Below are 213,141 nucleotides of genomic sequence, written 5' to 3' on the forward strand. Positions count from 1 at the left end.
AAGGTAGGGAGGAGGGACTTGGGGGAGGGGTGTTGGAAATGCGATAGGTGGAAAGAGGTCAAGGTGAGGGTGATAGGTCAGAGTGGGGTGGGGGCGGAGAGGTCCTGAAGAAGGGCCTGTGCCCGAAACGTCGAATCTCCTGTTCCCTGGATGCTGCCTGACCTGCTGTGCTGTTCCAGCAATAAAGTTTCAACTTGTCTTAAAATCAACATATGTCATGACAGAACCAGGGTCCATTAGGGGGTGAAAGATAGAATCAGGCTCTAAATCAATTTGATGTTGACTGCTAGAGGCTACAGAGTCCCTAAGTGGCAAATGCGATGCTGTTTTTTGATCATGTTCTGAGGCTCACAACAACAGGCCCAGACAGAAATGTTGGCCAGGGAGCACTGTGTTCCTGGAGTGGCCAGCAAGTGGAAGCTGTGTTATTCTTACTGACAGAACATAGGTGCTCTGCATTGTGGTCACCCAGTCTGCATTGAATCCCTCATTTCCCCCCACCTGCCCCACTGTAGAGGAGACCTCCCTGTTCACAGTGAATAGAGTAGATTGACTGACTGCCAAATTACTGCTTTAGATATGTCAGGAGTCTTGGGTATTGAGGAGAGGAGGTAAGTGGGCATGTTTTAAATTTTGTGATTGTGATTGTAGGAATGAAGGAAGAATGCACCACAGTGTTCTGGAGGGAATGGTCCCTGCAGAAAGTTGATAAGGGAGGGGACAGCAATATGTCTGTTCATGGCATCCTGCTGGAAGTAATGGAAATTGTGGCTTATGATCCTTTGGATGTAGTGAGTAGAAATTGAGGATTGAGTACCCTATCCCTATTGCGGGAGATTAGAGAAAGGGTGAGTTTAGAAGTGTGGAAGATTGGCTGGACATGCTCTGTCAACCATAGTAGCAAGGACTCCTCAGTTGAGGAGAAAGGTGGACATTCCTGAGGACTGCATGGATGGTGACATTATCGGAACAGATGTGACAGTAATGAAGAAAGAGGGAGAATGGGATGGAGTCCTTACAGGAAGCGGAGTGCGAGATGTCTAGTGTGGGTAACTGTGCGGGAGTCAGTGGATTTGTAATAGGCTGGCCACAAATGTCCATCGCCAGAAATGGTAACAGATGTCAAGGGAGGACTCAGAAATGGACAGGGTGAAAATGAGAGTCGACTGGAAATTGGAAGGGAAATTGATAAACTTTTCCAAGTCCGAAAGAGAGAGTGAAATAGCGTCAATGACGTCATTGATGTACTCTAGATAGAGCTGAGTGCTGGCGCCAATATGTCTGGAACAAGGAATGATGAAAAGTCACTGGATCTGAATCATTAATTCTGCTTTCTTCCCCTTCCCCCTCAGGTGCTGTTAGCCCTGCTGAGTTGGCCAGCAATTTCTATTTTGGTTTCATATCTCCAGGATCCACAGTGTATCTCTAAAGGGAATCTCTAATCTGTATCTCTATATCCATCTATTTCTATATGACGTAAAATAAAACAGAGATACAACCTAAATATTCTATATAGAGATGGATGGATATAGAGATTCCCTATAGAGATACACTGAGAATGTAAACCAGTTTCCCCGAAACCAGTCTGTGACGTCACCTCATTGTGAACGCATGCGGCTGGTTATGATAATATATGCATCATGGTACAGGCTGCAGACCAATCAAATGGACCGCCGGCAGCCACCGCTGGTTCTCATTGGGGTAGCCAGTCCTCACAAGGTCCCGGAAGATAAGAGGATGCTCCAATGAAACAGGAGCATGACGAACAGCTCCGGACTGTCCGCCAATCAGAGCGCAGGATCTATCGGGCCATGGGCGTTCGCCATTTTAGCGGCTGGAGGTCGACAGCGAGAGGAGAGTCAGAGCGGGTGCTGAGGGTTGCTGTTTTTGGACCGCTTGTAAAATCGGTTGGGGTTCCCTCCCTCTTCGTCACTCTGTTATAATCCGGGTGAGTTTTGAAAAGCAGTTGATGTATTTTTGCTGTTGTAAAGGTATGTCACTGTAGCCAGGCCCTGTGTTAGGTGCGGCTGGAGGTTGGTGTTTCAGCCGGTGACTGTGATGTAACGGCAGCCTCTTTGTTTTCCCCGGAGCCTGGAGGGCGATTTCATCATCGGCTGGAGTTAGAGAGAGGGAGAAATCTCCGTACTGTACTGTACACAGTACACCGAAAGCCTGGGTTTCACCCTGTCCTGGAGGAGGCCCACCGCCCATAGCAACAGCCTGGATGGGTCCTTCTCCCTCCCCTCACAACATCCGCTGTACCAACACGCGACGCGGTTTCCTTCTGTCGGAGGATCATCGCTCTCCTTAACTGTCATCCGAGACTAGAATCCATCTCGTAGAATACCTACGGTACGGAAGCAGGCCCACCCTTCGATCCTGTGACGAGCATCCCACCTCCCCCACCCATTCAATCATGGCTGATGGGCATTTCAACTCCACTTACCCGCATTCTCCCCGTAGCCCTTAATTCCTTGTGACATCAAGAATTGATCAATTTCTGCCTTGAAGACATTTAGAGTCCCAGCCTCCACTGACTCTGTGGCAATGAATTCTACAGGCCCACCACTCTCTGGCTGAAGAAATGTCTCCGCATTTCTGTTCTGAATTTACCCCCTCTAATTCTAAGACTGTGTCCACGGGTCCTAGTCTCCTCGCCTAACGGAAACAATTTCCTAGCGTCCACCCTCTCCAAGCCATGTATTATCTTGTAAGTTTCTATTAGAAATCCCCTTAATCTTCTAAACTCCAATGAATACAATCCCAGGATCCTCAGCCATTCCTTACCCTATCCCCATAACCCTGTGTTTACCCTGGCTTGGCTGCACACCTTTGGACTGTGTGGGAAGAAACCCACGCAGACACAGAAGGAACGTGGAAACTCGACACAGAGTCGCCCTGGGTTGGCATCGAACCTGGGACCAGTGCCGCACTTTTACAGAATCTCTACAGTGCGGAAGCAGGCCATTTGGCCATCAAGTCCACATTGACCCTCAAGAGCATTCCACCCAGACCTGCAGCCCTGCACTTTCCATGGCCAATCTGCCAAGCCCGTATATATCTGGTTGCTATGGGCAATTTAGCAATTTAACCTGCACATCTTTGAACTGTTTCTGCACTCAGCACAAACCCATGTAGACAAGGAGAGAATGTGCAAATTCCACACAGGTTGTCATCCGAGGCTGGGATTGAACCTGGGTCCCTAGTGCTGTGAGGCTAGCCACTGTGCCACTCTAGTTAATTTGTGTGTTAATTTTGGATGCAAATTTAGAATGAGAGTATTCTCCCTGGCCCCACCCCATATCCTTTTTGATGCATTTAAAGTCTGCTTTGAAAGCCCTAATTATCGTTGACAATTGTATCTTTTTGGACTGCCATTATCATTTTGGAATATGCATTAGTCCCTATTGCACAAAACCCAAGTCAGTGTTATTTGCAGCACTGATGTTGATCAGGTCATCAATATGCCATTAAAAAGGTATATATTTTATATTTTAACACTGAATCTGGTACCAAAGCTGGATATTGTGTTTGAATATTTCAATGTTTTGTTTTCTGAAATTTGAAAAAATTTTTAGTTGCCTCTGTTCAGTAAAACTGTTAACAGTTGAATGATGCCAATACTTTTGGATTTTCAATGTTTTGATTAAATACCATTTTTTAACTTTTGTGGATAAAGGATCTGTCTTATTTTACTAGATTGTTTTGGTTTTCTAACATGCACACCCTCTGTGCTTCACACAAAATGTAGGTTATTGTGATCCCCTTAGCCCTTTTTCAAGTCATGTATGTTTTTACTTTCAAGCATCATAACTGAGATCACCATATATGATTAGTTTGATCTATTACATCTTTATGGATCAATATAATCTCCATTGAAAATATTAGTCCCACAAGTAATTGAATAATTTGTATTACTTCATATCTCCCCAGACTTCATATTGCTACTGACCTGAGATTGCCAAAAGTTTCTGTGGAAATAAAGCTGTTTTTCCCTCCCCTGCCTCTTACACGAGAGCTATATATTCAGTATAATTGTTATATATTGGCACTATTGATTGTGCAGGGTGTCTAATTGAATGGAAAAAAGACTTGTTCTGCTTCTGTTTTACTAATCTTGCTTTCTTTAGCTGTCATTTGCCATGTGTGTCTGAATGGCCCAACAATACAGTTCCATAGAACTTGGATTCTACTCCTTCTTTCTCTACAAATATTTATTGGTGAGATATCTAGGGGGCCTTAAGCATTCCTGGAAAAGAGCTTTTTAAAAACTCCTCTTGCACTAGCCGGCAGGATAATAAGTGACCATTCTCCTGCCAGCAAAATCTGGCAATACTGCCAGTGAGGAAAGTGAAAGATGGTATTTTAAAAAAGCATAGTCTATTCTGTTTACAATTCACTTGTACGCTGGGATCATTTTAAGGCAAATGTTTGATATTTGACTTAAATTTAGACCTCTGGTAGTCTTTCAAATTAAGCCCCTTGTTTCTAATGAGAGTGAAAAGTTTCAATTTATGTGAAGTCTGTCAAAACTTATTTGTGCCTTTGCTCCCACTTATTATACGATAAAATAATGGTGGCTCTTCAAAAGAATAAATCAGATTTTGCATTACTATGGTGTAACTGTAACTGGTTCTGCTGCTTGGGTGATAAGATGTGCTGCCAAATATGTATATCGTTCATTGTAACATGGTTAAACCTTGTGCTAAAATAAATTTTATAAACTTGTTACATTTGTAGTGAATACATTGCTCCTTTTGACAAATGTTAATTTACTTTGGATTTTTATCCGTAGAAAGACACTTTGGCCTATGGAATTTGCTGTATTTCTCCACTGTTTTTTTCAGCCATCTAATTTCTGTTTAAAAGAATAGTTGGATTCTAGCAGTCATAGCGTAGAATTTCACTTTATGATTACATATTCCATTTAAAGAAAACCCAACTTTAATCCTTTAACCATCTGAAGGTTATGTCTTTGCTACTGTCTGAGCAATGCAAGCGGTTTGTCACTTAAAACATCTCTGAAAAATATTATAAGCTGTGCTGCACCCTTTCCATATTTTTAATATTTTGCATACTATGATTCAAAAGTGAAGAAAATAGCAAGTTTTGAGAAGATTTGTAGCAGATGTTGAGGTTCTGGATGTAGGTTTGCTTGCTAAGCTGGAAGGTTCACTTTCAGGCGTTTTGTCACCATACTAGGTAACGTCTTCAGTGAGCCTCCAGACGGCGAGCTCAGCGAGCAAACCTACATCGAGTGAAGAAAATGGCTCTGGAACAATGAAAGAGAAACTAGGGATTGAAAACTATTCATCCTGTGCTTTTGTTTATGTTCTTCAACAGTAAGATTGTTTAACAACAAAGGAGTTGCATTTCCTTTGCATGTTCAATATAGATTTTGTGATTGTTAAAATCTTGATTGAACTTGCCTAAACATTTTTAGAATGGAAACCAGCATGCCCATTCTAAGCGATAAGACCTAAACAATCTAGGTCTTTCAGTATATAATTTCAGTTACATCACACTGTAAGCTTTTGCTATAAGTTGTGTCCTGTGATCTTATACTCCGCAACCACCTGCTGAAGGAGCAGCGCTCTGAAAACTAGTACTTTAGAAATAAACCTGTTGGTCTAAACCTGGTGTTGAATATATTACTGGCTTAATTTGTTAACTTGAGCAGCCAACTTGTACTTACCCATTTTGACATCTCATTTCTCAACATAATTGATCTCTAGTAAATAGTGTGGGGAAATCAAATTCTATCCCTTTTGGTTTTTTTTTTAAATGAACAGACATCAGCTAACTGCAAATTTAATCCTTTTGTGTTTAACTTTCACATATTTAATTTATTACACCTTTTTGCCTCAATGAGTGGCAGGGCCATTGGAGAATTGTCACAGCTTACTTTATTTCGTATCCAGAATTCAAAACCATTTGTTTGTAAAATAAATTTAGTATTTATACTGTTGTTTTAATGCCAAATAATCAAACATAGGTGAGCAGAATTTCAGCTTTTAATCTTCTCTGCAAGCGATGCATGTGAGCATGTTTCCTTATGCTGCAATTTCCACTCGGGCTGATTGGTCTCATTTAATTTTAATATAAACTGTATATGCAACTGCTAGGGTTAGATCTGTTTCCGGAGCTGAAGTGTGACAGGAAACCTTGCGCAGCATTTGGTGCCATTTCTTCATGGCCTGCAACACATTATCGATGAGGATGAGCATTTTGCCAAGACCTTTCCCATGCCTCCACTTGGCTTTTAAATAGCCACCAAACCTTAAACAGATCATGGTTTGTAGCAAACTGCCCATCCTTCAGGACAACAATACTGTACAACCCTGTCACAGCAGCTGTGCAAGATGTGTCAGAGTATCGACGCAAGTAACACCATCACACGTGGGGACACCTCCCACCATGTACACAGTATTCGTGTGACTCTGCCAACGTGGTCTATTTCATATGCTGCAGGCAAGGATGCCAGAGGCACGGTACACTGGCAAGGCAGAGCAGACACTACGACAACAGATGAATGGGCGCCGCACAAAAATCACCAGGCAGGAGTGTTCCCTCCCAGTTAGGGAACACTTCAGTTCGGGACATTTGGCCTCGGTTCTTCGGGTGACCATCCTCCAAGGCAGTCTTCAGGACAAGCAATAATGCAGAGTGGCTGAGCAGAAGCTGACAGCAAAGTTTAGTACTCATGGGAATGACCTCAACCAGGACCTTGAGATGATGGCACACTACAGGTGACCCCACTAAATGAGAGAACCATGGAGTGTTTACTGTATCACATCTCCATGGCACTGGACCCCTTTGGCTATAAATTCTGAATGCATGATCTTAACCTCCCCGACCACTGATGGAGTGGTGCTCCAAAAGCTAGTGCTTCTAAGTAAATCTGTTGGACTGTAACCTGGCATTGTGTGATTGTGTTTTTTTTTAAACTTTGTCCCCTCCGATCACATTTGCTATTGTAAATTATAATTTTGTACAACATTCATGGTTTTTGAGTAGGCTTGATATTGGACCATTTAAATTAAGAACATAATTTCCTCAAACTAAAGATCAAGCCTAGCGTGATGTTTTTAATGAACACTGCCTGTGTTTGAACATGAGCAAAAGTCCTGAACTTTGGTTGTGCTATTGGTTCTTGGAAAAATGCTAATGCTTGAGGGTTTTATCCACCATTTACTTGAAAATGTAACTTGTGGTCTGGTGAGTCTTGCATTGTCACTCTGACCTGCTTTGCCAGGAAAGAGCTAGTTCTGAACACATTGCTTTCAGAATATGAAATATCTAGTTCAGAACTGAATGTTTTCCTTTTTGACATAAGCCACAGCTGTAATACACATTCCATTATTAAGTCAGTATTTTTCCAGATTATCTTCACATCGAACTTTGCTTTTAAAGCTTATCTAACACAGTGGATTCTTGAATAATCTGATTTTTGTTTGATCTCTGCATTAAAAAAAGGTTTTCATTGTACAAGTAGTTTTAATTCCAGCTGAAAAATTGTCTATGTCTTGCACATTATTAATAAAAAGAAATGAACTCCTAAGATTCTGTTAGTGAGGATGGCATAGTGCTGGAAAAGTGTAGCAGGTCAGGTAGCATTCGAGGAGCAGGAGAATCAACGTTTCAGGCATGAGCCCTTCATCGGTGTTTATGCCCGGAACATCGATTCGCCTGCTCCCCTGATGCTACCTGACATGCTGCGCTTTTCCATTACCATACATCCGAATCCTGAGTTTTGCTGTTCAATAGTTCAACAAATTTTAAACATTTTTCTCAGAAACAGACCGTTCATCTCAATTAAACTATCCTAGTTTATGCTCCAACACACAGGTCCTCTCACATTTTACTACTTTGGTTCCTTTCTCCTTCATGCACTTAGCCTCCTGTTAACCAATGCTTCCCAGTTTTATTTTTCACTCTGACCTGATACAGAATCGCAGGGCTAACTGGGGGGGAGGGAGTGGGAGGCAAAGCATTATTTTCCAAAGCATCTCCTGCCACGGGAAATTGATAAACTGAAATTATTAAGATCCATCTGGAATAATAAGTCATCTATTCCATTAATAGTCACATGTGCTGCAGCTGATATCGCTGTTTCGTTCACAGCCCATTGCTACCTTGCGGTGACCTTGGTTCACCATGTCGATTTGATGTTTTTCTCATTAAATTGCCCTTTTTGGGTGCTTGGTTTGCTGCCCAACTCCAATGCTTAACATATTGCTCTGCTGCCCTGCTTGACTCCATTTAAAAAATACAGAAATGAGCTGAGTAGAGTAGACACTACCACTTCTGCAGTTGTTAAAAAGCTTGAATTGTTGACTTGGGTGATACTGATTTTCCCCCCCCCCCCCTCCCTCAAGCAGACCAATCAGTAGTAATGTTGCATAATTATGGGCGGCACGGTGGCACAGTGGTTAGCACTGCTGCCTCACAGCGCCAGAGACCCGGGTTCATTTCCCGCCTCAGGTGACTGACTGTGTGGAGTTTGCACGTTCTCCCCGTGTCTGCGTGGGTTTCCTCCGGGTGCTCCGGTTTCCTCCCACCATCCAAAAGATGTGCAGGGTCAGGTGAATTGGCCATACTAAATTGCCCGTAGTGTTAGGTAAGGGGTAAATGTAGGGGTTTGGGTGGGTTTCGCTTCGGCGGGTTGGTGTGGACTTGTTGGGCCGAAAGGCCTGTTTCCATACTGTAATCTAATCTAATCTAATAATTGGTGAGGGCATATATGGCGGCAGCAAATTCTGGACATCGAACATAGAAAATTACAACACAGAACAGGCCCTTAGGCCCACGATGTTGTGCCGAGATTTAATCCTAATGTCGAATATAGTAACTTAACCTATGCACCCCTCAACTTACTGCTATCCATATGCATGTCCAGCAGTAGCTTCAATGTCCGCAATGGCTCTGCTTCCACCAACACAGCTGGCAATGTAGTCCATACATTCACAACTCTGTGCATAAAGAACCTACCTCTGATGTCTCCTTTATACCTTCCTCCTAATATCTTCAAACTATGACTTCTTGTACCAGTCAATCTTGCCCTGGGGAAAAGTCTCTGGCTATTGATACTATCTATTCCTCTCATTATTTTGTACACCTTGATCAGGTCTCCTCTCTTCCTCCTTTTCTCCAGAGAGAAAAGTCTGAGCTTATTCAACTTCTCTTCATAAGGCAAGCCCTCCAGTCCAGGCAGCATCCTGGTAAACCTTCTTTGCACCCTCTCCAAAGCCTCTGTATCTTTCCAGAACTGGACACAATATTCCAAGTGTGGTCTCACCAGGGACTTGTAGAGCTGCAGCAAAACCTCGCAGCTCTTAAACTCAATCCCCCTGTTAATGAAAGCCAAAACACCATATGCTTTCTTAACAACCCTATCCACTTGGGTGGCAACTTTGAGGGATCTATGTACTTTCGCACCCAGATCCCTCTGTTCCTTCACACTGCCAAGAATCTTGTCTTTAATCCTATGTTCAGCATTCTGCATCGACCTTCCAAAATTCATCACTTCGCATTTATCCAGGTTGAACTCCATATGCCATTTCTCAACCCACCTCTGCATCCTGTCTATGTCGTGCTGCAGCCTGCAGTAGCCCTCTATACTATCGATGACACCTCCAATCTTTAGTGTCATCTGCAAATTTACGAACCCACCCCGCAACATCCTCATCCATTTATAAAAACTACGAAGAGCAGAGGCCCAAGAACAGAGCCCTATGGGACCCTACTCAACACTGACCTCCAGGCAGAATACTTTCCATCTACAACCACTCTCTGCCTTCTGTCAGCCAGCCAATTCTGAATCCAGATAGCCAAACCTCTCTCTATCCCATACTTCCTGACTCTATGAATGAGCCTACCATGAGGAACCCTATCAAATGCCTTGCTGAAGTCAATATACACCATCCGCTGCTCGACCGTCATCGACCTGTCTTGACACCTCCTCAATGACCTGCCCCTCCCAAAGCCGTGCTGACTGCCTTTAATCACACTATGCTTTGCCAAATAGTCATAAATCCTATCCCTCAGAATTCTTTCCAAAACTTTGACCACAGACGTAAGACTGACTGGTCTGAAATTGCCAGGGATTTTCTATTACCCTTGAAAAAAGGAACAACATTCGCCTCCTTCCAATCCTCCGGTACGACTCCTGTGGAGAGTGAGGAGGCAAATATTTTGGCCAGCAGCTTAGCAACCTCCTTTCTCCCTTTTCCAGAGCAGACTAGGATAAATCTGGTCTGACCCTGGAGACTTATCAATCTTGATGTTTTCCAACGTTTCTAGCACATCAACGTCATCAATCTTGATCTGGTCAAGACTGTATCCCAACTCTACATTTTCACTTACAACAAGGTCCCTTTCCTTGGTGAAAACCAAAGCAAAAAACTCATTTAGGGCTTCCCCTATCTGTTCAGACTCCACGCATGTTCCCTAAGATATCCCTGATTGGCCCTACCTTCTCCCTGATCAATCTCTTATTCCTGATGTATGAGTAAAATGAAGACTTTCTTAACAAACTGCCTTAATAGAATGGAGTGATGATATGTGTGGCAAGAGAGCTACTATGTATATGTAGCCAGGGACATCAGCTGATAGTGAGAAGTCATGTCGTTGTGGCCATATTGGGTGACGCGCACTTGTAGTGTTGATGAGATACAGATTGGAACTTTTCTGATTTCAGATAGAGTTGTCTAAGTCCGAAGGCTTGCTTATAAAGTCTTTTTTTTATTATTAACGAGGTTATTTGGTGTGCAATCGGTTAACCGAAGTCGACACCCACTCGATGCGTGTCACTTTTGGGAGGGTAGGGGGTAGAGGTAGTGTGTCCTAGCACTGGCAGGCCTCAATTCTGTTTCAGGGCCTGTTTTACTCTGAGTCTGCTCTTCCAGTAAGATGTAAAAAAAATTCACCATCAAACTGTCACTTATTCTGAAATTCGAAAAATTCTGTATTCTGAAAACCAGCTGTTCCTGAGCATTTCGAATAAACTATTGTGTACCTCTATCAGTAAGGTGGCAAGCTGGGCCCCAGCTGATGTAGGACAAGGGCTGGGGACTGACCCCTATTGTACATTCAAAGAAGTTATGTCTTGGTTTTTATCATCTCTTTCCATTGATTCTGTACCTGGTGGTATTCTCAATTAATGTGGCCTTTCTGAAATAAGAATCAGGTCTGTCAAATTGGCACACTATTTAAATGGGAGAATTTAAAAGGGAGCCGAGCTAGCAACTTCAGCTAACACTTGGTCAGTGTGTCATGATATCTCATGATTTCTTATTCGGGAAGTACTAAGTGGAATGTTTAGATTAGATTTAGATTAGATTACATTACATTACAGTGTGGAAACAGGCCCTTCGGCCCAACAAGTCCACACCGACCCCCCGAAGCGTAGCCCACCCATACCCCTACATTTACCCCTTACCTAACACTACGGGCAATTTAGCATGGCCAATTCACCTGACCTGCACATCTTTGGACTATGGGAGGAAACCGGAGCAGCCGGAGGAAACACGCAGACACGGGGAGAACGTGCAAACTCCACAGTCAGTCGCCTGAGACGGGAATTGAACCTGGGTCTCTGGCGCTGTGATGCAGCAGTGCTAACCACCGTGCCGCCCACTAATAATTGAGTTAAGGAATTTCTCTTGAATTCTTTACTAGCTTTGTTAGTAGTTACCTTGCATTTAAGGTTCCTCCTTTGGTGCCTTTAACATCTCTATATGTTGGGCTTGTTTTTCAGAAACCACAAAGTACAGTGTGTCAGTCTTTCCCATCAGTCATGTTTTCATTCGGGACTTGTCCTGCATGAAATAGTGAACTGTGTTTACGTCTTACTGGATCAGTTAATGGACAATTAAGTGTGCAGTTGATTTGTAAGGGTAAATGACATTCAATGTAAAAGTGGCAGCTTGAAGTCTTACTTTACAGCCGCCTTGACTTAATAGAGTCATGGAGATGTACAGCATGGAAACAAACCCTTTGGTCCAACCTGTCCATGCCAACCAGATATCCCAACCCAAGCTAGTCTCGCCTGCCAGCGCCCGGCCCATATCCCTCCAAACCCTTCCTATTCATATACCCATCCAAACGACTTTTAAATGTTGCAGTTGTACTAGCCTCCACCACATCCTCTGGCACTTACCATCCTCTGCCTGAAAAAGTTGCCCCTTAGGTCTTTTTTATATCTTTCCCCTCTCACCCTAAACCTATGCCCTCTAGCTCTGGACTCTGTCACTCCAGGGAAAAGGCTTTGTCTATTTATCCTATCCATGCCCCATAATTTTGTAACCCTTTGAGGTCACCCGTCAGCCTCTGATGCTCCAGAGAAAATAGCCTATTCAACCTCTCCCTCTAGTTCGATGCTCCAACCCTAGCAACATCCTTGAAAGGATTCAGAAAAGATTTACAAGTTTCACGACATCTTTCTGATAGGAAGGAGACCAGGATTGCACGCAGTATTCCAACAGTGGCCTAACCAATGTCCTATACAGCCACAACATGACCTCCCAACTCCTGTACTCAGTACCCTGACCAATAAAGGAAAGTATACGAAACATCGCCTTAACTATCCTATCTACCTGCGACTCCACTTTCAAGGAGCTTTGAACCTGCACTCCAAAGTTTGTACCCATTACCTGTCTTCACCTATCCCCACTTCACCTTCCTGCCCCTGCCACCCCTTTATCTGCAACTCCCTTTACATCCATCCCCAGTCCTGAAGAGGAGTTACACCTGACACATCGATGTCTCCACCTCCTGATGCTTCCTGGCTTGCTGAGTTCATCCAGACTCCTGCTTATGTATCAAAGTAAGGAGAAGCTAATTAAAATGAGTTGAAGACTAATCTTTTCAAAATCCCTTAGATTTTGATTTTATATCCAATTGATAAACTGCCCCTGAATCCCATGTATTAGAACTTTACTAACCAGTCTATCATGTGGAGCCTTGTTAAAGTTTATGTAGGCAATGTCACCTGCTCTGCCCTCATCTAATTTATTGGTCAGATCCTCAAAAACTCTGAAGTTTGTGACACACACAATTTCCTATGCGCAAAGCCATGCTGACTGTCCCCAGTCAGTCTTTGCCTCTCCAAATGCATGTAAATCCTGCTTCGTAATCTCATCAATAACTTAAGCACCACTGACATCAGACTTACTGGTCTATAGAGCAGCAGCCTGGGAACTAATTTATTTATTTAGCAGCCTTTCTCAAAGGTGCAATGTTAGCCACTCCCCAGTCTTCTGGCACCTCATCCGTAACTATAGAGGATACAAATATCTCTGCCTGGGGCTCTGCAAATTCTTCCTTAACTTCTCGCAATGTCTTCAGATACAAAGATTTATATGGGTTGGAAGATTTGAGCTAATAGAGAGGCTGAATAGGCTGTCTGTTTTCCCTGGAGCGTCAGAGGCTGAAGAGTGACCTTCGAGGTTTATAAAATCGTGAGGGGCATGGATAAAGTGAATAAACAAGGTCTTTTCCCTGGGGTGGGGGAGTCCAGAACTAGAGGGCATAGGTTTAGGCTGAGAGGGGAAAGATATGGGAGACCCAAGGGGCAATTTGTCACACAGGCGATGGTGTGTGTATGGAATGAGCGGTTAGAGGAAGTGGTGGAGGCTGGTACAATTGCAGCATTTATAAGGTATATAGATGGGTATATGAATAGGAAGGGTTTGGAGGGGTATGGGCTAAGTGCTGACAGGTGGGACTAGATTGGGTTGGGATATCTGCTCAGTATAGACGAGTTGGACCAAAGGGTCTGTTTCCGTGCTGTATATCTCTGACTGGATGACTTGGGTACTTGTGGAGAAAATAAGTATTTCATGTTTAGTTTTTAAATTATAGAATACTGTAAGATGATGTTAAGATGGGGTGAGGGGATAATTTCTTCATGTCATGAATCAGTGGCCCTCTTGCAATAAAGAATTCCAATGAGGCTGGGTTTTTAAGTATATTGGAGGTTGTGAAATATGTTTTTTTTTTCAATCGATAAGATAATCTAAAGGTATGGAGAAAAAGGCAGCAAAGTGGTGTTGAAGCGTATCTGATAGGCCATAAGCTCGTTGAGGGGCTGAATGGCCTATTTCTCTCATGAATGATAGAATATCAGTTGAGCAAACTGGACTACATTTAGTCTATTATAAAAGATAATAGTACCCTTGGAAAGCATCAATAGGATTAGACAAAGTATCAACAAGTTTATGAAAAGGAAAGTGTGCAAAATTAATCCACTGGAGTTTTTTTTTTTGGTTGGGATGTAGTAAGCAGAAAGGAGAACCAGATGTGTATTTGAATTTCAAAAAGACTTTTTTGGTATAGTCCCACATAGGTTAGTGGGTAGAAATATAGTCAGTTTTGCCAAAACATGGTAGTTCCATTCTTGTGCAATCCTGTGTTATAAGAAAATCGTGTAATGATAGACCATTTATACTAATGGGACCAAATCACAGTATAACCAATAAATGCTTTAAGAGTTCGCACTTTAGAAACAGTATCCCCGATTCATCAATAGCGTCATAGTAAAATTGTGTTAACAAAACACATGCGAGAGCAGAATGACTTGTAAAACACGTCGGCTTGGGGTTAATAAAGCAGCATGCAGTTACTATAGAGGAAGGGCAGCCTAGGTTCATTAGGCTGAGACCAGGGATGGCAGAACTGTGTTGTATGAGTCGAGCTTGTGAATACAGATCGAATCAAAGTACTGTTTAGAAGATTAAGAGGGAATCTGACTAATACGTATAAAATACTGAAAGGGCAGGCAGGCTGAATGCAGGGAGGGTGTCCTCCCTAGTTTGGGAGTCCAGGACTGGGATCATGGCCTGAAGATAAAGGGACTGTGTTAAGGAAAGACTTCTTTACTGGTACAGGCTGATCCACCACATATGTTCAAGAAAAACATGACATTTGTAGATATTAAAGGCACCAAGCGATATGGAGAGAAAGTGAGACTACAACTTTGAGAATAATCATGGTTGACCCCAGTGAGCGGGCCAGGCTCGATGGGCTGAATAGCTTACTTCTGTTCCTAGTTTCTGTTTTGGTGTTTCATAATTCCTTTCTGGTTCCTTTCAGATATCATGGATACCAGTAAATATACTTTTTAAAAAAATGTGTTTTACCAGTTTTCTTCTTCTTCCCAAACAGGTAAAATTAAAAATGCTGTCCAGGCTGTTCCGCATGCATGGGCTTTTTGTTGCCTCCCACCCTTGGGAAGTGATTGTTGGAACAGTTACAATCACGATCTGCATGATGTCCATGAATATGTTTACTGGCAATAATCAGATTTGTGGATGGAATTTTGAATGTCCAAAGATTGAGGAGGTAAGAATCCTGCCATAACTATTTATCCTCTTACTGGGCTCCTTGAAATGTAGTTAACGTTTATAGCTAGATTGACTTCACATTTAACGTTTCAGTTTCACAAAGGGCATCTGCTAATATAATTCAAAACCAGTAGAATTGAGCAAAAAGCTTTGAACACAAATTGAAAAAAGTCTTCAAGATTATGTAAATGGACTCTTTTACACTTCTGTAAAACTTACAGGGTTTAAAGATAATATGTATTTTATATATTTATACTTCAAATTACTGTGAATGTTAAGTTAAAATACTTGATGCTGCTGCTTTCTAAACGAACCATACTCTGGAAAAATGTGAATGTAAATAATTTCAAATGCTTTTGCTGGGCCTATAACATCCTTTTGCAATCTGTATGATCTATATTTTACTTGTATTTTTATGTTAGGGAAGCTGGTTTCAATTATTCCTCGTAAAAAAAAAATTCTTTTTTCTGTGTCCAGTTACAAATAACATTGATCAAGTGTAAGTATCTTTTCACCTAGATTTAGTTTCTTCCTTGCACCTAAATAGGATGAGACAATATTTGTTGAGTATCCATTTCTTCCTTTGTGGAGATCCAAGTATCCATCTAAATGTAGATACAAAGAAAAGAATTGGAACTAGAAATAGGCTAATCAGCCCTTCATAGCCTACTTTGCCATTCCATTAAGATCACAGGTGACCTGTTTGCTCTGAAATCCATGGTCTGATCTTTCCCTGATAACCTTTTATTCCCTTGCCAAACAATCTATCTATGTCTGCTTCAAATTTTCAATGGCCCTGGCTCCAATATCTTTATAAACTTCTGAAGTCTCTCAACCCTCAATGATTCCCCTCCTCTCTGACCTAAGAGGGTGACTCCTAATGACTAAAAACTAGGGTGATCTCTAGTTCTGGACTACTCCAAACATCCTTGCTGCATTCACCTTATCACGACCATATCAGGATCTTTATAAAATTCAATCAAATCACTACTTGTTCCTTTAAACACAAGAGAAAACAATCACAGCTGCTTATTCCTCTTTCATATGATCATTTTGTTAGTTCAATGTATCAATCTCGTAAAGTTCCTCTGAGCTGTGCCTCCAGCGTCTTTCCAGCTGTCCTTCAATAAGGAGACTAAAATGGCGCAAAATGTTCAAGATATGGTCTCGCCAATGCCCTGTACAACAAAGGTATAATGTCCTTCAGTGTACAGTTGCCCTCAAGATAGCATTCCTTTCACATTCATCACTTGCTGTATCTGACCACCTTTTGAGACTCTTGCATTTAGAACATAGATGCCTCGGTACCTTGGAGTTAAACAGTAGTTCACCATTGAAATAATCCTTTTTTTTTTTCAAGACGCAAACAAGACAAGGCTGTAGGGTGCAGAACAGAATATAAGAAGTGGAGAACAGACAATGCAGTCACTTTCTGAAGTTATGGAATTCAGTGTTTAGACCTCAGCTGGAAAGTGGCGAAGCAGAAACTGCAGTGTTGTTCTTCAAGCTTGTGTTATGCTTCTTGGAACATTGCAGCAAGGCCCGGGTAAAAATATTGGCATTAGAACAAGGGGTTTATTGAACTGTCTCACAACCAGATGTGAGAATCATTTCTTCCAGTAGAGTGGAGATGATCATCAAAGTGGTCAGTCTATGTGTTTACTTGTCAATTAAAGCAGTCTGCTTTGTAAGCAGCGAATGCAGTAGACTAGATTGGGGGGGAAATATAAAATTTTCCTTCACTTGGAAGGTGTTTGGAGCCTTAATCAGTGAGGAGGTGAGTGGCCAAGTGTTATATCGACTGCAATTTTGTGGGAAGATGTCATGGGGGAGTGAGGAAGTGTTAGGAATGATTAAAGGAGTGGACCAGGGTGTATTGGAGAGAATGGTCTCTGTGGAATGCTGACAGTGCAGGGAGGGGAAATCGTGTTTGGCAACACCTGCTGTAGGTGGTGGAATTGACAGAGGAGCTGGTGCAAGGGAGAAGGGTTCACATTTTTTTTTAATCATTTGGGATCTCTTCTGGGGTAGAAGTGACCTGTGTAAGAAGGATGGATTGCACCTGATTTGGGAGGGGACTAATGTACTGGCAGGGAGATTTATTAGAGCTGCTTGGGAGGATTTAAACTAGTAAGTTGTGGGGGGGTTGGGATATATCTTTGAGATATTTGTATCATCAATAGTCACAGGTGAGGTGCTGGAAGACTGGAGATTGACTAACCTGGTGTCACTATTTAAGAAAGGTGGTAAGGAAAAGCCAGGGGACTATAGACTGGTTAGCCTGACATTGGTGGTGGGCAAGTTTTTGGAGGGAATCCTGAAGGACATGTATGTGGAAAGGCAAGGGCTGTTTAGGGATAGTCAACATGGCTTTGTGTGGGAAATAATGTCTCACCTGACTTGATTGAATTTTTTTGAAGAAGAAGAAACAAAGCGGATTGAGGGCAGAGCGGTGGATGTGATCTGTATGGACTTTAGGCTTCAACAAGATTTCTCATGGTAGACTGGTCAACAAGTGTGGATCTCATGGAATACAGGGAGAACTTGCCATTTGGATACAGAACTGGCTCAAAGGTAGAAAGCAGAGGGTGGTAGTGGAGGATTGCCTTTCAGACTGGAGGCCTGTGACTAGTGGTGTGTCACAAGGGTCAGTGTTGGGTCCATTGCTTTTTGCCATTTACATAAATGATTTGGATGTGAACGTAGGAGGTATAGTTTAATAAGTTTTCAGATGACACCAAAATTGGAGGTGTAGTGGACAGCAAAGAAGGTTACCTGAGAGTACAACGACATCTTGATCAGCTGAGCCACTGGGCCGGGAAGTGGCAGATGGAGTTTAATTTAGATAAATGTGAGATGATACATTTTGGCATGGCAAATCTGGGCAGGACTTAATGGTAAGGTCCCAAAGAGATCTTGGAGTGCAGGTTCCTTGAAAGTAGAGTCGCAAGTAGGTAGGATAGTGAAGATGTTTGTATGCTTTCCTTTATTGGTCAGAGCATTGAGTTTAGGAGTTGGATGTCATATTGTGGCTGTACAGGAGATTGGTTAGGCCAATCTTGTGTGCATTTCTGGTCTCCCTCTTACTGGAAGGATGTTGTGAAACTTGAAAGGGTTCAGAAAAGATTTACAAGGATGTTGCCTGGATTGGTGGGTCGGCGCTATAGGGAGCATTAAAGACTGAAGGGTGACTTCAGCCTTTCTTAAAAAAAAAACATGAGGGGCATGGATAGGGTAAAGAGACAAAGTCTTTTCCCCAGTGTTGAAGTCCAGACTGAAAGGGCATAGATTTAAGGTGAGAGGGGATAGATTGAAAAGGGATCTACTGGGCAGCATTTTCATGCAGAGGGTTGTGCGTGTGTGGAATGAGCTGCCAGAGGAAGTGGTGGAGGCCAGTACAATTACAACATTTTAAAAGCCATCAGGATGGGACCATGAATAGGAAGGGGTCAGAAGGATATGGGTCAATTGCTGGCAAATGGGATTAGATTAATTTAGGATATCTGGTCGGCATGGATGAGTTGGACCGAAGGGTCAGTTTACATGCTGTACATCTCTGATTTTTTTGTTTTAAATGTAGAGACTTAGTGGGATGAAAATTTTTAAGGACAAGAGGAACCCCAATTTGTTCTGGAAGAGTTGAGGGCAAAAGTATGGGAGACGGTCTTCAGCCTGAGTGCAACCTGACAACTACAGTGGGGTGAGAGGTTTCTGTCATTTCGGAAGCCGTCTGATACAAGGTGGCATCATGAGCAGAGATGAGCCGGAGACTCGGTGACTGGCATCTTTACAGAAAGCAAGGTGTGAAGTGGTGGGCTTGTCATGGGATATTGGTGGACAGCCTGTCCTCAAAGGGAAACAGTGAAATTAATAAATGGAAGCCAAGAGTCTGAGATGGACCACTTAAAAAAAAAAGTGAGAGAGGGGTTGAAATTGGAAACAAAGAGCCTTCCCTGCTGTTCATTGAGATTATGGATGCATTGATCATCCCTAACTTACTTTCCTGTCTTTTTCTCCTAACCCTTAATGATTTAAAAATCTGCCTGTCTCAGCCTCAAGTATTCTTTATGCCCCAGTCTTGACAACCCTCTGTGGCTAAGAATTCTGCAGATTCATAACTCTCAGAAAAAATTCCTTATCTGTGTTAAATGTGTGACCTATTATTCTGGGTTTATGCCCTCTGATCATAGAGCCCCTCCTACAGAGGGAAACTGCATTTCTATATTTACCTTGTCAAGTCCTCTAAGAATATTCTATGTTTCAACAAGGTTGCCTCTTATGCTTTTGCAAAAAGTACATGCCCAATCTAACCAAATCTCATGGGACAGTCCCTCCATACCTGGTATCGGTCTAGTGAACCCTCTAGGCTGTCTCCAAAACAGTATATTTTTCCTCCCATTAGGGGCACAGAATTGTTTGCTGTAGTCTAGCTGTGGAGAAAGTGAGGTCTGCAGACGCTGGAGATCAAAGTTGAAACTTTATTGCTGGAACAGCACAGCAGGTCAGGCAGCATCTAGGGAACAGAAGATTCGACGTTTCGGGCACATGCCCTTCTTCAGGAAGTAGTCTAGCTGTGGTCTCACTAGTGCCTTGTGTGGTTTTTATCAAAACTCCTACTTTTTAACTGTATTCCCAGTCAAAATAAAAGCCAATGATCTATTTGCCTTCACTGTTACTTGATAAACATTGCTAAAGTTTGGTCATTCGTGGACAAATACATCCAAATCTCTCCATAGCTTTCTGCAGTCTTTCTCCATTTAAATAATATTCAGCTCCTCTATTCCTCCTGCCAAATGCATAATGTAATGTATCCCCACATCATATTCCATCTGCCAAGTTTTTGCCCACTTGTTTAACATGTCTATATCCCTTTGCAGACTCTGTAATGCTCACCATTTGCCTTCCCATTTATTGTTATATCAGCCACAAAATTGACTATATTACACTACTTTTCATCATTGAAGTCATGAATATATATTTTAACTAATTGTGGCTCCAGCACTGATCCCTGAGACACTCTATTGCCATTCTAAAAATAGCCCCTTTATCCCATGTCTTCTATCTGTTAGCAAATCCTCTCTTCTGCTAATATGACTCTGATACAATTGGCTCTTATTTAAAACAAGCTAATATCAAATGTCTTTTCAAAATTCAAATATATTACACCCACTGTTTCCCCTTTTACCTATCTGACTAGTTGTTACTCAAAATTAAAGTAAATATTTCGGGCACTTTTTTTCCTTGAAGCAATGCTGACTCTGCTTAATCATTATGTATTTATAAATGATCTGCTATTACATTTTTTTAAAAACCGACTCAAATATATTCCCAACATGTTAATCCCGATGTCTTATAGTTACCAATTTTTTTGTCTCCAATCCTTTTTAAATAAAAATGTTACATGGGCACTTTTCGAATCCTCTGGATACTCTTCCAGAATAGAAGGATTTCTGGAATATTGCCAGCAGCATTCCCTCTGAGCAGCTGTGCGGACATCCAAGTCTGGTGCATAGCACAAATTTTGAGAATCGGAAATGATTGCCATGACCAGGTGCTAATTACTTGGCAATGTTTTGATGTCGAGCCCGTGACTTTCCATCTAGAAGGACCAGGGTAGCAGCTATGTGGAAGCACCACATCCTCCAATGAACTCCCCTTACTAACTTGGAAATATACATCTCTGTTCCTTCAATGTTTCTGGGTCAAAATCCTGGAACTTCCTCCTTTTAACGATATTATGGATATACCTACATTACATAAATTGTAATGGTTCAAGAAGACAACTTCCTGCCATCTTCTTGGGGTAGTTAGGGATGGGCAATAAAATGCTGGTCCATCAGTGACGTTCCCTTCCCATGATTGACCTTGTATAGAGTCATAGAGATGTACAGCATGGAAACAGACCCTTTGGTCCAACCCGTCCATGCTGACCAGATATCCCAACTCAATCTAGTCCCACCTGCCAGCACCTGGTCCATATCCCTCCAAACCCTTCCTATTCATATACACATCCAAATGCCTTTTAAATGCTGTAATTGTACCAGCCTCCACCACATCCTCTATGTAAAAGAAAATATCCTCCTTGGTAAATGTGTCCTTTCTTGAGAATGGGGATCAGCTTCTGTACAAGTGAAGAACAATTTCTCTTGCTCATGTACTCCAAATCCACTTTCTGATTGTTTCCTGACTTTCTTTACTAACTTGCATGGTAGCTTTCAGTGCCTTCTAATAAAGAACTCCTAAGCATAGCTTGTTCTGTAACTAACTGTGATTTTGTTTAAGATGTTGACTACATTTCACTCTTGTAATTTTGTTTTCATAGGAGATATTAAGCAGTGATATCATAATACTGACCATCACGCGATGCTTAGCAATCTTGTACATATACTTCCAATTCCAGAACCTCCGACAACTTGGTTCCAAGTATATGCTAGGTCAGTGACTGAGTGCCTGTCCTTGAATGCAACTGACACTTGCATTTGCTTATATATGCCTATTTATACAATGTGTTTATGCAATTAAATGTTCCCTTAAATTTGTTCTTTTAGGGATTGCTGGCCTCTTCACCATTTTCTCCAGCTTTGTTTTTAGTACTGTTGTAATTCATTTTCTGGATAAAGAACTAACTGGCCTCAAGTGAGTATGATAATCCACAATTCAACAGTTTGGGGCATGTTTAGATATGCTAGTATATTCACGTTATGACTCTGTAGCTGTACCTTTTTAGGGCTACCATTTGCATTCTAATAAAATTACACTTAGTAGAAGACCAAATTGTGCTCAATAATGAGTAGAATGTCCAATGTTTGACCTTTTTCTTTTAAAAGTGACTAGTAACTACACTTGCAGGTAAGGAGACAGTATGAAATGAATTGGTACTTGTTTGCTGTCATTTACAACATTTGTCAGTTCTAAAGTGTTTCATAGTTAATTGAGTATTATGTAGAAAATGTGGCATTCAACTTGTAAAATTAAGGCCTTATAAAGGAAATGAAGTAGTAAATAACCAGTTTTATTCATTCACCTGTTGATTGAGAGATTATTGATGGCTTGTATACTAGGAGAATTACATGGGTGATCGAATAATGCCTTTGGAAGAAGGCAAGTATGCCTTCATTTTAACACTCTGTTCAAACAATAGCATTTCAAGTGCAATATACCCTCCACATGGCTGGCTGGCTGGCTGGCTGTGTGCAGAAGAGCAAGAGTAGACCATTCAGTCCCTCTACTCTGTTCTGCCATTTAAAGAGATTTTAGCTGATTTGTGCCATGACTCAATATATTTTGCCCTTTGGCCGAATGTCTTTTTTGCTTTTTCTTAAAAGAAGGCAATCTGAAATTTAGAATTAACAACCGATCTAGCAGCCACTGTCATTTGTGGAATACAGCTTTTACCCATTGGTAACATTCTGTCCTGTAATTGAAGATTTCAAATTAGCTAAGATTTTATTTTTGAATGGATTTCACAGGAACATTTTATCCAAGATTAACTCTAAATTAATATTTCTTCGCAGTGAAGCCTTGCCTTTCTTCTTGCTGCTTATTGATCTATCGAAAGCCAGTGCCCTAGCCAAATTTGCACTGAGCTCCAACTGCCAGGTACTGTTACAATTGTGTGACTGAAAGTCTTTTTAACTGATATTGAACAAAAACTGGATTCAAACAGTGTTTTTAAATCAAAATTAGGGGCTGGTTACAAAGAAACATAAAGAAGGAAATATTTAATTTGTGTAGCATAGCTTTTAATGGTCACAGTGGGACTTGCATCAATTCTCTGGAAATGAATAACATTATGGGCTGCTGCTTGTGGGGCAAACTCACCATTCCTGATTAACTGTGGCATGTTTTGTTCGTATTAATGGTTGGTACATTATGTAACATGTTACATGGGTTTTTTTTAAATTACTTGTTCATGGGACATTTGAATTACCTGCTGGGCGAGCATTTCCTGCCCATCCTTGATCACAGAATTCTTTACAGTGCAGAAGGACGCCTTTCGACACAGCGTCTGCGCTGGCTGTCTGAGCTCTGAAATCTAATCCCATTCTCCTGCCTTTCCACTGTAGCTTTGCATGTTGTTTCTTTTAAATTGATTGCCATTGAAGGTGGTGTTGAGATGTCACCATAACTGCTGCTGGACTTGGGATGTAGGTGCACCCAGAAAGCTGTTGGGGGAGAGTTGCAGATTTTTGAATGAGAGACTGAACGAACAATCAATATAGTTCTAAGACAGGCAGGTATGTGGCTTGGAGGTTAACTGCATCTGCCCTTGGCCTTCAGGTGGTGAAGGTCACAGGTTTGTAAGGTGCTTTGGGAGGTGGTTGCTGCAGTGCATTTTGAAGGTGGTACGCATTGTCACTACATTGATGAATTTCTCCTCCAGTGTCTTTAACTTGGTATTTGATTCCAGGCCAATGTGTGTAGACTTGAAATAATTTTTTAAACTATAATCGAGATAGTGGATTGCGGAGCAATTCATAATAATCAAAGTTGGTGTGGTCTTACAAATTGGATATCTTGTTTGAGAAACTTAGCAATTTTCTGACAATGCAGTGATAGAATAAATGACGCAAAGCATAGGAAATAGGACCAAAAATAAGCCATTCAGTCTTTCGAGCCTGCTCTGTCATTCACTATGATCATGGCTGAGCATCTCTCTCCATTGAACCGAAGGGTCTCTTTCCGTGCTGTATGATTCTACAGCCTTTTGCTGTTTCCTCCCCACAAGAACTATATCTGACCCCTTTAAAACATCTTTTCAGCATTTTGGCCTCAACTGCTTTTGTGACGAGCATTCCACAGGTTTACCACTGTCTGGGCAATGTTCCCTTTTAAACTGTGCACACAGCCGTTCTGATATTGTTTGGCATCAGCATGCCAATGTGGGTGAAGAAACTTCTCCTCCTGTCAATCATAAGTGGGCTACCTTTAGTCTGTAGGAAACATCCTATTACATTTAATCTGTCTAGTCCTATTCAAATCTTTATAGATTTGAGATTCCTACCAGCATGCGAGCACATCCTCCCCACCTTCATGCTTCTAAATTCCAATGAATGCAGTCCTAACTCAACTGGTTTATCTTCGTATATGAGTCCTGCTATTCCAGGAATCAGTCTGATAAACATTTGTTGCACTCCTTCCATAGCCAGAACGTAGAATTCCAATAGGAAGACCAAAATGCACACTATTCCAGGTGTGGATATTCCCTGTGCAACTACAGCAAGATATCCCTACTTGACTCTTAACTGCACCAAGGCTGATGTTCATGGACACACCTATTGAATGGTCCACTCCTGTTCCTATGTTCTACATTTGTGTACTATTTGCCACCTTCACTGCCTGCTGTTGTCTTTTGGAAACCCAAATAGAATGCATTCAGTAATTGCCACACAAAAGGCTGATGTACAAGTTGTGGGCTTATGGAGTTAATTTAATATATTTGGTATGGTTAGAGAATTTGTTAACTGATGGAAGGCAAAGAGTTGATGTAAATAGGTCATTTTTCAAATTGGCAAGCTGTGAATAATGGAATGCCTCAACAATCAGTATTGGAACCTCACCTTATTTAATTGAAAACTAGCTTCTGAGGTTTGACAGGATAAATACAATGTGAATGTTTTTCTTTGTCTGGGAATTTAGAGAATTGGGACATTGTCAGGATCAGGGGCTGATCATTTAGAATAGCGATGAGGAGAAAATACTACACTTAAAGGGTTGAGTTTGTCGCAAGGTGTGGGTGCTCCACCGTGGAATCTATTTGAGACTGGAGTTTGGTGCCTTAAACAGGGAATTAAGGGAAATGAGGTACAAGTGGGAAAGTGGAGCTGAAGCCTAAGGTCCTATTGAATGATGCGCAGGTTTGATATCTATGTTGGCTGACATTCCTATTCTTGTATTATAAGTCCTTCTTTGACCTAAATTTGATTTCAAATTAGAAATGTTTTTCATTGATCTTGAGAAAGACACGAATTGTACCAGTGGGTATGAGAACTAATTATGGCTTTTTTTGTAAATTTGGATGTAAATGTAAAGAATTGTTTGTATTTTTAAAAATGTGCATTGAATCTATTCACGCTTTATTTGTTTTTGAGTTCAGAAGTTTTTGCAAACAAGTGGGCAATCATTAATTTTCCTGTGAGCTAATTCTAAGTATCTATTTAACAGGATGAAGTAAGGGAAAATATTGCACGTGGAATGGCCATTCTGGGTCCCACTTTCACTCTTGATGCTCTTGTGGAATGCCTTGTGATAGGTGTTGGTACTATGTCTGGTAAGCCACATGAAATCTACATCCTTGTGTGCACCTACTGTTAGTTTTATCGGAAGTAGCTGGAAATTTAAAGTTTAGAAAGGGTTTTGTAGGGACGTTCAGTTGTTTCATTTTTGTGGGTGTATGAGGATTTGAAACTGTGCTTCCATCGAGTGAATAATTGCTCTCGGCGTGACTTTTAGTGGAGGTGCAGAAAACACTTGAAAAAATTCTCATGGCTGTGGCTTTAGCTACAATGACAATCCCAGCCACAAGTGCACTCTTCGCTATGTAGAAGGTGAGAATATTTAATTGATCAGTAGCAGGAAAGGTTCATTAACATTTATAATTTTTAATATTTTAGGGGTGAGACAACTAGAAATCATGTGCTGCTTTGGATGCATGTCTGTTTTGGCAAACTACTTTGTCTTTATGACATTTTTCCCAGCTTGTGTCTCCCTTGTATTGGAGGTAAGCATGAAGTTCAAAGTCTTTTCAATACTGCATTTGACAAAATGTTAATGGCAATTAATGTGTAATTGATAAGAGCTGCACAGTTTTTTTTTTGTAAGTTCAGAGAAAGCTGGCAATCCTGTTTGGTATACAAGTGAATCATGAAGTAGCACACCATACATGAGATGTGGTCTGTGCTCTAAGTTAGAGGGAGGAGGTTATTGGTGTTTGAAAGAAAGCTGGCCAGAGTTTCAAAAAACACTTTTTCTATAAGTAACTTGAAGTGAGCATGGGTGAGTTTTGAGAAGATTTGTAGCCCAAGTTGAGGTTTTGGATTTAGGCTTGCTTGTTGAGCTGGAAAGTTCATTTCCAGAAATTTCCTCACCTCACTCAGTAACATCTTCAGTGGGCCTCAGGCGAAGCTCTGCTGAAAATTCATGCTTTCTATTTATATGTTTGGGTTTCTTTGGGTTAGTGATGTTATTTCCTGTGGTGAAGTCACTTCCTGTTCCTTTTCTCAGTATGGACCTCTAGAAAGTCAAACTGGAGATTTAATGGAAAGGCAGGACATGGATGAATTGAACAAGTATTTTGCAATAGTCTTCCTGTAGGGAGTACAAGTAACATCCCTGTAGCAGTGACAAATCAGGAAAAGAAAAGGAGGGAAGAACTTAAAATCATAATCACCAGAGAACTGGTACGGAGTTAGAGCTGTTGCCTGTGTTCTGATTTATTTCAACCTAGTGGCTTGGAAGAGAGTTATTCAATGGGATGGAGACAGGAAATTGCAGCGTAGTTAGCTTAATATCTGTCATAGGGAATTATTAAAGTTATAGCAGAACACTTAAGTTTTTAGATTTAAGATTTGTAGCTCAGGTTGAGGTTCTGGATGTAAGTTTGCTAGCTGAGCTGGAAGGTTCGTGTTCAGACGTTTCATCATCATACTAGGTAACATCTTCAGTGAGCCTCTGGACGAAGAAGCATTGCTGCTGATTCCTACTTTCTATTTATATAGTTAGGTTTCTTTGGGTTGGTGACGTCATTTCCGGTGGTGGCATCATTTCCTGTTCTTTTTCTTGTAGTGGTAAATCAGGTCCAAGTCAATGTGTTTGTTGATAGAGTTCCGGTTGGAATGCCATGCTTCTGAGTTCTGGTGTGTCTCTCTGTTTGGATTGTCCGGGGATGGATGTGTTGTCTCAGTCAAAATGGTGTCCTTCCTCATCTGTATGTAAAGATACTAGTGAGATTGTGTCATGTCTTTTTGTGGCTAGTTTGATGTTCATGTATCCTGGTGGCTAGTTTTCTGCCTGTTTGTCCAATGTAGTGTTTGTTACAGTCCTTAGATGGTTTTTTTGTAAATGGCATTTAGTTTTGTTTTGCCTGTATAGGGTCTTTCAAGTTTGTTAGCTGCTGTTTTAGTGTGTTGGTGGTTTTTTGGCTACCATGATGCCAAGGAGTCTAAGTAGTCTGGCAATCATTTCGGAGATGTCTTTGGGATAAGTTTTTAGGATAATTTGGGAGTTTCGACATGGTTTGGTGAAAGCGAAATCGTGCTCGATCAATCTATCAGAGTCTTTTGAGAAGAGAACATCCCGGAGCATGTTATTTGGATTTCCAGAAGGTATTTGATAGGGTACCATGTCAAATGTTATTGTGGAAAATAAGTGTTCATGATAATGAGATTGTCATCCAAGTAAGCTATCAGGAAGTACACAGTAGATCTAAATGTCTTTTATTTAAGTATGGCAAGGTGTAATGAGAGATGTTGCACAGGGATTGGTGCTGGGGCTGCAACTATTCATACATTATGTAAATGACTTGAAGGGATAAAAGGTTTGGTTACCTAATTTGCTGACAGTCCAAAGATAGGTAGAAAAGTAAACTGTGAAGGAAGTATAAGGCATTACAAAAAGACCTTTGTTAAATGAGTGGTCAAAGATATGGCAAATGGTGTATAATGTGGGAATATATGAAGCTGCATTTTGACAGGAGCATTAAAAAAAGCACATCATCTTAATGGAGGGAGATTGCAGAGGGATATATCGAGACATTCTTGTGCACAGATTGCAAAAGATTAGTATAAACATGCAACAGGTAATCAGAAAGGCTTGTAGAATATTGTTACTTATTGCAAGGGGAATTGAATACAAAAGTGGGAAGGTAATGCTTTAGTTAGACTAAATCTCACATCTGGAGTACTCTGCACAGTATTGCATACCTTATTTAAGGAAGGATGTGAATGTGTTGGAAGAAGTTCAGAGAATGTTTATGAAACTAATAACTAGAAAAGGTGAGTTTTATGGTGAAGAAATGCTGGACATGCTAGTCTTGTAACTGCTTCAGTTTAGAATAGCAAGAGACATCTTCGTTGAATAAATAAAATCCTTAGGGGGTTTGACAAGATTGATGTGGAATGGATATATTTTCCTTGAGAGAGTCTAGAACATTGTTTAAAATCCAGGGGTTGTCCATTTAAAACAGATTAAGCATATTGCTTTTGGGGCTTGTCTTTCTGAAAGCAGAGTCCTTTGTTTTAAGATAGCAATAGGTTGATTCTTAAGCATGGCATGAAAACTTATTGAGACTAGGCAGGAATGTGGATTTGACATTGTGACTGATGCAATCGTAATCGTACAAATGTGGAGCGTCAAGTCTGCCTACCATCCAATATGTTCAGTTTTCAGCAAACTATGCATTTTATTTTCAAGATCATCGACTATCACATTTCTTCATAGCTTTCCCGAGAAAGCCGTGAGGGTCGTCCAATTTGGCAGCTGGGTCATTTTGCTCGTGTCTTAGAGGAAGAGGAAGATAACAAACCCAATCCTGTAACACAGAGAGTGAAAGTCATCATGGTAAGCATTGAAATGCATCTGCTGTATAAAGTGTGGAATTAATAACTTTGAGCAGTGCACAACTGAATTTTTATGTCTTGCAATAATTGTTTCTATAAATATTACACAATAATACTAAAATATTGTGGGGAAAATTACTCCATCAATAATCTAGTTTTCTGGCTGTTTAAATGTTATGCTGTCAATTTAGTCTGAATTTGTAGTGAGTTCAATAAATTGTCAATTAATGATATAACGTACGGATTTTTTTTGTTTTATTGGGATCATAGTCTCTAGGACTAGTCCTAGTTCATGCTCATAGTCGCTGGATAGCAGAACCATCTTCACAGGATAACCCCTTAGAAGTGCCTAAGTCTGGAACAAACATTGATGGAAGTATGCCGAAACGAATTGATCCTGGTGTACCACTCTGGCAGTTCTATCTTTCCAGGTAGCTGAACATTTATGCCAATAGTTGTCACTTCAAACAGTGACAGTAAAAGAATATTTTAAGTGGCTACTCACGGGTGCAAATGTGGAAGTTACTTTTAATATTGGTATTTTAAGGTAATTTTAACTTCAATCAAATACTCAAACATTTACAGTACAGGAGGAAGCTATTCTGCCCGTTATGTCTACTTTGGTAATCTAATATGTAAAAAATGTTTTTTCCTTAACTCTCTTCTTGGTGTTACTCCTCTTGGGCTGAATCCAAAAATGTGGTGCTGGAAAAGCACAGCAGGTCAGGCAGCATCTGAGGAGCAGGAGAATTGACATAGGCCCTTCATCAGGAGTGTAAGGGGGTAGGGGACTGAGAGATAAATAGGAGGGTGATGCTGGGGCTGGGGTGAAGATATCTGGGAAGATGATAGGTAGATGCAAGTTGGAGGGGTGATAGATGGGAAGGAAGATGGACAGGTCGGATAATTCAGGAATTCTTGGATTGAGTCTGTGCCTCCGGTTGATTTATATTTTTCTGCAAATGGAAAAATTCCCTTGCATTCACCCCATTTATGGCGCTCTCAATGCAATGAATCATTCGGGACCCCCAAACCTTTACTCCAAGGTAAACAATCCCAGCCTATCCACTCGTTCCTCATGTCAGACCCTTCAACTCCAGGCAGCATCCTCTGCAATCTCTCCAGTACTATCATATTTTTCCTATAATGAGGCCAGAACTGTATGCAGTATTCTAGCTGTGGCTTAACCAACATTTTATACAGCTCCAGTATTGCCTCCCTGCTCCTCCTTATTCTCTGCCACAGCTAATAAATACAGGTATCCCATAAACCTCCTTAACCACCTTTTATCTACTTACACTGCTATCTTTTGAGATCTGTTCATGTACATGCCAAGGTCTTTCTGATCTTCAGTACTTGCCAGGTACTACTATTCGAAGTGTTGCCTTGTCGGCCCTAACCAAGTATGTTTGGAGTTGAATTCCACTGCCTACTGTTTTGCCCACCTGACTAATGCATGGATATCCTTCTACAGTTCATGGTTTTCTTCCTTCCTCTTTACTACTCTACCGGTTTTCTATAATTATACACTAAATTTAAATCCAAATCATTCAAATAGACCTCAATCAGCAAAGCTCTTAGCTCAGCCCTGTGGAACTTTGATTAGGAACAGAGTTCCAGTCTCTCAAAAATCCTTTTCACAAAATTCCCTGTTTCTAGCCCCTCAGCCAGTTTTGGATCTAACCTGGCAATTTGCCCTGGGTTCTGTGATCTTACTTTCTTGACCAGACTGCCATAAAGGACTTTATTGAAAGTGTTGCTAAAGTTCATGTAGACTCCATAAAATGTTTGTGTTGGCCATCTATTAGTCCTTTTTCAAGCTAGAGATTGTCCTGGTGACCTTTCTTGTTCTTGAACTGTACTGATGCAGTATTTTAACTGTATTGGACAATTCAAGTGTTTTGAGTTTGTAGCCCAATACAACTCCATAAATGAATTCTACAGGTTAATGCATCATGTCCTTTCTTTTGTTTCACCTGATACAGGATGGTCAGCATGGATATTGAACAAGTAATTACTCTTGGTCTAGCACTCTTTCTTGCTATCAAGTACATCTTCTTTGAGAAGGCAGAAACTCAGTCGTCTTTCTCATTGGTGGTACAGAAGAAGGATATTGATAACTGCATGAGTAATACTGGAATTACCAGATTCCAATCATGTTTAACAGATGAACCAATTAATAAAAATACAGGTATGAGTTTGTATATGCTTGTTACAGTTGCTATGTACTAAAATAGAATTTATCATAATTGAGGGGCTGGAATGTGCACAAACTAAACTAAAGGGGGACAGATTTCATTTCATTTTTTTTAAAATACTTGAATGAATTAGTTCTTAATCTGTTTTGTATTGTCATGTTTTTGACTGAATTCAAATTCTTACGCTGGTAAGATTCTTTGGCTTCTAAGTCTCGCCTTTTAAAATTGCATGATAGTATAGATAATACATTTTTGAGCTTGTCTGAGGCTTACATTTTCATTGGGTTTATACAGTCCTTCTGATTACAGCTATTGGGTTCATATTGTACAAGCTGATGATTTTGTTTTGAAATGAGACAGTTCACTTTTATTTCCCTTGCTCTATTTCATAAACTAATCACAGGTAATTTTTTCTGCAGACCAAGTCATAAAGCCTATTGTGTATTCGATCCCAAAACCGGTCAATCATTCATCAAAAGCAAATTTTGTGTTCGGAGACTTCACGCCTCCTAGCTCTTCATCTTCAGGAACACCTGAAGAACTGGATATTGAGTTTCCATTAGGACCACGATCAATTGAAGAATGCTTGTTCATACTCCGAAGCCCAGAGGTAAAAATTCTCTCATTTAATTAGTCACGGTTTCAACAATTTTTAGTATATTTGTCTTTTGAAGAAATGTGAATGTTTTCTGTCTGATTTGAATCATGTTCAATGACTATTTAGTCAAATGCTGATATCGTTTGTGCCTATATCGAACTCCATTACAGTGGACTCATTGACTTTCTATTCATTCAAGGTGTGTTGTTCTTTGCCCATTGCTAAGTTGCCCCTTAGAAAGTGGTGTGAGCTGCCTCCTTGAACTGTTGTTGTCGTGTGTGTGTGTTTATATGGAGCAGTGCCATTATGGGGGGAGTTCACATATTTTTGACCTCGTGGCACAGCATGAACAGCAATAATTTCCATGTCGGGATGGTGAGTGGCTTGCAGGGAAACTTGCAGGTGGTAATATTCACATCTACCATTGTCCTTCAAGGGTCATGGGTTTGGAAGGTACCATTTGAGTGAGTTTCTGCAATGCATGCTGGAACTGGACAGCAGTGTTCGAAGAAGTAAATGTTTATGGATATGGTGCCAGTCAATTGGGCTACTTTTGTCCAAATGGTGTGAAGCTTCTTGAATATTATTGGAGCTGCGCTCAGCCAGACATGGGGAAGATTCTGTCACACTCCTGGTGCCTTAATGGTGGGCAGGCTTTGGGGAGCCAGCAAGTGAGTTACTTTCCGCAAGATTCTTGGCTTCTGATCTGCTCTTGTATTTAAGTGGCTAGTCCAGTTCAGCTTCTGGTTAATGGTACCTTTCAAAATGTTAGGTGGGGATTCAGTGGTAATGCCTTTGAACATCAAGGTGTGATGGTTGCATTCTTTGTTTTAAATTGTCATTTCCTGGCACTTATATGGTGTGAATGCCACTTGTTAGACCAAACCTGGAAATTGGCTTCATTTGGACATGGACTGCTTCAGTATCTAAAGAGTGGCAAATATGCTGAATATTAAACAATCATTTGCAAACATCCCCACTTCTGATGATCATATGGGAGAAAGATTATTGAAATAGGTGACACTGGTTGCATCTAGGATTCTCCCCTGAGGGACTCCTGTGGAAATGTCTTGGAGCAGAGATAACTGATCTCCAAGAACAACAACTATCTTCCTTGTATGACATGTAGGACACCAAGCAGTGGTATTCTCCAGATTCCTAGTGACTCCACATTTCCAAAGACTCCTTTGTTACACTGTCAAATACAGCTTTCATTTTGAAGAATAAATTTAACAAAATGAAGTGAGCTGGATTCTCTCTTGACGTCTTTATAACCCCATTGCTGTAAAGCTTTAATGTGGTTAGGAGCTGATTTGCTCTGGTTGAACCGAAGCTGAGCTTCAGTAAGCAAGTGTAGCTTGACAATACTGTTGATGACTCCTTCCATTGCTTATCAATTGAGAATAGACTGGGACAGTAATTGGCTAAGTTGGATTTGTCCTGCTTTTTGTGTACACTGTGCCGAACATGTTTACAACTCTTAGGACTATACACAAGGGTGCTGCCAAATTTGCTGTATCAATCCTGGTGGTGTGACAGGACCTACCTATGAATGGTGTTTTGTGGGGCATTATGTGTAACTGTATTTTGAGTTTATGATTGTCAGGCTGTTGCTTGACCAGTCTGAGTCAATTCTCCAATTTTGGTATTAGCCTGTCGGCCCTGCTAAGTCCGTTGTTTCTGGCCTATCCAGTTGTTTTAATGATTTGTTACACTAGAGCTTGAGCACCACCCACCATTGCTGTGGGTTTCGAGTGACATGTAGGCCAAACCAGGTAAGATGACCGTTTTCCTTCCCAAAAGGATATTAGTGAATCAGATGGGCTTTGTTACATCAATGATTTGATGGTCATATATAGACTTCTTTAATTGTAGATTTAAATTGAGTTCAAATTCCACCATCTGCAGTGGTGTACTTGAGCCCAGGTCCTCAGAATATTAAATGGCCCTCTCGATTTACTAATCCAGTGACTACCACTGCAGCATTCAGCTCACCTTATTGTAGATAACATATACTGAGAAATAGGCACCAATTTCTATACTATGCCTTGTTTATTGCATTTAACATAGGAACTTCTAAGTATATTTTTTTGCCAATGCTACTAATTGTGGAAGGTTCACAGTTAAATTTAGTTGAATTTGGATGTTTAATTTCCCAATGTTTGATGCATGTCAACAGCTGAATGAGGAATTTTAATCACTCCTATTGCTAATTAAAAGGGCTCTAAATTGAATTAAACAAATTTTTTTTAAAGATGCACTATGATTTTGCCAACTTTGAGTTTAAAGGTTAGATATTTTCTAATCAACACTTCCAAATGTGTTCCAAATACCTCTGGAGCAGGTGCTTATAGTAAATTGGTAGCTATTTATTTCAATTTCAATAAAACCAGCTAAAGAATAAATGTTAATGTAGAGCTCATGTGATTAAATCTCTGGTAAGGTAGTCAATCATAGAGTTCAACAGCACAGAGAAAAAGGTTCTTCAGTCCATTGAGTCTGCACCAGTCGAAAACAAGCATCTAACTATTCTGACACCATGTTCCAGCACTTGGCCCATAGCCTTTCATCAGCATCACCAGTACACATAAGAATGCTTGTAAAATGTGTAAGGTTATGTGAATGCTAATGATCTAAATTAATTTCAAGTTTTTTTTATAATTACGTCCAGAGAGGAGCAAAATACCTTACTGATGCTGAGGTAATCCGTCTGGTGAATGCCAAACACATTCCAGCTTACAAACTGGAGACTATGATGGAAACTCCAGAACGTGGTGTGTTCATACGAAGACGAATCCTGGCTGAAAAACTGCCAGAAACAACTACACTACAAATGCTTCCTTACAAGGACTACGATTACTCACTGGTAAGTCAGTTCTTAATACAGGATTTGGAAGTGTGATATTGAAACGCATTGAGATATGGAGGTGCTTTTAAGAGTGAGCGGTTAGAGATCTGTGGAAAACTTATTCGTCTTTTTTTTTTCTCTGAATGAGGTAAACTGTTTTAAAGGAAAACTAAATATAAATTTTAGAACATCTTCAATTGTATTTTTAAACTTTGACCAGTTTTAGTGATGCATATTTTAGTTTTCCAAGAGTGAAATAAATAATTCTTGTCAAGATTTTCACTTGATGTGAAGGCAGGATATTGAGTTTGTGTGTGCAATTTTTAGTTCCCTTTCTTCTCAGTCAGTAGTGACTCAATCCTGCAACTGAGGGGTCTGTTGTAAGATTTTCTAATCAACCTGTTCAGAGATGTTATTATGTACCTCCTGAAGCAGGTGGGACTTGAACCCCAGTCTCCTGGCTTAAGTCTCCTGTGGACATTACCACTGCAGCACAAGAATCAGAGGTCTGATGGAGGAATATGACAACCCTACACATCTGTGAAACTCCAAACACCTCTGTATTGACCCTTTTTTTCCCTTCAGTGATTGTGGAATAGGAGATCAAATTTTATATCAAGCTCCTTCCAGTTGTACTTCATATGTGTCTATTAACCTTTTAAACCATGTACTACCAATGGAGTTGACTTCCCTATTTCAGGTATCTGCACTTGATCTTGCATGCTTTGTGCATGAAGTTTTTAATAAACTGGAGTGAAGTTTCTTCATGGCCTTCACTTGACATCCAAGTGGATACTGTCATCAAATGTTATTGACATGCATCCTGAAGTAGGAACCACTTGGTTAGTTTATTTTTACCAAGGGCTGTGAGGCCATTTATATCACCAATTGATTTCTGGAAAATTGAATGAAACTGGGAATATCTAGATATGAATAGATATTTAAGCAGCTGAGCTTTGACAGGAGACATTTAAATCCAGGATTTGTAGTTTTGATTATGAAAATTGAATTCCACTTCTTTTTAATATATGTGAATTTTACTTTGTCTAACCTGATCTGTTAGGTCATGGGCACTTGCTGCGAGAATATCATTGGCTATATGCCCATCCCAGTGGGAGTTGCTGGTCCACTTTTCCTGAATGGAAAGGAGTTCCAAGTGCCCATGGCAACTACTGAAGGCTGTCTTGTGGCAAGCACTAACCGTGGTTGCAGGGCAATATGTGTAAGTAGACGTAAACTTTTCCATTGTTACATCAAACAGATTCAGGAATGGTTCTTCCCCTCTGGTATCTGACTTTTGAATGGACCTCTTGTTAATGTTAATCTCTTTCTCTTTATGCCTCAGTAGCTATAAGGTTGTATCTTGCACTGTTCTAAACTGTAGGCACTTCTATAGTACTATATGTCTCTAAAGCACATAAGATAATACTTTTCACTCTATTTTGGTATGTGACATTTAATACATCAAATTAAATAAACAAAATCAAATGCTTTAGAATTGAGTACCAAATATTTTAATTTTTTAACTTTCATGTTAGTGCAATTAAATATTTTAAACTTTTCAATCTAAGCTGGGTGGTGGAGCGCGGAGTCGCGTTTTGGCAGATGGAATGACTAGAGGGCCAGTTGTAATGCTGCCAACTGCATGTGAAGCAGCAGAAGTGAAAACATGGCTCGAGACCCCCGAAGGCTTTCAAATTATGAAAGAAATGTTTGACAGCACGAGCAGGTGAGGTTTTGTGTATTCTACCATATTAGGTTGAGACTCTTGAATTTAAGATTTTTGTTATTCAGTGGTGTTAGGCTGCCATGAAGTAATGATTTGGGTCTGTTTCTTTTCCCTTTCCTCTTCCCAATTTCACCCTGCTTTCTGCCTCAAAGATCTTTGTTTCAATTACCTTGGAGCCTTCCAGCAGAATATACGGACTGAGAAATGTACACGTGGTTTTAAAATTTTAAGTATTGCTGCATTGTGTTCAAAATAAAGTTAGCTTTTGTATTTATACGAGACATTGTGAATTTCTGCAGTAGTTTCAACATAACCGTTGTATAACTTAAGAACATGGTTCTATTATGCGCCTGGAGGAAGTTATTTAAAGTGACATTAAATCACTGTATACCAATTGCGTGACTAGAGTTTTGAGTTTGGTCTAGCTCTAAATCTAGTTTAAAGCAACTTCTGGCTTCTTGGAAGGAAAAGATATCAGCTTCTCACTATTTGAATTTGAAACGGACTACAACCCATTTCCACCAAGAAACTTTCAAAAGTGTCTAGAAGACAGGATGATTTTAAACATTTGGGAAACATCAATATATTTCTATTAGTGAAGAAGTCTCTGAATTTTAGATCAAATGTTTGGAATGTATGAAGTGCACATTGTACTCTGTCAACAAACCACAATTGTGATGAGAACAACATAAGAACTAGGACCAGGCGTAGGCAATTTACTCATTCAACCTGCTCCACCATTTACTATAGCCATGGCTACTTTCATCTCTACTTCACCGTCTGCTTTCCTTAACCTTTTTAGTAATGAGTTAATTGTTTAAAAAAATCTGTCTCCCAAGTTTATTCAATGCCCTGGCATCCATTACACGCTAGGGTACTGAATGTTATAGATTATACACCTGTTTGACTGAAAAGATTTCTGCTCTTCTCCATTTTAAGTTAAAGGGCAGAAAATTTAAAACTATATCCTGTCACTCTAGATTGCTCCACTTGGTGAATTATCCGCTGTCTACTTTGTCAATCGCATTTAGCATCTCTTATACCTTAACTGGATCTCTTGTCATCTTTCTAAACTCTAGCAAATATAGGCCTAACCTGCTCAATCTCTTGACAGGTGAGCCTTTCACATCTGGAATTAATCCAATGAACCTTATTTGAACTGTATCCTTCCTGAAGTAAGGGGGTAAAAACTGTATGCGGTCCTCCAGTTGCAATTTCACAATGCTTTGTATAATTGCAACACTACTTCCATTGTTATACTTCGTTCCTTCAGCAATAAATATCAAAATCACCGTTTGCTCCTTCTTAGAGTCATAGAGATGTACAACATTGAAACAGGCCCTTCGGTCCAACCTGTCCACGCCGACCAGATATCCCAACCCAATCTAGTCCCACCTGCCAGCACCTGGCCCATATCCCTCCAAACCCTTCCTATTCATATACCCATCCAAATGCCTCTTAAATGTTTCAATTGAACCAGCCTCCACCACACCCTCTGGCACCTCATTCCATACACGTACCACCCTCTACGAGAAAAAGTTGCCGCTTAGGTCTCTTTTATATCTTTCCCCTCTCACCCTAAACCTATGCCCTCGAGTTTTGGACTCCCCGATCCCAAGGAAAAGACTTTTGTCTATTTATCCTATCCATGCCCCTCATAATTTTTGTAAACCTCTATAAGGTCACCCCTTAGTCACCGCTCTAGGGAAAAACAGCCCCAGCCTCTCCCTATAGCTCAAATCCTCCAACCCTGGCAAAATCCTTGTAAATCTTTTGTGAACACCTTCAAGTTTCACAACATCTTTCCGATAGGAAGGAGACCAGAATTGCACGCAATATTCCAACAGTGGCCTAAGCAATGTCCTGTACAGCCGCAACATGACCTCCCAACTCCTGTACTCAATACTCTGACCAATAAAAGAAAGCATACCAAACGCTGCCTTCACTATCCTATCTACGTGCGACTCCACTTTCGAGGAGCTATGAACCTGCACTCCAAGGTTTCTTTGTTCAGCAACACTCCCTAGGACCTTACCATTAAGTATATAAGTCCTGCTAAGATTTGCTTTCCCACAATGCAGCACCTCGCATTTATCTGAATTAAACTCCATCTGCCACTTCTCAGCCCATTGGCCCAACTGGTCCAGATCCCATTGTAATCTGAGGTAACCCTCCTCGCTGTCCACTACACCTCCAATTTTGGTGTCATCTGCAAACTTACTAACTGTACCTCTTATGCTCGCATCCAAATCATTTATGTAAATGACAAAAAGTAGAGGACCCAGCACTGATCCTTGTGGCACTCTACTGGTCACTGGCCTCCAGTCTGAAAAACAACCCTCCACCACCACCTTCAGCCTTTTGAGCCAGTTCTGTAGATTAGATTACTTAGTGTGGAAACAGGCCCTTCGGCCCAACAAGTCCACACTGACCCTCCGAAGAGCAACCCACCCAGACCCAGTCCCTTACATTTACCCCTTCACCTAACACTATATGGGCAATTTCGCATGGCCAATTCACCTAACCTGCATATTTTTGGACTGTGGGAGGAAACCAGAGCACCTGAAAGAAACCTACGCAGACACGGGGAGCATGTGTGCAAACTCCACACAGACAGACAGAGTTGCCTGAGGCAGGAATTGAACCCGGGTCTCTGGCGCTGTGAGGCAGTAGTGCTAACCACTGTGCCACTCTTATCCAAATGGCTAGTTCTCCCTTTATTCCAGGAGATCTAACCTTGCTAATCCGTCTCCCATGGGGAACCTTGTCAAACGCCTTACTGAAGTCCATATAGATCACATCTACTGCTCTGCCCATATCAATCTTCTTTGTTACTTCAAAAAACTCAATCAACTTTGTGAGACATGATTTCCCATGCACAAAGCCATGTTGACTACCCCTAATCAGTCCTTGCCTTTCCAAATACATGTACATCCTGTCCCTCAGGATTCCCTCCAACAACTTGCCCACCACCGAGGTCAGGCTCACCGGTCTATAGTTCCCTGGCTTGTCTTAACTGCCCTTCTTAAACAGTGGCACCACGTTAGCCAACCTCCAGTCTTCCAGCACCTCACCTGTGACTATTGATGATACAATATCTCAGCAAGAGGCCCAGCAATCACTTCTCTAGCTTCCCACAGAGTTCTCAGGTACACCTGATCTCAGGATCAGGTCCTGGGGATTTATCCACCTTTTAAACGTTTCAAGATATCCAACATTTCCTCCTCTGTAATCTGGACATTTTTGCAAGATATCACCATCTATTTCCCTACAGTCTATATCTTTCATATTCTTTTCCACAGTAGATACTGATGCAAAATACTCATGGATGGAAAATGGGAAGCCTTTAGAAATGAGAGAACCAGAATCCAGAGAAAGTATATTCCTGTCAGGGTGAAAGGGAAGGCTGGTAGGCATAAGGAATGCTGGATGACCAAAGAAATTGAGGGTTTAGTTAAGAGAAAGAAGGATAGATCGAGTGAATCCTTAGAGTAAAAAGAAAGTAGGAGTATACTTAAGAGGGAAATCAGGAGGGCAAAACGGGGACATGCTTAGCTTTGGCAAATAGAATTAAGGAGAATCCAAAGGGCTTTTACAAATACATTAAGGACAAAAGGGTAACTAGGGAGAGAATAGGGCCCCTCAAAGATCAGCAAGGCAGCCTTTGTGTGGAGCCACAGAAAATAGGGGAGATACTAAATGAATATTTTGCATCAGCATTTACTGTGGAAAAGGATATGGAAGATATAGACTGTAGGGAAATGGATGGTGACATATTGAAAAATGTCCAGATTACAGAGGAGGAAGTGCTGGATGTCTTGAAACTGTTAAAAGTGAATAAATCCCCAGGACCTGATCAGGTGTACACGAGAACTCTGTGGGAAGCTAGAGAAGTGATTGCTGGGCCTCTTGCTGAGAGACTTGGTTCAGCGATAGTCACAGGGTGAGGTGCTGGAAGACTGGAGGTTCGCAAACGTGGTGCCACTGTTTAAGAAGGGTGGTAAGGACAAGCCAGGGAACTTTCGACCGGTGAGCCTGACCTCAGTGGTGGGTAAGTTGTTGGAGGGAATCCTGAGGGACTGGATGTATGTGTATTTGGAAAGGCAAGGACTAATTCGGGATAGTCAACATGGCTTTGTGCATGGGAAATCATGTCTCACAAACTTGATTGAGTTTTTTGATGAAGTAATAAAGAAGATTGAGGGCAGAGCAGTAGATGTGATCTATATGGACTTCAGTAAGGCATTCAACAAGGTTCCCCACGGGAGACTGATTAGCAAGGTGAGATCTCATGGAATAAAGGGAGAACTAGCCATTTGGATGCAGAACTGGCTCAAAAGGGAGACAGAGGGTGGTGGTGGTGGTGGAGGGTTGTTTTTCAGACTGGAGGTCTGTGACCAGTGGAGTGCCAGATCGGTGCTGGGCCCGCTACTTGTCATTTACATAAGTGATTTGGATGCGAAATTGGAGGTGTAGTGGACAGCAAAGAGGGTAACCTCAGATTACAACAGGATCTTGACCAGATGGGCCAATGGGCTGAGAAGTGGCAGATGGAGTTTAATTCAGATAAATGCGAGGTGATGCATGTGGGGATAGCTAATCTTAGCAGGACTTATACACTTAATGGTAAGGTCCTAGGGAGTGTTGCTGAACAAAGAGGCCTTGGAGTGCAGATTCATAACCCCTTGGAAGTGGAGTCACAGGTAGACAGGATAGTGAAGAAGGCGTTTGGTATGTTTTCCTTTATTGGTCAGAGTATGGAGTACAGGAGTTGGGAGGTCATGTTGCGGCTGTACAGGACATTGGTTAGACCACTGTTGGAATATTGTGTGCAGTTCTGGTCTCCTTCCTATCGGAAAGTTGTTGTGAAACTTGAAAGGGTTCAGAAAAGATGTATAAGGATTTTGCCAGGGTTAGAAGATCTGAGCTACAGGGAGAGGCTGAACAGGCTGGGGCTGTTTTCCCTGGAGCGTCGGAGGCTGAGGGGTGACCTTATAGAGGTTTACAAAATTATGAGGGGCATGGATAGGATAAATAGGCAAAGTATTTTCCCTGGGGTCGGGGAGTCCAGAACCAGAGGGCATAGGTTTAAGGTGAGAGGGGAAAGATATAAAAGAGACCTAAGGGGCAACGTTTTCACACAGAGTGTGGTACGAGTGGAATGAGCTGCCAAAGGATGTGGTGAAGGCTGGTACAATTGCAACATTTAATAGGAAGGGTTTGGAGGAATATGGGTCGGGATGGATGGGTTGGACCGAAGGGTCTTTTTCCATGCTGTACATCTCTATGACTCTACTAGCTTCCTGTGACATCCAGATCCCACTGCACCAAGGCATTTTGAACTGTCTCTCTAAGTTTTTTTTTATTATTCTTTTTACCAAAAATGGATAACCTTGCACTAATGTCCTTTAAACCATCAGCCGAATTTTGATGTGTTTAATCCATATCCATTTATAAACTTCATATTTCTTCACTGTAACTGCCCACCTACTTTATTGTATGCACGTTTTTTTTAATCTGAGGATGCATACTCCAGAAAACCGAACAATGCATTTGCTGCTTCAGAAGTTTAAATGAGGCCCAGGAAGGATCAAAGAGAAATAGCATTAATCTGTTTCTGTGGTGGTCATCTGTTTTCCTCTGTAGTCGATTCTGTCCAGTCCTTCTTTGTGTCTTTGTTAATTCTATACCACATCTTTCAGCATGCAAGCATCAATTAGGTTTAATTTGCAAAGTTACCACAAACACTCCTCAGCTCAGCTGAGACCTGGAAGATTGTCACCTCTCCTGCACCTACTCCAACCAGCAGAAATGTAGCCCTATAATCATTTGGAATTAAGAAACAAGACAATATTAACTGACTGCAGCTTCTGACCTCTACAAATCAACTGTGGTTTACATAACAAAGTCGTTTTCCATTGAATCTTGCAATGTTTAATCTGCAGATATGCCCGGCTTCAAAAGCTGCAGATTGGGCTTGCTGGACGCAATCTTTATATCCGTTTTCAGTCAAAGACTGGGGATGCCATGGGCATGAACATGATCTCAAAGGCAAGTATAACTTTTTAAGATACTGGACATAGTCAATAGGTTACGGAGCACTTGTGTGAAGAAACTGTGTATTAATATGTCGGAACAGGGCAGTGGGATGGCTAGAGAACAATGGACAGGTTTATTATATGGGGAAGTGATGCTATTAGCACTAGACCTTTAAGCTAGAGACCCAGATTTGAATCCCACCCTGACAGATGCTGCAATTTGAAATCAATAAAAAATCTGGAATAGATTGTCTAAAGAATCTGAATGTGAAACGATTGTTGTTTGGTGAAAGATATAGGTTCATCGACAGCTTCCTTTTGTAAAGGACACTATATAGTGTCCTTAAATAAGAAGGCCAAAATTGCACACTGTATTTGTGGTATGGTCTTTCAAAGCCTTGTATAAGTGGAGTGTAATATACTTTATATTTATGTTGATTTCCTCTCAACGATCATAGCTTTAGCTTTATTCATTAACACTGTGCTTTCAAACTAATTTTTTGATTTGTGCATCAGAACACCTCAATTCCTCTGCATCTTAGAATTCCGCAGTTGTTTTTGTTTTCATCCTTTCTCCCAAAGTGAACAACTTCATGTTTTTCCACAACCTACTCCATCTGGCAGATTGTTTACCTCTGTTCATCTGCAAACTGTCTTGACATGTCTCTACTTCCCTATTTGTGGTAACATCTTCAAATTAAGCTTTTCGACCTTTTTGGTCCCTTCAGCCACGTCATTATCATAAATTGTAAGATGCTCATGCCCTAGCACAGACACCTCCAGGACTCACTCACTTAATATATTCTGCCAATTAAACATCTATATGTACACACTGCCTTTTTGCCAGACAGCCAATCTTCTATCCATGATGACGTAAGATGGCAGCAGAGGAAGACACTCTAGCTGGAACTCCTCTGTTCCACCTGTGCTTTTTCTTTGTCATTTCTTCCCCTCTCCTCCCTCCTTTCAGCGTCACAGGGTACCAGCGGCTGTAGTATGGTAGCAGTCAGACCACACAGAGGTCCCTAGTGAGAGACTGTGATCTTTTGTTTTTAACTAGCTTTTTCTGACCTATGGTTATGCTATGTATAGCTGAAATGTAACTTTTCTTTATTACTCTATTCCGTAACTAAGGTGTGTACCTAGGTACCTTTTTTGTACCAAGATGGTGCTGTAAGTGGTGACTTCAGCTTGTTACTGTACTCATTTGAGGACATGTGACAATAAAGCTAACTTAGTTCAGTAACCTTACAGACTCCCCTTTAGCCAGTGCAAATTATTCCTCCTTTGAAGAATTTCTTTAAAAGAGCACCAAAAAAAATGAAGACTGGGGGAAAAAAAAAGAGACAAGGCATTGACTTCCAGGTTGCTGTTCTAATTCTGTAGTTTCTGAATATTATTTGCTTTCAGTCTTAAAGAATTCCATTACCTTTGCCAGACTGAAGCTTACTACATTTAAAACAAAGTGTGTTGATACAACAGTCATATACCGGGAAACAATATTGTGGATAGTAGGAAAAGCAAAACGCTGTATAAATTGTATAAGCACTTGTTCTATGTGGATTGGATGGATTAAGAGAACTTTTTGCGTATAATTCAGAATTTGATATTAGGTTTCCTTTTTTGCCTTGTTTTATAGGGTACAGAAAAGGCTCTCTCCAGGTTGCAGGAAGAGTTCCCATCTTTGCGTGTACTAGCAGTCAGTGGCAACTACTGCACAGATAAGAAACCTGCTGCAATTAACTGGATTGAGGGAAGGGGGAAGTCTATTGTTTGTGAAGCAGTCATTCCAGCCAAAGTTGTGTGTGAGGTATCAGTGTGTTCAAATGTTTGCACAGTGCATGGTTCACATTTTCAATGAGATATATATTAATTGATTTTTTTTTTAAACAAATCATTTGATTATAACAAGTAATTCAGTTCTCTCTGCATTTTGTTTTCTTCAGGTATTAAAAACTTCTACACATTCTCTTGTAGAAGTAAATATCAGCAAAAACCTGGTGGGTTCAGCAATGGCTGGAAGTCTGGGTGGTTACAATGCACATGCTGCAAATATTGTTACAGCTATTTATATTGCCTGTGGACAGGTAGGTGTAGGAATTTTTTTGATTTATTTTACTGCATTCTCAATAGTACAGGCTTGCAATAATGAAAACTGCATTTCTTCAGTGAGAGCAGAGCTTACTCAAAATATACTGGGAAAGGAGCTAGAGCTGAAAAATTGAGATCCTCCTTTAATTGTCTCAACTCAAACATGGTATTATATAGACTAATTAAAAATTTAGACTAATGTTGGTGAAATCATGATTTCTAAAGCCATAGCTACTTAATTGTCCTTTCAACTATTTGGATTTTATTGATAAATATAGGAGTTAGGATGTAGTGTTGCAACTGTAAGAGACATTAGCGAGGCCACTTTTGGAGTACTCCATTCATTTCTGGTCACCCTGCTATAGAAAGGATGTTATTAAACTAGAAAAGAAGCAGTAAAATTTACTAGGCTATTGCCAGAATTGAAAGGTTTGAGTTATAAGGAGGGGCTGGACTTTTGTCCCTAGAGCGTCAGTGCTGAAGGGGTGACTTTTTATAGAGGTTTATAAAAATAATGAAGAGCATAAATAAGGTGAATAGCAAAGGTCTTCACCACTTTGGTGGTGGAGTCCAAAACTAAAGGGCATAGGTTTCAGATGAGAGGGGAAGATTTAAAAGAACCAAAGGGGCAACCTTTTCACCATGGTGTGTGTATATGGGATGAGCTGCCGGAAAGTGATAGAGGTGGGTATAATTACAACACCTAAGACATTTGGACAGGTACCCAAGCACAGGCAAATGAGACTAATTAAATTTGGGGATAGTGGTTTGGCATGGATGAGTGGACTGAGGTTGTTTCCAGTGCTGTTTGATTCTAACTATATAATTTTGTAATCAAAGTGTGGTGCTGGAAAAATCACAGGTGAGGAGCAGGAGAATCTCTTTTTTTGGGCATAAAGAATTCCTACTGAAGGGCTTTTGCCCGAAGCATTGACTCTTCTGCTCTTCAATGCTGCTTGAACTGTTGTGCTTTTTCCAGCGCCACCCTTTTTGACTCTCGACTCTCCAGTATGTGCAGTCTCACTTTCTCGTATAGTTTTGTAATGACTGTTCTACCTGAGTAGTGTCATTTTAACTGTCTAATCTTACTGATTTTAACTAAACTTATTGTTGGTTTCCCATTTTTTAAAACTATGAAAGCGTACTATTATCAAAAACAGAAACAAGTGAGGCAGCAATGCAACCTCAGGAGATGGAGAGATCCACCTTTCCTTGAATTCTTTAAGACCATATAGTCCTTGTGCTGTTGGTGCATTGAATGCTGCCTGACACTTGCTAATCATGTTTTCCGTAACCACTGGATATATACCAACCATAAGCTCCAATTTTAATAACCCAATAAATTTACACATTTTGTTTAACTTCTATGGCATATTCCAATATAATCATTCCTGTAGCTTGTTTGTTTCAGAAGTGGTATCAATGACTCTACTCACCTTTTGATCTTAACTTCATGCTTTGGCTGACTGTATAAACAAGTACACCATTGCCACTATAAATATGACCTCAATCCATTTCAATGTTGCCCAGTAGTGCATATTTAAGGTTATGAAAGAACACAACCTGACATTAGTTTCTTGTATCACAAAATTTTACTAACCACAAGCATTTAATTCTGTACTCAGTATTTTGTAATTTGTAGTTTACATACTGTATAAAAAGAGGTTGATACTAGATGTTTCTAATTTAGGACCCAGCTCAGAATGTTAGTAGCTCGAATTGTATCACATTAATGGAATCAACAGGCCCCAATAATGAAGACTTGTATATTAGCTGCACCATGCCATCAATTGAGGTTGGAACTGTTGGAGGAGGAACCAACTTGCCACCACAGCAAACTTGCCTGCAGGTGAGGATTCATGTAAATAACTTTTACTTTTTTTCATTAATTTTTTGTTTCAATCTACATCAAGAAGTACATGAAGAACAAATTAGTTTCGGCCAAATACTTGGCTTCTTCATATCCTGAGAGAGTACATTATAACGACTTGTGCATTTATATGAAAATCAACAGCCAATTGCTTAGTGAGGAGTGATGCAAAACATTAGTGACCTGAAGTGCACAAAACCAGGCAATCCATGAAATTTTCAAAATTCAAATCTTCAGCACAGCTTTAATTTCACATTTCTATTAGACAGTGATGGAGTTGAAATTAAGATAATTCAAATCTTTAATGTCTAGTGAAGTGAACAATCGGGCATATTCTGGACCAAAAGTAACTTCAATGTACTTGAACATTGGAACAGTAACATAACTGAACAAGAAATCATTGCAAGTTATGGTATAGTAAGGAAGATTTACTTTAGAAGGAACTAAACATAAGAACAGAAGTAGATCACTGTTGTAGATTACATCTGATCTACACCCATCTCCCCTGTCTCTTGTCAACTTCTTCTGTCTTTAATTTGCTCAATGATTTAGCTTCCACAGCCTTCTGTGGCAATGAATGCTAAAGGTTCGCCACCTGTGGCATTTTTTTAATGTTTTAAATGGCTTACCCTTCTATGCTGCAACAGAATGGATAGTTGAGACTTGTGGGTCTCAAATTTTTGATTTTTGACAGTTACAGTTCCCTGCTGATTAGTCCAAGATCCTTTTATTTTTTTTTTAGCCAGTCCTGAGAGTTTATCCCCAGTTTTTGATCAGTCAGGAGAAACATTTACATCGATCCTGTAAGAGATCACCTCTTCTGCTTTGAAATGTTGAGGAAACTGGGTCCGAAAGAGAGGCTGCTGCTAAGCTGAGGGGGCAATAAATGCTGGGTGAGTTACTAATGAGAAGGGTGAATGGTTTGAAGTGGGTTAGCTGTGCTGGGAGCAACCCATACAAAACATGACCTGGGGTGGTAGGGTGGATACTGGACATGGGGGAAGGATGTTCATGTTCTCATTGTTACTCAGTGCCTTGAATCTTGAAGCACTATAGCAGGCCTGAGTTAAATGTTGGCATAGGAACAGTATGCTGAAGTGGCAGGCAACTGGAAATGTAATTTTTTACAGCCACAAATATTATGTAAATCAGGATATTCCAGGCAGTGTTTCATCTCCCCCAATGTAGAAAACTAGATTAGTAAAGTGCAGGTATCATGCAGCTTCACTAGAAAGGTGTGTCTGGGGCCTTGAATAGTGAAGAGAGGTGGTAAATGAACAAGTGTTACACCTTCTGCGATTTGTGTGGGAAGAAGTGGACAGGGTCTGCCAGAAGGAGTAATCCCTGCAAAAGGTAAACAAAAGGGACATCTTTCTTCCATCCACTACCAAATTCCCCATTCTCCATATCTGCTTACACTATACTGTTCCTTAAATGCTTCTACATTTTCTTCTTAGATGCTTGGTGTTCAGGGTGCAAGTCAGGAGTGTCCTGGTGAAAATGCACGGCAGCTGGCCGAGATAGTTTGTGGTACAGTAATGGCAGGTGAGCTGTCTCTCATGGCAGCCCTGGCAGCTGGACATTTGGTGAAGAGCCACATGATTCACAACAGGTAAATCATTTTCACATTACACTGTGTGAACTTGATTAAACTTAAAGTAATTTTATCGACATGTTTTGAACACTGTCATTAATACTTGAGTACCATGTCATTCACCAGTTATGGCTATGATGACAGTGGCTCAGTGGTTAGCACTGCTGCCTCGCAGCACCAGGGACCCAGGTTCAATATGTTTATAAACTATAAGTTTATACTTTAAACAATGAGCATTGAATTACAGCAATGTATTAAGCTGTACATCAGCTATTTTTAAATGTTTTCTTCCTCCTTTTGGCTTCTGCAATGTAGCCAAGGAAGCAGTTACATATTTTTGGATCTAGCTCCATGGTAACTGTTGAGTCTCTCAACTTAGCCAGTGCGTACTTTGTGTGGGTGGGTGGCAGAGGAGTGGTAGTCCAGACAATCCAGCTAGACTCACTGGATTGAAACCAGGAATGAGTCTGAAAACATCTAACTTGTTCTCCACTGAGATGCTGACGACTCTCTCCTTCGTCTAGTGAGACTTGATCAGTCAGCTCAGCATATTCTAAGGATAAGACAGTATGTAGCATTTGTCTCACTATAGGTTAGTTGCCACAGCTTCAGGAAAGTACTTTATACCAGCTGTAACCCCTGCTAGCTATGTAGATAATAATTAAACATACAAATAAGGCCCCATGTTGATCAGTGCCACCTTGATTCACCTCACCAGGGACTAACAATTTAGCACTGTTAATCCACCTAACCCCCACACCTTTTGGACTGTGGGGGAAACTGGAGCACCTGGCAGAGAACATACAAACTCCACAGTCTCTCAAGGTTGGGATTGAACTCGGGTCCCTAATATTGTGAGGCAGCTATGCTAACTACTGTTGTCCTTGTACTGAGTAGTTTTCTTGGGCCCTGTAAGTAACCATGAGGCTGTCAATCTATGCAAGCGTGACAGATTCTTTACTTGTTTTGCTTTTACAAGATGCAGTTTCATGATTACCATTACTAAGACTTTTGAATCCTGAACTGCTGATCCAGTAACATTTCCACCATACACATTCCCTTGATAACTTGACAGGATTGATGCTAGAAGGTTACTTCCCCTTTGTAGAGGTCTTCTATTAGATGAAGAGAAATTTTGAAGGCTGTTGGTCAATATAAAGCTGAATAGTCTACTTATTTGTATGTTCAAAAGTACATACCTTTTGCATTTATGGGAAGACAAATTTGATTAATCAAGAAGCCAGTACCAATTAATGGTGAAAAGAGAATATTTATTAACTAGATGTAGATTTAAACTGCCACTCTACAATAGGTTAAACTAATCTGCAAATGTTGTTCTGCTTAAATCTGCAGGTCAAAGGTTAATCTCCAGTTGCTCCCCAGCAGCTGTACAAAGAAAGCAGCTTGAGTATGAAAGGGATTCACTATAAAGACTGGCACTTGTATACTGGAAAGTTGCTTTGGATTTTTGTTTAGAACTAAGGGACAACTTAGTGTGTTCATGACTTTTTGAAATTGCTGGTTTGTACGATTGACCAGTATATCTGAAATGGAGTTCACATGGTCCCAAAGCAAAGATACCTGTATCCAGTAGTGTGCCCAGAAATCAGTGGTACAAAAGAGTAGTCTGCAGAACCTACAATGAGAAGAAACTGTAAAATGACCTTGTGAATGTTTGCTAGTTCTGCTTAATCATATTGTCTTAAACTTTGTCATAAGTTATTTGTTTTTTTTGATGTTAACGTAGTTTCAAAGCTTGCAATAACCCGAGTCTTGAGTGAAAGGTTTACTGGAAACAATTACTGCACTCTTGTTTGATTAAAAACAAATCCCTGGCTGCGGTCACTGGAGTACGATTAATATTGGCACAGACTTTTTTTTAAAAAATTGTTCACTTTGTGCAAAAGAACAGCTGTTGTACAGTCTTCAAGAGAAATTCAAAAGTAGGGAAGATTAAATCTCTGGAGAAGTCAAAATGCCATACTGAGTTTTAACACACACTTTGAATTCAAACAGTTAACTTTAGCCAAAAATACTTCATCTACTTCACTGACTGAATCAGATAAAACTAATCAATTTTCAAAATTTGGTAAAGTTCATGATATGAATAAGCCTTTTGGTGTGAATATTAGTCTGCTGATAATTGACCTGGAATTCCCTGACTGACACTCTGTCTCAAACAGAAACCACCTTAACCATCTTTGTGCTGTTTAAGTCCTCTAATAGCATGAATTGACCAGTTTTGACCAAGCTGTATTTTTGCCAGATGTTTAGCCACAACTGAACCTATAATTGTCTATCTTTTCTGTACTGTACATCATGACAAACTTAAGATTTGAAAGGTTTTATTTATGGTTGTGAATTTCATGACCCTTACCTATATATTGTATTAGAATAAGTGTGAAGTTGGTACTTAATTGATTCCTGGCCAGTTGTTACAAAAAGTTTGTTCATTCATCCAAAGTTGACTGATTTTACTCTTTATTACATTGCGATTAGAGTTAAAGGTTTGCACACAATTAAGGCTGTCTTCTTTCCGGCAGGTACATTTTTTAAAGTTCTAAATTTTAGATACAACCATATCACTTATCTACCCCAGAAGTAGATAAAGATAGATATTCCAGTTTGTATGCTTCGGAGGGAGTGAACATTGCCCTGATTTGTCCCTTTTTTTAGAGAATCTATTTCTACTCTTTACTAGTAGATGTAGATTGTTAATTCTAATCCTTCACCTGCAGTTTTAGGGTCTTCTGCACTATTGTTGCTTATGAAGGATATGTCATTGCACAGGTGACCATAATGTCAAACAAATATTAATGATTTTACAAAGCAAAGACTAAAAATTCAACTGACATGGAAAATGCACCAACAGTGCTGTTAAGCCAGGGAAATAAGTTTTCAATCAAGAAATATTTTTCATTGATTTTTGGAATAGTATAGTATAAATTCAAACAATGTAGCTTGAACAGCATACAAGTGGAAACATTTGTCAAGTTTGATGTTATTCTTTCTGCCTCAGCAAATGTGAAACACCAATTTTTTTCATACTTTCCTGAGCTATTTTTTTGAATGGTATGTTGGGCCGTTTGTGTGGCAGTGTCCTTATCCCTGTATCAGGAGGGCTGGGTTCAAGTTGCACCAGGTGTGTAACATCTGAAGAGGTTGATTCAAAAAATGTAAATGGTTGTTTAGAGAGGCCCAAGACTTTATATGCTTGAAACTATATCAAAACAAAGACTGTACTGTGATGTATTGAAGTGACAAAAGTAATGGTTTTTGCTAATGAAAAGCAGATTGGAAGCAACTACCAGTATACCAATTCTAGTAAAAACGTTTACAATGTGAAAAATTCATTAAATACATTTTTGTAAAAGACTTTGATTTGAAACTTCATATTTCAGTTGATAATGTAGATCGATTTTGTATAGAGTATTAATCTCTGTTTTCATACTATTGCTGAAGAGAGATTTCCTGATTAGTGCAGGATAATGAAAGAATGCCAAATTCCAGATGATAACAATTGTTAAATAAGTGATTGGTCATAGTATTGCCATGGAGAAAGGAAAACATACTAGAATAGTTCCAAAGGGGAGATACATTGATGTGGAAACATGAAGCATTTCTCTTTCCACAGATACCTGCTGAGTTTCTCCAGCACACTATGCTCTGCATTTACTTTAATGAACATTGAAAGATTTGATCAGGCATGAGCACTCTAATTTATACAATAGGTGTAAGATAATAACTACTTCATAATGGAGATGCTTTAGTTACTCTTCATGATTTTAATTTTCTCCATCAATTGGAATAGTGAGACCAAGAAAGGTTAAGCAGTTACCTATCAGAGGATGGGAAGCTCCAAGTCATTTGCATTTGAATACCAAATCTGGCCCCCTCACACGATGTTTTAGTAGAAGGTTCCACTTGAAAATACATCAAACCTATTTCACTACTTCTGATTCTGTAGGAAGGAAAATGATTCCAAAAATGAAAGTTTTGCAAATGCGCAAGAATTCAAGGTCACTAGCAAGAAATGTTCATAAATCATGGAAAACGTTTTACAGACACCAAAAATAGACATTTGTTATACAATCTTATAGTGGAGCTAGACAACTGGAGTCCTTTGAACAAGTAAAATAACATTTGATTCTGATTTTATGATATTGACCCTAGAGAGAAAGTAAAAAGGTTGAGGCAATATAAATGTAACTCGCAGATAAAGTGGAAATAGTGAATAGTTTTGCAACCATCTCAATGAGAATGAAAGTATATCAAGTAAAACTGAGTACTTTGCTATTTTCACAATAACAACTGAGGAAAAGGGAAAAACTAGCCACTTAACTAGGTCTGGAACAAATAGGCTATGTTTAAGCTGCAATTTGAGAGATGAAAGAATATTAAGCAAATATAATATTAGCACTGGGTAATCTTTTGGAAGCCATATATAGCAAGTCAGGCACACAAACTCAAATAAGTAATGCTTGCCAGAGTGGAAGCAAGTCATCCTTAACAATGAGGAACTGCCAAAGAAGTTTGCTAAAAGCAGTAAAGGATATTACACCATATTTTACTTGGATACAGGCCAAATAACAAAAGAACAAGTTTTTGCAATGCATTCAATTCTCTAATAATGCTCTAAACAAAAATTATTTGCCACAGTCATTTATTTTTGTACTGAAAATGAACTGCAGATGCTGGAAATCAAAGCCCCAGAAATTAGTGGAAAAACAGCAGGTTTGTCAGCATCTAAGAGAAAAAGCAAAATTAATGTTTTGGGGCTAATTCCAAAACGGAGTTATTGGGCCAAATACTAACTCTGCTTTCTCTTCACAGATGCTGTCAGGCCTGCTGAGTATCTCCAATTTTTTTTAAAAACATTTTTATGCCTCTTTATGGTCTCCATCTTTCTTAGTAGCGACAGCATTCCCTACTGAGGTGGCAGTTAAACTCAATGAATTTCTCATGGAAGTTAGGAACAGGCAACAAATACTGGCTTTGCCGGTGATGCCCACATAATCATGAAAGTTTTTAAAAAATCACCTTTGAGAGTTACCATTTGAAGGCCATAGAGAAAGTTCTTGAAATAAAAACATGAAATTCAGCTGATACTTTTACCACAATGGACATGTTAAAAGCTTTTTAATTCTAAAAGACCATCCTCTGCCCTTCAATGTATAATTATTTGATTAAAAACCAAATGTCATTCAAAATTATTTTTGAAAAATAATATTTTCAAAGATGTTTTATAAAGTATTTTTAAAGAATGTTGCTGGATAGTGGCAGATTGTGACCAAAATGTGCAAACTTGAAGAGGAGAAAAGTACTTTCTAAATGGGTACCATACACCAATTGTACTCAAAAGTAGAAGCTTAGTCCTAGCCACAAAATAGCTGGGTTTGCATCCAAAGCTGAACAACAAAGTCTTTTACCTATGGTATATGCACAAAAATTGTTAGGATTTCATTATATGATCTCAATCATCCATTATCAACATGTTTATTAAAAGCAAACAAGTGTTTAGAAAAACAACAGTACTTAACTCATTAAAAATGTAAACTTGAACACTAAAAAAAGACATTGCTGGAAAAACTCCAGGATCACTGGACTCAAAACATTAACTGCTTTCACTACTCAGATGCTGTCAGACCTGCTAATTCTCTCCAGCAATTTGTGTGTTTCAGACATTCAGCTTCTACAGTTTAAGCTTAAATATTGTTGCACCATAGTTCTCTTCAATAATTCCAAATGAGTTCTGAGACAAATAAAGCAATCATTAATTCAAGAAAGTTTAAAGATCCAAATTTAAGTCCAACTTTTTTTTTTCCATTGATGTCCTTACAACCATTGAAGAATTTAAAAAAGTATTCTTCACAATTGAATCTACAGCACTGACTGAGCTGGCCTGCACAGCTCATTTTCTACTCCCATACAACGTTCATGTTTCATCTTCAAGTGACAGAGTTCCCCAAATTAGCAAGACACCAATGAAACAGAGTAACTCATGACTGAGCTTGAATTTGTGTCTTAAGTTTCAAGCAATGACCATCTCCAGCAAAAAAAAACCATATCAACGTTCAACAGCATTAACATTACTGAATCCCCACTATTAATACCTTTGGGGTTATCACTGAACAGAAATGGAATGGCACTAACTGTTCTGGCTATGATTCCTCCAGTGAGTAATTTAACCCAAAACTTTGTAAGGCCTCACCATCTGCAAGCACAAATCTGCACTGGTGCCCTTTCACTCCCCATTGATGGACAGAGGCAGAAGAGTGTGATAGTCAGTAAGATGGCAACTCACCTATGTACCTTCCAAACCCACAATCTTGACCACTTAGAAGGGGTGCAGATTAATGGAAATATCACCACCTGCAAGTTTCACACCATCCTTCACTGTTAGGGGAGAGACTTGCAGGATTTTGATCATCCAACAGCACTGTGCAAGTCCCTATACTGCAATGGTTCAGACAGCAGCTCACCACCACATTCACCAGGATAATTCAGGATAAGCAAATTCCAGCCAAACTAGCGATGCTCTCACCCCATGGATGAACAAAGGAAAATGCTGACACCTGCCCTTAAAGAATCCACATTGCAAGGATAGAAAACATGATTAGAGTTTAAAGGATTGATAAGGCAGAAAATAAGTGCCTTATCTAGACCATTGTAAAAATAGAAAATGGAGATACTCAGGAGATCAGGTATCTTTGAGAAGAGAATAACAAAGTTAATATTTCAGGTTGCTGATCTTACATCAGAAATTATCATGGCCAAAGTCTCCAAATCACTGGCCTAATTACAATTTCATTCAAAATATTAAGCGCTCAAACTAAGAGATCCTTGGTTTATTAAAAATTGCAATAAAGCATCAAAACATTCACCTTTGTCGGACTCACTGAATACTTCTCACCTGTATTTTCTTGATCAACTTCAATAGAACTATTTTGCTGCCACCAGCACGTAGAATGGTCTCTATCTGTGCTGTGTATTTGTAAAATTATGTCAGAGATACAACACTAATTTGTATCCACTACTGCTGATGCAGAAAGCCCTTGCCTTGGCAGGTGAAAGATGGACTGAAGATTTGATTCCCTTATTAAGGATTCAGATTTAAAAGAAAATTCCTAACAAACACTGAGCACATGCGGCAAAGGTTCTAATTGGAGAAGATTTCACAGATAAAATACCCAAAGAAACTACAAATTCCAAAATCTGAATCCTATTCATAAATGCATTGAAGATTATTATATCGTGGTATCCAGAGTGTTTTATCCACTCATTTACTAAAAGTAGAGCTTTTCCAAAAAAGGAACGATTGATTGGAAAATTAAAGCGCAGAATCAGGGTGGTGGAATATCACCTATGTTTATTGAAATAAATCAGAGATACTTCAGCCTATCAGCTTAGGTTTCATCATCTCTCACCATTTTTTCAGTTACATAGGGTGTTTAACCCACTGAAGTCACAGCAGAAAGACTGCACTGCTTATTTTACTGAACGCAGATAAATAAAATACTTTTAAATCACAGCAATAAGTAAATTTAAGTCTTGACCGAAAATACCACCACCCCAAACAGGTTATGATTTTTTAAAAATCACAATAGATGAATAATCTTTATATTTCAGTAGTGATAGGTAGAAGACAAATTGAATGATGTGCATGTGACATACAAAATATATCTCGCAGTTCAAACATATTTAACCATCAATTTTGAGTGCATTTTACTCATTTTCTTCCAGAATCTCCCCAACCTGAAGGTTGTTTTCAAATCAGTCATGAATTACACAGAAGCTGCTTCATAAGAACATCCCTGAAAAGAGCTCCTCATTCTTCAAACAACATTTCCTGCAGAATTTTCCCCAGAGATAATGGAACCGGTTATGAATTGCAAGGAAAAAAACTAAACTGACTACTCTGCAGTCAGCTCTTGGCAGAGTTAAAAGTTCAGATTTGAACCTTAAACCGAACATTTGAAGTTATAATCTAGGCTGACACTTCATTACAGTGAGGAGACCTGCACTATAGAGGTGTCACCTTTTAAATTAGACATGAAAGCAGACATGCCGTGCATGAACCCTAGGGTGGATATGACATAACATCCTTCAAAGATCAGAGATCATCTTTTTCCTGTGTCCTGACCAGTCCTCACTCCACACATCACTCAAATATAATGTAGTTGTTTATCTCATTGCTGTCTGTGGGACTTCATGCAATTGTTTTTTTTCTACAGTAGTGATTACAATTTGAAGTACATCATGCGGAGAAACAAAATGCAATGCTAAAGTCATGAAAGGTACAATTACATATGTCAAGCTCTTATTCCCAATCAACTATCATGTCATCTTCATGAGGGAATACTGAAGTGGAAACTGATCAATACACTTACGTTGTATTGAAACTGCAAGAATTTACTATTTATACATAATTAACATTTCCAAAAAAGACAGACAAAATATCCAAGATATTCTATAATGTTTTAATACTTTTCACTTTTTAAATACTGGATTTTAATTTGTGATAACATGGAGGAACTAAACTTTATAAACTTATCTTTTGCACATTGCTGATTGGAAAAACTGTTTTACAGTCCAATATCACAGACACATATTAACCAGTGTTTTGCTGTACACAAAGCTAAATCAGGATATAAAGCTTTCATAAAACAAATCTCTGACCACATTCTACACACACAATAGATTTTGAAATAAAAGTCCATTTTTTAACCTGTAAATGACGTGTTTTTACATTCCAGAAACGTTTCAATACTTTACAATCCCCTTTTAGTGTAATCACTTTATACCAGAATAATTTCAAAATTACATCACATTTAGTGCAATTGTGACTAGCAATATCAAGTTCTATACACGTAAACTTCCCAATTTATTAAAGGTTAGCTCAATTTAGCTTAACAGGTTTTTAACCTGGATCATTGCTAAAGTTCTCATTGATAAATTAGTCAGGTATATAACAGCTTTTCATTTGGAATAATCAATTAAATTTACAGTCACCCCCCACCCCCCCCCCCCCACCAAGTTCCCGATAATATGTTGGTTACTCAGTGTTGAATGCAAGGGTTTTTGAACAACCTGAAATTAACAGTTGCTGAAAGTAAGCAGCATAATAAACCAGTTAGTTCTGTAAACTACTGAACCTCATGTTAATGTAGAATCCAATACATTACTCATTTATGCAATTGTGACAACAATCTCCATATTTCCATTCCCATTTGTAACTTTTTGCACAAATGAAAAGCATTACTACACAGGGCGGACAAAAATAATTTCCACTACAAACAAAACATCAAGTTAAATTATCCCAAAAAGCTTAAAACCTGGTTAGATGGAAACTTTTCATATCTATGCTAATAGTAGAATTTGAGTTTACCTAACTTATCTTACTAATGTTTGTAGTAAGGTGCTCTTATGCGTGGTATCCCTCAAAACACAAATATTCCCCTTTTTTGTTGAAACAATGAATGCCAGAAAATTGTCACATGATGGAGGTGAACTTCTGAGATTTGCCATGAGTGCTCTGCTTCAGAACTCCCAAAATATGACACTGCAATGTTAGGCCTCACTTGCTGTACTCCACAACCAACACTATTCCTTTATGATAAGCATCACCCACTGGGATGTATCGTTAACACGATTTCTCAATGCTAGAGGTATCCAAACCGATACAAAGAGTCCACACATATCCAATTTACTGTCTTAATTCTGGTTTTCGTGTTTATTTTAATACCTGCAACTGGAATATCAATTTTATATAAAATTGTTCAAGGAAATAGGGAAATTCTTGCAAGAAATAATCCCTTTTTAAAGAATCACTTGGAAGACAAAAGTTTAAAGTTGGAGGGCACAGAGTCGAAAAAACTGATCGAGTTAGCAACTTGGATGTGTTTTTTGGGTGAGGGGCTAGTAGAGCATATCTATTTAAAAACAAATCTGCACATAGTTGGAATTGTAATAGCTACTTTAGGAAGTGCACTGTGAATTTAATTTCATATCCTCATCAAGCAACCAACTAGCATTGACTTCTCCCATTCCCTCAATGTCAAAGCAAACAAATCATCCAGTTTTCTGCATTTTAATGGTACAGTAGGTCCACATAACCAGTTAATCTGGTTGAAAAGAACAAAACCATTGCATTCAAGAAAATCTTACTTCCTGTTGATTTATTATTACTTATTACAAATTAATTTTAAATACAGATATGAAGTGCATTTGGTGAAGTATGGAGCTGATCAGAAAAAGTTTCATTATAAAAGTTTGGATTTATAAGGTATAGCCTAGAAGTTCAAGGATAATTTAAGTATAAAGTGTTCTCGATTAATCTTCACCACACAGTATTCTTACATACCAGCTTTCTTAAGAATCAATTTACTGAGTGCATAACAATCCTCAAATTTAGGCACTTTCACATTTGAATCTGTTGTTATATATACACAATATTGTTAGCGATAATCTTGTGCTGCAAAAATAAAGTCTGCTGGTCAAATTATTGATATTCATATGCTTATATTAGTTATAATAACCAATTATTAATATTAAATGGTTTATGTGACTCAAAATGCTAGACTTATTAAAATAAAAATCAATTCTTAGCTGCAAAATGAGTGGGGAACATTGTAAAGTCGTGCACAACTTTACAATGTTGTGAACAACTTCACAATGAAAGATTTCTGGAATCCAGCAGTCATAAAAACTAAGTCTAATTTTAGCTGCATCCAGTAACAGACACAGCATAAAAGTATTATATGAAATCAACAGGAAGAAAGAAAAGGTCTGCACAGAATTTCATGGGAATTGAGGTTCTACAAAGTAACATATCAACAGCATGTAAATGTATTCCTGAAACACAACTGGCTAGTTCTGATTAAATATCAGGAACAACCACCTATTTCAATTCAAAACAGATTTTGCACAATTGCATTAATGAACGGAAGGTGTGCACCTTTTGAAAGTAGTGGGCGAACAATTTATGCAATGGGCTTTACCTAAGCTTAGCTGGCGTACCTTATTCACAATAATGCACACCCCTTCTATCAATATTGCTTAAAACAGTCATTCACCTTTCAACAGTATGTCTACACTGGTCATAACTAAAACTCCAATCTGTTACAACATGAAAAATCCTTATTTGACATGTTTCAAGTAATCCTCCTTCCAGCCCATACCATCATAAAAGATTTCAGAACTTTCAATTACAACAAAAAATACATATGTAACAAATATACAAACTAAAAATGCAGTAGAAATATAGTTTGTAAACAAAACAGAAATAAAGCTTTTCAAAATCTCCATCAGAACTAGACGTTCTTCATGGGAGATCGTAAGAAAGAGAAAGGGCAAATGCCAGAGGTCAAAAGGGCTTAGACATCCCTGAATTAGTTTTATAAGAAATCAGTTTCGATGTTAGAAGCTAGGACTGGCTTTAGACCAGAAAAAGAATGTAATGAGTTCAGTGATTATAGAATGCTAATTAGAAAGACTTGACTAAGACTTAAAGAAAGTACACCTTACTGTAGACCCCAAAGATGGCAAACATTTGAGCAACTTAAGATCACAAATTCGGTTTTGTTTGTTGCAAAAATGTTGAAATTTTGGCCATGATTATGTAGGCCTACAACAACAAACATGCTTTAAAAAACAATTAACGCCCTCAACTTATTGTTTTTGATCCAGAATGAGATTGTTTTTGTAAAAAAATGCTTGGTTAAATTGTAAACAGCAGATGAACTTCACATACAGATGAACTACACACAGATGCTAAAATGGAACAGATCAGCCACAGATGTCAAATGACAGCCTACATCAATTAGATGCAGACTGAGGACTGCGACTGGCTTATGAGAGGGAAGAATGCTGGAAATTCAATGCATCAGCATGAAGTCACTGTGATCCTCAAGCGTAGGAGGGCACCTTTTTGTCTGCATGTTGGTCGCTGGGGAAAGCATGGTAGAAACAACAGCAAATCCATGCTGAAAACTAAAAGACACAAGATGAATTACTTCAATATTACAATGACGACTGTTTGAACATGCTATTTGTATACTTCCTTAAACACAAGAACAGTTTCATGACAAAATGGAACATTAATGTAGGGTATTTTTATTCTCAACCTCCTAAATCCATTAAAAACTATTTCATTATAGAATCTTCCTCACATTATTCATCTGTAAAATACCATGGGCCATTTCAGGCAGTAGAGTAGTGGTGATATTACTAGACCAGTCAACCAGAAACCAAGGTTAATGATAAATTTTAAATTCAATTTAAAAATTCAAAAACAAGTCTCAGTTACAGTGAATACAAAGCCATTATTAAAAAAAAAATCCACCTGGTTCATAAATGTCTTTTAGGGAACAATAAATGTCTGGAATTGAGAGTCAATGGCACCACAAAACCATTGCTGTTTCCCTTTAGGGAAGGCAACAGTCATCATTACTTGCTCTGGCCTACATGCGAATCCAATCCCACAGCAATGTAGTTGAATCTTAACTTCCTTTGGTCAATTATGGATGAGATATAACACTGGCCTAGTCAGTGACACCCACATCCCATGAGGAATTTTTTTTAAATTGCCATATTTACCTTGTCTGGTTCCAGGCCTACAGCAATATGTTTGACTTCTAATTGCCCTCAGAAACACCCAAACTTAGTTCAATGGTAGTTAGGAATGGGAAACAAATGCTGATTTTTCAAGCAACCCATTCCATTAACAACATTTCATAGAATGATTCATTTGTATCAGTGATTTTGTAGTGAAATTATACTCTGCTCTTCTTCCTTGAAGTATCTATCCCCACAAAGTGCAGTTATCATTCAGGGAGCAAGGAACATGCTTTTAAAAGCTGGATTAATTCTAATAAGGCAGTTTATATACTCAGAGAATCTTCAGAGTCAAACAACTAAAGCAACCCAACATCTATGAACTACAATCTTCAAATTTCATGATTCTCACGTTCCCATTGGCATTCTCATTTTATTGGCATTTCAACAGAAATAATAATGTTACACTATACCTCTAGATATTAGAAGAGAATATCTTTGCCTGCAGTTTTCTCCTGTACATAGGATGTGAAACGTTTGAGGAATTTGGGATATTCACGTTTTGCAACTGCTCGAAGTACTGATGCTGGCGCCCATCCTCCAGGATTTACTAAGAACAAAAGAAACAATTTAGTCACCAGTTATTGGACAAATTAGACAGTTTAAAAAAGACAGAACAAAAATGATGCACCTCCAATACTTTAAACAATGCCAAAAGTTTATTTAACAAATTAAAGATGCTAGATGGAAACATTTACAGAATGCCCATTTAAAAAAGCATCCACTATATCAAATCATAATGCAAGGCCAAATCTTATATTTCAAAACATACTATTGTAAAGATCACATCTCCCTATTTAATTATTCTTGGACTATGGAGGAAAAGAGGAAGATACTCCTTCAAACCAAGGAGACTGTGCAAAGTGATGGCTGGAGTTCTAAAAATCATATTTACTGAAGCACACAGTTATAAACAATGCTATATTTTCCCTGGGAACACAGAGACCAAAAGCAGATGTCACGGAGCTAAGGGATGCCTGCTTGACAACACTGTTTAGACTGGCTCTTAAGCAGGCGACCATAGCTTGTGTGAGGCTAGTGCTGCAGAGAACCATGCAGCCCAGAAAGAGAAAGCATTAAAAAAACCACTGTCACCCTCTGTCCTGCATGGGGGCCAGAGTTTCCAGTAACAACCAGCTGTCTCCCACATATTTAACTCTGCAAATCCCTTGGAATAAAAGGACAAAGACAGTGACAGGATAGAGGATTGGCTAACCAACAGAAAGCGGAGTGTCAAGATAATTGGGTTTTTTTCTAGTGGGCAAGTTGTAACTAATGGGTTTCAATCCTCTACTCCAATTATTTATTTGCAGTGATAATAGATACTATAGTCAAATTTACAGATGACACTGAAATAGGTAGGAAAGTAAGCTACAAGAAAGAAAAAAAGAAATTTACAAATGAATAAGAGATAGTTGAGTGACTGGGTGATCAAGTTTAAACATGGATACATGTTCTCTATTTTGGTCAGAGAAATAGAACGCCAATTTATTATCTAAAATGGAGAGAAACTTCACTGCAGAGGAATTTAAGTGTCCTCATGTATGAATTACAGAAACTAAAATGTCGGTATAGCAAATAATAAAGGAAGGCCAATGGAATTTTGGCATTTATTGCTAAAGAGATACAATGTGAAAGTAGGAAAGCATACAAGGCTTTAGTGAGATCACGTCCTGAGTAATGCAGAGTTTTGATCTCCTTGCTTGAGGAAGGATGTATTGCTTTGGAGGATGTTCAAAGAAGATTCACTAGATTGATTCTAGAGGGGAGGGGTTTGTCTTATGAAAAGAGATCAAACATTTTAGGTCTGTATTCTTGAGTTTAGAAGAATATGGAGAGATCTAATTGAGGTGCACAGATGATTAAGGGAATTTATGAAAAATAGACATGTTGTTTCCTCACGTGGGTCAAATCTAGAAGAGGTCATTGTTTTAGGATAAGGGGTTACAGATTTAAATCCGAGATGAGGAGAAATTTTTGCTCAGTCACGAATCTGTGGAATGTCAGGGTATTCGGTAAATTTAATGAGAGAAGACAGATTTTTAATTAGTAATGCATTGAAGGGTCATGAAAAGTAGGCAGAAAAGTGGAGTTGAGGCCAAAATGAGATCAGCCATGATATCATTGAAAGGCAGAGCAGGTTTGAGGGACTGAATTGTCTACTCCTAGTTCTTCTGTTACGAAGAAATTATCATCAGCAAATGAGATCATTAGTGTGCAAACAAAAGGCTCAGAAATTGAAAGAAACCAGACTGATGTTATTGAACTGTGTTTCCCTCATTAATTTTTTTCTTCTTTTTCCACCCTTCATAGCCATATCTTGTCTATGTTTGTGTCTGTACTGAGAGGGGTTAATTTAAGGGGTAGAGTTTAAGAATAGAGTTATAAGTCAGCAATTCATATTTTCTTTTTGCAAATAAAGACAATTTAAAATAAAGTTATTTTCTTGTTAAGAACAGAGATCTGATGACTGGATTCTTATAGTACTTGTCAAATGGAGTAGATAACATCGTAACTTTGTTTAAAAATGGATCAAAGGATGGACTGAATAAATAGAGGCCTGTCAGTCTGGCCTCAGTAGTGGGCAAATTCTAGAACACAGTTCTAGAACACAGGATACACTCTCTCTTAGAAAGGCACACAATCAAGGACAGCCAGTATGGATTTCTTTGGGAAATATCTTGTCTAAGTTGACTCCATTTTTAGAGATGGTGACAAGTAGGATTGATGAAGATATTGTCATTAATGCGATCAACATGGATTTAACAAGGCTTTTGAGGTGGTCACACATGGAAGACGTATTTTAAAAAATTTAATGGGATCCAGTGGTATGTAGCAAACTGGATAGAAAATTATCTTAGAGGCAAGAAAGAAATAGCAATGAGTGCTTTTGTGACTAGATGGCTATTTCCAGTGGGGTTTGGCAGGGCATAATACAAAGTCCTTTGCATTTTCTTCATTCATGGAATTTGGACACCATTGGCTATACCATTACCCATACTCAGTGGCCTGGAGACCATGGTAAAAATCTGCCTTCTTAGGTGTAGGGAAACCTTCAGTGCCGTAGCATAGAGAAGCTGTTTCCTCTGGTGGAAATCCAGACCAAGGGGAAGAATAAGGATAAAGATAGCTATTGAGAAGTTAAATCAGGAAGCATTTACTTGATACACAGGAGATAATGGAAATCTGCTACTCTTTAGATGTCCAGGAAATTTGGAGGTCTTTGGTTGGGATATGGGTATTAAGTGACATGGGATTTAGGCAGGTAAATAAGTTCAGATACCCGAACAATCATGATTTAACAGAATGGCAGAATAGGCTCATCAGCTGAAATACCAACCATTCTTTATGTGTCACTTCAACTTTGTCACACCCCTCCTGGATTTAAGGGGGTGGTCACCTGCTAGATGACATTGAAAAGGAGCCATCCAGCTTCCTACACCACAAACTGCAGCAAGGAGCACTTCCTTGCAGTTGTTCATTTGATTGCAATTCAGTAAAACAAGGTGAACTCGGCCCGGACAATCATAAAGCCCAATCTCATATCTATAGAATCCATCTACCAGGCGCACTGTCAAGGAAACGCCGTCAGCATTCTCAAAGATCCAGCGCACCCTGGCAATCTTTTTCCACAACCTCTACCATCGGGGAGAAGATACAGAAGCTTGAACACACGCACCAGCCGGTTTCAAAACAGTTTCTAACCTACTGTTGTTAGAATACTGAATGGACTCTCAAACTCTTAACATTCGCCCGTACCTGCATTTTTGTTACTGCTGCTGTTTACCTATTATTTACTTATCTATGCTACTTAACTCTGATCTGCCTGTATTGCTTACAAGACAAAGCTTTTCACTGTGCCTCAGTACATATGACAATAAATTCAATTCAATTCAAACTCACCATTAGCTACATACGTGATCTTGCATAGGATGTTATCTCTGCTGATTGCCTGGTTCCCTTCTGGAGGGCTTACTAGTGTCTGGCAGATCATGGCAATGTTTATTTTGGCACGCACACATCTGTTATTCTGCTGTGAAATAGGTGGAGTTAACACAATTTTGAACAATACACAAATTGAATCCTCTGCAATTACTTAAGAAATGTTACATTTTAGCATGAAAAAATTGCAATACTTTCCATTTTAACCCTAAAATAGAATAGTCTAATTTCAAAGTCCTCGATGTGCATAGTTCCCCTTTGAGCTGTAGCTAACTATACATAAAAGAATGAAGAAACCAATGAGGAAAGGAAAAAACAAAATATGAATACAAGTATGGGGATCAATAATCAGGAATTTCTGATGAAGGACTTACACCCGAAACATCAGCTCTGCTGCTCCTCAGATTCTGCCTGATCTGCTGTGCATTTCCAGTGTCACACTTCTCAACTCAATAACCAGGGAGCACAGTTTTAAGGTCCAGAGCAGGAGATTTAGAGGGCATGTGAGGAAAAACGTTTTCACTGAAGATGGTGGGTACCTGGGGCTCAGTGTCTGAAACAGCAGTAAAGGCAGCACGCCTCAAGACATTTAAGAACTACTTAGATAAACACTTGAAACACCGTAGCATAGGTGGCTACGCAGCAAGTGCTGAAAAACAGGAACAGAGATTTGATGACTGGAATGGACCGAAGGGCCTCTTTCCATCCTGTAAAACCTGATCTATGAGAAAGGAGGTACTGTACTGGCATAAACTAAAGATTGGCTAATAGGAAGAAAATAGCTTGGGAAAAAAACTTCTGTTTTTAATTTTGGTCTTCTCTGTACCTCAGGAAGACTATTATTGCAGTAGTGGAAGCGCAACAAAGTCACCTGTCTTGTTTCTGGGAATGGCAGGACTGTTCAAGAGGACTGTTGGAGCAAATTGGCTTGGATTCTCCAGGGTTTTGAAGAATAAGGAGGGACCGCTTTAAAACTTTCAAAAAGTTTAAAGGAACAGGTAAGTATTAGGTTTCCCTTGGTTGAGGAATTGGGATATTTAAAAATAAGGGAAGTTGCATTTAATTCAGAAGGCTGCAAATCTTTGGAATTCAGAAGCTCAGTTTTTGAGTATGGTTGAAGTAGGGATTGATAGCTTTGACTACCCATGATCTAAGAGTTCTGAGAACAGTTTGGTAAAAGACACTGAAGAGTTTGATCAGTCATAATTGTATGAAATGGCAGAGCTGGTTCAAAGGACAGAAGGCCTCATCCTGTTCCTTAAATTCTTAAAGTTCCCTTTGAAAATCTTAATGAAAATAGACACTTACAGGTGCACTGTCATGTTCCACAGAAAAATTGCAGACAAGCCACGTATCTGGATCATTTTCATTTGTAGCTGGAACTTTTCGAATTGCAGATAAGTAAAGTACATCTCTTTGTGAAGCTGGCCAAACTCTCTGGAAGAAAAGTGAGATAAAATGGCTGAGCTGCAGCAAACAATCAAATTAGTAAACACCTTCCATCACATTAGATCTCCGACACAATGCAACAACCATATACTGTGAAATAATTACGCATTTGCAAATCACTTGTACAAAAAATAATGCAATTGCCTAATTTGTCATTTTCCACTGAAAACTTCTGAATCAATGTATCTAACTTGTGGAGATTGTTACTTTTGCCAATGATACCACCTTGCACTCTAATTCCAAGGTCTCAACATTTAAACAAAGTATTATAGATGCTAGCGATCTGAAATAAAAACAAAAAGCTCTGCTATTAACACCAACAGGAGAGCTGCAAATCTTTGCTTAAATAATTCTATGATTTTGGGTGATCTCAACACCAAACAGTTCTTAAATAGTTAGCTCCATAAGTACAGAAGAAATACACAAATCTATCAGTATCACTCCTATTCTTGCTTTTGGACTATTCCGATTAATCTATTCTTCAAAAGATGGAATTGAGAGACAGCAGTACCAGGAGGTTGGTAGATCCCTAAAATGTTAAGCTCATCTTTTCTGACCAAAATGTGGGCAAAAGAAATAAGGAAGATGAGTTGTGCAACTTCCCAAAGATGCTCACCTTCTCAGAAATAATATAAAACTTATGACTTTAAAAGCCTGCGCCTTGGAGGCTACAAACATTAAGAAAATAATTCAACTAAGAAACAAATTATTTCCATCAATTCACAGATAAATCTAAACATTATTTAAAATTCATTCTTCATAGCATTATTTCCAGAAGTCAATTGTCTGATGTAGTGAAGGTTAGATTGGAGATTGGTGGCATTATGGTTCATTGGAGTAGAATAAGATTTACTTTGTATTTGGTCATGACTGATGTCAACACAAACAGAATGTGAGAACTGGAGGTGCTGGAAAAGCACAGCCAGTCAGGTAGCTTCTGAGAAGCAGGAGAGTTGATGTTTTGAACACAAGCTTTTCATCAGGAATGTCATGAGCTGGTGTTCGAAACGTCAACTCTCCTGCTTCTCAGAAGCTACCTGACTGGCTGTGCTTTTCCAGCACCACACTTTTTGACTTTGATGTCAACACAAGGTGGAGGAGGGAGAAAAAAAAACTTAACTCCCTGTACTGACCATCACATGGAAGGACAGTTAATAAGGCCATTTAAAATAGAAAACAGATTTAGCACACTCGCGCAGTAAAAGAACTACACCAAGTCACCAGCTATAATGTTTTAATATCAAAAAAGGACATACCTTGTGTGTCTGATAGATGATGATTGCATTATCTGATAGAATTTCTAGTACATGGAAATTCTCAATGGTTGCTGTGGAGTGTAAATGGATACATTCTTTGTCAAATCACTCATATAAATGAATGAGCACTTAGAAATAAGTCATTGACATTTGATTTGGTGGCGGGAAGAATGTCGATCAAAGAAATCCTGAAAAGAATGTCTAGTGTGCTTTAAAGGCAAAACGCGCTCATAACAATCAACTGAATTCCTTAAATAGAACAGATTACATCATTTACTATTTCATCTAAAGCCAGCATCTCAGGGCAATGAGCACTCCCTCAATATTGTACTCAGGTTCAAATTTGAGTAAAAATAACCTTCTGAAATTTGATAAAGGTGTAAGATTGGGGATCACTTACACACAAGGAAAAGCGAGATGTCAGAAACCAATGAGTATCATCCATATTAGTAATATTTTGAGTGTTCATTGTGGTCTACTGCATAGGGAGGGCTGGATTGCAGTTTACCTTAAGTCTGCTGTGTTGTATGGCCATGAATCATCACTTTACCAAGATCACCTCAAGCAAAATTTCTTTAATCTGTTAAATATGGACATCACCGACTAAGCCAACATTCTTTGGCCATCTTTAACTTCCCTCGCGGTGATATTTTAGACAACTTAGCAACATGCTAGTTTATTTTAGAGACCAGTTCAGAATTAATGACAATGCTGTTGGTTTGGAATCACATATAAGTCAGATGTTAGCGAACCAGATAGGGTTTGCACAGTAATCAGCAATTGTTATATGCATGTCATAATATTCCAGATATTTATTGAATTCAAATTTCACCTTCTGCCATATTTTCAGAGTTAGCCTGGGAATTTTGGCTTACTGGTCCAGTGACATGATCACTAAGCAACTGCTTCCTTAAGACTACCAAACTGCATTAAGCACATCTGGACCTTGAACGCTATAGTCAGTGTCTAAAGAGAAAGTGCTTGCATAGCTAGGCCAAAGTCATTATCTTGGAACATTCAACAATGAATTACAAGTATTTGCTGTAATTAAAAGGAAGAGGCCGGATTTAGCTTATGAGCCACATGCCATGTTATGCTATTGTACTCAAAAGGTTTGCTTTTACTATCAGACACCACAGACTGCTACTTATCAATGAACTCAAATTGTTTAAAATAACTTCAATAAACTATCAAATTGAAATTATTCTAAAATATTCTTACTTTCCCAATCATTGCGAACATCGACATTCCAGAAGTAATGGCATACTTCGTGACCTGTAACTCCTTTGACAGAATGTGTCGCTTTGAGAGGATCTAAGACAATCCCATTTTCTTCCACTTCTCTCCTGTAGACCTGTACAAAATGGAGGAGGAAGGGTGATTGGATGAATCTGAACTTTAAAACATTAACAAATACGTATTGTATTCAACTCAAGCTTGTAACTGTGTGGATTGCGACTTGAAAAGCCAGCACCCCACACTCAACGAGAAAATAAGAATATAGTACTGAATTTTAAAACTTTCAAAAAGTACAAACATTCCTCACCTTCATTTCTCCCTCTTCCACCACCAACTGCCAATTAGCATCACCACCTACATCTTGGAGAGAATATTGCATGTGATTTTGCACCATTTCTTCAACCTGTAAAGACAAAGAGCACTGGTGTTAACAACCTGCACTGTAGCGGACTGTGCATATCGGCTACAGTCTTGTTTGTGGCATAATCAACAAGAAATCAGCTACTGCTGGAAATTGACTACTTTGACCAGAATGTCTCAACAGTATCTACTGCCCATGGACAATTTCAGAGAAAAGAACAAGTGATTTGTCTCAAGACAACTGGCTCTTTTTGGGGCATCACTTCCAATTTCTCACCTTTCTCTATACAGTATTACCAAACTGCAGAATATCAAATTGATTCAGCAGTCTTTCCTGCTAATCTATTGACACATACTGATCATTAGCTAAAAAAGTAAATAAATCTGAATTCCAAATTTACTCCATTTTCTCCCCTATCAGTTTTTGAAATTTGAAAAAAATAATTTGGATCAGCAATTTCTTCCTTAAGTTTGAAACTATCCATCAGATTACCTTCACGTCTGCTTCTCTGCAACAAAAATGTTTTCTTCAAATGGAAAAAACTGTGCGCCTTGCTCTCATTACTTTTACTGCACAGTATTCTTGATTGAGTCATGGCAGCAGCTAAGACAAAACTTTGCTTTATACATGGTTTGCATTTCAGCTAAAGCAACTTAGCATATGCTTTGTTTTCAAAATGGCCTGATTGACAAGGAAGTTTGGCTTGCAATAAACTATCAATAATCTATCATGTTACAGCTAGACAAGACATTGGTAAGACCACATTTGGAGTGCTGCATATAATTCTGGCTGCCCTGCTATAGGATAGGCATTATAAAACCGGAAAGGTTGCAGAAAGGATTTACAAGGATATCAAGACTGGAAGGTTTGAGTTATAAGGACAGGCTGATAGCTGCGACATTTTTCACTGGACCTAAGGGTAGAAGCTTAAGGGTAACTTTATAGTGGTTTATAAAATCATGCGGGGCATAGATAAGGTAAATAGTCAAGGTCTTTTTCCCGGGTAGGGGAGTTGGTAGAAAGAAAGGGAGGCAGCAGGGCTGGAAAGGGAGCGTGGGATGGTTATTTGAAATTCGAGATCTCAGAGTCATAGACAGAGATGAACAACCTGTCCATGCCAGCCAGTTATCCCAACCCAATCCAGTCCCACCTATCAGCACCCAGCCAATATCCCTCCAAACCCTTCCTATCATATACACATCAAAATGCCTTTTAAATGTTGCAATTGTACCAGCCTCCACCACTTCCTGTGGCAGGTCATTCCAAACACGTACCACCCTCTGCCTGAAAGAGTTGCCCCTTAGGTCTCTTTTATATCTTTCCCCTCTCACCCTAAACCTATGCCCTCTCGTTCTGGACTCCCTGACCCCAGGGAAAAGACTTCACCTATTTATCTTATCCATGCCCCTCAATTTTGTAAACCTTTAAGGTCACCCCTCAGCCTCTGACGATCCAGGGAAAAACAGCCCCAGCCTGTTCAACTTCTCCCTCTAGCTCAAATCCTCCAACCCTGGCAACATCCTTGTAAATCTTTTCTGAACGCTTTCAAGTTTCACACCATCTTTCCGATAGGAAGGAGACCAGAACTGCATGCAATATTCCAACAGTGGCCTAACCAATGTCCTGTACAGCCGCAACATGACCTCCCAACTCCTGTACTCAATACTCTGACTGATAAAGGAAAGCGTACCAAACGCCTTCTTCACTATCCTATCTACCTGCGACTCCACTTTCAAGGAGCTATGAACCTACACTCCAAGGTCTCTTTGTTCAGCAACACTCCCTAGGACCTGACCATTAAGTGTATAAGTCCTGCTAGGATTGGCTTTCCCAAATGTTAACGAGAGTGAGGACTAATTCAGCAGAGGTGGAGGAGGGTATCGGAGATGGTGGTTGGAGGACACAGATGGGGTAATAGATGGGTCTCTGTTGGAGCTGAAAAAACTGAGGGCCTACAGGCCGTAACTGTGCGGTATGGACATGTATAAAGACTGCATATCCACTGTGAAGCAGCAGCATTGGAGGGCCTGGGAATTGGAAGTTGTTGAAGAGGTGGAGCGCACGTGCGTGTTCCAGCTGTAGGTGGGAAGCGCCTGGACCACTGATCTCTCCAGCTGAAACAAGAGGCACAGAAGTGTGAATGACACTCCAAGATCCAAGCTTCATTCGCTGTCCAAATGTAATAAAAGACTTTTCTTTGATCTTTTCCTACCCTAGTCCCACCAGTGCCAACAATACCTTAACATATACAATCATTACGTAGCTAGGTTTTCAACACTTTCACCACCCATAAACAAGTCACTCAGCGATTATATCCAAGCCTTCATCCATATTGAGGCTAACATCGACAATGTTTCTCCTCTTCAATTTCCAAAGGACTCCCAGAATAAACATATTTACCTCTCCCATTTTGCAGATTTTTTCTCGGCTCTTTGTTGCAACCTGCTCTTCACTGCATAGCCACATGTTGCACACACCCTCTTAAATTTTCTCAACCATCCTCAACTATGCTCCTTCATTTAAGTATATTCTCTTCAACTGTGACTCCGGTTACTTATTAACTCCCATCTGTCCTGTAAGTCAGGTATCCACTCACTTTTAACCATCTTGCAAAGAAAGTAAAGATGTTTCTATGTTAAGAACATTGTGTACAGTAATGTAACAGATTAGCTTTACTAGAAAGCACTATGCTGCTCTCTGGTGAAATGAAGCGGGTTCTACATTTACAATCAACAAACAAAAATAAATTTAATCACCTGGTTCATAAGCCACATTATGAAAGATGTGGTAACTGCAATTTTGAAATGTATAAACATGTGTAACCATTCAACTTTCAAAAGCCTATATTGCTTTATGTCTTATGAATATAATGTCATGCTTAACCATGGGCATCAACTTGTACACGTGCAATGATATCACAAAGTATAGGGACCTCTTCAACTCTACTAAAATCAAACAAGGAATACCAGTGTCAAAACACTCACCATTCCAGTTACCGGATGAAGGAAGAACTATAATGATATAATTTAAAATAATGCAGCTAGTTTGCAGGAAACATGGAAATCCTGAGTGATGAGTGGGCAATTGTGCAACCATAACAAACCTTTCATTGGTAAATAGATAATCCCATTAGATTAAGTTTCAATTACTTGGAGATTGCAGAAGCCCAATATCAAATTATATAACCGACAATTAATCTCCAGCATCCAATGATGAAAAAGTGATGCGGCCTTAAACAATTCTGTCAAGATAAAATTGCTTAATATCTTTATGATTGAAAGGCATTAATCTGTTTTGAAGAGTAAACTCAAAGCATGCAACCCAAGAAAATCTCAAAACTTTGGAACAATTTGGCAACTCCATCATCAGGGAAAAAGGTCCATGAATCTCAGTGGTACTGACAGTAGGCAGTCAATGATCTTCAAAAGTGATGAATCTATTAAATAACAAGTTCCACTCGTCTGCAAAAATGTCACTGACAAAGCGTTCATCACTCTTGGCGAACCCTTAGAATTATTGTTCTTTTACTGTTTACTCAAGTATAACGTTTTTGCTGAGATTGGTTCTTGGACCATCTATTCTACTTTACAAATATGATGGGGAACATGGAACAAATTAATGCCAAGACGTCAGATCTGCCACAATCAGAGCAAAGTTGCAAACGTTGACACTTTGTGAAAGTGCATACTTTTAGATGCTAATATTTGTCTGATTGGGAAGACCACATTAAAAAGGTGGCTCCCTAAATCTTAAAGATTCCTACAATACCTATTTACTGAATATAACAATTAATCTCAATGTACAGTGGAATTAAATGGCATGAGTTTGAATCAATGATATTAAGGTGTGAAACTAAGCTCATTAAACTAGTAATTTGTAGACAAATAAACTATTACAATCATTGCAAAAAGTCAATTACATCTTTAAGGGAAGGAAATCTGAACCCCTGCTTAGTCTGCCTCACAGATGAACCTTTAAGCAATAAATGCTGCTTTTTCCACATATTCTCAAACTAAAGGTTTAAAATACCATTTTCAGGCAGAATAAAGAACATAATGGAGATTGTTTTAAGGTTCTAATAGTTTTACTTGAATTCTGAATTTCTATTCAATTGGTCTTCAAACATGACTTCCTTAAAAGGCTTATAGATCTGTGGGAACAAGAGCACGACACAACTATACACAGAATACTAACTGTTGATTATTCCAATGTCCTTTTCTGTACGTGTTATACATTATCTAGAGAATTACCCAGAGGATTTTAAAGCATGGTCCATACAAAATGTACAACTTTTGCTCGTGAATAACTTTTACTAGGTAGCATTGGGTAAATCTAGCACAAACCACGCCATCTCCCCTCAATAATCCATGTTATTACTACAAATACAGGGTCTGTATGATTGAAGGAAACATTTGCTGTATGTGGAATGCTTCTGAAGACATGGCAATAGTTGAAGTAAATATGGAGGGAAGTTCAGGGGCTCTAAGTTTTCTCCTCTCAACACCCTCACTGGAGTTCATAGTTAAGCCAACTAGCCAACCACCTCTACTACTCAGTCCCCTCTGCCAGTAGAGATTGTAAAACGGTTCCCTTTCTATATGTATTGCCCATTGCACATCTGCATTACAGCGCAAAAAAAACTCATTAAAATTTACAAAAGATATCTTCTCTGGCATTGACATCTCTCCCCATTATAGAATGGTTACACCACACAGGAAACAATTTGGTAGGTTGTGAGTTTGTGCTGACCTTTAAAGAAACAATTCACCCAGTACCATTCCACCAATGTTTCCCCTCAGTTCTGCATTACCTTCTCTTTCAGATAAGAATCCAATTTTCTCTTGAATGTGATTGAACCTACTTAAGCAGGGCACTCTTAGTACATGTAATGTTTTTCCTTAATGTTGCCATCACCTCTTCTGCCAATTCTATTAAATCTTAAACATTGTTAAAGGAGACAAAGTCAAAACTTGTTTTCAAGTTTAAAACTATAACAAACTTTGTCTTGAAATCTCTGCCCCTGTAAAGTAAGCCTAAGATGCCTGTCGCAGTTGCACATGGCTGAATAGGACGAAATAGTTATGCCGGGTTTTCTTTTTAACTGATACAGACAATCAATGGAAATTTTAGCTTACACAGTATTTCAGATAGCTCAAATCATGGCATCCACAGCCAGACAACAAAATGTTTCTAAGTCTTAGTAAGATGGGACAAGAATGCAAACCGTAAGACTTTGATAAGGCAGCTCCAATGAAAGCCATTAGATTGGAGATTGCAGATTTTTATGAAATAGAAAAAGGGAACAAGTGACTATCTGGGATGAGGCATTTTAAATAATTATAATTGCATATAAGAGTAGACACATTCTTACAAGAATAAGTTAAAATTTTAGACATTGGGGAATTAAAGTTTTGTAGGTAATTAGCCTTGGATGCAGAGACTAGTTTCAGTAAACACCCTTGAAGAAACTTATATTTCCATGAGCAAGATCAGAACAACAAAAAGATTTAAACAAAATATTTTCGTATGAGTACCAAGAGACAAATAATGTAGCAAGGGGGACAAACTATTTTGAAACAGGGTCACTCTGACTCGAGAGAGTGAGCAACTGTCACTTCACAAGTCAAATCAGGGGGTAAGCTGTTCCCAAAATTGCTAGCTTTGTCACTGAATCATAGTACTAGGTTTAACTATGTATAACTTTATAAGTAACTTTACTTTGGAGCTGCTATTACTTTTGCCAAGTCTATTCAGTCTTAAACATTGCTAAAAGGAGACAGTCAAAACTTTTTGTTTACAAGTTTATACAATTATAATAAAATATTATAACAATTGATAGAAATTAACATCCTTTAATGTTCTGTACTAATGTCAGCAAAAGTTGTGAATTGCATAACCAAATTTGAAGAGTCATTAGCAAGAAGTATAAGATGTAGCTGGCAAACAAGTCGGAAGGAACAGGACATAAATCAAAGTTGGAACGCAGTCAACAATCCCTAGAACCCAAAGGCAGGTGATGGAATTCTGGCAAATATCATGAGATAATGGGAGGACCTAAAGTGGACCATGAAGTTGTCTATCAATGATAGTGTATTCACAGGGGCGTCTGTCAAGCACTGATGTCAACGTTTCATGTAACCATTGTAGCGCGGTAGGTGTAAATATCCTGCACTTTACTGGGAAAGGTAGAGTGTGTCACTGGGAGGAGAAAGTGAGGTCTGCAGACGCTGGAGATCAAAGCTGAAACTTTATTGCTGGAACAGCACAGCAGGTCAGGCAGCATCTAGGGAACAGAAGATTCGACGTTTCGGGCACATGCCCTTCTTCAAAGTGTGTCACTGACCTTTGATCTGAGCTATAATTGAGGGGGCAAGTGGGCCCCACGTGAAAGCCAGACTTGGAGCAATCTTCAGTGTCTCTCATACATATGGTCAGTTTTCCTCAAAATTCACTCACACTTCAAGTATTATACCATCTGAAAATTCTAAAATTGCACCGTGCAGAGAAGGATCTAGGTCGTGAAAAGTATATGCTCTAAGACCAATTCCGAGGGCCTCTATACCTTTGATTCAATGAGCTGACCTTTCTCACGAGTCTGTTGCAATCATATTATGAGCTATGAAGACTTCAAATTCACAATGCTAAACTCACAAGTAACACCTTCCTAGGAAATAGCAACTGAAGGAAAAAAATAATAATATATTTAAGAAAGGAAAAGGAAAGCCTGAAATGGGTGGCAAAACCAACCATGGGCATAAGTATTAAAGAAAAGATGTGTGTCCATGGTTGGTTTGCCGTTCAGAAAAGACATTTTACATGCACGGCCCAGTGTATAAATGGAAGGCTGGGCAAGTTCATTACCTGGACATATGGTTTGTGATGTGGGTGATGCTAACAGTATGGGTTTAACTCCCACTCTGGCTGAGGTTACAATGAAGGCTTGGTGACCCTCAGGTTAAAGCATCAACTGTCTCTCTAATGAGAGAGTAACCCTGTGTTCTGTTAAGATTTATCTAAAGTTTGACTCATGACACTTCACCTGTCGCTCAGCTGAAATCATTATACTTTAAGCATGAGTGCTTACACAGTACAATACTTCACTAAAATGAAATGGTACATGTGACCATGGTACATATTTTGATCATGTTAACATTTCAAAAGATGAAAAGATCTTCATGCAGTGGTCAGTGGCTTGGACATCTTTAATTGCTCATCAACACATACCAATACTATCCCCCAGTAACCTGTGGTAGAATCTGAGCAAACCAGTGTCGGTGGAAGAACTGCAGCAACCAAATGGATGAAAATCAACAAAGTTTAATTCCTAATGGTATTCCAACCAAGGTCCAAAAGACCATAAGACATCGGAGTAGAAATTAGGCCATTCGGCCCACTGAGTCTGTTCCACCATTCAATCATGACTGATAAGTTTCTCAACTCTATTCTCCTGCCTTCCTCCTGTAACACTTGATCCACTTGCTAATTAAGAACCGATCTTAAACATACTCAATTACCTGGTCTCCACAGCCTTCTGTGGCAACGAACTCCACAGATTCACTAATCTCTGGCTGAAGTTTCTCATGATCTCCATTCTAAAGGGTCTTCCCTTTACTTGAAGGTTGTGCCCTTGGGTCCTAGTCTCTCCTACCAATGGAAACATCTTCCCAACATCCACTCTGTCCAGATCTTAAAAGCTGGAGGGCTTTTGCTCACATTAAGACACCATAACTCATCCTAGGGATTTGCAAACCCCTCTGTCTCTTCAATAGAGTCACCAAAACAAAATGTATTACCTAAAATACTTTTCAGCCAAATATTCCACCTCTGATATGTGGTGAAGGATAGATTCTGGATAATGTCAAGCACTTTCCTTTTCATGGCAGCCACCTCTCCTAAAAAGGTCGGTGTCAACTAGGGCTCCAAATTCAGATCATCTGCGCCAGCTCAGCCTTCTACAAATTGCAGCAGTGAATGTTTGACAACCATGTTCTCCACAAGTCAACAAAAGTCATGGTGTACATAGCAATAGTGATCACAATACCTGCCCTGCAGTGAGACCTGGACTGTGCATCAGAGACATCAGAAATTCCATCAACATTTCAGCCACTTCCTCTGGACTCAAAGGTGAAACTGCTAAACAAAATTAGTGTGTTTCTTGCTCCACAAACAAATGTTCAGTAAAACTCCTACAAAATAAATTACATTGGACAAGACAGTGTCTGGCTGGCCAAAAGTATACCCCCTGCCAGGTCCTGTTTTCTCAACTCTGGAATAGCCAGTATTACAGGGGAGGACAAAGGAAACACTACTCAAGCTCTATGTGAAATGTGGTAGCATTGACATTAATGACTGGAGAAGCTTACCTAAATGCAGTCAACCTGTCCATAAAGCTGCACCATATTTTGAGTCCAAATGTCTGGGTAATGAGAGACAGCGAAGAAAAGGAAGCAAATCCTGCATTTTAGATCCAACAACCTCATGAGATATTCTCTTCTCTTACCCAATTGATCCATTCAGTCACAAAACCAAACCTGACCAAATCTCCTGGCCCTGAATAGACATCATTGTTGAATTGTGGGACAGATGAAGACAACAAAATGTAAGGTAACTGAATACCTTACTTCAGCCTTATAAATGTTACTTTAAATTGTCAATTTTCAACTTCTTTGGATCAAACACCAAACAAAAGAAAAAGGGAAACACAGCAATGCTCATCAGCTAATCAACTCTCAGCTATCCTGCGATGTTACCATTTGACTTCTTTTTACTTCTTCAAACCCTGCCACATCCAGGTCATAGCAAAGGAGAGACTTGGTATCAGCAAAGTCCTCACCAACTCTGTTGCTTTTCAAAAATAAAAGCTCAATACTCAGACAATGCATCAGGACAGATGCAATAGTAGGTGGGGAGTGGAAGTATACAGATCCTTAGGAATTGGGCAATAGGTTTAGACAGTAGATTTGGATCGGCTCAGGCTTGGAGGGCCAAAGGGCCTCTTCCTGGACTGTAAATTTTCTTTGTTTCTTTGATCTTTGTTCCATTGTTTCTGGCTCTTGTTTAGCTCTAATTTCACCAATCTAAATCAAAGCCACAAAAACTCAAACAATGACTTCCCACCACTACTTGAACAACTCAGGACTGACCCAAGGATTAGCCCTCTTAAATTTATGCTGTCACTTAGCAATACCTTGTAAGCAGAAGGACATTGGAACATTGAACAATGAAGCAGGAGTAGGCCATTTGGCCCTTTCAATCTGCTCTGCTATTCATTACAATTATAGCTGATCTCCCAACTCAGTACCCTCTTCCTGCTTTCACCCCATACACTTTGATCGCTTTAGCCCTAAGAACTATATCCAACTCCTCTTTGAAAACATTCAATGACTTGGCCTCAATTGTTTTCTGTGGCAGAGAATTCCACAGGCTGACCACTCCCCTAGCAAAGAAATTGCTTCTCATCTCAGTCCTAAAGGACCTTGTATCCTTCGAATGTAACCCCTGGATCTGGACTCCCTAGTGATTGGGAACATCCTTCCTGTGTTTATCCTGTCTAGTCCTGTAAGACTTTGAGAGGTTTGAGAGACTCACCCCTCATTCTTCTGAACTCCAATGAATGTAATCCTAATCAAATCCACTCTCTCTTCATACTTCAGTCCTACTATCCCAGGAATTAGTCTGGTAAATCTTGGTTGCACTCCTTCCATAGACCAAAACTGAACACAATACTCCAGGGGTGTAGCCTCACCAAGATCCTTCACAATTGCAGCAAGATACCTTTGCTCCTATACTTAAAATTCTCTTGTTGCTCAACATACTGATGGTTGAGCTAACTCCATGCAATTGCCTGGATGGCCGGCTTGCAATACAGAATTACACCAACAGCACAGGTTCAATTCCTGCACTGGCTGAAGATGCCATGAAGATTCCACCTTCTCAACCTCACCCCTTGATCCAAGCATGGTGACAGTCAGTTTAAACTCTCCACCAATCATCACTCCCTAATGAGAGGGCAGCCCTGTGGTGAGACTAGGGAAACACTACCCTTATGAAGGCAGAACCAAATTATGTATGGATTTGTTCCCCATTACAACTCCCCCCATTTGGAGCAGGTTATTCGCAGGAAAGAGATTTTATCCTCTTTCGCCAAAAGAAACCCAGATACTGAAAGGAGGCATTTTTGGAAGACTTAATGGTGGTGGTGTTTAAAGAGTATCCACACACCACCCTAGAATAAATTTGATATCACAGCAAGAATTTACCATTTGCATTCATTACCCATGATCAATTGTCACTGACAGTCTACTAATTCTATAACCTCTGCTGGCAATCGCATCAAGTGTCTAGATTTATATGAAGCTACAGCAGTAGTGCATGCAACAAAATGAACATTGAAACACTTGTTGCAATTGAATAAAAGTCTAAATATCTTGTTCAAGATTCAAAGCAATCAGTATAAAATCATTGCAAATACAAAAATTGATTTTGCAAGCTTTTCTCATGATAGTCCCACATCACAGCATCTTTTCTACTACAGATGAACCCATTCAATTAGTTTACAAATCCAAAGATTTTCCAACATCAGTTCTAAACTTCTTTTTCTATTTAAACTCACATTCATTACACCTCTGTCACCACTTAGCTTTATGTAGTAACTTGAACGGCTTCATTACACAATGGCAAAAATCTGCCCCTAATGGATATATAGTACACTAGAAAATTTTGAATGAAGCATCCCAATGCTCGAACCGACCAAGGGTCTTGTTACACCAGTGGCAGAATTCACTATGGTGTTTTAGAAAGCTTAAATCTATTTCTAAGGACATGAAATCCAAAGAGGAAGTGAAATAGTGAATAAATCAAACTTGACACAGCATTTGGATCAATCCTTGTATTACTGCATATCATAAATTCAAACCTTTTCTACATTAAAAAATCTATTTTATGAAATAGAATAGTCACCTATCTTGTTTGGAGTCGGCAATCTCCTACTTCCTGCATGTTATTTCATGTTTTGTTGACGTGGAAAACATTCTTTGTATATAAATACTCAACAGCTTTGTATAAAAATACTGAAGATGGCCAGTACTGCCAAATGTGACACTTCCATAAAAGCTTAAGATTAGTAATACCATGCTATTAAAAGGTCTTTTAACCACCAGTGGAAACATAGCCAACAACAGTTATGCATTCAAAATGGACCTGGTGTTTGTGATTTTTGAGACGATTTGTAGCTCAGGTTGAGATTCAGGTTATAAGTTTGCTCACTGAGCAGGAAGGTTTGTTTCCAGATGTTTCGTCACCATGCTAGGCAGCATCACCAGTGAGCCCCCAGTGAAGTGCTGGTGTTCCATCCCTTTTTCTGTTTGTGTGTCTTGGTCTATTAAGGTGGGTGATGTCATTTCTGGTTCTAACAGTTTGGTAAATAGGGTCCAAATCTGCGTTTATTGATGGAGCTCCGGTTTGAATGCCAGGCCTCTAGGAATTATTTTGCGTGTCTCTGTTTAGCCTGTCCTAGGATGGACGTGTTGCCCCAGTCAAAGTGGTGTCCTTCTTTGTCTGTAAGGATACTAGTAATAGTGGGTCATGTCTTTTGGTGTCAACACCTTCGACACACAGGTAAGGTAAGCTCTAGAAGGACTCAATAGACAGAAATATTGTAATCCTACCTGCAGACAAAGGGTGCATGACTGTCATCCTTAACATAACACAGGACACTGAAAAGACAAAGTCACTGCTCGCAGATACTGACACTTAGGTGGCGATAGACCCGACTCCACAGCTAGATTCTCAGCTTCATTGAAGCAGCTTCATAAATTAGGCCAGATTAACAAGACTGATCTCCAAACAATGAAACCTGATGGAGCCAACACACTCACTTCTAACGATTACCCAAGGTAGACAAACCAATGGTTTTGAAAATTTGAATTTTGGTAAATTTTAGTTGGAGGGTTTTATCCGACTAGTATTACAGAAGGGGAAGGTAAAAGATAGGTTAGAGGAAGGTACTGTAAATAACTTAGAATAATTATTCTGTTATACTTGAATAAAATTGTTAATTTTTACTTTAAATAGTTCTTGGACTCTCAAATGTTCACAGATTACTGAACAGGATAAATCTTGTGTTGCTGGTTTGATATAACCAGGAGGGTTTACCCAGTGACATAACACGGGCAAAGGAACTCCATCGAAAACTGAAATACCTCGAAGACTCATGCCACTCCACCCAAGGTCCAAACTTGTGTGTGTATTGATGGAGTTCCGGTATGAATGCCAGGCCTCCAGGAACGCCTGAGTGCGTCTCTGTTTAGCCTGTCTGAGGATGGATGTGTTGTCCCAGTCGAAATGGGACACCCGAACACCAAAGACACCAAGATAGAAGAGGACAACATAATAGTCTCCTTTGACGTTAAATAGCCCTATTCACATCAATTAACATCAACCTGGCCAAAAAAAACACTTACCCCACTACTAGACGAACCAAGGACACAAACACCAGACAGCACCAACTTCATCAGCAAGGACAACATCCTGAAGCTAGTAGAAATGTGCCTCGCTACCCACTTCACCTTAAATGACACTACCTAGTAACAAATCAACGGAACACCCATGGAATCATCAATATTAGGCTTCTCAGCAGAAGCAGTAATGCAAAGACTTGAATGAACAGCCCTCTACATGGTCCAACCCAAACTCTGAGTCTGCTACATGGATGACACCTTTGTCATCACAAAACGGAACAAATTAGAGGAAACCTACATTACCATCATCAACATCCTTACTGGCATAAATTTCACAAAACCAGAACAGACTTCCCTTCCTAGATGTCACAGTGGAACAAACAGTTAATGGAGAATGGCAGACCAACATCTACAGGAAAACAACACACAAAGACCAGATACTTAACTGCAGAAGCAATCATCCCAACACCCACAAACAGAGCTGCATCAGGACATTAGTTAAACAGGCTACAACATATTGCAGCACTCAGGAACTATGAGCAGCAGAAGAAAAATACCTATACAACATATTCAAGAAGAACGGGTACCCGATAATCACAGCCCAATCCTTAAATAACAGACCCAAACAAGTAGACACAACATAGTCAGAAACCCTAGCCACACTATCATACAAAGACATCTCTGAGATGACTGCCAGACTACCCCAGTCCCTTGGCATCATGGTAGCTGACCAAACCTACCAACACACAAACAGCTACTGATGAACCTAAAAGGACCCTATACCAACAACCAGCAAAACAAATGTCATATACAAAATACCCTGCAACAAACACTAAATTGGACAGGCAAGCAGGAAACTAGCCACCAGGATACACGAACACCAACTAGCCACCAAAAGACATGACCACCATCACTAGTATCCTTACATACAGATGAAGGAGGACACCACTTCGACTGGGACAACATATCCATCCTAGAGACAAGCATGGAAATTCCAAGAGGCCTGGCATTCAAACCACAACTCCATCAATAAACACATTGATTTGGACCCCATTTACCAAACTCTTAGCAAAAAAACTGGAAACGATATGACCAACCTTAATAGATCAAGACACAAACAGAAAGCATGACAGAACACCAGAGCTTCACTGGAGGCTCACTGATGTTGCTAAGCAAGGTGATAAAACATCTGAAAACAAACCTGCCAGCTCAGTGAATAAACTTATAACCAGTACCTGGTGCCTGGGACTGGAAAAGCAATGTTCTTCTAGGACTGATACATTAAGTTTTGGGAACAGATTAGCCACAGAAGAGTTGGGCATTTTCTCCGATAATGCAGTGCATCACACAACTGTCACAGTGCAGAAGGGGCCAGTTTGCACCGCAATTGAATGATTCATTCACCTAGTGCCATTCCCCAAATTTTCCCTATAAGCCTGCACTTTATCCTTCTCGGGCAATAGAAAAGAAATAGAGTAGCTTGCTAAGCCAGTTTAGAATCAAGCACATGCTGTGGATCTGCTATCACATGAAGGCCAGGCTAAAAGATCACTGATTCTTTTCTCTAAAGGCCATCATTGAACCAGATGGTTACAACAATCCAATACATTCCTCATGGCCACTATTCAAAACGTACACTTATGCATGCAGGGTGCGTACACGCATGCATAGAGTCATAGAGATATACAGCATGGAAACAGACCCTTCGGTCCAACCATATATTCTAGAACCTGGGTACTGTCTCAGATTGAGGGACAAACCAAGGCTGCCCACATCAAATGCAAAGGACACAAAATTTTTCAAGCAATGTTGAATATTGCAAGGATATCCAACAAAACATACAGTAACTCTCAGCAACAAAACAGCACATCTTGTCACTGTCCTAAATGTAAAAATGAATTAAGAAACATGTAAATTTAAGAATGATTTGAAGGATGTTGAATCAGGAAGATATCAAATAATTTTCCCCATTAACATGAAGGAGACATCCTATAAAGGTTTGGCAACAGTACACTCAAAGTCCTGCAGCTCAGAAAAACATTCAGATACTAGCTGGTTAATTCTTTGCATAGGATTTTCAGGCAGAAGAATATGCATAGTGTTGTTTTTATACAAGCAGCTTTTGGTCAAGCTTAAAAATAACTATTGATACCTGTTAAAATTTTAAGAGCACTTGATGTATGGTTATGTAAAATGAAGAGGGTAAACAGGCACAATTATTGACAACTCTCCCAGGTAACTACTCATTGGATTGTGCTCTGTTCAGTTTTAGAACAGCTGACAGTGGTGAGGGTAGAAAGTAATTACCTGCCTTAAGAATTTTCTCCCTGGTACAAACCGGGGCTGATTTCAAAACAGACTAGAAGTTTTGCAGCAGGCAAATATCCTTCACTAGGTAGAACCGATAAACAGTTTACAAAAAGAAGATCAAATGCCATTGACACAAATATGTATGTTCCCCACCTTCTGCCAATGCACTTTTGCCTTTGTAAGTGTGCAAGTACTTTTGAGAAACAGCAAACTAACTTATAATTTGTTAAAATTGAACACAAAAGTATAATTCAAAAAAACAAACAAACCTATTCTTTCATGTCTTAAATTGCCAGCAGTTTTGAAAAGGATTTTGAAAAATGCGTTGTTTATATTAATAGTATTCAACTGTTTCACCCACTTTCCTCACAATGTACTTAATGATGGGCTTTTTGCCTAGCTTTTACCAGGACTATGAGAACTGGGGCAGTAAGAACTCCATAATCTGAAGGACAATGTCAAGAGTACACAAAAGCTTATGTCTGCTGGGACTTACCTTAAATTCACATGGTAGACACTGACAAGATTACAAATTCCTTAAATTCCTTAAATTAACATGGTACTTTTGTTATCTACCCAAGTATGTAACAATCACAGAAACTGGTGAAACTAGGTCTGGACAGAAAGCAGAGCTGACATTTCAAGTCAGGCAATTCTCTAAACTACTTCTTTCTTCCAACAGATGCTGCCAGACCTGCTGAGTTTCACAAGCAATTTCTGTTTGCGCTTCTGATCTCCGGCATCTGCAGCTTTTAAATTTATGTATGATCATTGTTGTATTTGTCAATAAAATAGGACCTTAAAGATGCTTCCAGGAAGATGTCACCTATCGCCATCAACCTCTTCAAAAGAAGAAAGTTTAGGGCATTGCCCTAATGGGATACTTAGTGCTTTAATAGCTGTCCAGATTGAGAAACTTTAAGATTGAGGATATGTGGTTGGTAGTATACTGCAATCAGAATTCAACTTGGTCACATTCCACAGTCAAAAATAATTAATGTTTGGGATTGGGAGAGAAGTGACCAAAGAACAAAAGATGACAAACTTAACTGCAACAGGGCATGGTTCTCCCAACAGGAGAAACAAAACCTGTAGGTGGTCCTGCTTCAAAAATGATGATTCTAAAACAGTGAAAAATAACTAAGGCACAATTTTCTAAGAAAAGACAACGTGTTAAGTGAATTTCTTTTCGTCTCATGAGGATGAAGCAAATTTCCAACTATACAAAGAAGGTAAACAGCTAAAAATGATTGAAATTTAGTTGCAATAGTTACATTTCTAAAACTAGAAGCTTTCAGCAAGTCACATGTATAAGTGAGTTTAAAGGCTTTCAGAACATTGCATTAGTAATGGTAGGTTTACGGTATGGCATGCCGTTATGTTACTATACCAGTGATGCTTGGATTAACGTATTCCATAGAAATGCTAACAGCACACAATTGTATTTCACAGCCAAGCTGTAATTTGGCTCTTTTCTTCCTTAATATCAAAGCAACGTTGAAAACGAGGGCATAAAGTTTGATTTGAAGAAATGTTATGTAATTCTTTACTCAAATTTTAATAAATTGATGTTCATGACAAGAGCAATTTTTAAATATTACTGCAAGAGTGTCATGCAGCTGGTACACTGTCATAGGTCAGGGAATAAGTTATAGTCAGCAAACATCACCAACACTATGAAGATGTAGACGCAAACCCAGGTGAAGTAGTCAAGAGAAGTGAGCTGCAGAGAAGGACCACTCTGAGTTTGTACAGTACCTGGGTGCTGAATCTGTGATCATCTGAGGCACTGACTAGATCAATGGAAGACATGGAGGAAGAGCGACTAAAGGGCTACCACAGAGACAGACAAAGAAAAACCCAGTTCAGAACAACAGCACAACAAGGCATTCAAACATTAACCTCACCACAAAAAAATGCATTAAAGAGCCAATAAGCTTTAAAGAAATGACAACAGCCGCAATGATATCATGCAACTATGTACCATACTCATGGAATCCTGAAGTCGACAATTCTACGATAATAGCCACAATCAAGTGCAAATATTTGATGCCTTATCTTTTAAGTACATAAAACAACTAGTGCCTTGTTTTAAAAATGATTGTGATGCATATAAAAGGTAGTATATGAGCCAACAAGCACATATTATAGTACTTCTGCACAACATTTTTGTCTCAACTACTTCTGATATTGGAAAAAAGTATTAGCTTTAGTGATCTGGTGAAATCCACAAAATCCTTATGCAAAGCTTTCTCTTAAATATTACTTTTCAAAAATTGAAGGCATTTAGATATATTCTTAATAATCCTCCAGATAAAAAGACTGAAAAATGGCAAAAGTAACTATCGTTTTCATACAAGTAAAATAGTTTGTCAACTGCAAAAACAAATTTCATTTAAAATGTTGCAATGGCCTTAAACTGGTTTCATATGTTGTAGAGCTAAAAATGTACATCAATTCTTTACCAGCTTGCAAATGCAAAATCAAATGGATTTCACTATTAATAAAACTGGTTCATCAAAACAAATTACGAAAAAGAAACTAAGGAAAAGAGATCTCACTGCCACAATAGAAAACAATCACGACAACTTCTGAATGGCATTTAGAATGAGATAGTTGAGAAGAAGAAAGTTTCCAATAACTTTCAAAGTCCCTCATTTTTATGCATTGAGCAAACAGAATCAACAATTAGAATGGATGACCAAATTTACACATCATGTACCATGACCATGGATTTTTGGATCACATCACCCAAGGGATGACTAGTTCAGGCTTTTCAGCACATCCTGTTTATTTCATTGACACTGAATTTCAAAATTCCCTCTTTTCCCCCTCCCATGCTGATACTTCGCACCAGGCAGAGAGTCTGGTTACATTTATGAAAGTATCAACTAACCAACACTACCACAAGCAGTGCTTCAGTGACATCACAGGAGGAGTCGGCAACTAACTGGAGTCAAATCCTCACATTGCATTCTCCATAGGAACTGCTGATTTCAGCCTTCTCCAATAAAAAGTTTAAAACAATTATATACTTTTTCAAAATTTTTATTTATAGATTAGAATCTCAGCGGCAAATGAGGATTTTGCTAGCAAAATACACAGAGTAATGCCAATACTAAAACAATTTCCTACATACCAATGAAATGATCAGGTCACCATACCTGTTTGGCAAATCTGTGTACACCAACTGCCGTGAAGGAATCACCAAATGGTAGAGCAGCTGACCAATGAATTCTTGACTTCTCCGTGTGAGACTAAAAATTGAAATTATTACAGAACTCAGTTACAAACCAAAAGTACCACTGATTCTTCGATCTGACTGATGTTGCTATGAGCAAAAGCGCATGCCAAAAAGGCTTTAGTGATTGCAGAAGGTTGATTAGAATATATAAAACATGAAATAATTTTAGAACTACAATGGAAAAATACCTGTTCTTCAATTTTGTCTTGTCTGTCAAGAGCAGCTTCAACAGCATCAAAGAATTCTTCCTCATTTATCAAACTGTTCGGACCTTCCTAATAAAGCAAAGCATTCCAATAAAAAAGTGAGCTGAAGGGACTTGCATTCATATACTCTCTTCACATCTCAAATACCTTAAAAACACTGGATTTACAATGAATTACTTTGAAACACAGCAGGTCATATAGTGCAATCCCAATACTAATATAGAATAAACAGCAACTACAAAGACTCTACAAACAGCAACAGAATAACAGTTAAATAAAACAAAAAGCAGAAATTCCTGGAGAAACTCAGCAGGCCAAGCAGCACCTGTAGAAATAAAGTAAAGATAATGCTTCAAAGTCCAATGACATTTCAGATGTTCAGGGGAATGAGGAAGGGTTTCTGGACTCACTGTTAACGCTGTCTCCACAGATGCTGCCAGATCCATTGGTTTCTCTAGCAAATTCTACTTTTGTTTACTAACAGTTAATCTGCTTTTGTGCTACTGGTTGAGGTTAAACAGAACACTTCAAATTTCATCATGGGATCTTTAATAGCCACTAAAATAGACAAGCACTTTAATTTTAATACTTGAAAGAATTTTTAAAACAGAAAAATGTATCAAGAAATGCAGCATTGCACCAGCTTTGGTCTGTCAGCCAGGATTTGCAGATTGTAGCACACAGCTCACACTTCAGCAAGGAACTCATCAGAACGTTTTGAGCGGATGAGTGCAGAAATTAGTTGAGCTGGGCCCATCAGGAGATGTGCTGTTTAATAACTTTTAGATCAGCAAACCCAATATTAGTTTTGTTTTAAAATAAAAAAATTAAATGAGACAGGATAGATATATCTCCAGAACCTTATGTTTATTAGTCCAGGCGTTGGAATGGTTTACCACAATTAACCAAGTTCCTTGCTCCCATTGTCATTTGGTGATCCCTAAAAGGAAGTCTTTTACATGAAAACTGGATGGTAACAGGATCAAGTCCTAGTTACATGACTTCACCAATTGCTCAATTGTGAAGAAAGGTAATGTAAGGAAAGATATTGAAATGCAACAATAAAATCATAACCAGCTTCAATCAGCATGTTTATAAATTGTGGGAGATTCAAACGTAAAAATCAAAGTAGGCTCAAAACTTCGCTAAAATAAACAAACTTTCAAAGATACTGTCTAATGTCCATGTCGTCAAAATGTTCACAACTAGGAAGGCGTTCAATCAATAAAACCCAACATTCCCAGCGTTCAAGACAGTTACTCTGTGGGAAAAATCCTAAGTACTGTTGACTGGTATGTGGAAACAAGTTTGGTAAGCCACAAGATTTCCTATCACTATTTTCTTTTTGGGTTATCTTTCTATTCAATCCAGACAGCCAGAATTTGACAGCAAGCTCAAAAAAAGCCAAGCAATTTGGCTGGAGGGAAACGGATTGACAATTTGAATTCTTACCTCATAATCAGGTCCACCAAAGTGGCATTTTTTCTTAAGCTCTGACAATGCATTCTTGTAAGCATCTTCCACTCTTCGCCTCTTTTCAATTTCCTGGAAGTTCAAAGATTAAAAGTACATATATTTTTCAGTTGACTGTGCATCAGACGTTGTACAAGATTTACAAAAAAACTATTTGCAGCTCAGTGGCCATTTAGTTTATACATTAATTATATAACAAATAAAGTTCACACACAAAATATAATACGTCAAACCTTGTCCCAATGACAGACAGCTGTGTCTCGTAAGTCTCATTCCAAACTACAGGGCTTCCACTTTTCACTCAGTCCAGATAGGTAAATTGCTGTTCATATTTTAAATTGTCTTTACAGAACAAAGTTACACTTTCTTCTTTTACAGAAGAAATATACACCAGTTCCTTAAGGTATTAGGGCAGACGATTAAGAAAGGACATGGTATACTTGCCTTTATTAGTTGAGGCATACAGTTTGAACAGTTAGCTTATGCAGGAAAGGTTGGTTAGGCCATAGCTAGGAATATTGTGCGCAGTTCTGGAATCAACATTATAGGAGACATGTGATAGCACTAAAGAAGGTACAAAGGAGATTTACCAGTTGGTGCCTGGGTTGAAGAATTTCACTTCGGTAGAGAGTTTGGACAGTCTGAGGTTGTTTTTCTTTGAGCAGAGGAGATGGAGAGGTGACATGATTGTGATGCACAAAATTATGGAGGGATATAGATGGGAAGAAACTTCTCTTCGGAGAGGGATTAATGACTAGGGGGCATAGATTTAAGTTAAGTTAATGGGCAGAATGTATAGAGGGGTGAGAGAAAAAACTTTTTCACCTCGAGAGTGGAGGCAATCTGGAACTCACTGCCCGTAATGGCGGTAGAGACAGAAACGTTCAACATTGAAGCAGTTAGATGTGGACTTGCAATGCCAAGGCATACAAGACTATGGGCCAAATGCTGAAAAATATGTTAGAATATTTGAATGGCTGTTTTTTGACTGATCTAGATGCAATGTGGGACCCTTTTCTGTGTTACAGATCTTTGATTCTATAAAGACCAAAGACAATGCTTCAAAGGAGCTTCATTTGAAGTGGGGCAGCATTGGCATTAATGACTGGGAACCCCATCCTAATCATTCAATTTGATGACAATCAAGCTGAGTCTGATGCTTTATGAAGTTTAGCAGCTGAAAAAAAAGGAAAGGAAGGAAATCAAGTACTGCACTCCAATCCCACTATTTTGTGGAACATTCTGTCCCATTTTCCCAAGATCTGAGTGTCAAGGATTTGACCTCTTCAGTCACAAGAACACCCAAGGCAGGAATTCACAAACCTGAGTAGATTTTATCCTTTAATTCAGGTACAGCCAGCAACAACGACGACAAAAGGAACTGAGTTTTTTAAACATCATTTTTGTGTACAAAAGCTAGCATCAAGAAACATTAAAGGCCTGGACATGCCTCTTGAAGATAGCAATATCACAGCATCATTGCTGGGACAAATATTCCAGGAAATAGGTTACTTTGTAGTCAGTATGAGAGGAAATGTAACTTTTTTTGTGAAAGATAACAATATCTGAGAAGCTTAAAGTTCTCCTTTCTACATCATACAATCATTCATTGACATGATTTTTTTCCCCAATTTAACTCGTGCACAAACATAATCCTGAGATCACTACGTACTACCTCAAACGAACTCATTTCTCTGCAAACCTACAACCTACTCTACTATGTCAACTGGTTTTTCTCCCTTTAGAGATTTTCCACCTGTTTGCTTGTTTCTCATGCTTTCATATGTCTCTACAAAGAAAAAATACATTGTTACACACACAATGATAAGTATTTGTGGAAATTCATAATTTTAAAACCAAAATATTGTCAACGGATTCTTTCAATGTTACCTTATCAATTCTCTTCTGCCAGCTGTCTTCTCGCTTTACCATCAGTTCAATGCAGTGAGAAAGTGTAGCCAGAATTCCTGCTGTAGTAGCCTTGAAGGTGATTGCTTCACCTTTAAAATCTATTCCATTAATCCCTTTGGGTGTCACACATGGAAATACTGTACAGTGGATATCAAAATACATACAAGATTCTGAGAATGTAAAACTCAATTGGTTGAAAGAAAGCCGGGACAGTAACATGTAAATCAGTTAATAATCTTTATAAACAAAAATACAACACCAAAATAATAGATGATGTAAAAGTTCAAGTATTTCGTAACATAAGACCCATTTTCAAATGATAGGTTCATTTCACATTTTTCAACAGTGAAAGGAAGGATCATTGAAGCCATTCATTCAAGGTCACAAGAAGCCCAGTTCGAGAAACACAATAATTGTTTTGCTTCAGCAGCTTTGTTTCAATTGAAAAAATATTTTATTACTCTGACATTCACGGTTGGTGCGTTGCCTCCCAGGTGCCAGGGTTCGTGAGGTCTCTGATCGTGTTTCTGGGATCCTTAAGGGGGAGGGGGAGCAGCCCCAAGTCGTGGTCCACATAGGCACCAACGACATAGGTAGGAAGAGAGATGGGGATATAAGGCAGAAATTCAGGGAGCCAGGATGGAAGCTTAGAGCTAGGACAAACAGAGTTGTTGTCTCTGGTTTGTTGCCAGTGCCATGTGCTAGTTAGGCGAGGAATAGGGAGAGAGGGGAGTTGAACACGTGGCTACAGGGAGGATGCAGGAGGGAGGGTTTTGGATTCTTGGATAATTGGGGCTCTTTCTGGGGTAGTGGGACATCTACAAGCAGGATGGTCTTCATCTGAACTAGAGGGGTACCAATATCTTGGGGGGGAAATTCGCGAAGGCTATTGGGGTGGGTTTAAACTAATCCAGCAGGGGGATGGGAACCTAAATTGTAGTTCAGGTATAGAAAAGGTTGAGAGTAGGGAAGTCCAAAATCAAGTTTCAGGGATGCAAGATGACGCAAGCATGAGGTTGGTTTGAAGTGTGTCTACTTCAACGCCAGGAGCATCCGGAATAAGATGGTTGAACTTGCAGCATGGGTTGGTACCTGGGATTTCGATGCCGTGGCCATTTCGGAGACATGGATAGAGCAGGGACAGGAATGGTTGTTGCAGGTTCCAGGATTTAGATGTTTCAGTAAGAACAGAGAGATGGTCAAAGAGGGAGAGTTATGGCTTTGTTGGTCAAGGACAGTAGTACAGTTGCAGAAAGGATGTTTGGGGACTCGTCAACTGAGGTAGTATGGGCTGAGGTTAGAAACAGGAAAGTAGAAGTCACCCTGTTGGGAGTTTTCTATAGGCCTCTGAATAGTTCTAGAGATGTAGCGGAAAGGTTAGCAGAGATGATTCTCGATAGGAGTGAGAGAGACAGCGTAGTTGTCATGGGGGACTTCAACTTTCCAAATATTGACTGGGAACACTATAGTAGGAGTACTATAGTATAGATAGGTCAGTTTTTGTCCAGTGTGTGCAGGAGGGCTTCCTGACACAGTATGTAGTCAGGCCAGCAAGGGGTGAAGCTACATTAGATTTGGTACTGGGTAATGAGCCCGGCCAGGTGTTAAGACTGGAAGTAGGTGAGCACTTTGGTGGTCGCGATCACAATTCCATTATGTTTACTTTAGTGATAGAAAGGGATAGGTGTATACCACTGGGCAAGAGTTACAGCTGTGGGAAAGGCAATTACGATGCGATTAGGCAAGATTTAGGAAGCATAGGATGGGGAAGGAAACTGCAGGGGATGGGCACATTAGAAATGTGGAGCTTATTCAAGGAAAAGCTCCTGAGTGTCCTAGATAAGTATGTACTTGTCAGGCAGGGAGGATGCTGTAGAGCGCGGGAGCTGTGGTTTACGAAGGAAGTTGTTGGCAGATAGGATTCAGGGTAAACCCGAAGGCTTTCTATAGGTATTTAAGGAATAAAGGAACGACAGGAGTAAGATTAGGGCCAATCAAGGATAGTACGGGGAAGTTGCGTTTAGGGTCAGGGGAGATAAATAAATATTTTTCGACAGTATTCACTCTAGAAAATGACAATGTTGTCGAGGAGAATACTGAGATACAGGCTACTAGACTCGGTGGGATTGAGGTTCACAAGGAAGAGGTATTAGAAATCCTGCAGAGTGTGAAAATAGATAAGTCCCCTGGGCCAGATGGGATTTATCCTAGGATCCTCTGGGAAGCCAGAGAGGAGATTGCTGAGCCTTTGGCATTGATCTTTAAATCATCATTGTCTACAGGAATAGTGCCAGAAGACTGGAGGATAGCAAATGTGGTTCCCCTGTTCAAGAAGGGGAGTAGAGACAACCCTGGTAATTACAGACCAGTGAGCCTTCCTTCAGTTATTGGTAAAGTATTGGAAAAGGTTATAAGAGATAGGATATATAATCTAGAAAATAATAATTTGATTAGGGATAGTCAGCGCGGTTTTGTGAAGGGTAGGTTGTGCCTCACAAACCTATTGAGTTCATTGAGAAGGTGACCAAACAGATAGATGAGTGTAAACCGGTTGATGAGGTGTATATGGATTTCAGCTAGCTTTCGATAAGGTTCCCCACAGTAGGCTATTGTACAAAATGCGGAGGAATGGGATTGTGGGAGATATAGCAGTTTGGATTAGTAATTGGCTTGCTGAAAGAAGACAGAGGGTGGTGGTTGATGGGAAATGTTCATCCTGGAGTCCAGTTATTAGTGGTGTACCGCAAGGGCCGGTGTTGGGTCCACTGCTGTTCGTCATTTTTATAAACTACCGGGATGAGGGCGTAGAAGGGTGGGTTAGTAAACTTGCAGATGACACTAAGGTCGATGGAGTTGTGGATAGTGACGAAGGATGTTGTAGGTTACAGACAGACATAGATAAGCTGCAGAGCTGGGCTGACAGGTGGCAAATGGAGTTTAATGCGGACAAGTTTAACGTGATCCACTTTGGTCAGAGAAACCGGAATGCAAAGTACTGGGCTAATGGTAAAATTCTTAGTAGATGAGCAGAGAGATCTCTATGTCCAGGTACACAGATACTTGAAAGTTCCACACAGATTGACAGAGTTGTTAAGAAGGCACATAGTGTTTTAGCTTTTATTAATGGATCAAGTTCCGGAACCACGAGGCTACAGCTGTACAAAACCCTGGTGCGGCTGCATTCTAAGAAGGATGTGGAAGCTTTGGAAAGGTGCAGAGGAGATTTACTAGAAGGTTGCCTGGTATGGAGGGAAGGTCTTACGAGGAACGGCTGAGGGACTTGAGGCTGTTTTCGTTAGAGAGAAGGTTGAGAGGCGACTTAATAGAGACACATAAGATAATCAGATTTGGAGATGCCGGTGTTGGACTGGGGTGTACAAAGTTAGAAATCACACAACACCAAGTTATAGTCAATCAGGTTTAATTGGAAGCACACTAGCTTTCGGAGCAACGCTCCTTCACCTGGTGTTGTGTGATTTTTAAGATAATCAGAGGGTTTGATAGGGTGGACAGGGAGAGGCTTTTTCCAAGTATAGTGACGGCAAGCACGAGGGGGCATAGCTTTAAATTGAGGCGTGATAGATATAGGACAGACGTCAGAGGTAGTTTCTTTACTCAGAGTAGTAAGGGTATGGATTGCTTTGCCTGCAACGGTAGTAGATTCACCAACTTTAAGTACATTTAAGTTGTCATTGGACAAGCATATGGATGTACATGGAATAATGTAGGTTAGATGGGCTTCAGATTGGTATGACGGGTCGGCGCAACATCGAGGGCTGAAGGGATGTACTGCGCTGTAATGTTCTATGTTCATCTTCATAACTTGAGGTAAAATTGTTAGGACATGACTAAGAGCCCATTTAATCCCTATAATCTTCCATGCATAGTCATAGCAGTTTAGTGAGAAGAGCATATAGTGGAGACGATGATTTTCACCAAATCATGTAGAGATCGAAAGTAGTCTTGCTAACCATATTTGCCATTTAACCATAAAAAGATATCATAAGAAGGGTACGCCCCTGTGTATGTCAGAAAAGGGTCATTAACTCACTCAAAAATTCTGGGGAAGATGAACTTTGCCCTTGCAACTTCAAATTTGAGCGATCACCACAGAGTATTTTCTTTATTTCACTGAGGCACGGTGGCTCAGTGGTTAGCACTGCTGCCTCACAGGGTAAGTTGCTCTTCGGAGGGTCCGTGTGGACTGATTGGGTCGAAGGGCCCGTTTCCAAGCTGTAGGAAATCTAATCTAATCTAATCTAATCTAATTACTTTAAGAATGCCTTCAATCAAGAAACCACATGAAAACATTATATTGGAGGGAAAAAAAACAGAATGGCAATGAACCATTGGGCGAATTGTGCAAAGCATTTGAAAGTTTAGTCAAGAAGATGAGTTTGATAAAGTTTTGGAAGAAGTACAAAGAAAGTATATTAATAGGCAAAATTGTTTCACATCAATGAGTCTTCCCAAAAGCATAATTAGTGGGAGATTTTACAATGTAATCTCAGGTGAGAAGTACAATACAAAATACACTATTCAGTAAACCCTTCACTTCTCTTCTAAAAATCATTATATTTTGCAACATACTGTAATACGGTGAATGTCGAAACAACCATAATTGACCAATGTTTTTAATATCATAGTTATATTCAAATAAATAAAAATAGTGTATGTCGTGAATTATTTTTATAGATCACCACAATTTAGCATCAGCAGCCAAGGGAATATTTCAGTAAAGTAATTATCTACTAAAATGGTATGAAATCTGCTCATAAGATTGAAAGGATCTGGTTTACACATCCAAAAGTCCAGTCAGTGATACAGCACAGAAATGAATTTTTTTTGGAAAAACATACTAATTTAAAAGCAGTAGAAACGTTTTTCATACACAAATATTAAATGTACTACACTAAAAAGTTAGAGCAGTAAAGCAATTAAGCTGCAAATTTTAAAAAAGTACTTGCATTTCTCTTTGCTGCCATTATTATTATGTATAAAATCGCCATCCGACCGCGTGGTTGGAAAAGCATCTTCATCATCTTCCACTACTAAAACAGGAGATTTGAACATTTGATATATTATTCCAGACTTCTGCCAAATAAACCAATTTTTACTCAGCTTCTATATCAGCGTCAGCCTCATCTTCCTACCAGTCCAAGCACGTACACTGCATTCACACATTCCAATAACAGCAGTCTTTAAGTGTTGAGTTTTATGAATGATGCTAAGCTGATGAAAAGCTACAATAGTTACACTTGAATTTCTCTGTATCCATGACTGGTACCAACACTGTTACAGTTACAGAGCAGCACTACCAGGAACGTTGATAAAACAGTTTACCAATGCTCCCAAGGTCTTAACGTATAACTTCAGATATTAACTCTTTACTACAAAATTGGAAAACATACCCAAGAAAGTTTGAACTTTGCTGCGAAAAGTTTAATTCTTGTTATTTAGATTTGTTATGTTTCAAAAGCTTCATAAGAGATAAATATTGCAGTTTAATACCCTAACGACCTGATATATCCACTGAAGTACTGTTTTCTCTGAAAGACAGTAAACACTAGCCTCAAATAGTTACATGAGTAAAATTAAGACTTTTCAAACAAGATTAAAACAGGTATGCAACTCCAAACTTCCAGTAAACCAAACTTTTGTTTTGCAGGGTTTAATTCTGAAAACATTAAAAACCCAAATTACTCTAATTTCTAGAATTGCATGAAAACTCAAAAACATCCAGGTGTTGAGTGAAACGAAGAAATATAGTTGACGTGCTGCTCTGGTCATTTTTCATTTCTTTCTTAAATTCATTAATAAGAATTGCATTTCTTTTTCCCCCCCAAAAGGTATTCTGAAATCATACTGCACCAACAGTTCAAAAATCCCATGCATAAGAAAATATGAATGCACCTTTATCTCTCTGGAGCTCATCTTTAGAGACAGCATCCGCACAAGCGTCAAAGTACTTCTGTAGTGTATCAACTTGTCTGCATAGGATATCACGAAAGGTTTCCATTTCAGCGAGTTTTTCACGTAAGCTATGGCCTTTCTGAAATCAGAAAACAAGTTATTTATGACTCCTGTAGAAATGTGAAGTTTATCATATGTCCTGAGCTTCTACAAATAAATGGTAAAAGAACTACAACAGATAACATAATTAAATTTACTGCAGTCAATTGGAGATGCTGACAGACATAGCAAATAGCTATTGCAATACCAGTAATGACTAGCTGGTACATTGTGCATCTTTAGCAAGCATTTGGGCTCCACCTCAGATTTTTGTCCATATACAAATAAGAATACTAAGGCCTTTGGAAACTGTAGCACAGTGATTATGTAACTGGATTTATAACCAGAGGCCTGGACCATGAATCTGTGCACAAATTTAAATCCCAAAACAACAGGTGGGAAATTTAAGTTAAATTAATCTGAGCATAGATTCAGAAGAAAGGAAAGTAGGAGTAAATGGAACGCACAAAATTAGCAAAAGACTTTTGGAAGGCAGAACAAAGGTTGGAAAATAGGCAAAAGGAGCTTAGTTTTATGGTACATACATAAATGCAAGAGTATAGTAGACGAGGCAAATGGGATAACAGAACAGATTGGCACATGGAAATTATGATTTTTTTTTAAAATAAGTTACTCCAAAAACAACTTCAAGGAGAACAGGAAAAGCACCTTAATTTTCCTGGTTACAATGTTTTCAGATGAGATAGCTTGGGTATAAAAAATTGATTTTGAAAATATACACTGCATGTAAAGAGATATCAGGAAGATCATCAGATGAGGTCGGTTAGATTGAACTAAGGGACAACAAAGTGGCAACAACACAGGTGGGAGCAAACTAATAAACATTTAATTTGAGGGACGTGGAAGAGCAAATTTGCAGCAAATGTGAGACAAAGCATACTACTGGAGAATTCCAAATATTCTAATCAGAACCGGTTATAATCAGTGTAACAAAGTACACAGGACACAACTCCTAAATTACACTCAGGAAAACCAGAGGAGTGATTTTGCAGTCATCACAATCATTAGATTTATCATAGTAATGGTGAAGGAGAAAATAAGAGAAAAGGTATCAAAATGAGCAAAAGCAATTTCGGTATTTGAAGTGAAATTCACGCCAAAGCAATAGGAGGCATTTAAGTTTATGTAAACTTGTTCCCACAGAAAACTTATGGAACACAAATCCAGAGCTCCCTGGAAGATAAGCCATATAGATGCTAAATATGGTAAAAAGGGAAGCTTAAGTCAAGTGTGAAGATTAGATTCCCTACAGTATGGCAGCAGACCATTTGGCCGAACAAGTCCACACCGACACTCTGAAGAGTAACCCATTGTTTATCCCTTACTAATGCACCTAACACTGTGGGCAATTTAGCATGGCCAATTCGCCTGATCTGCACATATTTGGATCGTGGGAGGAAATCCACGCAGACACGGGAAGAATGTGCAAACTCCACACAGATAGATGCCGGGAGTGGAATCAAATCCAGGTCCCTGCCACTGTGAGGTAGCAGTGCTAACCACTGAGCCACTGGTTAACACTGTGCCCTTCAGCTTAACACTGAAAACCTGGAGTACAGAAACTGAATAGAGAAATTAAAAGGAGAATTAAGAAAGCAAAGGCAGGACACAAACAAGCCAAATAAAATCAAGAAAAATTCAATTTTTTTTAAATCAGAGAGCAAGCAAGCATGACACATAGGCAGAGTAGGCTGTTTGGCCCAGTGAGTCTGCAGCATCATTCAAGATCATGTCTGACCTGATAATCTTTAACTGTTTTCCTTCCTTTTCCAGTGACCCTTTTTCTCCTTACTGATTAAAAGTTTAATGTGAAAGTCTTCAGGAAAAAATTCCATATAATCACAACCATATATTCCGGATAGGGGAACAACCTCTCAGCATCTATCTTGTCAAGTCCTCGAAGAATCTTGTGTTTCAATGAAGTTATTTCTCATTCTTCTAATTTAAATGAGCTCTACAACCTAAGCTCCTATGAAAATCCCTCCATACCCAAAAAAAAATCAACCTGGTGAACACTCTCTGGATTGCCTCTAATATCTTCCCACAGACAAGGTGACAAAAACTCATTCCAGCTGTACTCTAATTAGTGCCTTGTATAGTTTTAGCAAGATTGCTATATTTTCATATTGTAATCCCTTTGAAGTAACTGTCAATATTCCATTTACTGATGCTATGACTTGGACTTTTATTTTAGCTTATGATTTATTTGAGGTTTCTCAATTCACTCTTCTGTAGCTTCCTGCAGTCTGTCTCCATTTAACAAATATTCAGCTCTATTCTTCCTGCCAAACTGACAAATTAGATATCATCTGCAAAGTTCTTGCTCACTCTTGTCATCCTTACTACTTGCCTTCCATCTACTTTTATGTCATCTGCAAACTTGGCAACAGTACATTCACTTTCCACATCCATGTCTTTAATAAATTTTGCAAATAATTGTGACCCTGGCACTGTTCCCTGCGGCACACCATGAATAACAATCATTCTGAAAATGACTCCGTATCTCAACATTCTATTTCTTAGCTCATTCTCTATTCATACTACAAAACCATGGGTTCTTAATAAGTAGCCATTTGTGCGATACCTTACTGAACATCCTTTGAAAATCCATAAATATAACATGCACTGTTCCCCATTTCATTAATCCTTGCTGGTTACATCCTCAGAGAATGCTAATAAATTTGTCAGGCATGATTTTTGTCTTCATGCGCTTTTTGACTCTGCTTGATTAGATTATTTATTTTTAAATGCTCTATTAGTCGCTTTACAATAGTGCAACTTTCTTCTAGTGACAGATGTTAAGTGATCTATATGCACTTATTTTTGTTTCCCTCCATTTTAGAATAAGGGTGGCACTGGAAGTTTTCCAATCCACTGAGTTTTCCCAAACTTTAAAAATTACAATCATTGATTAGTACAGCTTGAAACAGAACTTTCAGTCCAACTAGCCCACGTCTCCCATGCTCCCAAACCAAACTCGTCCCACTTGCCTGCGATGGTCCGTATCTCTGAACCTTTCCGACTCATGTACTTTTCCAAATGTCTTTTAAATGTTGTAACAATACCTGCATCGACCACTTCCTCTGGCAGTTCATTCCACATAAGAACCACTGTGTAAAAAAAAAAGGTTGCCCCTCATGTCCTTTTCAAAGCTTTCTTCTCTCATTAAAAATATGTCCTCATCCACCCTAGGGAAAAGACCTTTGTGATTCACCTAATCTATGCCACTCATGATTTTATAAACCTCTACGGTCACATCTCAACCTCTTGTGCTCCAGTGAACTAAGTCCCAGCCTATCTTTATAACTCAAACCTTCCATACTGGCAGCATCCTGATAAATCTTTTCTGAACCCTCTCCAACTTAATAATATCTTTGCAGAAGAGGGTGACCAGAACCGTACATAGTGCTCCAGAAGAGGTCCCACGGATGTCCTGTTCCACATCAACATGACATCCCAACTCCTATATTCAGAGGTGTGAGCAATGAAGGAAAGTGTGCTAAATGCTTTCTGAACCACCCTGTCGAGATGTGACAAATTTCAAAGAATTATGTACCTGAACCCAGAGGTCTCTGTTTTCCAACATTATTCTATCATTAATTGTACAAGTTCTGTCCTTGTTTATTTCACCTAAATGCAATTCCTCATATTTATGCCAATTAAATTCTGTCTGCCACTCTTCAGACCATTGATCCAATCAATCAAGATCACTGAAACTCACTTGTTCCCTTCCAACCTTTTATACTTTTATATCTTTAAAGCTGATATTTCTTACTCTTCCCGATCCAATTGACCAGGCTCCAGAACATTCCGAAAAACCAATTGAGATCACATCCCTCTTATTACAACCTATCCATGGTTACCCGCATGTGTGCCTATATTCAATGGTTTAGTTTTAAACTTGAGACACGGCAGGCCTTAACGGCCATCACTTGCACGTGCGCTGCTCTTCGATTACTACCAGTTCATGAACTACTTCTGCAGCTACCACCTTAAATAACATGGGGCACAACCCATGATTAGGTTGAGTGAAATTGTTGACCTTTAAGAAGCCAATTAAGGATCCAAAAAAATAATATTTGTGGAGACAGCACACACTATACTAAATTTTTGGGATATTACTCGTGTCTTCCACCGTGAAGACTGATGTGAAGTAACTATTCAGTTCCTCAGTCATTTCCTTGTTCACCACTACCATCTTGCCAAGGTCATTTTCCAGCAGCCCAATGTCCACTTTTGCCCTTTATACATCTAAAGAAACTCTTAAAGTCTTCATTTATATTACTGGCTAGCTAAGCCTAATTTAATCTTCTCCCTCATTTTTGTTTTGTCACCCTCTGTTGGCCTGCATAAGTTTCCCAATCCTCAGGTTTCCCACTGCCCTTCGCCATATTATATGCTTTCACTTTTGTTTTTATGCTATCCCTGACTTTCCTAGTCAGCCACGGTCATCTCATCCTCCCTGTACCATGTTTCTTTTTCCTTGGGATGAATCGGTGTCTCCTGAATTACTTGCAGAAACTCCTGCTATTATTGTTCCACTGTCTTTCCTGCTAGTCTCCTCTGTAGTTGCCTTTATTCAGCTGTATATAGTTACCTCTGATTCTATACTCTCCCTTTCAAACTGCAAAGTAAATTCAATCATTATGACCACTGCTTCCTAAGGGTTCCTTCACCTAAGCTCCCGTATCAAGTCAGCCTCATTGCACAACACTAAATCAGTATTGCCTGTTCCCTAATGGGCTCCACCACAAGATGAAGAGCTAATGCTCAAAACTTCACTTGCCTGCTCCTCGGATGCTGCCTGACCAGCTGTGCTTTTCCAACGCCACACTTTTTGACTCTGATCGCCAGCATCTGCAGTCCTCACTTTCTCCATGACAAGCTGTGCCAAAAAGCCATCTTGCAGACATTCCACAAATGCTTTTTCTTGCAATCCACAACTTGCACCATTGTACCTAACTGAAACAGAACCACTCATTTCGGGGCTTTGCTGACATATTAGGTGTAGCACTAAGATACCTTGGCACCAGATGTTCCTGTCAAAATGCACTCCACTTAAGTACTATCTAATATGTTCCTGATTTTGGTTATTTCAAGTGGTCTTCTCTAGATAATTAAGTTGGACTGTTGGAGAGGCTCTAAAGTTTGGGAGAAAGTTGGAAGAACACGCTTAATAGAAGCCACCAGGTTTAATATTTAGATCAGGCATCCTCAAGGATAAAATATTCATGGCTGCTTAAGAGGGATTGTACATCTGATGGAAGAAAAATGTCACCAGTAAACACCTAACTGGGGATACCTTGGCTCACAGGTATCGCTGTAGAATTCAGTACGAGAAAGGTGCAACTTGGCTGTAAACAAAATGGATTCTTACAACCCTCCTGTGGAATTGACCCAGACATCCAATAAAATTCCAAAGTATAATCTTTGTCTCAGGACTTTTGTTTGAACCCTGGCATCAAATCCAAGGGAAAGGTCAAATTGATCAAACAATATCAAGGGATCGTGCATACCAGTTGCTTAGTAAAAAATGTCTGACCCAAGCAGAAGCTGTCAGAGCACGGTGGCACAGTGGTTAGCACTGCTGCCTTACAGCGCCAGAGACCCGGGTTCAATTCCCGGCTCAGGCGACTGACTGTGTGGAGTTTGCACATTCTCCCCGTGGGTTTCCTCCGGGTGCTCCGGTTTCCTCCCACAGTCCAAAGATGTGCACGTCAGGTGAATTGGCCATGCTAAATTGCTCGTGTTAGGTAAAGGGGTAAATGTACAGGAATGGGTGGGTTTACTCTTCGGCGGGTCAGTGTGGACTTGTTGGGCCGAAGGGCCTGTTTCCACACTAAGTAATCTAATCTAATCTAATCTAATCTAATCAGTCCTGGCCACATCACAGTCTTTTCAGGTAACCCAAGTGCAAACAATAAAATGTGGCTTGCTAGTATCTACAGTTCATATAGTCACAGATGTACAGCATGGAAACAGACCCTTCGGTCCAACTCGTCCATTCCAATCAGATATCTTAAATTAATCTAGTCCCATTTTCAGCATTTGGCCCATATCCATCTAAACCCTTCCTATTCATAACTCCATCCAGATGCCTTTTAAAATGTTGTTATTGCACCAGCTTGGTACAATTGTACTTGCTCTGGCAGCTCATTCCATACACATCTCATCTCTGATTTAAAAGGGACCTAAGGGGCAAATTTTTCAATCTTTCCCCTCTCACCCTAAACCTATGCCCTCTAATTCTGCACTCCCCCACTTAAAAATACCTTATCTTTTTACCCTATCTACGGTCATGATTTTAGAAATCTCTAAAAGGTCCCTCCTCAACCTCTGACATTTCCAGGAAAAACAGCGCCAGCCTACAAAGCCTCTCCCACTTGCTCAAACCCTCCAACCATAGCAGTCTTTTTTAAAAAAAAAATCAATTCCACGTGTATACTGCAGACTTATCTGGTTGACACTTCAGATTACCAAATTGAGTTTCAAAAACCTATTGCTCTTGATGGGGAAGATGATTGGAAAATTGGCTAGTTATTGGTGAAGGCCAGTCTTGGAGAATAAATCCAGATTTAATCTCTCAGATTTACGTTACTACTCAACAAAATCTTATTTAATGGGTTGACAGGTTCTCTCCCCACTTTTTGCCTTGCCTTATGAAGGTAATTTTTCCCTGCCTTCCTCTAAAGCAAAAAGAACCAGAATTGGACTTTCCCACAAATTAATTACAATTGTTACACATGAAAAGACTCATGCCACACAAATGGAAAAAGAACCACCTGGTCCCTTGAATCTTGAGTACCTTAACACTCCATTATATCATTTTGGAATTTCTGCTTGACCATCATTCCAAACCATCATCACTGAAGTTTTTTCATAATACATTACTAAACTTACATCCCTCTCCTTTCAATGATTGCCCTAGTCTTACTAAAAAACAAGTTTGTACTACAGAAAGCTAAAAATACATAATCCTTAGGTTTAAAGGGAAGTTTACTAATGAGAGCAACAGGTGTACAAGAAATACCCATTGCAATTTAAGCTTGTATACAGCTGTATTCTTTTGGTGTAATAGTTTCTAGAACCAACAAAAGGATGCTCAACAGTAATGGCTTTGAGGCAGCTTGCATGTCCTTTATGAATGTAAATGGTCTGAGCTGGCCATGGACTGAGTTGCTCTCTGATTTTTGATATTTTTTAAAAACAGCATTAAAAGTAACATTCAATGTTTTTGATTTGAAGTTCAATATCCCAATACAAAACTTCCATTTAAGTTGACTTTGAATTCTGATTTAGCGATGGCAATGAAGCCATGTGGTCCATTATGTCAGTGCCATTTAAAGAGTTTCCCAGCCTAAACCCACCTGGCAATCTTAGTGATTTTGGTGTATGAAAAGGACGAGCGCTTTCTACTCACCTCATGCCACTCACCTGCAATTTCCTGTAGCTCAGCAAACTTTATTCTCTTAATAACTCTTTAGTAGCCTTTAATAACCAACATCCTTCCAAGTAGCGAACTGCAAATCCTAATCCCTCACTGTGTTTAAATACAATTGTTCGTACTCATGCCACGATTACTTGTTCTGTCAATCATCTTAAGTGGGTGTTCTCTGGTTCTCTATCCAGGATATTTTTATCTCTGCTTTTGCACATTCCTTGAAGGTTGTTGGGAACATGCAGTTAGTTGATCAAGTGACGACTGTTCAAAGGGAGGCTGCTTGTCTGCAAAGTAACAAGTGCCTTAATTCTTCCCTCTTACAAGTAGACTTGGCTGGCAATGCTGGTTGTTGGGAACAAAGGTGTGAACCCCGAGGAATGAAGAATCACTTTACACTGGTTACAGAAAAATTGAATGTTTACTTAATGGACAGTGTAAAGTATACCCCTCATGCATCTTCAGTTATATGAAAAGGATGCATGTTCTCTTGTAAGGCAATAAAACATGAGACTAGAAGTAGGCCATTCAGCCCATGATTCTGCTCTGCCATTTGATCCCATAATCGTCAATGCTACTTTCCTGCCTTATCGACACAATCTTGATTCCCTTACTGATGTCAAATCTGTTTGTTTCAGCTGTGAATATATTTACTGGCTCAGCCTTGACAGCCCTCTGCATAAAAGCATTCCAAAGAATAACTACCTTTGAGAGAAAAATTTTCCTTCTCATCAGATTTTGTTCTATGATCCCAGAGTTTCCTATGAGGAGAAATAATCTTTCTACATCTACCCCATCAAGCCCTCCAAGAATCTTCTGCATTTCAAAATTGATATCTAAAATTTAAGTTGCCAACTAGGATATGATGTAGGTTCAATTGTACTTTTAGTATTTTTTTGCATAAAAGTATTAAAACATGAAATCATCTCCTGCCATACTTTTGGCTAATTGGCAGTCCAAATTTACTTTGCATAATTATTGATCATTATGGATTTTATCGCAATGTCAACCGGGACTGCACACAGTTCTCAAGCTGTGCTTAACGAGTGCTGTATAGATTTCTAGCAAACCTACATCTTTTATCATTTATTCTGTCATGGGATGCAGGCAGTACTGGCAAGGCCAGCCTTTTGTTGCTCATCCCTAATTATCCTTGAATTGAGTGGCTTGTTACGCCATTTCTAAAGACTTAAGAATCAACCACTTGTGTGAACCTGGCATTAAATGCTGGCTTGACCAGTTAAGAACAGTAGATTTCCTTCCCTAAGGGACATGAATGAACTAGATAGATTTTTATCACTATTGATGCAGTTTCATGGCACCATTACTAATTTTCAATTCCAGATTTAACTGAGTTTAAATTCCACCAACTGCTATGATGAGGTCTAAATCCATGTACACAGATCGTTAGCCTGGCTCCTGATTGCTAATCCAGTTGCATTAACAATGTGTCATCTTCTCCCCTATTGGGCTAATAAAAGGAAATATACTATTTGCTGCCATTTTTTAAGTATCAATGATAATAAAATCCCAATGTTCTTAGTAATTTAGTTTCATCCCATTTGTTCTGCATTTACTCATCTCACTTCCCAAAATGCATTACTTACTGCCTCTCTGATTCGGTTGTGTTTTCTTTTTCTTTGCTTAACTGATTAGACTATGAAACTCTTCCTGCAGGATCAAACTTTCTTCTTTACTGTTAAGTTGATGGGTATTTTTGCAAGGCTGACATCAATGGAGGCTCTCCTGGCTCAGTACCCGCTGCCTTACTTCATGGCACTAACATTAATAGCTCAAACTCAAATGCAAGGAGGCATGATAATGTTTGCAGATGGTTGAAAAATTTGGTGTGCATTTAGGAATCAGAGGTACAGCACAGAAACAGACCCTTCAGTCCAACTCGTCCACGCCAACCAGACATCCCAAATTAATCTAGCCCCATTTGACAGCACTTGGCCCATATCCCTCGAAATCTTTTCTATTCATAAGATATCTGGATGGCTATATAAATAGAAAGGTCACCCCTCACCCTCCTATGCTCCAGTGAGAAAGGTTCCAGCCAATACAGCCTTTGTACTCAGTTCTTCCATGCCCTGCAACATTCTGATAAATGCCTTCTAAACTTTCCCCAGCTTAATAATATCCTTCCTGTAGCTGAGACACCAGAACTGGATACAGTATTCCAACATGAGGAAATATCAATTTGAAACTTTATCTGTTACTCATTCCACAGATATTCCCTCACCTGTTGAGTATTCCCAGCAATTTGTTTTTAATCTCAAATTCCAGGGTCTACAGTATTGTGACTTCTTAGAATCTTTACCACTGGCACAGATAAACATCCCTAACGAAAAGCTACCACTCTTTCATTTCCCCTTAGTTTAAGAGACCATCCAATTTTTCTCTTTGCATTCATTTGTAACAATAAAATTCTTGTAAAATCTGTACTCCAAATATAGTATTCATTTCTCTGGATTGTCAAGCTGCCTCTATTGTGCTACTTACCAGAATCTACTGTCCCTCATTAAACTGTATATTCTAAGCATTTTGCATCATTGAAGACTTTTTAAAAATTCTGTTGCTCCACACTGTGCAATCCAGTTTAAATAAAGTCACTTTGTATACATGGTACTGTTCACAGGAGTTGGGTATGCACCAATCAAAACTGCCAGCACTGCTTATCACAAAGATAGGTTTCATTCAGATAAATTACACCCAAGCCACAGTTGCTCCAACAGCTCAAATAGATACATTTGATAAGCATTATGTACAATAGATCATGATATCCTTTCAATACAACATTTTTAGGTACACACCCAAAATAATATAATTGCATTGTCTCCTACCCTTACCTTTAGTCATAATTTGTCGAGGTACTTATAATACCTATTTTTTTTAATGATCTTTGAACTTCAAAATTAAAATAGTAACTTAGTTAATGCAGTCTGAAGTAGCCCCAAATCATAAGTGATTTAATTCCTTTACATTTCTGCAATTAATCATACAAATATTATTTTGCATAAAGTTCAGCTTAGTTGGAACTTCACTTTGTTGAAAGCATTAGGGATCAACTATAGTCACCCAACGATGCATTTTGCTTATGTGCAAAATTTAAGCTTTCCTACCTGTTGGTTGAGATCTTGGACTGGCCCAACGGAAGTCTGTGATAACAAATGAAGTTCTGTATAGTTTTTCATCTATAGCCAACAGTTTACAAGTTTCTATTACCTCTGGGAATTTTCAACACTGAGATGCATTTTTTTGCCGATAGCAGCTATGCAAAAGTACACAAAAGAAAATTTGAGTGAATGGGTTCACATTCAAGCCTCAGTATCTGAGAATTAGTTTAATTTCAAGAAGCTGATTTCGTCCATGCTATGATACAACTTAAGGTCTCCACCCAAAGCAAAGCACACTGAAAACTGTTTAATCTGCAGAAAGAGTTTTCCACAGCAAGAGGGAGGATAAAATTATTAATTAATTAAGCTTCTACCCATCCTTAAAGATGACTCAACTATTTTTAAAAACATTTGAATTATAGCATCTGACTTTGGTTTCAATCTGAAGCCTTTAAAATGTAGAACCCCTCCCCCTAACCCTGTTTAGATTTATTTAAAAAATTATCCAATCATTGAAGTTAGGATTGGACAGTTCCACAGAACAGAAGATCAGCAATCTGCTTTACAGTGCCCAATTTTCTCTACTGTTGAACATTATGATTATAATAGAGTCAAGTGTGGTGCTGGAAAAGCACAGGTCAGGCAGCATCCCAGGAACAGGAAAATCGATGTTTCAGGCATAAGACTCTCATCAGGAATGTGTTGGGAAGGGTGGGGTTCAAGGGTGGCGTTGCGGGAAGTGGAGATACGCTGGAGGGCATCAACCACCACGTGGGAAGGGAAATTGAATCTTGGAAGAAGGTGGCCATCTGGCATTTTCTAAGATGGAATTGCTCATCCTGGGAACAGATGAAGCGATTATAGAACAAGCTGGGTTTTATTCACAGTTTACGATCTTCTCCATGCAAAAACTTCACATACACTCTCCTCATTTATTACGCAATGTCACACATCACACAGATTATACTAAGGTCATCAAAACTACTGTACACATTTTCTAAACTAGATACCTTTGTGATGAAAGATCACTAAGTGGATACATATTTATAGCTCGGCCTTTTGGGAAAGGCTTCGCAAGTGAAAGACTGACTAAAGCAAGGAAAGACTAGCTTTTTTTCCCACAAATGCAACAACTGCTTGCATGAAATCACAGTCTATGGTTACAGATAATGGTCACATGACCGTGTTTGGGCAACAAATAACGCTGTTGGATTTGAATACCGTTACAGAGATAACTTGTCTAGAGCAATAACCTTTTCGTCCCTCCTCTCTTTTTTTCAGAAATCTCTTTCATCCACGTGTGAGGGATGAAAACTTACTGGAAGGTGTCATCACCCCAGATGGAGAATTCCTAAAGGGGAAGTCAAAAACCTATATTGCGCTCTCTAGGAAAATAAAGTCAGCCAACAACAATGGATTCAAAAGACACCCGAACGCCAACAGTTGTATGAAGAGCGATTTTCACTACAGATTAACATTGGCATAGTTTGTGAATAATTATTTTTCCCAAATTTAACTGTTGTTTGGTCAATGTAGTTTTAAGGTAATACTATGCAGAGCTGCATGTACACGTAAGCATCTACACGTTTATATGTGCATGAGGGTGTGCGTGCAGTTTCTCAAGAAGGGTAGCTGTAAAGTAATAAGTTTTATTTGCAGTAAACTTGTTCTTTTATTTGTATTAAAAAAAATCTGACTGTTTTGTCTCTGACTCAGAGTTTTATACAGTCGGATATATAAAATTGGAAATATCATCTCTTTGTCAATCCAAACGTTTTTCTGACCAGTGTCAGAGAAGGAGTCACATTCACCACCCCCAACTTCTGACATTACAAATCGAAGCATTCAGTGCTCAATTCCACTCCTGAGCACCATTACTTATAATACGTTGTGCTCATGGATTATTGATAACAACAGTATCAAATTATGATAAGGATCATTAAAAAGCCTGAGGAGAAATAATTTTGGCAGCAGTGTTGCCCAAGTAGATAGATTTATTTCAGGTCATAGTCACAATGACTGAAGTACAATTTATTGTATCATAACTGGACTCTCACCCTCTCTCTCACCTCAAAAGATTAGTATATACCAACAAAACTACCATATTCTGCTAAACAGCAAAAGCAGAGATTTGAATATACTATACAAGTCTGATCTGACACTGAAAATACAAATTATTCACTCCCTTCCATCCCTTCCAAAGTGAAGGTGTAATTTTCATGGTCAGCAACCCTACCACAGGCACAATGACATTTTGCGATCTAGAACTATAGAGTGACTGAAATTTCCCTTCAACGAGGAACAACTTCATTCTGGTTTTAGCCAAGACTTGAATGCTTTTCTATGTTAACCAATGCTATATTTGAAATTAATTTCTCAAAATTTGGAATACTGAATTCCTCCTTTTGTCTCACAGCAATAGATTACACAAAAGAAACATATCAACATTAGGTGGAATGGGGGAATATTCAATAAATAAAAATGACAACATTCGTTACCTTAAATGATGAGGTGGACGTGGCAGAATAACCACTTGCTGCAGACGTGAGAGAAAGCATGGAGCCATGACGCCGAAGACTTGATTCTGACCCATAGCCTGATTCTGCCTATTAAAAAAATGATATTTTAAAACAAAAAATTAGGCAAGGATGCATGAATAATAGAGTACATACTTCATATTTCTCATCTAATACATGCATTACTTGTCAAAGTATTTATTGAAGACACATGTGGTTTGATTAAAATGTGTAAAGAATTGAAACATTGTATCACAGCTCACCATTTTCCTATCCTCCTCAGTTTTAGTTTGAATCCTACTCTAATAAACTCAACATGTGTTGGGGTGTGTGTGCATGCATTCAAAGACATGGATCTCCATTGTAACTAAAGAATGAAAATCCTAGCCAAACTTTCCAGAAGTGACTTAGACCAGGAACCATGTTATTTTTTCCCCCTCCTAGCCACAGGCAGAAAGTCGTCAAATATGATCACGTAAATGAGGTCAGCTGGTTCAGCACAGACTTATCAGTACTATATGATACAATACCATGCAATGCAACAATGTCAAATAATCTCCAAGTAGTTTTTGGTGATGTTTTAGAAGGTTTCCAGGGTTGCTGTGACTTGGTTCCAAGGACAAGCAATCCCTGAAAAAGATAGTTCCAGCCTTCCACGTAACCATAACATGTACAACTGTTATTCCTAGTTTTCCAGATTATCATGGAGTAAGACTGCACAGCAGAGCTCCTATATCTACATATTTCCAAATGACTGTTATACAACCTCACTCATTGCATTAATTCCCACAGTAGCTCATACACTATTCATTGCGTAGTTAGAGATCTAATCAAGTTCAACAAAGCAAGTACTGTCTAAAATTCACCACCGAACCTAGTAAAAGGCAAATGAACAGGTGATTCATTTCAAATACAACTTTCATTCTTAAAGTGCCTTTAATGTACTAAGACATCCCGAACTATTTCATCGGAGAAATAACGGGCAAACAGACTCAAGGCCATAAACCCATATCAAAGACAGCCAACTCAGATTTAAAAAGGTAAGCTTTAAAGAGCATTTAAATAGAGAAGTGGGAGCAAGGGAGATTGGAGATTTAGGGAGGGAATTTCAGAACTTATTGCTCAGTAACAATGCACTATTTAATCTTTTTTTCTAATCAACGTGTTTAGAGATGTTACTGCACACCTCTCTCAATCCAGGGGTAGGAACACTACCTCTTCACCACATGAGGGCCCTAACAAAGCATAATTAAAAATGATTGATAACAGGGATGTTTAAGAAACCCAACTCAGTTTTAGTTTGAATCCTATTCTAATAAACTCAACTTAAAGACAGTAAGACAATAAGAGACTAATTGTGAAGCTAAAGGAAATTAGGGATAGATTAGATTAGATAAGATTACTTACAGTGTGGAAACAGGCCCTTCGGCCCAACAAGTCCACACCGCCCCACCGAAGCGCAACCCACCCATACCCGTACATTTACCCCTTACCTAACACTACAGGCAATTTAGCATGGCCAATTCACCTGACCTGCACATCTTTGAACTGTGGGAGGAAAACGGAGCACCCGGAGGAAACCCACGCAGACACAGGGAGAATGTGCAAACTCCACACAGTCAGTCACCTGAGGCGGGAATTGAACCCGGGTCTCTGGCGCTGTGAGGCAGCAGTGCTAACCACTGTGCCACCGTGCCGCCCACGTGATTCATTTCAAATACAACTTTCATTCTTAAAGTAGTAAGACATCCCAAACTATTTCATCGGAGAAATAACGGGCAAACAGACTCAAGGCTATAAACCCATATCAAAGAAAGCCAACTCAGATTTTAAAAAGTAAGCTTTAAAGAGCATTTAAATAGAGAAGTGGGACGGTTAGGCTTAGCTATGGAGGGATTTAAAAACTAACATGGGCATTTTTAAAAACAGCTATAAATGAGCACAAAAGTGATCAGTGAACAGGATTGCATCTAAGGAGAGGGGCAGAGTTTTGGATGATCTCAATTTTAAGAGAGTTGAATGTGGGAGGTAGGCCAGGAGTATGCTGGAACAGTCAGAAGTTAAGAGGTTAAAAAAAATAAAAATTTTCCACAGTAGGTGGACTGAGGTATTGTTTCTTATCTCTCAGATAAATTGTTTTGAACACTCTTTTGAAAGGGGCTGAAGCTTTTTTTTAGTAGGCTAACTGAAACAGTTCAAGTGTAGTGCTTAATAATGCTGATGACAACTCTATTCCCTGAATTGATGGAGGTAGTTTTGTGGTCTGGTTCTTTGACATGTCCATTGGGATGCCATGGCACCATGAAAGACGGTCAGAGATAGAAATGCATCTAGAGTATGCATTCAGGCCAGAGAAAGCTACCTAAAGAGAAGCTTTCTTGTATCAAAATGACACTCTGCATTTCACCCATACTTTGGGTATCTGTCACGCGATGAGAAAATCAACGAAGTCTCGTCAATACTTAAAGCTAGCAAGACTCTTGAGAACACTTTCAGATTTGATGAACCTTCAGAATGCAGAGACACAAATGCAAAGATCAAGTGAACCAGAAATGTTAATCACAACTAACAAGAATTACTAAACGAGTTATTTAATTAATCATAGATTCAATTTAACCTGAATGAGCAAAAATTACTCAAATGTAGCACAGTGCATCAGTATCAAACAATGCCCAATTCTGAGCTTTGAAAATTTCATGGAATACTTTCTGGTTTCCAATTCCCCCAATACTAGTTATGCAGTTTGCTAATCTTTAAGCAGCATGATCACAGGTGAAGCTGAAGTTACAACTCTATTGTCTGCCTCTACCCAATAAGTAACAATGAACTCCGATTTTAACAAGTCACGGATTCAAACTCCACTCCACAGGTTTGATGACATCTAGATGAACAATGAACTCAATACCGAGTGAGGGCTTCCAGCCAGAAGTAGTTCTGCCTTGATCATGGATGCATCAGGGATAACTCAAGAAATCATGTGCCAGATCAGGTAAATGCAAAAGATCCCATGGCACTATTGAAAAACAACAGGGAATTATTCCTGGTCTCCTTGGTATTTACACCTTAACCAAAAACATCAAAACAAAGTTATTTTATAACTGAAAAAAGTCACGGGGCATTAAAAATAATCTTTGAACACCTGCATTCAAAAATAAAGCCCTGCAATCTGCAGTGGTGATGAGAGACTGAGGAGAATGATTGCTTGATTTGACAGTCAAGAATCTTCTAATTATGTCTTCACTTTCTAATTTATAACTGCAAAGATAGACATGTTAGGCAACCAAAATGAGGATTGAAGAGACATGGTAGGGTGCAGTTGTTGGCAGCAAGAGGTCACATACTGAAACCCTCCGAAGTACCACACCTGGAAAAGCTATCATGAATTATGGTTCTAATGAAGAAAGTTCTGAATACTGTGCCAAGCCGTGCAATGTTATTGTGAACAAACTATTTTTCCTCCATTTTTTTTATCATATGCCAACCTATAGTTAAATAGTACACATTTTGTGAAAAGGTGCAAATCCAGAAAGCTCAACGTTCCCAGAAAAGGTGCAGATTACATGGAGGAAAAATAAGGCACAGTTATAGAAAATTTACATGTTTCAAAAAAATGCCTGTGCATTAGAAAAGAATAAATGCAATAGAAAAAAAATTGAAGATTATGTAAAAATATCCATGTTGATACTGGTAGCTAATCATGGAAATTAAAAGCATTTTCACAAGGTTACCAGCTCAAAAGTCAAGACTGCTGCAACTTCAATTGCTGCATTGTTTGGAAAACAGCCATGATTCGGAGTAGAGCCAAGCAGCAGTCAGCTAGGTTCAGCAAGCTGTACAAGACATTGGTTACTCAGTGTATTGAAGAAATGCATTTCTGAAATACAAATTACAAATCATTTCTTTACTTGCACTTTACCTCCTGCTTTTGAGCAAAAATGGCACATTATATACCATCCACAAAAGGGTGTTTGAATTCACAAAGAATACAAGCTTTAGTTATATATAGCAGTTTAGAAAAATCAGATGTGAGGCAACAAATGTACGAGCACACAAATAATTCCACAGACAACTTATAATGAGACTTGATCAATACAAACTATATCAGAAAAATGCGCAGGGGAAAAAATGCAACATGCAAAGCCCACCCTGTGACTGCAAGATATGCAACTAAAGCAGAGCTGGTCCATGCCACAATCACGACTCTTGGTGTAGGTCATGAGCTGCTCACTGCAAAGCAAGCACAAATTGTAGTAGTGATGGATAGAAGGCTCCTTCCCTCAGTCACACCAGTAAGCCCAGTGCTTCAGGAAATACATCATGAAATGTCAAGGGAGGGAGACGGTTAACAGCAGATCCTTGGCCTTATCAGGAGGAAAGCAGACATTAGATGAAGTGCTGATATTGCTATAAAAATAGCAACTTAATTGTTCAGGTTACCATGCTGAGAGTCTGGATGCTTTTTCAAGAGCTGAAGATCCATGCAAAAACTATACAATATGATTCTCACGGACTAACATTGATGGTGCATTGCAACGATGGCTGCTGTTGCCTTCTACATTCTACCATACGATCCATTACAGCTTCCTTCAATTTCAACATAAAATACTGCAACATGCAGTTAAGCATTTTGTGACGTAAACTTAATTCATCACTGCGTGAAAATGCTATTGGCAGCTATCGCACAGAGCATCGGTTTTCAGTTTCTGCATTAAATGTCTCCAACATAGACAATGAAACCTCACCCCACACTTCTAAACTCTCAACATCCTAAAGTAGGTCAAAACTCCAGCTCAAAACAAAGCACCATGGGAATTAATTTAAACTGACACTTTTAAACAACTTTTTTCTTTGTCCTCTCAAATAACAAATACAATTTACAATTTCCTTAAATGAGTACTTGTGTTTTGAAAAGAACACACCAATGCATAAGATTTGCAGCATTCATTTTGAATATTTATGGGCTGACTTTAGCAAAAAAAAACTGCATTCAGCAACACTGATTTCTCTGTAGTCATCTATAGCTTTCATGCAACAATAATGCCGAAATTCATTACTCTCAGAAGCTAGATAAGCTTTCTTCAAAAAAAAAACTCTTAGCAGTTAACTTGAATTGTCACACTTTAATCAGTTACATTGAGTAGATACTATATTCTAACTACATTCCAGGTCATCAATAAATACAATGTTGTAAGGTACAGTTCCTCCAATGACATTTGACCAATGAAGTGCCAATATAGTAATTATAAAAACATGCCACTCCATAAGTGCAGATGCTTCTAACTGCTTATCAAAAAGCCATAACTGCAACTCAAGAATGATGTTTAGATCTCTTCATGTGTCTCTTCATTCAAAAATAAAAATAGCATACTTTGCTCGCATGCATACAGTTTACTAACTTGGCTAACAAAACAAGCTTATCCTAAGTGGATATTTTAATATATTTTTCAGCCTATTGATAAATATACAGCACTATTTTCGCTGGGTGGTTAAGTGGTTTCACTTAAGCATGAGTGAATGTCAAATCATGATCACTATCAATTACAACTTAATAGCAGATACCACTTTACACTCTAACAATAGATCCAAAATTGAGGCAAACCCCTAAACCCACAGACCTGTGGCTTTTCTAATCCACAGAAAGTGCTGACATTAACGGAGATGGTGATGGTCTTATTTTGGGTTGAGCTCGTGAGTCCATACTTCTCCTTTGATGCCTGAGCAAATTCCAGTGGGGCAACCAGTTTTGAGGGTAGCCAGTACAACAGACAGCACTTGCATGTGGGGTTCTGTAACTGCACTGTCAAGACCAAGCAACCACTTGGTCTAGGCAAGGGAGCGAAGCAGTGAGAAGTCACTGATCCTGCAACCCATGAGCCTATATGGGAATAAGTAGTGCAATACCAAGGGAGGAGGACATAAAGGCTAGTTCTCCACGTAAAAGGCAGAAGACATTGGGTGTGGCTTCAAATCCTTGAAAGCAATTGACTTAATTGGCCGACAAGGCACAGAGCATATAGAGCAAAAGTTCATTATGGAGGCTTTAAATCAAGTATTTCTCGTAGATCCACATAATCAAGACAAAAGGGAGAAGAACAGAGATTGCTCTGAAGAAACATATCACTTTACTGAAGGCTACAGTCACATGGAATTCAGGTTTAGTGCAATTTGCTGTCCATTGAGATTGATGGCTAAACCCTTGAAAGGAGCGGGCATGCTGATGGAGAATGATCAAAATCAGACATGTCAATGGGCTGAAAAGTGGCAGACGGAGTTTATTTAGATAAATGTGAGGTGCTGCATTTTGCAAAGGCAAATCAGGGCAGGGCTTAAACACTTAAGGTCTGTGGAGTGTTGCTGAACAAAGAGACCTTGGAGTGCAGGTTCATAGCTCCTTGAAAGTAGAGTCCCAGGTATATAGAATAGTGAAGGAAACATTTGGTACGCCTTCCTTTACTGAACGCAGCATTGAGTATAGCAGTTGAGAGGTCATGTTTCGGCTTTTGGACATTGGTTCGGCCACTTTTGGAATATTGTGTGCAATTCTAGTCTCTCTCCTATTGAAAGGATGTTGTGAAACTTGAAAGGGTTCAGAAAAGATTTACAAGGATGTTGCCAGATTTGAGGTATAGGGAGAGGTTGATTAGGCTAGGGCTGTTTTCACTGGAGCATCAGAGGCTGAGGCGTGACTTTATAGAGGTTTATAAAATCATGAGGGGCATGGATAGGATAAACAGACAAGGTCTTTTTCCTTAGGGTGGGGGAGTCCAGAACTAGAGGGCATAGATTTAGAGTGAGAGGGGTAAGATTTGAAAGGGACCTAAGGGGCAACTTTTGCATGCAGAGAATGGTGTGTGTGTATGGAGTGAGCTGTCAGAGAAAGTGGTGGAGGCTGGAAATTACAACATTTAAAAGGCATCTGGATGGGTATATGAATAGGAAGGGTTTGAGGATGTAGGTCAAGTGCTGTCAAATGGGGCTAGATTAAGTTAGGATATTTGGTTGGCATGGACGAGTTGGACCAAAGAGTCTGTTTCTGTGCTGTACATCTCAATGACTCATATGCTGTATTTGGCGTCTGATAAATCTGAGAAGTTCATCTTTGTTGTCTCTGCTGTTAAGATCTAAGTGACAGTGATCATAATTTGCCTGTTAACTCATCTTTAAAGTTACGCTCATGCTGGTTTGCTTTACAAGGAGAAGTGAGATTAAATAGTGTCCAACAGTTTTACATTGAAGTCATTCAGCAAATTCGATTCTTTACGGTATATGTAACCCAAGCAGCATAAAGAGTCATTACTATTTCTCTCCACTTGCCATGTGAAATCAAAGAAATTAACTGCTAATTACTTAGTTATTTTCCACTTATTTTTCCTCCACACTTATTCCCTTTAGCCTTTCCATGCCTGAACACTTTAGGAAACTCCTTTAAACAATGGTGTGAATCTTCCACTCTGTGATGAAGTCCCATTTGGTGGAGATTGAGTATCAGGTTGGGAGTGTTGACTTGTCAGATTGGAATCTAAAGGGGACCGGGAGCACGAAGTCTCATGGCATCAGGTCAAATATGTGCAAGGAAATCTCCCTTTGGGAGTATTCTCCATATTGAACACTCGAAGTGATGGTAAGGACATAATGAACTCCTTTTGTCTTTACTATTACCTGAACTTGTATTCTAGTTCCTTCAGATTTAGAACATAGAACATAGAAGAATACAGCGCAGTACAGGCCCTTTGGCCCTCGATGTTGCGCCGATCCAAGCCCACCTAACCTACACTAGCACACTATCCTCCATATGCCTATCCAATGCACGTTTAAATGCCCATAATGAAGGAGAGTCCACCACTGCTACTGGCAGGGCATTCCATGAACTCACGACTCGCTGAGTAAAGAATCTACCCCTAACATCCGTCCTATACCTACACCCCTTAATTTAAAGCTATGCCCCCTTGTAATAGCTGACTCCATACGTGGAAAAAGATTCTCACTGTCGACCCTATCTAAACCCCTAATCATCTTGTACACCTCTATCAAGTCACCCCTAAACCTTCTTTTCTCCAATGAAAACAACCCCAAGTGCCTCAGCCTTTCCTCATACGATCTTCCTACCATACCAGGCAACATCCTGGTAAACCTCCTCTGCACCCGTTCCAGTGCCTCCACATCCTTCCTATAGTATGGGGACCAAAACTGCACACAATACTCCAGATGCGGCCACACCAGAGTCTTATACAACTGCAACATTACCTCATACTCCGGAACTCAATTCCTCTACCAATAAAAGCCAGTGCGCCATATGCCTTCTTCACCGCACTATTTACCTGGGTGGCAACTTTCAAAGATTTGTGTACATGGACACCAAGATCTTTCTGCTCATCCACACAACCAAGTATCCAACCATTAGCCCAGTACCCCATCTTTTTATTACTCTTACCAAAATGAATCACCTCACACTTAGCTACATTGAACTCCATTTGCCACCTTTCTGCCCAGTTCTGCAGCTTATCAATATCCCGCTGTAACCTGCCACATCCTTCCTCACTGTCTACCACTCCTCCGACTTTCGTATCATCCGCAAACTTGCTCACCCAACCTTCTAACCCCTCCTCCAGGTCATTTATAAAAATGACAAACAGCAATGGTCCCAAAACAGATCCTTGCGGAACACCGCTAGTGACACCACTCCAAGATGAACCTTTGCATTAACTACTACCCTCTGTCTTCTTCCAGCCAGCCAACTCCTAATCCAAACCTCCAACTCACCCTCAATGCCATACCTCCGTATTTTTTGCAGTAGTCTACCATGGGGAACCTTATCAAACGCCTTACTAAAATCCATATACACCACATCTACTGCTTTCCCCTCGTCCACCTCCTTAGTCACCTTCTCAAAGAATTCAATAAGGTTTGTGAGGCACGACCTGCCCTTCACAAAACCATGCTGACTATCCTTGATCACATTATTCCTATCCAGATGTTCATAAATCCTATCCCTTACAATTCTCTCTTACAATTTGTGCACAAGGACTCCCAGGTTGATCTGTTCTGCAGTTTACTGCAGTCCCTCTCTAAATAATATTCAGCTCCTCTATTCTTTCTGCCAAAGGGCATAACCTCCCATTTCTTCACATTATATTACATCTGCCATGTGTTTGCTAACTTTCTTAACCTTTTAGTTGTCCCTCTGTAAATGCTGCCCATCCTCAGCATTGTCTTTCCATCTAAAAACGTGGCTGTAGTACATTAACTATCTTCAAAACTGTTGCTGGATAGGATAAATAAACAAAGTCTTTTCCCTGGGGTCGGGGAGTCCAGAACTAGAGGGCATAGGTTTAGGATGAGAGGGGAAAGATATAAAAGATACCTAAGGGGCAACTTTTTCTCACAGAGGGTGGTACATGTATGGAATGGGCTGCCAGAGGATGTGGTGGAGGCTGGTACAATTGCAATATTTAAGAGGCATTTGGATGGGTATATGAATAGGAAGGGTTTGGAGGGATATGGGCCGGGTGCTGGCAGGTGGGACTGGTTTGGATTTGGATATTTGGTCGGCATATGACTCTATGACACATATTGATGCCCAGCACTGATCCCTATGGCACTCCACTACTTGCAGATTGCCATCCTCAAAATACCCCTCTTAACTCAGCTTTATTTAAACAAACAAACGAAGAACTATGGATGCTGGAAGTCAGAAACAAAAGAAGAAATTGCTGGAAAAACTCAGGTTAGGCAGCATCTGTAGAGCGAAAACATTTCGGGTCTTCTTCAGAACTGAATCACAAAAAGCTAGCATACAAGTTCAGCAGATTATAGGGAAGGCAAATGAAATGTTATTCGAAAGAGAATGTGGTATAAAAACAGGAAAGCGTATGAGATATGAGTTAGACCACACAGTTTTGAATAGTGTTAATCCCCTTATCTAATGGGAGGTATATCAGAGGTAGTCCAGAGAAGGTTCACTAGGTTGATTGTGGGTGTGGAGAAATTTTCTTATAGAGAGAAGTTGAATAATTTAGACTTATACTCACTGGAATATAGAAGAATGAAACACATTGAAACATACTAGATTCTTAAGGGGCTTGACAACATAGACGTTGCTCTCCCTTGTGGAAGACTCTAGGATCAGAGGGTATAATCTGAGTAAGGGTTCACCCAGTTAAGACAGAGGAGAGGAATTTCTTCTTAAAAGCGAGTGAATCGATGGAATTCTTTACCACACAGGGTTGCTGAAGCTTGATCATTTAGTCAAGGCTGAGAGAGACAGGTTTTTAAATCAGTAAGGGAATCCAGGGTTATGGGTTATGGCAGCAAAGTGGAGTTGAGGATTACCAGATCAGCCATAGTCGCACTGAATGGCAGAGTGGACATTATCAGTCATGAGGTCTACTTTTGCTCCTACGGCTGTAAGGCAGATGATAGAGAGTGGTGGTGGAGGGTTGCTTTTCAGGCTGGAGGCCTGTGACCCCAGTGGTGTACCACAAGGATTGGTACTGGGTTCACTGCTTTTCATCATTGATTTGGATGTGAACATAGGAGATATAGTTAGAAAGTTTGCAGATGACACCAAAATTGGAGGTGTATGGGACAGTGAAGGAGGTTACCTCCAAGTCCAAAAAGGATGTTGATTAGATGGGCCAAGGAGTGGCAGATGAAGTTTAATTTAGATCAATATAAGGTGCTGCATTTCGGAAAGGCAAATCAGAGCAGGACTTATATACTTAATGGTCAAGTCTTGGGGAGTGTTGCTGAATAAAAACGACCTTGTAGTGCAGGTTCATAATTCCTTGAAAGTGGAGTCTCAGGTAGATAGGACAGTGAAGGCGTTTAGTATCCTTTCCGTTATTGGTCAGATCATTAAATAAAGGAGTTGTGAGGTCATGCTGCAGCTGTACAAGACTTTGGTTAGGCCACTTTTGGAATACTGTGCACAATTCTGGTCTTCCTCCTCTAGGAAGGATGCTGTGAAACATTAAAGGGTTTAGAAAAGATTTACAAGGATATTGCCAGGATGGGAGGGTTTGAGCTATAGGGAGAGGCTGAACAGGCTGGGGCTGTTTTCCCTGGAGTGTTGAAGGCTGAGGGGTGACCTTATAGAGGTCTATAAAATCATGAGGGGCATGGATAGGATAAATAGGCAAAGTCTTCTCCCTGGAGTGGGGGAGCCCAGAACTAGAGGACATAGGTTTAGAGTGAGAGGGGAAAGATATAAAAGAAACCTAAAGGGCAACTCTTTCAGGCAGAGGGTGGTACCTGTGTGGAATGAGCTGCCAGAGGACGTGGTGGAGGCTGGTACAATTGCAACATTTCAGAGGCATTTGGATGGGTATATGAATAGGAAGAGTTTGGAGGGAAATGGGCCGGGTGCTGGCCGGTGGGACTAGATTGGGTTGGGATAGCTGCTCAGCATGGACGGGTTGGACCAAAGGGTCTGTTTCGGTGCTGTACATCTCTATGACTAAGTTAAGAGAGACTTCAATTAAGTTTGGGACTTAACGTGAGTTATAGACGTTAATGTAGATGTAATTCTCCACCTGAAATTCAAACTTTGTGAGCAATTGCTGCCAAATCAGCTCTATTAGATCTTCTGTATGATCCTGATTCACAACTGGTGTCAATACTGCTGTGACAATCACCTTCCTGTTGAAAGGTCAACGACAACACTTCTGGTGCATACACGTAGCTGAAGTTTAGTCAAACAACATTTCAGCCCTGTAGTAAAATGCCTGGAAATGCACTACAGTTCTGACTGCACAACACCAAGAATTTATGCAGTACAAACTGCCCAAAGCTCATTTTATTATGGGATATTAAAAAAAATCACAAAATGTAACAAGTTCAAAAGCAAAAAAAAAATTTATACCAAGAGAAAAAAAAAGAGTTACTCACTCCATTGTCCTTTCAGGTCAAGTATCTAAAATTATTACAGCACAAAATGTTAGGCAGATAAAGGTTTGAAGTAACTTTACAAAAAAGACAGGCAAACTGACTATGTTTTCCAACTTAAATCCTAGCCAGTGAATTTTAAACTTGGAATGCAATATTTTCAGAAGAGAACGATACTTAAAAACACGGAAATTCCACTTTCAAGGTTCTAAAGAACAACATCATTGGACCTGAAACATTAATTCCCCTTTCTTCCCACAGATGCTGCCAGACCTGCGAGGTTTCGACCACAATTTGTTTTTGTCCCAACTTCCATTCATGTTGCATTCACTCCCAGTCACCAAGTGGGAATGTCACATGAGAATTGGCATGCTTTACCACTGCAAAAAAATTATTTTGTGCTGCATATGGAAAATAAAGAGCATGAAAGCAATGGAAGGGTGAAAGTATGAACACCACTGGCAATCTGTGGTCTGTGGAAGGCAGGATGGGATAAGAATAGTGGAATGCTCTTACACCAATTAGCAGAGTACGGTTAAGGCTGAAAGGGCTCTATGGTGAGAGGAGATAACAATTGATAGAGGTAGTTTCCTGTTAAGTGTCATTATGGGACCATAAATATTTGGGACATGACATTAAAATATCTAATTAATATTTAATAGAGTCAGCATGAGACTGGAGACTATTGCAATAGATGGAATAGCTAAATATCATGACTGATCAGTCTGGAATGGAAGATCACTGTAGCAGAAGTAATAATAAATATCTAATCATGACATTAGGAAAATATTAAGTAGGGTCTGGAATGAAAGACCATTGTTGCAAAGAGTTAACAATAAATATCTAACCGTGACATTAGAATAACATTCAGTAGAACGTACAACTAAAGAGATAATGGGAACTAACATCACTGGTTTATTGTGTAGATAGAATGAGGTACTTTGATTAATATAGTTGGACTTGCTGATAAGCTAACAGAAACATGATTTAAAAAAGATATAAAAATCTACGGACCCCGAGGTCCGTGGGCATTCAAGAATCTGCTTTCTCAGTGTCATGGTTTTTGTGTGCAAATAAAAGACCTACTTCTTGAAGAACTCTCTGCATCTCCTGGTGATTTTCTACATTTTCTCCACGAGATGCACCACTATTTTCTGGCAGTAAATTCAAGTGTTTCATCAATTTAAATACAAGAACCAGCAAACACTGCAGGTCTACACTACTTCAGTGCAAACCATCTAGTTAGAAACAAAAGGTATTGGAACACATTGCTATCAAATTACATGTCCTTATTTTCCTTTTGAATGCAAGTGGTGCTATACTTCTGCATTTGAGCACAAATTTGTATTTATCAAACACCTCACCAGAAAGGAAAATTCCTTGCTCTATTTCCTTGAGCCCAATGGATCCCTCCTTTGTCATTCAAAGATGACCTCTCCTTTTGCAGTGCACTGAATGGTGTGATTAGTTTGTGCTCTTCTGGAGTAGCACTCAGTTGACAGAGCTGCAACTAAGCCACAGCTGATATCTAAAGGCACAGACAAGTGTAAATGCAGCAGTATGAGAAAGCCATATGATTTTTATTTTTATCACCTCCAACATAGTAAAACAGCTCAAGCACTTCAAAATTTCAAACAATGCTGACACTGAAAGAACTATGCCTGTTCCTATGTTCCGAAACCAGTACTTCGAACAGAAGGGATGGATGAGAAATTGCTCCTTCAATCACAGGCTGGATCTCTCCTGTGCTTGCTGCGAATAGGCTCATTAAAATCTGAAGAGGAAAAAAGAATGAATTGAAAGAGCTCCATGAACCAGGTAAATGTCAGCAGTTAATGAGTTGCCAAGGGGGAGGGAGGTTGAGGTCCAGGTCTGAGAGCGAAGGAAATCCAGCTCTGGGAATAGGAAGCTGAGGTCCGATACCAGCTAGGCAAAAGTGGGTACTGCAGATGCTGGAGATTAAAATCAAAATTAAAGTAGTGCTGGAAAAGCACAACACGTCAGGCAGCATCAGAGGAGCAGGAAAATTGACGTTTTGGGCAAAAGCCCTTCATCAGGAATCTATCATTTTACAAATTTGAATGGGGGAAGCTATGCTGAGAGTAGCCTTTTTGTGATGCTGCGGAGAGGAAAAGCCTTTTTGCCTTCAACTATATGGGTTCAAAGAAGATGGGGGGGGGGGTGCAACAAGACATTAAGAGTGCGGGGATACAGGGGGCTGCATGGAGACTGAAAGGACCACAGGGAGGAATGATTAGGATATAGGGACAATGGGCTGAGAGCAGATACTGAAGGGTTATAATGGGTCTGACAGAAGACAGACAGGGACAGATTACAAGGCTGAAAGGGAAATGAGGACCAGTATTTGCTCAGCTGAGATGACTCTCTCAAGTAAAAAGTCAGCTTACTGCAGTGACAACCTTGAGGTTGTAGAATACATTACCACCTACAGAATCAGATCAGCATAATTCACTGCCTTCAGAGAAGGTAAAGGGTAAAAATGATTTATTCCAAATAATTAAGACTGTAGAATAATATACATTAACAGATATACAACTGCATTCTAGACTGCATGTTCAGTTTGCCTAAACCACAGACTGAATGCTTCTGGAAAAATAAACACTAAATGCAAAGAGAGATATATGAAAAAGCTATATGTTATGAACAGAGGCCAAATTTTTGTGTTCTTGCCCTCGGTCTTTTTTCCTGCCGAGCACAGAAACAAGTTTCTTTCAATTCTATCAATTCTGTTTTTCAGCGTGAAGGGGAAATAGGAGCAACTACTTTTGTTTTTCTTCTCTGCAATTAGTGGCCCACTTCTTACTTTCCATTTAATTTGGTTTGAGTGGAGAAACTCCAGGAAGTCAAGTAGCAGATGCAAGTTCAATTAATTGTTTTAAACTTGAAATCAAGGAAGTTTTGTTAGCCTTGGAAATAAAGCCAAGGCAGATGATTGGAGTTGTGATACTGATCCACCCAGATCTCACTAAATGATCAAACAAGCTTATGGGAATGAACAACCTATTCCCCCCCTACAAAGAACAAAACAAAATCATTCCATTGTTTTGCTTATTGTTTTATAAAGCCATTCATGTCATCAACGAACATCTGCTTTGGACACAACACTAAGCCTTAGTATACCAATGGAAAGCTATATTATATTCAGATTGCTGTCACACATTCAAAATGATATAGGCAAAATTAAAGAATCAAATGTCCTTTGGGACTGAAATCAGGAAATTACATAAATTCCAGGCTTTTTGTTCCCATGTTACCACTGTAAATTTATGCCGAGGGATGTGACAGATCAAAATACTGTTTTAATAATGTATTAATAAAAATCAGATTGAACAACTGAGGCCAAAGTATAACATTCTTCTTTAAATTATGGCTATCACTGTAAAAAGTATGTAAATTCAGCCATATGAATTCAAAAACATGCAAAGAAATAGATAATTACTGATTTTTCTACTCCTGAAATTCTACGCATAGTTTTACATTTCTTTTGAACCAGTTTGATCGAAGAGAAATCCATGTCTCCAGCATTATCAGAAGCTGAGAGGCAGTCAAACACTGAGGTCAACAGGTGGGTCCACAAGATGGAAGAAAGTCAAGTTGAACATAATCTCACATATTGCACTGGCATGAAGCCAAGATTCCTGAATTTAATAAGGGTCTTGTGGCACAGTGGTTGAGCAAAAGGTCCAAGTTCAGGGCACACTTCAGGATACAATGGCAACACGTGTCCTACAATGTCCAAACCGACCAATAAAAATTTTCCAATTTTTTTAATGTAGAATATTTTCTGTATATCTCAAATGCTCATATCTGAATGAAAATGCACTGAAAAGTCCATAAATAATACATTCAGCTACAAATGCAGAATTGGTTTATAGCTGATTTTTCCCCAATTAATTTAAATACTATTTTGCATTGAAAATACAAATCATTTAACGTAAACTGAATGACAATACAACAAAGTCATGATTTAGTGAATTAAGCAACTTTGAATTGAGTGATTTATTGTTAAAATAACAGTTATCACGCCATTCTATTCAAACAATCATTTTTAAAACAAATTGTCATTTCTTGCAAAAAAATTACAGTCCATGTTGCATCACCAGCAGACAATATAGTTTTTCTGCCTTATGTGACACTCGCTACAGGCTGTTACAAGAAGATATTGTAGGAGAATAGAAGTTCATCTTAGATGAGAAAGCTCTACAACCAAACGTTAATAATTTTAAAAATTTTAGGTTAAAAAATTGAATGCTCAAAGCTACCAAACACGATCTATGTTAGTGTAGTCTGTGTTCACGTACCCACAATTTAGAAATGAAAGCAATCAGAATATATTAAATGACCGTCATTCACGTTCTTTTACGTGCACCATATTCAAAAAGACGACTCAGGATGTCTCGGTCCTATAGCAATACAAGCTCTAAAACATTTATCTTCTGCTATAAAACCAACAGAGGGCGCTGTGTAAAGCTTACATACAAACAATCCAACACACTGAAGGTTACTCCTGGTCAGTGACTGGAAATAAACCCTGGCAGTTCTATTAAGTGAGTTTGCAAATTGTCAGATTCACCAAGGCTGATGGCAATGATAGCTAGTTTGTGTGTTAAAAAGAACCAAGAAAAAGATACAACCAATTGCTGAATTAAGTATGCAATCTTCAGGTGCTAAATAAAGACATAAGTCAACTCTCTCAAATGGAAACTTTTCTACCAGTTTTGACATTACTTTTTCAGCCATTTTGAATACAACTGATATTTTCAACCAATGCAACACTTCTGCTCAATAGCCAACACATTGATCATAAACCCACCTTCACATTTTTCCACTGTCTCATGCTCATCGGCAAAGTATCTGGTCAAGGAAGTTGATTCAACATTGTTTTGTTTAATGTTTTGTTTCTTAAAGAGTGTTTTTGGCCTTGCGAACAGTTTACCTTAAAAAAATTATGTTCATGAATGAAGTTAAGTGCCTGTTAATATGAACACAATGGAAACAGCTTCACCTTTTTCTCGTCTTTCTCCTGAATAATGTTTAATTAAGACATAGCCAGACTCCCTCACCACTTGTTCAGCTCCTGAGCACGAGCACAAGGGAAACATCTGTCCCACACCCTTTCTCCAAACATTCCACAATGCTTCAAACAAATCAAAAACATCTGCAAAAAAATTACTTTGATTAAAGAAAACTAAAGAAATGCATTCTCAAACAGATATTGATTCTAAAGTATTCCCACAATTATTTTTTCCACAATGTATATAGCAAAATGTAAGGATGCTGATCCAAATTGCCAATAATTTATGTTTCTATAAAATTCAAGCTACATGAATAGAGGGAGGATATACAGTTTCAGATATAAAAACAGCCTAGCTGAAACCTAACTAAAGCTTTCTTTTTTTAAAACATACAATCCCCAGTGTGGAAACAGGCCATTCAGCCCAACAAGTTCACACCAACCCTCCAAACAGCATCCCACCGAGACCCATCCTCATCACCCTGCATTTACTATAGCTCATGCACCTAACCTACACATCCCTGAACACTGTGGGTAATTTAGCATGGTCAATCCACCTAACGTGCACATCCTTAGTCAGTGGGTGGAAACCCGCACAGACACGGGGAGAATATGCCAACTCGACACTGACAGTCACCTGATGCTGGAATCAAATTCAGGCTCCTGGCACTGAGACATCAATGCCAACCACTGAGCCACCATGGTAGACAAGAGTAATTTTTTTGTAGTCAAAACTAAGATAAAGCTGCAATTCAAATTACATCGCATTATTACAACATTCCACCTCAGCCTATATTAATAACTTTAAAACACAAATCAAACAAAACTACAAAGGCTAACTGAACTCCTACTAAGTAATGTTAAGAAATGCAACACAATCTGTGTTCCACATTTTTGTGAACAACTAGAATTTTATGGCATTACCAGTCTACTCTTTCCGTCATCCGTACCCCAAGCCTATGTAGCAGTACATACTGGTGGCCAGAAAAGGTGCAAAACAGGACTAACTATGTACTTGTTACATGAAGTAGACAGCAACAAACCATTTGGCCCAACCTGTTCAAGCCTGAATTTGTACTTCACTTAGTCTCCTCTCACCTTTTCTCATTTAACTCTGCCTTTGTAACCATGTGTTCATTTCACCTTTCTATACTTTTCTAGTTTCCCCTTAAGTGTATTCATTCTATGCACATCAATTGCTCCTTGTAAAAGTGGGTTCCACATTCTATTGTGCGAAGATTCTGTTGAATAATCTATTTGATTTCTTGGTGAATATCTTGCACTGATAGTCTCAAGTTATTCTTATCTCCACTAGAGGAAACATTTGCTTTGTCTCTGCTGCCAAAACCCTTCAACAGTTTTGAAGACCTGCATTACATCAGCACTTACCTTTATTCAAGAAAAACTCAGCTTGTTCATCCTTTCTCAACATCATCCTTGCAAATATCTACACCCTCAAGTGCCTTCATTTACCTTTAACAAAATGGCAACCAAAAACACTCCGAGTGTGGTTAGCCAAGATTCAATATTGGCTTAACATTACACCCTTTTAACTCTATGCTTCCAGACGATAAAGCTTGTGCTCAATTTGTTTATTTTTCAGCGGCCTTGCTAAATTTGGTTCTTGTAGCAGGGCAGGCTATTTGTATAATAGCAAGGTCTAAAGTGCTCCTAGCATGGAGTGAAAACTAAGTAAAAACACTGGGAGTTGAGCTAAGTGAAGGAGGTTAGTTAAGTGGGAGGGGGAAGTATTGCTGTGCCTCGTTCCAGCAATTTTTATAAGGGGCTACTTTGTGGTTAGGGGGCTTCTGGCTAGATTCAAGAGTGGGCTGAGATGAATAACAGGCTTTGTTGAGGATGAGCAGCAACAAGTTAAGGGCGAGCAGCAACAGGTTAAGGGCAAGGTAAGACCTTTCTCTAGAGGGTAGCAATCTCTGGATTACTCTCGACAGCACAAGCTAGTGAAAGTAGGAATAGCACGATAGGGCAGGTGAGTACATGGCTGTGGAGCTGGAGCTGCTGCAAGGACAAGAATTCAGATTTTCGCTAAGACAAACCAGTGCAGGACTTATAGTTAATGATAGGGCCCTGGGGAGTGTTGTCAAACATTGGTGCAGGTACATAGTTCTTCAAAAGTGGTGTCATAGGTCGATAGAGTGGTGAAGGTGACATTTGGCATGCTTGCCTTAATCAGTCAGAGCACTGAGTACAGGAGCTTAATGATGTGCTAAATAGTAAGCAAGGCTTTATACCTGAGGTCACACAACATGACTGATGCGATTGCATGAGATACAGCAGAGGACATTGAACAGAACATTACCTGAGCTGGCATGTTTCAGCTAAAGAGAGAGAATAGATAGGAGCCTGAAAATGTGTTGCTGGAAAAGCGCAGCAGGTCAGGCAGCATCCAGGGAACAGGAGAATCGACGTTTCGGGCAAAAGCCCTTCTTCAGGAATGAGGAAAGTTTGTCCAGCAGGCTAAGATAAAAGGTAGGGAGGAGGGACTTGGGGGAGGGGCGTCGGAAATGCGATAGGTGGAAAGAGGTCAAGGTGAGGGTGATAGGTCAGACTGGGGTGGGGGGGGCGGAGAGGTCAGGAAGAAGATTGCAGGTTAGGTGCTGAGTTCAATGGATTTGACTGAGACAAGTGGGGGGGAGGGGAAAACGAGGCAACTGGTGAAATCCGAGTTCATCCCTTGTGGTTGGAGGGTTCCTAGGCGGAAGATGAGGCGCTCTTCCTCCAACCGTCGTGTTGTTGTGGTCTGGCGATGGAGGAGTCCAAAGACCTGCATATCCTTGGTGGAGTGGGAGGGGGAGTTGAAGTGTTGAGCCACAGGGTGGTTGGGTTGGTTGGTCCGGGTGTCCCAGAGGTGTTCTCTGAAACGCTCCGCAAGTAGGCGGCCTGTCTCCCCAATATAGAGGAGGCCACATCGGGTGCAGAGGATGCAATAGATGGCGTGTGTGAGGTGCAGGTGAATCTGTGGCGGATATGGAAGTTTCCTTTGGGGCCTTGGAGGGAGGTGAGGGGGGAGGTGTGGGCGCAAGTCTTGCACCTCCTGCGGTTGCAGAGGAAGGTGCCGGGAGTGGAGGTTGGGTTGGTGGGGGGGTGTGGATCTGACGAGGGAGTCACGGAGGGAGTGGTCTTTACGGAATGCTGATAGGGAAGGGGAGGGAAATATATCCGTGGTGGTGGGGTCCGTTTGGAGGTGGCGGAAATGACGGCGGACGACGGCGGAGAGAATAGATAGCCTGGAGTTGCTTTCTTTAGAGCAGAGAAGGTCAACAGGGTAACTAATTATGATATACAAAATTATGAGGGGCTTAGGTGGAAATAAACTTCTCTCTTTAGTAGAGCGGTCAAAAGATGGGACAATAATTTAAGTTGAGGGGCAAGAGATTTAGAGGAGACTTAAGGAATAACATTTTTGCCCAGAGGGAGGGGGCTATCTGGAACTCATCACCTGAAAGAGTATTAGAGGTGGGAAACATCAGAACATTTTAGTAGTACTTAGATTAACATTTGGAAAGCCATTGCATACAAGGCTACAGGCCAAGTTAAGGAAATAAGCCTAGAATAGATAGGTGCTTGATCAGTGTGATCACAATAGGCCGAGTGTTCTTTCATGCTGCAATATTCCGACTCAGAACAGGTGTTGCTGTCATTATTTTTGTTAAGGCAAGGGAGTATTAGTTTTGCTTATAGTTTGATGGATCCCTCTGAGAACTCCTGGGATAGTGTGCGGTGTAAATTATAAACCTCAAAAAGATCAGTCCCAACATTGGAGAAAAATTGCCACTCTGACAGCATTTGAAAAAAAACAAAAAAAAAAGCATCATTAGTTAACTGAATAGAATTACTGTCTTAACTGAGAATTCTGAAATAGACTGTATTCATTAGTGTGAGACAAAGTAAACAAAAAATTCAAAAAGCGTACCGAGAAAAGAATTCTATTTTACAACTTCAATGTTTCTACAGCCTTGCAGGCTTCAGAATGTGAAGGAGGGAAATGAGATTTAGAAGTTGAACGAGATGTCACTTAACCAACTTATAGTTAATTTTCAACTTAGAATCCTAAACTCTTATAAAAAAGATCACCATTTTAGGTCATATTATGCTTACTCTTTCAAAGGGCTAACCAATTTAGTTCTGCTTCTACATCAATATTTTAAGAATTTAAAAATAAACAAAATGTGGGAAGTGTTGCCAAACAAACAGACCTTGGGATACAGGTTCATAGCTCTTTGAAAGTGTAGTCACAGGTAGACTGGGTGCTGAAGGTGGTGCTTGGTAAGCTTGCCTTCAGTGGTCAGTGCATTGAGTGCAGGAGTTGGGATGTCATGTTGCAGCCATACAGGACAGTAGTTAGGCCACTTGTGGAATACTGCATTTAAATCTGGTCTCCCTGTTGTACGATGGATGGTGTGACCCCTTTCAAGTTTCACAAAAGATTTATAAGGATACCGTCAGGGTTGAAGGATTTGAGCTATATAGGGAGAGGCTGAATAGGTTGGAGCAATTTTCCCTGGAGCACAGAGGCGAAGGGGTGACCTATAGGAGGTTTATAAACTCATAATGGGTATAAATAAGGTGAATGGCAGGTGTCTTTTCCCTAGAATGGGGGATTTCAAGACTAGGGGGTATGATTTTAAGGTGAGAGGAGCAAGATTTAAACATGACATGAGGGGCATTTTTTTTGTTACAGAGTGAATAAGATATGTTTGGAGAGTATAGCTAAGCACTAGCAGGTGCGTCTAGTTTACTTTAGGATTATGGTCAGCATGGACTGGTTGGACTAAAAGGTGTGTTTCCATGCTGTGATTGATGGGTGAATAGCCAAGTTCTTTTTCCCAGGGCAGGGGAGTCCAAATCTGGACGGCATAGGTTTAAGGTAACAGGAGAAAGATGTAAAAGGGACCTAAGGGGCAACTTTTTCCACGCAGAGGGTGGTGTATACCTGCAGTGAGCGGTCAGAGGAATTGGAGGAGGTGGGTACAAGTGCAACATTTAAAAGGAATCTGGATGGGTACATAAATAGAACAGGTTTAGAGGGCTATGGACCAAATCCTGGCAAACAGAACGAGATTAATTTAGGATCTATGGTTGGCGTGGACAAGTTATTTCTATGCTGTACAGCTCTATGACTCTATAATATTGTGTTCACGTGTAAGTTCTTCTATTAATACTTTTGCAAAACAACAATTTGCAAGGTGAATCCAAGTTAGGGTAAAGGTGTCAAGTCCACATATAACATTTATCAAAGATCTTCCTATCTTCAGCTAAAACTGCTCATACTTAGCTAAGCAGACTGATTTTTAATTAGTTATATGTTAACTGAAGAGCTATGGGGAGCAGGCAGGAAAAGGAAGTTGAGGCTGAGATAAGGTCAGTCACGATCATATTAAATGGCAAGTGAGCTCAAGGGGCTGAATTGCCCACTCCTCATCCTAGTTCTTATGTTCTTTATCCATATGTATTTTGGCATAGCTTACTTTGCACACTTTTCCACAGGTTATTTTCACAACTTTAAGCATGCAGAGATCACTCCTGAAAACAAGGCGAGGCTAAAGAAACAGCAAAGTACTGGATTCTTACACTTTCCGTCCTTAAAAGCCCAACAAAAATAGATGATATTAACTTAAACAATGAGTACTGAGCTAAAGCAAGCGGTTAAAGATCTCTCGTTGAAAAGAATCATTGAACAAGACAATTCACTGTTGCAGGCAAAAGTGAGGACTGCAGATGCTGGAGATTAGAGTGGTGTTGGAAAAGAACCGCAGGTCAGGCAGCATCCGAGGAGCAGGAAAATTGACACTTCGGGCAAAAGACCTTCATCAGGAATGAGTCATTCCTGATGAAGGGCTTTTGCCCGAAACGTCGATTTTCCTGCTCTTCTTAATTCACTGTTCAAGGCCAGCAATGCTCTTTTACAAATTAAACATTATATCCTGTTTGTGTAAAAACAATTGTATACAAAACCAAAAATTCATGTATACTGTTCACCATAATTACCATTTCTTGCACCTTTTTATTAAACCTATTTAAACACATTTGTAACACCGGAGTTGTACCTACCTCCAAAAAGCCTTCCTGAATTCCATCACAATCCTAATCATAGTTTGCTTTACACCTCAGTTTACTATTAGCTTTCATTAATGCCTTCTAAATTCCAAAGAGTAAAATGAGAATATAACCATTGCAGACGTTTTCTATACAAAAGCTGGTACAGAATAGACAAGCACCAAAATTAAGTCCTTTGGAAAGAAAGCCAATGAGTTAAGTTCTCATCATGAAACTGACAGCAGAAATACACGCGTTTCCAGCTGGTCACCTGAGCTTTCAATTCCGACCTGTCCCATTCTGTTTTGTAATTTTTCTGACTAAATGACTAAATTCATGCTGTACTTAGAGTCAGAGACCTCACATTTATCCAAATTAAACTTTATCTGCTACTCTTCAGCCCACTGACCCAGTTGATCAAAACCTCTTTTTAATCTTAGATAATCTTTTTCACTGTCCACTATAAACTCCAATCTTAATGTCATTCTCAAACTTACTAACCATGCCTTCTAGATTCTCATCTAAATCATTTACATAAACGAGTAACAGTGGACCCAGTACCCATCTCTGTGGAACAGCACTGGTCACAGGCCTCCAGTCTAAAAACCAATCCTCTACCATCACTGTCTCCTGCTGTTAAGCCAAATTTGTATCCAAGCTCATCCTGAAGCCCTTCTGATTTAACTTTACAAATTAGACTACCATGCAGAACCTTGTCAAAAGGCTTTACTAAAGTCCAAGTAAACACTGTCTACCGCTTTGCCCTCAATCTTCGATAAAAGCAAATTACTGCGGATGCTGGAATCTGAAACCAAAAGAGAAAATGCTGGAAAATCTCAGCAGGTCTGGCAGCATCTGTAAGGAGAGAAAAGAGCTGACGTTTCGAGTCTAACGGACCCTTTGTCAAAGCTTTCACAAAGGGTCCATTAGACTCGAAACGTCAGTTCTTTTCTCTTCTTACAGATGCTGCCAGACCTGCTGAGATTTTCCAGCATTTTCTCTTTTGGTTTGCCTCAATCTTCTTGGTTACTTCCTCAAAAAAATCTCAATCAAGTTTGAGACACACTATTTCCCTCACACAAAACCAAAACTTGTCATGTACATCCCACTAAGTTGTCAGTTTTTGCTTTGTTGAAATGTATTCAAAGTTGACACACATCCATCACCCCAACATGGATGAGTAAAGAAGAAAAGTACCCAGAGGTTGAATCAGATTTTTACCACACAAAACATTGATAAATTGAAATGTTTCACAAATTTTCCATTCAACCAACAGTTTTTATTAATTCACATTACTGGCTCAGCCAATAATTATTGTTCATCCCAAATTATCTTCAATACTTCCAAATTCTCCTTTTACCTTGTGTTGTTCAATGGCCTCTATCCATTGTTGTCTATGGTCTGGGTCTTGCGCACGGAGGTACCACACACTGTCGTTCACACTGATATCAAAGCGACATTCATCAAACTCATGGGGCTGTGGAGAAGACCAGACAAGTCATGAGAACAGACTTGGATTAACAGAATAGTATGCAGCTTTCAGATAATATGACCTGCATTCATAAATAAGGAAGCACGAACTAATAAGAAAATTAATACATCACCTAGTGCACCCAAACCCTCTTCAACTTGTGAACCAGTAGCATTTCATCTTGAACAACACTTGGGGCAGGGACGGAGGGTGACAGAAACACTGAAATTATCTATGCTGAGTATATTCTATGTCTAACCAATGGCACCATAACTGAGCAGAAAAGCCTAATTAACCTTGCCTTTGCAAACCTATAATGGATGCACCTGTCCATGGCAATATTGGTGTGACTGACCACTGCATATTGCTGACCAAGTCATGCTTTCACATTGAGGATAACCACCATTGTACTGTATGGCAATACCTGTCCTAAATGGGGTAGATTTCAAACAGATCTAGCATTCAAAACTGGGCATCTACAAGGTCAAGTTGGCCATTACTAGAAGAATTGTTTTGAACTACAATCTAAAATACCTTGGCACAGTATAAAAGCAGCTCCTCCCATCATCACCAAACCAGACGATCAATACCGGATCAATAAACAGTGCAGGAATGTCAAGTAAGGAGCAACACCAACTCAATCCCTAAAAATCTATCAAAGTAGTAACCCTAAAACACAGGACTTCTTTCCTGACAGTGAAAATAGCATAAAACAGAGTTACGTGGTCCCACAACCAGCCAGATTCTGCAATCCAACTTGAATAATGGTGGATAATTTTAAAAAAGGAAACAGCTCCAAAAATATTCTCACCTGCAATGATCTAACCTATCAGTGTGAAGACAGGGCGAAGCATTTGCAACAATCTCCAAAAAGGTGATGTATACTGAGTCATGCATCTCAGCCTCCTTCTGAAATCCTCATATGGCACATGCCAGTTTTCAGACAATTCAATTCATACTTCTTCATATCCAAGAAATGTTTGGAGACAGTGTACTGCAAAGGCTGAGCTCTGAAAACATTCCAAGAGTATGGAAAAATGGTGAGCTGAATTATCCAGGCTATTCTAGCATGGCTCCAACATTGGCATTTACCTGAGTCTAAACAAAATTCCACAAAAAGCAACACAAACTCAAAACAGCCAATTATCGCTCCATTGGTAGATTCTCAATTAACAAAGTAATGGAAGGCCTTATCAACAGTGCTATCAGGCAGGACTTAGCAATAACCTGCTTGGTTTGGATTCTACTAGGACAACTCAACTCCTGACAAGTCTTGGTCCAAGAATCATTACAGTGCACGAGGCGACCATTTGGCCATCACGCCTGAAGCAGCTCTATTAGCTAGTCTGGCTCGATTATCCAATAGGTAAAAACAATGACTGCAGATGCTGGAAACCAGATTCTGGATTAGTGGTGATGGAAGAGCACAGCAGTTCAGGCAGCATCCGAGGAGCAGTAAAATCACGTTTCAGGCAAAAGCCCTTCATTAGGAATAAAGGCAGAGAGCCTGAAGCATGGAGAGATAAGTTAGAGGAGGGTGGGGGTGGGGAGAAAGTATCATAGAGTACAATAGGTGAGTGGGGGAGGGGATGAAGGTGATAGGTCGGGGCCGGGGGGGAAGAGTGGAGTGGATAGGTGGAAAAGAAGATAGGCAGGTAGGACAAGTCATGGGGACAGTGCTGAGCTTGCAGTTTGGAACTAGGGTGAGGTTGGGGAAGGGGAAATGAGGAAACTGTTGAAGTCCACATTGATGCCCTGGGGTTGAAGTGTTCCGAGGCGGAAGATGAGGCGTTCTTCCTCCAGGCGTTTGGTGGAGAGGGAGCGGCAGTGAAGGAAGCCCAAGACCTCCATGTTCTCGGCAGAGTGGGAGGGGGAGTTGAAATGTTGGGCCACACGGCGATGCGGTTGATTGGTTTGGGAGATGTTCCCTAAAGCGCTCTGCTAGGAGGCGCCCAGTCTCCCCAATGTAGAGGAGACCGCATCGGGAGCAACGGATACAATAAATGATATTAGTGGATGTGCAGGTAAAACTTTGATGGATGTGGAAGGCTCCTTTAAGGCCTTGGATGGAGGTGAGGGAGGTGGTCTGGGTGCAGTTCCTGCGGTGGCAGGGGAAGGTGCCAGGATGGGAGGATGGGTTGTAGGAGAGCGGGTTGTAGGAGGGCGTGGACCTGATCAGGTAGTGCTCCAATACCAAATCTCCTGCCTTTCATTATTATCTCAGCATGCCATTACTCTTCAAAATACTATCCAAGACAAACCAATCACTTGATTGATATCCCGTCCACTCTTTCCTCCAATGATACACTGGCACATTGTGCGCCATCTACAACATGCAATGGACTACATTAACTCACCCTAAGGTCCTTTGACTGCATTTTCAAAACTGTATGACCTAAACATACAAGGACAGATGCCTGAGTGAAAAGGTCTTTTCTCACATCACCCTTTCTTCATTGGCTCGTCACTTAAATCCATTCCCTCTTGTTTTTGTTTCTTTTACAAGCAGAACCAGCTGCAACCTATTTACTGTGTCCATCCCAGTCATGATTTTGAAACTTCTATTAGATCTCCTCGGAGCCTTCTTTTCTCCAGGAAGAAGGATCCCAACTTCTTCAATCTATTCCGAAAGCTGAAGTTTCTCATAACTCAAACTATTCTTGGAAATCACTTATGCACTCTCTCCAATGCATTCGCAAATCTTTCCTATCATGTTACACCTGCAACTTTTCCCAATATTCCAACCAAAGTCTAAAAGTGGCTTGTACAAGTTCAATATCACCTCCACCCTTGCATTCTATGCCCTATTAAAAAAAATTAAGAACATAATATACTTTATTTACTGCTCTCTCCACCCTGTCCTGCCACTTTTGATGATCTGTGCACATATACACCCAAATTCCTCTACTCCTGTACCCCCTATCGAACGGTGTCCCCTATTTTATGCTATTGGTTCTGATATAATATGATAGTTCCATTCTCATGCGATCTCATAAGAAAATCACACAATAGCCAAGCCATTTAAACTAATGAGGCCGGAATCACATTATAACCAATACATAAGGAAAGTTCACGTTCTACAAATAACGGTCTAAATTCTTCAACAGCATCAAAGGCAATTCACACTGAAGAAACACGAATTATAGCAGAACTGACTGTATTGTCTTTCAGCGTTCTTCCAATCAAAGTTCATCACTTCATAAGTTTTTTTTTGCAATAAACCTCGTCTGCCACCTACCTGCCCACTCCACCAGCTTGTCAATGTTTTTAGAATTCCATACTATCCAGCTCATAGTTTACAATCCTTTCAAGTTCAGTGTCATCTGAAAACTTTGAACTTGTCTCTTGTACACCAAGATCCAGCTCTAAATCAGGAAAAGCAAGAATTTCAAAATCGATCCCTGAGGAAACCCACTACAAACCTTCCTCAGACCCGAAAAATGTCTATTGACCACTACACTGTTTCCTATCATTCAGCCAAAGTTATATCCATGTTGCCACTGTTTCCTTTTACACAATGGCCTATAACTTGCCTCTCAAGTCTGCAGTGTGGCACTGTATCAAATGCCTTTCATTTTCACCAATAACAAAAAAAGTTTGACAGTGGAATTTGGCACAAACTGATTTATCAAACAAGGCCATCCTGTTTGTCAATCCATGGGCTTGGAGAATCAGGTTGCAAGACTAAAATGGTTAAATAATAACCTCCATTTGACAGGAATGATAAAAACAAAACTTTCTCTGCTAATGGAATGCAAAAATGAAAATCCTATTTGCAAAAACAACAAATTGCATACTGAGTCACTCTACAAATATTGATAGTTTCATAGAATCAGTCCATCAAACAAAGTGAATTTGATAAGATAAATTACAGATTTAAAAGCCTTAAAATGTGAAATCTGGGAAGTATTCAATGCACCCATGTTAAAAGATACAACATACATAAAAGTTGTTGTAAAGCAGTCTTCTGTATACCAATTATTGAGGATAGAAGACAAAATTAGAAATAGTGGACATTTGAGAATGGTACACCAAGTTGGGTCCCAACAGTGGCCTGAAGCATTCAACAGCAAAACATTGCATTTAATGACACCCAGCAACATCATGGCATGCCAAATCTTTCACTACATTGTTAGGATTTGGAATGCACTTCCTGGAAGAACGGTGGCAGATTCCATTGGAGATTTCAAAATAGAGCTAGATGTATTTAGAGAGCCACAGAGATAGAGCTGAAGAACAGGAATAGCTGGGTAGTTTTTTTGGGAGCTGGTACAGACACGATGGCTTGGAGAATCTCTTTTTCTCGTGTAAAATTCTATGATTGCATACAAATCCCAGGATCTCAAAGGGGAGGGACAAGAAATCAGTGCAAAAGATTAATGTGAAGCTTTTACACCAATCTTCAGCCACAAGTGCTGATTGAGTGACCCATCTCAGCCTCCCGAGCCCCCGACCAGCAGAGATACTGGTCTTCAATCAATTCAATTCACTCCACGTAATGACAAGGAACCATTGAAGGCAATGGTGTGGTGAAACGGTTAAAAATTATGTCCCAATACATGTGTGAATCTAACCGGAATGGAGGTGTTGCTTAGTCCCGTGTGAATTGAATCTTCTTATCTGTATGTAACCAGAATGGAATGTGTTTTTTAGCCTTGCTCTGCTGTTCACATGAATGTTTATATCTGGAAAAGAGTATATCAGCTGGAAAAGTCTCCAGTTCGGTGAGTCTGCTCCGGGGTTACGTTTAACCGCCGAGCGTGGGTTGTTGGCAACCGCTCTACGAGAACTGACGGCTCCCAGTTCCGATAACATGTAGAGTGAGTATAAGCCAGACCCGGGAGTCTGCTCCGGGGTTACGTTTAACCGCCGAGCGTGGGTTGTTGGCAACCGCTCTACGAGAACTGACGGCTCCCAGTTCCGGTAACATGTAGAGTGAGTATAAGCCAGACCCGTTGTAAGTATGAGACCTGGTTGTGGCGACGCTGCGGGGAATAAATGCTCATATTCTAGCAGACTCGCCTCTTGGTCGTTTGTTCTGTGTCAGACTACTCTCCTACGAACCTGACCTTGAGAATTTTTTAAAACAAATGGATACTGCAAAGGCTAGGGGCCCTGACAACAGTACTTCTGCTCAAATACAAGCTCTACTCCTGGCAAGTTGTTCCAGTACCTTTGTAACATTGGCATCTGCTCCTTAACAGCTATATCCACAAAACACAGCGTAATCCAACTTAGCCAATGAATACCCCACCATTCTACTGTCGATCAAAGTGAATGAAAGGAGTCGCCAACAGTGCTATTAATTGGCACTTACTCAGCATAACCAACTCACTGATGCTCAGTTGGATTTTGGAAGTGGAACCTGGAACCAGATCTCATCGGCCTTTGACACCGATTGAGTGTTTCCAATTGGAAAAATAGAAATGTGAATCATGCGCAAAAACCATGGGATGTGGCAGATGGATCTGCCTTAGATAGATGAAGGCAATATGGTAGATATTGTCTACATGGAGTTCAGCAAGGCCTTTGACAAGGTTCCACATGGTACAATGGTTAATAAAGGTTATATCACATGTATCCAGGGAGAGCTAGCCAACTGAATATAAAATTGGCTTGATGGTAGGAGACAAAGTAGAAGGTTGTTATTCTGATTAAAGGCCTGTGATTGGTGCTGGGTCCACTGTTGTTTATAATTTACATAAACAATTTGCATAAGAATACAGAGGTATTGTTCATAAGTTTACGAATGACAGCAAAATTGGTGGTATAGTGGACAGTGAGAAAGGTCATCTAAGATTACAAATGGACCTTGATTAATTGGGTCAAGAGCTTAACAGTGGCAGATGGAGCTTAATTTGGATAAAAGAAAGATGCTGAATTTTGGTAAGACAAACCATGGCAGGTCTTACACAGGTAATGTTAGATACCTGGGGGTGCAGGTACAAAGTTCCTCGACAATGATGTCAAGGGGGTGAAGGTGATATGTGTCACGCTTACCTTCACTCAGCACTGAGCATAAGATCTGAAACGTCAGGTTAGAAACATCTACAAACTTTCACATTAGCAGTAAATCTCCTTCTCTCACGTTCTGTTAGGGCTATAGCTTAAACCATTATCTTAATTCTGATTTTTGTTTAATGTTTTAAAAGCATGCTTTGCTTTCTGATCATTTTAAATTTGTATATGATCAAGTCTCAACATGAAAATGATTGTCAAGTACAAAAGAAATCAGATTTTTTGACTTTGGCCCAGTGCAGAATATTAAGCAATGAGTTAGTGTTTTAGGTGGAGAATTGCTGAAAGAGAGAGTGGATCCTACAGCTACTGTGAGTGTGTGGGAAGGAGGATGGGAAATGGGGGTTGTTTGTGCATCTGGTGATTGGAAAATATTTTTTATGGTAGATTAACAATTTAAATTAAATTGATTTAAAGACTGAATATATGTACACAATACTATTTGCAGCAATATTCAGCACCATTGGTGACTCCTCAGATATGGAAGCAGTCCAAGTTTAAATGTAACAAGATATGGACAATATCCAGGCTTGGGTTGACAAGTGGTAAGTAACATTTGTGTTACACAAATACCAGGCAATGACTATCTCTTAAGAGACAAGAACCACTGCCTGTTGACATTCAATGGTGTTACCATCACTGAATCCCCCACTGTCAACACCCTTTTTGGGTGGGGCATGGGGTACCATTAAGCAAAGACTCATCTGGACTTGCCATACAAATTTAGTGACTAGAAGGACTGGTCAGAGGCTAGGAATATTGTTATGAGTAACTCAGCTCCTGACTGTCTAATGCCTGTCCACCATCCACGAGGCACAAGTCGGAATGCAATGGAATACTCCCCACTTCCCTGGATGGGTGCAACTCCAATGACAGCTTAACACCATCGAGGTCAAAATAGCCCATTTGATTTGCACCACATCCACAAGCACTTATTCCCTCCACCACCAATACTCAGTAGCAGCAGCATGTACAATGTACAAGTTGCACTACAGAAATTCAACGATCCTCAAAGAGCACCTTCCAAAGCCATGACCACTTCCATCTAGAAGGACAAGGGCAACAGATACATAGGATCATAAACTGCAAGTCCCCCTCCAAGACATTTACCATCCTGACTTGGAAATATATTGCCATTCCTCCATTGTCGTTGGGTCAAAATCCTGGAATTTCCTCCCTAAGAACCTACAGCAGTTCAAAGAGGTAGTTCACAACCACCTTTTCAAGAGTAACCAGGGGCAGGCAATAAATGCTGGTCAACCAGTGACACCCAAATCTCAAGTGAATAAAAAACTTGTCAAATGTAATCCCTACATTTTGATGTTCATCTTATGAAACAATTTGATAGTTAAAGAACAGATAATGATCTAACTTGAAGAACTTCAAACTGACTAAAATGGAGAGGGAGTAAAAAGATCTCATTAAGGTCAATGCAAAGTCACTACTGTGAGGGGCAGGGAACGCAAGTTGGCATTGTACTACAGATCTAAGTGTTATAACCTGCGCAAATTAATCACATTCAGATTCATATTCAAACTGAAAACTGCTTCTGATTAATGATTTGCGATTTGTTAGTTATGAGTTCTTCTCAGTAAATGTTCAATTTCTTTTTCTAAACGAGTTTAATCGCCAGGGCAGTGTTTGGAAATAACAGGCCAAATTTTCTAAGGAGTGGCAATCTCATGCAGTTTACCATTTGATTATTTACATTTTCAAAGAGCTCCACAGTTCTGACAGGAGATTCCAATCAGGGTTCCATCAAAGATATAGAACCGCACTTCCATTCTGATACGTCCCTTATAGCATAGAATAATTAGGATGAAACCAATCATGGTCCCTTTTCACAGTGGTCAGCTACCATATTCTGAAATTTAAAAGGCCCAGAATCACAATCATTTTTCATGGCTGCTGACTGAGAGGAGGTAAGAAAGACAAGTGTAAGGGTAACGTGTCAGCTGGATGTAGGTGTACCATGCCAGGTGGATGGAGTGCAAAGCTCCATCCAAGTGCTGCCAGAAGGTCTGCACATGCCAACTGGCGCCCAGATACATTGATTTCCAGTTCTCTAAGCCAGCAGCAGGAAAGTCAGAGGTAGCATAGGTAAGGTACAATTTTCCCTCTAAGCTCTGCTGAGAAGGTTCACTCATGCTAATTGGCATGCCAACATTTTGACTTTTGGTTCCCTGGCAAAAGGAGTGTCTGGTCCTAGCAGGAGGAATCAGGTCCAGTGTAGGGAATGGGGGCTTACTGACGTGCAGGTGGTCATAAACTTTTTTTTTTTGAGGGCGACTGGTGAAATTTAAGGCTACATTATTTACATATGCTACTTTTCCACTCTCTCAAGTTCTTAGTTCATTTATGAAGTGATCCAGTTCTCTTGCAACATTTGTACTGAACATGTTTCACTTGTCTTTCTTTAGACAGGGATGGACTTCAGCAGTTCAAGGTGCCGCTCACCACCACATCTTGTGGGAAATTAGGATAAGCAATAAATGCCTACAAAGCCCACATTCCCTGAAATTAAAATGTGCTTGTTATCAATTCAAAGTTGACTGATTTAATTTTTAAAAAAGAATGTTACATTATAATTTGCAGAAAAATTTTTAAATCGTAGATAATAAAACATTAAAAATAATACCTATAAACAAGCTGCAACCATTTTGGTTAACAGCATTTAAAATGAAATATTTACACACCGTCTCAGTTAGTTTAACAGAAATGCCGACATTATTTTTCAGCTCAGTTAAAGAGACCACTCCTGCAATTCATCCTTCTTGCAACTTGCTAAGTTGTTAGCATCAAATTAAATACCTCTCAAGGTTGTCTGTTCAGACCAAGTTCCCTTCAATTCCAATATGCAAGCTGGTTTTGTTTTATTAGTTCTCTCTATCCTAAGCCAAACACAGTAGATTGCAACTGATTTGTTACATTGAATCTAAGAATTTTACTGACCAAGTCATTACTGTAAACCAGACTCAATTTGTCATTTTCTCAGTTTCCTTGATTTTCCGTGTGCAGTCTCACTTATTAGCAATTAACAGATTCCACTGCAATGACAGACTCAAGGGAGATTCTTCCTTAATGTGACTTCTGAAGCTTGTTAGTGTTAGTTTCTCACTGTCAGCAAAATCCTCATGCTCAGTTGACTTCCCTGCACTCTGACAGCAAAGCCTAACAAAAAGTGAGTTTGGACATAATAGTTCTTAAAAAACCTCAAGTCAATAACAAACAAATCAAAAAGCCAAAAGGATAAAATCAGACAACTTGAAACTGGCTTCTTCTGAATATATATTGGAAGAATGTGACCCTGGCTTGATTGGAAAATTGAAAGAATGACTTAGCTTCTTGTCAATACCCCCACGTCTCACAATTCGACTGCTGAGCTCTGGAAGATTGATACACAAACATATAAATAACACAATCTCAAATTAAATGATCGCGAAAACAGAAACTTCCACTCATGTCTCACATTTCACATCTTCACAGTTGATGAATTAAACATGATCACAGACAGATACTCGTTTTGGCTGTGCGAATGCAGTGGAATATGCAAGCAAATATACAAGGAGAAAGCTCCTGTTTTTCAAATTATGCAAGGTATCATTTACGTTCCCATGAACAGTCACACGTATCTAAGTTTCCTGCCTCTCAAAACGACAGCATCTCACGCAGCATTCCCTAGTCTTGCACTAAAGTGTAGATCAAACAAATTTAGTAAGTTAAACACTTGACACATTTGCTTCAGAGTCAAAGTTGTAGGTTCACATCTCATTCCAAAATCTAAACACATAATCCAGTACAGATCCTTCTGATGAAAGATGAGACCAGATGGAAGTAAAATAGCCCATAACAATACCAAAAGTAGAAGACATGATTCGGAGATGCCGGTGTTGGACTGGGGTGTACAAAGTTAAAAATCACAACACCAGGTTATAGTCCAACAGGTTTAATTGGAAGCACACTAGCTTTCAGAGCAACGCTCTTTCTGTGTTACGATCGAGCCCTCGACAATCACCTGAAAAAGTAGAAGAGATCAAGTTGTTTTGCAGACAGCTAGTATGAACATGACCCGTCAAATGGCCTGCTTCTGTGCTGCAATTATTTTGCGATATTCCATGTCCGAGCAAATACTTATCCCCCAAATATGACAAAATAAAAATAGATTTACTGCTGTTTGTAAGATCTTGTACTGCAAAATTGCCTGCCATATTTTTCTGCATTACGACAGTGACTACACTTCAAAAATAAAAAATTTACCTAAATATTTTGAAGTATCCCAAGGCACTGAAAAGTGAATAAAGCTTAAGTGCTTTAGAAGCATGTTTAAAAAATAAAGTGAAATGCAGCTAAAAATTTTGCTTTCAAGTCAAAACACCAGGCATAATGCCATGAGAATCAATGGAATATTATTTAATTCATTCTTAAATGTATCATGCTCTTCCATCGCTGTTACATTCACAAACTTTTCATTTCTGATGCCTTATTTAGTAATAGTATGGTTGTTAGAGTTATAGATATGTACAGCAAGAAAACAGACCCTTCAGTCCAACTCATCCCTGCCAACCAGATATCAATCTAGATCCATTTGACAGCATTTCGCCCATATCAGCCCAAACCCTTCCGAAACATAGACCCATCCAGATGCCTTTTAAATGCTGTAATTGTACCAGTCGCCACTACTTCCTCTGGCAGCTCATTCCATTGAAAAACTTTGCCCCTTAGGTCCCTTTAAAATCTTGCCCCTCTCACCTTAAACCTATGTCCTCTAGTTTCAAACTCCCCCACCCCAGGGAAAAGACCTCGGTTATTCATTTTATCCATGCCCCTCATGATTTTATAAATTTCTAAAAGGTCACCCCCTCAGCCTCCGACACTCCATGGAAAATAGCCCCAGCCTATTCAGCCTCTCCCTCTTGCTCAAATCCTGTAACCATGGCAACATTCTTGTAAATCTTTTCTGAACCCTTTCAAGTTTCACAACATCCTAGGGTGGCACGGTGACTCAGTGGTTAGCACTGATGCCTCACAGCACCAGGGTTCCAGGTTAGATTCCAGCCTCAGGCAACTGTCTGTGTGGAGTTTGCACATTCTCCCAGTGTCTGCATGGGTTTCCTCCGGGTGCTCCGGTTTCCTCCCACAGTCGCAAAGATGTGCGGGTCAAGTGAATTGGCAGTGCTAAATTGCCCATAGTGTTAGGTCCATCAATCAGAGGGAATTGGGTTTGGGTGGGTTACCCTTTGGAGGGTCGGTGTGGACTTGTTGGTCCGAAGGGCCTGTTGCCACTAATCTAATCCTTCCTGGAGGAGGCGGCCAGAATTGCACAGAATACCTCAAAATGGGCCTCACCCAATGTCCTGTACAGCTGCAACATGGCCTCCCAACTCCTATTCTTAAAGCAATAAAGGAAAAGATACCAAATACCTTCTTCACGTTATCTACTGGCAACTCCACTTCCAAGGAACTATGAACCTGCACTCTGAGGTCTCTTTGTTCAGCAACACTCCCTAGGACCTTGCCATTAAGTGTACAAGTCCTGCTATGATTTGCCTTGCCAAAGTGCATTTATTCAAAATAAACTCCATCTGCCACTCCTCGACCCATTGGCCCATCTGATCAAGATCCCGTTGTACTCAGGTAACCTTCTTCGCTGTCCTCCGCACCTCAAATGTTAGTGTCATCTGCAAACTAACTATATCTCCTAGGTTCATCAAATGAAGTATGGAACCAGCACTGATCTGTGTGGCACACCACTGATCACAGGCCTCCAGTCTGAAAAGCAACCCGCCACCACCACTCCATCTTCAACCTTCGAGCCAGTTCTTTATTCAAATAGCTGGTTCTCCCTCTATTCCATGAGATTTAACCTTGTTAACCAGTCTCCCAAGAGGAACCTTGTCAAACGCCTTATTAGAGTCCATAAAGATCACATTCAATGCTCTACCCTCAATCCTTTGTTACTTCTGCAAAAAACTCAATCAATCTATGACTCTAAGTCATGATTCCCCATGCAAAACGCTATGCTGACTACTCCTAATCAGTCCGTGCCTTTTCAAATACACGTAAATCCTGTCCCTCAGGATTCCCTCCAATTTGCCCACCACCGACGTCAGGCTCACTGGTCTATAGTTCCCTGGCTTTTCCTTACCATCTTTTAACAGTTGCACGTTTGCCAACCTCCAGTCTTCCGGCACCTCACCTGTGACTATCGATGATACAAATATCTCAGCAAGAGGCACAGAAATCACTTCCCTAGCTTCCCACAGAGTTCTAGGGTGCACCTGATCAGGTCCTGGGGATTTATCCACTTTTATGCATTTCAAGACAGCCAGCACTTCCTCCTTTGTAATATGGCCATTTTTCAAGATATCACCATCGATTTCCCTACATTCTAAATGCCCCATGTCCTTCCCCACAGTAAATACTGATGTAAAATACTAGTTTAGGAATTGCCCCCATCTCCCGCGGTTCTACACATAGGCCGCCTTGCTGATCTTTGAGTTACCCTTTTGTCCTTAATGTATTATACAATCCCTCTGGATTCTCCTTAATTGTATTTGCCAAAGCTATCTCATGTCCCCTTTTTGCCCTCTTGATTTCCCTCTTCAGTATACACCTACTGCCTTTATACTCAAAGGATTCACTCAGTCTATCCTGTCCATACCTGACATATGCTTCTTTCTTTTTCTTAACCAAACCCTCAAATTTCTCTCTTCATCCAGCATCCCTTACACCTACCAGCCTTGCCTTTCACCCAAACAGGAATATACTGTCTCTGGATTCACATTCTCATTTTCAAGACTTCCTCTTTCCCAGTTGTCCCCTTACTTGCGAACATTTGTCCTCAATCAGCTTTTGAAAGTCCTTACTCAATTTTGTCAAAATTTACTTTTCTCCAATTTAGAACTTCAACTTTTAGATCCGGTCTATTCTTTTCCATCACTATTTTAAACTAATAGAATTACGGTCGCTGGCCCCAAAGTGGTCCCCCACTAACACCTCAGTCACCTGCCCTGCCTTATTTCCCAAGAGTAGGTCAAGTTTTGCACCTTCTCTCGTAGGTACATCCAAACCCTATTATTCTTAGATATCAGATCTCCTTACAAATTGGTTTCTTAATTTCCCTCTAAAGACTGAGGGGGTCTGTAGTACAATCCCAATAAGGTTATCAGCCCTTTCATATTTCTTAGTTCCACCCAAGTAACTTCCCTAGATGTATTCCCAGGAATATCCTCCCTAAGTAAAGCTTTAAAGTTAAGCCTTATCAAAAATGTCATTCCCCCTCCTCTCTTGCCTTTTCTATCATTCCTGTAGCATTTGTACCCTAGAACATTAAGCTGCCAGTCTTGTCCATTCCCGAGTCATGTCTCGGCAATTGCTATGATATTCCAGTCCCACGTTCCTAAATATGCCCTGAGTTTGTCTGCTTTCCCCATTAGGCCTCTTGCATTGAAGTTCTGCAGTTTCCGTCCTACCTCATTCTGTTTTGTTCCTGCCTGCCCTGACTGTTTGACTTGCTCTTTTTCCCAAATGCACTAGTCTCAGACTGATCTCTTTCCTCACCACCTCTCTGGGCCCCTCACTATCTTCTCCCTGTTGGCCGGAAAAACGTCTGTCTGCGCCTCTGACTGGAGTCCCACATCACTGCCGATGTTAGTCTGTCAGTTGGATTGCTTGCATAATATCCAGACGTTGATGAACTGCAATTTCAAGCAAAACCCTTAAAATACCAAAGCTCTTGCCTTCAACTCCAAACACTTGCCAAATCCATTTCTACCTGGTCCTCTGCTCAGCCCAAGATCAAAATTAAAAACCACACTACGCCAGATTATAGTCCAACAGGTTTATTTGGAAGCAGAACAACCTTGATTATCCGAACGAGATGGGTGGTGAGTATTTTGTTGAGATAACTGATAGTAAACAATCAGATCAGTTATCTGAACAAAGGAAGCCATACTGAACATTACGTAAAAAAGCATGTTGAGAGTGTTTTTATTTCATTCAATCAATAAAATGTGTACAAACAGTGGATATTGCTTAAAAATTCATGATATTTTACAAACAAAATCACTTTTTGACAAGAGCATGACTGAAGAGTTTCACTGTCATTTTCCTCGTTTTTATCCACTCCTCGACAGCAACTGGCATCTTTGTTTGGTGACATCCCACCGTTCAGACTAACCAAGCGTTGTCCTTGGCTCCTCAGCAAACGCCAGGCCGTTAGAAAAAGGCGCAAAATACATGGAGAAACAAGAGAGGGGGAAGATTTTTTCCCCGCCGCTGACTTCAGCTTCTGTCCTCAATTTTTCTTAGGGGGTTAATGTTTTCCTCATGTTTCCTCCAGTCAGTTTTTCCTTGTTTATTTTCACATGTGCTAACTCAATGATTTGTTCTCCCTCATCAAAAAAGTTACATTAAATTTTGTCATCTGAAACATATTGATCTACTTTTCATCTAGAAAAGTCATGGGATAACGGAGGAATAAGCAACAAAAACGAAAAGTGCAAACACATTTTTTGATTTAATTCTCCGAAAAATGAGCGGAAGAAAACACAGTTGTTGGGTTTGCAAAACGGAGTGAGTCAACATTGAGCAGGAATCTTGCTGTTCGAGTGCACAGCTTGGGCTTGCACATATGTTGTTCTTGTGTTCATAGTCACAAACCTTTGTCCTCGGGGAGAAAATTTATCAGAGAGCCTTTTTATAAAAATCGTGAGACTGGAGTCTAACATCACGTCTCAAGTATACATTTGAAGTTAATTATGTTTTTAACATGTAACCTTGCTGTAAGTCTTCAGTGCTAAATACAGTGGGTTCTTTCTTGATTGTGTCATTGAAATCTCTATTAGGACTCTTATTTTTTAAAATTTAAGTACTAAGTTAGTCTGGAGCACTTTTTTTTGGGCAAAAAGACAATGCTATTTTCTGCAGCTGTGGATTTTGAAGGAGCAAAAATGGCCTTTAATAGTGATATGTTCTTCCTGTCAGATGTGGGAGTTTAGGGAGAGTTTCCATGTTACAGATCATTACAGCTGCAGGAAATGTGTTTGATTGTGAATCCCAGCGGATCACATGGATCGGTTGGAGTGACAGTTAGAGGCAATGAGGAATTTACAAGAGCTAGGGGGTGTGACGGTCAGCAGTTTTTGGAAGGGAGAAAAGCCACAGATACATTCAGGTAGACAGGTTAATGCCAACAAAGGTAGGAAGGGTAAGCAGGCAGGAGTCTACTGTGGCTATCCCCATTTCAAACAGGTATGCTGGTTTGGAAAACAAAGGGGGTGATAGATTCTCAGAGGAATGTAGCACAAACAGCCAAGTTTCTGTTATCGACACAGGCTCGAATGCAATGAGGGGTATGTTGGGTTCCAAGTGATCGATTGTGATAGGGAACTTTCTAGTCAGAGGCACAGACAGACATTTCTCCGGCCAGCAGTGAAAAATCAGAATGGTGTGTTGCCTTCCTGGTGCCAGGATAAAAGATGTCTCAGAGGGGGTGCAGCATGATGTCAAAGGGGAGAGGGACCAGCAGGAGGTCATCGCTCCAACATGTACAAATGACAATGGAACAGAAAAGGATGAGATTCTGACAAATAATATAGAAAGTTAGGCAGGAATTAAAAAAGGAGACCCTCAAAGTTAGTAATATCTGGATTACTGCTGGTGCTACGAGCTAGTGAGGGTATGAATAGAAAGATGGAGCAGATGAATGCATTGCTGATGAGCTGGTGCATGGGAGAAGGACTCACATTTTTGGGTGATTGGGATCTCTTCTGGGGTAGAAATGACTGGTACAAGGAAGGATGGATGGATTGCACCTGAATTGGAAGGACACCAATATACTTGCAGGGAGATTTGCTCGAGTTGCTCGAGCTGCTCGGGGGGGGGGGGGGGGGGGGGGCGGGAGACAGAGACACAGAGACACAGAGACACAGAGACACAGAGACACAGAGACACAGAGACACAGAGACACAGAGACACAGAGACACAGAGACACAGAGAGACAGAGAGACAGAGAGACAGAGAGACAGAGAGACAGAGAGACAGAGAGACAGACAGAGAGAGAGAGAGACAGACAGAGAGAGAGAGAGACAGACAGAGAGAGAGAGAGAGACAGACAGAGAGAGAGAACCTGAGCAAAGAGATCAATCTGAGACTGTTCAGGGCATGGTAAGGAACATGGGACTAGGATATCATAGCAATTACAAAAACATGGCTCAGGGATGGACAGGATTGGCTGCTTCCTGTTCCAGGGTAGAAATGCTTTAGGAAGGATAGAAAGGAGAGCGAGAGGGGAGGGGAGTAGCATTTTTGATAAGGGATAGCATTTAAAGCTGTATTGAGGGAGGATATTCCTTTGAATACATTTAGGGAAGGTTTTGGGTGGAACTGAGAAATAAAGAGATCACCTTATTGGGATTGTATTATCGACCCCTTAATAGTCAGAGGGAAATTGAGAAACAAATTTGTAAAGAGATCTCAGTTATCTGTAAGAATAATAGGGTGGTTATGGTAGGGGATTTTAACTTTCCAAACATAGGCTGGGACTATCATAGTGTTAAGGGTTTAGAGAGAGGAATTTGTTAAATGCGTACAACGTTTTCTGATTCAGTACGTGGATGTACCTACTAGAGAAGGTACAAAACTCTTGAGAAATAAGGCAGGCTAGTCACTGAGGGGTCAGTGGGGGAGCACTTTGGGACCATAATTCTATTAGCTTTAAAATACTGATGGAAAAGGATAGAACGGATCTAAAAGTTGAAGTTCTAAATTGGAGGGAAGCTAATTTGGATGGTATTAGGCAAAAACTCAAAAGCTGATTGGGGCAGATGTTTGCAGGTAAAGCGACAACTGGAAAATAGGAAGCCGTCAAAAATGAGTGAGAGTTCACAGACAGTATATTCCTGTTCAGGTGAAATGAAAGGCTGGTAAGTGTAGGGAAAGCTGGAAGAGAGAAATTGAGGTTTTAGTTAAGAAAATCCAAGTATAGACAGGAGAGATTGAGTGAATCCTTACAGTATAAAGGCAGTAGAAGTATACTTAAGAAGGAAATCAGGAAGGCAAAATGGGGAACATGAGATAGCTTTGGCAAATAGAGACAAGGAAAATCCATACATCAAGGTCAAAACGGTAACTAGGGAGAGAATAGGGCCCCTCAAAGATCAGCAAGGCAGCCTATTTGTGGAGATGTGGGAGACACTTAAACGAGTATTTTGCGTCAGTATTTACTGTGGGGAAGGACATGGGGCATATAGAATGTAGGGAAATAGGTAGTGACACCTTGAAACGTGCCCATATTACAGAGGAGGAAGTGCTGCCAGGACCTGGTCAGGTGTACCGTAGGACTCTGTGGGAAGCCAGGGAACTGATTGCCGGGCCCCTTACGGAGATATTTGAGTCACAGGTGAGGTGCTGGAGTGTTAACGTGGTGTACTATTTAAGGAAGGCATTAAGGAAAATCCAGGGAACTATAGACCAACATCAGTGAGCCTGACATCAGTGGTAGGAGAAAGTGAGGTCTGCAGATGCTGGAGATCAGAGCTGAAAATGTGTTGCTGTAAAAGCGCAGCAGGTCAGGCAGCATCCAGGGAACAAGAGAATCGACGTTTCGGGCATAAGCCCTTCTTCAGGAAGGCTGAAGAAGGGCTTATGCCCGAAACGTCGATTCTCCTGTTCCCTGGATGCTGCCTGACCTGCTGCGCTTTTACAGCAACACATTTTCAGCTCTGACATCAGTGGTAGGCAAGTTGTTGGGAGGAAATCCTGAGGATGTGTGTGTATTTGGAAAGGCAAGGACTGATTAGGGATAGTCAGCATGGCCTTGTATGTGGGAGGGCATGTCTCTCAAACTTGATAGAGGCCAGAGCAGTAGACGTGATATAGGTGGACTTCAGTCAGGCGTCAGACAAGGTTCCTCATGGGAGACTGGTTAGCAAGGTCAGACCTCATGGAATTGAGGGAGAACTCGCCATGTGGATACAGAACTGGCTTAAAAGGTAGAAGACAGAGGGTGGTGGTGGAGGGTTGCTTGTCAGACTGGAAGCCTGTGACCAGCTGTGCGCCACAAGGATCAGTACTGGGTCCACTGTTTTTCATCACTTATATAAATTTTTTGATGTAAACATTGGAGATATAATTAGTAATTTTGCAGATGACACTAAAATTGGAGGTGTAATGGATAGCGAAGGTGGTTACCTCAGTACAACGGGATCTTGATCAGATGGGCCAACAGGCCGAGGAGTGGCAGATAGAATTTAATTTATATAAATGTGAGGTGCTGCATTTTGGAAACACAAATCAGAGCAGGACTATACAAGATCCTAGGGAGCATTGCTGAACAAAGACCTTGGAGTATAGGTTCTACTTGAAAGTAGAGTTGCAAGTAGATAGGATAGTGAAGGTGGCATTTGGTATGCTTTCTTTTATTGGTCAGTATTGAGGACAGGGGTTGGGAGATCATATTGCAGCTGTACAGGATGTGAGTTAGGCCACTGTTGGAATATTGTGTGTAGTCCTGGTCTCCTTCCTATTGGAAGGATGTCGTGAAACTTGAAAGTGTTCAGAAAAGATTTACAAGGATGTTGCCAGGGTTGGAGGATTTGAGGTATAGGGAGAGGCTGAATGAGCTTGGATTGTCGGAAGCTGAGAGGTGACTTTACAGAGGTTTATGAAATCATGAGGGGCGTGGAGAGGACAAACAGACAATGTCTTTCCCCAGGGTGGGGGATACAGAACCAATAGGATTAGGTTCATGGTGAGAGGAAAAGATTAAGAAGGGACCCAAGGGGCAATTTTTTCATTCCAAGGTGGTGCATGTATGGAATGAGCTGCCAGAGGAAGTGGTGGAGGCTGGTACAGTTGCAACATTTAAATGCCATCGGGATGGGTATATGAATAGGAAGGGTTCAGAGGGATATGGGACAAGTGCTGGCAAATGGGACTAGATTAGGTTAGGATATTTGGTCAGCATGGACGAGTTGGACCGAACATCTCTGACATTATTAAAGCATACTTGCATCTATATTCCTGTTCAAATATAGAAAATGATGCATTAAATGGATGAGGAATAGAATTTTCCCACTTCAATTGCAATGCATGTACAGTGACATTGAGGTCTTGTTGAGATAATTAATGTTCAGTTATGTAAGGTTGTTCTGTACTAGCTTTGGAGCGCTGCTCCATCAGGTAGCTGCAGAGCAGGATCATAAGACAGAATTTATAGGAAAAGATCACAGGGTCATGCATGCAACTGATAAGATATATTGAACCTAGAATGCTGTTAAGTCTTTCACCTTTTAGAAAGAGTTGCAGGTTTTGGTTCATTAATATGCAAATCCCAGAACTTCTTTCAATTCACATTCGAGATAACTTAAGGTTTTTAAAAAAGTGACATCTCAGCTCAGATACTACATTAAAAGGTGTGAGGTTTCTGTCTGTCTGTATATCAATCTTGAGTCCAACTGGTTCTATTTCCAAAGTAGGAATTCATAACATATGACATGGATTGACTGACTGCAGATTGTGCGCTTTTGAACAAAAATAGAATGTATCTACAATTACAATTCTGCAAACGCAAATTCACCCCACTGACATGTGTCCAAGATCAACAATTCTCAACATTAGCATTCTGTTCAACCCCAAGCTAAAGCTTCGAATGACATACCCACCATCTCAATAACAGTCTACTTTCAACTCCGCAACATCTCCCATCACTTGCTTATTATTGCCAAAATCTTGAACCACACCTGGATCTCCTCTGGACTCAACTGTCCTTGGCCAGCCTTCTATCTTTAGCCCTGTATTTCCATTAGCTCAATTCTTCTGGTTCTATTCTATCCCACGTTAAGTTCTGCTCACCCATCACCCTGTCCACATTGGCCTACATTAGCTCTAAGATTTCAAAATGTTAAGACAATTTATCATAAGATAGTTTCAAAGCTTTCTTCTCTTCAGTTCATCTTTTTACATATTTTAATTACCAACTATCCTGCTGCAATGTACAAAAACCTTGATTTTGATCACAGAAAAGTGGATTTTGCAAATATACAAATGAATCTTGCACATTTACAGTACAAATGTAAATTACGTCTAACACACAAAAGACTTCAATAAAATATCCTTAAGTATAATTAGTTGTCAAATGAAATATAGCCAAACTTTCAATTACAAAAGGAATAAGTCAGACTATAAGGAATAATTTACTAAATACAATTGCATAATATAATGTTTTAGTACCTAGCATATTATCAGATTGTCATGCAAGTGTCTGAAAAGATCAAGTGACTACTTGGTTTGGAACGTTTGCAATTTCAGGTTCAGATTGATTGTTTAATGTAATAATTGATGATGTAATGTTACACGATCACTTTCTTAAAAAGGAATATTTTGATTCATTTGGCCTCAAAACTCATGGCGCAAACTTCAACCTCAAGGTTAGTACTGTCTTGCTTCTGCATACATGATGCAGAATTTTCATTACAAAGTCCACGATGTGCTATTTTGTGGATTTAGTTACAACCGAGAATGTGAAATGCTACAAGGGCAAGTAAAAAGGAGAGTTTGGTTTGACAATGAATGATAAATGATTATGCTTCCTAACACAGAGTTTAAGTATCTCAAGTATTTCTGAGAAAGTAATATTTCAAAAATGAATTAAGGTGGGTGAATAGTAATGTTGCTATTGAAATTCTATCATTTTCAAACCAAAATGAGTTGTTACTAAGTAAGCTGGCAGATGTAAAATAGATTTGTTTTTAATTGCAAATACATAGTTGTCACAGTCTTAAATGACAAGACTTTCAAGAGGGTTTTTTTGGCAAATAGAAATAACTCTAGAAAAGAGTTTAATTTGGAAAAATGCTAGGTATTGCAGTTCGTAAAATAAATAAAGACAAGACTTCTACAATTAAAAGTAGAGCCTTGGGCAGTGTTGTTGAACAAAGCCTTGCGGTTCATGTACATATTCTCTCAAATTTGCATCACATATTGATAGGGTAGTTAAGGAGGTGCTTAGCATGCTTGCCTTCATTGCTCAGACCTTTTGAGTACAGGAACAGAGCACAGTTCTGAGGAAGGTACACCAGACCCAAAACATCAACTGATTTCACAGATGCCTCCAGACCTGCTGAGCTTTTCCAGCATTTTCTGTTTTTGTTTGATTTACAGCATCCACATAGTCTGTTTTTATCTTGGAGTCTAGGTGGTTTGTTTGGTATTATGGTCAGCATGGACTGGTTGGACCACTACGACTCAAGCATTGGCAGGAGTAAATTTGTAAGTTTACAATTTGAGATTTTTACTAATAGGAGTTTACACTATAGGATATAAAGTCTAAAGATGCATGGTCCTGAGATTATCCTACGTTGTAAGTTAGTAAATTCTGTTTAAAAAGTAGAATCCAAATATACAATGAGAAATTTTTTTAAAATAGAAAAAAAGTTACTGCACATATTAATGCTGCTATCATTTTTAATCTGTTTTTAATAGCTCAGGAAGCAGTGGAAAGGAAATCAAAGTTAACATTTCGTGTTAACAGGTCATTGACCTGAAACGTTAAGTTTGTTTCTTTTCCAAAAGAGAAACATTTTATTTTTTGGTAGTTTAGATAGTATCAAATAAGAATTGAAACTGCTGCTCGTCGGATGCTGCTTGAATTGCTGTGCTCTTCCAGCACCACTGGTTTCCATCATCTGCAGTCATTGTTTTTAACTCTAAGGAATAGTTAAACCCACTAAGTCAGAGTTCTACACGGAGTGAAATAGATTCACAGTGAACCAACAGCTGATTTTCCAAAGTACTCAATTATTTTCAGTGAAAGTCACTGAACAGTAGTTATAATTGTTCAAATTCCTTGGAGGCTCCTTTATAGTCTGTCACATTTTTCCAAAAATTAAAGATCTTGGCAGTATTTCTCAAACTAAATGGAAATGAAATTGTATAAAACAGATTTAAAAAGGCTGCTGATTCACTTTGAGCCAATTTCACATTTTCAACTATTCCCCTTAATGTATTAAAACACCAGAATAAAATGGGACAAGAAATAAAGGTGGAGCACAAAAGGTTATAAAGTGCAAATATTAGAGAAACAAGACAAAAGATTAGCAAATGTGAGAAGACAAACATCCATGCAGATTCTTAATTTAACTTAGTACCTTGATTTACAACTCGTGCTATCAAACCTTTCTTCAAACCAAGACACAGTTACTTTCATTCCCTCAGTTTAAGACTTTTCCAATCTTTCATTCACCAGTACAAGCAGCCTTGGCAAGCCTCTACCCAGAATGCATTTAAAATAAGAGATTGCAATCTATTATTTTTATTCTGGCATATAGAGAGTCAGAGATGTACAGCATGGAAACAGACCCTTCAGTCCAACCTGTCCATGCCGACCAGAAATCCCAACCCAATCTAGTCCCACCTGCCAGCACCTGGCCCATATCCCTCCCAACCCTTCCTATTCATATACTTTTATTCTGGCATTCTTTACCATATTGCTCAATTGTACACATTACTGATCAATGCACTAATTTCCACAATCTCAGCCTATTCTCTGATGGTTGCACGTTTGATAAATCAAAAATTCCAGCTCAAAATTGAAAAGGGAGTCATTGTCTTTGGACACCATCACAAACGTTCTAAGTGATTACATTTACTCGCCCAGCCAGTGAGTCAGAATGAATCATGTGAATTCATAACCTTAGCATCATGCTTCACTCCAAACTGTATTTCATTTCCCACATCCAATCTATAACAAAAAGGTCAATCTCAACTTCTATAAGAACACCTGCTTTTAAAATAATCTTCCCTTACATGACCCCTGCCCTCAAACAGATATGGACTATCAGAAGTGTTACTATTTAGATGAAACAATCAAGATCCAGTTTATCTGCTTGACTGGATATAAAAGATTCCACGGCACTACTTAGAACAATTTTCGAAGTATTGTCCCTGGGGTCCTGGCAATATTTAACCTTTAATCTACATCACAAAAATAGATTATCTAATCATTACTAAATGTTGCTGGTTGAGCAAATTGGCTGCTGTGATTCCTACATTATATTTGCAGCTATGCTCAAAAGTACTTTGCTGACTATCAAGTTCTTAGAAAGCCTGGTGATTGAAAAAGTGGAATATAAATGTAAACTTCTTTTACCATTTTCATCTTCTCTCTGTTTCTATTTTATTAGATGACAACTTATTGTTTCAGCGCAAATAACGTAAAGACTAGACCAAATTAACTATTTACCTTCAGTATCACTTAATTACAAAAATTGTGTTCAATCCTAGTACTCAAAACGACTTTTTGGTATCAATTAAAATGGTGATAGGTTCTTTGCATAAGCATCTCCAAATTAAACAACTGAGGAACATTCATGTACAGAGTTTCGATTTGCTTGATAAGGTGTAGAAACTTGACTTCCCCAAGGACAAAAACCTTAAACAGAGATTCACTGGAGCCAAGACTCAGAACAAATCAACTCCACTAGCCCTGTGTGAAGTTACGAAAAGCAGAAAAATACAGACATTTACCAAAGTACAATGAGTAGCCTAATACGCTGCCAGGTACTAGGTTGCAGTGCTGTGGAAACAACAACAGCATCTTGTAATCAACCTACTGCTTTTTGTTCCATTCACAATGAACTGGACCATCAACAGTACCCTGTGAACGGACCTGGTGAGGTACTAATTCAAAGTCTCCCACAAAAAAATGTGACTTGGTTCCAAACTTCCAACGTTCGACACATCCAAAAATACCTCAACGTTTGAAAGATTTAATTCATTGTTTAACATTGAAATGCAATAGGAAGTAAAATAGCTCCTAAACTTCAGTTTTGAAGAAGGGTCACTAGACCAGAAACATTAACTCTGCTTTCTCTCCACAGATGCTGTCAAACTTGTGGAATGTTTCCAGCAATTTGTTTTTGTTTATGATTTCCAGCACCTGCAGCTCTTTGGGGACTTATTTAAAATTTAGTTCCTAATCTAAGGATGCGAGAAAACCTAGTAATCAGCACAATATGTACGCCTTCCATATTCCCTCATTGCTTTCAGACCCATTTGAGCAAAAGATGTGGTCAGATCCCTGAAGTCCAGCAGACACTACAAAAATGTATCAAATCGGTTTCTAAATTAATACATGTCTGCATTCAGATGTAGAATGAAAATATTCCAAAGTAAAACCCAATCAGACAACATCAGTTTGAGGATTAATGTGGCCCTTCCCACCAATCACAAAATACACAGAAAATAAAAATAAGATAACAAGTCAGATTTCCTCAAGGAAAAACTATAAAACTGATTACTGAATTCCAAATTGCAATTCAGGAAAAATTAGTACACTTCTCTCTCTCGCTGCACTTCCTCTGCCAAACTACATGTCAAAAACTTTTATACAGGCTGTACTCAGCTTCGCAGTACATGAAAACATACATCTCAAAGCCCTATTCTACAAACACAAAAACTGATCCAACCTGTTTTACAAAAAAATAACTTCACCTCACACAAAGGTGTGAAACACAAAGCTTAATAAAAAACTTCAAAGTTGACATTTCAATAGGAGTGCCTTCTTCAAAAAGCATTTGAAGTAGCAACTTTCAAATTAAGATATAATAATGAGTGGTAAATGAATATTGAAAGCAGGCAAAAACTACGGTCTAGACTGGCTTCCCAGGATGGCAAGCTGCAAATAACAGCCTACAAAATGCAGTTAATGCAACAATGCTACTTGAATGCAAGGATTTTATTCTTTTTGATTCTAAATTTAAAAACACTGTGCTCAAATCAACAGCAGTAACCACATGCCCTTGAATTCAACATCCCCTTTCTCAAAAATAAATCGAATCCTAATATTTTACAAAATTTAGCTTTTCAAGAAGGCTCATACTATATCCAGCAAGTTAAAAAGGTAATTATAAACCTGAGCTTACACATTAGCAAATGGTATTGCACTGTTCATATACAATGAAGGCTTACAAACGGGACAGATATTTCTTAGTAAGCATGAGTTAATTATCAAGAATAACACCCAAAACCTACCAAGATATCAAGGGTAATAACAGCTGTTTCAAGTTACTCAATGTCAAGCCTCAATTGCCAAACCATTGTGTGTGTTTTGATCCAATTTGTTTTCAGTGTAAAAACAAAGTGCTAGAACAACTCAGCAGATCTGGCAGCATCTCAGTTCAGGCTCCAAAGAAGAGTCATTGGAATCAATGTTGTCTTTATTTCTCTTGACAGATGCTGCCAAATATGGTGCTTTTTCTGACGATCTTATTTCAGATCTCCAGTATTTTGTTTTTATTTCTTTCTTTTAGGGCAAAGTTGGCGTTGAGGGACCTCCAAAAATAAGAGATGCATAAAGTATTGTCAGAATGATATTTATTCACATTATGACTCCCTTTCAAATTCATACTGGCCAATCTGTTTCACTCTCTGAAAGACAGTTAAAGCAGTTTCTACTTTCTATGCTTTTCTATATTAGCCATTTCTCGTCCCAGTGCTCCTGCCTATTTCATTCCTATCAATATTAAGGAACAAGTTAGTAGGTACAGCACAGGAGCAGGCCTTTTGGCCCATCAAGCTGCACCAACACATGTTGCCTTTTTTAAACTAAAAACCTTTTGTCTCTATCCTGTCCGTATCTCTGCATTCACTGCTGATTCATATCTGGAAAGATGCCTCTTAAAAGGTTGCTATCATATCTGCCTCCACACCTCCTCCAGCAGCACATTCCAAGCACTTACTAGCCTCAAAAGAATTGCCTCTCATCTCCTTCAAACATATCCTCTTTTACATTAAAAATATGTCCCCTAGTAATTGGCATTTCTATCCTCAGGGGGAGGAAGCTTATCCATTTTATCCATGCCTCAATTTTGTAACCTTTATCAAGTTGACCCTCATCCTTCAACATTCAAGTGAAAAGAACCCAAGTTTGTCTAATCTTTCCTCATAGCTAATATCCTCCAAAGCAGCAACATCCTGGTAAACGTTCTCCAAAGCCTCCACATCCTTCGGTTAGTGTGGCAACCACAACGGCATACAACATTCCAAATGAGGCCTAACTAAAGTTCTACATAGCTGCAACATGACTTGCCAATTTTTATCCACTATGAAAGCAATATTTCTTCCATATTCCTTCCATTTGTTTGGTCACTTTCAGGAAACTGTGGATCTATATGCCTTGATCCCTCTGTATGTTGAGGTCATTAAGAGTTTTGCCATTTTCTGTATACTTCCCTCCTGCATTAGATCTCAAAACATACCACCTCACATTTGTCCAGATTAGACTTGGTTTATCATTTATCCACCCAAGTCTCCAGCCTATATTTTGCTGTATCCTCCAGCAATCCTCCTGACTATCTGCACGAGATCCCAGTCTTCGTCATCTACAAACTTACTAATCGGGCCATCTACATTTCTCCAAGTCATTTACAGTTATATTACAAATAACAGGGATCCCTGCAGAAATATGCCACTAGTCACAGATTTACAATCTGAAAAACACTCTTCTACCACTACCGTCTACCTTCTATAAATAATGTCTAATATCTTCTGTACCCATTTAACCAGCTCACTGTGGATCCCATGATTTCATCTTTTGTATCAATTTGCCTTAAGTGACCTTGTCAAAGACCTTGCTAAAGTCCATAAAGACAACTACCACCTCACCCTCAACCATCTTTGTCACAAATCCAATCACAACCTCAAAAATCCAATCACGTTTGAGACAAGACCTTCCCTGCACAAAGCCATGCTGCCTCTCACTATTAAGGTCATATTTTTCAAAATGAGTAAATCCTTTCCTTAAGGATCTTAAATAATGATAGTTTCCACTCCTCCAATCCTGAATTCCCATGGTCATTTATACTATTATTTTTGTTTTGGTTTATGTTGCCCTGTTTGCTTCTTTGGAAGTAATAAAATAATGCTTAAAAAGCAGGATAAACAATAAAACAGAAGACCAACTAATAAACACTGAAGTATAAAGAAAAGCCTGTTAAATGTTTCTTATTGCTTGTTGTATGCTGCAACAAAGAAAAATTATCAGCTTGTCAACATAAAAAAATCATGTTGGAAACAGTCAGATCTGGGAACATTTGTGCAGAGAGGAACAGAGTTAAGTTCTGTTAGAACTGGAGTATTAATCATCCGGTATCATAACTGCAGGTCAAGTGCATGAATTTTAAACATACAAAACCTGAGCTGTGTATGTCACTCTCATCCCAGAATACATGCTACCTTTATGTTTTAAATAAAATTTTAAAGGGATAGATCTTGCATACAGGGTAAAAATTAGTGCCTGAATACAAGGAGCACTAAGACCAGGTTTAGCTATAAGTATTGACTGGTAGAAGTTCTGCGCTGTAATGAAAATAACAAACCACAAATATATGTCAGTAAAAATGCGAACACCATAAGAGTTTTCAATTGAAACACTGCCAGTTAGTAAGCATGGAGCTCTTACTGCATCACAAGATGTCATGACTGAGTACATCAGTGAATCATAAATGGTGATCAATGATGTTTGTTCATGGTTCAATTAAACAAAATATCAGTGCAGTGATATTTTGTTCTTCACAACTCAATAAAATAAACCTGCACAGCTGCTCAAAAAAAAAACAACAATCTGAGCTATTTAGTGAAATAAAAACCAACTTGAATTCAGAGCACTTTAACAATGTTAGAGTGTTTGCCAGACCTCAAACGTGTTTACTGTACTTTATTATAAGATGCAGTATTAACTACAAAGATTCATATTATATTCAACATATAAAATAGGAAAGGGTGATTTTATAATTCTAACATGGGTAACTGAATCCAACAAATCAGCTTAGAAGTAGCATTCTTGTTTATTCTACAAAAGGGAGATCAAAATAAAATTAAGAAATGAAAAGATTAAACAACTGAAAAAAATCTGCAGCATCAGGTGAAAATTCTAATGCAGAGAGTTTGATCTCATTATATGGTAACTCCTTGTTTAGAAAGAATTGCTGTAGAGTCATCTTCCATAGATTGCTCCACGTATGTAATCGTCGGGCAATGAAAATTAATTCAGTTAAGACCAAAGTGCATGAGACATCTCAGCCAATCTTAATCCTCTCACTCAAGGCCCATAACAGTCTACAGCAAATGTTAAAGTATGTTGGGAACACTGAAATGTTTCCTTTTGAGCCCTGAAGCCAACTACCACATCATCTGAAATCAGATAACAGTGGAAATTATAAATTTACTCTGAATTAGATTTTATAACTCAGCTATTCTTAACTTTTTCCAACCTTAGATCACATTTTCAAAAAGGTACACTGATTTGAAAGAATCCTTGGCATTGCACTATACATCATTGCTTAGAACACGATTTTCTCAGTTTTAGGATCTTGTTCAAAATCAAGCTTCAGTTTGAACCCTCAACCTTGATTGTGTCCACAAGAAAATCAATGCCCAAAACAGCACTGTACAAGTTTACTATAAAACATGTTTCCAAATTGGTAGTTTTAACCAGAATGACTGCAGAAAATTGAGACTTCTACATCGATTAAGTAGAATGCTTGGAAAATTCAACTTTGGGTAAAACTTCATTTAATTATGATTTCTACAGGGAACACTAAGGAGACACCTGGTATCTAAAACACAAGTTATCAGCACCAACTTAATTCACCCTGGGGAAAGAAACCTACCAAAACATTTGAAACAACATTTGTTTGTTTCAACAACAAGTGAACAGAGTTAATACTGCAAGTCCAATTTAGCATCTTCAGAACTGTTGTTTCTTTCACCACTACCAGAGCTGCTGGGTTTCTATAGCATTAGAACATAGAACAGTACAGCATAGTACAGGCCTTTCTAAACAAGGATGTTGTGCCGAGCATTTATCTAAGATCAACCTAACCTACACACCCCTCAACTTACTGCCGTCCATGTGCTTGTCCAGCAGTCGCTTACATGTCCCTAACATCTGACGGTACCACCAGCACCACTGGCAGTGCATTCCACGCACCAACCACTCTGCATAAAGAACCTACGCCTGACAGCTCCATGATACCTTCCTCCAATCACCTTAAAATTGTGACCCCTCGTGGCAGCCATTTCTGCACTAGACAAAGGCTATCTATGCCTGTAATTACCTTGTATACCTCTAGCAAGTCACCTCTGTTCGGTCTTCTCTCCAGTGTGAAAACCCTAGCTCATTCAACTTTTCTTCATAAGACAAGCACTCCAAGCCAGTCAGCATTCTGGTAAACCTCCTTTGCACCTTTCCTATGATGAGGTGACCAGAACTGGATGCAATATTCCAAATGTGGACTAAACAGGATTTTGTAGGGCTGCAGCAAAACCATGTGGCACTTAAACTCAATCCCGCTGTTCATGAAAGCCAACACACCATACGCCTTAACAACTCTGTCAACTTGGGTAGCAACTTTGAGGGATCTATGTATATGGACCCAAAGTTCACACTGTTGGTCCACACTACCAAGAATTCTGTCTTTAAACCTGTAATCAGCATTCAAATTCAACCTTTCAAAGTGATTTATTTCACATTTATCCAGGTTGAACTCCATCAGCCACTTCTCATTCCAGCTCTGCCTGCTGTCAATGTCTTGTTGTAACCTGCAACAGCCCTCGACACCATCTACAACACCACCAACCATCATTACTAACACACCATTCCACTTATTCATCCAAGTCATTTACAAAAAGCTACAAATAGCAGAGACCCAAGAACAGATCCCTGTGGTATCCCACTGATCAAGACCTCCAGGTGGAATATTTTCCATCCAATACTACTCGCTATCTTCTTTCGGCCAGCCAAATCTGTATCCAGACAGCCAAATTTCCCTGTATTCCATACCTCCTCACTTTCTGAATGAGCCTACCGTGGGGAACCTTATCAAATGCCTTCCTGAAATCCACATACACCGCAACCACTGCTGAACCTTCAATTTGTCTCATCACATCTTCAAAGAACTCAATAAGGCTTTGAGGCATGACCTGCCCTTCACAAAATCATGCTGACTCTATTTAATCAAACTATGTTTTTTCAAATAGTCAAGAATCCTAACCCAGAATCCTTTCCAGTATCTTGCTTCCCCCAGACCCAAGACTGACTGGTTTGTAATTTCCAGGGATTTCCTGATTCCTTTCTTGAACAGAGGAGTAACAGTCAGCTCCCTCCAATCTTCCAATACTACTCCTGTGGAGAACGAGGATGCAAGGATCATCGCCAGAGACAGAGCAATATTACTCGCTTCTTGCAGAACCTTGGATCTATCTGGTCTGGACCTGGGAGCCTACCTTGATGCTTCCAAGAATTTCCAGCACATCTACTTCTTTAATATCAATCTGTTCAAGCCTATTAACCTGGTCCATGGTATTCTCACTATCAAGATTTTTCTGTCTAGTGAATACTGAAGCAAACTAAACTCATTTAGGGCCTTCCCTATCTCTTTAGACTCCAGACACTAATTCTCTCCACTATCCCTGATGTTCGTATACATGTTCCGCCTTCTCCAGAAGGTACCCAATGATCTATATATCTGAAACCATCCCTCCTCCCCCAGCCCTGTAGCCACATGTTTAGCTGCAGTTGTTCCCTGTTCCTCGCCTCTCACACACGTGGCATCCGTGATAATCCTGAGATTACTACTCTGCTTGCCTTATTTTTTAGCTTCCAACCTAACTCCCTGAAATCACTTTAGACCCTCATCCTTTTTCCTAACTATGTCATTGGTGCCAAGGTGCACCTTGACTTGTGGCTGCTTACCCTCTCCCTTCAGAATCTGGTGCATTCAATCAGAGACATCCCGGATCCTGTAAGGCAACGTACCTTCTGACAGTCCTGCTCGCAACCATAAAATTTCCGGACCGTTCCTCTAACTCTCGAGTCTCATACCACCAGGGCTTTTCTACTCTCCCATTTCCCTTCTGAGCCGCAGAGCTGGGCTCAGTGCCCATTATGGCTCTCCCTGGTAGGTGCCCCCTCCCCCGAAAACAATATCCAAAACGGTATACTTATTGAGGGGAACAGCCACAGGGGATCCCTGCACTGTCTGCCTGTTCCCTTTCCGTACCCTGACTGTAAACCATCTATATTTTTCCAGTAGGTAAAAACAATGACTGCAGATGCTGGAAACCAGATTCTGGACTGCTGTGCTCTTCCAGCACCACTAATCCAGAATATATTTTTCCTGTACCAGAGGTGAGACTACCTCCCTGCAATTCCTCTCTATGACCCCCTCCAGAATGATTTGAAGTTCATCCAGCTCCAGCTCCCTAACACGGTTTCTGAGGAACTAGAGTTGGGTGCACTTCCCTCAGATGAGGTCAGTGGGGACATTAATGGTGACCATTACCTCTCACATTCTACTGGAGAAGCATGCAACTGTCCTAACATCCATTCCCACTGTTCTGAATTCGCAAAGAGACTATCGAAAAAACTAGTAACCTGACCGAATCGGCACATTCTCTATGCACTAGATTTCTAGTGTCCTCAGTATTTTGCTTTTATTCTACCAAAAACATTTCAAGTACATCAATGTAATATAACAAGTTGAATTATGAAACATAGATCTCATAACACTATGGTACATTTTCTGTGCTTTGGCTCAGGCTAGACCAAAACTATGAAATTGCACAATATTGTATATCCCTTTTCTGTTTTCACCACCTTTTCTGTAATGGCATTCAGTTTTCTGCTTTAATGCTTTCATGACTTCCATTGTACTAGAGGAGTTTAAATCTGTTACATGCATTTAGCAAAATGGTGAAGTGGTTTCTCATGATGTCAAAAATCATCATTGAGCACCTTAAAATGCCTCAACCTTTCACAATCCAATGAGAAAATCATTTTTTGATTTTTAATTAAAAACTCAAAAATTTGATCTCAACTTCACGAATCTTGTGTTTCTCCATAGCCCTGACATGCTTTATTATACGGGCACCCAAAACTGAATAACATTGCAAATCCTGCAAACACAATCCTAATTGGGCAAAGGCCACAATTTACCAGACACTATTGCTCTTCTTTCCAACAGTGGAGTGGACAAAATGAAAATGCCACATGTTCCATTTTGCAATATTTGAAGCTAAAGTTAACAGTACAATGTCCATTGCACACTAAGGTCAAAACATAGGATGACAAATGCAACTGCTGGCAAAATTAGTTTCAAACATATAATAACACTTCACTTTCCTGGATCAAATAAACTCATTTAAGCTGCTCACTATTTTATCCAAGGTTAAAAGCTTATCCTGATAATGGGTTTGAAATGTGTCCACAGTCCCCAGAAAAGTGTCCTCTATTCTTGATAATAATTAATCACTACTATTGCTGGGTTGCTGATAATTTTGTGTAAGAGAAACTATTGAAGGTTTAATGATCTTTTTACATAATGCACACTTAAACATGTCCATCCTTCTAAAACAAAGTGACAATATACGGAGCCAAGATGTGGTCATAATGGAGAATAACATTCTCTAACATTATATCACCATTTATACAATATATAATCAATACAGCACAAGAACAGGCCCTTGAGCCACTACACTAATTCCAAATCCTCATTTAGACTAGCTACTAATGGCCCTGCGTACTGCCTATCCATCTGTTTACCTCCTGTTCATGTGTCTATCAAGATTTGCCTTAAAAGTTGCTAACATGCCTGCTTCCACTGTCAGTGTGTTCAGACACCCACCACCCTTGTGAAAAATCTTACCCACACTTCTCCCCTAAACGTTCCCCTCTCAGTTTAAACCTATGCTCTCTTGTATTTGAATGTTCTGCCATCTCAGTCTTTCCAGTGAAAGAAAACTCAGTTTATCCAACTTCTCCTCATAACTAAAACCATCCAGACTAGACAACATCCCGGTAAACCATCTCTTCATTGTCTCCAAAACATCCATGTCCTTCAAGCAATGTGGCGACCAGAACTGCACGCAACATCCGCAATGTGCCCTAAGCATGATATAGCTTGAATATAACTTGCTAACTTTTAGATTTGATGCCCCAATGAAGGCAAGTGTGCTGTATGCCATCTTAGCCACCTGTGTTGCCACTTTCAAGGAATCTGTGGCCCTCTTTTCCCAGATCGCCCTGCATACTAATGTTCCTGGGAGTTCAGACCAGATATAATTTGCATCTGAATTTGATCTTCCAAAATATATCACCTCGCATTTGTCCAGATTAAACTCAATCTGCCATTTTTCTGCCCAAATCTACTATCTAAAGCCCACTGTGTCCTTTGACAATGCTCATCGCCACCTGCAACTGTCAATTTTGGTGTCATCTACAACTTACTAATCAGACCACCTAAATTTTCCTCCACATCATTTAAGTATTACAAAGGCACTGATGCCTGTGGGATACCATTCCAAAAGGTGCCCTTTCACAGCTTCTGTCTTCTACGACCAAATTAGTTTTGTATCAAATCTAGCCAACTCAGCCCATAATCCAAGAGACTGCCTTTGTACCAGCCAGGCATGAGGCATCATTCTCAAATGCCTTACTAAAGTCCATGTAGACAACATCCACTGCCCTTCCCTCAATCATTCTTTGATTCACAGAATATTTACATATTGAACTCATTGTCACAAAAGAGAGAGAGCCGGCACAACCACACCCAAGGTCCCCTATTTAATGTTTATCCTAAAGCACTAGCCTGAACTGTATAGGTCTTTGAAATCTTAATGTCCTCAGGTCAGGACTGATTAACTAAATCATTGACCAATTATTTATTCAGACAAGCATGACTACATTTGACTAAATTGCCACCTCTTGACTCAACAGCACATAGGGTTCATAATCCAACTCATGAGAAATCGCTACTGGAGTGCTAACACACCTATAACAAATCACTAACTTGCAAGGAAAAAACAAAATTTTAATGAACGCTTGAACCCACTTGAAAAGTTGCCCACTTCTAATTATAAAATTTGATTGCTGTGCTGTCTTGGTACAGACTTAAACATTAGGCACAATTACTGCTTCAGTTAAGCAAGCTATGTACATTAAAATTGCCAAGTGTTTATTGAAAATAAACTATAATAACAACTGTAGATACATATTAAATGTCTCATCTTGGAAAGACAAAGAAAGAACATGAAACTCAACTCTGGAAACCCTAAAGGATCTACCCTTGCATCCCTTTAGTGGTATTATTTAAAAAAATCAAAATATATAATCAATGTCAGCAACACAATCCTACCTCAAGCACTCCTGAAGCTCTCTACTTTTTTTTGATTTGTCACATTGTTATCCAATTTTGGATGAGCAGACATGTCCTTCAACTAAATATTGCACAACTGTTGCCAGGGTTGGAGGATTTGAGCTATAGGGAGAGGCTGAACAGGCTGGAGCTGTTTTGCCTGGAGCGTTGGAGGCTAAGGGGTGACCTTATAGAGGTTTACAAAATTATGAGGGGCATGGATAGGGTAAATAGGCAAAGTCTTTTCCCTGGGGTCGGGGAGTCCAGAACTAGAGGGCATAGGTTTAGGGTGAGAGGGGAAAGATATAAAAGAGACCTAAGGGGCTACATTTTCATGCAGAGGGTGGTACGTGTATGGAATGAGCTGTCAGAGGAAGTGATGGAGGCTGGCACAATTGCAACAGTTAAGAGGCATTTGGATGGGTATATGAATAGGAAGAGTTTGGAGGGATATGGGCTGGGTGCTGGCAGGTGGGACTAGATTGGATTGGGATATCTGGTCGGCATGGATGGGTTGGACCAAAGAGTCTGTTTCCATGCTGTACATCTCTATGACTCTATGAAGTTAATGTCTTTGGTTCCCACAAACGTTTTTTCTGACCATCATTTTCACCCCGGCAATTGCCTTCAACTGTGAAGGACATTCACAACGTTAGCTTTGTTTGTTCTGAAGTTGAACTTCCAATTACATCATTATACTATCACAAACACTACCTCCTTCACCCTCTGTAACATCACTTAATTTCAATCATGCCTAACTTTGCCTACTACTGAAAATCAATTTTAGCCTTTATCATTTCTAGATTTAACTATTTCAATCCTTGACTGACTAGCTTCTGAACCTACAATCATACAAACATTTCAGCTGCCTGCATTCTGATATTCCAAATCTCTTGTTCATGTTGTGCTTGCTGACTTCCATTGCCTTTCAGTGAAAGGCTTCAGTTTGAAAATTCTCATCCTTCAAATCTCTCCATGTCCTGCAACATTGTTATTACTCATTCACAGTATGTGGGATTGGTAGGTAGAACAGCAGCTATTGCCCATAAGAATTTGCTCTGAAGATGGAGTTGCGTTCTTGAACTGTCTCAGTACATGTAATGTAGGTACACCCACAATGCTGTTAGTAAGGGATTCCAATACTTTTACAGTGACAGTGGAGGAACAACTGCACTCATCCAAGTGCAGATTGTCATAACACACCAGTCATGTGGATAGGTAGTGGGTTAACGTTCTGGCTTCATTCAGAGGCTCACTGAAGACATTACCTATTTTGGTGACACAGTGTCTGAAAATGAACCTTCCAGCTCAGCAGGCAAACCTACATCCAGAACAATGAATGAGTTACATGCTTCAAAATTCTCAGCCTCTGACCTGTTCTCCTAGGTTTATTACGTGACTGGTCCAGTTCATTTTCTGGTCAACGGTAAATCTCAGGATGTTGATTGCGGTATTATCACCAATGAATTCCCATTTAGGTAGTTTTCTTATAAAGCCATAGTTGCATCACAGCAAAACCCCACTTACGAGAAAATTGCTTAACATAAATAATGCTGCCTACAGGAACAGTGGAGTTAGGGGCAGACCAGCAAAACAACATCACTCACAATCACTCAAAAATCACCCAGAAATCTAACAAAATACAGCACAGCCTGAATGAAGGTATAAATCATATTGCAGTGAAACAGAAGTAAATTTAACAGTATATTTAAAAAATATTGTTAGTGCAGGGACTGAGAGTCATCATGGTGCATAAGATAGATTCCCTCATTCCTGTGAAGCGAGCTATATCATATAATCGCTCCTTATGCTCAAAACGCTTTATAATAGCTAGCTTCTCTTCCAGTGTTACAGCCTCTCTTTTGCACTCACCACCTGCAATTTTATTACCAGGACACTTCTTGCTAACATTCTTGTCACTATACCCCTCCATTTTGTTCCAAAAATGCTCTAAGAGTACAGTACCTTTCACAGGAAGCTGCTCAATATATCCATCTCAAGGAGTTCCTCTCTGTACAGTACCTCTCTCAGAAACCTGCTGTCGCCCACTGACACCAGCGCATGTGCAGAATGAAGCTCGCAGAACGATCACCACTGAAGTTGTGCTATTGCACCGAGGGAAACATTCTCGAAAACACCGTTTCCTAATTCCTCAACAACATTTTAGCTAAATCACACTGAAACATGCGTTATCTGAGAATTACCTGTACTATGTCCCAAACAATGAAGCATCCTCCAGCATTACAAGTCTCAAGATATGCATGCTCGCCCAATTTTGGCCTCTTGAAAACTGATTTTACATGCTTCAAGATTAGCAGACATGCTTTCGGCTTCCTGGGCTCTGATCTCCCTAGACATCTGCTCCACTCCATCACAAATCCTGCTTTGTCACTCCTGAAAAACCCACCTCTGATCAAAATATTTGGTCAGCTGCCCAGATGCCTCCTTGGGTAGCTTGGTATTGTTATTGCTCCAGCTCTTGTCAAACATTTAATACACCAATTAAACGTTGGTGGCTGTTGTTGCTAACTTCTGATAATTAATCTATGGCAACCCAAATGTATTCAAAGAGCAGGGAATATTTTACCTCAATATTTTAAGCACAAGTTAAGGCCAGAACAAACATCACTCCCTTAACCCAGGGAATCTAAGTAACTCCATCAGGTGAGTAGAAAGATGATAACATGACTATAAAACCAGCTTAGTTTTTTTTCCCTGCTACAATACCTTGCCAATTGAGAACTTTTTACTCTTCAGGTACAACTTAATATTTAGGTAAATTGTGACATACTTTAGAGACAAGTCAGAAATAATTGCAAACAAAGTTGCTCTCCCAAATAAATGCTAGAGATTAACATTGCCAATATGGCACTGATGAGTCATTTCAGAATTCTTTGCTTATACATCAAGGAAAGGCAAATTTCAGATTCCTGAAATACCTCTACTGCAAAAACTTGGGTTTGCCTGCCCATTTTCACAGACTTCATGGAGTGGCAATTTTAATGAGCATTGGTCAGTCTACTAGATGCATATTTTTGTCAAGAAACTATCCTTTCTTTGCCAGCACCCCCCTCTCACTTGCAACTCCCAGACAAAAAAAGTATGCTATTTCCCAATCCTTTTTACCGCAGGGATAGGTGAGAGAAAAGTAAAAATCAAATCAAATCAGACTCTAAGCACAATTCCATTGGATTATTACTAACCAAGCTGTCTACACAACACTAATTGCAATTAAATTACTAACTTACAAAAAGCAATTAATTGGCTATAGTGCTTTGAGACATCCTGAAGTTGTGGAAGGCATCAAAATGAACTTTTCACCGCCAGACTCATGTGAAAGGACTGGGAATCAGAATAAGGTTAAAACATTCTTATTGTTGAAATGCTCACTTCCTATCCACATGAGAATCAATTTAAACATAGACTGCTTAAATAATTAAAGCTAAATTGCAGAAGGGTAGCTCAGTTGTTACCTACAGTCATCTAAACAGATCATATGGTGAAAATAAATCAACCTGAACAAATCAACACAAAATAAGTTGCTTGCCCAATCATCTCTCTACATAAAGCTGCTGAAAAGGAACTAAGATTTATTAATCTGTGTTTTTTCACACAGGGTATATTGCAGAATTCAAATTAGTAAAACTAATTTATTGCATATTATACAATGGAAACAGCAAACCAGCAATAGAAACATTCGACAAACTTACGGTAATGACAGCCTTGCTTAGACAGATTGATCCCCTACAACCATATTCCGTCTCATCCTCGGATTTGTAGTAACTCAAAGTATTGGTTTTTAAAACCACCCATCGGTCCTGCCACCCATGGATATAGTTGGTCCACTGAAAAGACATGAAAACAAATTGGTAATAGAATACTAAGATATAGGTTGGATTGGATTCGAATGTTCAAAAGGATAAAAATGTTTCATTTCGTATTGTAGGCTTCCTATAAGATTGATTTATTTTATAAGCGCTTCGAAAATTACCCTTTCCAGTCAGTCAGCCAGCCACTTGATTCAAGTACAAACGGCAGAGGGCTGAGTGTATTCCTCACTCCAGCACCAGTGTTACAACAAAATGAACACGCCCGCGTTCACAGTAAAGTTTTAAAGCAAAAAAAAAGACTCCGACATATCGGCCAACACCGGGTCCACGAATACTTTGGACTCGGGATTAAAGAGACGACATAGACCAGGAAACAACTTTGACTCCGGTACAAACACGAGGCACGGAGCTGTCAAAACAAAAATACCCCTTTCATTACTAAAAGAAACACCAAGCTGACACAACAAGACTGAAGCACTGCATATGCGAAGACTCCCACTTCTCATAACTTTCCCTCTAATATTACACCATGTAATTAATCAGCCAGTTTGTAGCTGGTAATGAGCGACAGGCCACGGAGCTCCTGCCGTCGCCTCTCCGTTACCGGGAGACAGTGAGAAGCTTGCCAAGGAGTTTGACGGAATATCAAAGGGGTCCCGGGGGAAGGGGGTCCCAGCAGGATGAAGGCTAAGAGTGACTGGGCCAAACCTCTTCTCGGGGGGGACCTGGGGGGGAGAGAGGGTGCGAGATGTACAACCCTGAAGGAAGGGAATGAGAGTGGTGGAAGCTGCGGGCCCCGGTAATGGTGTTGAGGCGCCCCATCCCCGGGCTCACCTTGCTCAGTATCCCGCACAGCTCAACAGGCGGCCCGGACTCAGTGTCCAGATCCTCTTCGGAGGAAGAATTCCAGCTCTGGTTATCCGACATCGAGAGAGAAAGGGAAAGAGACGGAATGAAGTGACGGTCTGGTTGGGGGAGGGAGAAGGGGCGGGGGCGGGAAGGGAAAGGAAAGGGAAGGCGGTGACAGCTCTCGCTCCTGTCGTTGCTTTTCCACTTCTCAGTGGCACTTGAAGCTCATAGCACCGCCATTTTGGTGACGTCAACCTCCAGGAGCTTGGACGAGCGGGCACACGCAAGAATGGGGCGGAGCCATGAGCGCGCCGGATTGCGAGGGGGTGGGGAGCCAGAGGCGCGCACCAAAGGGGCGGAGCCGGAACCGCGCCGGATCGTTATGGGTAGGGGAGCGCGAGGCCGCGCAGCAAGGGGGCGGTGCCGGAATCGCGCCTGATCGTTATGGGTAGGGGAGCGCGAGGCCGCCAGCAAGGGGGCGGAGCCGGAATCGCGCCTGATCGTTATGGGTAGGGGAGCGCGAGGCCGCGCAGCAAGGGGGCGGAGCCTGAATCGTGCCTGATCGTTATGGGTAGGGGAGCGCGAGGCCGCGCAGCAAAGGGGGCGGGGCATTAAGCATCATCATGACAACGAGAACTGAAAATGACAGTAAGGTTTCCCTGGTTGAGGGTACGAGAAGAAGGTTGGTCTCACACCGCCAAACCGTTATCATTTTCATCAACCTTCAAGGAACGCACAAAATGTTGTCGTTGTTGGGGAGGGGAGAATGTTTCCATTGACGGAAAAACCAAACGTCCATCCAATGAGATGGTTAGCAAAAGAAGTGATAGTGGCATGAGGAAAAAATGCTTATGAATATTTTTAGTGCTGTTTGTCAGTGTCCTACCTTTGGACCGGGAGGCCAGGGTTCAAGTCCTATCTGCTCCAGAGGTGTGTAAGAACGTCTCCAAACAGGTTGATTAGAAGCAGAGGTTTAAAAAAATGCCAAGGCATACAAGGGTATGGGCAAATGGGATTAGAATGGCCGGGCGCTTAATTTTTAACTGGTGCAACTTGATGTACCAAAGGGCCTTTTTCTTGCTGAAGACCTCTATGGCAACAACACAGCCAGGACACAGGATCTGGAATTCACTTGGTGGAAGTGGTAGCTTTCAAAGGCGCATTGAAGAATTAATCAGAATATGTACAATGTGCAGAGCTACGGTAGGAAATGATGCGAAGTGAACTGCACTTGCAGGAAGCCAGCAAGAAACAATGAATCAAATGCTGTCCTTATGAGCCGTAATGATTATGTGGTGGGTTGTGGAAGGGTCAGTGTTTACTCCATAGATGCTCACTTTTGTTTTGACCAATAAGATTCAAAATGTTGCAAACAATAGTCAGAGAACAAATATAACAATGCAAACAAATTCTCTACAGCAGTATTTCTATGAAAAGTGTCAATCAAATAAATGGACAATTCATAAAAATAAAATATTGCAGATGATGGAAAATAAAAAGAAAATGCAGGAAAATTCATTTGGTTTGATAACATCCTTGCAGAGAGGAACAGTGAAAGTTTCAATTGTTGGACCTTTTGTTGGACCTGTGAAAAGTTAGAGATATCTCAGAGCTGTTACAGCTCTCCAAATAAGCACATCATCTAGTGCCGTTCTCCTGCCTTCTCCTTTTTCAAAAAAACTATCTAATTCTCCTTTGCATCCACTGAATTTTCAGACAGTGTGTTCCAGATCTGAATCACTTCCTGCATGAAAAAGCTTTTCCTCATATTTCTGTTGCTTCTGTTACTCATTACTTTAAATCTATGCTCTCTCATTCTTGATCCTTTCATGTGTGACTAGATCTCTCATGACTGAATACTTTAATGAAATTTTCTCAAGGAGACAAGTCCCAGATTTTCCTATCTACATGACTGAATTTCCTCATTTCTGGAATCATTCTCATAGACCTCGCACTCTGACTCCAATACACTCTTCAATGTATTCACATCCTTTATAAAATATACCACTTAAACCTGGATTCAGTACTCCGGCGGAGGCTAAACTCCTACCTGATATAAATTGAATATAACCTCCTTGCCCTCGCTGTCCCATGAGCATTCCGCAGAGACCATTCCCTCCGTGACTCCCTTATTAGGACCATAGCCCCCACCAACCCACCCTCCAATCTCCGGCACCTTCCTTTATAACTGCAAGAGGTGTAAAACCTGCACCCACACCTCTCCACTCACCACCGTCCAAGCCCCGAAAGGATCCTTCTACATCCCAAAGAGATCTTCTTGCACATGCAAACATCTCATCTACTGTGTCCATTGCTCTCGATTTGATCTCCGCTACATCGAGGAGACTGGATGCCAACTCGCAGAATGTTTGAGGGAACATCTCTGAGACACACGCCAAACAACTCCACTGTCCTGTGGCCAACCACTTCAACTCCCCCTCCCATTCCGCCAAGGACATACAAGTTCTGGGTCTCCTCAACCACCAAATCTAAGCCACCTGATGACTGGAGGAAGAAAGCCTCACCTTCCACCTTGGGACCCTTCAACCACACGGCATCAGCGTCAACCACCAGTTTCCTTAACTCCCCTCCCCCTATCTCATCCTTCCAACTCTCCAACTTGGCACCACCCTCTTGAACTGTCCTACCTGTCCATCTTCCTTCTCACCTATCCGCTCCACCCTCCCCTCCGACCTATTACCATCACCCCCCAACTGCATCTACCTATTGTCTTCCCAGCTACCTTTCCCCCATCCCCACCCTCACCCTCCTATTTATCTCTCAGCTCCCCTTCCCACCACATTCTTGATGAAGGGCTTATGCCCAAAATGTCGATTCTCCTGCTCCTCAGATGCTGCCTGACTTGCTGTGCTTTTCTAGTGCCACACTTTTCGACTCTTGTACTCTATAACCATATTAGTAAAGACCAAGATATTGAATGTTTTATTAATCTCTCAATCTGTTCTGCAACATTTAATGACTTATACACCCCAGTACCTCTCTTCTTCAGCCCTTTAGAGTTGTACTCTTAATTTTATATCATCTTTGCATGTTCTTCTACAAAAATGTATCATCTGACTCTTCCCTGTTTTAAATTTCATTTACCACTTATCTGTCCACACCACCAACTTGCCTTTGTAGTTTTCAAGTTTTGCACTGTCCACACAGTTTAGATTGCGTCCAAGTTTTGTCACATCCACAAATTAAAAGAATTTGCCCTGTATACCAAAATTTGAATTGTTAATATATATCAGAAAAGGCATTAATCAAAATATCGATCAAGAACAAATCTTTCCCAAAAAACCCACTGTTAACTGTAACGTTCTTTTACCTACCATTCAGCCAATATTAGTTCCACGTTGCAATTTTATTCCATGAACCCTAACTTTGTTTATAAGAATATTGTGCAGCACGACATCAAATATTTTCTGAAAGTCTATGTACACTACACCATGATATTGGCCTGATCAATCCTCTCTGTTGCATACAAACATAGAAAACAGGAACAGGAGTAGGTCTTAGAGTCACAGAGATGTATAGCACAGAAACAGACCCTTCGGTCCAACCCATCCATGCCTTCCTGATATCCCAACCCAATCTAGTCCCACCTGCCAGCACCTGGCCCATATCCCTCCAAACCCTTCCTATTCATATACCCATCCAGATACCTTTCATGTGTTGCAATTGTACTAGCTTCCACTACTTCCTCTGGCAGCCCATTCCGTACATGTACCACCCTCTGAGTGAAAAAGTTGCCTCTTAGGTCTCTCTTATATCTTCCCCTTCTCACCCTAAACCTATGCCCTCTAGTTCTGGACTCCCCCACCCCAGGGAAAAGGATTTGTCTATTTACCCTATCCATGCCCCTCATGGGGTCATTTCACCCTTCAGGTCTGCTGCATCATTCATGATGATCACGGCTGATCATTCAGCTCAATAGCTTGTGACTATTTTTCCTCCATATCGTTTGATTTCTTTACATCCATGTGCTACATCCAACTCCTTCTTGAAATCATATAATGTTTTGGATTTGACTGCTTTTTGTGGTAGCGAATTCCACAAGCTCACCACTCTCTGAGTGAAGAAATTTCTCTTCATCTCAGTTCTGTGTTTACCCCACATCTGCGCTCCCCTGCCATTGGGAATATCACTCCCGTATCTACCCCGTCTAGTCCTGTTTGAATTTTACAGATTTCTATGGGATCATCCCTCATTCTTCTGAACTCCAGCGAAGATAATCTTAAATGATTCCACCTCTCCTCAATGTCAGTTTTGTCATTCCCAGGAATCAGTCTGGTAAACTTTCACTGCACTCTGTGTACAGAAAGAGCATCCTTTCCAGGTAAGGAGTCCAAAACTGCACAAATATTTAGGTATGGTCCCATGAAGGCCTGTAAAACTGCAGCAAGACATCCCTGTTCCTGTTTTCAGTCTTCTTGCTGTGAAGGTCAACATACTGTTTACCTTCATTACTGCTACTAGACTTGAATGCTTACCTTCAGCGACTGGTGATTGAAGACAATTTATAGCCATACACATCATAACCTGCTTTCCTATTTTTGGTACCAAATAGACATTAAATTTATCCACATTATTATTTGCCCACTCGCTCAGCTTGTCCAAATTGCACTAAAGGATGTCTGCATCCTCCTTACTAGTCTCCCTCCCACCCAGGTTTGCTTCATCAGCAACTTTGGAAATATTTAACTCCCTCATCCAAATCATTAGTATACAATGGGACTCGGGGTCCTAGTACTGATCCCTGTGGTATTGCACTAGTTGCAGAACAAGATCCATTTATTCCTACTCTTTGTTTCCTGCCTGCCTTCCAGTTTTCTATGCAACTCAATTGACTACCACTATCTCACACACTTGAATTTTACACATTAATCTCTTATGTGGGACTTTGTTGAAAGCCTCTGAAAGTCCAAATAAACCACTGGATCCCACCCATTAATTCTCTGAGTTACAGTCTTGAAAAATGTAATTGAATTGTCAAGCATAATTTTCCTTTCATAAATCTATGGTGACTCTGTCCAATCCAGCTACCGTTTTCCAAATACCTAGCTGTAAATCCTTTTACAAAGGATCTTAGCATTTTCCCACTACTGACATTATGCTGAATGGTCTATAATTTCTGTTTTTCCTTCTGCCTTCTTTCTCAAGTAGAGGTGTTACATTACTTACCCTATAGTCATTTTAGTCAGAGTCTTCACTATTTCAATGTAAAATTTTAAAAGATGACCACCAATGCATCCATTATTCCTTGAGCCACTTCCATAAGTACTCTGGGATATTGATTATCAGATTCTCATCAAAAACTCCAAATAAATTAGTTAAACATGAGTTTCTGTTAAGACATCCATGCTGGCTCTCCTTAATCAACCCACATGTGCCCATGTGACTGCTGACATTTGTCCTAAACTATAGTTTCTAAAGGTTACCAATCACCAAATTTAAACTGACTGCCCCAAGTTACTTGATACTTCCTTACACCATTTTATGACTAAGTGTGCAACATTTGCAATTCTCCAATCTTCTGAAACCACCTCTTCAGTCTAAAGCAGACTGTGAAATTATTGCCAGCACTGTCACTTCTGTCCGTATTCTTGGATGCATTACATCTGGTCCCAATGGTTGTGGGCATTGCTGACTGGCCAAATTTTATTGGCTTTCCCTAGTTGCCCTTGAGAAGGTGATGGTGAATTGTCTTCTTGAACCACTGCAGTCCACCTGTTGTAGTTTAACTTATAATGCACTTAGGGAGGGAATTCCGGGATTTTGATCCAGTGACAGTGAAGTCCTTACAGTGGTGATGTATTTCCAAGTTAGAATGGTGAGTGGCTTGGAAGGATTCTTGCAGGTGGAGATGTTCCCATATATCTACTGCCCTTGTCCTTCTAGATGGAAGTGGTTGTGGATTTGGAAGGCGCTTTCTAAAGATCTGTGGTGAATCTCTGCAGTGCATCTTGTAGATACACACTGCCACTACTGAGTATTGATGGTGCTGGAAATGGATGTTTGTGGATGTGGTGCCAATTAATGGACTATTTTGCCCAAGATGATGTCAAGCTTTTTAGGCATTATGGGAGATGTACCATTCTGAACAAGCAAGCTCCAGCACACTCTTGATTTGTGCCTTGCAGATGGTGGGCAGGCTTTGGGGAGTCAGGAGGTGAGTTACGTGCCACAGTATTCCTAGCCTCTGACCTGCTGTTTTAGCTATTCTGTTCATGTGATGAGTCTATTTGAGTTCAATCTATGTGATCAGTTCCAATGTGTACCATGACTGCAGGCTGTTTACCAGCACTGGTTTAAGCAAACAAAGGGTAAATGTGGGAAAAAGAATGAAAGAGAAAGTCTATGAGAAGCTGGTAAGTCAGAGAGACAAATGGATACATGTTGGAAGGCCAGAGGGAATGGAAGTAGGAACCAAAGTAACAAAAGGAATCAAAGATGTATGAATTGTAAGTTGTTGCCATCCAAAAATAAACAAAAAGGGGTAAAAAGGAGGTGGGGAGCAAGAGAGCAATTTCTTAAAACTAGAAAAGAGAAAGGAAACTGAAATAACTCTACAGGGGCTGGTATCCCTTCACCAAATTACTTTTATTTACACATGGAGATTCCTTGACACTGATCCAGCTCCCTCAGTGCCAGCACTCAGAGTCAACAGAACCTCTGACACTGCTGTTTGTATTTTTCAACCAAGGCAGTGGAATCCTCCTAGCTGACCTTGTTACAATCAGGACAGAAACAAAGTTGCTGCAGGGGTCATCATCTAAAATAGTTGAACTGAAGATTGAGTGCAGAGTCTGTAAAGTACCCAAACAAAAAGGTACTATTCCTCAAGATTGATTTGAGTTGACAAACTATGTAAAACTCCCATAATTAATATTATTGTTACCAAACATTCTGTTTTCCTGCTATAACTAGATTCATCTGTGGTTGAGGAAAAATCCATCAATTTTCCTGTTCATGATTAGATTACGTTACAGTGTGGAAACAGGCCCTTCGGCCCAACAAGTCCACACTGACCCGCCGAAGCGCAACCCACCCATACCCCTACATCTACCCCTTACCTAACACTACGGGCAATTTAGCATGGCCAATTCACCTGACCTGCACATCTTTGGACTGTGGGAGGAAACCGGAGCACCCGGAGGAAACCCATGCAGACACGGGGAGAACGTGCAAACTCCACACAGTCAGTTGCCTGAGGCAGGAATTGAACCCGGGTCTCAGGCGCTGCGAGGCAACAGTGCTAACCACTGTGCCGCCCTTAAGTAAATTCCTCAATTTCCCTTAGTAAATTCCTTCAATATAAAAAATGTGGTAGTGTGGATATAGTTTTTATATTTTCTGTTCAACCTGCTATTACACATGTCTGGAGCAAATGGGATTTGAACCCAGGCCTCCTGGTTCAAAGGCTGGGGCACTACCACTGTACCACAAAAGCCCGAACTGGCATATTTTTAGTCGAGAATGTGGTGCTGGAAAAGCACAGCCAGTCAGGCAGCATCCGAGGAGCAGGAGAATCAATGTTTCGGGCTAAAGCGCTTCATCAGGAATCCATCATCTTTTCAATCTCCAAGTGGTCCCTTTGTTGACCTACTGTGCATTTCAAGCTTTCAGCTTCTGCAGTTTTTTGTTAAAGCATTGAACATAATATTTGTTTATATTTGCTGGAATCAACCAGGATTAATGCTGATCCAGAATTTTCTAGATTGGGGCATACCAAGGTCTTCGTCATTTAGCTCTAGTTAGTTTTGTGCCCCACATGACTGAAAGTGCAGACTGACCCTGTGAGGACAATAGGGATCTGGGGCCTTGGTGAACCACAGGACCAATAAGCCTTTTCCTTAAGAACAGAGAATGAGATGGTGAATGATGGAGAAGCATATGGTGTGAATTAGAACCAAACTGGATGCGGGAAGATAAGTGGAAGGAAAATCATTGGAGAGAAAGAAAAACATTAAAAATAAAAAAAAGGATCTAAGATGGCAGTGATCTGAGAAGATCACATGGCAGAGCTTCGCATCGCAGCAGGAGCAGGACGGTCCTTTAACCCACCCAACCCAGGTCATCAGGATTTCTTAGGATGTTGGAAAGATTGTGGAGCCCCAGGAAACATTTAAAAATTGACTTACCTGTATTTTCAGCTGTCCAGAAATGCCGAAAAAGCAAGGAAGATCATCCAAGGCCAGGTCTGCAGCTCAGCCTGCAGCAGCCTCGGAGCCGATTACTCTCCAGGACCTGGTGAACCAGCTCTCGAAATCTTGCGAGATGCTGGGGAAACAGATTGAAGAGAAGCTGGCTCCAGTCTCTCTCATGCTGCAGAAGCATGAGCAGCAGTTGGGAGACCTGGAGAAGAGGACAGATGAGGTGGAGCATAGGGTCACAGTGGTGGAAGCTGATGCCAGTTCATTCAAGGATGAGATCCAAGCCCTGAAGACACAGGTTCGTAATTTGTGTGACTAAGTGGATGATCTTGAAAATAGGGGCAGGAGAAAAAACATTCGGATCATCGGTCTGCCTGAGGGTAAGGAAGGTGAGAGGCCTGCGGAATTTGTTGAAGATTGGCTTCCAAAATTCCTTGACTTGGAGGCTGGTGGCAGGAGAGGATCGAAGATTGAGAGGGCTCACCGGGTCACAGCACGGAGGTCGGGTCTGGGTCAATGCCCTCGTCCTTTCCTGGTGCAGTTCCATCATTACCGGGATAAGGAGAGAGTCATGGAAGCTTCCAGACTCCAGGGGAAGGATCCAAAGGCCCTAATTTACGAGGGGTCTAAGATCATGTTTTTTTTAGGACTTTTCAGCGAAAATCGTATTCTGAAGGAGCTTGGGATTCAGTACTCCCCGAGATATCCGGCAGTGCTTCGGATCACCTTAAATGGATCCATGCATCTCTTTGACACATCGGAGAAGGCAAGAGACTTTGTGGACAAACTAACCTAATTTAAACAATTGTAGTATGTATAAATATTGTTGCTTGGGTATGCGTTTATCATTCTGTAAAAAAAATGGAGGAAATCCGGTTGGAGCTTAGTTTTCCCCCTTTTTTTTCCTCTGTTGATAATAATTTGGTTCAAACTATGTCTGGCGGTGGTTAAGATGTACATTTTAAATTTCTAAGTTAAGACATACCAAAGGATGGGTGGGGTATTCCCCCTTTTTTATAAAATAATGTTTTTTTATTCATATTGATATTCTATGGGGTGTTTATTCTTTTTAGCTTGTGCTTGCGATGCGGCTCTAGCTGGGAGAAGTGAAGGTGGTTGAGATGGTTAGATGCCTATTTATGGGCAGTTCGGGATGGGTAGTTGCCCCCTCCCCTACTCAGCGCTATTGGTGCTTTCTTCAAGGCAGAAATTTATAAATCCTTGATGTCACAAGGAATTAAGGGCTATGGGGAGAATGCGGGTAAGTGGAGTTGAAATGCCCATCAGCCATGATTGAATGGCGGAGTGGACTCGATGGGCCGAATGGCCTTACTTCCGCTCCTATGTCTTATGGTCTTATAGTCTTATATGTTGGTTTGTTTTCTAGTTTTTGTTGTTTTTTATTTTTAATAATTTTGTATGTTTGTTAAATTAGTGGTTTTAGTTTATGTTGTTTTTATATTTGGTGGACCATCCAACACTAAGGCTCCGCAGTTTGTGGTTCGGGTTCCTCCTCTCTGGAATTTAAATGTAATTGCAGAAGATTATGGCTACTGATTTGATTAAATGGTGTACCTGGAATATCAAGGGAAGTCACTCACCAATTAAGAGGAAGAAGGTACTCTTGAGTCTTAGAAAGGAGATGGTGGATATTGCTTTGTTACAGGAGACACATTTGGATGACAAGGAGCATCTGAAATTACAGCAGAATGGCTTTGACCGAGTTTATTTTTCATCATTTAATACCAGAAGTAGGGGAGTGGCTATATTGGTTAGGAAAAATCTCTCATTTAAATTGTTGAAATGTGTTAAAGACACATACGGGAGGTTTGTAATTCTTAAAGCCTTGATAAATGGGGAAGAATATGATATTTTAAATGTTCATTGTCCCCCAGCCCATCCTCTTAAATTCTTGGTAGATACCTTTTCTAAACTGATAAGTCTCAAGTCTCGGCACATCATTATAGGGGGAGATTTTAACTGCCTCATGGACCCCACAGTAGACAGGTTGCCTAAAGGTCCCTCGATACCCTCTGCATGAACTAAAGAGTTATTGGGTTTGTGTGGGGAATTAGGGTTGGTGGACGTCTGGAGGTGTCTCCACCCTACAGGTTGGGATTTCACGTTTTTCTCCAATCCACATAGATGTCACACAAGGATTGATTTTTTTCTGACCCCTGCAGTAACCCTGGATCTGGTGGCATCCTGTACGATTGGTAATATTGCCATCTCTGATCATGCTCCAGTCTACCTCATGGTTAAGATTAAGGATGTTACAGTGGATTCAAGGTACTGGCGAATGGACCCCTTTATTCTCATGGATAGTAAGTTTGTGGAGTATTTCTCTCGGGAATTTTGGGCATTCCTAGACATCAACATAGGCTCGGTTGATAGCTCATCTGTTCTCTGGGAAACTGCCAAACCCTATGCCAGGGGGTTAGCTATTTCATTTTCCACCAGTAGGAAGTGGTAGAAGGGTGAGCATTAACGTCTCCTTGAAACACGGTTGAAGGCAGCCGAGAAGGCCTATTTTGACAGACCCTCGATGGCCAAACTACAGAGGATTACGGCACTGCGGTCTGCACTAAATTCCGTGCTCACGCAGAGGCAAAGAAGGAGCTGGCTTTTGCAAAGCAAAGGTTATACGAACATGGTGACAAGCCAGGCAAATACTTAGCATACCTTGCCCGAAAGAGAAGTGCCCCACAAACCATTACAGCGATTAGGGAAGGGTCTAGGAACCTAACATGTGATTCTAAAAAGATTAATGTGGCATTCCAGAGATTCTACTCTAAGCTATATCAGTCTGAGAATTGTGAGGAGGGGTAGGCCAAAATGGAATCCTTTTTTAGAGATCTGAAGCTCCCGGATGTGACTCCCGAACAACATCTTTTTTCAATACCCCATTATCAGAGCAAGAAGTGCAGGAAGCTGTGAGGCAGCTTCAGAGTGGAAAGGCGCCCGGTCCTGACGGACTTCCCAGTGAATTCTATAAGGAATTCATAAGCATACTGTCAGGCCTGATGCTGAATATGTTTAATGATTCATACAGTCATGATTGTCTCCCACCATCTCCGAGAGAGGCCAATATTTCACTTATCCTTAAAAAAGGAAGGATCCGGAAGACTGTGCTTCATAGAGGCCCATCTCGCTCTTAAATGTGGACTTTAAGATCCTCTCTAAGGCTCTCGCGTTAAGGCTGGAGACTGTGTTACCCTCTATTATTAAAGAGGATCAGATGGGCTTCATAAAGGGTCGTAGATCCTCCAATAATGTTAGGAGGCTGCTTAACGTAATTCAAGCATGCCAACAGCAATCAGTACAGAATTGTTGATTTCTTTAGATGCAGAGAAGGCATTTGACCGAGTTGAGTGGCCGTACCTTTTCTATACTCTCGACCGGTTTGGTCTGGGTGAAGTTTTCATAAGATGGGTAAAGGTTCTCTACAGTGTACCTCTCGTGGTGGTCACTACCAATGGGGTACGATCAAGCAATTTTAGAATTTCTAGGGGCAGCCGGCAGGGCTGTCCTCTTTCACCATTACTTTTTACGTTGGTGATTGAACCATTGGCAGAGGCCATTCATGGGGATCTCAATATATCAGCTGCAGAAGTGGGGTCAAAATTACATAAGATCTCGCTGTATGCAGACGATGTTCTAATTTTCTTGACAAATCCAGCAGTCTCAGTGCCTTGCCTGATACAATGCATTCACGCATTTGGCGCTTTTTCAGGGTATAAGATTAACTTTGCTAAATCAGAGGCTATGCCTATGGGTGGTCTTACGAAAGAGTTTGGCTCTTTAGAGTGACTATAGATTCCCATTTAGGTGGTCACAGGGGGGTTTTGTGTATTTGTGCATATTCATTACTCCAGTTCTGGATTGGCTGTTCAAAGCCAATTTTACTCAATTATTTAAAAAAATTAAACAAGATCTCCAAAGATGGGAAGCACTTCCAGTTTCATGGTTGGGTCGGATAGCGCTTATTAAGATGAATATTCTCCCTCGTTTGCTATACCCTATACGGATGCTCCCCCTGATTTTCAATAAACAAACACTCCGGAGACTGAACGGTTGGTTCAGCTCCTTTATCTGGCACTGTAAACGGCCCCTCATTAAATTAGCCAAACTCAGTTGCCTCACAGATTGGGGGAGTAGACCTTCCGGACATTAAAAATGACCAATTAAGCTCGCTTTTGACCTACGTGAGTGATTGGGTTTGTGGGGACCCTCTTTCAATATGGCTAGATATCGAAGCCTCCTAGGCAAGGTGCCCCCTTACCAATTTGCTGTTTTTGGACAAGGTGAGGACAGTTAGGGAATATTGCCATAACCCAATAGTCATCAATATTGTTAAAGCATGGAGGGCATTTCAGCAGTGGGAAGGTAATATTGGCAAAATATCTTTGTTTACACCTTTAGTGGGTATGCCGGGTTTTCAACCGGGTATGATAGATTCAGGATTTAAATGTTGGGCAGCTAGGGGTATATCTTGCATGGGTGATTTATTTGAGGGAGATGTAATGATGTCCTTCGATCAGTTAGTACAGAAGTACGAGTTACCTAATAGAGACCTCTTTTGTTTTTTTTCAAGTTAGGGATTTTATTCCAAAAAAGACCACACTTTTGACTGAACCCTACAAATCTGACATAGAAAGAGGGGTACTAAGGGCTAAGAGTACACGCTCTGTTAGTACTTTATATCACCAATTGAGGGGTGCCACCTCAGATGAGTCTGATCGACTCTGCAAGATGTGGGAAAGAGAGCTGGGTGTTGAAGTTTCTTCAGAGGCATGGGAGGATATTTGGGCGAATGCAAGGAAGATATCAATTTGCAATAGGACCCATGCTTTACAGTTGAAGATTCTCCACAGGGTCCACTTAGCCCCAGACCGTTTGTCAAATTCAGCATGTCCCAAGTGCAAGGTCTGCACGGGCACTCTTACCAATTGTCTTTGGTCTTGTGACAGGCTTCAAACATATTGGAGTGCTGTGGTGGGTGCAATGGAGAGTATTTTAGGTGTAGGGGTGGAGAAGAACCCTATTTATCTACTTTTGGGCCGACCCATTGTATTTCCTGCAGACGCGCATAAGAAACACTTTTCAATATTCTTACGTTCTGTGCAAGGAAGAATATCTTGCTAGGTTGGATATCCGAAAACCCCTCAGGCCTGTCGGGTTGGCGAAAGATTGTTATCGAGCATATTCCCCTGGATTTTCTCACAAATATGGTACACCACAAAACTGAGAATTTTTACAAGGCATGGCAACCCTTTTTGAAATACCTGGACACAGATTTATCTGCCACACTAACAAGGGCTTTTATATAGCTGTAGCAATTGTGTTTCATGAGTCCAAGATCCAGGGAGGAGGAACTGTGAATGTATGAGTGTTTTGTTTGGCTGGGTTGAGTTATTACTATTTATTTGTTTGTTGTTAGGTATTTATTTATTTAGTTAAATAGCTAGTTTAGGTTTTTTAAAAATGTTATACTTCTCTATATATGTTTATATATTCGTATAGGAGAGTGGGTTGGGGAATTTTTTTTATTATTTGGGTTTAGTTTTGTACTATTTTTGTACTGTTTTGAATTGCATTGTTTTGTATTTGTTGTAATAGTTGAACATCTATAAAAATATATTATATAAAAAAAATTTTAAAAAGATCTTTAAGCACAATTTACGACCCGCTGGAGTGAGAGTCTACAGTTCAAATTGTTACCTTTCAGGGCCAGCGGGATGGTAAGGCAAATCATGAACATAAATCTTGTCATTAAAAGGGACCATAAAATTGCAGCTCCAAGTCTTTTAGGATGAGATTAGTTCATTTTTACAAATCAAATGCCAGCACTTTTTTGACAATAATAGAGTGGTAGACTGTGAGCTTTGGCAATGACTGCAGTCATTGTTGTGTAAATTCATTCAATCTAATGCAGTAGAGATAATCTAAGTGAATTTGCTTGCTTCAGGGAGGAAAATTGAATTTGGGTTTCTGCTCTTGACTTATCCATTTATTTATTTGATTAAATATGCTAATGTGGACATTGAATGATATTACATTAATATACAATACATAGTTCAGCTTAAACAGCCCATGTCCACGTATATACTCCATGTCAGCCTCCTCTGTTTTCCAGTTATTTGGGTTACGTTCTATGTATCATTACCATGAAACTCTACACTAAATTTATACTATTTGCTTCAACCACTTCCTGTGGCAACGATTCCACATTCTCTGGCAGGGGAAGTACTGTTAGAACCGCACAGGCAAGTTAGTGTAGTTTAACTTTTAGAAGGTAAATATTGCTGCAATTCTGAACTTGCGGATTGATTAAATGTTTGTTCTGGATGGGGTGCTAATGAAGCAGCTTTGTCCTGGATCGAGTTGAGCTTTCTGAATGTTAGATGGAGCTTCACTCAGCGACAGAAATGCAGAGTATTCCATGACACAACTACATTTATGCCTTGTCATATTATTAGAAGTAAGGTATTTGCTGCAAAAATCCTAGCATCTGATATGTTCTTGTGGCCACAGGAAATTGGTGAAAAAGAATGACATTGATATGAGCAAAATAAATAACAGAAATCATCAACAAAACATTTTAAAAACATTCATGTGTATATTCTTGTGCAACTACCATGCCTTACTTGTCCTTTTCCTGTTACTCCTGTGAGGTGTAATTCCAGTAGCTTCAGCAGAGGTGAAGACAGACCACTCTTATTCAATGGGAGGTGGTAGTGCTGTTGTAAAATTCTGGAATAGTAATCCAGAACCTTCAGACTAATGTTCTGGAAACAGGTGTTCAAGTCCTACGATGACAAATGGTGAATTTGAATTCAATAGAAAATCCGGGAATGAAAAAATGCTCGCTTTATGACAACCATGTAACCATTATCAATTGTTATAAAAACCCTATCCGGTTCACTAATATGTTTTAGAGGATGAAAACCATCATCCTTAACTGGTCAGTGACTCCAGACCGAGAGCAGTGTGGTTGACTCTCAGTTGTGCTCTGGGCAATAATCAATTGGCAATAAATGATGGCCTAGCTGGTAATAACCACATCCTGTGAATGAATAAAATATATTTTTGCTATATCAGCTGAAATGCTCTTGGCTGACTTCTCCTAGGTTTTGAACCTATGAGGACCCTGCCTAAGGCTGCATAACTGTGCAGAAACAGGCTCAGTGTTTTGGGAGTCGAGATGGTTTGTGGGTCTATTGATTGCATTGCATGTATGTTTGGAGTGCGGGTTTAGGGTGTTGGGTGGTGCTGCCATAGTGGTTTTTGTGGCTGAAACAGCTAAGAAGGGCATGCCCTTTCACCCTTTTATGACCTACCTATGCTTAACTCGCATCACACTATACTTGAGAACATTTCTCAAGAACTATGTCTCCCAAAGGTTTGTGAATCTGTGGAATTTGTTACCCCAAAGTGTGATGCATGCTGGGACAGTGAGCAAATTTAAGGAATTGTTCAACAGATTTTTAATTGGTAGTGGGTTGACGAGTTATAGGGAGAAGACAAGAAAATGGGGGTGAAGAGCAAATCAGCCATGATCGAATGGCAGAGCAGATTTGATAGGCCTTATGGCATAATCCTCCTCCTAAATCTTATGAACTTTTGGGTTGGGGGACTGAGTTCAATCAGGCAGGCTGTATGGATAGGGATGTGACATACAGACAGGGGAATAGAGCCCCGGTTCTCACATCTCTACAAAGTATCACCGTCCACACCAACAACTTCTCACAGAGGTTATAAAAATCACTTGCCTGACTGCCCAACCAAATCTCAATTTCTTTGCAGCATATTATTCATGTCAATGGACTTGTTAAAAAGCAGGGCCACATAAAATCGCACCCCAACAGAGAAGAGGTAAAAACAATGACTGCAGATGCTGGAAACCAGATTCTGGATCAGTGGTGCTGGAAGAGCACAGCAATTCAGGCAGCATCCGAGGACAGGCAAAATCGACGTTTCGGGCAAAAGCCCTTCATCAGGAATAAAGGCAGAGAGCCTGAAGCGTGGAGAGATAAGCTAGAGGAGGGTGGGGGTGGGGATAGAGTAGCATAGAGTACAATAGCAGTGGGGGAGGAGATGAAGGTGATAGGTCAGGGAGGAGAGGGTGGAGTGGATAGGTGGAAAAGGAGCTGGGCAGGTCGGACAAGTCGGACAAGTCAAGGGGATTGTGTTGCTGGAGGTTAGAAACTAGGATGAGGTGGGGGAAGGGGAAATGAGGAAGCTGTTGAAATCCACATTGATGCCCTGGGGTTGAAGTGTTCCGAAGCGGAAGATGAGGTGTTCTTCTTCCATGCGTCTGGTGGTGAGGGAGCGGCAGTGGAGGAGGCCCAGCACCTCCATATCCTCGGCAGAGTGGGAGGGGGAGTTGAAATGTTGAGCCACGGGGCGGTTTGGTTGATTGGTGCGGGTGTCTCGGAGATGTTCCCTAAAGCGCTCTGCTAGGAGGCGCCCAGTCTCCCAAATGTAGAGGAGACCGCATCGGGAGCAACGGATACAATAAATGATATTAGTGGATGTGCAGGTAAAGCTTTGATGGATGTGGAAGGCTCCTTTAGGGCCTTGGATGGAGGTGAGGGAGGAGGTGTGGGCACAGGTTTTACAGTTCCTGCGGGGGCAGGAGAAAGTGCCTGGATGGGAGGGTGGGTCGTAGGGGGGCGTGGACCTGACCAGGTAGTCACGGAGGGAACGGTCTTTGCGGAAGGCGGAGAGGGGTGGGGAGGGAAATATATCCCTGGTGGTGGGGTCTGTTTGGAGATGGCGGAAATGTCGGCGGATGATTTGGTTTATGCGAAGGTTGGTGGGGTGGAAGGTGAGCACCAAGGGCGTTCTGTCCTTGTTGCGGTTGGAGGGGTTGGGTCTGAGGGCAGAGGTGCGGGATGTGGACGAGATGCGTTGGAGGGCATCTTTAACCACGTGGGAAGGGAAATTGCGGTCTCTAAAGAAGGAGGCCATCTGGTGTGTTCTATGGTGGAACTTGTCCTCCTGGGAGCAGATACGGCGAAGGCGGGGGAATTGGGAATACGGGATGGCATTTTTGCAAGAGGTAGGGTGGGAAGAGGTGTAATCCAGGTAGCTGTGGGAGTCGGTGGGTTTGTAGAAAATGTCAGTGTCAAGTCGGTCGTCACTGATGGAGATGGAGAGGTCCAGGAAGGGGAGGGAGGTGTCAGAGATGGTCCAGGTAAATTTAAGGTCAGGGTGGAATGTGTTGGTGAAGTTGATGAATTGCTCAACCTCCTCGCGGGAGCACGAGGTGGCGCCAATGCAGTCATCAATGTAGCGGAGGAAGAGGTGGGGAGTGGTGCCGGTGTAATTACGGAAGATCAACTGCTCTATGTAGCCAACAAAGAGACAGGCATAGCTGGGGCCCATACGTGTGCCCATGGCTACCCCTTTGGTCTGGAGGAAGTGGGAGGTTTCAAAGGAGAAATTGTTAAGGGTGAGGACCAGTTCGGCCAAACGAATGAGAGTGTCGGTGGAGGGGTACTGTTGGGAACGTCTGGAGAGGAAAAAACGGAGGGCTTGGAGGCCCTGGTCATGGCGGATGGAGGTGTAGAGGGATTGGATATCCATGGTGAAGATGAGGCATTAGGGGCCGGGGAAACGGAAGTCTTGGAGGAGGTGGAGGGCATGGGTGGTGTCTCGAACGTATGTGGGGAGTTCCTGGACTAGCGGGGATAGGACAGTGTCGAGGTAGGTAGAGATGAGTTCAGTGGGGCAGGAGCATGCTGAGACAATGGGTCGGCTAGGGTGGTCAGGCTTGTGGATCTTGGGAAGGAGGTAGAACCGGGCAGTGCGGGGTTCCCGGACTATGAGGTTGGAAGCTGTGGGTGGGAGATCTCCTGAGGTGATGAGGTTCTGTATGGTCTGGGAGATGATGGTTTGGTGATGGGGGGTGGGGTCATGGTCAAGGGGGCGGTAGGAAGAGGTGTCCTCGAGTTGGCGTTTGGCTTCAGCGATGTAGAGGTCAGTGCGCCAGACTACCACTGCGCCCCCTTTGTCCGCTGGCTTGATGGTGAGTTCAGGATTGGAGCATAGGGATTGGAGGGCTGCGCGTTGTGAGGGTGAGAGGTTGGAGTGGGGGAGGGGGGGTCGACAGGTTGAGGCGGTTAATGTCCCGGCGGCAGTTGGAAATGAAGAGGTCGAGGGCAGGTAATAGGCCAGCAGGGGGTGTCCAGGTGGATGCAGTGTGTTGGAGGTGGGCGAAGGGATCCTCGGAAGGTGGGCGGGAATCCTGATTGTGAAAGTAAGCTCGGAGGCGGAGGCGACGGAAGAATTGTTCGATGTCACGGCGTGTATTAAATTCATTGATGCGTGGACGGAGGGGGATGATGGTGAGTCCTTTGCTGAGGACTGATCGTTCGTCCTCAGTGAGGGGGAGGTTTGGGGGGATGGTGAAAACTCGGCAGGGCAGGGAGCTGGGAGCTGGTATGGGTGTAGAGCTGGGAGTGGGGTCGGAGCCAGTATCTGGAGTGGGTGTGATGGTGGGGGGAATGGGGGTAGAGTCATGAGCAGTGGTAGTGTTCCCCTCGGGGTTCTGGGGGGTGGGGATAGTGACAGTGGGGTCTGTGGGGTGTGTGTCAGCAGAATGCAGGTGAGTGGCGCTGGTGGGGGCGGAAGTGGTGGCAGACTCGGCAGTAGGGGTGGCGGAGGTCACTGAGCGTGTGGCATCGGCAATGATGTGAGGGCCGGAAGTGGCTGTGGGAGTGGCCATGATGGGGGCAGAAGTCACATCATCAATCAGCATGGGGGTGGTAGCTGCATCAGCCGCATGGCTAATGGTGTTTCCGAGGCCAGGGGAATCTTCTGGAATGTTCGAGGAGCGCTGGTTATGGAGGTGGGTAGATAAAAGTTTGTTGTACTTACAGTTCTTGATGTTTGAGATGGAATTGAAATACTGTTTGTTGAGAGGATGTTTGAGGAGTCAGCCTTTTCAGACCTGTATGGCTCAGTTACAGGTCAGAACGGTATTTAAGGAATCACTTTCCAAAAATTTGTGGACAAAGTACTTCAAATTGAGAACTATTGGCTAAAAGATTATCTTGCTTAATCTAAGCTCTTTTTTGTATTATATTCAATAGTGCGCTAGGCCTACTAACCCGTACTAGCAGTGCAGTATAAAAGCAGCACCACAGATATTTAATTGATCAGGTGGGCCTTAGCAGAGGCAGGAGAAAGTGAGGACTGCAGATGCTGGAGATCAGAGCTGAAAAATGTGTTGCTGGAAAAGTGCAGCAGGTCAGGCAGCATCCAAGGAGCAGGAGAATCGACGTTTTGGGCATAAGCCCTTCTTCAGGAATGACGAAGGTTTGCCAAGCAGGCTAAGATAAAAGGTAGGGAGGAGGGACTTGGGGGAGGGGCGTTGGGAATGCGATAGGTGGAAGGACGTTAAGGTGAGGATGATAGGCCGGAGAGTGGGTGGGGGTGGAGAGGTCAGGAAGAAGATTACAGATCAAGAAGGCGGTACTGATTCCAAGGGTTGGGACTGAATTAAGGTGGGGGGAGGGGAAATGAGGAAGCTGGAGAAATCTGCATTCATCCCTTGTGGTTGGAGGGTTCCTAGGCGGAAGATGAGGCGCTCTTCCTCCAGGCGTCATGTTGCCATGGTCTGGCGATGGAGGAGGCCAAGGACCTGCATGTCCTTGGCGGAGTGGGAGGGGGATTTAAAGTGTTCAGCCATGGGGCGGTTGGGTTGGTTGGTGCGGATGTCCCAGAGGTGTTCTCGGAAACGTTCACAGAGGCAATTTAGTTAATGCAGCATTACTCACCTTAATCAGTACAATAAATGAAAATCAAATTAAATTAACACATTGCATAGAATCATGAGGTAATAACACACTAAACAGAGAACAAAAGTGTTTCATATGGCCAAGGCAAGGAAGCAAAGCTTAACAAAAATCAAGTATTGTTATCGTAGATTAAAGATAACTTTCATGTATGTTTTGTATCTAATGATAACTTAATTTTTATGATAAATATATTTTTATTTTTCTTCCCAAAATGCATTTTTCTATTTACATTTTATTTGGATATTAAACAATTCTGTATTATGTGTTGCATTTCACTGTAGGAGAGCTGGACTAGCTGAGTTTGTTACAGATAGCATAATTAGATTAGATTAGATTAGATTACTTTACAGTATGGAAACAGGCCCTTCGGCCCAACAAGTCCACACCGACCCGCCGAAGCGCAAACCACCCATACCCCTACATTTATCCCTTCACCTAACACTACAGACAATTTAGCATGGCCAATTCACCTGACCTGCACATCTTTGGATTGTGGGAGGAAACCGGAGCACCCGGAGGAAACCCACGCAGACACGGGGAGAATGTGCAAACTCCACACAGTCAGTCGCCTGAGGCGGGAATTGAACCCGGGTCTCTGGCGCTGCGAGGCAGCAGTGCTAACCACTGTGCCACCGTGCCGCCCACTGTGCCACCGTGCCGCCCATTAGAGCCATAATTAAAGATAGATATAGACCCAGACTTTTGTTATGATGGGAACTTTGTCCACCTTTGAGGTTCATATTAAGACCCAGGCACAAGCTCAGTATTTTCAAATTTTCCTCAAGACTGAATTTTGGTTCACACATGCAGAGTTCATGGAGGCAGCTGGTCATTTAAATAATCAGATGCCTCCACTCAAATTAGATTTTGGAGGAACCTGGTGTCTGGAACCTTGAGAGTTGTAAGTAGACCAGGAAAGAACAGGTCTGTTTTCAATTCATTTCTTTTGGATACTGTGTGTACACCTTTGGAAAGCTGAGTAAGACTTCAGTAAAGCTCCTTCGAAACTTTAGGAGGTTGTGGGGGTGGGGAGCGGGGTGGTGTTTGGTGAGGTGTTGGGTCACTTGTCTTTTGTGATTGTTAGCTATGGAGAAGATCATATGTAAAAGGTGCATAAATCCCTTGGAACTTTAAATATATATCCACCTGCCAAGACACAGAGATGTACAGCACAGAAACAGACCATTCAGTTCAACTCGCCCATGCCAACCAGATATCCTAAATTAATCTAGTCCCATTTGCCAGCACTTGGCCCACATCCCTCAAAACTCTTCCTGTCGTACATCCATCCATATGTCTTCCTCCGAGAGCTCATTCCATACACACACCACCCTCTGCATGAAAATATTGCCCCTTAGGTCTCTTCTAAATCTTTCTCCACTACCTTAAACCTATACCCTCAAGTTCCCAGCCCATGGAAAAGACCTTGTCTGTTAATCCTACCCATGCCCCTCATGGTTTTATAAACCCCTCTAGGATTACCCCTCAGTTTCCGTCACTCTAGGGAAAATACCCCAGCCTATTCAGCTCTCCATAAACCTCAAACCCTCCAATCCTGACAACATCCTTGTAAATCTTTTCTGAACCCTTTCAAGTTTCACAACATCCTTCTAATTGGAGGGAGATGAGAATTGCATGCAATATTCCAAAAGTGACCTAACCAATGTCCTGTACAGACAGAAGATAACCTCCCAACTCCTATACTCAATGCTCTGACCAATAAAGGAAAGCATACCAAACGCCTACTTCACTCTCCTATCTACCTGTGACTTTCAAGGAACTATGAACCTGAACTCCAAGGTCTCTTTGTTCAGCAACGCTCCTCAGGACCTTACCATTAAGTATCTAAGTCCTGACCTGATTTGCCTTTCATGTTGATGCAAGAAGAAATTTCAACAACTATCAGCATTATCAAATATATTTTTACAAATGATTGAATTCATTTTCTCAATAGAGTGTAGTCTACAACATAACATTTGAAATAATGAAGCTTCATTTGTTTTCCTGTGTGCATGGATCTTTGTGGATACGAGGTGAGTTGACATGGTAGGTAAAGGAAGAAAGTGTAAGTCGGAAGTAGGCAGTAAAGGGAATATGAGGTGCCACAAGGAATGAGCAGAGGTCTTTAGGAGTTGGCTTTCCTTAAGTAATTATGCCACCCTCCTCCTTTCCTTCCTTTCCTAACTTTTCTTAAGTCCTTGTACCTAGGGATGTTTAACACACAGCTTTGCCCTTCCTTGAACTAGATTGCTGTTATTGCTACAACATTGTATTTCTGCATGTCAATCCGTGCCTGTAACACCCCCTTGTTATTGATTATGTTATTCACATAAGAGTTTATTGTGGAAAATTAAAACATATAGCATTGTGGGTAGTGTATTGAGATGGATCGAAAACTGGTTGGCAGACAAGGAAACAAAGAGTAGGAATAAACAGATCTTTTCCCAAATAACAGGCAGTACCTAGTGGGATACTGCAGGGATCAGTGCAAGAACCCCAGCAATTCACCATGTTTGTTCATGGTTTGGATGAGGGAATTAAATGTAATATTTCCAACTTTGCAGATAACACAAAGCTGGGCAGAAGGGTTAGCTGTGAGGAGGTTGCAGAGACGCTTCAATGTGATTTGGACAAGCTGAATGATTGGATACATGCATGGAAGATTCAGTACAATATGGATAAATGTGAGGTTATCCACTTGAGTAGCAAAAGCAGGAAGTCAGATTTTATCTGACTGGTTATGAACAGAGAGAAGAATGTGCAATGAGACTTGGGTGCCCTTGTGTGCCAATTGCTGAAGATTAACATTCAGGTGTAGCAACCAGTAAAGAAGATAAATAATGTGTTGGTCTTCATAGCAAGAGGATGTCTTGCTACAATTATACAGGCTGTTGGTGAGACCACACATAGCATATAGTCTGCAGTTTTGGTCTTCTTATCTGAGGAAGGATGTTCTTGCTATAGAGGGAGCGCAGCAAAGACTTACCAGACTGAATCCTAGGATGGCAGGACTGACCTTTGAGGCGTTGTTAAATCGGTTAGGATTGTATTTCCTATGTTCAGAAAAATGACAGGAGATCTCATATAAACCTATAAAATTTTAACTGGACTAAAGAGGGTAGATGCAGGATGGATGTTCCTGATATCAGAGGAATTCAGTGCCAGGGGTCACAGCCTAAGGTACCCAGTAAACCATTTAGCACTGAGATTAGGAGAAATCACCCAGTGAGTGGTGAGCCTATGGTATATGCTACCACAGAAAGGAGTTGAGACCAAACCATTGCATGACTTCAAGAAGGAATTGGATAAATCACTTGTGACTCAAGTGATCAAAGGATATGGGGGAAAGCAGGAACAGGTTATTGAGTTAGATGATCAGCTATGATCATAATGAATGATGGCGCATTACTCTTGATCGTATATTCTATGTTTCTAGGTTTTCACCGAGCCCAAGTTTCACTCAACTTGTTTTTTGCAGTTAACTTAAATTTATCTTCTTTTTAGGACATCACCGATTTTTCTTTTAGTGAATCACTAAATAATAGTCTTGTGGCCATTGTGGCTGCCTCAATTAGGCAGGCTAGTAGGCCTGATAAGCTTTCACTGCTTACACTGTTATAATCCTATTGCAAGGAGCCTGGTGGCCTATGAATGTGTCATTTTTCATGAGCTAGTGAACATGGACAGCCTTCAGCCCTAGCCTTGTAAACATTTGTCCAATGAAACAGCATGTTTCTAAAGGAGCCAAGTAACAGGTTAGTGTTTGCTGATCAGATCTGGCAGGAAGCAGTTTACTTTGCCAGGTACTCATCTTGGATTTGTGAACATGAATTTTCCATTTTTGTGAACATAATTCCAGCGGGCTTGGGATCCAATGAATATTTTTTATTGTGTAATGAATGGAAAACAGGTTCTTGACCATCCCAACCATCCGAAAGGTTCTAATCCCAAAAGTTTAACACCACTCCCCTCCCCTCCAAAACAAAAAATTAGGAAACAAAAATTTTGCTTTTCATCCAAATTGGTTTCCCTACCTATTCTTGGAAAAGCACCACGTTAGCTGTGATCCTACCTATGTTCAACTTTTGAGTCAATGTTTAAGACTGAAATAACTTCACAGAGGCTGGTATCCTGTCACCAAGTCACCCTTTATTTAGACATGGAGAGTCCTTGACACTGATCCAGTTATGTCAGAGCCAGCTCTCAGATGGAACAGAACCTCTAACACTCCTTAATATTTATCTATCAGCCAGGGCTCCCTGATTAGACCAGATTAACAGCCCCGATCAGGGAATCATATTCTGTGATGTCCACCTGGCTGACCATGTTACAATCACTACAAGAACCTTTAGTTCTAATTGTCTTTGATCACTTCAGATATGAGACATTTGGTATAGGCAGTCATAGCATTTATTAAGCAGAAAGACAAGTGGTATAACAAAATGGTACTTAGCAAGGCAGCAGTCACAATCTGTTCTTAACTGCACTAGTTTCAGACTCTTCAGTCCCTACAGCAAAATAGTTAACATAATATAGCTCTTTATCTTTGCTATTATCCTGGAATTCAGCTATCTAAGCTTCCAATCAGCCAAAGGTCAGAATACTTTCTGATTGAAGTTTTTATAACAGTTTGACATTTCTTTCCACTGTACTCCATGCATCAAAATCTTATAATTATTTTAAAATTATGCCTTGCCATTTGCCATTTTCTGAGTCTATGCTTACGTATTCATTGTTGTTCATTTCAGAAAGGTTGACAACAACTGGATTTTCCCTCTTCCTTTTCAAATTCCGAACCAGCCACTTTGAGATATTTCCTTACCCTAGCACTAAGCAGATACCAACTCCTCAATACTGTCACTCACAGATACAGAGGATTCCTTTAGATTAGATAAGATAATATTACTTACAGTGTGGAAACAGGCCCTTCGGCCCAACAAGTCCACACTGCCCCACCAAAGCGCAACCCACCCATACCCGTACATTTACCCCTTACCTAACACTACAGGCAATTTAGCATGGCCAATTCACCTGACCTGCACATCTTTGGACTGTGGGAGGAAACCGGAGCACCCGGAGGAAACCCACGCAGACACGAGGAGAACGTGCAAACTCCACACAGTCAGTCACCTGAGTCAGGAATTGAACCCGGGTCTCTGGCGCTGTGAGGCAGCAGTGCTAACCACTGTGCCACCGTGCCGCCCACGTGATTCATTTCAAATACAACTTTCATTCTTAAAGTGCCTTTAATGTAGTAAGACATCCCGAACTATTTCATCGGAGAAATAACGGGCAAACAGACTCAAGGCCATAAACCCATATCAAAGAAAGCCAACTCAGATTTTAAAAAGTAAGCTTTAAAGAGCATTTAAATAGAGAAGTGGGACGGTTAGGCTTAGCTATGGAGGGATTTAAAAAATTTTAATCTCATGTCCTTTATCACTGCCTTATTCTGCTTTTCTTCTTCTTCGATAACATTGATACTGTTACTACAGCTTTCCTGTAGTGTCTTTCTCCTTGTCTTCTTTAGTGGCAAGAACATTGCACTTATTGAATGGGACAAATGTCTGTGGAGCCTCCTTTCCAACTTCACCACATTCTTACTGTCCTAGATTCCTCACAGTTACACCCTTCTCTTCCTGAATGAGGGCTTTCCTCTGGGTGCATTCTTGTGGATAAAACTATTCAGGTATCCCTCCCTCTCCCTTACATTTTGGAATGTCTCTAACTGGTATTCCAGCTCAATGACTTATGTGCCTGAGGCAATTTTCTGCAAATGTGGGAAACTGATCTTTGTCACTGACATACCTCAGTAGTGACTCACAACATATCTTACCACGCCCTTTTTTTAAAACATTCATTTGTTTTTGAATAGGCTGAATTAAAATTAAATGGCCAGGCCTTGCAAAACCAAATACAAATTTATTTATTTTTAATTACCTGATTATTCACCCTCAGACGGTTCCTTCTCTGTGCTCTTGCTTGGCTTTTAAAAGTTCCTCATTTTATTGATTCCAGTCAATTCATTCTGTGTTTGTTTTTTCCTCTGCCACTGCTTCTTGGACAATTTTAAGCCCACTTCTCTTCATAGCACACTTCCTTCAGAGTCACACAGGCAGAGATGTACAGCATGGAAACAGACCCTTCGGTCCAACTCGTCCATGCTGACCAGATATCTAGTCCCAATTTCCAGCACTTGGCCCATATCCCTCTAAACTATTCCTATCCGTATACCCATCCAGATGCCTTTTAAATGCTGTAATTGTACCAGCCTCCACCACTTCCTCTGGCAGCTCATTCCATACACACACCACCCTCTGTGTGAAAAAGTTGCCCCTTAGGTTCCTTTTATATCTTTCACCTCTCACCCTAAACCTATGTCGTCGAGTTTTGGACTCCACGACCCCAGGGAAAAGACCTTGTCTATGTATCCTATCCATGCCTGTCATGACTATATAAACCTTTACAAGGTCACCCCTCAGCCTCCGACGCTCTAGGGAAAACAGCCCCAACCTATTCAACCTCTCCCTATAGCTTAAATTCTCCAACCCTGGCAAAACCCTTGTAAATCTTTTCTGAACCCTATCAGGTTTCACAGCATCCTTCCGATCGGAAGGAGACCAGAATTGCACACAATATTCCCAAAGTAGCCTCACCAATGTCCTGGACAGCCGCAACATGACCTTCCAACTCCTATTCTCAATGCTCTGACCAATAAAGGAAAACATACCAAATGCCTTAAATTCAACTCCATCTGCCACTTCTCAGCCCATCTGATCAAGGTCCTGTTGTATTCTGAGGTAACCTTCTTCGCTGTCCACTACACCTCCAGTTTTAGTGCCATCTGCAAACTTACTAACTATACCGCCAATGTTCACATCAAAATAATTTACATAAATGATGAAAAGCAGTGGACCCAGCACCAATCCTTGTAGCACACCACTGGTCACAGGCCTCCAGTCTGAAAAGCCACCACCATTCCCTGTCTTCTACCTTCAAGCCAGTTCTGTATCCAGATAGTTCTCCCTTTATTCCATATGATCCAACCTTGCTAGCAAGTCTACTAAAGGGAACCTTATTGAACACCTTGCTGAAGTCCATATCAGTCACATCCACTGCTATGTCCTCATCAATCCTCTTTGTTACTTCCTCAAAAAACTCAATCAAGTTTGATTTCCCATGCACTTGCCTTTCCAAATACATATTAATCCTGTTCCTCAGGATTTCCTCCAATAACTTCCCGACATTATGTCAGGCTCACCAATCTATAATTCCCTGGCTTTTCCTTACCACCTTTTTAAAATAGTGCCACCACGTTAGCCAACCTCCAGTCTTCTGACACCTCACCTATGACTATCAATAATAGAAATATCTCAGCAAGGGGCCCAGCAATCACTTCCCTACCTTCCCACAGAGTTCTAGGATACACCTGATCAGGTCCTGGTGACTTATCCACTTTTATGCCTTTTAAGTTATCCAGCACCTTCTCCTCTGTAATAAGGACATTTTTCAAGATGTCACCATCTATTTCCCCATATTCTATGTCTTCCACATCCTTCTCCACAGTAAACACTGATACAAAATACTTGTTTAATTTCTCCCCCATCTCCTGTATTCCACACATAGGCTGCTTTGCTGTTCTTTGAGGAGCTCTATTCTCTCCCTAGTTACCGTTTTGACTTTAATGTATTGATAAAATCCCTTTGAATTCTCCTTAACCCTATTTGTCAAGCTATCTCATGTCCCCTTTTTGCCCTCCTTAGTTCACCCTGTATTCCATGAGATCTAACCTCGCTAACTAGGCTTCCATGACGAATCTTGTCGAACATTTTACTGAAGTCCATATAGATCACGTCTATTGCTCTGTCTTCATCAATCCTCTTTGTTACTTCTTCAAAAAACTCAATCAAGTTTGTGAGACATGATTTCCCATGCACAAAGCCATGCTGACTATCCCTAATCAGTCCTTACTTTTCCAATAACATGTAAATCCTGTCCCTCAGGATTCCCTCCAACAACTTGCCTACCACTGAGTTCAGACTCACCGGTCTATAGTTCCCTGGCTTTTCCTTACCACCTTTCTTAAATATTGGCACCACAATAGCCAACCTCCAGTCTTCTGACACCTCACCTGTGGCTATTGATGGTACAACTATCTCAGCAAGGGGCCCAGCAATTACTTTTCTAGCTTCCCACAATCCTTATTGTATTTATATTCCAGGTATTACTTTTCTTTTAACTCTTTTTAAAATCTCTTCATGGGAAGGAAGTGGGGTGTTGCAGGGAGATTTCTTTCCCCAAGATCTGGTGAATGTAAATGGTTTCACTAACTTGGCTTCTTAAAGAGAAAGCCATCCTCTTGCACATACATTGACAGTGTTGGAATTGAAAATTCTATATTGACGAGCTTATGGGACATTTCCGTTACATGGAGTCTGGCTTATTGTAATACACTTTCGGTGTTAAGAATAGAGCATGATCATGCTTTCCCAAGCGAGGCAGCTGAATTACCTGACATCATTAAACCTGACCAGGACAGACAAGTGGACCTGAACATAAAAGGGGCTCAACTTAAAAGGCCATCTTTTGTGTTTCTGCCCTTGTTCTTTTGATAATGATAAAAAGCTGTGTACATTCTCCTTGTTGTGATGAAAGGGCAGTGAGTAGATGCTGCTGACTGTTGCATCTCATTTTATACTTTAAGTGTGAAAATTGGCAGATGAGTGGGAGGCAGTGCCACTGTGGTGCCAATATTGCCACAATATTAGTTGCAATAAAATGACAACGATTGCACATGAGGCTCATGGATATGCCGAATCAATCTAGTCTCTAAGCATCCTCTACAGTGATGACTTTACAATGCTAACTCACACACATAGGAGCATGAATCATTGATTTGACAGTAGCACATACCTTTATAGAACACAACAGTTGTCAGGACAGCCTTTTATCACCATTCATATGGGAAAAAAGACTTCAGTTCTCTCCTGTACAGCTTTCAGGAGAATCTCTAGTGAGGCACTGCTGAAGCATGTCACCGCCATCCCTCGGGTGTGTGGGTTTGATGAGCAAGATTGATTGATGATCCTAGGCTGCAGAAAGTGAAGTGCAGTCCAGGTTTGGATTTAGGTATCTCTGGCAAGACCAAGGTTTATTCCACATGCTTAAGTTTCCTTGAAAAGGTGGTGGTGAGAGGATTTCTTCTACTGCTGCAGTTTCTGTGGAGCAGGTTCCGCCACAATGCTGGTGGAATAACTTAAAAGTATCCTAACTGGGCAACTGCATGGCAACTTACATTTACATAGCATCTTCAATGAAATGAATTATCCCAAGGTGCTTTGCAGAAGCATCATAAAACAAGCACGACAATGAGTCAGATCTGGAATTATTAGCTTCAAAGACCAAAGCAGTCAGGGGAGAATGTCCCCATTTAGACCGGGAGAAAACAAAAGATTGAAATAATATACTGAGTTCTGGACAATAATCAAAATAGATTTACAAATGGATACAGAGGGATTTCGTATTACAGGGATATACTCGAGATTAAGAAACATGTCCCTTGTCTTCAGTGTACCTAGTATTGAATAGACAATAAATGGTTACAATCAACGAGGTAAAAACAATGACTGCAGATGCTGGAAACCAGATCCTGATGAAGGGCTTTTGCCCGAAACGTCGATTTTGCCTGTCCTCAGATGCTGCCTGAATTGCTGTGCTCTTCCAGCACCACTGATCCAGAATAAATGGTTACACTCAGTACACTCAGTACTTTACTGTTACAAAGAAATGTTACTAAATCTCATTAACAAATTGTCTAACTGCAGGTGCAAAACATCACAGGATCACAAACTTCTGCAAAGTACTCCAAAACAAGATTCACAAATTCAAATTTCCTTTAGTCTGAATTTTTCATGACATTCAAGACGCTGGGGCATATATGCATAGATAAAGGATTATATTTTTCTTAATTCCTGATCTAAGTTGTACTGAAACAGACTTAGCATCAGGCTGAAGAGAAGCGCAGAAACAGAAATGGACCGTGTAGTATTGACTGTGCCGAGAATTCCCTTAGAAAATTTTGAATGTTCTATACTTTCATAATTCACTTGTGGGATGGGGCAGTCACTGGCTGGCCAGCATTTACTGCCTGTTCCTAGTTGTCTTTGACATGGTGATGATGGTAAGCTGCCTTCTTGAACTTCGGCAGTCTGTGGTAGGTTGACCCAAAATGCTCTTATGGAGAGAATTCTAGGATTTTGACTCAGTATCAGTGAAGGGACGGCGATAGACTGGTGTCCCTCTGTATCCGCGAGTGATACGTTCCAAGACCTACTGCAGACTCTGAGACTGCAGATAATAGCAAACTCTATCATTTAAACGGAAAAGGTACCTCCCCAGTAGCCTCCTGGAATTATTTCTGAAATGTTCCATGTTTTGGCCGCGGTAAACCACGGATAACTGAAACCGAGAAACTGAATTCGCAGACACAGGGGTTCTAATGTATTATTAAATCAGGATGGTGAGTGGCTTGGAGAGGAACTTGCAGATGGTAGTGTTCCCATGTATCTGCTTCCTTTGTTCTTCTGGCTGGAAGTGGTCATGAGTTTGGAAGGTGCTGTCTGAGGATCTTTGGTGAATTTCTGCAGTGCATCTTGTAGATAGCATACACTGCTGCTACTGAGCATCAATGGTGGAAGCAATTGATGTTTGTGGATATGGTGCCAATCAAGCGGATAAATAGTGTCAAACTTCCTGAGTGTTGTTGCATCTGCACCAACCCAGGAAGGAGGGGAATATTCCATCACACTGCTGAACAAGACAGGGGGAATCAGGAAGTGAGTTACTCACCATAGTATTCCTAGCCTCCGACCTGCTGCTGTAGCCACTGTGTTTATGTGGTGAGTGCAGTTCAGTTTCTGGTCAATGGTACCCCAGGATGTTAATAGTAGGACATTCAGTGATGGTAACACCATTGAATGTCAAGGGACAATAGTAAGATTATCTCTTTCTCGAGATGGTCCTTGCCTGGTATTTGTGTGGTATGAATGTTAGTTGCTACTGGATATTGCTCAGAACTTGTTGCATTTGAACATGGACTGCTTTGGTATCTGAAGAATCGCCAATGGTGCTTAACATTGTGCAATCATCGGCGAACATCCCCACTTCCAACTTTATGATGGAAGAAGGTTATTGATGAAGCAGCTGAAAGTGTTTGGGCCTTAGAAACTACCCTAAGGAACTCTTGCAGAGAAGTCCTGGAGCTGAAATGACTAACCTCCAAGAACAACAACTATCATCCTATGTGCCAGACATGAAACCAACCACTGGAGAGTTTTCCCCTAATACTCATTGATTCCAGTTTTGTTCGGACTCCCTGACGCCACACTTGGTCAAATGCAGCCTTAATGCCAAGGGCTGTCACTCTCACCTCAACTCACCTCACTGTGAGAAAAAGTCCGAACATAATTCTCCCTCAGCAGCAAAATGCTACAGTCTTTATTCAGTGCCTTATCTATCCTATTTTACAAATGTGACGATGCAGCTGGGAGTACTACTGAACAAGTCAGATCGCAGAATGGAATCCTGCCTGAAAAATTGTACTTTTAAAGTTTAGTAAACATTTTGATTATCACTGAAGCACAGTGATATGGGACTGCAGAGTTTCTTGAATAGAACAGAAGTTTATTACACAAAAGTCGAAAACAAAAAAACACACAAACCAAGTTACCGTGTCATTGATCACAGTTGGAAATAAACTTAAACACTGAGCAGAACAAAATATCATCATCTTCAGCGATGCAAATCCAGAGAAATGATCCTCTCTAGTGAACCTTCACATTTTAAGAAGTTCCCACTTCTTTCCTGTGGACTGTGAATTTTTTTTTTCACACAAAGTTTCGCAATTCTGCGACCTGAGGCTTTCTCAGCTTTTCAATAACCTGTGGATTTCTAATCAAGCACTCATGGTCTGGAAACTACACAAGCTAAGCTTTTCTACTGAGGTAACTGTGCTTTCCCTCAACTGTTCAATAATCGTTTATGAGGAGAGAAACTATATTTACTTCTGACTTTTGTCAGGTATTCTCCAAATTTGCCTAAAATTCTCAATCCTTGGGTTTTCTGAACTATCTGAAGTTGGGCTTATGCCCGAAACGTCGATTCTCCTGTTCCTTGGATGCTGCCTGACCTGCTGCGCTTTTCCAGCAACACATTTTCAGCTCTGATCTCCAGCATCTGCAGCCCTCACTTTCTCTCTTTTCCGAACTATCATCAATCCTTGATTAGTTTGAACCAAAAACAAGCTAATGGCCCTATAGATCGAAAAGAGCCCTGCTCCCTGACACAGGCTGGAAAGACTGTTATTACTAGTGTTTTGAACCCTTCACAAAAGTAACCAAGCCTGTATGCCTCTCCTCAACAAAGCACAGTGGACACTTCAGCACTTGCTTGGCTACATTCAGTTAATGGATGACAGATGATTCTCCTTGTGATCTTCTGTACAGTGAGGCCACTAGGTCAAGACATGCTCATCACAGATATCTGTGCTACAATGACACTTGCAATTGAGATTTGAAGTTGATGGACACTGATATTCATGATCTTTGGGGGCTGATTGTTTGGCGGAGCGAGGCAAGATGAAATGGAAAGCTCAGTTTGTTGAAGTAAGGAGCCACAGAGAAAACAGAGGCCAGTGAATCATTCTCAGCTTACTAGAACAAAGAACAGTTCAGAACAGGAGCAGGCCCTTTGGCCCACCAAAACTACACTGACACATGATGCTTTTCTAAACTAAAAACCTTTTGCCTTTATGTGGTCTGTATTCCTCTATTCCCTGCCTATTTATATATCCGTCAAGATGCCACGTAAGCATTGCTACTGTATCTATTTCTACCACTTCCTCTGACAACACATTTCAGCCACTTACCAACATCTGTGTAAAAAACTCGCCACTCATATCCCCTTTTACCTTAAACCTATGGCCCCTAATAATTGACATTTCTATCCTGGGATAAAGACTCCGACTATCCATTTATCTATTTACCTCTCATAAGTTTGGAAACTTCTATCAGGTCACTCCTCATTCTTTGATGTTCAGATGAAAACAAACCAAGTTTGTCAATCTCCTCATAGTTAATACCCTCCAAAACAGGCAATGGTAAACCTTCTCTAAAGCTGCCACATCCTTCTGGTAGTGTGGCAACCACGACTGCACACAATATTCCAAATGTGGCCTAACTAAAATTCTGCACAACTGCAACATGACCTGCCAATTTTTTAAACTCTATGCTCAACCAATGAAGGCAAGCATGCCATATGCATTCTTGACCACCTTATCCACGTGTTCCCACTTTCAGAGAACTGTGGATCTGTACACCTCTATATGTTGATGCCTTAAGTGTTCTGCCATTTACTGTATACCTCCCTCCTGCATTAGATCTTCAAAAATCCATCACCTTGAATTTGTCTGGATTAGACTCCATCTGCCATTTGTCCACCCAAATCTCCTGCCTATATCCTGCTGTATTCTTTGGCAATCCTCCTCACTATCTGGAGCTCTTTCAATCTTAGAAATAAAATCAGATTTCATTGTCAAATACAAGAGTACAGTGAAAAGTGCACAAAGTCGCCATTCTCCGGCACCATCCTAGATACAAAAAAACCCGAATTAACAAAAACAACTATCTTAGATTCAAAACCAAAACAATCATTTTAGATACAAAAGACATAATTAAAATAAAAACAAAAGCAGTAATATAAGAATCAGAGCCAAGAAGAAAGGGAAGTGTCTGAATTTTAAAGTTTTAACACCATAGGGTAAGTGGGCCTCCATCACTAAAACCACAAGTAACAGCGCAGTGTCTGGGCTGCTGAGCCGGGGCTCGTCTGTTTCGGTCTGCTTTTCTTTTCTTTCACTTTTGCTTTTACACTTTTTATTTTATTTCTTTGAAGCATTTTGCGACTTTGGAGAGGTCTCGGTGGCATTGGGTTGGCAGCACTGAGGTGGTGATTAAGGAGTGAGTACAGGAAGCTGGTAGCAGCAACAGCAGAATTGGACACAGTGTGAGTTCAGGAAGCTGGCCATGACAGTAACAGGAGGGAGTTCCATGGTTTGTGCCATCTATCAACTTACTGATCAAGCCACCTATATTTCTCCACCAAATCATTTTTATATTATATACATGTAATATAATATATTTATTCATGTATTAAAAGCAACAGGGGACCTCCACACTGATCCCTCCAGAATACCATTGGCCACAGATCTCCAGTCAGAAAACCCAACACATGACCATCTTCACAAAGTATCACGTGTACCCAGGAAATTGTATGGCTTATGCACATACAAATGTAAAATATTCAGTTTATCAATGGTATTTTTAAGCTTTCCAAACAAGAACACTCTAAGTTAAAGTAAATGTAGTCTCTTGAAACACATTTTTAAAAATGCTTTTATGTGAAAACGAATATCCACATAATCCTGTGTTTGTCCTGTTCATATACTGAGCTAGCAAAAAGGAAATTAAAGAATAAACACTGAGACCCTGCTTTTCTTGATTTTTATTGAGTCTGGGACAAAAGAAGACTTAAAATATCAATCTTAATTAAGCAACGCTACTTCCACTTACAAGCTGAAAACCCACTGATCAGCTTCTCCAGGAACAGACTCAGGGTTTTGACATACATTGTCCTGAGCAGGAAGGACAGGAAAGTCTGACCGTTAGTCTTTCATATCTTATCTGATTTGATCACATCAAAGCAGCCTGCTCTGGTTGTTGCAAACTGTGTGCCTCTGACATCACAATATAAACATTGTGAAAGAAAGCACATTCAGTTCAGATCTCTTCTGCAGACTTGCATATTGTTTTCAAGTGTAATTGGAGATACTATGGTGGTGAATTGGGGTGGAGTACTGGGGAAGGTAATACTTCAGTCATTATGGTTCAGGAAGCCAAAACAAACATGTCCCTCGAAACAGCAAAATGTAAATTTTTCTCCCAGGAAGTTACATTTAAACCTTTTACAATGAAATATTGAGGATTAAATCTTACTAGAAATCGGCTAATTGTTATTTTTCTTGAGTTTCATGGAGAGTTTCTCTCCTTGAGGCCTCGTGAGTTTTCTTGTGTAGTTGTCCCAAACCTGCCTCATTAACTATCTACCACTTCACTACGGTGCCTCACTTGTCCAGTGTTAGCCCAATTTTCCCACTAATTGTGGAAAGTTTGGAGGGGCATGGGCCAAAACGCAGGCAAGCGGGACTAGTTTAGTTTAGGAACATGGTCGGCATGGATTAGTTGGACCGAAAGGTCTGTTTCCATGCTGTGTGACTCTGTAACTCTAACAATGCGTGATATCATTGGAGGTGCTATTTTTAAAATGAAACATTAAATCAAATCGTTATCTATTTGTTTTACTAGACTCAAAAGAATGTTCTGAAATTACTAAAAACAGGTCTTCGTTGTGGCCAACTTTTATCTCTCAACTGGCACCACTGGAAAAGATTTGTAGCTCAGGTTGAGGTTCTGGATGTAAGTTTGCTCGCTGACCTTCCAGCTCAGCGAGCAAACTTACATCCAGAAGATTAATTTATTTCATTAACATTGGTGCAGAACTCAAAACATAAATAGGAAAAGCAATTTTGGCTAAGTCGTGAAATGTGCACAGAATAAATCATGCTGACTGTTTGGAGGAAGATTAGAGTTGCAACTGTTATTAAATCTATTCTTGGATATTTCATCCCATGACTTGATCCATACTATATCTATTAGTAGGCTGACAGATCCATCGTTCTGATGTATCACCTTCCTACTCCAATTAGAAAGCAAAAAGACTCATTAACCTGTTTTATGATGTTTGACTTTAATCAAAACAACTTTTCCTTCCCCGATATTCAACATTTTATTGACGATTATGATAAATGTTCAAAGAAAATGACAAAAATAATTTTTTAACGTTCTTATGTTTTTTTTCCCTGGAGTTACACACAGCAAAAAGATTTCATGAGATTGATCTTCAATTCCTGGAGACTCAGGCCAATCCTGAATGTTCCTGGAGTGTTAGTAATGAAGGCACTGATTTTTGATATCTCACAGTTGTGTGGCTGTGAAACATGGATGCCTTGCAGTGTTTCCAAACTTTTTCTCACTGTGAATGCATTTTGAGGCTTGAAAACTGCCATTATACCCCAGTGAGGATTGTGAGATTGAGAATCTGTTAAAGAGGAAGCACAGCTGGTATACGTTGGTCAGAGCTCCACAGTGTCCATTGCTAATTCAGAGCTAACATCTCTACATTTTCGGCTCACGACCCCACTTGTGTTCCTGATCTCCTTTGGATCTTTAGAAAGTCCTGATTACAGCTATGGGAAACTGAACAATCTTTGCCCTTTGTCACACATTCTGGGCATTTTATGGAAGAACAAAGTCATAGATATGGCAGTTCTCTCAAGTATGTTGATGACTTTGCCAGCTCGGTCACATTTGGAGTGTAAATGGCAATGCATAACCAATGATTTTCAGTATGTCAAGAATGCATGCAAGTGTATCCTAAATGTTGAGACATTAAGGAAATACTATCATCACTGATGTGCCATCATGATTATTAGTGCTTACGCAGGTTGTCAACAGGTGGCTGCAGCAAAAATGACAGTACACAGTGACAATTGATAATCACTGATATGTGGCATTTGTGTCAGAACTTGCCCCTCAATGATTGGTCCCTCCAGCCATCAGTGGAAGTGCATCACATGAAGCTGTGACTCCATCCCCAGTGGATTTGATTTGCTCTTTTGTTTTTTGCTGTGGGCACCTCCTTTCCTATCTGTCTCACATGTTACTCCTGTACCCTTCTCAACAGCATAAACTTTCAATTTATTCAACCCCCTTCAGTTCTGAACAAGAGTGAAATTTGACTCGAAACATTAACTCTCTTTCTCTCTCCACAGATGCTGCCAGACCTACTGAGTTTCTCCAGCACTTTCTGTATTTATTTTGATTTGGCTTGCTGCATGTTCATCACCTGAAGTAGATGAAAGGATGTGACAATGGCAGTAAAGTGTTCCTGGAACAGTGACTGTAAATCAAAATAAAAATTCTGTGAAACATATATCTGAGGAATGGGACCACATAAAAGAAAATTCCTTCGTGAAGAAGGGATCTGCAAACTTTCCTTGCCAAAGATAAACAAAGTAAAATTCTAGAACATGTAAACCTGCTTCTTCAATGTTATGCCCTCTTCTTCCAGAGAACAGATTAGAGAGAACTTATAAGCCTTTAAACATCCCATCTATCAACCCTTGAAACATCACCTGCCTCATAAAGTCTCGATTGTGCATTGGAATTATTAGCCAACTCAGAACATACTAGAGTGGAAATATGTTGTCTCTGATCCTTAGCAATCGCCTAAGAAGTGATATACATTTTAGTTCCCCACTTATAAAACTTTGTTTTGTACCACATCACCATTTACAAATTGTAATCGTGTCCAGTATGATTATATAAAATAAGCTAGTTGGCAATAAATTAAATTATATATTATGTGTAACTATAAGTTTTGTGTGTGTCTGATTTACTTGTTTACTTCCTGTACACTAATAATGAGATGTGGTTTATTAGCATTGAAACACAAGATATATTTATACAATGCTGTGAAACCCATCTTTCCCTTTAACTTCCCGAGTAACCTTACACTTCTTAAATTACTTTGTTGTTATTCCTGGTTTAAAATCTGCTTTGGAAGTGCAAGATAGTAAAGAGCTGTATACTGTCCCATTTGCAGCTGGCCGAACTAAGATTGAGGCTGTTCATTTTGCTCCCAAGGTTACTGTTTCTTGTGCTGACATTGTGTCTGATTCAAGCGGCCCCTGTAAATACATTCCTCCACGTCATCCCCAAATACAGTAGCTCACTATTGTTTATTATGTCAACATAGTAACTGGCATGCAGATTCCTGTTTGATTCAGCAATGTAATTAACATAATTCAGTGACTCCACGTAAATAAGTTTCTGTTGCAGTAAAAGGTGTTACAAAAGGCAGCACTGGATACTGTAAATTCCTTACTGATTGAGCAGCCTCTCGGAGCCGGGCTGTCTAAAAAAAATTCTTTGAGCTATTGTTCCATCCAAAACAGACAGCATTGTCTGATCCACACCGATTCAATATAGTCAATCAAGGTAAATGGCTTACATATCTCTCTGGCCTGATCCAATTTGTCAGTGAATTCTACAAGCTTCCTGGCTTACCATCTTGGTTCCCTTCCCAGCACACCATTCAGTTGGCCAATTTTCTCAGCATGCTGTTAAGTTCACTAATGTTGCTTTTAGTGTCCCAAAACAGCTGTTATTTTATTAAAAATACTACCTACATATGGAACTGGAGAGTTATTTGTTGAAAACACACTTCAGAAGGACACAGCCTTTTAGCACAACAGTGGGTTCTGGAGGCAAAGCGAGAAATGAATGTCAATTTTAAACACTTGTGTATACACTACAGTAAAATCCTTTTGCAATAAATACTGAAAGAGATAAGAACATTTTGAGAAGTTGAAGTTCTGAAAACAAAAAGTACTGGAAATCAGTGGGGCAGGCAGCATCTATGGAAAGAGAGCAAGCTAATGATTTGAGTCTAGATGACTCTTCTTAGAGCTCAAGAAGTTGAAGTTTTTTACTCTGCTAAATGTTAGGAGATATTCTGGCAGAGACATACATAAAAAAAAGAGTTAATGATGATCTGAAAGGACAACAGCTAAAGATAAGATTGTGTATTCATTAATCTGTTTGATGAGTTAAAAATCATAAGGTGTTCAACAATGCTAAACTCAATGACCTTAAAGTGGAAAAATGATGAGTTATGTAAATTGTGAAAGCTGCTAATGTGACCAGAAATTGATAGTGAACTGACTAAGTTAATGAAAGTGACAGCATATGGAACTGGAGGCAATTAACATTTGTTGAGAATTGCTTTAGAAACAGAAGTCATAGATTAGTGATAAATAGTTTGTATCCCAATTGCTAGAATGGGATGGTTAACTCTTGTTTACTATTAATTATAGGTATTGTTAATTAACCTGTTCAGGGATGTTTTGGCACACCTCTGAAGCAGCTGGAACTTGAATCCAGGTCTTCTGGCAGTGGTAGGCACATTATCACTGTGCCACAAGAACCCTCTGTCTCTTATATGTTGTTTCTGATGTTTCCTGGGTTAGTGATGCAATACTTAACATACTCTTTCTTTTCTAATTCATTGTTTATTTCACAATAAATCATATCTCACTAACTTGATTGTTTTTGAAGAAGTGACAAAGAAGGTTGATGAAAGCAGAGCAGTGGATGTTGTCTATGGGGACTTCAACAAGGCATTCCACAAGGTTCCACATGGTAATCTGGTTAGCAAGGTTAGATCAAATGGAATCCAGAGAGAGCTAGCCATTTGGATACAAAATTCACTGGAAGGTAGGAGGCAAAGGTGGAGGTTTGTTTCACGGATTGGAGGCCACGAGTGGCAGATGGACTTGAACTCAGATAAATGTGAGGAGTGCATTTTGGTAAGGCATATCAGGGCAAGATTTATGCAGAGTCGAAATGTGTGGCGCTAGAAAAGCACAGCAGGTCGGGCAGCATCCAAGGAGCAGGGGAATAGAAGCTTCGAGCATAAAGTCTTCATCAGGATTAGATTAGATTACTTACAGTGTGGAAACAGGCCCTTCAGCCCAACAAGTCCACACCGACCCGCTGAAGCGCAACCCACCCATACATTTACCCCTTCACTTAACACGATGGGCAATTTAACATAGTCAATTCACCTAACCTGCACATCTTTGGACTGTGGGAGGAAACCGGAGCACCCGGAGGAAACCCAAGCAGACACAGGGAGAATGTGCAAACTCCATACAGTCTGTCGCCTGAGGTGGGAATTGAACCCGGGTCTCTGGCGCTGTGAGGCAGCAGTGCTAACCACTGTTAGGCGGGGTCGGGGTGGAAGGTAGCTGGGAAGGTGTTAGGCAGATGCAGATGGGGGTGTTCATAGTGATAGGTGGGAGGGGAGGGTGGAGCGGATAGGTGGAAAGGAAGATGGACAGGTAGGACAGTTCAAGAGGGCAGAGCCAAGTTGGTGGGATGAGGTGGTGGGAGGGGAGTTAAGGAAACTGGTGATTGACGTTGAAGGGTCCCAAGGTGGAAGATGAGGCGTTTTTCCTCCAGTCGTCATGTAGCTTAGATTTGACAGTAGAGGAGGCCTAGGACTTGCATGTACTTGGCAGAGTGGGAGGGGGAGTTGAAGTGGTCTGCCACAGGGCAGTGGGGTTGTTTGGTATGTGTGTCCCAGACATGTTCTCTGAAATGTTCCGGAGGTTGGCCTCCTGTCTCCGCAATGTAGAGGAAACCATATCAAAGGCAATGGACCCAG

At 40.3% G+C, this 213,141-nt stretch overlaps 2 protein-coding genes across 6 annotated transcripts; one reads left to right on the forward strand and one right to left on the reverse strand.

Moving 5' to 3' along the window:
• The first annotated feature begins 1,812 nt into the window (after positions 1 to 1,812).
• hmgcra (3-hydroxy-3-methylglutaryl-CoA reductase a) lies at positions 1,813 to 51,241 on the forward strand. The gene is made up of 20 exons (XM_043707408.2): positions 1,813 to 1,948; positions 15,166 to 15,342; positions 21,667 to 21,778; positions 21,893 to 21,980; positions 22,859 to 22,943; positions 25,509 to 25,614; positions 25,958 to 26,064; positions 28,782 to 28,901; positions 29,171 to 29,331; positions 30,886 to 31,091; positions 31,518 to 31,708; positions 34,368 to 34,562; positions 35,608 to 35,766; positions 36,116 to 36,273; positions 42,219 to 42,324; positions 43,951 to 44,121; positions 44,258 to 44,398; positions 46,093 to 46,251; positions 47,730 to 47,884; positions 49,220 to 51,241. Exons 2-20 carry the CDS (start codon positions 15,178 to 15,180, stop codon positions 49,272 to 49,274), a joined length of 2,640 nt encoding a protein of 879 aa, XP_043563343.2. The 5' UTR covers positions 1,813 to 1,948; positions 15,166 to 15,177; the 3' UTR covers positions 49,275 to 51,241.
• A 5,084-nt stretch (positions 51,242 to 56,325) lies between these two features.
• LOC122556187 (ceramide transfer protein) lies at positions 56,326 to 172,978 on the reverse strand. Of its 5 annotated transcripts, none has more exons than XM_088000316.1 (19): positions 172,758 to 172,978; positions 171,804 to 171,938; positions 133,772 to 133,888; positions 109,419 to 109,526; positions 106,927 to 106,962; positions 96,244 to 96,382; positions 95,298 to 95,381; positions 90,310 to 90,467; positions 88,399 to 88,491; positions 86,929 to 87,015; positions 86,661 to 86,753; positions 85,255 to 85,329; positions 68,675 to 68,770; positions 68,350 to 68,482; positions 67,129 to 67,199; positions 65,732 to 65,860; positions 64,385 to 64,511; positions 60,895 to 61,031; positions 56,326 to 59,857 (listed from the first exon to the last, which is right to left on the reverse strand). In XM_088000316.1, exons 1-18 carry the CDS (start codon positions 172,848 to 172,850, stop codon positions 60,904 to 60,906), a joined length of 1,902 nt encoding a protein of 633 aa, XP_087856442.1. In that variant the 5' UTR covers positions 172,851 to 172,978; the 3' UTR covers positions 56,326 to 59,857; positions 60,895 to 60,903. The 5 variants fall into 5 exon arrangements, with proteins under 5 accessions (XP_087856442.1, XP_087856458.1, XP_087856443.1 ...); XM_088000332.1 differs by having other exon boundaries at positions 64,385 to 64,514; positions 172,758 to 172,965; XM_088000317.1 differs by lacking the exon at positions 106,927 to 106,962 and having other exon boundaries at positions 64,385 to 64,514; positions 172,758 to 172,976.
• Between the last annotated feature and the right edge of the window lie 40,163 nt (positions 172,979 to 213,141).

Source organism: Chiloscyllium plagiosum, unplaced genomic scaffold (genome assembly GCF_037043375.1).
Source record: "Chiloscyllium plagiosum isolate Xiang-an unplaced genomic scaffold, Cpla_swu_hap1 HiC_scaffold_2, whole genome shotgun sequence".
NCBI classification, from domain to species: Eukaryota; Metazoa; Chordata; class Chondrichthyes; order Orectolobiformes; family Hemiscylliidae; genus Chiloscyllium; species Chiloscyllium plagiosum.

Excerpts from the sequence above, each read along its gene's own strand:
- LOC122556187 (XM_088000332.1), bottom strand. The coding sequence starts at position 172,850 with ATGTCGGATAACCAGAGCTGGAATTCTTCCTCCGAAGAGGATCTGGAC. Across the intron at positions 171,939-172,757 it reads TGTGCGGGATACTGAGCAAG|TGGACCAACTATATCCATGG; the intron begins GTGAGCCCGGGG and ends ATGTCTTTTCAG. Across the intron at positions 90,468-95,297 it reads TAATGGCAGCAAAGAGAAAT|TATTTCCATGTGTGACACCC; the intron begins GCAAGTACTTTT and ends TCCACTGTACAG.
- hmgcra (XM_043707408.2), top strand. The coding sequence starts at position 15,178 with ATGCTGTCCAGGCTGTTCCGCATGCATGGGCTTTTTGTTGCCTCCCAC. Across the intron at positions 21,779-21,892 it reads TGGTTCCAAGTATATGCTAG|GGATTGCTGGCCTCTTCACC; the intron begins GTCAGTGACTGA and ends TTGTTCTTTTAG. Across the intron at positions 21,981-22,858 it reads AAAGAACTAACTGGCCTCAA|TGAAGCCTTGCCTTTCTTCT; the intron begins GTGAGTATGATA and ends ATTTCTTCGCAG.